Source organism: Pituophis catenifer, unplaced genomic scaffold (genome assembly GCF_029215685.1).
Source record: "Pituophis catenifer annectens isolate HBS135680 unplaced genomic scaffold, rPitCat1.0.hap2 SCAF_3, whole genome shotgun sequence".
NCBI lineage: Eukaryota > Metazoa > Chordata > Lepidosauria > Squamata > Colubridae > Pituophis > Pituophis catenifer.
This window is the reverse complement of record NW_027256883.1, coordinates 9,851,121-10,139,478: the sequence shown is the minus strand read 5'-3', so window position 1 is coordinate 10,139,478 and position 288,358 is coordinate 9,851,121. Positions and strand designations below refer to the sequence as shown.

The window sequence follows — 288,358 nt, the reverse complement described above, 5'->3', positions numbered from 1 at the left end:
CCACCTCTAATAAATACTACACAAAAAATAAGTGAATAAATACCCTTTTTCCCCCAAAATAAGACATCCCCTGATAATAAGCCCTCTTGGGCTTTTGAGCGCATGGCAATAAGGCCAAGCGCTTATTTCAGGGTTCAAAAAAATATAAGACAGGGTCTTATTTTCAGGGAAACACGGTACAAAATCATATTTTGTATAAACCCACATATATTATATGACATAGAGAAACAACACAGTCTATCCCTCTGCTACAAATACTTTCTTCTATTGGATATCTATATCTATATCTATATCTATATCTATATCTATATCTATATCTATATCTATATCTATATCTATATCTATATCTATATCTATCTATCTATCTATCTATCTATCTATCTATCTATCTATCTATCTATCGTATCTACAGTAGTGGCCAAAATTGTGGAAACCTTTTGGGAAAAGTGTATTTTCTAAAACTAGCTAATAACACCACTTTTTTCGGGGAGTAGTACCATAAAATTATATATCAATGGAAAAATAATTTAATCAAGAATGTAATGCAATAACTTTTATGAAGGATTTGCTGGAGAACCGGCAGCGGAAATTTTGAGTAGTTGGGAGAACCAGCAAATACCACCTCTGGCTGGTCCCAGAATGGGGTGGGAATGGAGATTTTGCAATATCCTTCCCCCAGGAGTGGGGAGGGAATGGGGATTTTGCAGTATCCTTCCCCTGTCATGCCCACCAAGCCACGCCCACCATGCCACACCATGCCCACCAAGCCACACCCACAGAACCGATAGTAAAAAAAAATTGAATTCCACCACTGAGTTGTACAAAACCTGACCATGATAATGTCATCTTACATGATGCAGAGCATGGAGTATTTCATCCATCGTATCTGGAGATAGCAAGCTGGTTTAAGGGTCTACAGATGTCCACAGGACACATATTTAGCATGGTGGTGGGAAAAAATGGAAAATTGCTGTTTATTCTTACCCAAGATTGCATTAGTCCAATAGTAAAGCCAGTACTGATGAAATGTATTTTAATTAAAAATAAAAGCAGACTGTTATGTGAGTGAATGCATGCAGTGAGGAACAAATATAGAGGTCAGCAGTCAATTTGTGCTCTGCTGTTAGGGTCGAATGGCACAGGGTTAATCAAAGCTTTCTTTCACACTTGGCACACTAGGCAATTGGCTATTTTGGTTTAAGGCCGCTTCTGGTAACGATTTATAGAAAGCATTTCTACTGAGATACAAAATAGAACTAAAGTTAGCACTTCTCCTTCTCCTTCTCCTTCTCCTTCTTCTTCTTCTCCTTCTCCTTCTCCTGCTCTTCTTCCTCCTGATCCCACTAAAGCTTTGGAGCTTCTTCTTCTTCTTCTTCTTCTTCTTCTTCTTCTTCTTCTTCTTCTTCTTCTTCTTCTTCTTCTTCTTCTTCTTCTTCTTCTTCTTCTTCTTCTTCTTCTTCTTCTTCTTCTTCTTCTCCTCCTCCTCCTCCTCTTCTCCTCCTCCTCCTCCTCCTCCCCCTCCTCCTCCCCCCTCCCCCTCCTCCTCCTCCTCCTCCTCCTCCTCTTCTTCTTCTTCTTCTCCTCCTCCTCCTCCTCCTCCTTCTCCCCCCTCCTCCTCCCCCTCCTCCTTCCCCTCCTCCTCCTCCTCCTCCTCCTCCTCCTCTTCTTCTCCTCCTCCTCCTCCTCCTGATCCCACTAAAGCTTTGCAGCATCTCCCCCCCCACCACTTGATTGAAGGTGCCAGTCCTTCAATAAGTTCTGGAGAAATTCTTATAAAAATCCTTTTTTAAAAAAATGTACAGGAAAAATCAAGTTGTCTCTGTGTGTCAAGAAAGCCGAGCCTTAATATCAGCCCCTCTGCCATCTTTGTTCCAGAAATAAATGCTGCATGACAGACTATTTATGCAGAATTTATTTGCTCCCTGACATCTGTCAAATGCAGACTGACAAGGGCTGCATCTGATCCCCAAAAGGTGCTTTGGAGAGCAGGGGGACTCAAATGTAGCACCCATCTGTGTCTCTTGAAAGTAGCTCGGTTCCTTCCCCAAATCCATGCACCAGCTGTTGTGCGTAGAGTGTAAGGAAAACGACTTTGGCAGAGATGTGCAAGATTTGTTATCGAAGTGACAAAGAGTGAAACAACAGATGGAAAATATGTGGAAGGTCCTTGGACGGACTATCCTGATTTACTGAAATATAAGAAAGGGAAGGAGGCACAACACAAACAAACTAGCAGGTTCCTTTTATTAAAGTCAATCTTGATTAAAAAAAAAACAGTTTTAACCTGCCTGAAGAGATGATTTTTCTGATCTAGCCTACTTGGTGGGGCTGACAGTTGAATCCTGGGAAATGGGATGGATAGGAGGGGTCCTTGGTGCTCTCTGAGCTTGCTTGTTTTCTTGCAGACCTTTCATTACAAACTAGGTAACATCATCAGTACTAGTGGATAATGGTATATGGATAATATATACTGCACAGAGTTGCAGAGCAAAATTATGTTTGCACCCTTTCTGGAGAACAAATATGCCTAGTCATTCTTTTTATTAAATGAGATCAACCCAATTCCAGCAATCTTTCATTATTATTATTATTATTATTATTATTATTATTATTATTATGTTAATCTTTAGTGAGATTCACAGCCTTTGAGGCTGGTTAATAGCTCAGCAGCTCGAGTCCTAACCAAGGACCTAGGAACTGTTAAGCTGTTCTGAGTAAGGTGGTTTTTTGTAGAGTCAAAATGTTCAAGTCCGGCAAATTTAGAATTTCTAAATAGCGGGGTAGCCTTTTGGGTATTGCTCCGAGGGCTCCAATTACAATCGGGACAACACATGATTTCTTTTTCCACAGTTGCTCAACTTCAATTTGTAAGTCCCGGTACTTTGTGATTTTTTCTTGCTGCTTATCTTCAATTCGTGCATCACCAGGTATTGCAATGTCAATGAACCATACTTTTTTCTTTTCAACTATTGTTATGTCAGGTGTGTTGTGGACCAAGTGCCTGTCAGTCTGAATCCTAAAGTCCCACAAGATCTTGAGTTTCTCATTCTCTAAAACTTTCTCAACCTGATGTTCCCAGTGGTTTTTGCTGTACTCAAATCCAAACTTCTGGCACAATTTCCAGTGAATGATTTTAGCAACATGGTCATGGCGTTGTAGGTAGTCAGTTTGTGAAATTTTGCTGCACCCACTGATCAGGTGGTCGACTGTCTCATCTTTCTCATTGCAGAGGCGGCATTTGCTGTTGGTGGTAACATGTTGAATTTTTGCCTTCATACAGTTTGTGGCTAGGGCTTGTTCTTGAGCTGCCAAAATAAAGCTTTCAGTTTCTTTTTTCAGTACTCCTGATCTTAACCAGTTCCAAGTTAGTTTCTGGTCAGCTTTGCCTTCAATACTTTTCAAGTATTGGCCATGCAGAGCTTTGTGTTTCCAATTTTCAGCTCGCTGCTCAATTACTTCTTTCTTATATTCTGCTTTTGTTTTAGTTGTCTTTAAAAGGCCTCCTTTATTTACTTCCTTAATCATTGGTTCTTTACTTTTCTGGATGTAATCATTCAAGCTGCATTTTTCTTCTTCCACAGTCTGCTTTACTTGTAGGAGTCCTCGACCACCCTCTGCTCTTGGTAAATATAATCGGTCAACATCACTTTTAGGGTGCAAGGTATGATTCATTGTCATAAGCTTCCTTGTTTTTCTGTCCAAATTGTCTAACTCCATCTGGGTCCAGTCAATTATTCCTGCAGAGTATCTAATCACAGGTATAGCCCAGGTATTTATGGCTTTTATGATGTTTCCTCCACTCAATTTGGACATTAATATCTTACGAATTCGCCGAATGTACTTGGCTGAAGTTAATTCCTTGACTTTATTATGCATTAAGTTAGAGGCTTCTAAAATCCCCAAGTACTTGTAGCCTTCTTCTGATTTTATTGCCTTTATCATTTCTTCATTCTCTAGTTCTATTCCATCCTCTTTTATGATCTTGCCTGCTTTGGTTGCTATTGTTGCACATTTGTCAATTCCAAACTGCATACCAATGTCTTGGCTGAATTCTTTTGTGTTTTCAATTAATAAATTCAGTTCAGCTTTTGTTTTACCAAACAGCTTCAAATCATCCATGTACATCAAGTGCGAGATTTTCAGTCCTTTCTTTGCAAGTTCGTATCCACAGTTCATCTTCTTCAAAATGATTGTCAGTGGTAGCATTGAGAGTATAAAAAGTAGGGGTGAAAGGGAATCGCCCTGGAAAATGCCTTGTTTAATTTCAACTTCACCTAGTTCTTCTTCATTAGCCATAAGTTTTGTTTTCCAGAGGTTCATTGAAGATTCCATGAATTTTTGTATGTTGCTGCTGATGCCTAATATTTCCAGGCATTTCTTGATCCAGCTATGGGGAACTGAATCAAATGCTTTCTTATAGTCTATCCAAGCCATGAACAGGTTGGTTCGTCTTTTCTTTGAGTTCTTTAGGATTAGCTTGTCGATCAGCAATTGATCTTTTGTTCCTCTTGAGTTTTTGCAGCATCCTTTCTGTTCTACAGGAAGCAAGTTATTTCTTTCCAGGTATCCATAGATTTGGTTTGCAATGATACCAGTAAGGAGCTTGTATGTTGTTGGCAAGCAGGTGATTGGCCTATAGTTTCCAGGGTCCTTTCCTTTTTCTTTATCTTTTTGGATCAAAAATGTCCTTCCAGTTGTCATCCATCCATCATTTTCAGGTGTTTTTAGGATCTGGTTCATCTGGGTTGCCAATCTTTTGTGCAGACTTGTAAGTGCCTTTAACCAGAAGCCATGCAGCTCATCTGGTCCAGGTGCACTCCAGTTCTTCACTTTTCTTGACTGTCTTTGCACCATTGCTTTTGTTATTTTCACGTCTTCCATTTTATGCACTTTAATAGAGTCCTCAACCTGTTTGATCCATTTTGCATTTCTGTTGTGCTTCTTGTTGTTTTCCCACAAATTCTTCCAGAATTTCAGAGCTTTCTCTTTATCAGGCTTTTCATTTGTTGTTACTCCGTTTCCATTTTCTAAATTCTTATAAAACTGGTGCTGATTTGCTCTGAACTGTGAGTTTTCCTTGAACTGAGTTACTCGGTTTTCATACCTTTTAATCTTTTCAGCGATGGCAACAACCCTCTGCTTCAGCTCTTCAATTACTATTGCACTCTCCTTATTCCTTAGATCGTATCTTGCTTCCAGGCTGCTTTTGACCTGCTTGTTCTTTAGCTGACCTTGCCTTAGGTTCTTCAAGTTGCTCAAATCTCCACGTACTTTTTTGATCTTCAATTCTAACCGAATTTTCCACTTAGGCTTCCCCTTCTTGCCTCTTTGGTTCTTTTGTATTTTCAACCCCAGTTCTTTGGTGGTTATGACAGCTGCTGCATACATCAGTTGGTTAGTTTCGGCTAATGTAGTGGTTCGAATAGTTTGCACAGCCTCATTGACCATTTTTAGTACATTTCTCAATTCTTTCTGGTTCACTTGGTTCAGCTTTGGCAAACATGTTCTTTCATCATCTTCCATTTGGTGCTTTATTTTTCCAGCTAATTGAGCACTATCTGTTGGTGTTTGTTCTTTAGTGCTTCCTTGTTCTTTATCTTCATCCATTTCAGTATCCTCTTCTTCCCTTTCTTCCTCAATTTGCTTTTGAGTCTGGAAATCATTCTTGATGTTACTCTTCTTTGTTGTTGTACTCAGACCACTAATTGCTTTCTCTTCTATTGCTATTAATTCTTCTGTAGTGAAAAATTTGTGGTTTAGGATTACACGTCGTTGGTCCATTAACCTTTGTTCACTGGTGTCACAGTCCGTATGGTTCATCTTCCAAATCTGATACATTCTTTTTTGAAATCCATGTTTTGCTGGCTCAGACTGATAGTAAGCTTTCATAATAGAGGTGTTTTCTTCCCTGGTCCAGATTTTTCGCTTTTTGGGTTTTTCTTCCAGTAGCTTGTCAGCTCCATGCCCTGGTTGCCTAGCAGAGGGAGTTGAGCCCTGTAACTCATTTTGCGTAGAATGCCCAGGAGCCATAGCATCCAACGGAACCCTTGTTAATCCGGGCGACGGTTCAGCCGGCATAAATTTCATTTTTTCTGTATTCACCATGTTTGAATGGGTTGTGGAGCAGATTTTGTCTGGCCCTTCACCTAAGGTCTGTCTGATATGGTTGCACCTGTTCAGCATAGCCCTTAGGATCACTAGAGCACGCAAGCCCCTCCACCACGACAAGGTAGAGCTCCTCGGAGGGAGCTCTATTATTATTATTATTATTATTTATTAAATTTATATCCCGCCCTTCTCCCCGAAGGGACTCAGGGCGGTGAACAGCCGAGAATTAAAATAACATGCAATATAAAAGTTAAAATAATTAAGAATAAATTAAATTAAACGGCCACCCCAATTTAAAACCCCTAGCAATACAATTAAAAATTGTATTTATGTTCTTAAGCCTCCAGTCCCCTAAAGTCCTCGTGAAGATCTTGGAAGAACAAGACACTTTTTGAACAGGTCCTTGCAAAGTCACAAATTTGTTACAGATCTTGACAAAGAAGCATCACTCTTACATGAAAAAATAAGAGCATTAAAGTTATATTTAATACCTGGCTGAACAGACTCCATAACACAGTGACTTCCCATTATCTACTGTCATTGATCAAATAAACTGAAATGAAGCAAATCAATAGGGATTAGACATCCAGAGTAGAGAGCCCCAGGAACAAAAGGAGAATCAAAAGTTCTTATTTATGAATACACTTCAAGATCAGTTTGAGCCCTTGTGTTTGAGTACGATGGAATTTAGATCTCTTATGCTGAAAACTGATTGCTCGCAATGGGTTTTCTGCAAAGGATCAATACATCACAATATTTATAATCCCATTTTCTATAACACTGAGGGTGGATGTTAGAAAACTACAGCTCAGATGCATATACAGTACTCAGTTCAAGTAGTTAAACAGCTCGCCCAAATTCCATCCCTGGGGAAAATCCGCACAATCTACGGTTCGATTTAGCCAATCTGTTAAACTGTAAATCCAAGTTAACAGAACACAACTCAAATAACATGTGTTGATAGCTTCATATAACCAGTGGTGGGATCCTGCCGGTTTAATAACCGGTTCGGTGATCACGTTGCACGTTGACACGTGCTGTGCACGTGTGCACAGTTTTGACAAAACTAAACTTCCGTGTTACTTCTGGGGACTAACACAGCTGAGGCGCAGCAATCCACTCTGCCACGCGAATCAGATGAGAGGATAAAGGTAAGTAAAGCATGCAGGGGTGGGCGGGAGAGCCCACCTGATCATTGGAGTGAACCGGTTCGCTTCCAGCTGATTGTCGGAGCTACTGGTATGCCCGAACCGGTCAGAACCGGTTGAATCCCACCCCTGCATATAATGGCCTGGTTCACACAATAGAGCCCATGTTCCTATAATACTCTGAACCTTGGGTTACCCAATCCCATGTTGATGTGTTGGATGTGTGTGGGTGTGGGTGTGGGTGTGTGTGTGTACACAAACACATGCTGACCTAGGCAGGGGTGAAATGCTCCCGGTTCGGACCGGATTGCCCAATCAAGTAGCGATGGAGGCGGGTGGTTCGGAGAACTGGTAGCAAAAATCCCTGCCCCTCCCCCATTGCCCAGCTGAGCCGCACAAACATCAGAGGCTTTTTTTTTTTACTTTTAAAAGCATTTTTTCTACAACCTCTTCAGCCAAAAAAATGCTTTTAAAAGTAAAAAAAAAAAAGCCTCTGATGATCGTGCGGCTCAGCTGGGATCGTCAAAGGCTTTTAAAAGAAAAAAAGCCTCTGCTGATCAGGCAACTCAGCTGGGATCGTCAGAGCCTTTTGAAAGCATTTTTTTACAACCTCTTCACTGAAGAGGTTGTAAAAAAAATGGTTTTAAAAGAAAAAAAATGGCCACGCCCACCCAGTCACATTACCCCCCACACACACACACCAAGCCACGCCCACAGAACTAGTAGTAACAAATTTTAGGTTTCACCACTGGACCTAGGTAACATTCTTTGACTTTCATTAGGGCTGATGTACCTAAAGGCATGAAAATTCTTTTATTTGTCTTGTGAAGATTGGTACGGTACTCTTGATCAGAACTACTACAAAACAGCAGATAACCTTCCTGATACATTAGTCAAATCTTTTCAGGCTGCAGATCAGACATGTGAATTACGCTTCCCCACAGAATAGTACCAAACCAGGGACAAGGCACAATTTTCAGCTGTATTTTTTTTTAGTACACCCAGAACTAATAAAGTGATTTATTAGTTCTAGGTTGTCAAGAGTACACACAATGTGACTATGGGAGACAACCCAGGAGCAAATACATCAAACAGATGTTTGTAATAATAAATAGTGGTTTATCTCTACAAAAGAATATACTGTACATACATATTGGACATAAATACAATCGAGAGAGTCCAGAGATATTTCATGAGACGAGTCCTCCATTCCTCTACCCGCAATAAAATACCTTATGCCACCAGACTTCAACTTTTGGGCTTAGACAACTTAAAACTATGCCGACTTCGGTCTGACCTAAGCATAGTACATAAAATTATCTGCCACAATGTCCTACCTGTCAGTGACTACTTCAGCTTCAACCACAACAATAGACGAGCAAATAATAGATATAAACTCAAGGTAAACCGCTTCAAACTCGATTGCAGAAAATATGACTTCAGTAACAGAGTGGTCAATGCCTGGAATGCACTACCTGACTCTGTGGTTTCTTCCCCAAACCCCCAAAACTTTAACCTTAGACTGTCTACTGTCGACCTCACCCCATTCCTAAGAGGTCTGTAAGGGGTGTGCATAAGCGCACCAGTGTGCCTACCGTCCCTGTCCTAATATTACTTTTTATTCTTACTCTTTTCATGTATTCAAATTATGTTTATACTTTTGCCTGTTATCTTATATATGCTTGACAAATAAATAAATAAATAAATAAATAAATATCTGCTGCTGTACCCCATTTCTTTGCAACCTGCTTCTAAAGGCAAACTATTTTGCTTTTAGGAATAAATATTTCTTCTTTCCTCACAGCCATCTGGATCTTATTTTTATTTATTCTTGCACAGCCCCGGCTCAAGTTGGAACCCCAAATTATTCTTCTGACACTATCTAGAAGGGAGACTATATGAAAATGCATTTTTTAAAACCTGTCTTTTCAATCCAGGTGTTCATGACATCTGGATGGCCAGCAGAAGAAAAGCATTTAACAGAAAAAAATAAACACATCCACCATGTGTATTTAGTATTCAAACCCCAATTTTGTTTTCTTTTTAAAACCACCGGCTGCACTTTTACTTTATGTCTTTAATCAAAAATAAGATATATAGAAAAAGAATCCAGCAGCTACAGCAAAGCCTGCTTTCTTCAAAAGGGAATTATGGAGCTGAAATCAATAAAGGTTAATGAAAAGCTCTGATGTCCACAGATGAAAAATATCCTATTCATCAAACTTATGAAAAGACGGAATTTTCAGAGGAGGGGATCAAAGTGGGCAGAAGAAAAGGCAGCTGTTATCAATGCTCATCTTAAATTGAAGAAGGGCCTGGGGTGTGGGGGGGAAGGAAGATGGAGAAAAAATAAAGAGGGCATACATGATGATAACAAAAAACACTGTTAATATGGGCTACGTGTAGGAAATCTTAGCTGCAAATTAACAATGGTTCAGGCTGGCTGGCTGGTCCAAAGACATGTAAACAATTTGAAGAGGAGCTTGCTAAAAACTTGTACTGTAGTAACTTTTAGTTTAATGAAAAGAAGGATGTGTCCAGAGGTGGGTTTCAGCAGGTTCTGACCCGTTCTGGAGAAACGATAGTGGAAATTTTGACTAGTTCGGAGAACCGGTAAATACCACATCTGACTGGCTCCACCCCCATCTATTCTCTGCCTCCCAAATCCCAACTGATCAGGAGGAAATGGAGATTTTGCAGTAATCTTTCCCTGGAGTGGGGTGGGAATGGAGATTTTACAGTATCCTTCCCCTGCCATGCCCATCAAGCCACACCCACCAAGCCATGCCATGCCATGCCATGCCACGCCCACCAAGCCACGTCCACAGAACCAGTAGTAAAAAAAAATTAAACCCACCACTGGATGTGTCAGTGTGTGAGTGTGTGTGACATGATAGCAGTCTTCCAATATTTGAGGGGCTGCCACAAAGAAGAGGGGGTCAACCTATTTTCCAAACACCTGAAGGAAGAACAAAGAAGCAACGGATGGAAAAAAATGGGTAAAAATTATAAAACTACATATAGACTTGAAACCAGACATATTTTTATTGGGTATTTTACCAGATAAGTATAATAAAGGGAATGTATATCTGATTTTACATGTATTAACGGCAGTGAGAATAGTATTTGCACAACAGTGGAAAAAAATGAAGAGATCCCAACTGATGAAGATGTGGTTAGAAAAATATTAGAATGTGCAGGAATGGACAAGCTAACACTTACAATTAAGGAAAAGAAAGAAACGGAATATTTTTTGACTTGGGACTTATTTTATCAATGGCTAGCTGACAAAAACAGGATCTAGAAATAGGGAACTATATGAAAGGATCTGTGATACAAGGAAGATGTGTTAAATTGGTGAAACAAATAGTATGGCTATTATTGGTATTGGTATATATTGATATAAATGTGATGAATATTGCTGTAAACATTTTGAATATTACTTCCTAAAAGGAGTTGTACTCAGTCAACACATTGTTGAATTGAAGTTGGGATTTTTATTTACTATAAAATAAAATAAAAACTTACCACGGAAGAAGAAGGAGAAGGAGAAGGAAAAGAAGAAGAAGAAGAAGAAGAAGAAGAAGAAGAAGAAGAAGAAGAAGAAGAAGAAGAAGAAGAAGAAGAAGAAGAAGAAGAAGAAGAAGAAGAAGAAGAAGAAGAAGAAGAAGAAGAAGAAGAAGAAGCCACAACGGATGGAAACAAATCAAGGAGAGAAGCAACATAGAACTAAGGAGAAATTTTGTAACAGTAAGGACAATCAATCAGCGGAATGGCTTGCCTTCAGAACTTGTGGATTCTCCATTACTAGAGGTTTTTAAGAAGGGCTGGATAGCCATTTGTCTGGAATGCTATAGGGCCTCCTGCTTGAGCAAGGGATTGGACTAGGACTTTCAATCAATCAGAATAGAGTTGGAAGGGACCTCGGAGGTCTTTCTAGTCCAACCCCCTGTTCAAGCAGGAGACCCTATGCCAGTGATGGTGAACCTATGGTACACGTGCCACAGGTGGCACCCAGAGCCATATCTACGGGCATGCGAGCCATTGCCCTAGGTCAGCTCCAGCTGATTTTCAGCTGGCTCCACCCATGTCGCCCTTCCCTTCCCAGGTGTCTCCACGCGGCCCATTTTGGATGCCAGGTAAGTACAGGGCTTGCATGGAGGCTCTGGGAAGTCAAAAAACAGTCTGGAAATGGGCCATTTCCAGCCTCTGGGGGGCCAGGGGAGGCCATTTTCACCCTCCCCAGGCTCCAGGAAAGCCTCCAGAGCCTGGGAAGGGTGAAAAACAGGCCTATCGGAAGTCTGGAAATGGGTTAGGGTTAGGATTAGGGTTCCGGAGGCTTCAGGGAGGCCTGCTAGGCCCAAAATGGGGCACAGGGGGATCGTGCACGCATGAGCAGGGGGGTGTGGCAGCACGGGGGAGTAGTGCATGCATGTGCGGGGGCGGGGCAGCATGGGGGGGGTCATGCGCACATGCGAGGCGCATTGGGGGCATTGCATTGTAGGTGTGGGCACGCATCTGCAAGCGATAGCGCATGCGCTTTCAGCACCAAGAGGAAAAAAAGGTTTGCCATCAGTGCCATATTCCATTCCAGAAAGGTGGCTCTGAGATTAGATTTGGTCCACATAAGAAAGGGTCAGATTCTGACAGGTGCTTAGCCCAAGAAAACGCTGGCAACTATTTCCTTGACATTTCAAGCAAATGGCTGCAATGGATGGAAACTAATCAAGGAGAGAAGCAACCTAGAACTAAGGAAAAATTTCCTGACAGTGAGAACAATTAATCAGTGGAACAACTTTCCTCCAGAAGTTTTGAATGCTCCAACACTGGAGGTTTTTAAGAAGAGATTGGACAAACATTTGTCAGAAATGGTCTAGGGTTTCCTGCCTGAGCAGGGGGTTGGACTAGAAGACCTCCAAGGTCCCTTCCGATTCTGTAAAATCCTGTGAAAGAAACACTTGCTGTTCTTAGAACTTCCTGCTGTTTGCAGTGGTTTTCTTCTGGAAAAGCCACAGATAGCCAGGGCAACTGATTTTGCAGTCTGATAAACCACTTGTCCACTTGATGAGATTTTTTGGGGGTAGGCCTTAAAGATCTGAATATTTCAATTCAACTCCTAGAGAACTTACAACGCTTTTGGGAGCAAGAACTAAGACCCACAAAGTTCATCGCTAAGACAGCCTGTGCTCCGAGACTTGTGGCTGGCTTTAATTCCCATTTTTCTATTCCGCCTCACATCTCGGTGACATTTTCATGCTTATCTAACGCACGGAATGACCTTCTTCACTGGGGAAACACAAATACACACAGAGAGACAGATATTCTAGAGCTCAGACTAGCATTTCGTAGCAAAGAACAGAGATTTATTTTTATAGAACTGGATCTTGTTATCTCGGAATTCATGATGGCTCTTCTTACATAGGGTTGTAAAAAACTAGGGGAAATAAATTCCTGAAGAATAGGTACATTGAGCAAAAGGAATTTGTGGTGAGTCTATCAGCTCATTGGTGTTACCTGAGCATTTGTAACAATATATATGTATAGAAATGCACAGACATTCCAGCAACACATTCAATCAGAAGTCTGGAGGCATCAATGCAGAAATTCAAGGCAACCCTTCAAAATGGAAGGTGTTCAAAATATATATTTTATACAATAATAATATAAAGAGCAGTCAGGTCGAACTGGCTATTATTTGATAATGCATAAAGTATTTGAATGGAAGATTATCAAAAGAGGTAGACTAAATTAGGGAGGGAGGGGGAGGGAGGAAGAGAGGGATAAAGGGAAGGAGGGAGAGAGGGTTGGGAGGAAGGGAAGGAGGGAGGAAGGAAGGAGTGGGAGGGAGGGAGGAAGGAAGGAAGGAGTGGGTGGGAAGGAGGGAGGAAGGAAGGGAGGAGTGGAAGGGAGGAGGGAGAAAGGAAAGAGTGGGAAGGAGGGCTGGTGGGAGGGAGGGAGGAAGGGAGGGAGGAAGTAAGGATGTTCAAAAGATAAAGGTTCCCCTATCAAGTTCTGTCTGACACTATGGTGCTCATCTCCATTTCTTGATTGAGAGAGCCAGCATTTCCCATGGTCATGTGGCCAACATGGCTATACACCAAGGTGCACGGAATGCTGTTACCTCCCCATCAAAGTGGTACCTATTTATCTACCTGCATTTGCATGCTTTCGAACTGCTAGGTGGGCAGGAGGTGGAGCAAGGTACGGGAACTCACACACAGCCCTCATGCAGCGCACAGGCCTCAAACCCAGGCTGTCAGCTTTCCAGCTGACAGAGCTCAGCTTCCTTAACCACCGACCCATTGTCCCCTCCACAAATATGTTCATATCCTAATTAAATCACAAAATTGAGGCATTTTGCATTTCCCTTCCAGGCAGCAAATGACTGTTGTTGTCCACCAACCCATGAAACACCCATCAAAATGGCCGCTTAAAACAATGTGGGAAAATTGTTTGTTGAAAATGAATGATTCGAGCAAACTTCTTGGTATGCATATTCAAGTCCTTCCGTTCTTCTTCTTTTTAAGGCAACTCCTGACCTCGATCATCCCTCAATTCCTCAGCCGAGCCTCATTACCCAAGGTGCTAATTTACAATGTTTGAAGCCACAATCTAGTCCTTCATTATTATAGCCTTACGGGGATGTTCAAAGAGTGTGGAAATGCGTATGCAACTGAGGCTCACAACCTTTGATTCCCCCAGGGCAGCCAGAAGCTTGCAAAGGTCCTCCAAGATTAGCTGCAGAATTACAATGTTTAATCAGACGGAAGAGGAAAATCGTCAATGAAGGGGAAGTAATCGTTTTAACTGTGTTTAATTTAACTGAAACGTACCGTAATTTAATCAAAACCAATTCAAATTTTATTTTAACTGTGTTCACGGTCCGCCTTGGTCGAATCTACTCTCTGCACCCCCGGGCTCTTCATATGAGGGAATTGTGATATTTGTCTTATTTTTCATTTTGTACATTCACTGCACATCCACTCTCCTTCCACACCAGAGTTTTGTAAATGGTATTATTACTTTCATCCACACACATTTGTGGATAAGAAGGCATTTTCCATTAAAAGTCATCCCAAACGCAAAAGCATCTTGCATTCATATTTAGTCAGGCTTGGAGAAGACCAGCAGAAACCAGTGAAGGGCTTCTGTCTTGTGGAACTCCACTCCAGAAGCATAATTAAGCATCCTTGTCATTTATATTTAGAAAATTGGTATAAGTGTAGCTGTTTAGCCTGGCGTTCAGAGGCTCAGCCATTCCCATGCTGCTTAACATAGTTTGTTGTTTTTATGGTTGTAGACCAGAACAATTTGAAAAATAAAACCATGGTTAAAAAGACACCATTGAAACAAAGCATATTGTAGCTAAAATGGAAGGGAGGGAGGGAGGGAGGAATAGATGGATGGATGGACGGACGGATGGATAGATGGATGGATGGACAGACAGGCAGATATACGGGAGGTAGATAGATGACAGATAGATTGATGGATGATAGATAGACAGATTAGATAGATAGATAGATAGATAGATAGATAGATAGATAGATGAGAGAGAGATGGAAAGAAAGATAGATAGATAGATAGATAGATAGATAGATAGATAAGAGAGAGATGGAAAGAAGAAAGAAAGAAAGAAAGAAAGAAAGAAAGAAAGAAAGAAAGAAAGAAAGAAAGAAAGAAAGAAAGATGAGAGAGAGATGGAAAGAAAGAAAGAAAGAAAGAAAGAAAGAAAGAAAGAAAGAAAGAAAGAAAGAAAGAAAGAAAGACGAGAGAGACTGACTGACTCCAGGTGATGCACCTCATGCTCCCTCCTCTCATTATTTCCCTCAGCACCTCTGTGAAGAAAGTTGGGCTGTGAGGAAAAGGTTTTGCCCAAAGTCAACCAGAGAGCTTTCATAGCAAAGGGCGGGGGGGGGGGAGAGAGAGGTGGGATTTGAACCTGGGTTCCCTTGATACCAGTCCAACACCTTCCCCACTACACCACAATTATTATGTTTGGAATTGCTTGCTATCCTGGGATGTGAGCACACAACACTCGCAACTGACGAGCAGGTTTTAAGCCAAGAGAAGGAACTCTTTTCGTAAAACGGGCTCGCTAGACTCACTTTTTGTGAAACGGCTGGCCATAGAAACGTGAAAAACAAATAAAAGTACAGTTGGCCTAAGCAACAATATTTCTGAGGGATAGGGTTGCCAGGTCTGCTTCCAAAAAATAGAGGACAAGCGGGGGGGGGGAGGGGTTAAGTAGTAAAAAAAAAATTACAATTAAATTATATATTTTCTTACAAACATTTTAACACATATTAAAATAATCACTTCAAAACTTTAGTTAAAATTCAAAACATCAAATATATTATAATAATATGTAAAATATTAAATTTCATTTTACTTTGCTGTTGTCTGTATTTTTTATTTCACTGAGCAGCTTTGATCAATTCTTTGTGTTTAAGGAATAATTCTTTAATTTCAGTACAACGATGAGAAATATTAAAAAATATACAAAGTTCACTTTGAACTGATGTTACAAGCAGTCGGTTACGTTCGTCAGTCCACAAATTTCCCATGACGCTGAAAATTCATTCAACGTTTGCATTTGATACCGGAATTGATGCACAATACTGGAACAGTTTCAGTAAACTCGGAGCTGGCTCTTTCTTGAAAAAGTATGTCCACTTATCAAGGGATGAATCGCCCTGCAGATGAACATAAACTTGAATGATTTCTGACACAATTTACAGTAGGCCGTCGTATTTGTTCTGTCAGTTTCGTTGTTGGTAATCCTTGCAAAAGTAGCTTCCCAGTCTTTGGTGTATTTGCACACTCCTCTCTTTCATTTTAAAGAATTCAAAATCTCGCCGCTGTCACTCTCATCACTCGACGCCATTTTAGGTCAGTCGACACAAGCTACAATACATTTTAAAAATGTGAACTGTACATAATTTTATAATATATTTTTATTTTAATCTCATCATTAATTTTTTCGGAGAATCGAGTTCAATGGATATTCGATCTTTGTCTCATTCTAACTTATGAAAAAAAAGACAAAACGCGATTCTCCTATCCTTATTCTCTTATACAGCTTTAGATTACGTACCATTTCATCATAAAGCTTTTGAATAAAAAAAAGTCCATTATTTTGTGAAAAAAAATAGTGAACATAATGTGAAAAAAGCGGACTGTCCGTTCAAATAGTGGACACCTGGCAACCCTACGTGAGGGAAGGCACCCATAACTCCTATGCTGCTCTCAACTGGAGCAATTTCTTTCCATACCAGATTCCTCTGCGCACAAGGAACTGAGAGTAAAGGTAAAGATTCCCCTTGCACATATGTGCTAGTCGTTCCTGACTCTAGGGGGCGGTGCTCATCTCCGTTTTAAAGCCGAAGAGCCAGCGCTGTCCGAAGACGTCTCTGTGGTCATGTGGCCGGCATGACTCAATGCCAAAGGCTCATGGAACGCTGTTACCTTCCCACCAAAGGTGGTCCCTATTTTTCTACTTGCATTTTTTACGTGCTTTCGAACTGCTAGGTTGGCAGAAGCTGGGACAAGTAACGGGAGCTCACTCCATTATGCGGCACTAGGGATTCAAACCGCCGAACTGACGACCTTTCTGATCGACAAGCTCGACGTCTTAGCCATTGAGCCATCTCATAAATAAATAAATAAATGGACATCTCTAAAATGCCTTTTTTTCCCCCTTCCCTTTACTTTTTATTTTATGGCTGAGACGCTGACATGAAAGGCGATCTGATCTTACTTTCCAATTTACACGATCCTTTCAGTGCCTTACATATCAACGCAGCCCCCTCGCTTAATGTCTTCCCGCAACACTCAAGGCTGCCCAGGCAGTTAATTAATTATGTGGCTTTCCGGAAGGAGGAAAAGGCACCCAACTTGGTTACAAAGAGCTTAGTCAAGATAGGCCCTCAGAGAGAACAGAGATGGTTTGGGCTGGAGCAGAAACTTGGGGGGGAGGGGGGGTGATATCAGTCCTCTACTTACGACCACAAGGTAGAAGCACCTTGAAGGGAGCCTGCAGCCTAGCTTATGTCCTCTAACCTAATATGATGTCTTTGTACATTATCCAATACAGCCATATTGTGAACTCGGAGTTTCCTGCACATGAAGAAACTGTACCAGGCCCCCAAATGGGGCCACCTTGGTCATCTCTCTTCAAAAGAAGGTTTAATTAATGTCTGTTGAGTTTCAGACTGCACAAGATCTGTGTTGCTTGTTTTTGTAAAATGGATGTTTTTCATTTTACATTCATTTCAATAGTAATAATTAAAGCTTCAGTTGAGAAGACATCGTGAGAAGAAGGAAAAAAAGAAAAAGAAAGAGGTGGCTATATAATGTTTTTTGTATAACATCTTCCTTTCTTCCTTCCTTCCCTCCCTCCCTCCTTCCTTCCTTCCTTCCTTCCCTCCCTCCCTCCCTTTCTTCTATCCCTCCCTCCTTTCCTCCCTCCGTCTTCCTTCCTTCCTCATAGCCCTTCCTTCTCCCTCCCTCCCTTCTTTCTATCCCTCCCCCCTTTCCTCCCTTCCTTCCCTTCCTTCTTTCTATCCCTCCCTCCCTCCCTCCTTTCCTTCCTTCCTTCTTTTCTTTCTTTCTTCCCTCCCTCCCTCCCTCTTTCCCTTCTTCCTTCATTCCTTCCCTCCCTCCCTTTCTTCTATCTCTCCCTCCTCCCTTTCTCCCTCCATCTTCCTTCCTTCCTCATAGCCCTTCCTTCTCCCTCCCTCCCTTCTTTCTATCCCTCCCCCCTTTCCTTCCTTCCTTCCCTCCCTTCCTTCTTTCTATCCCTCCCTCCCTCCCTCCTTTCCTTCCTTCCTTCTTTTCTTTCTTTCTTCCCTCCCTCCCTCCCTCTTTCCCTTCTTCCTTCATTCCTTCCCTCCCTCCCTTTCTTCTATCTCTCCCTCCTTCCTTTCTCCCTCCGTCTTCCTTCCTTCCTCATAGCCCTTCCTTCTCCCTCCCTTCCTTCTTTCTATCCCTCCCCACTTTCCTTCCTTCCTTCCCTCCCTTCCTTCTTTTTATCCTTCCCTCCCTCCTTTCCTTCCTTCCTTCTTTCCTTCCTTCCTTCCTTCCCTCTCTCCCTCCCTTCCTTCTATCCCTCCCTCCCTCCTTTCCTCCCTCCTTCCTTCCTCATATCCCTTCCTACTTCCTTCTCCCTCCCTCCCTCCTGCCCTTCCTTCCCAATATGAAATCCTTCCCCCTCCAACCTCCCCAATTTCAAACGCCTACAAAATATTGATTATAGCTATTACTTATCAATGTTAACTGAGTTTATAATACAGTATAATCTATAAATACATATGCACAAAGTCAGTTTGGTGTGGTGAATTAAAGGCACTGGGCTAGGAACTGGGAGCCCGAAGTGGTGGGATTCAAGTAATTTAACAACTGGTTCTCTGCCCTAATAATTTCTTTCAACAACCAGTTTGCCAAACTGCTCAGAAAGTTAACAACTGGTTCTCCCGAAGTGGTGCAAACTGGCTGAATCCTACCACTGGTTCTAGTCCAGTGATGGCTAACTTTTTCGCCATCGCGTGCCAGGAGTGGGGGGGCTGGGGGGGTCATGCGCCTCCGTGCCCACACCCATAATTTTATGTCCCCTGCGCATGCATGTGCAACCCCCCCCGCTCCCTCCCCGCTCCTGGCACATGATGGCCCGGTAGGTCCTTTTTACTCTCTCACTTGGCTCCAGAGCCTTTCTAGGAGTCTGGGGAGGGCCTTCCCCACCCACCTGGAGGTCCTCCAGAGGCCAGAAATGGCCTGTTTGCCAACTTCCGGTGGGACCAGAAGGCCTGTTTTTTGCTGTCCCCAGCCTCCAGAGCCTCTCTAGGAGTCTGGGAAGGGTGAAAACGGCTTTCCCCACCCCTCCGGAGGCCGAAAACGGCCCATTTGCCAACTTCCTAGAGAAGCTCTGGAGGCTGGGAACAGCAAAAAACGGGCCTTCCCCACCCCCCCACCCCCCTCCTCCGAGGCCCTCCAGAGACAGGAAACAGCCTGTTTCGCGCCGGAGCTGAACTCGCGTGCCCACTGATATGGCTACGCGTGCCACCTATGGCACCCGTGCCATAGATTTGCCATCACAGTTCTAGTCCTTCCTTAGGCGTGCAGCTAACCTGGTGACCTTGGGCTAGTAGCTCCTCTCTCATGCCTAGGAAAAAGGAAATGAAGGTGAACCAATTCCAAACGTCTGGTCAAGAAAATTTTGGAAGTCAAAAATAACTTTTCAAAAGCCCAACTTTTAAGCATGCATGTGACACATTATTTTTCTTAGTTTCGAGACTTTAACTAAGAAATATATAAACATTTTGACATGTCAGTATGACATATATTTGCAATTTACTCGGAGGCCTGTATTGTGGTGCACAAATTTGTACTTGATTTGGATAAAGATGCACAAAACATTTTTTTCCACAAGTTGATAAATGAGAGACAGTGTTGCTTGCCATAGTCAGTCGTGCCCTGCCGTGTGAATATCCCTTTAAAAAAAAACAAACCCAAAAGATCAATCTTGGTATATCTTATCAAGTAAACTGTACTATGCTCAAATATATCACAACACGACAACAATCACCGTTCTCATTTCCCACATCTCTATTTTTGTTATTCGGAGTGACATTCCCAGTGAGCAGACGGGGAGATTTATATTACAGATGGTAATTCTTAAATATCTTTAATACCAGCCAGGCAACTCATCAATCTTAGAGCAGGAGATATAGCCAAGATTATTTATTCCGACAGTCAATCATTAAAAAAACAAAAACAAAATGCTCAATCTATCATAAATTCATGCTCTGTTCCTTCAAAGATTTGGCCTCAGGGAAGAAAAAAAAAATCTTTGGAGTCATACCAAAAGGAACATTATGGTTAAATAAAAAAAAAATTAATAATGATAATGATTTGTTTATTTATTTATTTTACTATTTATTTATTATTTATTATTTATTTATTTATTTGTTTGTTTATTTATTTATTTATTTATTTATTTATTTATTTAATCTAATTTTTATACCGCCCTTCTCCCAAAGGACTCAGGGCGGTGCACAGCCAAGATAAAACAAGCACATATATAAAATTTAAAAGCCATTTAAAAACATATTAAATAATTTGGCCCCGACATCATTTAAAAAAAAACAAAAAACAACCCATTAAAATTAATGTTTAGGCCAGCCCAGCTTGTTGGAACAATATCGTCTTGAGGGCACGGCGAAAGGTGCGTAGGTCAGGGATCATCCATATCTCACATGTATTATTCGTATCCGTATTATTTTTATAAAGAACTCAAGGCAGCAAATATATCTAATACTCTTTTCTCCTATTTTCCCCACAATCCTGTAGGGTGGGGTGGCCAAGAGAAGGTGATTGGCACCAAGATCACCTAGATGATTTTCATGTCTAAGGCAGGACTAGAACTCACAGTCACCTGGTGATTGGCCCAAAGTCTCCCAGTGGGCTTTCATAGCTAAGGCGAGACTAGAACTCACAGTCACCTGATGATTGGTCCAAAGTCACCCAGTGGGCTTTCATAGCTAAGGTGAGACTAGAACTCAAAGTCACCTGGTGATGGGTCCAAAGCAGTGGTGAAATGTAGCTGGTTCTATCCGGCTCACACGAACCAGTAGCGTCTGCGGCGGGAGGCTCCGCCCACCCGCCCAGACATCATCACGTCCATTTTTGATCCTCTGTGCATGTGCAGAAGGCTCTGCGCATCCGTAGAGGAGGTGCGCACCAGGGGTGGATTCAATTTACCTTTACTACCCGTTTGCAGTGGGAGCATGCACACTTCTGCGCATGCGCTGATCACCCATGATGACATTGTGGCGGGTGGCCGAAGCCTCCCGCCGGTTTTACTACCAGCTCTATAGAAGCGGACCGAACCGGGAGCAACCCACCACTGGTGCACGCGCTCACATTTGCGAACCGGTAGCGAAGGTCAGTGGATTTCACCCTGCCCAAAGTCACCCAGATATCTAAGATGGGACTAGAACTCACAGTCTCCTAGTGATTAGCCAAAAGTGACCCAGTGAACTTTCATACCTAAGGTGGAACTAGATCTCACGGTCCCCCAGTTTCAAGCCTGATGCCTTAACCACTAGATCAAACTTTCTCAAATTGACTGATGGTGGCTGCAAGTGGTGAGGTTGAACCTTTAACATTTTCAATTGCACCAGTTTGGCCACCATCTCTATCTTTTAAACCATACTTTGCAAGAAAAGAGAAGATTCTAGTAGCTCCTTTTGTTGACGATTATCTATGGAGTTCTTGCTGTTCTAGAAGCTTAGTGTTGTGGCCCGCCAGCAACCAACGGAGCCGGCAACAGAGTCAGACAGTGAGGAGGTTGGGGAGGAACTTGGGCCAGTCCTGGGGGCTGGGGAAAGCTCTGACGAGGGCTCTGCATCTGAGGCAGAGAGGGGGCCAAGGCCATCTGATAGTTATGTGCAGCCTCTGGAGTCTGACAGCAGCAAGGCAGAAGAACAGCCAGAGTGTTGCCGTAATTCGAGGATCGGACTCAATAATGAATTCAGAGTTTTTATATTCAAACAGAAGATCGTTTATTTACAGAAGGCATTCTATATTCACAGAGTGATTGCAGATAGAAGCAAAGAGAAAGAATGTACATCATCTTTTATACCAGGGAGGCGGGATTAGAAAAGGGGAGTGGTTAGTGAGGAATACATTAGGAAAGGGAGAATAAGTTAACTCTTGATACTCCATGGATATATATTTCTTTCATTCAAGAATGAGGCATTTACCCATGACAAATCCCCCTCTAAATGCCGATTTGACACACAACAATAATTACATTCAGAATTAGAATAATATTGAACATACAATTTTGAAGTTAAATATTTATGTTGTTTGGATTGTAAAGGTTTAGTCAATATATCAGCTATTTGCTCTGTAGTGTCACAATGAATAGCTTTGATGAATCCATTTTGAGATAATTGTCTTACATGTTTGTATTTGATATCTATATGCCTAGATCTTTGGCCAATAGCGTCTGCTCCAGATATTTCTATTGCAGCTTTGTTATCTTCATATATAGTGAATAGCTGTGATGGACTCTTCCAAACATTAGTCAATAAATCATTGAACGAGATGAGATTGTTAGATGCTTTTGACAGACAAATATACTCTGCTTCAGTGGTTGAAGCAGCTACTAAATCCTGTTTCCCAGTATACCAGTAGACTGGGCAATTGTTAAGAAAGAATACATAGCCGGAAGTGCTCTTCCTACTCTTAGTGTCGCCTGCCCAGTCAGCATCAGCGTAACAAGTGAGGATAGGCTCTTTAACATTGTTAGGTTCTAACAATAGGCAGAAATCTATACTGTGTTTCAAATATCTCAACACTCTCTTAATTGCTTCCCAATGGTAAATTAGAGGTTTACTGATGTATCTGGATAATAAGTTAAGGGGTAGAGCAATATCAGGTCTGGTCCAATTAGCAATATACAAAAGAGAACCGATAACTGATCTATAGAGCGTATTGTCATTAAACTCAGGAGATGATTCATTCATATTTTTTATGAAATCAGTCTGCATTGGGGTATCACAAGGCTTTGCATTATTCATATTACATTTGTTCAAGAGCTCAATTATTTTATCCTTTTGAGATAATCTAAATCCCTTTTTGGTTTTACTAATCTGTACTCCAAGATATTTGTTTACTTTCCCCAATGACTTCAATGAGAAATGTTCTCCTAGTTTTGTTACAAAAATATCTCTCTTGTCTTTATGTTTGCCAATATACAAAATGTCATCCACATAAATTAATACAAATTCTAATGATTCACCTTCTTTTCTAACAAAAAAACAATTGTCTGCCATTGTGGCATTGAAGTTCATGTTCTTGAGTACGTTGACCAAGCATTCATACCAACGTTTGCCGGATTGCTTTAATCCATACAAACTTTTGTTCAGTAACCATGTTTCATTTCTATTTGTGTTTTTGCTATGAGGGGCTCTTACATATATTTCTTTATCAAGTTTTGCATGTAGATATGCAGTTTGTATATCATATTGAAAAACTTCAAGATTAAGAGCTGAGGCTATCACTAAAGCTGTCTTAACACTTTCAGTTCTCACTGTGGGAGAATATGTGTCGGTATAATCCTCAGGGTATCTTTGAGCAAAACCCTGTGCTACCAATCTTGCTTTATATAGTGTGTTACCCTCTTCTAGATTTTTAATTTTAAATATCCACCTAGTGCCTATAATTGTCTTATTCTTTGGGACTGGTGCTGGAGTGAATACGTTAAGTTCTCGTAAACTGTCCATTTCTTTGGCCATGGCTAGTTCCCATTTGTTTCTTTCTTCCAAAGGGAGTTTTAATACATCTTCATATGTATTTGGTGTTGGTGTTTCATTATGTATGTGCATTATGTAATCTTTAAATCGTTCAGGTACTTGATTCCTGTTACATCTAATTGTTCTTTCTGGTCTATCATTGTTATCATGTAAATATCTTGCCTCCTTTTGTGTTAATGAATCTGTTTTGATTTTGGGACAATTTCCCATCCATGTTTTGGTGCTGTCCTTTTGTGTGTTACAGGTTTGCCCTTCTTGTTTTGTTCTACCTTGTGTCTTAATATTAGGTCTTGTTATTGGAAGTATTTCATTGAGATGTATTTTAGACCAATTGGCCTGTTCGTGAAATACAGCGGTCCTAGTGATTATGAATTTGTTATTATTGTCAATAAATCTATATCCTTTTGTACCTGTTTCATAACCCATGAATCTAAGCCTTCTGGATACATTATCTCCTTTACGTCTTAATTGTTTCGGTATATGTACATCTGCTGTGACTCCAAACACATGCATGTGGGCTATCTTGGGTTTTTTACTATACATTAGTTCGTATGGTGTTTTGTTTATGACGCTAGACCAAAGTCGGTTAAGTGTATAATTGGAATATAATAGGGCTTCTGACCAGAAGTGCTTACCTAACCCAGCATCCTCTAATGTACATCTAATCATGGTTTGTAGTGTCGAGTTTCTTCGTTCTACTACTCCATTTTGAAAAGCAGAGAAAGGACTAGAGGTGAAATGCAACATTCCCTTTGTTTTTAACCACTGGGAGAATTCTCTTGACATGAATTCAGACCCTCTGTCTGTCATGATTTGTTTGATTTGTATGTGATGTTGTGTTTCTACACGTTTATAAAATTCTTTAAACTTTTGAAATGTTTCATCTTTGTGTCTTAAGGTGTAGACAAAACCATAACGACTGAAGTCGTCTACAATAGTGAGAAAATATCGTTTTTTGTATGTAATTGATGGAGTTAATGGGCCAACTAGATCCATATGTACTAGATTAAAAATATGATTTGATGATCTTGTTGCCTTTTTGGGTCTGGGCTTGGTTCTCAGCTTTGAAGACTTACATACTGAACATTCCAGGTAATTTTTACAGTCTTTTATTTTAACACCTTCAGCATGTTCTATCATTTTTTGTATTACAGGAAAACTGGCATGTCCTAATTTTCTATGTAATATGTGTGCACATTCATCATGAATTGGCTTTCCAATTATGGGTCTTTTGTTAGTGTGTGTATTGTTGTCAGATGTAGTTTCATCATTATGTTCTGATTCATGTTCTTCATTGTCACTATCTATATCATTTTCTGTTTCCATGCTAGTGTTAGTTTCTACGTTTGAATTAATGTTGTGTAACCATCTTTCTTCTGTGATGAAATATGGTAAGTCTCCTTTGGTAATTATATTACCTATGTTTACTTTGTTTTTCTCTAGAGTTACTTTTCCCTTTGAGAATATTATATTTATGTTAGAGTCCCTGCTTAGCTTTATTGCACTGAGAATGTTGTGAGGTATCTTGGGTATTAATAGTACCCCCTCTATTTTCCCTAGACCGGGTAATTCTACATTTCCTCTTCCAATGACTTGGACTTCCTCTTGGTTTGCTACTTTAATTACAAATTTATCTTCAACGAAGGAAGATAATATTTTCTTATCATGTGTTGTGTGATTTGTTGCTCCGGAATCAATGAGCCAGGCATTGTCCTTTGAGTCTTGATTTTTGATCATTGTGTGTTTATCTAATCCGTACAATGATCCGGACTTCCTGTCCCTTGAGTTGTCTCTGCCCCCTCATGTTCTCTAAAGTTTGGTGAATTTCTGTGTCTATATCTGTCAATAGATGATTGTCTATCGTGATATCTGTTTCTTGTGTCATGTCTTTGTCTCTCCCTAGGAGGTTTTAGACAGTCTCTCCTATAATGTTCTTTAGACCCACAGTTATAACACTCTATTGTGTCCTGATGTCTGTCTTGGAATACTACCCTTTTGACCTGTCTATGCTCTTTATGTACACTGTAGCGGCTTCTTCTCAAATTATCTTCAGCAATTAATCTGTTTGACAAACTCTCTATAGATAGATAGCCTAAGTTAATTGTGTCTAGATGTGATATGAAGTTATCCCATGATGAGTCTAATGAATTAATAATAACGCTTTTCATTGTCTGGTCAGATATTATTTCTCCCCTTAAATGAAGTTCTGCTCTAGTTGTGTTTAGTAATAGTAGATGTTCACTTATAGTAGTCCCAGGTTTTATCCTGGCTGAGAAAAAGTTTTTAGACATTCTAGTTGTGGTTGCCACACTCTCACTATGAAACAGTTTAAACATACAATGAATTATTTCTGAGACAGTTAGATTATGCTTAATACTATAATAAATAGCAGGTGATATACTAGAGATTAGTAAATAAAATGCTCTGTGATGTAGGCAGTCCAATTTTAGTGTCCATGGTTTTTTAGGAGGGTTAGTTATGAAAAACAATAATTTTTCTTTTAAGAAAACAACCTGGAGTTGCTGACTCCATTCCTGTAAGTTAACACCGTCTATTCTCAATTTTGGAAAATCATTAGGCAAATTTCCAATGTTATTAGTTGCATTACTTACAACTGGAGGCTGTCCATGGTCCTGTATATGCTGATATTTGCAGAATGGTGTAGGGATACTCGCGATTAGTCTGAATGGCTCTCTCTGTTCCTTTCTGTCTCTATGTTCATCTGGGCGTATTTGCGCATGCGCGTAGATCATTTCGTTCCTGAAGCTGTCGGGGGAGGTTCTCGCCGCTGTAGCTCCCTCGCAGTGTTCTTCCTCTGATGACTCGCTCTCTGGCTCGACTTTAGGTGTCCAGATGTGGATCGGGGCTTGCTTCTTCTCATCGTAGTCGTCTCGGTTGAGGTCTCTGGCTCCCTGAAGTGTTTGCGGTGTGGGCGAGTACTTGCAAGGCTCTCTGGGTTCGGGCGTTAGCGCTCTCGTCGGTCGAGTCGGAGTGGATAGATGCTGAAACGCTTGCTCGTTTGCTTCTGTATCTTTGCTTTTGGATTGTGCAGTTTTTCTTTTCTTTGTTATTTGGTCGACTGTCTTTGGTACTTTCGTCGATTTCTTTGAGATTTTTAGATTCGGACTGAAGGTTGCAAAAAGTGTTTTGATAGCTGTTTCGATTTGTAGTTCGGTTGGTGTTTCTTCGGTGTCTGTATCAGATTCTTCTGATGAGTAGAATTTTTCTTTTTTATTTCTTATGCCGTGTAGAGTTTTTCACGCCAGCCATTTTGAACTCTGCTTTCTGATTGGTTCTGAGTCAGCCATTTTGGCGGGCTGACAAAACCAAGATGGCTGCCATTCAAACTTTTGCGCGGGACCGTTAGTCTTTCTTTTAGTTATATTTTCATTATAGGTAATTCGCTTACCATCTTGTGGTCTTTTGGTTTTGGTGTGTTGATGTGGTTTTCTCTCGCTGCTCCGCTATCTTTTATAATGTCTTGGAGGTTCGCGATGAGATTTTTGTCATCTTTTTGGCTTTTCAGCAGTCTTAGTATTTCTAATCTGAGCGTGTTGTTTTCTGTCTCGCTCGCTTCTTGGTCGATGGGTTCATCGATTACCTCTTCGTCATCTGTAGTGAAGTTTTCAGATTCTTTTGTCATTTTTATTGTAGATTCATCGATCATTTCTTGATCTGTTTCCATTTCTTTGCTGTGTGCCCTGGTGTTGGGTCTTTCTCTTTTGTTTCTGGAGTTTTCTTTCTTTGGCATGTCTGTTTCTTATTGAGTCAGCCAACCATCCTCTGCTACCAGATTGTTGCCGTAATTCGAGGATCGGACTCAATAATGAATTCAGAGTTTTTATATCCAAACAGAAGATCGTTTATTTACAGAAGGCATTCTATATTCACAGAGTGATTGCAGATAGAAGCAAAGAGAAAGAATGTACATCATCTTTTATACCAGGGAGGCGGGATTAGAAAAGGGGAGTGGTTAGTGAGGAATACATTAGGAAAGGGAGAATAAGTTAACTCTTGATACTCCATGGATATATATTTCTTTCATTCAAGAATGAGGCATTTACCCATGATAGAGAGCCTGTTCCCAGTGTGTGCATGCACAGAGCTGCCAGATGACAAGAACAATTAAGAAAACAGGGTCAACTTGGGAGTAAGGCTTGGAGATGATTGCCCACCCCCATAAGACATAAAAGAAGAGCGAATGGGACATGAGTTTTTGCAGGAAGCAATTAGTTCAACTGGCCGATTCAAGATTTGAACGTTCTGTTTGTGACTCTGTGCCAAGTTTGACCTTGCCCTGCATCTCTGGAAATTAGCTCTCTGGCATCGTTGATAACCTTCCTCTGAAAGACTGTTTATCAAGCGTTGCGGACTGTAAATGAAAGTAATTTACAGTCATATAAATAAAAGAGGTTTTGCGGGACTAAGATTGTGCTTTATACTTTCTAAGGAAGCCTAGGTTAGAACACTTGGCAGTTTTTTTGCTGATGTTTCATTAGCTAACATCATCCAGATGGAAGAGAGTGGGGTTTGCTCTCTGTTTATATTCTAATGACTTGCCCCCTCAGTGTTGGTGTGGGTGTGGTTTTCTTCTTAATAGTTCCTTGATTGTTTTTTGCTTGTTTGTCTGGTGCTAATCCCTGGTTATCTGGGTGTAGACTGCCAGAGAGGATGCTTTTCAGCTGTGGTGGCACAGTTAGAAATGTAATATTGCAGGCTAACACTGCTCACATTGCCAGGAGTTTGATTCCCTCAATCCTGACCGGTCCAAGGTTGACTCGGTCTTCCAGATTGTTGGGGGCAATGTGCTTGACTCTGTAAACTGCTTAGAGAGGGCTGTGAAGTGGTATATAAATCTAAGTGCTATTGCTATTCCTACTTTTTTTGTTTTTTTCTTAACCTTTTTATTATCTCTTTTGAAGAATGTATACATGTGATTTATTTCTATGTGTCCAAAGAAAAGATTCACAGCCTTGGTTCTATTTATCTTCTTCTTGTCATCCATGAAGGAACACTACGCTGGCTAAGGAATTCTGGGAGTTGAAGTCCACAAATCTTCATGTTGCGAAGGCTGAGGAACTTTCGGCCAGGAGTGGGCTTCAAAAATTTCAGCAACTGGTACTCTGCCCGGTTGCTAGGTGGGAGTGGCCATGGTGGACACCATGGGGGGGGTCATTTTCACCTTTCCCAGGCTCTGGAGGCTTTCCTCAAGCATCTGGGAGGGCAAAAACTGCCTCCCCCGGGCTCCGGAGGCCCTCCGGAGCTTCCGGGAGGCCCATTTTTCCCCCTCTCCAAGCCTCCATGCAGGTCCTGTACTTACCTCGCATCCAAAATGGGCCACGTGGAGACTCCTGGGAGGGGCAGGTTGGGGTGGGTGGAGCCAGCCAGGGGTAGGATTTGGTGGTTCTCTGAACCAGCCATAATGTTAACTACGGGTTCTCTCAAACCCGGGCGAACCCGTAGTAGCCCACCCCTGCTTCCGGCCTTTAGGGCCTGGACTTTTAGCCTTGTTGACCAAGCCTAATGAGTGGAAGTTTTTCCTCCCCCTAAACTTCCTTTTATAAATGCTGCTTTAGCTTAGGAAGTTCATCCTAACTTCTCAAAATCTACCATCCATCCTTTTTTAGAATATTGAATATTTGATTTAATCATAAATATCATTTATTATTCTTTTTAAAACCATTTATTCAATATATTGCTGGAAGTACTGATTATTATTGTAACAGGCAATGCCACTGTGAAATTTCTTGCCGTGAATCCTGAGGAGCACGTTATAGAAAAGTAATTCTGAAAAGTATCATAATTGAATTATATTATCTCTTAAGAATCATCGGCAGAAAAGTGGTTCTGCTTTATCCAGAGTTTCCAATAATGGACTTGTACAATATTTCCCTTCAGACAAAAGGAACAAATGTTTGGAGGGGAAAACTTTGCTAGCATCAATTGAAATGTGATTGGGTGCACAATTTAAAAAAAAAAAAACCTTTTCTAAAACACGTTTTACTGCAAACAGATTTTGCATCTTTAGATGGATGGGGGTACCATTCGCTTCTTTTTGAAATGCATAATCTTTTTATTTTGGAAAATATTATTTCCCTGTGCCCCTTTCTTCTTTAACCTGATTTCCACGTCGAATCAGCATAAACTACATTATGGAATCTGTTGGAAATAATGATATTTAAAGACTGGATGCGATTTGCGCAACTCACTCCCAACAGATGCTGTGGAGGTGAGGCTGGCTGTTCATAGTAAATATATCAAAGGAACTCTGATGATGCTAATGTGTTTTATTAGGGTTAGGAAGCCTCATTCATTCAATCTAATGCACACTTACCCTCTCCCTGCCCTTCAGGTATCGCCAGGACATATGGCAAATTAGGTCTCCCTGCGTTAATGTTTCTTCTTTAATTAGCAGCTATTAAAAATCATGTGGTGCGTTATTTCCAGCCTGCAGTTGCACCTGTACTAGCCAAATTCACTTATGGCTCTTGATTGATGATAGCGGGGAAGTTATAATCAATGCCGCCTAGATAACATTTGCTAGAGTGAAAGAGGGCCAGGTTGCAATGACAGGACTCCCGATCAAAGGACAATTTAATCCATGTCCCTGCTGTGGTGGGTTTGATTGTTGAGGGGGGAAAAAAAGATCAGAGTAACAAAGTTGGAAGGGACCTTGGAGCAGTGGAGAAATCTAAAATTTGTTACTACCGGTTCTGTGGGCGTGGCTTGGTAGGGGGGTAATGTGGCTGGGTGGGCGTGGCCAACTTTTTTTTTTTTTACTTTTAAAACCATTTTTTTTACAACCTCTTTGTTAAAGAGGTTGTAAAAAAATGCTTTCAAAAGGCTCTGACAATCCCAGCTGAGTTGCCTGATCGTCAGAGGCTTTTAAAAGAAAAAAAGCCTCTGCAGATCAGGCAACTCAGCTGGGATTGTCAGAGGCATTTAAAAGAAAAAAAAGGCTTTTTTTCTTTTAAATGCCTCTGACGATTCAAGCCAAGTTGCCTGATCAGCAGAGGCATTTTTTCTTTTAAATGCCTCTGACGATCCAAGCTGAGCTGCCTGATCGTCAGAGGCATTTAAAAGAAAAAAAGCCTCTGCAGATCAGGCAACTCAGCTGGGATTGTCAGAGCCTTTTGAAAGCATTTTTTCTACAACCTCTGAAGATCATCGGAGGCTTTTTTTTTACTTTTAAAAGCATTTTTTCGGCCAAAGAGGTTGTAGAAAAAATGCTTTTAAAAATTAAAAGAAAAAGCCTCTGATGATTGTGCGGCTCAGCTGGGCATGGGGGCAGGGGTTTTTGCTACCAGTTCTCTGAACCACCTGCCTCCATCGCTACCGGATCGGGCGATCCAGTCCGAACCAGGAGCATTTCACCCCTGCCTTTGGGGGAGGGGAGTGTCTTTTAATCCAATTCCCTTCTCAAGCAACAGGAAACATTACACCGTTTCAGAAAAACGGTTGTCCAATTTCCCCTTAAAAATCACCAGTGTTGGAGCATCCACAACTTCTGGAGGCAAGTCGTTCCACTGATTAATTGTTCTCACCAGTAGTGGAATGCTGCCGGATTAACAACCGGTTCGGTGAGCGTGTGGTTAAGACGCTTGCACGCAGCGCTGAAAATTTTATTTTTTTATTATTATTTTTTTTTAATTTGATTTATATGCCGCCCTTCTCCGGAGACTCAGGGTGGCTTACAATGCGTTAAGCAATATTGAGCATTTAGAAGCTCAGCTGCTTACCTTCCAAGTCAGCAACGGTAAGTATATATGACCTAATATGTACTCGACAAAATAAATAAAATAAAATAAAAATAAAACAAATGAACAAGGAAAAAAAAAGTAGAACAGCGAGCGGAGGGGAAATCAGCTGTGCCGCGCGATTGAGATGAGCTACAAAGCAGGAAATAAAGAACAGGATAGAGCAGGGGCGGATGGGCGGGGCCAACTGATTGTTGGTGCTACCGGTTTGAACCGGCTGAATTCCACCGCTGGTTCTCACTGTCATGAAATTTCTCCTTTGTTCTAGGTTGGTTCTCTCCTTGGTTAGTTTCCATCCGTTGCTTCTTGTCTTGCCTTCAGGTGCTTTGGAGCAGGGGTCACCAACCTTTCGGACCTCAGGGACCACTAAATTCATAATTTTAAATCCCGCGGACCACTAATATGATCTGCCTAATGACCGGCTGAGTGGGTGTGGCTAGGTGGGCATGTGACTGGGTGGGCATGGCCAACTCGATGTTAGTCATGTGGAGGGGCACCTCACCGGCCTCTATTCACCCCTCCCCTCCCAGCCCCTCCTTGCCTCCCTTCCCGGGCTCGTTAAGTGTGAAAAATGATTATAAGTCACTTTTTTCAAAGTTGTTGTAACCAGATAGTCTGAAACCTGACATAGTCACTAAATGAATGGTTGCAAGACGAGGCCTTCCTGGATAGGCACTAACTAAGTCTTGTCCAGCTGTATGCTCCCTGCATCTTTGATTCGTTATATCAAGAAAAAAAAAAACTTGAACCTAGAAATATATAGTTTATAGAGGACAAAATAGCTTATTGTCATGAAGAATTGTATAGTACACAGGGGGGAGAATAGAGGGGTGGTCGTAACCTCTCGCCTTGATTACTGCAATGCTCTCTACATGGGGCTCCCCTTGAAGAGCACCCGGAGGCTCCAACTGGTCCAGAACACAGCAGCGCGGGTAGTGACGGGAGCAGCGTGGCGCTCCCATGTAACACCGCTCCTGCGTGAGCTGCACTGGCTCCCGCTGGTCTTCCGGGTGCGCTTCAAGGTGTTGGTCATCACCTTTAAAGTGCTCCATGGCATAGGACCTAGCTATCTCCGAGACCGCCTACTACCACCGACGACCTCCCACCGACCCGTGCGCTCCCACAGAGAGGGCCTCCTCAGGGTGCCATCAGCCAAACAATGCAGGCTGGTGACCCCCAGGGGGAGAGCCTTCTCTGTGGGGACACCTACCCTCTGGAATCAGTTGCCCCCTGAGATAAGGAGAATCCAAGACCTCAGTGCCTTCCGCCGTGCCCTTAAAACTTTCTTTTTTCAACAAGCCGGGCTGGCTTAATTTCTTTTTAAGGGTTTTTTAATTGTTTTGTTTTGTTTATCGTTTTAATTAATGGGGCCAAATCTATATATATATATTTAAATGTGTTTTAATATTTGTATTTGATGTTTTTATTTGGCTGTTCACCGCCCTGAGTCCTCAGGGAGAAGGGCGGTATACAAATTCAAAAATAAAATAAAATAAATAAAATAAGATATAATAAATGTGGATAGATTTCACCTTGGCGAAGTCATGGGGGGTGGGGAGGGTTTGGGGGGTTAAGGGAGGGAGGGGGAGGGGAAAAAATGGGGGGGAAATTGATGTTTGTAAAACTTTTTCAATAAAAAAAGAAAAAAGAAAAAAAAAACCTTAATGTCTCAATGTGTAGACAAATTCACTGATGAATCAACTGAGAAACTATTGATATTTTAGACCCAGAGGAATCCCCAAATGCTTGGGAGTTCTTGGTGGCTGGGCATTCGCAGAAATCAGCAGTCAATAATATCTCCCTCTAGACGCTATGCAGTCCTTGACTTACAACCTTAATGGAACCTGCCAGCTATGGTCATATTTTGTGAGGGTCATAAAGTGGGTCATCGCGTGACTAACCACATTTTACAACTTTTGTGGCAGTCGTTAAGCAAATGTGGTGGTTGTAAGCAAACATGGCAGGAACTGGTTGTCAGTCCTGTCAACCTACAGGAAAAATCTTCCTTCCTTCCTTCCTTCCTCCTATCCCTCCTTCCTCCCTCCCTTCTTCCCTCCCTCCCTTCCTTCCTCCATTCTACCATTCCTCCCTCCCTTCTTCCTATCAGTTTTTCCTTTCCTCCCTCCTTTCCTCACATGTTCCTCCTTCCCTCTCTTCCTTCCTTTCTCCCATCCCTTTTCCCTTTCCTCCCTCCTTTCCCTCTTCCTTTCTTCCTCCTTTCCTTCCTTCCTCCTATCTTCCCTCCCTCCCTTCTTCTTATCACTTTTTCCTTTTCTCCCTCCTTTCCTCCTCCTTCCTCTCTTTTTTCCTTCCTTCCTTCCTTCCTTTCCCCCTCCCTCCCTCCTCCCTCCCTCCTTCCTATCTCTTTTTCCTTTTCTTCTTCCTTTCCTCCTTCTTCCTCCGGCCTTTTTTCCATCTTTCCTCCTATCCCTCCTTCCTTCCTCCTAACCCTCCTTCCTCCTCCCTCCCGTCTTTCCCCCCTTCCTTCCTCCCTTCTTCCTATCACTTTTTCTTTTCCTCCCTCCTTTCCTCACATGTTCCTACCTCCCTCTCTTCCTTCCTTCCTTCCTCCCATCTCTTTTCCCTTTCCTCCTTCTTTTCTCTCTTCCTCTCTTCCTCCTTTCCTTCCTTCCTCTTATCCTCCCTCCCTTCTTCCTATCACTTTTTCCTTTTCTCCCTTCTTTCCTCTTCCTTCCTCTCTTTTTTCCTTCCTTCCTTCCTCCTATCCCTTCCTCTTTTCTTCCCTCCCTCCCTCCCTCCCTCCCTCCCTTCCTTCCTTCCTTCCTTCCTTCCTTCCTTCCTTCCTTCCTTCCTTCCTCATAACTGTCCTGAATACATTCACAGGTCCTTTTGGGACCTGAAGAATCAGTTTCAACGATGCTTGATTCTACTCAGGCATGTATACTCTTCCTAAATAAGAAGCCTAATAAATGAACTGGAGACTTCTAACCAGATCTGTCTCAACAAAACTAACTAAATAGTCTGGCTTTACATAAGCTACACCCCGAGTAAGCAAAGCAAAGCAAAACCCTGGTTATGGCACCTCTTGCTTAGCAACCCTAGTCGAGAAGCATCTCCTGTGAAATATGAATTGCAAATGTTTTTCAGATTTTATTTCCTGCTTCCCCAGATGTCATCCCAAACCAGAGAGAGAGAGAGAGAGAGAGAGAGAGAGAGAGAGAGAGAGAGAGAGAGAGAGAGAGAGAGAGAGAGAGAGAGATTTACTAGATATATGGAGAGGTGAAGAGCAGCAAATTTATCAAGTGTTAACAGGTCCTTGTTTTACAGCTGTTAATTCTGGGGCCTGTAATAAAAAAAGAGCAGAGATTGGTTTTTAAATGATGGCCTGGGGTAATTGCTTTAGCTTTTATTTCTTTATTCTGGGCTAGCAGAAGGCAGGTTTGTCAAGGATGAAGAAGCGGAAAAGAGGTGTTATCCAAATGTATGTGAGTTTGGCAGAAGCAGCATCTGATATAAGCGAAGGAACAAGGCTTCACCCAACCGGCTTATCCAAATCAGGCACAGGAGCTGTAGCCATACAATTTTCAAAGTATTGGAAGCCCTCCCAGAAGAATGAAATATTTTGGGAAATATTAAAAAAAAAAAAAAAGGCACAATATTAGATTTTCCTAAAGGAGAAATGGAGAAATATTTTTTTAGAGGCAGAAAGCAGCCCCCAGTCTTCCTTAATAGCCCATGGCAGCTGCCAGCACTTAAGGAGATAAAGAGCTTATGGAAAGAGGAAGGCAACTATCTAGATGCCTCTATTCATAAGCAAAGCAAATACTTGCCGGCAGAAGCCCATTCAAGACAGGATATTTCGAAACTCCTTCCAGCAAAATTTAAAGTTGCCAAGGTTAAAAAAACACTATATTAGAACATAAATCCAAAGTATTCAGCGTTCTAATTGATGGAAGATCCATCAATGCAACTATACTTTAAATGTTATATAAATTGTATTTTCTGCTCTCTAACTTTTATCTAAAAAATAATCCTTAAGAATCTGGAGGAAATAAACCCTCAACTAGAAATCTTTTGAGTTTTGATTGCTGGTGTCCTCGGTAACATATTTATTATAATTCTTGAGAATAAAATGGAAGTAGTTTTACGATGGCATTTTTCAGAGATGGTAAAATTATCATTTCCCAGTGCAGACTGTGCAGTGCAGCTGTAGTATATCTCACTGGTTTGGCATCTAAGGTGCAAGCAAACCTCATCCTGCTTCATTTGCAAATCCAGAGAAGGTCAACCTGTTGTCGCCCCTTGCCAAGTTGTCTTGAATGTGCTTGACATTAATTAAGATGATGCCCAGAATAGCAAACTAATAATTACCTCGCTTGGAAGACAGTGGCAAATGTTACCTAGCAGAATTGAATGTCAAAGGGAGATAGGTTAGTTCGCTCCAAAAATTAATTCACAATAAAATATTGAAACATCAAGAAAAATGAATCACTAAGATGCAATTATGGAAATACGATTTGCTTTTTATTTCCTCTGATATTCTAAATATACCAGGAGGTCTTTATCCCAATCAACTGTCATTTTCCACAACAGTCTTCTAGTGACATATTATTATCATCTTCCAGATATGGCGCTAAGCTTATTTTTAATTGACATTATGGATTTTATGTAGTGCTACCATTTTCATCTTCACGTACCCTAAACTTAAAATGTTAGTGTTGGAAGAAATCTCCACCTGGTTTAGTTCCAAGTGAGGAGAAAGACACTGGAAACATGGAGGCTGATTGGAAAGATGGTTTATTGATGGACAGGACCACATGGGTTTGAGGTCCTGGGCAGCTGACCATATGGAGTGGAGAGTGAGGGTTATTTATACCCTCTCTTGGGCCTTGCCCTTGAGCTTCCTGTTCCTGTGCAAGAAATGTATTCTATTGGCTGTAATCAGACTCCCATGGGGTCATGTGGGATCAGTTTGTCTGAATCAAGTTTGGTTGAAGTTTGGACTCTGATGCAATGTCCTTAGGAGATTGTGCAATGCAGTGAGCTCTGGTGATAGATAATCCTATTATGTCCTGGAGGGTCATGTCTTCATCCCATCACCCTGGAGCTGAAAGTCTTTTGTTTTGTAGATAGGCTGGCCCAGTCTTTCTCAATGGGCACCAAATATCTGTTAGGGGCAGGGAGCTGAAGCTTTGAGTTTCTTTCTCCCTTTAGATTTCTATTTCTCCTTTAGGGGAAATATAATATTCTGCCTTTTTAACATTTCCTAAAACATTTCATTCTTCTAGGAGGGGTGGGTGCTAACTTTCTACATTGGGAACCCCATTAGATGCTTTGTTTGTGGGAAGCCATTGTGATAATTCAAGCTATTCTCCAAAGCACCTGAAGGCAGGACAAGAAGCAATGGATGGAAACTAATCAAGGAGAAAAGCACCAAATTTTTTAACCCCTCCATCAAATCACCCAAAATTGTATGGACTCCACCCCCTCAAATCTTCTTGTAGATCCTCACTTCCCTAAACTCCCTAAGTTTAGAATTTAGAATAACAGAGTTAGAGGGGACCTTGGAGGTCTTCTAGTCCAACCCCCTACTTAGGCAGGAAACCCTACATCACTTCAGACAAATGGTTATCTAACATCTTCTTAAAAACTTCCAGTGTTGGAGCATTCACAACTTCTGGAGGCAAGTTGTTCCACTGATTAATTGTTCTGTCAGGAAATTTCTCCTTAGTTCTAAGTTGCTTCTCTCCTTGATTAATTTTCACCCATTGCTTCTTGTCCTGTCCTCAGGTGCTTTGGAGAATAGTTTGATTCCCTCTTCTTTGTGGCAACCCCTGAGATATTGGAAGACTGCTATCATGTCTCCCCTAGTCTTTCTTTTCATTAAACTAGACATACCGAGTTCCTGCAACCGTTCTTCATATGTTTTGGCCTCCAGTCCCCTAATCATCTTTGTTGCTCTTCTCTGCGCTCGTTCTAGAGTCTCCACATCTTTTTTACATCATGGTGACCGAAACTGGATGCAGTATTCCAAGTGTGGCCTTCCCAAGGCATTATAAAGTAGTATTAACACTTCACGTGGTCTTGATTCTGTCCCTCTGTTTATGCAGCCCAGAACTGTGTTGGCTTTTTTGGCAGCTGCTGCATACTGCTGGCTCATATCTAAATGGTTGTCCACTAGGACTCCAAGATCCCTCTCACAGATACTACTGTTGAGCAAGGTACCACATATACGGTATCTGTGCATTTTGTTTTTCTTCCCTAAATGTAGAACCTTACTTTTTTCATCATTGAATTTCATTTTGTTAGATAGCACCCAGTGTTCAAGTCTGTCAAGATCCTTCTGGATCTTAAGCCTATCTTCTGGAGTGTTGGCTATCGGAGGTTTGGTTTATCTGAGATTTAAGATCAGGGGTGAAATCCAGCAGGTTCTGACAGGTTCTGGAGAACCGGCAAATACCACCTCTGGCTGGCCCCAGAGTGGGGTGGGAATGGAGATTTTGCAATATCCTTCCCCCAGGAGTGGGGAAGGAATGGGGATTTTGCAGTATTCTCCCCTGGAGTGGGGTGGGAATGGAGATTTTGCAGTATCCTTCCCCTGCCAGGCCCACCAAGCCATGCCCACCAAACCACACCAAGCTACGCCCATAGAACCAGTAGTAAAAAAATTTAATTTAATTTAATTTAATTTAATTTAATTTAATTTAATTTAATTTAATTTAATTTAATTTAATTTAATTTAATTTAATTTAATTTAATTTAATTTAATTTATCTAATTTCTATGCCGCCCAACTCCCAAGGGACTCTGGGCAGTTTACAGCAAAAAATAATACAACAAAGAACATAGGAAAATTATTAAAAACCATTATAAAAACATTTTAAAAACATTAAAAGTCCACGCACAACATTCATGGCCAGATCTCGCAAGATTGCAACAGTGAGATCAACGGCCCCAGGCCTGCCAGAAAAGCCAGGTCTTCACCGCTTTTCAGAAGGCCAATAGGGTGGGAGTAGTCCAGATCTCAGGAGGTAACTGGTTCCAGAGAGCTGGGGCAGCCACAGAGAAGGCCCTCCCCTGCGGGCCCGCCAGCCTGCATTGTTTAGCTGACGGGACCCAGAGGAGACCAACTCTGTGGGATCTTACCGGTCGCTGGGAGCTATGTGGTAGAAGGCGGTCTCGAAGATAGCCTGGCCCTGAGCCATGTAGGGCTTTAAAGTTGGTTTAATAACCAACACCTTGAATTGTGCCCGGAGACCAATAGGAAGCCAGTGCAGCTTGCCGAGTATTGGTGTAATGTGGGTGTATCTAGATGCACCCACGACAGCTCGCGCAGCTGCATTCTGGATCAACTGTAGTCTCCAAACACTCTTCAAGTGTTCACTACTGTTTCTTTTTTTTTCCAGGCTTGGCACATAATTTCTTGTCGTTGTTGTCCCAGTATTTTGTCTGCATTGTTTTCCTACAAGAACAAAACATGTTCTACTTCAACCGGAATAGGTTAAGGAAAGTCTCTTTTTGTTACATGCAAAATTGCGTACCTTTCTCAGCAGGATCTTGTTTGAGACAAAAATAGGCTTCTTTTTTGGAGCAGGTGTCAATCTTATGAATACCAGGTGGCATCACAATAGAGACAAAAAAAAATGGATTCCAATTTTGATTCGAGGCCTGTTGGAATGAAAGGGAAACTTTTCTATGCACAAAGTCTCACGTTTGGGGTTTCACTTGAAATGTCCAATCAGCGATAGGAAATACCTTTTTGGCCTGAAATTCAAGAAAGCTATCGCCAAGCGAAAAGACAATGCTGTATTTGTCAGGAAGAAGAAGAAGAAGAAGAAGAAGAAGAAGAAGAAGAAGAAGAAGAAGAAGAAGAAGAAGAAGAAGAAGAAGAAGAAGAAGAAGAAGAAGAAGAAGAAGAAGAAGAAGAAGAAGAAGAAGAAGAAATCTGGCTTATTATAAAAGGGCTTCCTCTCTTCACTTGTTGATTTTCTTGTACGACGGGATAGAGAATCTCAGGTATTCTTTTAACATAATATACCCAGTGGTGGGATTCAAATAATTTAACAACCGGTTCTCTGCCCTAATGACTGGCTGGGTGGGTGTGGCCATCATGGGCATGGCCGGGAGTGTGACAGACAGCACCCGGCCACCTGCACTCCCCCTCGGAGCAAAAACCGGCCACGGGAGGATGCGCCGCCCCCCCCATGCCCCATTTTGGGCCTAGGAGGCCTCCCTGAAGCCTCCTGAGAGTGAAAATGGGCTGCGGGGGGGGGGCTTCCCTCCACGCACCATTTTGGGCCTAGAAGGCCTCCCTGAAGCCTTCCAGGAACGAAAACTGGCCACGGGGGGGGGCACGCTGCACCCCCCGTGCCCATTTTGGGCCTAGGAGGCCTCCCTGCACTTACCTGGGAGCGAAAATGGGGCCCATAGGGACTCCTGGAAGGGACGGGGAGGGGAGGGGTGGAGACAGCCAGCAATTTAACTACCGGTTTTCCCGAACCGGCCCGAACCAGCTGAATCCCACCACTGACTATACCCCTCTCTGGGTTCTTCTTTCCTCATTTTTGTAAGGATGTTTTCCTTTGGAAATCATATTGACAAGCACTTTTCAGAAAGAATATAGGCATTGGGTTGAAACTTCAAGGGATATTTTGACTAAATTCTTTTTCTCGGTGGAAATTTCAGATTATAAAAATGTAGTTTCTGGAATGTCCACTGTTCAATGTGTTGGCTTCTCCAGTCACTGCTAGAAACTTTTGGTCATTTGCAAACATAAAGAATGCCTTTGTAATGAATCTTAACAATATTCATATATTGAAATATAGAATAATACAATTAGAAGGAATCTTTTGGTCCAACCCCCTGCTCAAGCAGGAGACCGGCTTATACCATTTCAGACAAGTGGTTGTCCAATCTCTTCTTAAAAGCCTCCAGTGATGGACCACCCACAATTTCTGGAAACAAGCCATTCCATTGATTTTTTTTCACTGTCAGAAAATTATTCCTTAATTCTAGGTTGCTTCCCTCCTTGATTAGTTTTTGTCCATTGCTTCTTGTTCTGCCTTCAAGTCAGTGGTGGGTTCCTCCCGGTTCGGTCCGGTTCGGCCGAGCTGGTAGCGGTGACGATATGACGTCACTGAACCGGTTCTCCCCCCCGCCCTCCCATCCCCCCACCCCCCCCCACGTTATTCTTACCTTTTATTTGGTCCCACCCCCAATCTATTGCTGCCTCCTGAGTCCCAGCTGATGACTAGAGGGAAAAAAACTGTTTAAACTCTTGCCGCGGGGCTTCAAAGGGCCGTCCTACAGCTGATCAGTGTTAAAAGCAAAAAATGAGTTGGGTCGTATTGCGAGGACTGGTCGTAAGTGCGAGGACCTTCCAGAAATGACTCTGACCAGCTAGCCATGCCCACCTAGTCACATGACCTCCAAGCCACACCCACAAAATAAGCCATGCCCACAGAACCGGTAGTAAAAAAATTTAGAACCCACCCCTGCTTCAAGTGCTTTGGAGAATAGGTTGCCTCCTCTTGTTTGTGACAGCTCCTCAAATATTGGAAGACTTCTATCATGTCACCCCTAGCCCTTCTCTTTAGCTTAGTTTAGCTTAGACATACCCATTTCCTGCAACTGTTCTTCATACGTTTTCTATTTCTCACTGAAATCTGGAATGAGGGCGTTTGATGCAAAGAAATCTTCTTCGAACAATTCAAACACTGTATATGACAGAGTGAATGAGTGACTGCATTCAGGTCCTTGTCCTCCAGCCAAGTACTCAAGAGCTCCAGCAACTGATTCTTTTGGATCCAAAGTAGGGGTGCTATTCAGCAGGTTCTGACAGGTTCTGGAGAACCGGTGGCAGAAAATTTGAATAGTTTGGAGAACTGGCAAATACCACCTCTGGCTGGCTCCAGAGTGAGGTGGGAATGGAGATTTTGCAATATCCTTCTCCCAGGAATGGGGAGGGAATGGGGATTTTGCAGTATCCTTCCCCTGCCACGCCCACCAAGCCACACCACGCCCATCAAGCCACACCACGCCCACCAAGCCACACCCACTGATCCAAAGAGAATGCACACACAACATACCAGTAAAGAAAGGGGTGTTTAAGCTTTATGATTAGTTCAATCAAACAGATTGAAAAGCCTAACATAGAAAGCATGCAAGATAATACCCAAACCTCTTACAGGCTGCCAGGAATTCCTTAATAATCCCAGCAAAGATACCCCAAAGCTGGTTAGGAGGATGCACGCTACCCAGTTTCTAGCTTGGAGACACTCTTAATGTATAACAATCCCAAGATTTTTTATCAAAACCTGGCACCAGGACTTCATGGCAGGAGTGAAATCTACTTACCTTCCTTACCGATTCGAAAGTGCACACGCCGAGCAAAGCCTTCAGCGCATGTGCAGAGGGTAAAAAACAGGTGACTTCCTGGTTAAAATCAGGAAGTAACGATGACCGGGCGGGTGGGCCGAGTCTTGCACTGTCGTCACTACCAGTTCTCCGAACCACTCACCACCATCGCTACCGGTTTGGCTGAACCAGTCTGAACCAGTAGCATTTCACCCCTGCTTCATGGCCCTGCCTATGGCTAGGAGATTACAAGACCTGCCATTGACTGGATGGGCACCTGATTGAAATTGAAAGTCTGAGACTTTTCCAGTAAGAAAAGCTATGAGGCTGTGGGAAAGGAGAAAGGAGTATTGTTTTTTACAGAAATTGTAGAAGGACATACTAAACTTTGAAAAGAAAACACTGTGCATTTATCTAATCTCATCAATGAGCTCAAAGTTGAACGTAGGACAGAGAGATAAGAGCAGTGGTGGGTTTCAAAATTTTTTACTACTGGTTCTGTGGGTGTGGTTTAGTGGGCGTGGCATGGCTTGGTGGGCATGGCCTGGTGGACGTGGCAGGGGAAGGATACTGTAAAATCTCCCAACTGATCGGGAGGAAATGGGGATTTTGCAGTAACCTTTCCCTGGAGTGGGGTGGGAATGGAGATTTTAAAGTATCCTTCCCCTGCCACACCCACCAAAGCACACCCACAGAACTGGTAGTAAAAATTTTTGAAACCCACCACTGTTGCAGTCATTTCAAAATCTAGACAATGAATCCCATACCCGTTTCTCCTTTTATCCAGTAAACAAGAGTGAAAATAAACCAAGCAGACTAGCTTGGAATGAACTCTAAACTTTTTTTTAACGTGAAGGAGAAATCAAAACATGTCACTAAATTTCTCGGAATAACAACTATCTTCCGCATTGCCACTGCTTTCCGTTCTAGGTAGATTTCCAGATTTTGATGTTGTCTTCTTTGACAGATTGTCTGCATTCAGTATCATAATCACACAACCTTATTATTATTGGTTAATCTTTAGTGAGATTCACAGCCTTTGAGGCTGGTTAATAGCTCAGCAGCTCGAGTCCTAACCAAGTACCTAGGAACTGTTAAGGTATCGTCGGAGGATGTAAGCTCTTCCGAGTAAGGTGGTTTTTTGTAAAGTCAAAATGTTCAAGTCCGGCAAATTTAGAATTTCTAAATAGCGGGGTAGCCCTTTGGGTATTGCTCCAAGGGCTCCAATTACAATCGGGACAACACACGATTTCTTTTTCCACAGTCGCTCAACTTCAATTTGTAAGTCCTGGTACTTTGTGATTTTTTTCTTGCTGCTTATCTTCAATCCGTGCATCACCAGGTATTGCAATGTCAATGAACCATACTTTTTTCTTTTCAACTATTGTTATGTCAGGTGTGTTGTGGACCAAGTGCCTGTCAGTCTGAATCCTGAAGTCCCACAAGATCTTGAGTTTCTCATTTCTAAAACTTTCTCAACCTGATGTTCCCAGTGGTTTTTGCTGTACTCAAATCCAAACTTCTGGCACAATTTCCAGTGAATGATCTTAGCAACACGGTCATGGCGTTGTAGGTAGTCAGTTTGTGAAATTTTGCTGCACCCACTGATCAGGGGGTCGACTGTCTCATCTTTCACATTACAGAGGCAGCATTTGCTGTTGGTGGTAACATGTTGAATTTTTGCCTTCATGCAGTTTGTGGCTAGGGCTTGTTCTTGAGCTACCAAAATAAAGCTTTCAGTTTCTTTTTTCAGTACTCCTGATCTTAACCAGTTCCAAGTTAGTTTCTGGTCAGCTTTGCCTTCAGTACTTTTCAAGTATTGGCCATGCAGAGTTTTGCTTTTATAATTTTCAGCTCGCTGCTCAATTACTTCTTTCTTATACTCTGCTTTTGTTTTAGTTGTCTTTAAAAGGCCTCCTTTATTTACTTCCTTAATCATTGGTTCTTCACTTTTCTGGATGTAACCATTCAAGCTGCATTTTTCTTCTTCCACAGTCTGCTTTACTTGTAGGAGTCCTCGACCACCCTCTGCTCTTGGTAAATATAATCGGTTATTGTTGTTGTTGTTGTTGTTGTTGTTGTTGTTGTTGTTGTTGTTGTTATTATTATTATTATTATTATTATTATTATTGGAGCCCTGGCTTAATGGTGAACAGGAAGAGACCCCTGTTAATTCCCCATTGTGAATACAATCATATCGCCTCCAAAAGACCAGGTGGAAAGAAGCAGGAGCAGAATAGCATTACAATGGAGCTTTATTATAATGCCAAACAGCAATGTAGGCTGTTATTATTCATAGAAATATGATTTATGATCTGCTTTGTGCCTGATATAAATAGAGACAATGTGTGTGATTTGAAAACTAGAGCTATGGAAAATGAACATAACTTGTTCCCAATATTGGTGGACTCAAAGTCAGTTGTTGGGCAGAAGGCCCAAACCAACTCCAATGCAAATTTGAGAAATAGATTTGACAAGATGCAAGAGCCAAAACAGAGACAATCACTTTCATTTGAAGAAATTCTATTGGCTCCTGGTAACCCAGGAATCCTCAGCTTTGCATTAGGATCAGTATATAAAGGAGAATCCCCAGTTTAAAAAAAAAAACATTAAAGGAATCTATTTTCTTCAACCTTCATTCAGAAGTATAAAAGTTCGACTTCCAGAATTCTCAGTGATGGTCATGCTGGTTGGGAAATCCAGTTGGTTGAAGTTGCACAGTCTGGATCTTACCCAGATGGAAGAAGAAGGCTGAAATAAATGCAGCCACCAAAAAAGCCAAGGCAATCCTAGGTTGCATTAACAGACCACACCTATAATACTGCATCCAGTTTTGGTCACCACACTATAAAAAACATGTTGAGACTTTAGAGAAGCTACAGAGAAGAGCAACCAGGATAATTAGGAGACTGGAGGCTAAAACATATGAAGAACGGTTACAGGAACTGGGCATGGCTAGTCTAGTGAAGAGAAGGTCCAGGGGAGACATGATAGCAGTCTTCCAATATTTGAGGGGCTGCCACAGAGAGGAGGGGATCAAGCTATTTTCCAAAGCATTTGAAGGCCAGGCAAGGAATAATGGATGGAAACTGACCAAGGAGAAATTCAACCTGGAAATAAGGAGAAATTTTCTGGCTGTGAGAGCAGTCAACCAATGGAACAGAAGTTACCTTCAGTAGTTGTGGGAGCTTCATCACTGGAAGCTTTCAAGAAGAGACTGGATTTCCATCTGTCAGAAATGGTGTAGGGTCTCCTGCTTGGGTGGGGGGTTGGACTAGATGACCTATAAGGTCCATTCCAACTCTGTTAATCTGTTAAAGATCACATGAAGTATTGATATGGCTTTATAATACTTTGGTAAGACCACATTTGGAATATCTCATCCAGTTTTGATCACCACAATACAAAATAAGTTATTGAGACTCTGGGAAGAATGCAGAGAAAAGCAACAAAGATGATTAGGGGACTGGAGGCTAAAACATTTAAAGAACAGTTGCAGGAATTGGGTATGACTTCTTCTTGTTGTTGTTAGTTGCGAAGTCGTGTCTGACCCATCACGACCCAATGGACAACATTCCTCCAGGCCTTCCTGTCCTCTACCATCCTCTGGAGTTCATTTAAACTCAATCCAACTGCTTCAGTGACTCCATCCAGCCACCTCGTTCTCTGTCATCCCCTTCTTCTTTTGCCCTCAATCTTTCCCAGTATTAGGCTCTTCTCCAGTGAGTCCTTCCTTCTCATTAGGTGGCCAAAGTATTTGAGTTTCATCTTCAGGATCTGGCCTTCTAAAGAGCAGTCAGGGTTGATCTCCTCCAGGACTGACCGGTTTGGGTATGTCTAGTTTAATGAAAAGACTAGGGGAGACATGATAGCAGTATTCCAATATCTCAGGGATTGCCACAAAGAAGAGGGAGTCAACCTATTCTCCAAAGCACCTGAAGGTAGGACAAGAAGCAATGGATGGAAACTAATCAAGGACATATAGCAATCTTTCCAGCTGTCTACTGTGTCCCAGGGTCTTGTGAAATCTCAAGAAAATACTTCCCCCCCCCCCAGAAGTTGCACAACTGAAATGTACCATATCTGCCAGATTGGCTGTAATATGTCCCCACTGGCTATCTGTTTAATGAGGAAGGTGTCTAGTAGTAAACCGGGCAGGGCAGAAAGGAAGGAAGGAAGGAAGGAAGGAAGGAAGGAAGGAAGGAAGGAAGGAAGGAAGGAAGGAAGGAGGGAGGGAGGGAGGGAGGGAGGGAGGGAGGGAGGGAAGGAAGGAAGGAAGGAAAGAAGGAAGGAAGGAAGGAAGGAGAGAGAGAGAGAAAGGAAGGAAGGAAGGAAGGAAGGAAGGAAGGAAGGAAGGAAGAAAGAAAGAAAGAAAGAAAGAAAGAAAGAAAGAAAGAAAGAAAGAAAGAAAGAAAGAAAGAAAGAAAGAAAGGAGAGAGTCTCTATCATCTCTGATGAAGTGGGGGGGCATACAGAATATATTTGTTTCAATAACTATTGACAAATTAAACAGAAAAACAATAGCAATAGCAGTTAAGACTTATATACACTGGTGGGATTCAAGTAATTTAACAACCAGTTCTCTGCCCTAATGAACAATTTGCCAAACTGCTCAGAAAGTTAACAACCGGTTCTACCAAAGTGGTGCGAACTGGCTGAATCCCACCACTGCTTATATACCACTTTACAGCCCTCTCTAAGTGATTTACAGAGTCAGCGTATTGCCCCCAACAATGTGGGGCCTTATTTTCCTGACCTTGGAAGGGTAGAAGACTGAGTCAACCTTGAGCTGGTCAGGATCGAACTCCTGGCAGTGGGCAGAGTCAGCCTGCAGTACTGCATTCTAACCACTGTGCCACAAGGGAAGAGGGTCTGCTGGCTGAGGAAAAATTGTGTAGGTCTTTGTTGCGGGGGCTTGAAAGCCGAAAGATCTTCCAGACTCTAGAGAGTTGAGGTGAAGCTCTCTACAATTAATGTTTGGCAGCCGTATTACATAATTTCTTTGGCAATCCTTGCAAAAGGATTAAATTGATTTCGTTAAGGCAACTCCAGTGCAAGCTAACCATAACAATTGTTTCTGAATAATTAACCAGCAGCTAGGAGGATATAAACTAGGAAGCGTATTTCATTTCTTGCATTAAAGCCAATGTTTCTTTTTTGAAGTACCTATGGCGTTGCCCATCGTAGTTTAGCATCTGTTGTTTGGCACGTCGGGATCTCGAGGGAGAACGGATGCATAAATTCGGGGAGTTCTAAGGCAATATCAGAGCTGGCCCTTAGGGTGAGATTATCAAAAGTGCAGCTGAGAGACTCAATGCCAAACTTCCAGCTTCCACATTTTTGTGACAGCTTCTGTCATAAAAATGTGACGGAAGCTGGAATAGAAGACTTTATTCTCCAGACCAAGGAATGCATTTAGCCTTTGGATGGTGTGTGTTTTGGATCGAGGTCACATAAAAACAAGAGGTAAGAGAGAGAAGGATGAGGCTGTGAGGAGGCCAGGAAAGAAATGGAAGGAGACAGCGGTGGGCTGCTGGGGGTTTGCAGGGGTTCAGGAGACTCTCTAGCTAAGATTCGGCGCAATTTGGAGAACCCCCCAAATCCCAGTCCTGGCTGGCCCTGCCCACTCCACCCCGCCCCTCCCAGGAGTCTCCATGCGGCCCATTTTAGATGCAGGTAAGTGTAGGGCACCAGTGGAGGCTTGGGGAAGGTGAAAAACGGGCCTACCGGAAGTTCGGGAAAGCCAGAAAGGGCCTCTGGAGTCTGGGGTGGCCATTTTCGCCCTCCCAGAGGCTTGAGGAAAGCCTCCGGAGCCCGGGGAGGGCAAAAAGCCCCCCCCCCATGATGCAAGAGGATGACTAGGCCATGCCCACTATGGCCACGCCCACCCAGCAACCAGGCAGAGAACCCCTTGCTAAATTTTTTGAAGCCCACCCCTGGAAGGAAGGGAGACGTTCAGAGAAAAAGTTACTAAAGTTACCAGATGCCGAGAAACGCACGAAGTGGTATTTTAACTCACTCAAAGCCTTCGCCGTGACTATTTACTATGCTACGAAGGAAAGTTGCAAATTCCTCTTGCGCTTTTGAGATTCTGAATTTACCCCAGACTTTCATTAAACATCTCGTATAGATAGTCCTTGAGTTACGACCGTAATGGAGCCTGCCCATTACGATCGTAAGCCATGACAGTCATAAAACAGAGCATCCACATGACCAACCTGATTTTACAAGCTTTTTTATTTTTGCAATGGTTGTTAAGCGAACCAGTGGTCAGTAAGCAAACCCATTATTCACTGTAGGACTGCTTTGACCCAGAGGTGGTATTCAGCAGGTTCTGACCAGTTCTGGAGAACCCGTAGTGGAAATTTTGAGTAGTTTGGAGAACCGGTAAATACCACCTCTGACTGGCCCCACCCCCATCTATTCTTTGCCTCCCGAGTCCCAGCTGATCGGGAGGAAATGGGGATTTTACAGTAACCCTGGAGTGGGGTGGGAAAGGAGATTTTACAGTATCCTTCCCCTGCCATGCCCACCAAGCCAAGTCCACCAAGCCATGCCACGGCATGCCCACCAAGCATCCCCACAGAACTGGTAATTTAAAAATTTAAATCCCACCACTGGTTTTACCGCAAGTAAATGCCGAGTTTTGGTAAAAATGTTGTAACATCGAGACACTGAAAACAACCATCAATGCCAGGTCATTGTTGAGCACCTGACATGTGGTCATGTGGTCCATTCGATCACATTCCAAATTTATAATTGTCATGAGAAAGAAGGCAATTGACAGCATACAAATTGACGAATAATTCACTTAGATGGCCAGGTTTTTTTAGAGAGAGGCCATAACTAAGGTTTTTGGAAGCTACAAGTCCTCCTATTCTAAGCGTCCTTCCAGAATCACATCCCTTGTGAAGTTGTGGAAACAATTTCCATAAATTCTGAGCCAGCATTGATGAAACTTGTCCAATACATCTGAACATTGCCTAATGGCAGAGGCTTGATATAGGGAACGCTTGCTAGCTTTTTATAGCTTTATTATTATTATTTTCTCTGTTTTCCCTCGTTATAACTCAATAACACCCTTACGAAAAATGAAATTTCAGACGCCAAACACGTTAATTAGGTGATTGGAACAATGGACAAATAAAGCATATGTTTCAGGATTGCATTCGTCCATTGCTGTTCACTGTGTTTGCTGAGTTGTTCCCAGTTTCATTATCTAGCTTTTGTTAATTACAAGAGATTGCAACTCTGCCAGAGATTCTGGAAGACGCTTCTAGAAGAGATACAACATAGGACATAGAACAAAGTGTCAAATTTGATTTTATTGAGGGCCGCATCAGGGTTGTGTTTGACCTGGGGGGGGGGCGGGGGCATGACCAGGGTGGGCGTGGCCAACTTGACATCACTCATGTCAGGGGCACCTGTGGTGGCCTCTGTCAACGAAAATGGGCTCCCGAGCTCCATTTTCGACTGTGACGGCCTCTTGCAACCCTCTGCCATCGAAAACAGAACTTGGGAGGACCGCCTGCAGCCCTCGCGAGTTCCATTTTCACTAGCAGAGGGACCAAGGCCCAGTCCTTCGCTGTTTCCAGGGCAGCCCCGCGGGCCAGATCTAAGCACCCCGCGGGCTGGATCCGCTCCCTGCACCTTGAATTTGACACCCTTGACATAGACTAACAGAGTTAGAAGGGACCTTGGAGGCAGTGGTGGGTTGCTCCTGGTTCGGTCCGGCTCATAAGTACGAGGACCAGTCGTAAATCAATTTTTTCAGCGCCGTTGCAACTTTTGAGCAGTCATTAAACAAATGGTTGCAAGTTGAGAACTACATGTACATTCTAAGCAGATGGCTATATTGTGAATATAGTCTCTGTGTCTTAATATCCATAGCAACTATATTTTGATGCTGATTCTAGCTAAGGATAATATGGATTTATCCAAGGAAGAATAGCTCAAGGTCTCTTGCCTCCTTATCATCTTTCAGGGCTTGTCAAGTTATTTGTCTTCTGCAGAACTGCAAAAACTAGCCATGAAAAGCTCTTTTTTAAGATCCCGAGTGAATATTATGTCAAAATGAAAATGAAAAACAAACAAGTTTTGGGGTAATGGATGGAAACCTATCATCCCAGGAATTAACTGGAAATTGTACATGCTGTTTTGCAGATGGTCGAAAATATATCCTTTACAACCTATGCCCATTTACCAAGAAATATCGAATTGAATGGTATTTGAGTTGACATGCAAGGGATTCTAATATTCCTTTAAAAAAAAAAAAAGGTGCTTCCAACATACCGAGACATTAAGCTTAGCTGATGGGTCTAATCAAGCTTGAATCTGCTTAGAATAGTGTTTCTCATCCTTGTCAGATTTAAGATTATATTTAAATTTAATTTAATGTAAATTAAAATTAAATTTAAGATTTAAGATAAGACTTCAATTCCCAGAATTTTCAAGCTGGCTGGGGGATTCTGGGAGTTGAAGTCCACATATCTTAAAGCTGACAAGGTTGAGAAATACTGGCTTACAATTCAGGGTTCCACTTACCTTTACTACCAGTTTGCAGCGGGAGTGCAGATCACCCATGATGACGTCGTGGCAGGTGGGCGGAGTCTCCTGACGGTTTTACTACCGGTTCTGTAGAACTGGACTGAACCGGGAGCAACCCACCACTGAACTCAGGGAACAACCAGCTCCAGGATTACAGCAAAGTGTAGTTTGACATCATGTGCAAAATCCATTATTTCTTCATCTTTTCTAATGTGGCACGAGTAGAAAAAAAGAAATGGAGGAGAGGTGCAGACTCTTTAATGATATTGTTGGAATTCATTGTGGGAAAGTATTTTTATGCAACAACCACTGTAGGATTCAGTATTCATCCAGTAGATGGCAATGTTTATAGGTTTGGATCTATGGTATGTACTCTATACACTCTTTTGTTCTAAGTACAGTTTCCTGTTTCCTGTTACAGTTAAACAGTTGAGCAGTAAAGCACATGGTGACTGTACTCTTTGTTTGATCTGTGGTGCTATATATAAATAGAATTTTTAACAGAGATCACCATAAATCAAGTTTTGAAGATTAGGTCCTCATCCTAGACAAGTGGTAAGAGTTGCCACTCTGGGTGGTTCTTGCTTTCTTCCTTGGCTAGGTTACATGACATTTGACAATGGAGAAAGTGAGATTTTCTTGATCAATAACATCAAAGGAAAGAATCCATGGCATCAATGGAAATTTAAGCTCACACCCAAAAGCAGTGTTTGGAAAATTATTTCCTTCTCCAACCTATATTTGAGCAGATAGGGATACAGGTAGCCAGTGACCTACAACAATTTGTTTAGTGATACATTCAAAGTTACAACGGCATTGAAAAAAGTGACTCATGACTATTTTTCACACTTATGACTGCTGCAGCATCCCCGTGGTCACATGATCAAAATTCAGACAATTTAGCTTGACAATTGACTCCTATTTATGACTGTTGCAGTGTCCTGGGGTCATGTGATCACCTTTTGCGACCTTCTGACAAACAGAATCAATAGGGTAGCCAGATTCATTTAACAACCATGCTACCAATTTAAAGTTGTGACATGCACAACTTTACATAGTTTTGTTTGACAGCAAGACGAAAATGCTTCACGTTTTTCTGTTTTTTTTAAAAAAAAAAAACACTTCCTAGCTTAGCCTTAATGTGTAAGATTTCCTGGTGGTCTCTTGTCCATGTACTAATTAGATCTCATTGACTTAAGATTCCAGGATTGCCTAGAGCAGGGGTGTCAAACTTGTGTGGTCATGGTGTCAACACGTGATGTATGGTGACTTTTTTCCCTTTTGCTAAATTGGGCATGGGCAGGGATGAAATCCAGTAGGTTCTGACAGGTTGTGGAGAACCAGTAGCGGAAATTTTGAGTAGTTCAGAGAACCGGTAGTGGAAATTTTGAGTAGTTCAGAGAACCGGTAGTGGAAATTTTGAGTAGTTCGGAGAACTGGTAGCGGAAATTTTGAGTAGTTCGGAGAACCGGTAGCGGAAATTTTGAGTAGTTCGGAGAACCGGTAGTAGAAATTTTGAGTAGTTCGGAGAACTGGTAGTGGAAATTTTGAGTAGTTCGGAGAACTGGTAGCGGAAATTTTGAGTAGTTCGGAGAACCGGTAGCGGAAATTTTGAGTAGTTCGGAGAACCGGTAGCGGAAATTTTGAGTAGTTCGGAGAACCGGTAGTGGAAATTTTGAGTAGTTCGGAGAACTGGTAGCGGAAATTTTGAGTAGTTCGGAGAACCGGTAGTGGAAATTTTGAGTAGTTCGGAGAACCGGTAGTGGAAATTTTGAGTAGTTCGGAGAACCGGTAGTGGAAATTTTGAGTAGTTCAGAGAACTGGTAGCGGAAATTTTGAGTAGTTCGGAGAACCGGTAGTGGAAATTTTGACTAGTTTGGAGAACTGGAAAATGTCACCTCTGGCTGGCCCGAAAGTGGGGAGGGAATGGAGATTTTGCAGTATCCTTCCCCTGGACTGGGGTGGGAATGGAGATTTTGCAGCATCCTTCCCCTGCCACGCCCACCAAGCTACGCCCACCAAGCCATGCCACGCCCACAGAACTGGTAGTAAAAGAAATGGATTTCACCACTGGGCATGGGCCTGGCCAGCATGTGACACCAGCGCGGGCTGCGAGTTTGAGAGCCCTGGCCTAGAGTTTTGCAAACAAAGTCTTTTTAAACACATTTTGTTGCGGGCAAAACTATGCCTGCTTTCTTGGTAATGGCCACCAAACTTCTTTCAGGAAATTAAGAACACATGTTAAAGATCTTTATTCTTCTCACAATGAATTGACACTCTCGCTTATTAAACCATAAGCTGTCTTAAAAGATTTTTTTCTACTGCTAAAAAAAGTAACCTACTGAGAGGTGGCAATTTAATTTGATGAAAATGGGTGAAACTGTGACATTCAAATGGATGTACATGAAAGGGCTGAAGAAGGTGAAGCCAGCAAGTAAGGCTATAGGAGTAGTTCAGATTTTGAAGCGGTGGTGTCAGGAACGCTAAAGATTATAATGAGCTGAGGATGTTAGGCACAAAAGTCTACTTCAGCTACGTTCGATGTAAAAGAGAAATGAAAAAGAACTACTGCAGTATGGTAGATGTTGGCTAAATGGTTGAAGGACAGGACAGAAATTACTATTTTAGCTCTTTTCCTTGAGAAGAGATCATGCATTCCACAGCTCATTGAAGAAATGGCCTCCAACTCAGGTGTGATAGAACTAGTCCAATTGAGCGGGCTAGTTAGAAAATATTCTAAAAACATAGAGTTTTGTGGTCTTTGATGCTCTCTGAGCTTGGTTGTTTGGTTGTTTGGTCTATTGGCCTGATCCGCCAGTTGCGGCCCTTTCTGGACCGCGACGCCTTACGCACAGTCACTCACGCCCTTGTCACCTCCTGACTGGACTACTGCAATGCTCTCTACATGGGGCTCCCCTTGAAAAGCACCCGGAGGCTCCAGCTGGTCCAGAATGCGGCCGCGTGGGTGGTTATGGGCGCAACTCGTTGTGCCCATGTGACACCCCTCCTGCGCGAGCTGCACTGGCTTCCAGTGGTCTTCCGGGTGCGATTCAAGGTGTTGGTTACCACCTTTAAAGCGCTCCATGGCATTGGACCTGGGTACCTTCGAGACCGTCTTCTGTCACCAGTAGCCTCCCACCAGCCAGTCCGCTCCCACAGAGAGGGTCTCCTCAGGGTGCCATCGGCCAAACTATGTCAGCTGGCAACACCCAGGGGGAGGGCCTTCTCTGTGGGAGCCCCTGCCCTTTGGAATGAACTCCCCCCAGAAATTCGCAAAATCTCTGATCTCCGTGTATTTCGCTGTGCCCTCAAAACCATGTTGTTCCGCCAGGCTGGGCTATCAATATAATGATTTTAACTGGTTTTAAATTGGGTTTTTAAATTCGGAGTTTTATAAATTAGGCCTATTATTTAATAATTTTAATTATTTTTAAATATTGTCTGTCTTTGTGTTTTTAATTAGGCTGTACACCGCCCTGAGTCCTTCGGGAGAAGGGCGGTATAGAAATAAAATAAAATAAAATAAAATAAAATAAAATAAAATAAAATAAAATAAAATAAAATAAATAAATAAATAAATAAATAAATAAATAAATAAATAAATAAATACTAGAGAGGATGTAGCTTCTTAATGAAATAACAGAGTTGGAAGGGACCTTGGAGGTCTTCTAGTCCAACCCCCTGCTCAAGCAGGAAACGTCTACCATTTCAGACAAATGGTTTTCCAATCTCTTCTTGAAAGCCTCCAGTGTGGGAGCACCTACAACCTCTGGAGCAGTGGTGAAATCCAATTTTTTTTACTACTGCTTCTGTGGGCGTGGCTTGGTGGGTGTGGTGTGGCTTGGTGGGCGTGGTTTGGTGGGCGTGGTAGGGGAAGGATACTGCAAAATCTCCATTCCCACCCCACTCTATAGGCAAGGAACAATTAAAAAACCTGCTTCAAATGATTCTTAGCTTTTTGGAGCCTGACAGCAATACATATTTATTATTTTACTGTTTTATTGTGTATATTAGATGACGTTGCCTTGTGTTTTATTGATTTACCTGTGCTGCACTTAGTTATTAAAATAATACCAAACAAAATTATTGTCCTTACCATTTAACCAGAATGTGTAACGGTCTATCTCACATGCCTTGTTCTGGATTCTTGCACTAAAAAGAACACTTTATTCCATACCCTAACTGGGTTTTTCCCCATTCCATGTTTCTGCATTCTCCAATCAGGTGCCTCCCAAATCTTGAACATCAACTCCCAGAATCCTCAGCAATGGCTTGCTGGCTTGGGAATATTTTTGGTGGCAGCAGTGCCTCAGATAGAAAGTCCATACAGAGAGTGGTAAGGACAGCAGAGATTATGGGAAGTTCGCTTCCTGTTATTCAGGATACTGCTTATAAGCGCTATGTGCTTAGAGCTCAAAGCATTGTCAGAGACCCCACACACCCACTGTACGGTCTGTTTCTGTTGCTCCCCTCTGAGAGGAGGTTTCAAAGTGTTTCTAGCAGGATTACCTGATTCTGTAACAGCTTTGTTCTCTATGCCATCTTTTGGTAAACTCACAAGATTCGTTTTTCTTGCCATGTACATGTACACATCCGAATGAGACTGTGTTGTTTCTCTGTGTCATTTAATATGTGTGGGTATATGCATAATTTTGTATTTATTTATTTTGTCATGTTTATGTAGTATATATTGGAGGTGGAGACCCTTTGAGAGTTGTACGTAATGAAATTTCATTTTTAATGTATGCTGATTAGTGTATGTTCAAAGTAATAATAAAGTTATTCTAAGTCTAAGTCATTTTTGAAAGATTCCAAAGATTTGGAAGAATGAATAAGCATTGCTAAATTAACCTTTAATTAATTGGCACCCCTACTTTACGGTTCTTGAAAGCCGTAAAGGAATGGTATCAGTCAGCAGAAGTATAGAGAGTCATGGAAGATGACTTCAATGGAGATACATAGGTGAGCTCTGTTGCTGACAAGAAAAAGAGGGGAAAAAACATTTCTAAATTCAGAATATCCAGATAATATTTGGAAGCAGTTGAAACTAAAACCTCCCTAATGCAGTGGAGTATAGGAAGGAAGAAGGCATACAATACAATCAGGCTTGTTATTATAGCTAGTGTCCAAAACAGTAGTTGCACTGCTATCATGTCACTCCAACCCAACAGCATATAATTGAATGAATGAAATAAAAATATTGACATAAACCCACGATCCTTTTTTTTTTTTTTACTTTGATTTATATGCCGCCCTTCTCCGGAGACTCAGGGTGGCTTACAATGCGTTAAGCAATAGCCTTCATACTTTTGTATATTTATACAAAGTCAGCTTATTGCCCCCACAAACTGGGTCCTCAATTTACCTACCTTAGAAAGGATGGAAGGCTGAGTCAACCTTGAGCCTGGCAAGATTCGAACTTACTAATTGCAGACAGCTGGAATTAAATTACAATGCATTAGTCTGCTGAGCTATCCAGGCTCCTAACCTATTAAGGATCCTTAAAATCCTTAATAGGTGTGAACCTGATTATTATGTAGTGGTTTAGGGAGATGATCGGTAAACGAAGAGAATGGAGTTTAATTCCCAATTAGTTATAGAATAGAATAGAATAACAGAGTTGGAAGGGACCTTGGAGGTCTTCTAGTCCAACCCCTGCTTAGGCAGGAAACCCTACACCACTTCAGACAAATGGTTATCCAACTTCTTCTTAAAAACTTCCAGTGTTGGAGCATCCACAACTTCTGGAGGCCAGTTGTTCCACTGATTCATTGTTCTAGTTATGAAGCTCATTGGCTAATAATTATCCACTCAGAAGGATATAGGTTCAGATTATGACAGGACTGAGATAACAAAGAACAGCTTGTTGGTTTAGCTAAAACAGTGATGGCTAACCTTTTTGCCGTCACGTGCCATAAGCGAGGGGGTCGCGTGTGCGTGTGCCCATGTCCATAATTCAATGTGCCCCACCCTCCCGTGCTTGCACACATGACCCCCCCCCCACATTGCTCCTGCTTTTGGCACGTGATGGCACGGTGGGCTCAGTAGGCCGGTTTTTCCCCCTCCCCAGGCTCTAGAGGCTTTCTAGGAACCTGGGGAGGGCAAAAACAGCCTTCCCCATTCCCTCCGGAGGCCTTCCGGAGGCCGGAAACAGCCAGTTTCCCAACTTCCGGTGGGACCAGAAGGCCTGAAAATCAGTTGGCTGGTGCGCACATGCGCGCTGGAGCTGAGCTAGGGCAACACTCGTGTGCCCACCAATATGGCTCCGCCTGCCACCTGTGGCACCCGTGCCATAGGTTCGCCATCACAGAGCTAAAACAATCAGTCCCTTGATGGCAACAGATTAGTGTGGATAGACACTGAATAAATAAAGCAGGAAACACATATTATTATAATGGGAATATAATACTTTGCAAAAAAACCAATGAAATTCTAGTCCTGGTTTACTCATAAAGATGGCATTACGACTAAAAAATATACTTATTTTTTTCTCCCTTTGGTTATATTGTTGCAGAAAGCGTCATATTTAGACCGAGAAAGGCATTAATTTCCATACCCAATCAGCAGGGATTGCAGCTGCTGTTATCAGTCTAAATAAGCCAAGCCTTAAATTGCAAGAGGTGTGCGTGACAGTGATATATTGGAAGTTTTCTTTTAAATTACAGCTGTCATGGGCAGTGGAAATGCAGAGCCAATTGGAAAATAATTTACTTGAAAACATGTAAGTGACGCATGGTAAATTAAGTTTCCACATTCCCACCCCTGGTTGCCAGATATTAACGCAGGCAATTGTTTAATTGATTCAGGAAGGTTTTTTTGCTAACAGTGTAGGTATTGTGACCAATTGCTACCCTCTTCCAAATTCTGTTTTTCACGGCAATTGGGCTAGAGAAGGAATTGCTGTTTCAAGGAGTTTTTAAGTGGGGGAAAAAATTGATATATTTTGCAGAGGTTCTTCTTAGTTTTGCGATTGGGTCAAGGAGTAATGTCTGCAAATGAACAATGAAGTTTAATTGGAAATCACAACACAAATTCATTTGCTGCCTTAGCCTCCCATTTCGCGGGGAATATAAATGCTAATGAAAAAAAAAAAATCCCCATCTAGGGTCATTTAATAGGCATCCAATTTCCTGCTCAGAATAGCTCCCTTTATTTATTTATTTTTCTACACATCCATAATGATTGGCTTCAAGAAACACAATCAGGCAGCCAAGATGGAGAAACTACCAAATCGTACTGAAATATCCAAAGACGGAGTGGACACGCTTCTGGATCCCGAATGGTCCGAAGGGAAAGTCTAACGATCAGCTGGATATGCAAAAAGGTTTTGAAGATCCAGGTGGTTATTGATTTTCCAAGGATGGCCTAATTCAGGGGTCAGCAACCTGCGGCTCTGGAGCCGCATGTGGCTCTTTCACCCCTCTGCTGCGGCTCCCTGTCACTCAAAATATGCGTCACAACCGCCAATGTGCGACACTCACCGGCACGCGATTTATTGAGCTTTTCAACCCCCGGTAGGCCAACCATGGATAAATCCAAGAAAAGAAAAATCAGAAGAAAACAGAACGTTTAATTCAACTACATATGCTAGTTTTTGCAGCCGCCCAAGAAATAGTCAGGCACAGGAAGGATGTTGTGACCCCGACTCCCGAGCCTGTCCTAACAGAGGAAGAGGACTCAGAAGGTGATGGGGAGGAACTGATAAGGCCTCCCTCTCCAGGACCCTCCTCTCTGGCAATGCCTCAGGTTCCATCCGAAGGCCAAGAGGAACAGCCTGGGATATGCCAGGAGGAAAGCATATCGGAACAACAACAGATAGGGAGCGAGGATGATGAATCCTGGCTTGATCCCCGGCAGCGTCGGAGGGAGAAGCGTGCGCAGCAACGAAAGAGGCGTGGGAGGGCCAGAGATTGAGCTGAGTCACTGAGCCACACCCCACAAGGAATAAAAGTGGGTGTGATTGCTCTTCAGGCTTTGTGACGGTCAAAGTTAAAAACCTGAGTCACATCGCGTTACCTGAAATCTGGCTTGTGCATATTTTGGATTGGACCTTGGCTAACTCTTGCTTCATGGATTACTTTTTGCTACTGAACCGGACTGAGGATAAACTCTCTCTTTCTGACTGTGAGTGAAAACTGACTTGGCAAGCATTACGCAGTTTACTGCCAAAACTCTTATCTGCAAGGGTTTCTAGTCTGATTGTTTAATAAAAACTTGGCAGGCGTGCCTGGTTGTGTGTTTGCCTGTGTGGGGAAGGGGGACAGAACAAAGGGTTTTGTGGCTCCCGGTGTTTTCTTTTCTGTGGGAAACGGGTCCAAATGGCTCTTTTGAATGTTTAAGGTTGCAGACCCCTGGCCTAATTAATTCTTATTAACAAGCTCAGACTTTGTGCGCAGGATGGAAATTTAATTGGAGCAGTGGATCCTCTAGGCATGCTCGAAGTGCAAATGCTACTTTGTACCTGTCAGGGAGAAACTGGCTGAGCCAGGGGTAGGAGTCAACCAGAATAGAGCTGGAAGGGACCTTGGAGGTCTTCTGGTCCAACCCCCTGCTCAAGCAGGAGACCCTGTATCATTTCAGACAAGTGGCTGTCCAGTCTCGTCTTAAAAACCTCCAGTGATGAAGCACCTACAACTTCTGAAGGCAAGCGGTTCCACTGCTTAATTGTCCTCACTGTTAGGAAGCTTTTCCTTAATTCCAGGTTGCTTCTCTCCTTGATCAGTTTCCATCCATTGTTTCTTGTCTTGCCTTCTGGTGCTTTGAAAAATAAATTGATTTCCCTCTTTTTTTGTGGCAGCCCCTCAAATATTGGAATACTGCTATCATTTCACTCCTAGTGCTTCTTTTCTCTAGACTAGACATGACCAGTTCTTGCAACCGTTCTTCATATGTTTTAGTCTCCAGGCCTTTAATCAATTTAGTTGCTCTTTTTTGCACTTTTTCCAAAGTCTCAACATCTTTTTTTGTAATGTGGTGACCAAAACTGGAGGCAGGATTCCAGGTCTGGTCTTACTAAGGCTTTATAAAGCGATTCTAACACGTCACATGATTTTGTTTCTATGCCTCTGTTTATACAACCAAGGATTGTATTAGCTTTTTTGGCTGCTACGGCACACTGAAGTGATTGTCCTCTAGGGTTCCAAGTTTCCTCTCAGAGTTATTGCTTTTGAGCCAGGTTTCGCCTAATTTGTACTTGTACCTTTGGTTTTTCCTGCCTAGGTTTTAAACCTTGCTTTTCTCCACATTAAATGTCATGTTTTTTTTTTGTTTGTTTTTTTTTTTAATTTGATTTATATGCCGCCCTTCTCCGGAGACTCAGGGCGGCTTACAATGCGTTAAGCAATAGCCTTCATACTTTTGTATATTTATACAAAGTCAGCTTATTGCCCCCACAAACTGGGTCCTCATTTCACCTACCTTAGAAAGGATGGAAGGCTGAGTCAACCTTGAGCCTTGGAGAGATTCGAACCAGCAGAAATTGCAGGCAGCTGTGGTAATAACAGGGTGCGTAGACCACTGTACTATCAAGGCTCTTACTATCCAATGTTGTTGGATAGGGCCCCTTGTTCAAATCTGTCAAGATCTTTTTGGATCCTGAGCTAGTCTTCTGGGTGTTTGGCTATTCCTGCCAGCTTAGTGTCACCTGCAGAGTTGATGAGTTCCCCTTCTGGTCCCTCATCTAAGTCGTTTATAAAGACATTGAAGACCACTGGGTCAAGCAAGGAATTAGCCTGGAATCAGGGGTGAAATGCTCCCGGTTCGGACCGGCTCGGGCGAGTAGGTAGCGATGGTGGCGGGCAGTTCAGAGAACCGGTAGCAAAAATCCCTGCCCCCACCCCCCCATGCCCAGCTGAGCCACGCGATCATCAGAAGCTTTTTTTCCTTTTAAATTGCCTCTGACGAGCCAAGCTCTGACGATCCCAGCTGAGTTGCCTGCCGATCAGGCAACTCAGCTTGGATCGTCAGAGCCATTTAAAAGAAAAAAACTTTTTTTTCTTTTAAATGGCTCTGACGATCCAAGCTCTGACGATCCCAGTCAGTTTTTTAAAAACCCTCTGACGATCAGGCAACTCAGCTGGGATCGTCAGAGCCTTTTGAAGGCATTTTTTTACATGGTTTTACATGTAAAAAAATGGTTTTAAAAGTAAAAAAAAAAATTGGCCACGCCCACCATCACATTACCCCCACCCCCACCAAGCCACGCCCACAGAACTGGTAGTAACAAATTTTAGATTTCACCACTGCCTGGAATCCTTATGTAGGCACAAAAGGGCAAGGACCAACTTCACTTGAATGATGTTAAACCTTATCTAGAATCAGGTCCAAGTGCAAAACGCCGGGGTGGGAAAACTCCTGTGTAAAGAGCATGAGCAACAAAATAGCCAATTGAACTCTTCACACGTGGATTTGATTGTTGGCGCCTAACTGTAGCAAGGTGTGGGCTTCAAAAATTTTAGCAAGGGGTTCTCTGCCCGGTTGCTAGGTGGGCGTGGCCATGATGGGCATGGCCTAGTCCAGGGGTCTGCAACCTTAAACACTCAAAGAGCCATTTGGACCCATTTCCCACAGAAAAGAAAATACCGGGAGCCACAAAACCCTTTTGACATCTCTCTCTCTCTCTCTCCCTCCCTCTCCTCTCCCCTCCCGCTCTGTATCTATGTCTCTCTCTCTCACACTCTCTCTGTATCTCTCTGTCTCTGCCCTGGCCACTTCTCCATCTCCCGCCGTCACCCTTACCTTCTCAGGCCAGGCAAGGAGTGACTGGGAGGGGAGGGAGAGGGGCAGGGCCAGCTAGTGGTGGGATCACCTGACGGAGCCACAGCAGAGGGCCCAAAGAGCCGCATGTGGCTCCAGAGCTGCAGGTTGCTGACAACTGGCCTAGTCAGCCTCCTGTAACATGGCGGGGGGGGGGCGTTTTTGCCCTCCCCGGGCTCTGGAGGCTTTCCTTGAGCCTCTGGGAGGGCGAAAACGGCCTCCCCAGGCTTCAGAGGCCCTCTGGAGGCCAGAAACAGCCCCGTTTCTGGCCTTCCCGAACTTCTGGGAGACCGGTTTTTCATCCTCCCTGAGCGTCCACATGCGCCTTGCACTTACCTGCACCCAAAATGGGCCGTGCGGGAACTCCTAGGTGGGGCGAGGTGGGTGAGGCCAGCCAGGAGTGGGATTTGGGGTTTCTCTGAACTGCACAAAATCTTAGCTAGAAGTTCTCCCGAACACCTGCGAACCCCCAGCAGCCCACCGCTGACTGTAGCTCTCTCATTTTAAATTTCATTTCCCCCCTGCATCTATTCTTTCAAGAAAAAAAAAAATCCCATTGAAAAATAAAATCTGAAAAAACACCACAACAGATTTCTTTGACCGTGAAGCCATATTTTAAAATACTTTTAGCTTTCCTGTCAATTCTATGCCGTCTGGAATTTAGGGTGGGTAACCTTTCAACGTTGAAAGCATGGCGTTCCTTTCCAATGTCACTTTGATCGGTTCATTGTTATGCTTGGCATTAGTGTCTGTAGCGCACCCAGATTCATTGAACTGGCAGCTCGCTTTTCAAAAGCTTCAGAAGCTTTCTGACCCCTCTCCCAGTGCAAAAAATAATAATTTTCACAATTGTATCATGACTGATAAAGAGGAATTCAGGTAGTCCTCAACGTACGGCCACAATTGAGCCCAACATTTACGTTGCCAAGTGAGAAATTTGTTAAGTGAGTTTCGAACCCGTTTTTACGACTTTTCTCGCCACATTTGTTCAGTGAATCACTGTGGTTGGTAAATGAGTTACAACGGTTGCTAAGTGAATCTGGGTCTCCTCATTGACTTTGCCTGTCGGAAGGTTGCAAAAGAGGATCACATGACCCCGGGACACAGCAACTGTCGTAAATGTAAGTCAATTGCCAAGCGTCCAAATGTAAATCACATCACCATGGGGATGCTGCAACGGTCCTAAGTGTGAAAAACGGTCAGGAGTCTCTTTTTTCAGCGCCGTTGTAACTTTGAACGATTGCTAAATGAACTGTTGTAAGTCGAGGATTACCTGTATTAAATTCTACTGTATACATGTAGTCCTTGACTTGCCACAAGAGCCCAAAATTGCTGTTGCTAAGCAAGACAGTTGTTAAGTGAGTTTTGCCCCATGTTACGACCTTTCTTGGTTGTTAAGTGAATAATGGCAATTGTTAAGTTAGTAACACGGTTGTAAAGTGAACCTGGCTTCCCCATTGACTTTGCTTGTCAGATGGTCGCAAAAGGGGATCACACGACCCCGGGACACGGCAACTGTCATAAATATGTACCAGCTGCTAAGTATCTGAATTTTGATCATGTGACCATGGGGATGGTGCGAGTCATAAGTGTAAAAAACAGTCATGTCACTTTTTTTCAGTACTGTTGTTAAGTTTGAACAGTCACTAACTGAAGGGTTTTAAGCAGTGGTGGGATTCAGTCAGTTCGGGTGAACCGGTAATTTATTTATTTATTAGTTCGATTTATATGCCACCCTTCTCCATAGACTCAGGGCGGCTTACAATGCGTTAAGCAATAGCCTTCATACTTTTGTATATACCTGCTTAGTAGGGCTTTTGCCCCCCCCCCCCCCAGCAGTGTTCTTTTTTATACAAAGTCAGCTTATTGTCCCCACAATCCGGGTCCTCACTTTACCTACCTCAAAAGGATGGAAGGCTGAGTCAATCTTGAGCCTGGTGAGATTTGAACTTGCAGTAATTGCAGGCAGCTGGCAATTAAGTGCTACTTTAATAGCACTTAGTCCACTGCGCCACCAGGCTCAATTAAATTGCTGGTTGGCTCCTCCCCTCCAGGAGTCCCCAAGCGCCCCCTTTTGGCTCCCAGTTAAGTGCAGAGAGGCGTCCTAGGCCCAAAATGGGGGGTGGTGTGTTTGTGCAGTGTGTCCCTCCGGCCTGTTTTCGCTCCCAGGCCGCCCCCAGTCCCGTGCTCCTAGGCCCAAAACGGAGCACGGGACTGGGGGCGGTGCATTCCCCCCGCGGCCCGTTTTTACTCTGGGGGGGGGTGCAGGAGGCTGAGTCCTGCCTGTCACACTTCTGGCTACGCCCACCGTGGTCACGCCCACCCAGTCGGTCATTAGGGCAGAGAACCGGTTGTTAAATTATTTACTGGTTGTAAATGGAGGAGTACCTGTACTGTTTACACAATGTACAACACAATAATATTGTATGTTATATTATATTGCATTCCAACCAATATCCAAGCAACAGGAGACTTTGAAAAGGATTTATTGGCTTGGTGGATTTTCAAGGGAGGGGGAAAAAAATCAAAGGTTTATAGATCATATATAATATATATATATAAATATAAATATTGGACACTCCCTCTCCCAAGATAAGGGAGGTGTACAATGATGAAGTTGTGGCTGTTTGCACAACCGATAATCTTGCAGGCATGCTCCCCTCAACCAAAGAATGCACCCTCATTTGTGCACAAACCTTCTCTTGCTTTCTATTTTCCCGTCTGTACAATTATTTGAGCTGGAGATCATTTACAATTAAAGCTGTGGAAACACTTTTTTACATATTAACAAGACAGTCCTTAAGGTCCACCGAGTAGATTTGGCAACGACAGCGACGTACAGCAGAATTTTTAGGAAGTCTTTTTAAGTTCACTAACAAACAGGTTTTATGTTTTAATTCCAAGAGAACGGCCCTATCAGTTTGTAATATTTGGTGGTTTTTATTTAGCATCCACCATTCATCCCTTTTATGGAATTAATTTAATCCAGCAATACTCGATACCAATTCAAGTTACGATAAGCAGGTACAGGAAAATAAGTTTTAGCTGTCAAGGGAAGCTAGCTATTTTTGAAGCACATATCTGGATATTTATAAGCCTGTAATGTTAGTTTTATTTCATTTCTCCTGCAAAGGGTGACTGGTCAGGATTTTTTTAAACCAAATTATAGTTACAAACCTAGTTGGCTCCTCTCCCTCCTTCTGTTCCCAAAATCTAACTCTAAGGTAGAGAGTAATGCATCATCTTAAAGCTAATTATCTTTGCAGAATGGAAATAGCATAACCTGATGCAAAAATATACTGGGATAGATTTCAGTTGCAGCAAAAAATAGATTTTGGTGACCAGAAGGTCTCTTCTGTATATTAAGGATTTAAGGCAGCTGGAAGTAACTCCTGAGTAGTGAGAGCTGCACTGAATATTTTAGGGAAGGATGATGGACACAAGATTTTGACTTGTTTTGGAAGTCAGCGTTGGCTTAGCTTTTAGCCACAATTATTATTATTTTTTTATTATTTTCTGTTACACCTAATAATTTGGTTTTTTGACTTATTAGGAGTTGCTATGTGTTATGTGTGTTAGGGGTTATGCATTATTTTTCCTGTCTTATTGTGGAGATTTTACTCTATTTTTCTTTTTATACCGGGTATGTTTTATTTATCCTTGTAAACTGGCAGGAATTTCAATGATTCAGTGGCATGTGCATTCAATAAATTTAATAATTTAATGTAATAAATAATGGGGAGGTATTAAGAATTTATTTCAATTCTTGTTTTTCTTTTTTCTTTAAAAAAAAACATATTAAGTCTAGACGTGGACTTAATATGTTGCATTCTATCTTTCCAGCAAAACTACAGGGAAAAGAATTGAGATACTGATAGTCAATAATATGCTTGGAAACAGGATCTGGGGTCTTCCACCTCCCTCCAAATTGGGGTTGCCTATTTAAAACTTTTATTATGTATATTTTAAAATTCCATTTTATTTGATAGAAGTCTTTTCAAGATCTTAGACATAATAGGTCAGACGAGTTAAACTCTAAGCTGTTTCGTATATCAGATGATAAGAGTTTCTGTTCATAATCACAAATGGGTGCTTTGATAATATAAAAATTCATAGGATAAAAAGAAGTCAGGTTATTCCTGTTTTTTCCCCCACTCCCTCAGAATAAAAAAAATAATCAATCTCAGGTTTTAACCATGACCTGTTGGCACTGTTCCTCAGAGGTTGAAGGATAAGCTCTTCATATGCTTGGGTACCAATCATAACGTGGTCTTCTCTCTTTTCCTCTAAGAAAATGGAGACGCAACATCTCCTCATAAATCAGGGATGTCCAACCTTGGCAACTTTAAGACTTGTGGACTTCAACTCCCAGAATTCCCCAGGCAGCATGATTGCAACTAGAATTACTGGTCTGGTAGAAACAATCTCGTTCAAAATCTTATCCCCTTTTCTTCATGGACAGCAGAATGTTCACCCCATTGGAGACCACTTGTTAGAACTATGGACAAAAATACTATGGACTATGGACAAAAATACGTATCACAATTTTGCCTGAGCTTCCTAGCATCCATTTTCTTCAAGAAGGCTTAGTAAAAAATTAGGCCTTCTCTAGGCCAGCCTTGGTGGCCAATGTACCGTATTTCATGGCAAATTGTTTAGTTTTTATAAAGACAGAGTAACCATAATGGATGTGAGCTTTGGCTACTGAGCTGGGCTTTTCATGAAGAAAATGTTCAAACATTTGTCAGACAAGGAAAACAGGACCCCAAACTCCACTTTTTCACTCTGGTTTTCACAGCTTTCTTGATGCTAAATTACTTCTCTATGGCTCAAAATTGCATTCATTATGTATTATGAGGAACATAACCCGGCAGTAAATAGAGTGGCCAAGCTCAGGGGAAAAAAAAAAAAAGTCCACATTTTTTTATACTTCTGAAAAACACCGTTGTAATCTTGCAAAGGAGAACAGGGAGGAAAAGCAGAATAAAACTTCAGGGATGGTCACAACTTCCTCAGCCTTCCCAGATTATTTTTCAATCTATGTGCGTCAAATACGTGGTAATAATAAAACATTTCCTTTCTAATAGGAACCAGGACATCTGGGAAAACTACAGTGGCAGTTCCTTGCATCCTTGAGAAACTAGAAGGAGGTGAAATTAAAAGATGAACGATCTAAAAAGAGTTCCTTCGGATAACATTCTCGAGTCTTTGAAAACTCAAATCACGTTCTGGGGTTTTTCGAAACTCACAAAGGCAAAGCTCCTTTAGAAGATTAAAAGAGTGATTTCTTTCTAGAAGCAAACCGGGGATAGGAAGAAAGTAAGATATGGCGCTTTATCCTTAGAAGCAGCTACACTGCCTGAGCCTTCTGTTTTGCTTGATTGTCCTTTTGCCTTCTCAACAAGCTTTTCAAATTGTGATTAAGAGAGTCTTTTTAAAACGCTGCCGTTTTCTTTAAAGTGCATACAACACACCCGGATAGTTTTAACCGAGCCCCTTGGCACTTTGCCAATGATCACTCCTCTTGGTTTGTTAGCTGGGGTCTCCTCGCACAGATGCTTGTTCAGGATGCTTATTTGATCCCTGAAGAAGGTACCGGGATCGGTGTAATAAGAGGCTGTGATCTCTTGAGTTCCTTGGGAGAAAGGGAGAGATTCGTGAAAAAAGGCATTAAAAAAAAAACCAGAAATGGATCATGGCTCAGTGTGTGTCAAAACACCTCCTGCGAAAAGCCATTAGGGGAAGTCCTCGACTTACGACCATTTGTTTCAGGGGTGGGTTCTAAATTTTTTTACTACCGGTTCTGTGGGTGTGGCTTATTTTGTGGGCGTGGATTGATGGTCATGTGACAATTCTTTAGGATTTAGCAGAGGTACTGGTCTACCAGGCTTTTAATTGCTTGTAGAGCTGTACCGGTCTACTCATTTGTTTTTGGAGGCATCGGTCTACCACCACACTGCCTTTTAACACTGATCAGCTGTAGGTGGCCCTTTGAAGCCCCGCGGCAAGAGTTTAAACAGGTTTTTTCCTTCTAGCCGATCAGCTGGGACTTGGGAAGCAGCGAATAGATTGGGGGCGGGGCCAAATAAAAGGTAAGAATAACGTGGGGGGGGCAGGAGGGCCCAACTCCTGAACAAAGAGAACCGGATCGGTGATGTCATATCGTCACTGCTACCGGCTCGGCCGAACCGGGCCGAACAAGGAAGAGCCCACCACTGATTTGTTTAGCGACCATTCGAAGTGACAATAGCACTGGAAAAGTGACTTGCAGCCGGTCCTCACACTGATGACTAGTGCACCGTCTCCATGGTGACATGATCGAAATTCAGGCGCTTGGCAACCAGCGTGTACTTACAATGGCTGCTATGTCCTGGGGGGTCATGTGATCGCCCACTTGCAATCTTCCCAGCTGGCTTCCAACCAAGTCAATGAGAGAAGCTGGGTTTGCTTAACAGCCATGTGATTCATATATCAACCGCAGGGATTTGCTTAACAACTATCACAAAAGAGGTCATATACTGTATATTTCGGACGGTAAGACACACTTTTTTGTCTCCCAAAAGGGGGTGAAAATGTCTGTGTGGCTTATAGACTGAATATTGCCAAAGCCCCGCTCAACTGCTGGCCGTTTTTTGGCCTCTGCACAGCCCATTTTTGGGCTTTTTTTCGGCTTTTCAGGCCTGTTTTTGAGGCTTTTTATGGCCATTTTTTCTGGAAAAACGGGCCAAAAAAGCCTCAAAAACAGGCTGAAAAAAGCCTCAAAAATGGGCCAAAAGAAAGCTGGAAAAATGGGCCGAAAAAAGCCTTGAAAATGGGCTGGAAAAATGGGCCAAAAAAAAAAAGCCTTGAAAACAGGTCAAAAAAAGCCCTGAAAATGGGCTGAAAAAAGGCCCGAAAATGGCTGAAAAAAGGCCCGAAAATGGAGTGTGCGGAAGCCAAAAACTTTTTTTTGTTGTTTTCCTCTTTTAAATTTAGGTGTGTCTTATAGTCCGAAAAATATAGTAACCACTTACCAAATCACCACACTTAGCAATGGAAATTCTGGTCCCAATTGTGGTCGTAAGTCGAGGACTACCTGGAGTCCAATCAACTGCCACCCTCACATCTACCAGGAGTGAAACACACCATGGATTAGTAGCTGCAGGAAGCACCTTTTATGCTTGCTGTCAAATATACACTGGGAAATAATTTAGCAGTGTCAGGAGGTGTCTAAAGGTTGAATTATGGCAACTGGACCAAAAGTTTGCAAATCTGAAACGTTTCGTTGCTCATCAGTCAGAGAAAAACTAGTTAGGCAGAGAATCAGAGAATCATTGGAATGTACCAACTCTTGACATGCCAACTTCAGGGGTATCTTCCCAAAATGGCTTGCAATATGTCATCATCCAGTGCCAGGAGGCTTACCTGCCCGGAGGACTTGATTTAGATGTCCTGTCCAGATTGCTCCTGCTCTTCTATTGGCTGCAGAGCTTCTTGCACATAAACAATCAGTTCCGAGGCTTCTCCGCCCTGAGTATAAACGGTCACTGTCCCAATGCCTTCCATGTCATCTGAGGAGACCACCAAATGGTGCTGCTCGGACAACTCCAGCGAAGTCGGTTGCAAAGTTTCCTGAATCATCACGGTGTGATTAGCGGACTCTTCCTCTTCGGTCATCTGTCAGAATGATGGGAAAGTTACAAAAAGCTTGCAAAAGGGAGTGGCAATGAAAAGGAGCAAAATTGGTAAAACCAAAATCCTATAACATGACAATTATTGGCTGCAGATTTCAGTAGTGTAGACTTTAGGGAAATGATAGACCAGATTGTCAGCGTTCCGAGTAACGCATCCAAAGAAATCAGAACTCTAAGGCAAGAATGTTCCTCAGAGAACATGTTTATTGGACACATCATATTGGCACAGCCAATGAAAACCAGCTCTAAAAGTTTCCTGTGGTTACCATGTAATTAAAAGAGCAATGTTTCCCTCCCCAGGTGTCACAGATCACATTGTCCAATCAAAGCAGTTGGTGGGCTCCCTTGAGCACTTCTGCTCCTCCTCCTACTGCCATCTGTTGGGATATCCTTGGTTCCCATGCTCTTTATTTTGTCTATGAGACGGTCTAGTTATTTTCCCCCTCATCCTCCCCTCCATAGTGTGTGGCAACTGTGAAGCAGCAACAAGAGCCTTGATAGTACAGTGGTTTAGTGCACCCTGTTATTAACACAGCTGCCTGCAATTTCTGCTGGTTCGAATCTCTCCAAGGCTCAAGGTTGACTCAGCCTTCCATCCTTTCTAAGGTAGGTGAAATGAGGACCCAGTTTGTGGGGGCAATAAGCTGACTTTGTATAAAATATACAAAAGAATGAAGGCTATTGCTTAACGGATTGTAAGCCGCCCTGAGTCTCCAGAGAAGGGCAGCATATAAATCAAATTAAAAAAAGAAAAAGAAAAAAGATGGCTTCAGCCAGCTTCGATTCAGAGTTGACACCAGAATTGCCTGCTTGACTATGGTGGCTTGTTAAGTCAAGCATGTATTGGAACTGCCACGTATGGGGTGTTGTGGCCTGCTAGCGGTCAGCAAAGCTGGCAGCAGATTCGGACAGTGAGGAGGTTGGGGAGGAACATGGGCCAGTCCTGGAGTCTGGGGAAGGCTCTGATGAGGGCTCTGCGTCGGAGGCAGAGAGGGGGCCAGGACCATCTGACAGTTATCAGTTGCGCTCGGAATTAGACATCAGTGAGGCAGACGAATAGCTGGAGCCTGTTCCCAGTGTGTGCATGCGCAGAGTTGCCAGACGAAGGGAACAGTTAAAGAACAAGGGTCAACTTGGGAGTAAGGCCACAGGTGGACGATGAACAGCCCCTCCCAGAGGGAATAAAAGAGGAGCGAAAGGGGAGTGGAGTTTGCAGGAGACAATTAGTTCGCTTAATTGGTTTGTGACTCCTTGCCAAGTTTTGAAGATATCGGCCTGGCAGCTCTCCAAACCAGATAAAGTCTGTCCACAAGGCAAGGCAAGTCCGCGAGACAAAGGGCTCAGGCAGAAACATGAGTCAAAGCAGAGTGTTTTCCAAGACCGGGGAAATGCATGCCAAAACAATTGTTCCCAACAAAGATGCCCTCCTGAAGCCTTTGCTTAAGTCAACCCAAGCCAGGTGTTCCTTGTGAGGAGGAGCTGGGCAACCTCCTCCCGAGCAGCTTTCCTTTCAGCTTCCCTCAGTGCCCTCTGATCGATGGGGGAGGCAGCTGTTCCTCATCAGAGGGGATCTGCTGCCTCTGATCCCCACTGCTGATCCTTCCCTGTGCTTGTGAGGGCAGGCAGCTCCCCATCCGGTCGACCACCTCCCCCAATGCCTGAGGGGCCTGGGACAGCATTGTTCTCAGCCCCTGGCCTCTCCAGGGGAGACGTGCCATCCCTATCGGATGGTCCCAGTTCCAACTCCTCCTCCGAACCAGGATCCGATGAGGCCATGACCCCTACATACAAGAATATAGTCAACTAATGGTCAAGGCAAAATTGGTTCTAGATAAGGGTCAAGGGAATTCAAGGGTGGCTGGACTGAAGTCTCTTGTGGCAACGCAATGACTCTGAAGTGATGACACATTTAATCTCACCTTCCAGCTCAACCTGCTCTTCTTCTACAGCATGAGAGATTAGCTAGCCACTCAGGTCCAAATTGTTTTATTTTTATTCTCTGAAGGATGTCAAAGCTGTCCTGCTAGATCAAACGGAAGGTCCATCTAATAACATTTCCCCCTTTTCGTAACTGACCTTCAGGCTTCTTCTGGAATTGGTGTTTTGAAAGTTGATAATTTCTCTGCCATGGTTAATCTTGCCCAGCTAAAAATGCAGGGAACTGAAGTCCAGCATATCTACAACAGATCCACTTGGGCAAGATTTATTTAAGGCAACTCTTAAAAGCCAGTAATAAAAAAACAGAATTAAAATGTGTAGTTCAAGAGAAGTAAGTTCTTTTTTTCCATTACATTAACAGAGTCAATATAAAGGTAAGAGTGAACATATTTCTTTAGTCCAGGATTTTAAGTCTGGAAGGTTTTTTTTGTTTTGTTTTGTTTTTTCTAAAATGGCAAAATTAAGGGCAAACATTCTTCATAAATTGATACATACCTATTTGGGGGCATGTTATTCAGCATCACATCCTTATTTCTCTTCTCTTGGAACATAGAATAATAGAGTTGGATGGGACCTTGGAGGTCTTCTAGTCCAACCTCCTGCTTGAACAGGAGACTCTATACCAGTGATGGCTAACCTTTTTGCCATCACGTGCCAAAACCGGGGGGGGACCGCGGGGTGGGGTGGGGGTCGTGTGCGCCCAAACCCATAATTCTATGCGACTTGTTTCCACGCATGCGCGTGCGCGCAACCCCCTCATGCTCCCCCCGCTTTTGGCACGCAATGGCATGGTGGGCCCGATAGACCCACTTTTCTCTCTCCCCAGTCTCCAGAGGCTTTCTAGGAGCCTGGGGAGGGCGAAAACAGCCTCCCCCCCACCGGAGGCCGGAAACGGCCCGTTTGCTGACTTCCAGTGAGAACAGAAGGGCCATTTTTCTCTCCCCCCAGACTCCAGAGGCTTTCTAGGAGCCTGGGGAGGGCAAAAACGGCCTTCCCCACCCCCCACCCCCTGATGCCCTCCGGAGGCTGGATATGGCCCATTTGCCGACTTCCGGTGGGCCCACAAGGCCTGAAAATCAGCTGGCCGGCTCACACTTGCGTGCCAGAGCTGAGCTCACGTGCCCACCAATACGGCTACGCGTGCCCCCTGTGGCACGCATGCCATAGGTTCTCCATCACGGCTCTATACCATTTCAGATAAATGGTTATTCACTCTCTTTCTGAAACCCTTCAGTGATGGAGCACCCACAACTTCTGAAGGCAAGCTGTTCCATTGGCTGATTACTCACACAGTTAGGAGACTTCTCCTTAGTTCTAGGCTGCTTTTCTCTTGGTTAATTTCCATCAGTGGTGGGTTGCTACCAGTTCGTCCGGGATTAGGCGAACTGGTAGCGGCGGGGGCGGGAGGCTCTGCCCACCCGCCCGGACGCTTCTGTGCATGTGCAGGAGCTTCTGCGCATGAACAAAACGCACCCACAAGCAAACAGGTCGCGATGGGTTTTAAAACCCACCCCTGGTTTCCATCTGCTGTTTCGATTCCCTCATCTTTGTAGGAGCCCCTCAAATATTGGAAGCCTGCTATCATGTGTCCCATAGCCCGTCTTTTCACCAGACTAGGCATACCCAGTTCCTGCAGCCATACTTCATGTGTTTTAGCCTCCAAACCCCTCAATCTTTCTTGTTGCACTTCTCTGCACTCTTTCCAGTCCCAATATCTTTTTTATATTGTGTTGACCAGAACTGGATGCAGTATTTCAAGTATGGTCTTAATAGGGCTTTGTAAAGCGGTACTATAACTTCGCATGATCTTGATTCTATCCCTCTCAAAATTCAGAATAGAATTCTCAAAATTCTATTAAAAATAATGTGGATATTAAGCCAAAATGTGACAACCACAGAACAGAACCAATTTATGTATGTCAACATCCCTTCAAATACATTTTACTTGTAACATGAAAATACCGACACTCAATCTTTCTTCAACATCTCCTGATTTACATAATGAAAAAGAATCTTTTTCAGATGACACTGTTCATCTGAAGATCACAAAAGACGTATTTAACTTTTTTTAAAAAAAGGCAAGAGTGTTGATTTGTTAAAACATGGCAATCCAACTCTTCCTTTCAAACCCCTTGGAAAATTAACGATATTAGTAGTAATTTTAGAAGCAATTTTAGTAATTTTCAACTGTCTACGGAAATCAGCCAAAGATTTAAAGTCGTCTAAGACATTATTCAATACAACAAGTCATTTGGGAGTTTCAGAACTTGTTAATGTGTCAGGACCAAATTAAGAAGTCAAGAGATGTTGAAATTGAAAATACTGCCATTAGCTGCTTTAGGCCTCAAAACTGATGGAGCTTTTTGGATGAGAAGCAAAACATCTCCTTCTTCCTCAAAAGGATAAAAAACATAGTCCAGTTTTCTTTTGAAAAAGCACCTTTAAGACACTTGGAAGCTAGGCAGATTGGGCCCAGCAGGCCTCGGGACCAATACAAAAAGTGTTGGTCACCACCTATAAAGTTCTCTGTGGCTTAAGAGTGAGGATATTTGCAAGATTGCCTTTCTCCTATTGTTTCTGCTTGTCCCACCAAATCTAGCAGAGGACATTCTCTGGGTCTCTTCTGTCGAATAATACCATCTTGCTGGACCCTGGAGTTCTGCCTTCTCGACAGCAGGACCTGCCCTATGGGATAGCATCCCCCAGAGATTCAGATATCCCCAACCATGTTAGTCTTCTACAACAGCGGTCACCAACTGGAGGTCCGTGGACCGCCGGTGGTCCGTGAGAAAATTTTGGTGGTCTGCAGAAAAATTATTTGCATTTTTTTATATTGCACTAAATCAGGGGTCCTCAAACTACGGCCCCTGGGACAGATACGTGCAATGAACGTTTGTGTTGCTGCAGAGTCTCCCCCTTTGGGGTCTTTTTGTGTGGGCAAAACTTCTGACTTGGGGTCTGCTTCAGCCTCCTCGTGCAGGGCTTTGGGCAAAGGCTGGAGGGAAGCGCTGCTGGTGGCGAAGAGCCGGAGGACTTTGTTCCAGTGGGACTGCATCATGGCCTGGAACTGGCTGACCATCTCAGCCAGCTGAGCCTCCAGGTCTTGCACTCCCGCAGGTCTTCCCTCTGCTTGGAAAGCCTATGCTCATAGTCCTCAGTGAGGTGCTTCTGCTGAGCCTCCTTCTTGGTCAGATCCAATTTGAACAAGAGCCAGCTGTTTTTGCCAACTCTTTCTCATGGTGGCTGCTTAGCTCCAACAACTGCTTCCTGTTGGGGCGCTAAGGAGCCCGGGCAGACAGGAGAGGAGTGGCTGGGAGGAGAGGGGTGAGTAGAAGCCGGTGAGGCACCCTTCCATGTGAGTGACATCAAGTTGGCCACGCCCACACAGTCACATGACCACCTAGCCACGCCCACCCAGCTGGTCATTAGGCAGATCATATTAGTGGTCCGCGGGATTTAAAATTTTGAATTTAGTGGTCCCTGAGGTCCGAAAGGTTGGGACAAATGAATTCTCTTACCATTAATGGTGAGTGGAGTCAATGTTTATACTTGGGCTCTGGGAGATTATCTGTGGCTCAGGTAGTCCTCAGGGATGCCGCTTCAGGCGTTAAGTGTGAAAAGTGGTCAAAAGTTGCCTTTTTCAGTGCTGTTGTAACCTGGGACGGTCACTAAATGACCTGTTGAAAGTTGAGGACTACCTGAAGTTTGTGTGTTGGAATCCTGTAAGCATCTTGTGTGATATGGGCTGCTATATAAATCATATATAGGTATGAATCAGAGGTGGGTTTCAGCAGGTTCTGACCAGTTCTGGAGAACCGGTAGCGGAAATTTTGAGTAGTTCGGAGAACCGGTAGTAAAAATTCTGACTGGCCCTGCCCCCATCTATTCTCTGCATTCCAAGTCCCAGCTGATTGGGAGGAAATGGGGATTTTGCAGTAACCTTCCCCTGGAGTGGGTGGGAATGGAGATTTTACAGTATCCTTCCCCTGGAGTGGGTGGGAATGGAGATTTTGCAGTATCCTTCCCCTGCCACGCCCACCAAGCCACACCCACAGAACCGGTAATTAAAAATTTTTTGAAACCCATCACTGGTATGAATGAATGAATCGTTGTGACAAGCTTCTATAATTAGATTAGAGCTTGCATACGGAACCCTGGCATGGTGAAACAAATAGCTGTACTTGGCTAGTTTTATAGCTATATTTGTAACTGCATCTACGGCTATTTTAATTGCTGATCTTTAGCAGAGGCCCAATGGACCGTGATGCCTTCTGAAGACAAGAATGGCATCTGGGATAACCTACCACTTTTAGAAAGCAGTTGGAGGGCGATTATGAGGCTAAGGAGGACACCAACTGATTGACAATCACTGTCATCTGAGGAGGGTTGAGGGCACTGAGCTGGAACTACTGCCAGATTCAATTGTATCTTCTTAAACGGACTTGCTGGCAGAATCAAAGGCCTTATGGGATTTTCCTAATCTGGCGGATCAATCAGGAGAGCCTTACTCCCTCTGTGAACGATGTTTGGCCTTAGAATTGATTGTCACAACTCCAAGAGGCAACCAAATATCCACTAACTTGAGAAGCACACTTGGAAGTGTTAACCCCACTAGATGGATCGCGCCAGGAAATCAATTCTGTAAAAAAAGACTAATACTACTTTTCTGGAAGATTTGCTATTATTACAGAATCTTGCAAGTCCAACTGTAACAGTAACCAGAGTTGGAAGGGACCTTGGAGGTCAGCTAGTCCAACCCGCCTCCTCACGCAGGAGACCTGTACGAGGGATTCGAACCGCCGACCTTTCTGATCGGCAAGCTCAGCGTCTTAGCCACTGTGATGGACTACTTCTTACAGTTCGGTGAATAGGAATGTGTCTGCCTGAACTGCTTCTAAATGCTACCTGGCAGTTCTGGGCTGGCTTAGTCAATAACAGTAACATAGTTGGAAGGGACCTTGGAGGACATCTAGTCCAACCCCCTGCTCACGCAGGAGACCTGTACGAGGGATTCGAACTGCCAACCTTTCTGATCGACAAGCTCAGCGTCTTAGCCACTGAGCCACCTAGCCAGGTGACTAGTCACCTAGTCTGATTTGCCTAAGTAACAAATCCTACATATTTCTATCCAAGTCTTCTTTCTAGATAGCAGCTTGTTTATGGAGGCGAGATCACCATAACTTCCATGGGAGTCCATGTCTTGTACTGACTTGGAAAATACCGTTGCTGTGTAGCATTGGAGAAGAAGCTATAAAACGTCAGGACAGAGAAGCATGCCTTTGCCCCCAAATTGACAAAAATAAAAACAAAGTTGGAAAAATATCCGGTTTTCCCTGAATTTGTAAAAGGGTAACTAACACATGACTGCCCCGGCTTCTGCCAACCTAGCAGTTTGAAAGCATGCAAATGCAAGTAGATAAATAGATACCACTTTGGTGAGAAGGTTATAGCATTCAGTGATTTTTCGGTGTATAGTCATGCTGGCCACATGACCACGGAAAGGGTCTTTGGACAATGCTGCCTCCTTTGGCTAGGAAACAGAGATGAACACCAGCCCCTAAGAGTTGGATATGGCTTTAATATATATATATATATATTTAATCTACTTGCCCATTAAGGATAGAATAGAATAACAGAGTTGGAAGGGACCTTGGAGGTCTTCTAGTCTAACCCCCTGCTTAGGCAGGAAACTCTACACCACTTCAGACAAATGGTTATCCAACATCTTCTTTAAATACATCCAGTGTTGGAGCATTCACAACTTCTGGAGGGAAGTTGTTCCACTGGTTAATTGTTCTAACTGTCAGGAAATTTCTCCTTAGTTCTGGGTTGCTTCTCTTCTTGATTAGTTTCCACCCACTGCTCCTTGTCCTACCCTGATTGACTTAGATTAGGGACCTCTCTATGAAGTATTGGTATCAGAAAACTGAGGGTGGTACAGATACTTCGTACCAAAGCCAACTTACAGCAGGATGATGGCAATGCTAGCAGAACCTGGATGAGCAGAAATGCTAACTTCGATGTGCTCCTCTACTGACCTAAGGGGTTGCCACAAAGAATAGAGAGTTAACCTATTCTCCAAAACACCCGAAGACAAGACAAGAAGTAATGAACGGGTTGGATTAGAAGAGCTCCAAGGTTCCTTACATATCTGTTACGTGAATTATTTGCTATCAGTGTGGCAAAATTCAATGATTAATTCGTACTCTGTTTTAACCCCCAGGAAATAGGCCAGAGTCACTCAACCATAAAGAAAGGAAGAGAGGGAGGAAGGGAGGGAGGAAAGAAGGAAACGAAAGAGTTTGGTGTGAACTGCTCATCTAATTAATCAGCCTGAAGCCCTAATGGCTAGGGTTTCCATGATCTGACCCATCTGCAATTTTTCTTTTTTTTTTGAAAAGCTATATTTTTAATGCTCTCCAGAAATATAATAAGCAGGGAGTGGCACAATATCTAGGGGATTATCTGCTCCGAAGAAGGGGAGCCATCACCAAGAAGTCCAAGATTGCTGAAGGTGGCACTCTCTTGGTGGTAGGACTCTCAGCCACCTGGCTGGATGAGTAGATTAAACTCAGAGAAGGATAATCAGTTTAAAGCTATTAAAGCCAATGCATCCCTTCCCAGAAGCAATAATGAAGAAACAAATAGAACTATAATCAAAGGATCTGAATTTGGGAACTCCTGGCTTAAAGAGATGCATTTTTTAATATCCAGAGACATGCAAATTTGGAGGGCCAGCTGCGGCTCGGTTCAGATGTTTGTTAGGATAGAATTTCTAATTTTGCAAACACAGGGGAACTCAAATTAATTTCTCCCCATCTCTTGGCTAACATCACAATTATCTGAATGCATTGCAGGAGAGCAGAGAAAGCGGCCTGCGTCTCTATAGGCTGCCTCTGATAAAAATAATATCAGTGAATTAGGCAAAGGAGAAATTAGATGAGTGAGCAAAGAAGAGAAGTCTAATTGTGTTAATTGAAGAATGCAGACTCCCTGATGAGTCATTCCCAGAATAGTTTGTTCCAGCACTGAAGCTTCGTGCGGTGTGCAGTGAAAAAGATTTCAAGATCCACTGGCATCTCAAGAGAGGATCTCTGAGTTGCTGAAGATGCCAAATTGCACTCAATAATTGCATCTTTGGTTGTGATGTTTCAGGCAGTTTAATGACAGTTTAATAATAATAATAATAATAATGCTATTATGCCAATACAGGTAACCTTCCACTTACGACCAGTTACTTAAAAACCATTCAAACTTATGGTGTACGTGAAAAGGGAGAGTTATGACCCAGATTCAATATTCTGTCGTGACTGCACTTTGAGTATTTGGCAACACAACTGTATTTATGGCCATTTGCAAAATCCTTCAGTCACGACTGCATTTCATGACCACTCTTCTGGTTTTCGGCAAAATTGTGTCGCAGGAAACAATGGATTCAATTAACAACTGTGGTATTTGCAAACATGGAGATCATTTATGAGTTCTAAAACCAATCTATTTTGTGACTGTTAAGACTTACGACCATAACGGGCAGGCTTCATTACAGTCGTAACTCAAGGACCACCTGTAGTTATATGATGCTTGATTTGGTCATCTTAGGCTACCATAACTGCATCCAGCCACAAGTGTTTTACTTATTTGTTTATTTGTAAAACTTATTGGCTGCCATCTTATCACAGGGTAACTCTGGGTGGCTTAAAATCCTAAAATGATAAAAACTACACAAAAGCAAAAAGATTGGAAAAATGAGATTGGAGCTCAACCAATCTCATTGCACATGTTGTGCACTGACAATAAAGATTTGAATTGAATTGAAGACAGAAATAAAATAAAACATTAGCAAATGTTGGCCACTGATCAGTTTTGGGTGAGATGAATCAAATGATTCTTTCACCTTTCCCTTGCTTAGCCAAAGAGTTGTTAAATGAGTTTTGCCCCGTTTTATGCCATTTATTGTTAAGCGAATCCCTGCAGTTGTTAAATTAGTAACACAGTTGTTAAGCGAATCTGATTTCCACACTGATTTTGCTTGTCAGAAAGTCGCAAAAGGTGATCAACTGAGCCTGGGACACTGCATTCGTCATTAATATGAGTCAGTTGCCAAAGTGACTAAATTTTGATCACGTGTCCAGAGGCATGCTATTGTGTGGATGTTTGGGTGATTTAGGGGTGGGGAATTGTGGTGGGTGGGAGTGTGTTTGGGGATTGTTATGTGTGTTGGACCTGGTCTTTGAGTGTTAAGTGAATTAAAGTTGTTGTTGTTGTTGTTGTTGTTGTTATTGTTATTATTATTGATGTGAAAAATTATCATAATTCACTTTTTTCAATGCCATTGTAACTCTGGACGGTCACTAAATGAATGGTTGTAAGTTGAAGATTACCTGTACTCTTTCTAATCATCCAGGGTAGACATATGTAGTAATTTCAGCATGGCTGTACATGCTGAAACTACATGTCTGTAGTTTAGTACATGTCTGTACTAAAGGTGTTCAGCTAACCATATTCTTCTTAGCAGGCGATACTTAACAAAGAAATGGGGAATAAACAAGAGAAAGATCTAATAAGCAACAGGCCTGCCTGTTGCTCAATCAGAATAACAGAGTTGAAAGGGAACTTGGAGGTCTTCTAGTCCAACCCCTTGCTCGAGCAGGAGATCCTATACCAGTGATCGCTAACCTTTTTGCCGTTGCGTGCCAAAAGCAGGGGGAGCGCAGGGGGGTCGCGGGCATGCGTGCCCACACCCATAATTTAATGAACCCCACACCCCGTGCTCCCACCCGCTTTTGGCACACAATGGCACGGTGGGCCCGGTAGGCCCGTTTTTTCGCCCTCCCCAGGCTCCAAAGGCTTTCTTGGAGCCTGGAGAGGGCAAAAATGGCCTTCCGTACCCTCCCGGATGCCCTCCGGAGGCCGGAAACAGCCCATTTGCCAACTTCTGATGGGACTGGAAGTCCCGTTTTTTGTTCTCCCCAGGCTCCAGAGGCTTGTTCTCATTGTTAGGAAATTTCTCCTAGGTGGCTTCTCTCCTTTTTTTTTTAATTGAAAAAGTTTTTCAAATACAGATTTTTCCCCCTTTCCCCCTCCCCTCCCTAACCCCCCCTCCCCCTCCCCTCCCTCCATGGCTTCTCCAAGATGAAATCCAAATTGATATCACATTATATAATACTTTACCACCCTTTTACACCACCCCCTATGTGCTAAACATTTCTTTCTAACATTATTATTATGTCCCCCGTATGCTATACATTTCAAAACAGCATTCGGCTATAAAGCTATATAATAGATCCTAATTTGGCATTTATTCTACTCATAATCTACCCATTTCCTCCACCCCCATTCGTATATCTCTTAATTCAAATCTTTTAAGTATATTAATATCTAAACATAACATCCCTTTTCCTAAGCTAAGCAATCAGTAACCTAACCTATTACCTTATACCATATCATATCATATCATATCATATCATATCATATCATATCAAATCATATCATATCATATCATATCATATCATATCATATCATATCATATCATATCATATCATATCATATCATATCCGTACCCTCCCGGATGCCCTCCGGAGGCCGGAAACAGCCCATTTGCCAACTTCCGATGGGACTGGAAGTCCCGTTTTTTGTTCTCCCCAGGCTCCAGAGGCTTGTTCTCATTGTTAGGAAATTTCTCCTAGGTGGCTTCTCTCCTTGATTAGTTTCCATCATCCATAAACTCAACAGGCTTAGCGATTTAAAATTTGCAAGCCACACATTTGTAATCATTTACAGCACAGAATCGAAACAGGTAACCCAACAGTAACAGATGGGCTCCTGAAATTACAGGATTGCACCATCTTACCCACCCCTGCCTTGGCACAAACAGTTTACTCACTGGCAGTGAATTGTCAACCCCGTTGTTCTATGGCAGCCAGGAGTTGCTTCATGTCACAACATCACAGAACAGACCTGCAATTTATCCGGCAAACGACACTCTGAAGCACATACAACTGCCGTGGCAACAAATCAGATTGCTCGGGATAGAGGGGTAGGAGGCGCAGGGAAGCTTGCAAGCCAAGGATAACGCGGCCTTAATGGGTGTTCAAATGGGCATTTTCTTTTTCGTCAAAAGCCCGGCATAATTTTAAATGCCGTGGAGACGTGCAAACAAATAACATGGACAGCAAAGATGAATAGGTAAGACATGTAATAACAGCTGCAAGAATTGTTTATGCTCAAAATTGGAAAGCAGAGAAAATACCTTTGGAAGATGAGGTGATAAAAAAAAATTATGGATTGTGCAGAAATGAATAGATTGACTTTAAGGATTAAAGATAGGGAAGAGATAGAGTATTATAGAATATGGAACTGTTTCTATTATTGGTTGGAAAAGAGATATAAAAGATAAAAGCTTTATGATTATATTTAAAAATTTGATAGGCAGAATTTTGTTTTAGTAAGGAGATATTAAAATGGTTTGTATAAAGATCAAGATAGAAGAAAGTTCCTTTTTTTGGAAGAAGAAGAAGGACTGAAGATAATACCGAGATGTCACAGGGAGGGGGCGACAGATGTACTAAATGTTTGTTTGTTTTTATAAAAAATAATAAAAAGTTATATAAGGAAAGATGAATAGATAAGGTGGCTCATGTAAAAGTGATCGGAAACCAAAATCTCACTGGGGACAAAGGCACTGAGCTGAATGCCTATTCAACTTGATATTCTCCTGAAATGAAAATGGCCAATAAACAAATTTAGCAGCTTTCCTAGCTGCTCTTCTCCCTATGTTTTCTACTAGTTTTGTCATTTGACTGACTGCTGTGACGCCTCAGCTCTGTTTCCTCTAGTGGACATCAGTCTGCATCTTTTACCACGACAAATTGCTTTGTTTCTCAGGGTACGTTCAAGTCAAATCAGATCAGTGTTTAAGCTCCTTCCGTGTGGCTCCTGTTGAAGTCAATGCCACCTACCCAAAATTTTAATTTTATATCTGTCTGACAAAAAAAAAAAGAAAGAAAGAAAGAAAGAAAAGAAACAAGTTCATAGCAGCTGTCAAAGCACATGGAGATGCCCTTCCATTTTAATTCTCTTTTAATTCTTTGACGTTGGAGGTTCTGAAGAAGAGGCTGGACAGCCACTTGTCTGAAATTGTATAGAATTGCTTGAGCAGGAGGTTGATCTGGATGACCTCAATGGTGAAATGCAATTTTTTTTTGCTACCGGTTCTGTGGGCGTGGCTTGATGGTGGTGGGGGTCATGTGACTGGGTGGGCATGGCCAATTTTTTAAAAAAACCTTTTTAAAGCATCTTTTTACTACCTATTCGCCCGAACCAGTAGTAAAAAAAAATGCTTTAAAAAAGTAAAAAAAAAGTTCCGATGGTCACAGCTGTGCCGCGTGATCATCGGAACCTTTTTTTAAAAAACTTTTTAAAAGCATTTTTTTTTTACTACAGGTTCGGGCGAATAGGTAGTAAAAATGTTTTTAAAAAGGAAAGAAAAAGGTTCCGACGATTTCGTGGCACAACTGTGATCGTCGGAACAGGTAAAAGTATAAACATAATTTGAATACATGAAAAGAGTAAGTAAAAAGGAATATTAGGACAGGGATGGTAGGCATGTTGATGTGCTTATGCACGCCCCTTACAGACCTCTTAGGAATGGGGTGAGGTCAACAGTAGACAGTTTAAGGTTAAAGTTTTGGGGGTTTTGGGGAAGAAACTACAGAGTCAAGCAGTGCATTCCAGGCATTGACCACTCTGTTGCTGAAGTCATATTTTCTGCAATCGAGTTTGGAGCGGTTTACCTTGAGTTTGTATCTATTATTTGCTCATGTATTGTTGTGGTTGAAGCTGAAGTAGTCAAAATTATTATCCAGCACTCAAAATGCAATCACATTAAGTTTGGGTGGAGGTGGTGTTGCAAACATTGTAATTCTGCAACTGGGTTGTAAGTAGCCTTTTTCTACATATCTACAATATTTACAGACCTCTCACATCCTGGACATAAATTGTTTCAACTTCTACCCTCAAAACGATGCTATAGGGCACTGCGCACCAGAACAACTAGACACAAGGACAGTTTTTTCCTGAATGCCATTACTCTGCTTAGCAACTAATTCCCTTTAATTTACTAAGAATGTATTACTATTATTCTTCTCTTCCTTACTAGTATCTATCTCTTCCCACTTATGACTATAACCATGTTGCTTGTATCTTTCAATTATATTGTTTTTATTTGTTTCCTAGTACGATTTGATAGCTTTTTAGTAACCTTGACTCAGTGATGAAATCCTAATTTTTTTACTACCGGTTCTGTAGGCGTGGTGTGGCTTGGTGGGCGTGGCAAGGGAAGGATACTGCAAAATCTCCATTCCCACTCCACTCCAGGGGAAGGATATTGCAAAATCTCCATTCTCACCCCACTCTGGGGCCAGCCAGAGATGGTATTTGCTGGTTCTCTGAACTACTCAAAATTTCCGCTGCCGGTTCTCTGAACTGCTCAAAATTTCTGCTACCGGTTCTCCAGAACCTGTCAGAACCTGCTGGAATTGACCACTGCCTTGACTATCATTGTGTTCTATTTTTTATTCTTGATGAATGTATTTCATTCTCCTTATGTACACTGAGAGCATATACACCAAAGACAAATTCCTTGTGTGTCCAATCACACTTGGCCAATAAAGAATTCCATTCTATTTTGGGGGAGGAGCACTGTAACATTGAAAAGTCGCTAAACAACTAGTTGTAAGTCAAGGACTAACTGTAAAGACCCAACAGGACCGAAAGAATGGGTTGAGAGTAATATCTCATGTACTATACGCAGACGTACCAGAAACACACATACACTTACTTTATTGATAAAAAAAAAAATTCTGGAAAGAAGGAAGCCCTGGCCCTCTTTCAAAAACTCCTGATAGAAGGTATTTCAAGATGAGTTGTATAATTAGGTAAGTAATTAGGACTAAGAGATAAATGGGATACAATTATCTCCTTCACACTGTGGGAAGAGGAGTGAAACCTGCCCACTTGAATCTTCCCTTCTGCTTAGAGGGATTTTTAGATGACAGAGATAAAGAGACTCGGGACACAATGCATTAAAATAACCTCCAGTCTTTTTACTCTTACTATTGTTTCAATAACTGACAGTCACAGGGCTGAGAGAATCACAATATCCTCCCCCAAAAGCAAACAACAACATTGCTTTAAACATACTGCCTTTAAAATAATACATTGAAGAAGGATGAATCTAGAATGATTAGAGATTGAAAAAGCATCCATTCTCCTCATGAATTTTTCCTCAGATGGTGTTATTTATTTGTTACTTGTTAAATTTATTTAGGCGGTATTTGTTTATTATTCAAAGAAATGTCTTTTTATTCACCACTGATAAAGACGATCAGGGCAGTGGTGGGTTGCTATCGGTTCACCCCAGTTCAGGCTAACCGGTAGCAGCTGTGGTGGGAGGCTCCGCCCACCTGCCCGGACATCATCAAATACGCTCTGCGCATGCGAGCAAACCGGTAGCAAAGGTAAGTGAAACCCACCACTGGATCAGGGGTTGAAAAGAAAATAAAGCACAGCCAAACCAAGACCGCAACAATAAAACAATCATGTCGCCCATGCAAGAAGCAAGCTACAAAGCCAACGATCGCGAGTTCAAGTCCTGCCACAGCCATGAAAAAGCCAGCTAGATGGCTTGGGAGAATCACCAGGAGGCTCTGAGTTCTAGTTCCGTCTTAGGCATGAAAGCTGCCTGGATGCCTTTGGGCCAGTCACTCTCTCTCTCTCTCAGCCCAGCCTGCCTCACAGGGTTATTGCTGTTGTGAGGAAAATAGGAGGAGGAAGGTGTGTTGGATATTAGAAGCAATCAACCAATGGAATAGCTTGCTTTCAGAAAGTGTGGGTGCTCCATCACTGGAGGCTTTCATAAAGAGACTGGACAACCATCTGTCTGAAATGGTATAAGGTCTCCTGCTTGAGCATGGGGTCAGTCTAGAAGTCCTCCAAGGTCCCTTCCAACTCTATTATTCCCTGTCATATGCACTATGAGCTGTGAAAATATTTACAGACCCCTCACATCCTGGACATAAATTGTTTCAACTCCTACCCTCAAAACGACGCTATAGAGCACTGCACACCAAGACAACTAGACACAAGAACAGTTTTTTCCCTGAACGCCATCACTCTGCTAAACAAATAATTCCCTCAACACTGTCAACTATTTACTAAGTCTGCACTACTATTACTATTAATCTTCTCATTGTTCCCACCACCATCTCCCTCCACTTATGACTGTATGGCTGTAACTTGTTGCTGTATCCTTACGATTTATATTGTTTCCTAGTATGATTCGATTACTTATTTGTACCTTATGACTATCATTAAGTGTTGTACCTTATGATTCTTGATGAATGTATCTTACACTGAGAGCAAATGCACCAAGACAAATTCCTTGTGTGTCCAATCACATTTGGCCAATAAATAATTCTCTTCTCTTCTCTTCTCTTCTCTTCTCTTCTCTTCTCTTCTCTTCTCTTCTCTTCTCTTCTCTTCTCTTCTCTTCTCTTCTCTTCTCTTCTCCTCTCCTCTCCTCTCCTCTCCTCTCCTCTCCTCTCCTCTCCTCTCCTCTCCTCTCCTCTCCTCTCCTCTCCTCTCCTCTCCTCTCCTCTCCTCCCTTCCCCTCCCCTCCTCTCCTCTCTTCTATTTGTAAAAATAATTGCTCCACATCCATTTCTCCCCATCCTAGCCCAGTGCCTGGATTTCAGTGGGAGGCTCTTCCAATGGGCTGGGGTAGCTTATAGAGAAGGCACCTTTCTTTTTTGGCCATGTTATGAAGCGGCTTCAGAACCCCGAGAAAGGCCTTGGCGTTTATTTAGCTCAACTTAATTGAGTTTCTGCAAGGCTAGCTAAGGAATTGTTCCAGTCCTTCATGTCAGGTAATTTGGTGTTCGCAGCTTGCCAACTCAATTCCTTGACTCATCACTTCTTTCAGCGGACAGCCAGGAAACTCAGCAAGATAGTCAACAAAAACAGAAGAGAGGTGTGGAGAAACTGGGGGGGGGAAGGGTACCCATTACCTGACTGGGTAACGACATCAATACTAAAAGGGAGTGGGGTTTGCTCAGAGGGCAGCACCAAGGATCCCACGAAAGAGATTTCTTCCCTAGAACTGACTTAAACCCATTCTACCTAAAAATTAGGGACACGGTGGCTCAGTGGCTAAGAGGCTGAGTTTTGTCGATCGAAAGGTCGGCAGTTCAGCGGTTCGAATCCCTAGTGCCGCGTAACGGAGTGAGCTCCCGTGACTCGTCCCAGCTTCTGCCAACCTAGCAGTTCAAAAGCACGTATAAAAATGCAAGTAGAAAAATAAGGACCACCTTTGGTGGGATGGTAACAGCATCCTGTGCGCCTTTGGCATTTAGTCATGTTGGCCACATGACCATGGAGACTTCTTCAGACAGCGCTAGCTCTTCGGCTTTGAAACAGAGATGAGGCACTGCCTACTAGAGTCAGGAACGACTAGCACATATATGCGAGGGGAACCTTTACTTTTACCTTTACCCAAAAATAGTGGCTAAGGCCTGGTCTAGCTTAATGTCCATATAAGCTGCTTTTTTGCCAGTGAGCTTGGTGTAAGCTTAACTCCAAACTACTCCATTTACAAACAACCATATAATTTATCATTTTAGGCACCACATACATCCATGGTGGTGCAGTGGTCATAGTGCAATACTGCAGGCTACGTCTGCTGACAGTTGGTTGCTAGCAGTTCGATTCTCACGGGCTCAAGGTTGTCTCAGCCTCCCATCCTTCCGCGGTGGGTAAAACGAGGACCCAGATTGTTGGGGGCAGGAGGCTGACTTTGTAAACCGCTTAGAGAGGGCTGTAAAAGCACTGTGAAGCGGCCTGTAGGTCTAAGTGCTATTGCTATTTTATTTTATTTTTTTTAATTTGATTTATATGCCGCCCTTCTCCGGAGATTCAGGGCGGCTTACAATGTGCTCAGCAATAGCCTTCATCCTTTTGTATATTTATACAAAGTCATCTTATTGCCCCCACAACTGGGTCCTCAATTTACCTACCTTAGAAAGGATGGAAGGCTGAGTCAACCTTGAGCCTTGGCGAGATTCGAACCTGCAGTAATTGCAGGCAGCTGGTCTTAATAACCAGCTTAATAACAGGGTGCCTTAGACCACTGTACTACCAAGGCTATTCACCCTCCTTAGTGGCTGGATTTGAACAATTCCGCAAAGCTCGTGTAGCCAGACTGATTGAAGGAACGAAGAAAGATTTACACAAAGAGAGGAATCACACAGAGAGGGCTGATAAGGATAGCAGCTGAGAGAGGAGGAGAGGCAATTCTCACGGCAGCTGGAGACCAACCATCGCTTTCAGGGAAGGGAGGGAGAAGGAAGCAGAAAGAGCTCTAACAGAGATTAAGGGATGGAAAGGGATGAAAAGGACCAAGTCGGAATCTCATTGAAGAAAGAAAAAAAAAAAAGAAAAGGCTGCCCAAAGCTTCAGCAATGATGGCAAGACAAGTCCAACACAGAGTAAAGCTTAGCCTTTAACAAAACCTTAACACAGTGTTTCTCAACCTTGGAAGCTTGAAGATGGGTGGACTTCAACTCCCAGAATCCCCCAGCCAGCAGCGCTGGCTGGGGGATTCTGGGAGTTGAAGTCCACCCATCTTCAAGCTTCCAAGGTTGAGAAACACTGCCTTAACAGAACAGAACAGAACAGAACAGAACAGAACAGAACAGAACAGAACAGAACAGAACAGAACAGAACAACAGAGGAAAGGACCTTGGAGGTTTTCTAGTTCAACCCCTTGCTAAAGCAGGAGACCTTATACCAGTGATGGAGAACCTTTTAGGCACTTAGTGCCCAAAGTGCGTGTGTGTGTGTCCAAACTGCAAGATGTGGGCGCATGCATGCATAAGCCCCGCGCATGTGTGCTTCCCCCACACATGCACCCACGCCCCGCCTAAACTGCAAGACACGGGCGCATGCCCTTGCACCCCACACGTGTGGCAGACCAGAAGACCAGTGTTCTGTCCCCATCACACACGCACACACACCAACAGACATCCAAGAGTTAAGGACCAAACCAGCTGGCAAAATCCTTTTCCTTATGATAACGGAACTTGGCAACAACCTAGTGGCTGCCAGCCAAGAGTTTATTACTTACGAAGAGGAGAGATAACTTCTCCCCACTTCTGGTACATCAAAGGAAACAGCTCAATAATTACAGAGTAAATCAAGTCCAAAGATAATCCAGCAAAGTCTTAAAGCAAAAGTCCGGCAATGCAGAATGGCGTGGAAGCTTTCAGCTTTGTTCGTCACAAGGTTTGACTGGCCACCACACTCCCTTTTATACCTTGTGGGGTGTGGTCCAGTGACTCAGACTAATCTCTGTTGTGCGCGCTTATCTCTGCGACGCTGGCGTGGATCCAGCCAAGACTCATTACTCTCATCACTGTCCACCTATGGCTGCGTGGACGTGCTTGGCCCCGGCCCTATCTCTTGCCCTTCGGCAGACGCCGAAGGCATTGCCAGAGAGGAGAGTCCTGGAGAGGTAGGCCTTGCCAACTCCTCTCCTTCACTCTCGGAGTCCTCTCCTCCCGATGACACAGGCTCAGGTAACGGAGCCACAACAACCAGCTGGTTGGCGGGAGGCACGCACATATGCGTGGCAGAGACCTGAAACAGAGCTGGGGCAATGGTGCACGTGCCCACAGAGAGGGCTCTGCGTGCCACCTCTGGCACGCATGCCATAGGTTTGGCACCACTGCCCTATACCATTTCAGACAAATGGTTGTCCAATCCCTTCTTAGAAACCTCCAGGGATGGAGCACCCACAATTTCTGGAAGCAACCAGTTCCACTGTTTAATTGTTCTAACTGTAACTAAGGAGATTTCCCCTTAGTTCCAGGTTGCTTTTCTCCCTGATTAGTTTCCATCCATTGCTTCTTGTCTTGTTTTCTGGTGCTTTGGAGAATAGCTTGACTCCCTCTTCTTTGCGGCAGCCCCTCAAATACTGGAAAACAGCTATCATGTCACCCCTAGTCCTTCTTTTCATTAAATGAGACATACCCAATTCCAGTAACTGCTCTTCATACGTTTTAGACTCCAGCCCTCTAATCATCCTTGTTGCTCTTTTCTGCACTCTTTCCAGAGTCTCAACATCTGTTTTATAATATGGTGACCACAACTGGATGCAGTATTCCAAGTACGGTTTTATGAAGGCTTTGTAAAGCAGTACTAACACTTCATGTGATCTTGATCATTCTAACCCTCTGGTAATACAATCTAGGATTGCATTGGTTTGTTTTCTTTCTTTCTTTTTTTTTTAATTTGATTTATATGCCGCCCTTCTCCGGAGACTCAGGGTGGCTTACAATGCGTTAAGCAATAGCCTTCATCCTTTTGTATATTTATACAAAGTCAGCTTATTGCCCCCACAAACTGGGTCCTCAATTTACCTACCTTAGAAAGGATGGAAGGCTGAGTCAACCTTGAGGCCGGTGAGATTCGAACTTACAGTAATTGCAGACAGCTGGTGTTAATCACAATGCTATCAGTCTGTTGAGCCACCAGGCCCTATTTTCCTCCACTTTTACATTTGGTCTATTTTTTTTCTACCTTGATATGTCTGTCTGTCTGTCTGTATTTATTTCCCGCTTTTAATTTAATAAATTAAGATGGCGAACATACTCAACCCACCTTCCTCCTCCTATTTTCCCCACCCACAAGCCTATGAGGTGGATTGGGCTGAGAGCCAGGGGCTGTCAGGCACAAAAGATCAGCTTCACACATGAAGGTTCAATTAAACTAACTTATTGTTATTCATGTCTATGCACAGGAATCTTGCCAATTAATGGTTAGTGCCTGCTTGGAGTTAGATAAGGGCCCATGGAATTCAAAGGGGGTTGGACTTAGTCTGCTTGTGGCAACGTAGAGATTCTAGGCTGATTCCTCTTTTGACTCTGCCCCCAGGCTCTGATTTCTGTTTTCCTACACTGCCCCACAATCACCCAGCCAGTTTTCATGCCTAAGGCAAAACTTGTACTCTCCTGGTGATAGGCCCAGGAGTCATGCAACTGGCTTTCATGCCTAAGGTGGATCTAGAACTCATAGGCTCCTGGTGACTGGCGTAGGAATGAGTTGCTTGGCTGAAAAACCACCGCCTTCAGCTGAGATCAACCAGATCTCAAAAATGCACTTGTGTGTGTCAAACGAGCCGTGGTGGCACAGTGGTTAGAGTGCAGTACTGCAGGCTACTTCTGCTGATCACCGGCTGCCAGCAGTTTGGCAGATCGAATCTTACCAGGCTCAAGGTTGATTCATCCTTCCATCCTTCCAAGGTGGGTAAAATGAGGATCCAGATTGTTTGGGGCAATAGGCTGACTCTGTAAACTGGTTAGAGAGGGCTGGAAAGCACTGTGAAGCGGTATGTAAATCTAAGTGCTATTGCTATTGCTAAATAACCAAAGGATGTTCCACAGGATCACAGGGAGAGAAAGAGAGAGGGGGGGAGAGAGAGGGATGGAGGGAGAGGGAGAGAGAGGGAGGGAGAGAGAGGGAGAGGGGGGGAGAGAGAAAAAGAGAGGGGGAGGGAGAGAGAGAGGGACAGGGGAGAGGGAAAGAGAGGGGGAGGGAGGGAGGGAGAGAGAGAGAGAGAGGGAGAGGGGGGAGAGGGAAAGAGAGAGAGGGAGGGAGAGCGAGAGAGGAAGAGGGAGGGAGGGAAAGAGAGAAAGAGAGAGGGAGAGAGGGAGAGGGAAAGAGAGAGAGGGAGGGAGGGAGGGAGGGAGAGCGAGAGAGGGAGAGAGAAAGGAAGAGGGAAAGAGAGAGGGAGAGGGAGGGAGAGGGAGGGAGGGAGAGGGGGAAGGAGAGAGGGGGAGAGGGAAAGAGAGAGGAAGAGGGAGAGGGGGGAGAGGAAGGGAGGGAGGGAGGGAGGGAGAGAGAGAGAGAGAATTCAACTGGGAATGAAAAGAAAGATTACCTGCTTCAGCACAGTGACGGTTCCTGGGGCCATGGCAACCACAGAAGCTAGAGCAGCTCCGTCATGGGGCTCTGATCCCAGCTCAATGATTTGCTGAAGGATGTTGACAGCCGTGGCATCAAGCCTTCCTCCTTATGGGGGAGAAGCATGAAGATTAACACTGTGAGGAGGATGCAAACTTTGTGGCACTGGGGCCACCGTTCCCCTTGCTCCCCTTTCTGCACTGCCTATACAACCACTCTACACGCTAAAGGTAGTCCTCGATTTACAACTGTTCGTTTAGCGAGTTACAAAGGCATTGAAAAAAGGGACTTACCACTGGTCCTCACGCTTATGATTCTCACACCCCCACAGCCACGTGAGGGATCAAATTTTGGGTGTTTGGCAATCAGCATGACTTTACGAGGGTTGCAATGTTCTGGACACCTGGGATCGCCATTGCGACCTTCCCAGCCAGCTTCTGACAAGCAAAGTCAATGGGGGAATATGGATTTATTTAACGACCGCATGATTCACTTAAGAACTGCAGCGATTTGCTTAACAACCATGACAAAAAAATGCTCGTATAATCAGGCGTGGTTCACTTAAGAACCACCTTGCTTTGCAAAGGAAATTCTGGTTCCAATTGTGGTCGTTAAGTCAAAGACTTCCTATATGCCAAAATATCCCTCTCGTCTTCTGACTCAAATGTCTCACCTCCTTCCTTTCATGCTTATTTTCTCCTTCTTGAGGGCTTTATTGCATTTTATGCCAATTTTCCCTCAGGGTCTTGTGTAAATTTCCCCTTTCATTTATTGCATCTGCAATATTAATTGAATGCTGATGCTGTCTTTTCTTCTTATCTTTCAAATGTGGTACCTAACAGCTTGGCCCAAACTCACCATCTCCCACTGATTGACTTAAAGTCACCCAATCAGTTTTCATGCCTAAGGCGGGACTAGAACTCACTGTCTCCAGGTGATTGGCCCAAAGTCACCCAGCCAGCTGTCATGCCTAAGGCGGGACTAGAACTCACTGTCTCCAGGTGATTGGCCCAAAGTCACTCTGCCAGCTTTCATGCCTAAGGCAGGACTAGAACTCACTGTCTCCAAGTGATTGGCCCAAAGTCACCCAGCCAGCTTTCATGCCTAAGGCGGGACTAGAACTCACTGTCTCCAAATGATTGGCCCAAAGTCACCCAGCCAGCTTTCATGCCTAAGGCGGGACTAGAACTCACGGTCTCCAAGTGATTGGCCCCAAGTCACTCTGCCAGCTTTCATGCCTAAGGCAGGACTAGAACTCACTGTCTCCAGGTGATTGGCCCAAAGTCACCCAGCCAGCTTTCATGCCTAAGGCGGGACTAGAACTCACTGTCTCCAGGTGATTGGCCCAAAGTCACCCAGCCAGCTTTCATGCCTAAGGCGGGACTAGAACTCACTGTCTCCAGGTGATTGGCCCAAAGTCACCCAGCCAGCTTTCATGCCTAAGGCGGGACTAGAACTCACGGTCTCCAAGTGATTGGCCCCAAGTCACTCTGCCAGCTTTCATGCCTAAGGCAGGACTAGAACTCACTGTCTCCAGGTGATTGGCCCAAAGTCACCCAGCCAGCTTTCATGCCTAAGGCGGGACTAGAACTCACTGTCTCCAGGTGATTGGCCCAAAGTCACCCAGCCAGCTTTCATGCCTAAGGCGGGACTAGAACTCACTGTCTCCAGGTGATTGGCCCAAAGTCACCCAGCCAGCTTTCATGCCTAAGGTGGGATTAGAACTCACTGTCTCCAAGTGATTGGCCCAAAGTCACTCTGCCAGCTTTCATGCCTAAGGCAGGACTAGAACTCACTGTCTCCAGGTGATTGGCCCAAAGTCACCCAGCCAGCTTTCATGCCTAAGGCGGGACTAGAACTCACTGTCTCCAGGTGATTGGCCCAAAGTCACCCAGCCAGCTTTCATGCCTAAGGCGGGACTAGAACTCACTGTCTCCAGGTGATTGGCCCAAAGTCACCCAGCCAGCTTTCATGCCTAAGGTGGGATTAGAACTCACTGTCTCCAAGTGATTGGCCCAAAGTCACTCTGCCAGCTTTCATGCCTAAGGCGGGATTAGAACTCACTGTCTCCAGGTGATTGGCCCCAAGTCACTCTGCCAGCTTTCATGCCTAAAGCGGGACTAGAACTCACTGTCTCCAGGTGATTGGCCCAAAGTCACCCAGCCAGCTTTCATGCCTAAGGCGGGACTAGAACTCACTGTCTCCAGGTGATTGGCCCCAATTCACTCTGCCAGCTTTCATGCCTAAGGCGGGACTAGAACTCACTGTCTCCAGGTGATTGGCCCAACGTCATCCAGCCAGCTTTCATGCCTAAAGCGGGACTAGAACTCACTGTCTCCTGGTGAGTGGCCCAAAGTCACCCATTTGGCTTTTTTTTTTTGCCTAAAGTGGGACTAGAACTCGGAGTTTTCTGCTTTTTCACCTGGTGCCTTAATCACTAGACCGAACTGGCTGAAACATCATTTAAACATCTTTTTTTTTTTTTAAAGTATTGATCTGGTCTTAATGAGAGCATGTTACCATTCTCTGAGGTATATCTGAGGTCCTGCAGAGCTGCAACAGCTGCCTGAGTCCCTTGCAGATCTCCAGCTTCGGTGATATGAAGGTACTGCGTGGAGGATTCTTCGGAAATTTCTGTAGTTTGCTGCAAAGCAGAAGGCAGTTGGAGAAGAAATAAGAGTTAACAGGCACCAGTATATTACAGAGCTGCCGAAATACGTACCTACAGTTCAAGCTTAAGTATGTCTCTTTGAATAGCACAGCATCACAAAATGGCTTTTGACAATGAAACAAGTTAGAATCTTTTGATGTAGGAAGCAAGAAAAGACTCAGCAACGAAAGAACATTTTTTTTTTTAATAGAAAAGTAATCTGGAAATGACTTGTCAAGGTCATATACAAGTCAGTTGCACAACTGGGAGACTCTTTATCAAATAAATCCTATCTCTGATCGTTACTGATCTCATTAATTTTTACTCGTGGGTGCATAAGAATATGCGCATAAAAAAAATTCAGTAGGATTATAGGCATGAAAGTAATCCTTTTGATTAGAAGAAAACTATAATTTATCGCAATATTCAATCCAGACTGCCTGAAAACACCAACAGTTTTGAGGTTCTAATTTTTAAAGTTTAACATGAGTCATTAAGATTTCTATTTATCTTCACAGTTTTTTTCCATCATTTTTTTCAAGGAGAAAAATAAGACTGCAGTCTTATAACCCCCATTAATAATCTCCATCAAACGCAAGGGGTTTCTTTCTAAATAAATATGTATAAGAAGATGGCATTGTATAACTTAATAAGGTAAAGGATGCTCGTCTCCATTTCAAGCCAGCCAGCCAGTACTGTCCGAAGATGTTTCCATGGTCATGTGGCCAGCATGACATCATAGGGCATTGTTAACCTCCCTATCAAAGTGGTACCTATTAATCTACTCGCCTTTCCATCCTTTCAAAATGCTAGGTTGGCAGGAGCTGAGGTGAGGATGGGAGCTCACCCTATTCTGTGGCACATGGGTCTCGAACCTGGGCTGTCGGCTTTCCCAACATCTTAACCACTGAGCCACCGTGCCATCCTAACTATTGTACTATCTAATTAATTTTAACACACTTCCAAGGCCTTTTTAAGAATCCAAGATTCGGTGGTTTTGCAAACAAGCCTCCAGTTGAATATCTTACTATAGAGGTAGTCTTCGACTTACAATTAGGACCAGAATTTCTGTCACTAAGTAAGTCGCTAAGGGAGTTCTGGTTGATTTTATGAATTTTGCGATGGTTATTAAGCGAATCACTACAGCTGTTAAGTGAATCACACAGTTGTGAAGCGAATCCAGCTCTCCCCCATTGACTGTGCTTGTCAGAAGCCAGCTGACATTAAGTTAATGACATGGTCGTATGACTGTAACCTTGTTGCTGGTATCCTTACAATTTATATTGACTGTTTCCTAATAGGATTTGTTTGCTTATTTGTACCGTATGACTATCATTAAGTATTGTACCTTATGATTTTTGATGAATGTATCTTTTCTTTTATGTACACTGAGAGCGTATGCACCAAGACAAATTCCTTGTGTGTCCAATCACACTTGGCCAATAAAGAATTCAATTCAGTTCAGTTCAGTTCAGTTCAGTTCAGTTCAGTTCAGTTCTGTTCTGTTCTGTTCTGTTCTGTTCTACTCTACTCTACTCTACTCTACTCCATTGCATTGCATTGCATTGCATTGCATTGCATTGCATTCCATTCCATTCTCTAAATTCTGTTCTGTTCTGTTCCGTTCTATTCTCTATTCTATTCTGTTCCGTTCCGTTCCATTCCATTCCATTCCATTCCATTCCAATCTCTATTCTGTTCTGTTCCGTTCCATTCCGTTCTATTGTCTGTTCTGTTCTGTTCTGTTCTGTTCTGTTCTATTGCATTCCATTCTCTGTTCTGTTCTGTTCCGTTCTATTCTCTATTCTGTTCTGTTCCGTTCTGTTCCGTTCCATTCCATTCTCTATTCTGTTCTGTTCTGTTCCGTTCTATTCTCTGTTCTGTTCTGTTGTGTTCTGTTCCATTCCATTCCATTCCAATCTCCGCCCTTTTAGCCTTCTGTAAAACTTTGAAGACCCAGTTTTCTCCCCTAAGCGCTTAGAGAAGATTAGATAAATGCACATCAGAAGTTTGACTGGGCACCAGGTTTCTGTTGTTTTTAATATTTTTTAAAGGTAGTCCTTGACTTACAACTGGTTGCTTAGTGACTGCTTGAAGATATGAGGGAAGAAGAGATGGATGGAAGGAAGGAAGGAAGGAAGGAAGGAAGGAAGGAAGGAAGGAAAGAAAAAGATAGAAAGACAATTAAGGAAAGAAAGTAAGGAAAGAACAAAAGAAAGAAAAATGAGAAAGATAGAAAGAAAAAGAAGGAAAGAAAGAAGGAAAGAAAGAAAGAAAAAAGTAAGTAAGTGAGGAAGGAAGGAAGGAGAAAGATAGGAAGACAAGTAAGGAAAGAAAGTAAGAAAAAAAGGAGAAAGATAGAAAGAAAAATAAGGAAAGAAAGAAGGAAGGAAGGAAGGAAAGAAAAAAGTAAGTGAGTGAGTGAGTGAGTGAGGAAGGAAGGAAGGAATATATATATATTCAGGTTTCAGCTTAAAAAGAGAAATGCCTGGGCTGATGTTGGGAGTTGTGATGGAATTTAGCCTCACATTGTTGCTATGGCCACCAATTCCTTATGTATAATTTCAGCCTCATATGAGGCTTCATTATAAAGAAATAAATGACATTGAACAATTCATTTGCGCTCGGTAAACCTGCCTGCATAAAAACACATAGAAGCAGGATATTACTTTTAAGTTTTATAGGAGAATGTTTGTTGCTCCAATTTTTCCTCGATTCCCCTTTAACATTTCAGGGAAAAGGCGATATTTTAGAACAGCTGTGGCTGCTTGCATTTACCTCCGTATCCTGCTCCATTATTTTAAGTCCGTGTTTGTTTTTCAGGTGCCTGTTGAATTCCCATTTTGTGCCGTACACAAAGTTGCACACTGGACACTTGATGCCACCTGGGAGGGAAGAAAAACAACAACAAAAAGAGTGCATATTTAGACCCTGATCAGAGATTAGAATCCGTGCATAGATATTAAATAATAAAAATGTACTATAAACGTACCAGGATACAAATAAAATTTATTTATTTTTATTAGTTTTTAACCTGGCTTAACCCCCTAACCTTTTCACAAGTTCGATATTTTTCTTTTCCCCATATTATATAGCCTTGTGCCATTTCATGGAGGTGTTTTTGGCAAATGGTAGCAAATTGATGGTTGTGTAGCTATATTCCGGATGAATACTGCTTCCCTGTATGAATATGCCAAAAATATACCATATATGCTCCAAAGTATAAGACGCACCTTAGGTTTTGGGGAGGAAAATAAGAAAAAAAAATTCTGCCTCTGCCTACCAGCATCCATCGGTATTCATCTGGCTAGCGTCCTGTCAGTGTGTGTGAGAGTTGAGGGCTGTTTGGAAACTGAAACAGTATTTGCTGTGTGAGCAACAAGGAGACAGTTTGGAACCTGGGAGTGGCTTAGCTCTGCAGCTCTGAGTCTGCTGAGCTCTAAACTAGTCTGCTGCTCAAAACTGAAATGGAAACTCCTCTACTCTGCTTGTATTTACTATCATGTTGGAAACTTTGGTATTGTATATTTCATGTGTTATATTATATATAAAGAGAAGTTATTGAATCCAGCTGAATCAGTTACTTGTGTGTGCTTTCTGGATGTGATTGCTGCTCCAAACTCTGACACGTCGTTGCAGCAAACAGCGACAGCCAGGTGAGCTTCAGCACATTACTGCATCCTGATTAAGCATGAGCAGCTGATTGGCGGGTGGATTGGCCTCCCGGAATACCCCCAATCAGCTGTTCCATGCTGCAGGGATTGCCACAGACCATCGCTGCCTCCATGCCTCACGTTTTTGGCTACATTTGGGGTATAAGATGCACCCAAATTTTCACCCACTTTTAGGGGGGGGGAAAGTGTGTCTTATACTCCGAAAAATATGGTAAAGGTAGTCCTCACTTAACAACCCAAAATAGGACTGGCTGCTTGGTCACTAAACCATGCAGTCATTAAACAAAGCATCACACGACTGAAGTAAGACTTATGACCTCACTCCCGCTGTGGTCATTATGTGAGTCAGCCATGGCTGTTAAGCGAGACACCACACAACTGTGACTTGTGACTTAATGTTGGCTTCTCCATCGACTTTGCTCGTTGGCAAGCCAGCTGTGAAATGGTGATCACGTGACCATGGGAAGCGGGAAAGACCGTGAAGATCCCCCAGTTGTAAAATGCCTGAATCTCAATCACATGACTGTGGGGGTGGTGGCTATGAGGGTTGTAAGTGCGAGGACTGGTTGTAAAGTTAACATTTTCAGCATAGTTGTAGTCTTGAAGGCATCAAACAGGGCAATTATTGATTGAGGACTATCTGTATATTAATGGAATACATATCACCTACATCTCTTTTGAAAAGTCTCTAACACAATGGTTTTTAAACTCTGTGTGTGTCTGTGTGTGTGCTTACTCCCAAGTAGGGGAGTCATACCATTCTGCTAGTGGAGAAACTTGTGATTACTTTTTTTGTCATTTGAGAATTACAGATAGTCCTCGATTTACAATAGTTTATTTAGTGACAAACTGTTTGAAGTTACCATAGCACTGGAAAAAAAAGCAACTTATGATCATTTTTTCACATTTATGACCGTTACAGCATCCCCCACAGTCACAAGATCAAAATCCAGATGCCTGGCAACTGGCTCATATTCATGACGGTTGCAGTGTCTTGGGGGTCATCTGAACACCTTCTGGCAAGCAAAATCAACGGGGAGGAATCAGGTTCACTTAACAACCGTGTTACTCACTGAACAACTGTTCTACCCCAGCTACGGACCCCAAAGAATGCAGCACACACAAAGTCCGTTCAAACCTTAGTTTACTGAATAAACCAGTTTTTTACAACAACGGCTGTTAATTAACTGCATTAACAGCCGCCAAGAATTCAAAGAATAATAACTGAAAGCTTACTATGGTTGGCAGAATGCCCAGAAGCAATTTGCAAAAAGCGGGGTAAGATAAGCAAGACAAGACACGAAGGTATGTGAACTAAGATGTTCCCTGCAAATTGCTTCAGTCAGAGTTCCTCCTTAAATAGGCTAAGGGAGTGGCCAATTAGCCCCAAGCCTTACTCTTGAGGAGACCTTCTCCTGAGGAGCCACTCCTGCCTTTTGGCAGCTCTGTGCGCCCGTGCATTGAGAAGTGGCTCCTCCTCTTCGTCCTCTTCACTTAAAGGAGCTTCTGGAGGTTCTGAAGGCCCTGGCTGAATCCCTGCCTCTGGCACCACATCTTCTCCAGCCTCCTCATTGTCTGACTCGAGTGCCAGCTGCACAGGCTGCTGGCGCAGCACCACACCAGCCTCCTTGCTGTCGGAATCAGCTACTAACTGCACAGGCCGCGTACGGGCCACAACAACAACTGAATTTGACAAATGTGGCAAGAAAGGTCGTAAATTGGAGCCAAACTCACTTAGCAAACGTCTCACTTAGCAACAAAAACGTTGGGCTCAATTGTGGTTGTACCCCAAGGTCTACCTGTGCTCTTGCTAATTCATTTAGGAAAAATTAAATTAAAAAATTAGGTTCTTTGCTGACATTTATTGTTCTTGAAGGGTTTTTCTAAGACCTCCAGCACTATTACGTTATCTTTAAACCTGTTAGACGAGGCACTTCCGTGCTTTTATTTTAAGTTAAATGCCTTTATCTTGCCTTTATCTGCCACAGCGCATGACTCTCGATACAGAAAAAAAGGCATTACCAGTTACAACAACCTGAATTGAAATATTCATTCCATATTCCCCTCTTAATAAAAACTCAATTAGAACGGAGACTTTCCCGTCTTTCTTTTAAATTAAACTTACTGCAACAATAACAGTCAGTTAATTAAAAGAGCCACCTCTGTCACTCTGACTTTAATTAAGGAACAACAAGTGAAAGAGTGCCATTGAGCCAGTGGCATATTCGGCAGGGCGGTTAATTGACATCACAGCTAAAGAAAATTAATTTCTCTCCAATTCATTAACTGCTGTGGCAATATAGAGGCAAAAGGTCATTGAATGGCATACCTTATCTGCGTCTGACACCGGAGTACACATAAAATGGAAGGATTTCTCATTTCTGAAACTCCGAGGCAGCCCAATTTTCTGCCACCCCAGAGCCTTAAAAAAAAAAAAGAAAATGGTCCTTTGGAAATGATTTCATTTATATTTTTGCAGGATGGACTAGAAAATATATTCCGAGGATTAATGCAGGGAGAGTTCCAGGAAAGACAACTTTTGTTTTACAAACTCCTTGGCAGCTCAAATCTGGGAAGTGGAGAACGCGAAGGTGGCCACAAAGACACTTGCTGGAAACAATGCATTATTTATGCCTTTTGCGATAGGGGGGAATATGCCTTTATCTGTAGCTGGAAACCCAAGAGAGTTTATTAGTTTGCTACATGGAGCGGTTCACACTTAAAGCGGTTTGCGTTTCTATATACAAACCTAGCTATACATTTGCAAACAATATTATACTACTGTTAGGAAATAGTTATTTGTCTAACTATTTGGTCAGGCAATATATAAACCAACAATGTATGTTTGCAGTCAGAAAGGTATTATATTGCTTTAAGACTGTATTGCATCATCCTGTATCCTGATTGGCTAAGCTCTGTAGCCAATGTACTTAAGGGAAGTCAGGATCATGGCTTGTGTGGATACTACACCATTTTATCTGCTTATTTGCTGTAACTCTCTACCTGATCTCTCTGCATGATCACTGTTTGATCATAGCTACATGTTGCTTTCTACTATTTATTGAATGTTTGATATTGAATTTGTTCCTGTTTTGAAACTCAAGAAGAACTGTTTTATTGTGTATGACTACAACTGGCAAGAAGACTTTGTACTTGAAATATCCCTGGATTGATCTTTTAACTTTCGTCTTATCTCTATATGACTTGGATTGTTTTTACACTTTGCTTTATTTTTTTTCTAAAAGTAAAAGACTACAACAACTCAGTGTGTTTGTACGTTGACTGTGATTGTTCACAACCACTCCCAATTGCTTTTCATGTGTTTACTCAAAGGGTACTCTGCTCAATAATCCACATCGGTTATGAGCCAAGAATATCCTTAACAACTACTATAAAGATAAAGGTAAAGGTTCCCCTCGCACATATGTGCTAGTCGTTCCCGACTCTAGGGGACGGTGCTCATCTCCGTTTCAAAGCTGAAAAGCCAGCGCTGTCTGAAGACGTCTCTGTGGTCATGTGACCGGCGTGACTCAATGCCAAAGGCACACGGAACGCTGTTACCTTCCCACCAAAGGTGGTTCCTATTTTTCTATTTGCATTTTTTACGTGCTTTCGAACTGCTAGGTTGGCAGAAGCTGGGACAAGTAACGGGAGCCCTGTTATGCAGCACTAGGGATTCGAACCACTGAACTGCCAACCTTTTGATCGACAAGCTCAACTTCATAGCCACTGAGCCACCGCATCCCTTATACTACTATAGTGGGGTTTTTTAGGGGAAGGTGAAAGCAGGTTGGGAGATTTTTTATAGAGACTGGCACGCCCTGCCTCAGTTTATCATAGCTGTACTATCAAAATGTGTTCCTTTTTCATTTAAAAACCAGCCTCTAAAAACAATGGTTGCTTACCAGTAAACCACCATTGACATATGACATAAGAAATATACAGAAAAATATACATTCCTTCCCTCCTCTCAAAATGTAAATATTGATAATCAAGGAACACTGATTTATCCCAAAGGTGCAAACTGAACTGGAGAAGCTTCTGGGATGGGAAGCGAAACGCCTTCAAGCAACAACCAAGGAAGCCCAGTTGCCTTTAAAAAAAAAAAAAACACCTTTGGGACAACCATGACGTGAATGACTGAGAATCTCCATGGACAGCATTGATTTATATATTTCTCTAGACCAGCAGCTCTCAAAGGGTGTTTTGGGGACCCCTGGGGGGACTTTTCCAGCCACAACTGTTAAGTCATTGCAGTCGTCAAGTTAAATTTTGCTTGTCAGAACATCACAAAAAGGGATCACATGACCCCGGGACACTGCAAACATGATAAATTCAGTTGTCCAAGCATCTGAATTTTGATCATGTGACTACAGGGATGGTGCAACAGTCGTAAGAGTGAAAAATGGTCATATGTCCCTTTTTCAGTGCCATTGTAACTTCGAACGCTCACTAAACGAATGGTTATAAGTTGAGGACTACCTGTATGTACTTCATATGCCTGAGCAACTTCCTTTCCTAGCACATACTGTGATAAACATATCCATCTATTAAGTCATCACAAACTCTTGTTATTCTCAGCCACGGTCAGGACTCTAAATAGCCTCTCCCATACATTTTATGCTAGTCTGTCTTGCTCAAATTTCCTTGACACTGGAAGGAAAACTCAATGCAAATTCCTTAATGCATTTGTCTCGTGCCACCATTTCCATGCTGCTGAAACATAGATTCACGCTTCTTATAGACATAAATTCTGTGGGGAGCAGGGGGGGGGGGAAACCCCAGTAAAGAAAAAGAATAATTTGGCAATGCTTTAAAATGTCATGCTTGGGAAAGTTATGTTTTATTCATTACTCAAGAGCAGCTTTGCATTATGCTGGCATCTATTCTAGTGTAACAAAACGGGGGGAGATTTTAAATCCTCCCAAGCTGCTTTGAAATGGGGAAAGAGAGTTTTTACATAACGTCATTCAACGTTGAAAGATAATGTGGGAACTAATCGGAAATAAAATAAGAAAAGTCATCTCACTCAACCGGCCCAGCGTTTTTAAAAGACGCCACAATCTAAATTGGGGACTTTTTATTTCCGCACTGGCAGGAACGTTACATCGTTTTGTGATGTCCTGAATCTTTTAAATCCCGTTTCATGCCCTGCAAGGTATTTGATTGTATGGCCAGATTGCCAAAACAACAGCACAGTGTCTGCTAAGGGATGAAAGACAATCTTCTGAGATATTACATTTGAATACTTTACTGTTCTCCAAATCTTTAAAAAAAGATTTATTTTGATGTCCAAAAAAAGAAAAAAAAAGAAGAAGAAGAAGCATTTCTTTTTAATCTGCCATCTGTCTAGCCAACCTTCTGGGGCTCAATTTACTCTTTGGAAGAAGGTTCAGCTAATTTTACATCTCTAGGAAATAAATCTGTTTTGGAATTAAATTTGAAATGAATTATGCCCCAAGGAGCTTCACAAAAAGAGCACAACTAACCAGGATTCTAATCGGGGGTGAAATGTAAAATTTGTTACTACCAGTTCTGTGGGCGTGGCTTGGTGGTGGGGATAATATGACTGGGTGGGCGTGGCCAACTTTTTTTAAAAGAAAACTTTTCAAAGCATTTTTTCTAATGCTTTGAAAAGCCTCTGGCAATCAGGCAACACAGCTGGGATCGTCAGAGACTTTTCAAAGCATTTTTTTTACCACTTCTTCGGCCAAGAGGTTGCAGAAAAAAATGCTTTGAAAAGCCTCTGATGATCCCAGCTGAGCCGTGCGATCATCAGAGGCTTTCTTTTTACTTTTAAAAGCATTTTTTCATCGGAAGAGGTTGTAGAAAAAATGCCTTTAAAAGTAAAAAAAAAGAAAAAGCCTCTAATGATTGTGCGGCTCAGCTGGGAATGGTGTGTGGGGGGGGGGGGGGCGCAGGGATTTTTACTACCGGTTCTCCGAACCACCCATCACCATCGCTACTGGATCAGGTGATTTCACCCGATTCTAATTCCAGGTCACATCCATAAGGACCCTTGTCAGTAATTCTTGTAACGAATCCTATGTCAGGCTTACCCAATCAGATGCATTTTAGGCAGGGCACTTCACTTTGATAGAAATGACCTCTGCTCCTTGAAGTAGACAGTTGAAGGCCAGGGAAGAAGTTGCTTTAACAGGACTTGTGACTCTGTTGAAGTGGTGAAAGGCCAAGTACCACTTCATCTTGAACAGATGGATAGTGCTTTGTTAAAGGGACAATTGAAGCAAAATGTCTCTCCAAAGCTTTGCACAACTCCCCAAAAGATTTATCAAATCTGATGGATTGTTGTCACAAGGGGTGTGTGTGTGTGTGTGTGGTGGTGGAGGTTATAGTTTCAACTGTTTTTTTTAAGATGCCCACTGAGATTGAGTGGCTGACTATATATATTTTCTTAAATAAAGAAAAAATAAATAGAAATCAAAGCTGGTGAAATTCGCAGGCCAAAGCTTGATGGAAACTGATTTCCATGTCCAGGTTTGGAGATTCCAGACAAACCCAACCCAACCCAACCCAACCTAGCCAACTCACCCAACCCAACTCAACTTAACCAACCCAACTCAACTTAACTCAACTTGACCCAACCCAACCCAACCCAACTAACTCAACCCAACCCAACCCAACCCAACTCAACTAACTCAACTCAACTCAACTCAACTCAACTCAACTCAACCCAACCCATATAGGGCCAATTAGAATGTTATTCCTTTCAGATGCTTCAGATGACACACAGAAATACCCTTGGATTATTTTTTCTCCAGTGAAGAAGAACAACATATTAGACTTCTCATTTATGTGATTTATCCATTTCAACTTAAATCATTTTTCTTTCTTGGAGATGATGCTCAAAGACATTCCATGGAGAAGGAAAGCCATCATTCATCAATGAGGCAAAATATTCTCTCTGTGAGAAAAATAACTATAGGTTAATGGAAAGGAAAATCTCTATGTTTTCAAAACAGACAGGTTACCTTGTTGGAGAAGGGCTTCAGCTGCAAATTCGCCAGAGCCTGCATTAACGTATTCTTCACTGGGATGTTTCCTGTTATAATGTCTTTTGAGGGAACCAGATATGTTGCAGGAATAATGGCAGTGTGCACAACGGAAAGGCTACAATTATAAAAGGAAATGAATTAATTATATCTGGCTTCAGATGCTGCACATCTTATTGTTAGGTTACCATAATCAGATTTAGATCTGTCTTGCTACGCGCATGTGAGCAAGTAAACTTATCCCATTATGAAAACAAAACATATAACGGCAACACCTCTTAGATTTTATTACCTTTTTATGCCCTGCAAAGTTTTACAACATGATGGAAAACTATCGGCACCAAACATTCAGTGAACTATTTATTTGCCATGATGGCTAAATTCTGCTCTCTTTCATAAAGGGATAGATTGCCAGAGCAAATAAATTTACAAAAACAACTGCAACCTTTTTTATTGACTAAATAAATTACTCGGCAATAAAATTAATGCTCTGTGCTAATTTAGTGGCATACCTCCAAATGCAAAGAGACAGGAAAGCAGCGTGTTGAACCCCGTTCAAAAATGACTTCTAAAATGAGACTAATGTGAGCAGGAATGCACCAGATGCAGAAATTGCTCATGAAAAAAAAATGGCATTTGTTCAGGGAAGTCTTAAGCTGCAGAACTGCACTTTCACAAAGCCCCGAAAAAAGACCAATAAATAAGAAAGCTCACATGTTTTCCATTTTCAGTTAATGTATGCCGAGTGTTTAATGCAGTCGGCATCCAAGATTTATACTTAGAAAGCCTGGACCAATTTATGCTTATTCAATATGTGAAGATGAGTGTCGTAATAACAAATTAGCGACTGAATACGGACTGTTATTGTTGTTGTTATTATTATTAGTATCATTCACTTCCTGCTTTTCTCCCAGAGCATTTTACACCCATCTCTGTAGATAAGTCGATCTGAAAAAGAATGACTGGCCCATAAATTAAAGAACATCCTCTATAATTTTTATTTTTGGGGGGGGAAAAAATAAATCACCATAAAATACAGACATTTATCAGCAAATAACTCTACCATCCAATAAAATCTGAGCACAGATTACCATCAAAATGGAAAGACATGAAGCATCACACATCATTTCATGTTGGGTAGGATATACATGTTTGCCTAGTTTATCGAAAGCAGAGGTCTTGGCAGCTTTAAGACTTGTGGACTTCAACTCCCAGAATTGAACAAGTCTTAAAGCTGCCAAGTTTGGGACCCCAATCTAAAACAAGAAAAAAGAAATTCAAAACACCTTTTCCAGCAAGGAGTTTTTCCACTTAGATCTTGAAAAGAGCCTATCTCATCAATCTAATAGCAGGCTCTGATCATTATCATAAATAAGAGACAGGTTCATATGGAAGGAGGTAGCCTAAAGAATCAGGTCTTTGGCATAACAAAATTGCCACGTTGAATTATGGAAGTCAGTGGCCGAGCACAGGGTACTCTGGCCTTCCTCGTATACCTCTGACCAAAGTTTAATCACCGTGTAGCTAAGATTATGACACTCTCTCCAGTATCTGCCCCATGTAGATAACCTTAATTGGTTACAGATGTTAAATCATAAATCACAGGGACAAAAGTCACCTTAGAAAGGAATGAAGCGTAGCAGGAATCCTAGACAGAAAAAAACACATTGGTTCAAAAAGCAGATGAGTTTGTAGACCTATATCCAAGGTTTATGACGAGACTGTGTGGTATGGACCACTGGTGGTCCGTGAGAAAATTTTGGTGGTCCCCAGAAAAATTATTTGCATTTTTTTTATTGCACTAAGTATTATTTATCTTTTTTTTAAAAATTAATATTAGTGGTCCGCGGGATTTAAAATTATGAATTCAGTGGTCCCTGAGGTCCAAAAGGTTGGTGACCCCTGGCATAGACCACAATCATCCATCCACCATGAAACAAACTTCCAGAAATTCATCTATAAGAAATGATAGTTACAGACATGTCTATAATGTTGCTCTCCAAAGGTTTTAGCATTAGAACTTCAGGCTAGTAGAGAACTGAGATACAACTTGAAATTAGTAGTTTTCTTTGATGACACTACTCAGATTGTTCCAGAGATTCCATGCCAACATTACAGCCCAGTTCCATTAGACAAAGAGTCAATGTAACCCAACTTCACAGGTTTATCTGTTCTCAAGATGTCCTACAACATACAGTGGTTCCCACTTGGAGATGTGGCACTTCTGAATTATTGTTGTTCAGTTGCTAAATTATGTCTGACTCTTCACAACCCTATGGACCATAGCACACCAGTCCCCCTTTTCCTTCACTGCCTCCCAGGGTTTGGCCAAATTCATGGTCGTTGCATTGATGACACTATTTAATCATCTCATCCTCTGCTGTCCTCTTCTCCTTTTGCCTTCAGTCTTTCCCAGCAATCTGGGTCTTTTCCAGTGAGTTCTCATTTGGTGGCCAAAATATTTGAGCTTCAGCTTTAGTCTCTGTCCTTCCAAAGAACAGTCAGGGTTGATTTTTTTTTTTTTTAAATTTGATTTATATGCCGCCCTTCTCTGGAGACTCAGGGCAGCTTACAATGCGTTAAGCAATAGCCTTCATACTTTTGTATATTTATACAAAGTCAGCTTATTGCCCCCACAAACTGGGTCCTCATTTAACCTACCTTAGAAAGGATGGAAGGCTGAGTCAACCTTGAGCCTGGTAAGATTCGAACCTGCTGTAATTGCAGGCAGCTGTGTTAATAACAGCTTTAAGGTGCTTTAAACCACTGTCCTACCAAGGGATCTTCTTACAGTCCAAGGGACTCCCAAGAGTCTTCTCCAATACCACACTTTGAAAGCATCAGTCATGTTGGGTGTCAGTCTGAAGAGATGGCACGGCCATGAACATGAAGCCAAACAACAGCAACACAGCTCACCAGCTCAAATCCCCCTGCTACTCAGACTAACCCGAGCACAACCAAGCCCCCACCTAAACAGAACACACACCCAGCCAATCAGAGCACAGCCAACCCCCCCATCCAATCAGAGCACAGCCAAACCCCCAACCAATCAAAACACACCTCCACCCAATCAGAACACAGCCAAGCTCCCACCCAATCAGTTCACACCCCCACTGGCAGTTAAAAGGAAGAAACAGCTGCGATCACACACATTGCTCCTAGAAGCACGAAGCTGAGAACACCAGCCTGAAGATGACGAATGAGACTTCGTCTTCCTTTAACAACATTTTTTTAGTCTCCACCTAAAAGGAATATTACTTTTTATATAAGAGATGTGGACAATATAAGAGATAATACATTAAATTAAAATAAAACCATAATAAAATCACCATAATATGGAGCCATAGAATTGCAATGGGATATAGATGACAGAATTCATAATTGAAAACAATTTAGGTAAGAGCACTGATGTAGAAAAAGTTTGGGATGAAAATAACATTTTTATCAGAGTGGTTATTAGTGTATAGGTAGTCCCCAACTTAAAACCCTAATGGAGCCTGCCCATTATGGTTTTAAGTCTTGATGGTCATAAAGTGAGTCATTATATATTGGGGAATAGCATTCTGCTCTGCTGAATGGCCACAAGATTATTCAGTGGCAGACCCTGATCCTGGGGTATTCTTTGTAGTAATTAAACTTTCCATAATGCTGAAGAGACAGTAAAGATGTTTTCATTCTCTCAGGCCTTTTAATCAATTAATGTTTAAATCTATTAATGTTTAATCCATTAAACATATTTGCTGCTTAGAAACGTATTAACTATGCTGGCGATTGCTATAATCCTTTTATGGTTATGTACTTTAATTATTGTGTTTTAATGTTTTATTTAATTTTTCATAATTGTACTTGGCGCCATTAACACGGCGCGACCTACCCCGGGAAACTTTGGGTTTGAAGGAGAGCATATCAACATTTAAATAAATAAGTAATAGGTAATAGATTATAAATGAAGTCTTGCTCTGATGCTGAAATTAGCAACTGAGGCCCTACCTTTCCCTTTGCTGAAAAATTTAAGTGACGACTGCAAACAAGGATCCTTTTGATAGTAGTAGCCACTCCACACTCTACTATTAATAGCTTATTTATTTCACCAGGAATATAACTGCGATTCCGAGTGTGATTTAGAGATGCTTCTGATGGATTTTTAAATATGTGTACATGTATGCATTTCTTTGATGCAGTTTAATTTCATCTTGTATAGCTTTGTAAAGGCACTTTGAAGCTTCACAGATCAGCTTGTGAGACAGACATTCTTTGATCTATTTACCAAATTAAATAAACTGCCTTGTTACTATCTGTTGCCTTCGCAAAAGTAGTTTTTGCTATGTTTTTCCTCTCCAACATCCTCAGATTTGCTCCTAGCAAAATGAGCAAGCAACTCAGTTTCTAACATTCCCAGTTGGAAGGTAGATGCAAACTGATCTTTTGGAGAAAGGATGTCAAATATAAAAAATATAAAAAAACTCTTAATTCCATCTGGCTAACAAGAATACCACAGTAAGCAGAAAGAGGATCACAGTTGGTGTGAGCTTCCTAATGCCATCCCACAAGTTCTCTTATTTACTAAATTTCCAATTTCTTGGATTTTGAAATTCTCAAAGTATGTCAGACTCTCCAATATTGTAGCCTGGATCCAATTTTACCTTTTTTGAAAATATGGAACATCATGTACAAGTAATTCTCGACTTACGACCCGTTGATTGGCGATTGTTCAAGGATGCAACGCCTTCCCCTCAGGTGGATTTACAACCTGGTTCTGAAAATCGTTTCCCCATGGTCCCATGACCCTCATGTCGAGTGTTTGGCATCCAGCCTGCATTTACGGCCATCTGTGGCCACATGACAACATTTTACGCCTTTTTGCTGAAAACTGAAATTTGCTTCCGTTTTTTGGTAAAAATGGCCTATAGCAGTGGTGGTGAACCTTTTATTCACCGAGTGCCGAATGGGTACACACTTTGCACGCGTGCGTGCTATCCGCGATAACATGCCGCTCCCCCAGGGGTGAAATGCTCCCGGTTCGGACCGGATCGTCCGATCCGGTAGCAATGGAGGCGGGTGGTTCGGAGAACCAATAGCAAAAATCCCTGCCCACCCCTCCATGCCCAGCTGAACCGCACAATCATCAGAGGCTTTTTTTTATTTTTAAAAGCATTTTTTCTACAACCTCTTCGGCTGAAAAAATGCTTTTAAAAGTAAAAAAAAAAAAAAAAGCCTCTGATGATCAGGTGGCTCAGCTGGGATTGTCAAAGGCTTTTAAAAGAAAAAAACCCTTTTTTTCTTTTAAATGCCTCTGACGATCCCAGCTGAGTTTTTTAAAAAGCCTCTGCCGATCAGGCAACTCAACCTCTTTGCTGAAGAGGTTGTAGAAAAAATGGTTTTAAAAGTTATATACATACATACATACATACATACATATATATATATATGTATATATGTATATATATATATGCCACGCCCACCCAGTCACATTACCCCACCACCACCAAGCCACATCCACAGAACCGGTAGTAACAAATTTTAGATTTCACCACTGCACTCCCCCCATACGCTGCACGCACAATCATAGCATCTGCGCATGCTTGCAGGTTTCGCGCGGCTCCCCCTCTGCGCTGCATGCGCAATCACACCATCTGCACATGCGCGTGACTCCGCCTCATGTGCTGTGCGTGTTACAGCACTATCTGCGCATGCGCATGACTTCACGCGCCCCCCTAGTGCGCACGACCACACCATTTGTGCATGTGCATGGCTTTCATGTGGCTCCGTGGACTGTGCGTGCAATCGCGCCATCATCGCATGTGCGCAGGTTTCGCGTGGCCCCCCCTGTGCGCTGCATGTGCAATTGTACCATCTGCGCATGCGTGTGGGTTTCGCATGTGCAATGCACCCGTGCGAACGCTGTCTACGCATGCGTGCATTGCATGCAAGTACTCTTACATGCATGCACAAACGCACACACATACACAGGAGAGTTCCGAAGACCAGCTGGGTCCCCTGAATTGCGCACATGTGCACTGGAGGCCCAAACACCAACTGGGGCACGCGTGCATGCGCAGCTGTAGGTGAATTGAGTGACAGCTCGTGTGCCCGGAAAGATGGCTCTGCCTGTCACCTCGGACACGCGTGCCATAGGTTCGCCATCACGGGCCTATAGCAAACCATGGGTTTGCTTTATGACCATTCCTGTTCACTTAACAACCACCACAAAAAAGGTAATAAAAACAGGTCCGGCACGTGGTGACCCACTTTACAATCATAAATCATAACGGGCAGGTCCATTACAGTCGTATGTGGAGGACTCCCTGTATCAAAATGAAAGAATGTAAATTCCTACCTCATTCCACCCGATTGGCTAAAAGTTAAAACGGTTCTGCTTCAGTTCCAGAATTAATTTAGAGGCTGTTAAATTGTAATCCTGAAACCTTGGCCTGTCAGGCATTAGCAGCAGTCAATGAATCACCTTTATAAAACAAGAGCGGTGGCAGGCTTCTTACCTTGAATGAAGCGTGTTGCTCCATGTGCCTCAGAAGCTGTGGCTTTTGGGCCGCAGTATAATCACACACCGTGCATTTGAACTGTTTTCCTGAAACAGAAAGCGGAGCAATTCAGATCCAAGTGGAGAAAGAATATAATATGCTGAAGTGAATGTTGACTGTTGAGGAGCAATTTCTCTCAAGCATAAGGAATTGGCTGCTCAAAGGGGTCTCCATAAACTGAGAAACATAAAGGATAAGTGAAAAAAAAAATATCTGGGTTCAATTGTAGTAAATCAAGAACTACTTGTATAACGATAAAACCAAGAAAAAAGTTCTTGCATGAGGTTTGTTCGTTGTGAAGTCGTGTCCGACCCATCACAACCCCATGGACAATGTTCCTCCAGGCCTTCCTGTCCTCTACCATCCTCTGGAGTCCATTTAAGCTCATGCCAACTGCTTCAGTGACTCCATCCTGCCACCTCATTCTCTGTCGTCCCCTTCTTCTTTTGCCCTCAGTCTTTCCGAGCATTAGGCTCTTCTCCAGTGAGTCCTTCCTTCTCATTAGGTGGCCAAAGTATTTGAGTTTCATCTTCAGGATCTGGCCTTCTAAAGAGCAGTCAGGATTGATCTCCTCTAGGACTGACCGATTGGATCACCTTGCAGTCCAAGGGACTTGCAGGAGTTTTCTCCAGCACCAGAGTTCAAAGGCCTCAATTCTTTGGCGCTCAGCCTTTTTCATGATCCAATTTTCATCCAATGTATGGCTATACATTGCAACTGGGAAAACCATAGCCTTGATTATACGCACTTTTGTTGGCAGGGTGATGTCTGTGCTTTTTAGTATGCTGTCTAGATTTGCCATAGCTTTCCTCCCCAGGAGCAAGCGTCTTTTAATGTCTTGGCTGCAGTCCCCATCTGCGGTGATCTTGGAGCCCAGGAAAATAAAATCTGTCACTACCTCCATGAGTAGAAACCATTAAATCAAGTTGATTTAATTGATTCCACTCATCTAAGAACTGATTTTTTCCACCCACACTTGCATTTTGAGCTGGAAACAAATTGGCATGTGCAAAACAAGAAGGAAGTCGAGGAAATGGTTTGACGTGCTGATTGGAGAAGATGGCCAGATAGTGATAAGCAACAGAGAGAAGGCTGAACTGCTTAAATGTTATTTTACATGCATCTTTTCACGCACCAAAACAGTGGTCTGATTTGTCGAAAGTTGCACTACAGGGGACAGTAGTAGTAGACAGATGTAGGTCAAACTACAAGTCCGCAACTTCTCCACTGCATGGATATTTTTAATATCCAGTGAATATTTATTTCTTAAACTTTTATGCCCAAAAGTCCTCCACTGTATAGCAGCTTCCAATACTAGTATACACAACGTACATTTCTCTTATTTCTCATCATTTTCAGCATTTTTTTTCTTTTTTTTCTTTTTTTTTTGCAAAATAAGTGTGCCTTAGTATTTAGAGAGCATATTTAAACCCACACAGAGATCTGTTCTACTCCCACTCTTCCTATAGAACCAGGACAGAGAAATGCTGTTTGAAATCCTTTCAGAAAGAGCTGTCAAAAACTTGGAAGAAATACCCCAATGTGCAAGAGAGGGAAAAAAAAAAAAAAAGCAGATTTCCACTAATGTGAAGAAAACTAGCTCCTAAGTTTGAAATTGCTGCAGAAAGTTGGGAGCAGCTTATGCAAAGATGACAGTTTTCCTATTATACAATACCAAAAATAAATAAATAAATAAAAATCTGAGGGTTAAATATTCTCTATCCTTCTGAAGAAAGAAAAAGTCAGAGTTTGATGAACATCACTCTTGCCGTGAGCCGTAATGAACTCAGGCAGTGAGGTTTTATGTTGGGACGCTCTTCTGGCTCAGAATAACGAGCGGTGATGGTAGACACCAGTATAGGTAGTCCTTGACTTACTATTGTTAATTGAGCCTGGAATTACGGTCGTTAAGTTGTGACAGCCATTAAATGAATCGTCATGTGACTACACCCAATTTTATGACTTTTTTTTTTATTTAAAAAGTTTTAACAATCATTACAACAATTTTCCCCCCTTGTGGGTCCAATCACACTTGGCCAATAAAGAATTCTATTCTATTCTATTCTATTCTATTCTATTCTATTCTATTCTATTCTATTCTATTCTATTCTATTCTATTCTATTCTATTCTATTCCATTCCATTCCATTCCATTCCATTCCATTCCATTCTCTACTCTACCCTACCCTACCCTACCCTACTCTACTCTACTCTACTCCTATTCTATTCTATTCTATTCTATTCTATTCTATTCTATTCTATTCTATTCTATTCCATTCCATTCCATTCCATTCCATTCTATTCTCTACTCTACCCTACCCTACCCTACCCTACTCTACTCTACTCTACTCCTATTCTCCTATTCTATTCTATTCTATTCTATTCTATTCTATTCTATTCTATTCTATTCTATTCTATTCTACTCTACTCTACTCTACTCTACTCTACTCTACTCTACTCTATTCTGTGCTATTGCTATAAATTGAATTTAAAAAAGAAACCCTCTGGACTGCCTGTTGCAGTCAGATTCTAAAAGTAGTGCAGGCATATTGTCACACAAGCTTTCTGTGAAACTACCAGTGTAGCACGGGGACCTTTCATACAAGAAAGAAGAATAACAGGAATGTCCTACTGAGAACATTTGCCCCTTGAAGTATTCTTCTGTGGATGGCCCTAAACGTCAGCCCATCTGCTAAATAAGACTAAACAAGACCTGGACGGTCTCTTTCTACTCGCATCCTTCAATTACACCTTCGTTTGCCATCTGGAACAACGTTTCCAAACCTGACCCAGAGCTCTACTCACCATCAGCCGTGTGAAGGAGTTTATGGCTCTTCAAAGTGCCTTTCGATTTGAACTTCTTCCCGCACCTGTCGCACAGGTGCGTCTTCTCGGTGCTGTGGCGATTCATGTGAGCTTTGAGGTTGCTTTTGCTGCGAGTGGCGTATTCGCACAGAGAACATTTGAACGGCTTGATGCCTGCAGGGAGAGAAAACGTTTTATGCAGCCGGTCTTGTCCAACTCGATCAGGATGAAAGAATGTTTTCAGGTGACGTTCCCCCAAGCTGGTTGAGAATTTGGGGGTTTGCATTTACAAGGTATTTGAGAGGGGGATGCCCAGCGGTAAAATCCTGCTTGTTCGCAGCAGTTCGGGCAAACTGGTAGTGAGAAAAACTACCGGTTCCTTGAACTGGTATTTCCGATGATCGGCTGTGCCACGTGTCAGCACTCTAAACTACATTCACTCCAGTGCTGACATAAGGAAGAGGACGCTTGACTCTTCACCTACTTATTTTCCCTGAAGATATTATCCCCTAGGAGATGGGATGGGAGGGGGGACATTCCTGTGAGCTGAAGTAGTAGATATGGGGAGAGTGACTTGGAAGATGGCCAATGAGACGCAGAGAATTGGGGAACGGAAAGGGAGGGTTTGGGGTCAGAAGGTCAGTGCTGACTACGATGGAGTCGGGGACAGATTGTTGTGCTCAATAAATGAAAGATTTCATCAAAGACTATTTGTTTGGAAATGCAATTTATTTGAGACGACATTGTAACCTGACACCGCGGGATTTAAAATCGCTAGAAAGCAGGAAATCCTGCTTTGTAGTGAATCTAAATCACGTGGCACAGCTGTCCCCCCCCCCACTGTTCTACTTACCTTCCCAAACCTCCTTTTTCTGTGTGTTTGGTGTGCACTGTGCATGTGCGTGCGTGCAGCGTGCCTTTTGTGTGAATTGTGCATGCATGCGCAGTGTGCGTTTGGCACGCAGCGCGCATGCAAGCAGCACGCGTTTGGCATGCACTGCAGATGTGCTTGCACAGCACATGCACGGTGGCAAACCGGTTCGGATTTCACCACTGGGGATGTCCAATTAGGGAGGGCTAGTTTAGGACTTCATCTCTTTAGCAAAATTGTACCACGGAACCTCATGGCTTAATGGCTGGGTTTTCACAACATCCTAGATCAGTGATGGCTAACCTTTTTGCCATTGCATGCCAGGAGAGTGGGTGGCAAAGAAGGTTTGCACGTGTGCGTGCCCACACCCATAATTTTATGCGCCCCACCCTGTGCATGCGCATGCGACCCCCGCTTCCCCACGCTTCTGGCACGTGATGTCCCAGTAGGCCCGTTTTTCTTTCTCACCTGGCTCCAGACCCTTTCTATGCATCTGGAGAGGGCGAAAACAGCCTTCCCCACCCCCTCGGAGGCCCTCCGGAGGCCCATTTCCCAATTTCCGGTTGGACAGGAAGTGACATTTTTTGCTGTCCCTCCTCTCTAGGAGTTTCTGGAGGCTGGGGACAGCAAAAAAGTCACTTTCTGTCCAACCAGAAGTTGGGTAACGGACCGTTTCGGGCCTCCGGAGGGGCTCTGAGGGGGTGGGGAAGGCTGTTTTCGCCCTCCCCAGATGCATAGAGAGGATCTGGAACCAGGTGAGCAGGAAAAAATGGGCCTTCCACACCCTTCCAAGCCCTCCGGAGGCAGGAAACAGTCTGTTTCCCTACTTCTGGTGGGCCCAGAAGGCCGAAAAATCAGCTGGCCAGCGCGTGCATGCGTGCCGGAGCTGAGTTGGCAAACCCACTGATATGGCTACGCATGCCACCTGTGGCACGCGTGCCATAGGTTCGCCATCACGGTCCTAGAGATTTGTTGCTGGAGCAAAGGAAGTGCTAACAAACTAACAGTAAACAGCCCACACAAAGAACCACCAAGACCCCTTCCACCAACACTGAGAGGGCAAGCCCCTGGAATATAAAATGAAAGCAAACCCCACTCCCTACTAGCACTGATGATGTTACCTAGCTTGGTAATGAAACATCTGCAAGAAAGCCACCAAGCTCAGAGCACCAAGGACCCCACAGTTTAACCCTGAGCTACAAATCTTCTCTTCCATCAGTATCCTTGAGTAGGCTGTTTATGTGCATCCTAACATCTAGAGCTGTGATGGCACACAGCGACCTCTCTGTGGGCACATAAGCTGTCGCCCCAGTTCAGCTCCGCCACGCATGTTCGTGAAACTCCCGCCAACCAGCTGGTCTTCGGGTCTCTGCCATGCATGTGGATGGGGGGGGCATGCATGAGGGGGGCATGCACAGGGCTGCACGTGCATTGCATGTTGGGGGGTTCAGGCGTGTGCGCGTGCATTTGGGCACTCACACATGCGCTTTGGGCAAGGAGGTTGCCCGGGAAAGGAGCTCTGGTGGCTCAGCAGACTAATTAACATCCACTTACATCTGCTGCCTGCAATTACTGCAAGTTCCAATCTCACCAGGCTCAAGGTTGACTCAGCCTTCCATCCTTTCAAAGGTAGGTGAAATAAGGACCCAGATTGTGGGGGCAATAAGCTGACTTTGTATAAATATACAAAAGTATGAAGGCTATTGCTTAATGCATTGTAAGCCGCCCTGAGTCTCCGGAGAAGGGCGGCATATAAATCAAATTAAAAAAATAAAAATAAAAATAAAAGGTTAGCCATCACTGATCTAGAGCATCGGTGTCAAACCTTTTGGCTTGCCTGGGTCACATATAAAATATATAATATAGTTAATGTATATAGATAACGTAATGTTAAGAGTTTATGATCTTGTGGGGATGCTGTCCAGGGCTGTGGCCTATGAGCTGCAGGCTGAACATTCCTGATCTAGAGGATAAAGTAACAATCGTGGCTTATTTTTCTGGACATACTGTAACTCATATAAACACTGGACGTGGATACCTTTATTTTATTTTAATTCTGTTCCTTGCTCAGAGTCCTTGTTCCTTGTTCAAGTGGGCAGCCACATAAATTGGATAAATAAACAGATACTGTATTTTGTTTATCTAAGTTTTGGACTTAAATGTTATGTGAATCCAAGCCATTCTTTTCTGGTTTACCATTCTCTCCTATCCATCCCTTCTTCTCTGAGCTGTAATTATAGATTTCAAGTTCCTTGAATAAGAGTGCATTGTCTTGTGGTTTGTACAGTGCCATGTACCTTGAGGGAAGGAGGGAGGAGAAGTAATAGCTAAGTACACTGAATTCTTTTTCCTCTTTTTTGTGCGTGGCCAGCAGCTTTGAAAATGTGTGAATATTAAAAATCCATTCGCAAATGGTAAAATGTTAATTTAACATTTTGTGAGTAGATACATATCAAGAAAGAATTACTTGCTGGACTAATCCTGATTCATTAATTTAGCAAAAAAAGAGATTCGGCATATTGATTCCTGAATAACTGTGGACTTCAGCTGCTGAGGCAGAAAATCGCAAAACGTATACCCTGAATGAGATGAGGTATAAACAACTGATTTATACAGTGTTAATCCAAAATAGGATACAGGAAGGAGTTCTGGAAACTGATGATATGACATACTGAAGCAATAAAATGGGGCTAGGGAAGAAGTTGTATTATAATTGCTATAAATGAAGAATGCACAACAGCAATGATGGGAATTAAAGATTAACCCTGTGCTACTGAGCTCCCTCTCCAGCCTCTTAAATAATGTAGAAGTGTTGTTATAGTTAAATATGTCTGTATTTACTATACGATACAATATGAATGAAAAAGTAAAACAAATTCAGTTACTGAAATAGTTATCCAATGAACCCTGATTTGGGGTAAATCCTAAACTGTGCTTTGAATTCTCCCTGCTCCAATTGACTTTATGACACTGATATCCTGCCTTTATTGTTTTTATAAATAACTCAAGGCAGTGAATATATCCAACACATCTTCCTCCTCCTATTTTCCACACAACAACAACTTTGTGAAGTGGGTTGGGATGAGAGAGAGTGACTGGCCCAAAGTCACCCAGTTGGCTTTCATGTCTGACACAAGACTAGAACTCACCGTCTCCTGGTGATTGGCTCAAAGTCACCCAGTCAGCTTTCTTTCCTAAGGTGGGTTTAGAACTCACTGTCTCCTGGTGATTGGCCCAAAGTCACCCAACTAGCTTTCTTTCCTAAGGCGGGATTAGAACTCACCGTTTCCTGGTGATTGGCCCAAAGTCACCCAATTAGCTTTCTTTACTAAGGCGGGATTAGAACTCACCGTCTCTTGGTGATTGGCCCAAAGTCACCCAACTAGCTTTCTTTCCTAAGGCGGGATTAGAACTCACCGTCTCCTGGTGATTGGCCCGAAATCACTCAGCTGGCTTTTATGGCTGAGGCAGGATTTGATATGATTTTGTTTAGCATTTAAGTATTGGTGCTGAAGGAGGACTTTTAATAAAAGGGCTGAAATAGGAACAGCTCATTCTACGCATTTGTATCAGAATATGTCATGTTTGCTTCCCAGGTTTTTGCCTTCCTGATTTTTTTTTTTTTCCTCACTGGCAAATTACGGCAATTACTGACAGACAGCTCCTTGCTACACCCCATTTACCTTCATGAGCCCAAATGTGACGCTGGAGATCCGATCCGTTCTTCATGAAATAAAAATTGCAATAAGGACATTTCACAGCCCGTTTTCCGATTAGTCCTTTGAGCTGAACTCTCCTGCCAACGATCTTGGAAATTGTGTGCATAGACACCTCTGAGATTGAGAGGGGAGATGGGGTTGGGGAAGGAAGGAAGGAAGGAAGGAAGGAAGGAAGGAAGGAAGGAAGGAAGGAAGGGAGGGAGGGAGGGAGGGAGGAAGGATGGGAGGAAGGAAGGGAGGGAGGGAGGGAGGATGGGAGGGAGGGAGGAAGGAAGGAAGGAAGGGAGGGAGGGAGGATGGGAGGAAGGGAGGGAGGGAGGGAGGAAGGAAGGAAGGAAGGAAGGAAGGAAGGGAGGGAGGGAGGGAGGGAGGGAGGAAGGAAGGGAGGGAGGGAGGGAGGAAGGAAGGAAGGAAGGAAGGGAGGGAGGGAGGGAGGGAGGGAGGAAGGAAGGGAGGGAGGCAGGGAGGGAGGAAGGATGGGAGGAAGGAAGGGAGGGAGGGAGGGAGGATGGGAGGGAGGGAGGAAGGAAGGGAGGGAGGGAGGGAGGGAGGATGGGAGGAAGGGAGGGAGGGAGGGAGGGAGGAAGGAAGGAAGGAAGGGAGGGAGGGAGGGAGGGAGGGAGGGAGGAAGGAAGGAAGGGAGGAAGGAAGGGAGGGAGGAAGGAAGGGAGGGAGGGTGGGAGGGAAGGAGGAAGGATGGGAGGAAGGGAGGGAGGGAGGGAGGGAGGGAGGGAGGGAGGAAGGATGGGAAGAAGGGAGGACCAGAAAAGAAAAGGGGAAAAAAAAAAGGTAAGCACTACCTTACATATTCAGAAACCAATAAAATATAAATTATTTTGACTGCTGGTTGTTGAATCTTTTAAGGAGTATTCCTTTCGTGGGTTTTCTTTTCCCCAGGTAAGATCTGAACTTGAAAGAAAGAGCCTCATTAATTGATGGCTTTTACAGCATTGGTCAATCCATTGGTGTATTATGCTGTTTTCTCTACTCTTTGAGTGACAAATTAGAGTCTGGTTGGGCTGTTGGTGCCGAAATTGGTTTCTGTCTGTGTTTTCTCGCAGGAAGCCTTCTCAAACAGTAAACACCTAAGCAGGGCAGCTTCACTAACCAAATATTTATGAGCTTTAATAGTCCCCGAGAGCTGCTAACATTTGTTCAAGGCTTCACCCAGGATTTCCGGAAGGGGATGGGAATTCCAAATAAACAGCTTGTTAACAACTGCAAAAGGCCTAAAAACCCAGTTGGGATGATATAATTGCCAGAAAAGAAGGATGCATTATTCAGACTCAGTGAGGGAGAATAACCACACATAAGGACGTACCCTATCTTTACAAGGATGCATATACAGGTAGTCCTCGAGTTACGACTATAATGGAGCTTGGCCCTTATGGTTGTAAGTCGTAACGGTCCTAAGTCGGGCCAACCATGCAACTGACCCAATTTTATGAACTGTGTTTGTGGCAGTTGTTAAGCAAACAGCACGGGCGTACATCAGGGGTGAAATCCAGCAGGTTCTGACAGGTTCTGGAGAACCGGTAGCGGAAATTTTGAGTACTTCAGAGAACCGGCAAATACCGGTTGGCTCTGGCTGGCTCCAGAGTGGGGTGGCTCCAGAGTGGCTGGCTCCAGAGTGGGGTGGGAATGGAGATTTTGCAATATCCTTCCCCCAGGAGTGGGGAGGGAATGGGGATTTTGCAGTATCCTTCCCCTGCCATGCCCACCAAGCCACGCCCACCAAGTCACACCACGCCCACAAAACCGGTAGTAAAAAAAATTGAATTTCACCACTGGTGTTAAGCGAACCAAGAGTTCGCTAAGGGCTCCTTTTGCCAAAATCTGGAAGCAAATAACAGATTTTTGGCAAAACCCAATTACATGATCATGGGATGCTGCAAACAGCCATAATTGCAAGGATGGTTGTTAGGTATGTAGATGTGTGATCTTGAGGAGGGGGGGAAGGGGGGAAGAGGGCAGCCATCAGAGCTCTGTATTCAACAGTTTGAATAAGGTCATAAGGAGCTTTTCTGGGGTCTGTTCAGTGGTGAAATCTAAAATTTGTTACTACCGGTTCTGTGGGCGTGGCTTGGTGGGGGGGGTTTAATGTGACTGGGTGGGCGTGGCCATTTTTTTTTAAAACTTTTAAAACCATTTTTTCTTCCACCTCTTAGGCCAGGGGTGGGCAACTGTGGCCCTTTTACAACCTGTGGACTTCAACTCCCAGAATTCCTGAGATAGCCAAGCTGGCTCAGGAATTCTGGGAGTTGAAGTCCACAGGTCATAAAGGGGCCATATTTGCCCACCCCTGTCTTAGGCGAAGAGGTTGTAAAAAAATAAATGCTTTCAAAAGGCTCTGATGAGCCCAGCTGAGTTGCCTGATCGGAAGAGGCTTTTTTTCTTTTAAAAGCCTCTGTCGATCAGGCAACTCAGCTGGGATCGTCAGAGGGTCTTAAAAGCATTTTTTTTTCTACAACCTCTTCAGAGGTTGTAGAAAAAAAGTTTTTAAAAGCCTTTGACGATCCCAGCTGAGCCGCGCGATCATCAGAGGCTTTTTTTTTTTAACTTTTAAAAGCATTTTTTTCGGCCGAAGGGGTTGTAGAAAAAATGCTTTTAAAAACCAAAAAAAAGAGCCTCTGATGATTGCGTGGCTCAGCTGGGCATGTGGGGGGGGGGGAGGCGGAGAGGGATTTTTGCTACCGGTTCTCTGAACCACCCGCCACCATCGCTACCGGATCGGGCAATCCTGTCGGAACCGGGAGCATTTCACCCCTGGGTCTGTTGCTAAGCCACCCGTCATAAGTCAAGAATTACCTTTACAAATAGTCCTTGACTACGAGCACAACTGAGCCCAAAATTTCTGTTGCTAATAAGAGAGCTGTTAAGTGAGCTCTCATCAAAGCGAAGTGGGACATCGCTTTGTCCCATTTAATGACCTTTCTTGTCAAAGCTGCTAACCGAATCACCGCAGTTGTTATTAACACGGATGTTAAGTGAATCCGGCTCCCCCCCCCCCCGACTGACTTTGCTTTGTCACAAGATCACAAAAGGGGATCGCATGACACCAGGACAGTGCAACCGTCATAAATATGAACCAGTAGTCAAAGCCTCTGAATCTTGATCATGTGACCGTGGTCATGTAGTCATCGTGTGAAAAACGGTCATCAAACACTTTTTTAGTACCATTGTCACTTTGAATAGTCGCTAAATGAATGGTTGTAAGTCGAGGACTACCTGTTCAATCTCAGGGAGATCATACAAGGCACCCAAATTCCCACAAGGACTTTTAAGTCACTTTTTCCAGCGTCACTGCAACTTCTTAGGGTCAGTAAGCGAATAGTTGTAAGTTGAGGACTACTGTATGTCTTTGTATGCCATACGGACCTGGTTATAGCTACTTGAAACAAAAATACCATATTTTTCGGACTATAAGATGCACCGGAGTATAAGACACACCAAGATTTCGAAGAGGTAGACCTGAAAAAAAAAGTTTTTGCCCTCCCCGGCCCCCAGGAGCACTCTGCAGGTCTCCCAAACCTTCTACATGTCCCGTTTTTTGCAAAAACGGGGCCTGCAGAGGGTTTTGGAGGCCTGCAGAGTGCTCCTTGGGGCTAGGGAGGGCATAAATGCCCCTGTTTTTGCAAAACACAGGCCCATTTTTGGCCTCCCAAACCCCCCATGCGTCACATTTTTGCCCTCCCCAGCCCCCAGGAACACTCTGCAGGCCTCCCAAACCCTTTGCAGGCCTCGTTTTTGAAAAAAAATGGGCCTGTTTTTGGCGAAAATGGGACGCGTGCGGGGGTGGGTGGGTTGGGAGGCCAAAAATGGCTGTATTGGTGTATAAGACGCACCAACATTTCCACCCTCTTTTAGGAGAAAAAAAGTGTGTCTTATACTCTGAAAAATACGGTAATTCTGGTGTGACTTCCTTCCTAAACTCTAAGTCATTATTTCAAGCAGACTGAGGAGTTGACCCCAGTGACTTTTGACTGATTCAAACACTGACCAGTTCAAAGACTCTCTGTTCTCACTTTGCAGACCCGTTCCTCAGGTCATTTGCTACATGAGAGAGGGGAGAAGACAGTCCCGTCCAGAAGAAAATTCTCTGAAACAGCTTGAAAAGTGAGCAAGGAGACGATGTGTGCTCTCACACCCACTCTCAGACAGAAGCTGACAAGTCACAATTTTCCTTCCCCCTCTGCTAACGCCTCCAAAATCTATCTGATTGTTTAGCTGGAAACCAGAAGTCCTTTGAGCAGCCTGGCAGATAGGGGACGGGAAGGTTATAGAAGGTTATACAAGCACTTTAGGAGCCCTTGTTAACTACTCGTATGCTCTACATCTTCTAGAACGGAGATGGCTAACCTTTTTGCCATTGTGTGCCAAAAGTGGGGGGAGTGCGGGGGGGGATGTGTGGGAGGTCGTGCGTGAGCATGCCAACACCCATAATTATATGCACTCCGCCCCCGCACATGTGCACACTCCTCCCCCGCTCCGCCCGCACTTCCGTTTTTTGCTCTCCCTAGAGTCTCTCTAGGAGCCTGGGGAGGGCAAAAACAGCCTTCCTCACCCCCCCGGAGGCCGGAAACTGCCCGTTTACCAACTTCCAGTGGGACCGGAAGGCCCATTTTTTTTGCTCTCCTCAGACTCTCTAGGAGCCTGGGAAGGTGAAAACGGCCTCCCTACCCCCCCCCCAGGCTCTCTGGAGGCAGAAAACAACCTGTTTCCTTACTTCTGGTGGGCTCAGAAGGCCCGAAAATCAAGTGGAGCTGAGCTCGGGTGCCTACCGATATGGGTCCGCGTGCCACCTGTGGCACGCGTGCCATAGGTTCGCCATCACGGTTCTAGAAGGAAGATTTGCCTCCTTCATTTCAGCTTGGCGAATTTACTATTCATAGTATAGGTGCTGGGACACTAAATAATTTAATCACCCAAATGATTTCTTTTTTTTTTTTAATTATCTTCCTCATGATGATAATGACAATACTAACAGTAACAATGAAAGCCTAATAGCAAGAAGGCATAATAATGTAACCGCCGAATGTTATTCAGCTGGCACCTTTCCTCCACGATTGCAGTGCATTCAAACCCATCAGTGGGGCTTATCTTACCTGGATGGTTTGTCTTTATATGAGCTTTTATAAGTCGGTCTTCAGAAAATGATTTCTCACACACAGGGCAGGAATAATTCTTTTTGTCCTTTAGAGGAAAGAAAAGGGAGAAGAGAAGATGGTATCGGTTCAGTGAACTGATTGCTAAACTCATTACACAGTGAATAATATCGGGCTCCCAACAAGATGAGGCTCAAAGGTGGATTTTAGTTGGCGGATGAAAAGGCAGAACAGTTATCATTATCACAATGAGCCACATGGAAAGGATTAAAAAAAAAAAAAAGACTTGTAAGCACACGGGTGATTTCAAAATAATTCAGAGCTTTGGTTTAGAGCAGGGCAGTGGTCGGTTCCTCCCGGTTCGGCCGAGCTGGTAGCGGTGATGATATGACGTCACCGAACTGGTTCTCCCCCCCTCCCACCCCCCCACATTATTCTTACCTTTCATTTGGTCCCACCCCCAATCTATTGCTGCCTCCTGAGTCCCAGCTGATGACTAGAGGGAAAAAACCTGTGTAAACTCTTGCCGCGGGGCTTCAAAGGGCCGTCCTACAGCTGATCAGTGTTAAAAGCAAACAAATGAGTCGGGTCGTAAGTGCGAGGACCTTTCAGAAATGACTCTGACCAGCTAGCCACGCCCACCTAGTCACATGACCTCCAAGCCACACCCACAAAATAAGCCACGCCCAAAGAACCGGTAGTAAAAAAATTTAGAACCCACCTCTGAAGCAAGGGTGTTAAAACTCAAGCCCAGGGGCCGGATCCAGCCCGCGGGGTGCTTAGATCTGGCCTGTGGGGCTGCCCTAGAAACAGTGAAGGACCGGCCCTCAGTGCCTCTGCCAGCAAAAACGGAGCTCGGGAGGGCTGTGTGTGGCCCTCCCGAGCTCTGTTTTCACTGGCAGAGAATTGCAGGAGGCCGTCACAGCCGAAAACAGAGCTCAGGATCCTGTTTTCTCTGGCAGAGTGCTCGGGCCGCCACAGGTGCCCCTGACATGAGTGACATTGAGCTGGCCACGCCCACCCAAGGTCAAACACAACCCTGATGCGGCCCTCAATGAAAACAAGTTTGACACCCCTGGTTTAGAGCAATCTTGGCAACTTGGGAGATCTGTGGGCTTCAACTCCACAGGTTGGTCCACAGGTCTTGAAGTTGCCGTGGTTAGACACCCCTGGTTTAGAGCAATAGAGTGGGGAGGGAGGAAGGAAGGGCAATAGCAATTAGACTTATATACCACTTCACAGTGCTTTACAGCCCTCTCTAAGTGGTTTACAGACTCAGCATATTGCCCTCAACAATCTGAGTCCTCATTTTACCCAACCTCGGAAAGATGGAAGGCTGAATCAATCTTGAGCCAGTCAGGATTGAACTCCTAGCAGTGGGCAGAGTTTGCCTGCAATAAGGCATTCTAACCACTATGCCACCAGGGGAAGGAAGGAAGGAAGGAAGGAAGGAAGGAAGGAAGGAAGGAAGGAAGGAAGGAAGGAAGGAAGGAAGGACTTCTATTTATATGTCAAGCATGGCTGGAAATTTTGGGAGTTCAGTATCATCTTGTGAGCGACAATTTGTTTACCAATACTGTAGAGACATATTATGAAGCAGGTCTTGCAAAGGACAGACATATCCTGGCAGACCAATCTTCTTGAATTTAACAGGTCATGGGATTCAAAATTAAAACTGGCTTCAGAAATGGCAGGTTTTAAAAAGACTGACACTATCTCTGCTAGACTGAAATTGCTTTCTTCCGCAAATGTTATGCGTAAATGATATTTGGGACCATTTCATCCCACGTGGGGGAAAACAAAAAAGCTAAATGGGAACGGATTTCAAGCCTCTAAACTATTATTTCTATCGATGTTTGAATATCTGCTCGATGGGAATTGAACGTTTCAGAAACCAGAAAATAAATACGCAGTACCTCAAGTACATTATCATCCCAAAAGCTAATAATTTCGAAGCCAAGTTGATGAGTTGGAGACTCTAATTCGATTCTGAACATATGCAGCCAGCTCCATAAAGGCTCCTGGGAACTTTGACAGTGTGGAAGAGACAGACTGCTCCACTTCTAACAAATGCCAAGATTTGCTTCCCGAAAAAGCCAAACGCTACACGAGACTCAGAGATAAAAAATTAGATTTTCTTGCAGAGTAAGAGTGGTCTGCCAAGGAAAATTCCAGCCACAAAGAGAAAATCAAAAGATTCTCATCGCTATAGGTAAGACCTTCGCTTTGCCGTGGTAATAAGTACAATATGAAAGAGTTTAAAATTTTATACATCTTGTCGGGATATGTGCTCATTAGAAAACATTTTCAGGGCTGAGGTTTATCAGGAGGAGCAAATCTCAATGATAACCGATCGTTTTTAAAGTATCTCTGGATCTGCAATTCTTCTGTCAAGGAGAGATTAGAATTTGACTTTCAGCATCTTCAGGCATTTTGGCTCAAATGTAAAAGAATTAGATATAGTCACTATCAAAAAATGTCCACGTATATGTAAGGAGACCGTATTACATCCAGATCAAATAGTTGTCCAGGCTCTTTTTGAAAACTTTCAGTGATGGAATACCCCAAAATCCCAGAAGGCAGCTATTCCATTGATTAATTGTTCTTGCTGTCAGAAAATTCCTTCTCATTTCTAGATTGGATGTCTTTTTAACAAGCTTCCACTCATTATTTCTTGTCCTGCTCTCTGGAGCTTTGGAGAATAAGTCAATAACTCTTCTTTGTGACAGACCCTCAAGTACTAGAAGGCAGTTATCACATCCCCTCTAAACCTTCTCTTCAATAGACTAGACATGTCCAGTTCCTGCAACCGTTCTTCATATTGACTACTGCAATGCTCTCTACATCGGGCTCCCCTTGGGGAGCACCCGGAGGCTCCAACTGGTGCAGAATGCGGCCGCGCGGGGGATTATGGGAGCAAGAGGGCGCTCCCATGTGATGCCTCTCCTGCGCGAACTGCATTGGCTTTCAGGGGTCTTCCGGGTGCGCTTCAAGGTGTTGGTCACCACCTTTAAAGCCCTCCATGGCATGGGACCTGGGTATTTGCGAGACCGCCTTCTGCCGCCAATAGCCTCCCACCGACCAGTACGCTCCCACAGAGAGGGACTCCTCAGGGTGCAGTCAGCCAGGCAATGTCGGCTGGCGACCTCCAGGGGGAGGGCCTTCTCTGTGGCAGCACCTGCCCTCTGGAACGATTTGCCCCTGGAGATACGAAGGATATCAGATCTCCGGGCCTTTCGCCGTGCCCTAAAAACTTTTCTTTTCCATCAAGCAGGGCTGGCGTGAAACCCCCCCCCCCTTTTTTTAGCTCTTTTTAGCTTTTTAAGTGTAAATTGGGTTTTAACTGGATTGTTTTAAATTGTGGGCCAAAGCTGTATAATTCTTTTAATTGGTTTTAAATTTTGTATTGGTATGTTTTTTATCCTTGGCTGTACACCGCCCTGAGTCCAATAGGAAAATTGAATGAAATAATAATAATAATAATAATAATAATAATAATAATAATAATAATAATAATAATATGTTTTAGCTTCCAGATCCTTTATCATCTTAGTTGCTCTTCTCTGCACACTTTCTAGAGTTTCAAAAAAAAGTGTCTTTTTTTTTGCATCATGGTGATCAGAATTGTATGTTCTGTGTGGTCTCACTAGTGTGGTATAAAGCAATACTAACTTCTCATGATATTTAAGACTGCATCAACAGAGGGTCAAAAATCAAGTTAACTCTTCTAAAACTCCTTTTCTTTGGAGTTGAGCACGTTCTATCAAGCCAAACTGTCTGGACATTTTATGGCAGAAATTCTCCTGGATGTCATACATTCTGGAAAGTGGTCGGGCTACAACTGCAACAGCCTAGGAATAAATGAATGATCTGGACCATTTAAGTCAGATTTCAGGCCTGATTTAGCACACAGAGAGCATCAATCATATTGAGGTGGCAATGTGACTCTCATCTATGGAGATTCTCAGTCATCCAGGTCATGGTTGTCCCAAAGGTATTTTTTCAAGAGGCCACTGGACTTTCTTGTTTTTCTTTGAAGACGTTTTGCTTCTCATCCAAGAAGCTTCATCAGCCCTGCTATGATGGCTGATGATAAGCAAAATGTCTTCAAAGAAAAAACAGGAAGTCCAATTGCCTCTTGAAAAAGCACCATTGGGACAATCTGATTCTCCTAGTCCTGTTTGATCTCTTAGTGCAGGGGTCTCCAACCTTGGCAACTTTAAGACTTGTGGACTTCAATTCCCAGAATCCCCTAGCCAGCCATGGGGGATTAACTCTTTTCCAGAAGCTGAAGTCCACTAGTCTTAAACTTGCCAAGGTTGGACACCCTTGTTTTAGTAGTTTTTTGATATTATCAATTGACATGCAGAGACTCTTTCTTTTGGAGAAAAGTGCAGAAAGTTAGATGATAGCAGCAGTAAGTACCAAGCCACTATAACACGCTAACAAACTGGGACTAGGACAAATAGACCAGAGTCTCAGCCCTGAGGCAACCCAAAGTTATTGCCACATAGCCTTAGTGTGAAATGTTCATTTTCTGTCAAAATTAAAATGCCATGTATTATTATTTTTTTTTATTTGATTTATATGCCGCCCTTCTCCGGAGACTCAGGGCGGCTTACAATGCGCTAAGCAATAGCCTTCATTCTTTTGTATATTTATACAAAGCCAGCTTATTGCCCCCACAAACTGGGTCTTCAATTTACCTACCTTAGAAAGGATGGAAGGCTGAGTCAACCTTGAGCCTTGGCGAGATTCGAACCTGCAGTAATTGCAGGCAGCTGGTCTTAATAACCAGCTTAATAACAGGGTGCCTTAGACCACTGTACTACCAAGGCTCTTTAAGCTCTCTAAGCACAGTTCCTTTATAGTTAGTCCTCGATTTATGGCTGGTTTTTTAGCGACCGTTCAAAGTTACAGCAGACCTCCCCGGGGGTACTTATGACCGAGTTTCAAAGTTCCAATGGACTCACACACCCCCCCGCCCCCGGTCGTGTCATAATATTTTGGGTGCCTGCATTTGCAACTGTTTGCAGCAGCCTGCACTCATGTGACTGCGTTTTACCGTGTTTTTACTGAAAACCAGCATTTTTTGACAAAACCGGCCCACAGTCAACAATTGGTTCCCTTAATGACCACTGCAAAATGTTCATAAAACCAGGTTGGTCATGTGGGTGACCCACTTTATGACAGTTATGACTTGCGACCATAATGGGCAGGCTTCATGATGGTCCTAAGTCGAGGACCATCTGTATTGTACTTTATTTAAAAAGAAAAAAAATTAACAGAGGTAGAGAGAGAGAGAGAGAGGATGGTGAGTAGCATCCAATTTAGGCAAAAGGTAACTGGAAGTTTTACTTAAGATTTTTCTCTTGTTTTTCTCTGGCATTATGTTGAAAACCCTGCTATTCAATCAAAGTGCTAGGCTCTTAAGCGCTGCGGAAGCTGTAGGTACCTTTGTAATAGACGCAAACGTACCCAGAGCACAGCAGTTTGTAAGAGATCAACGGCTACAAATAAAAACCGAGACCGTGATCGGAAAACAAGCCCAGACTTTCCGTGCAGAATGAATTCAGCTGAGCATTCTTTTTCTAATTCGGGGCTATAATCATCCCAATAAATACCTGTAAATGCTATGGTGCATTTATAGAAGGATTTCCCCCCATTTGCTCAGAATTTCATGCTGCTTTCTGAAAAACCAACCTGCGGTTTTCAGAGACACGGTACTTAGTCAGAGTAGGAAATTGGCTCTTCTGAACATTCCCATTTCCCCCCCCCCCCCAAAGGGGTTCGACCTGTTGGAGATATTGGCTGACAGCCAATCTTCTGTCAGTATAGAAGAGCTCCAAAAAACATCAGATGCATCATGCTGACCATTTCTTTTTAAGAAAAAAAAAAAATACATAAACACAGTCAAGCATCAGGGGGTGGGGGGGTGGGGAAATAGCATTGAGAAAATTTCCTTTTGTTCTTTTACGATATAGGCATCAAAAAAAGTTTAACCTGTAAGAGGCTCACAGTGGCATAGCGCCTCCTGGCTTCTGTCAAGATTTCGAAACAGAAGTGGGCCATTTCCAAATATGACAAAACTAAAGCACCGTATAGTAAAGTAGATTCAGAGACTCCCAAATTGGCTTTTCTTTGTAATAAGTGACAAGTGGAAGGGGACAGAATATTTCCGGCAAATTCCCAGTTGCCTGCCTTGGTTAGGACGGTTCTGCGTTTCCTCTCTTTTTAATCTATGTTAAAGAGAGAACCAACTAGAAGTAAGGACAGGGGTGGGCTTCAAAAATTTTAGCACGGGGTTCTCTGCCTGGTTGCTCGGTGGGCGTGGCCTAGTCGGCTTCCTGTACCATGGCGGGGAGTGGGGGCTTTTTGCCCTCCCCAAACTCCAGAGGCTTTTCTTGAGCCTCCGGGAGGGGAAAAACAGCCTCCCCAGGCTCCGGACGCCCTCTGGAGGCCAGAAATAGGCCTGTTTCCAGCCTTCCCAAACTTCCGGTAGGCCCGTTTTTTTGACCTCCCCGAGCCTCCACGTGCACCCTGCACTTACCTGCATCCAAAACGGGCCGCGTGGGGACTCCTGGGAGGGGTGGGACCAGCCAGGAGTGGGATTTGAGGGCTTTCCGAACTGCACAGAATCTTAGCTAGGGGTTCTCCCGAACCCCTGCGAACCCCCTGAGCAGCCCACCCCTGAGTAAGGAGATATTTTTTGACAGTGAGAATGATTAATCAATGGAACGACTCGTCTCCAGAAGTAGTGGGTGCTACACCACTGGAGGGTTTTAAGAAGAGATTGGATAGCCATTTGATCGGGATGATATAAGGTGTCCTGCCTTGAACAGGGGGTGACTCTGAGAAGATCTCTGAGGTCCCTTCCAGTCCTATGACTGCATGTTCTATGCAACAAAAGGATTTCTTATTACGTTTTCCCATGGCTCTCACTTCTCCTTCACTGATTATATCTCGCCCTGCAAACAAAGAGCACAAGCAAATTGGTCCCAGTCACCTTCCTCTCTGCATAAATCCTGTACAAGATTCATGCGCAAGGAAGCCGCAAAGTCAAGTAGAAAACATCATTTTTCATGCCTTTTGTTGTCTATGGGCTTGCTGAGACTCTGGTCAATGCATCAAGAAGAGAAGATGAAAAGATAATTAAGGCCGAAGGGAAGGGGAGGACTCTGATCATATGAATGACTGAAGGGCATATGGCTGGTGTGCTAAGGGGATGAAGAGATTTAGTCAAGGATGCTGGGACATGGCTGGAGGCACTCTTGCTCCCAGATAAGGCCAGAAAATTAGCAGTCCATGGAGGCAATTTTATATACAGTCATTCTTTCTTAGAAAGGTAAGGAGGGGAAGGTTATATGTATTGCTGAATAAATTCGCCTCAACTCAATTGAGGAAGGAAGGAAGGAAGGAAGGAAGGAAAGACAGAAAGAAAGAGAGAGAGAAAAAGAGAGAGAGAGAGAGAGAGAGAGAAAGGAAGGAAGGAAGGAAGGAAGGAAGGAAGGAAGGAAGAAAGAAAGAAAGAAAGAAAGAGTAAGTAAGTAGAAAGATAGAAAGAAAAGGAAGGAAGGAAGGAAGGAAGGAAAGACAGAGAGAGAGAGAGAGAAAGAAAGAAAGAAAGAAAGAAAGAAAGAAAGAAAGGAGGGAGGGAGGGAGGGAGGGAGGGAGGGAGGGAGGGAGGGAGGAAGGAAGGAAGGAAGGAAGGAAGGAAGGAAGGAAGGAAGGAAATTTTCGTTACCTTTCTATATTTTTGTCCGATTTAATGTGTATTAACTGTTATTTCCAATAACTAGGTGGCTCAGCATGCCACCTAGTGTAAAAATCATTAAGGCATGAAATTATTAACAGTAAGGAGCTTTTCCCCATAAGCTGTACTTGTTTTGATGCATCAGTGGTCAGGCCAAGAAGTTTTTCCTAGGTTCTGGGTTCTCTCGATTACTAATGCAAAAGAAGCCCAAAATTAAATTATGCAAAATAATCCAAATGCCACCAATTCATCTGGATATAAAATGCCTAGTATTTAGTTAGGAGAACTCATTCAGAAGTTGTTGTGCTCCAGTGGCACACAACTTTTTTCCCCCCTTTTTTTATTCAACCAATCCATAATCATAGTCCCAAAATTCAGACTTTCCCACACCTGAACTGAAAAACAAATACGGTAGTACTACTGTACTTAGCTGGAGAAGTTTAGAAGGCCGATAACAGCTAGTTATAGAGCAAAGGCAAACAATATAATGGTAGGATTTCCATTTGAGCCTCACCCTGCAGAAAATGTGACAAATTTTGTTTTAAATCCCCCCTTTTTAATTGATTTTTAACATTGCCTGCATCTTTCAAATTTTATATACTCCTTTTATGCTTTTATTATTTTATTTGTACACCAGCCAGAATCCCCTTGGGGAGGAGATGGGTACAGGTAGTCCTTAATTTATGACAATTGAGCCCAAAATTTATGTTGCTAAGTTGTTTAGTGAGTCTTGCCTCATTTTAAAATCTTTCTTGCCACAGTTGTTAAGTGAACCGCTGCAGTTCTTAAGTAATAACATGGTTTGTTAACTGAATCTGGTTTTCTCAACAACCTTGCTTGTCAGAAGGTTGCAGAAAGTAATCACGTGACCCAGGGGTGGGTTCTAATTTTTTTTTTACTACCGGTTCTGTGGGCGTGGCTTATTTTGTGGGTGTGGCTTGGTGGGGGGTAATGTGACTGGGTGGGCGTAGCCAACTTTTTTTTTTTTTTTTTACTTTTAAAAGCATTTTTTCTACAACTTTAAGAGGTTGCAGAAAACAATGCTTTGAAAAGCCTCTGCCAATCTCAGCTGAGCCGCGGGATGATCTGAGGTTTTTTTTTTTACTTTTAAAAGCATTTTTTCGGCCGAAGAGGTTGTAGAAAACAATGCTTTGAAAAGCCTCTGGCGATCAGGCAACTCAGCTGGGATCGTCAGAGACTTTTCAAAGCATTTTTTCAGCCAAAGAGATTGTAGAAAAAATGCTTTTAAAAGTAAAAAAAAAAAAAAAAAAGCCTCTGATGAGGTGGGGTAAGCGAGCAGCGACCAGGCCAGGGACCGGTTCGGGGGCATGGCCAGCCAATGTTATTACCGGTTCTCCAAACTACTACAAATTTTTATTACCGGTTCTTGCGAACTGGTGCGAACCGGGAGCAAACCACCACTGATGTGACCCCATCATAAATATGAGTCAGTTGCCAAGCGTCAATTTTGATCACGTGACCATCAAGGTTGTAACTGTGAAAAACGGCCATCAGTCTCTTTTTTTTCAATGCCGTTGTAACTTGGAACGGTCACTAAACGAACGGTTGAAAATCAAGGACTACCTGCAGTTTTTAAAATCTGATAAAACGTCTAAATAAATTGAAAGTTTAAACGAAGGTACTAACTACCAAGATTCCAGGCTTACCAACTCCGAATGCACTTTGAGATGGGCTTGGAGTTTGTACTTATCCGGGGTAGAATAATCGCAGTCTTCGGTGGGACATTTCAGCAAAATGTTGCTATGCTTCTGGATCACATGGCGCTTAAGACAGTTTTTGGTGATGGAGGAGTAGCTGCACTGAGAGCAGTAATGAAGATGCTCTCGTGTGTGCGTGCGGACGTGCATGTCATAATGCACCTGGTACCAAAACAACTTGCCTGAAAACAAGACAGAGAAACATTAATAAGTAGATGACTTATTTACTTATGAGTAGATAAGTTTCCACAATTCGGTAACCTTGTTCAATCATAAGGCTGATGTGTTGCAGGAACACCAAAAAAACATTATCAGGCTCCAGTCTATTAACGCACACAGAGTGAATTAGCCCTGAATCAGAGGTGAAATGCTCCCGGTTCGGACCGGATCACGTGATCCGGTAGCAATGGAGGTGGGTGGTTTGGAGGACCGGTAGCAAAAATCCCTGCCCCCCTCCCCCCATTGCCCAGCTGAGCCTCACAATCATCAGAGGCTTTTTTTTTTATTTTTAAAAGCATTTTTTCTACAACCTCTTCGGCCGAAATAATACTTTTAAAAGTTTTTTAAAAAAGCCTCTGATGATCGCGTGGCTCAGCTGGGATTATCAGAGGCTTTTAAAAGCATTTTTTCAACAACCTCTTCAGCCGAAGAGGTTATAGAAAAAATGTTTTAAAAGGAAAAAAAGCCTCTGCTGATCAGGCAAGTCAGCTGGGATCATCAGAGGCTTTAAAAGCATTTCTTTTACAACCTCTTCAGCCGAAGTTTTAAAAGGAAAAAAAAAAAAAAAGTTGGCCACTCAAGTCATATTACTGGCCCCCACCAAGCCACGCCCACAGAACCGGTAGTAACAAATTTTACATTTCACCACTGCCCTGAACAAATCTAAATTGGTTAAACGAATGCAGTCTGATCCTGTCATGAAAATACCTAATCCGATCGAATTGAACCCGTTTTGGCGTATCTAGTCACCCCCACTTCCCCCCCAAAAAATTTGGAGTAGCTTGAAAAAAATAGGTCATGACTAAAATCTGATAGCACAGAACATATCTCCCAAATACTGACTGATTATAGTGGCCAAATCATGATAGTGCTGCAATTTTGGACGATGAGAAAGGGAGCTGTGATGATGTGAAGACTTGCCAGGACTCCCTTAATAAGAGAATAACAGAGTTGGAAGGGACCTTGGAGGTCTTCTAGTCCAACCCCCTGCTTACGCAGGAATCCCTACACCCCTTCAGATAAATGGTTATCCAACCTCTTCTTCAAAACTTCCAGTGTTGGAGCATCCACAACTTCTGGAGGCAAGTTGTTCCACTGATTAATTGTTCTCACTGTCAGGAAATTTCTCCTTAGTTCTAGGTTGCTTCTCTCCTTGATTAGTTTCCATCCAATGCTTCTTGTCCTGCCTTCAGGTACTTTGGAGAATAGTTTGACTCCCTCTTCTTTGTGGCAGCCCCTCACATATTGGAAGATGGTTATCATGTCACTCCTAGTCCTTCTTATGGGATAACAGGGTTTTTCAGAGAAAAGGGATAGGGACTTTGGGATCCCCCCCCAAAATAGGGAGATGTTCTACCAGAAGTATTGGTAAGCTGATTTGGTTTGGATAGCAGCTGTACTAAGTTAATATATTGTGAGGACACAACTACTAAGGGTGCTCTATTGGAAGCAAAGCCAAAAAAAAAAAAAACCCTCTTTTTAAATATACTTTTTCTCCAGTAAATGAATTTAAAAGACTTGATGAAATGGATTTAATTATTTCCAGAGAGACAGGAACCTCATCTGGACATAGTTAACTGGCATTCCTCTGCCAATTGTGTCCCCAATGAGAAACATTTCTAAAAGGTATTCTGCTAATTGAACTGTTCTTAATGCACAGGGTTGTTATCAAATGCCATTTTCAGAAAGCACTTGCATTAGGGAGCCTTATTAGTGTATCAGGAGATCAGGAGATAGCTACCTAGGGAGGCATACTTTAGGAGAAAGCATTTTTGCTATAACAGCTGCAGGAAGCATGGAGTTTAGTTGGCTCGGATTTAAATTAAGAGGGGAATTGATAAAGTAATATGCAGGACTCACGGTGAGAAGTTAAAGAATGGGGACAAAACATAGTTTCAACGGAAGGGAATATTTATAGCTCATGGTTGAATTGTGGGGTCCTTGGTGCTCTCTCAGCTTGGTTCTTTTTTCTTGCAGACATCAAGTAAATAACCAACCAACCAACTCAGAAAGCACCAAGGATCCCACAAAACAGGGTTTATTATTGAAGAAACTGAGATGATGTGAAAGTGCAGGTCTTCAGTAGCAAGCTGGAAGTTCAAAACAGGCAAGCAATGCTAATAACAAGGCCAGCAAGATTTTGGGGTTAACATAGGTTTAATATTAAGGCTGGACCTCTGTAGCTTCCATTTCTTAGATAGCTTATTTACCACAAAGGAGAAGCATAAATTCCCAAGGGTAAAATGTTGTCTTCTTCAATCAAAACGAAGAACAGCTTGGGTTCTCTAGCTGACAGTTAATGCCAGTCAAAGATAAGCCGTCACTGCTAGTGCACTGGAATAGGATAATGTTCAAGAGTTTAGGAATCAAGAGCCCAACTTTTAATTCTTTGGTTGGTTGAATGGTGGTCTTTGCAGCCTCTTGAAATGGTCTTCTGCAGTAGCGACATAAGCCTAAGATTGAAAATCAGGCTTGTCAGATGCTACATCTTTTCTATCCTGCTCTACGGAGTGGATAGTTGTCTCGGACAGAAAGCCACTTGAAGAGACTAGAAGCATTTGAAATTGGATTTACAGGCAGCTGTTACGTATAAGTTGGGTGGACAAAATCAGAAATGAGGAGGTGATAAGCCGCCTGGGAAAGCCAAGGGAAATCATCAAAACCATAAAAAAGTGAAAGTTAGAATATTTTGGACACCCAGAAAAAATATGGTATACTTCACTTAATCCTCCAAGGAAAGATTGAAGGCAAATGAAATCCAGGCAGAAGAAGAACATCATGGCTTCAAAATCTAAGGGACTGGTTTGAACAAAACTCAACAGCATTTTTTGGTGTGGCTGTTGATAAAAATAGGATCACCAACATGATCGCCAACGTCCAATGACAAATATGGCACAAGAAGAAGAGGAATGGAGTAGTAGTCCCTTATCCTTTCTCAATGAGGCATTCATTATCTGCTGACTCTACTATTCTCTTCCATTCTGTCTCACCAAATCCGCTACTGAGTGCAACAGAAGAGAGATGCTTACTCCTTCCCAGTACATTTAACTCTCTTCTTACCCTCTTTGTATTCTTTTATGCCAGGGGTCTCCAAACTCCCAAAACATGAAAAACTAAGAAGTGGCAAAGAGATTAATGGGGTTTATAAACAAATGCTCCAAAAGATCTTATTGCATGGCTTAAAATGGGTCTCCAAACTTGGCATCTTTAAGACTTGTGGACTTCAACTCCCAGAATTCCTCAGACAGCACTGAGCCCAACAGAAGTGTTTGAGCTGCTAGTACTGCTTCTATTCCTCTATTCCAAACTCAGAGGGTATCAAGGCTTTTTGTCTAATCAGGTCTGCTGCTTTTTTACCTATCTGATGTCTCCTGCTCAGTGGTGGGATGCTACCAGTTTAACAACCGGTTTGGTGATTGCGCGCTTTGCGCGCGTGAGCAGTTTTACAAATACTAAACTTCTGTGTTACTGTGGGAGTAACACAGCTGAGGCGTGGCAATCTGCTCTGCCGCACCAATCAGCTGAGAAGATAAAGTTAAGTAAAGCACAGGGGCGGGCGGGTGGAACGACCTGAACATCGGAGCAAACCGGTTCACTCTCAGCTGAATGTCAAAGCTAACGGTTCGCCCGAACCGGTCTAAACCGGTAGAATCCCACCCCTGGTCCTGCTCCTGCTTTTGGATCCTTGTTGCAGACTCCACATCGTCACCTTTTACTTAAGATAGGACTAGGAACAGCCTCAAGGTTTTAAATCCCAGATCCCTCTCCAGGTTCCTCTCACAGGGCAGATGATCTCATTAAAGGAGGAGTCAAATCCTGAACTCCGCTTCTTCAAGAGAGCTACACAATAATTAATTTCAGAAGGATAGCAACACTCCTTCCTTGGGTGGCCTTAAGAAACCCGATCCTCAATTCTATTGTTCTGGTGTTTACTATGGAAACAAACTTCTGCTATTCGTGGGCCTACGTGAAAACAAGCCATCAACATCCTGCTCACCACAGTATTCGCATTCCAAGTCTCCGTAGACCTTCCTGATCTTCTCACACAAGGCTGTATTCATTTGTTGTTTTTGCAGGTTGTCCAAAATCTGCATAAAGGCTGCAGCTCCAGTTTGATCCTCTGAAGGTTGAGGACAAGACTCTGAATTCTGATGAGACTCTACACTGGGTTCTAGAAGGGGAAGGGAACTCGGGGACTCCGTCTTTTCAAGAGTTGAGTCTTCGACTTCCTGATGATTAAGACAAACAATCTGACTCTCTTGTTCAGTATCAGGAACGCTCTCTGGTTCTTTCTGGTTTAAACTGGAGTTTTCATCTCCCAAAAGCTGTTCAACTTCACAGGGGACGTTCACCGAAGAGTCAAGTGGCAGCTGCTCTTTGGCCAAACAGGCCTTTTCTCCGTCTGAATCTGGCGAAGTGTTCTTCTGTAAAAAGCTATCTGAAGCATTGACCAAGCTAACATGTGGGGACAGCAATTCAGTTAGTGGCTCACAAATTGGATCCGGTGCGTTTGCTGCTGGTGGGCTTTCAAAATCCAAAAGGAGAGCGGGAGATGTTCCCAAACTCTCCGCAGGGTTATTATTTTCATGGCTTCCCTCGGTGGCATTTCCGTCTCCCAGGCAAACAGACTTTACGACACAGAGTGCTTTGGAGTTTAAAAGTGACAGTTCAGCAGCGGTCTGGGACAATTCCTCTCCGAGGGCTTCCTGCTGGATGTCTCCTCCAGGTTCCAGCAGACAAAAGCTCTGATTGATGGAATTATTAAAAACGGATGTCTCGGGTAATTCCCCATGTGCGTCTTTGATATGTGAGCGGAGCCTGACGGAGCTGACAAATTTCTTTGAGCACTCGCTGCAAATGTACACAAAAGGGTGCTTGCGGACGTGGAGCTCCAGAGCTTGGTACTTGGTGGCTCCATGGCCACAGAGCTCGCAAGCAAAGGGCCTCTGATCCCCGTGGACCAGCATATGCCTGTCACGATCCAGTTCGTTTTTGAACTTGCGTTCGCAGATTTGACAGTCGTACAAAAGCTGTCTCTTGCCTTCCCGAGTCATCAAGCGGAGCTGGTCAAAGACATTCTTCACCTTTTTGTCCTGCAAGTCATGGGCTTCCTTGATATGCTTGATCAGGTTTTTGACATCGGAGTATTTTTTCTTGCAGAAGCGGCAGTGCTGCTTGATCTTCTTGTGGACTCTCTCCACGTGGACTTTAAGGTGGCCTTTGCTCAGGCAGGTGAAGGGGCAGTAATCGCAGGAGAACTTCTCTCCCGTGTGCTTCCGCAGGTGGACGTTCAGGTTGGCTTTGATGGCGCTGGCGTAGTTGCAGAAGGAGCACTTGTAGGGCTTCTCGTTGGTGTGGATCCTCAGGTGGGCCTGGAGGGAGTGCTTGAATTTGAACACCTTGTTGCAATACTCGCAGGTGAAAATTTTTAGCTGAGTGGCTCCCAACCTAAGGAGAAAAAGAATCAAGTCATAAAATCACGAAAGCAGACACGAGAATAAGAGCCATTCAGATAGACCAGGTTAATCTTGAGGACTACTTCTAAAGAGCTCCTCACTAGCAATCAACATTGAAATACCAATAGAATTTCAGGCTTAGATACTGCCCCACACAGCGTTTTATAGCACACCATTTTGTATACTGTATTTTTCAGAGGATAAGATGCTGCAGAGTATAAGACGCAATATAGTTTTGGGGGAAGAAAATAAGAAAAAAAAAATCTGCCTCTGCCTACCAGCATCCATCCGTATTCATCTGGCTAGCGTCCTGTCAGTGTGTGAGACTGTTTGGAAACTGAAACAGTATTTGCTGTGTGAGCAACAAGGAAGGAGACAGCAAGGAGCCTGGGAATGGCTTAGGTCAATTGTTCTAAAGCTGCATGCTGTGCTGATTTCTGAAACTAAAACTGAAACTGAAACTCCTCTCCTCTGCTTGGGTTTTGCTTGCTGCTGCAAACTCTGACAGTCCTTGCAGCAAATAGCGAACAGCCAGGTCAGCTTCAGCACATTATTGCAGCCTGATTCAGCATGAGCACCTGATTGGTGGGTGGATCGGCCTACCGGAATACCCCCAATCAGCTGTTCCAGGCTGTAGGGATTGCCATAGAACATCTCCTCCTCCGTGCCTCATGTTTTTGGCTACATTCAGTGTATAAGACACACCCAAATTTTCACCCTCTTTTAGGGAGGGGAAAAGTGCATCTTATACTCTGAAAAATATGGTACATCATTAGCTAAATAGGGAAAAACCAGCAATGCAATGTTCCAAATACCAGCCTTCTCATGTGCTAATTGCTATGTAGCTTCTATTAAGAAAGATAGCTTTCTCCGAATGAGGAAACATCCTTGGCATGAATTAAAATTCCTGGAATTTTAAAAAGATGTGTATAATACATTTATAATACATCACCATAGGTCTCCCAAGCATCTTTCCAAAAATGCCATAATTGCTCTTTCCCAGTAATTTAAGTTAGAGAATATTTCTGCCCAGAGGGCTACCCCATACATAGATTTGTAAATGAAGATTACCTGCTTGATTTCATTGGTTGCTCATAAGGAGTTTGCTGAATGGCATATTCCTGATAACCTCTTCGCTGAGATGAGTCTGACACAGAGGTTTCTGAGTTGACGGGCTGCTCATTTTTGGGAGAAGCTGCTTCCACAGGAACGATCTTTGTGGCACCTGCAGCAAAAAAACAGAAATGCAATTCACCTAAAAGCCTCTAAAATACTATACAGGATAAGCAGTATACAGGTAGTCCTCAATTTACAACTATTTGTTTAGTGACCATTTGAAATTACAGCAGTGCTGAAAAAAGCAACTTATGAATAGTTCTCACAGTTGTGACCGCTGCAGCATCCTCATGGTCACATGATCTGAATTTTGATCATAAGGCATTTTCACAAGGCATTTTATTGGTCTGGGCTCAAGCCTTGTGTATCTGATTGTTGTCTTGGTAATGCGCGTGCACATTTTGGGCACTCGGTTCGGAAAAGGTTAGCCATCACTGCTCTATACCATTTCTGTGGCCTCTCTATTCATCATAAACAATATTTTTGAAAGTTACACTTGTAGCGTTCTAGGCTGCCAAGCTACACACCAGCTTCTGATAATAAACTCAAGATATTTATTGCAGTAGTATATCTTACAACAAAGCATACTAAAGCTCAAAGCTTACTTTAGAAAAAGAGCCTGAAGACACAAATTTCAAAATTGTCAAAATGCAAGCACAGTCCATTTCCAGTCCAAGATTCCCAGCAATCAAGAAGCATCCAGTCAGAGCCATAAGGAGGAAATTTGAACATTTTTTTCTGTCATCAGAAGCCAGTTACAAAAGTTACATCTCTTTTGTAACTGGACATCAGCTTGACCAATACATTGAGTGACATTTTTTTTTTTCTTTCAAGAAGACAAGTGAGTCTCCTGAAGAACACTCTCTTTAGCTAATTCCTTTCAGGTACGAAAAACCAGTCCCATATGTGAAGAGTTCAAATGACCTACCGTATTTTTCAGAGTATAAGACGCACCTTTTTCACCCAAAAAAGAGGGTGAAAATCTGGGTGCGTCTTATACTCTGAATATACTCAGCCTCTCAAATGGAGGTTTCAGAGGCTGAAAAAAGCCTCTGAAACAAAGTTTCAGAAAAAAAAGCATCCGAAACGGAGCTTCAGAAAAAAAGCCTCTGAAACGGAGCTTCAGAAAAAAAGCCTCCGAAACGGAGCTTCAGAAAAAAAGCCTCTGAAATGGAGCTTTAGTTAAAAAAAAGCCTCTGAAATGGAGGTTTCAGAGGCTGAAAAAGCAAAGTGCAGAGCTCACAACCAACAAACCTGTTGCTAAAATTCACCTCTGGGAACAGCTGATTGGGGATATTCCAGGCGGCTTATCCATCCGCCAATCAGCTTTTTTCTTATTTTCCTCCCCAAAAACTAATGTATGTCTTATAATCCGGTGCATCTTATAGTCTGAAAAATATGGTACTTTATTGCTCAATGCCTGGCAGTTTGTACCTGGGCAAGACTAGATAAGGTTCACCAGCATTCAAGGGGAGGTTCAGACCTTGTCCTCTTTTGCCTATGTAATGATTCCAGACTAAGTCCCAGCTTCACTCCTCCACCAGCTCAGCCAAGATCTCCATATGTAAACTGAGGCTCAAAGTGGTCAACTCTTCAGCTTCTGAATCTGAATATGTAGACTGATCCCTAACACTCCCCTACAAGTAGCACTACTCTGAACCTAGAAGCAAATCTAACCTAGATAGAAGGAAGAGACAATCTTGAGGACATCTGGTAGTAAGAAATGACAAGCCAAGGAACGATTAAATCAGGGGTGAAATGCTCCCGGTTTGGACCGGCTCGGGCGAGTAGGTAGCGATGGCGGCGGGTAGTTCGGAGAACTGGTAGCAAAAATCCCTGCCCCCGCCCTGCATGCCCAGCTGAGCCGTGCGATCATCAGAGCCTTTTTTTTCTTTTAAATGGCTCTTGATGATCCAAGCTCTGACGATCCCAGCTGGGTTGCCTGCTAATCAGGCAACTCCGCTTGGATCACCAGAGCCATGTAAAAGAAAAAAACTTTTTTCCTTTTAAATGGCTCTGACCATCCAAGCTCTGATGACCCCAGCTGAGTTGCCTGCTAATCGGTAGCAAAAATCCCTCCCCCTCCCCCCCTCAGCTTGCTTACCTTAGCTGCTGGTCGCAACGCCTTGCTGTAATCCCTGCAATCCATTGCATCAGCAAGCAACTGAATCTCCCTGCCTGCAATCAAGCAGGCAGGGAGTTGTGGACTTCAACTCCCAGAATTCCTCAGCCAGCAAAGCAAAGCTGGCTGAGGAATTCTGGGAGTTGAAGTCTACAAGTCTTAAAGTTGCCAAGGTTGGAGACCCCTGTTCTATTGGGTAAGTTTTTCCCCTTTGGGAGCTTTAAAAAAATAGTTAATTGGGGGTTTTTTTAGTTGTTCTTTTTTTAGACCTAGCCATTTAAACTTTAGAAAGTTTTAAATTTAGCTGCTTTTATATAAAAATAAATTAAAATAAAATAATATTTGTGCAGCTTTCTGAGATTTTGTGTGTTTCTGTAGTGTTTCACTTTAACTACACAATCACACAAAATCTCACAAAGCTGTATGTGGAATTTTGTGTGTGTAAAGTGTGAAAGTTGGTTTTTTGGGGCTTTTTGTGGCTGTGTGAGGTTCCTGCTTGTTGCAGGGGCCATTTTCGGTCTAGCACAGCTGCTTTTATATAGTGGGTGAGCCAGTTGTGTTGTGTTGTGTTTTGTAGGTTAAAAAAGGGCAAAGAAGTGACATTGGCTTGGCCACGCCCACCTGACCAATAAGCCACGCCCTCCCAGTCACCCTACCACAAGCCCTGCCCACTAATTAAGCCCCACCCACAGAACCGGTAGCAAAAAATTTTAGATTTCACCCCTGGATTAAATGTTGCTTCTTCTCATCCATTCATTCACCATTATTTATTTATTTTTTGCTAATTTCCCATCTCGGTATTATCACCCAAATTCTGAAATATCCCTTTGCTGAGTTTTAGCTCAGCTCTAACAACTTATGTTAGTTAATGAGCAACTTTTTGTTTTTTGTTGTTAAAGAATAACACCGCTTTTGTGCGGCAGTAGATTAACAATCTTGAAATGTGAACAATATGGCTTCATATTTTAATTTCAACACGAGAGCTTATCTACAAAGGCCACGGGGAAAAAACAGAGCAAAGAGAAATGAGTAGCAAACAATTAAGAAGACAACATGAGAAAAACCTGGGAAAAAAGAGATAAAGCTAAAAGCTGACATTTAGAACCGAATAGAAAGCTGTTTGATAAACAATAATGAGTGCTTTTCCCCCCTGTAGCTCATCTCATTTTTTCCTTTATTGCCCAACAACTAGTTTTACTCATACTTATTTAGAGAAATAACATACATTTAAGTGTTCAGTCTTAAAAATGGAGTATGGAGGAAATATGGAGAATGGTCCTTTCTTTTGTTAACACTTTTCTCTTTAAAGATTTGAAAAGCACCGATGTTTTTAAAAGCATTCCAGCTAGTTCTCAGTTTACAAGAGCTTATTTAATGACCGTTAAAAATTACAACAGCAACAGGAAAAGTGACTTATGATTGTTTTTTTTTCACACTTATGATTGTTACAACTTCCTCATGGTCACATGATCAAAAGTCAGATGTGTGGCAACTGGCATGCATGTATGATGATTTACAATGTCCCGGGGTCATGAGATCTCCTTTTGTGACCTTCTGTCAAGCAAAAGTCAATGGGGAAGCCAGATTGACTTTACAACTGTGTGCTATTAATAATGGAAGTGATTCACTTAACAAACTGTGGCAAGAAAGGTTGTACAATGGGGCAGAACTCAATAAAAGTCTCACTTGACAACAAACATTTTGGGCTCAGCTGTGGTTATAAATCAAGGACTATGTATATCTGGCTGTTCTGCCCCAGCTACGGACCCCAAAGAACACAGCACACACAAAGTTTGTACAAAACTTAAATTTACTAAAATAACTCAGTCTTTTCCAAACAAAGGCTGTTAATAAACTTCCTTAACAGCCTACAAGAAAACAAAGATAAAGTAATCACAATCTTACAAAAGTTGGCAGAAAGCCCAGAAGCAATTTGCAGGAGAATGAACTAAAGTTGTTCCCTACAAATTGCTTCAGTCGGCGTTCCTCCTTAAATAGGCTAAGGGAGTGGCCAATTAGCCCCAAGCCTTACTCTCGAGGAGACCTCCCTCCTGAGGAGCCAGTCCTGCCTTTTGGCCACTCTGCGTGCCCATGCATTGAGAAGAGGCTCCTCCCCTTCGTCCTCTTCACTTAAAGGAGCTTCTGGAGGTTCTGAAGGCCCTGGCTGAATCTCCGCCTCTGGCACCACATCTTCTCCAGCCTCCTCATTGTCTGACTCGAGTGCCAGCTGCACAGGCTGCTGGTGCAACACCACACCAGCCTCCTCGCTGTCAGAATCAGCTACAATCCACACAGGCCGCTGACGGGCCACAACATCTGGCTGGTTGGAGAGAAAGAAGCAGCAATGGGATGTTTTTAAGAACAGACTGGACAGCCATTTATCTGAAATAGTACCCTGTTTCCCCTAAAATAGGACATTCCCTGAAAATATTTAAACACATGTGCAGCCGGTCCCCACCATTTCCTCGGGTTAGGGAGACAGAGCTGGAAATCAGGTAAGATGGCAAGAGGAACCCCATCTTGCTCCACGCGCCCCAAAGTAATAAGACATCCCCGAAAATAAGGCCAAGCGCTTATTTCGGGGTTCAAAAAAATATAAGACAGGGTCTTATTTTCGGGAAAACATGGTATAGAGCTTCCTGCCTGAGCAGGTGGTTGGACTAGAAGACCTCCAAGGTCCCTTCCAACTCTGTTATTCTGGAAGGACTAGTTAAAAGGGAATGTGAGTCTGGTAAAAAGGAATAGCTTTTGTTCCACAGATGCATCGATCGTTAGATGTAGAGGAAAACAGACAGTGGAATACATACTGTAGATGCAGAAATTACAGATGCATGAAATTAAAGGGATTATACACAAGAGAAAAATGTTCCTCTTTGCAACAGGAAGGATGCTGAGGTTGCATTTACAAGATTCAACATAACCAAAAATATTTTCAACGTAAAATCCACGAGAGAAAACGTTTTTCTGCTGTCGTGTTCTTGAAGTTGTTCATTTTTTTTTCTCCCTTTTTTCCAGGTCTCTTTTTTGGAGGATGAACAAGTCAGGTTAACCTGTTGTGGCTCCGTTGCCTGAGCCTGGGCTATCGACAGATGCAGACTCTGAGAGTGAGGGAGAGGAGTTGGCAAGGCCTCCCTCTCCAGGACCCTCCTCTCTGGCAATGCCTCCGGAGGACACCGAAGGCCAAACGATAGGCTCAGAGCCAAGCACGTCCCCGTTGAAGGGCGATGAAGCGATGAAGAAGCGCGATGAGCGATGAAGAAGATAAGTGCTGGCTGGACCCACGACAGAGGTGCAGGGAGAAGTGTGCACAGCAGAGGGTAGGGCGTGCCAGAGATTAGCTGAGTCACTGGACCACACCCCACAGGGTATAAATGTGGGTGTGGTGGCCGGTTCAGTTTGTGACGAGCAAAAACTGGAAATACTCCATGATCTCTGTGTTACTGGACTTTGCCTGCTTTATCGGACTGCATTTGGATTAATCCTTGTATTGTTGACACTCTGCCTGTTTTATTGGAATGCTGGCAGTCTAATCTTTGTTTTGTGTGAGTAAAGTCTGAATTGGCAGCTAGCCACTGGGTTGCTGCCAGCTTTATCTTCAAAGAGTTTTGTCGTGTGGCTTATTAACTCCGGGCCGTCTGTGGGGGTGCGTGTGGGGTACGGGGACAGAACATAACCTACACGCAAGACTGCTAAATAAAAGGTTAAAAGCCTGCAAGCATCACACTGCCGTACCCCAACATGGGCAAACTTTCAAACTCGCCCAAGGGCGCAACCAAAGAATGACCAGCACAACTAAATCGGTTTCACTCATACGCAACAGCCTCAAAGGGCAGATTATGCAGTAAAGGATAGTACGTATTTACAGATTTGTTATGTATCCACACCTCTTCTTTTGAAGGTGGAGGCCTGACTTATGTCTTAAATGGGAATTGCTTTTCTGTTCAACATACAGCACTGATGACCTACACTTGTAAAAGGCAAGACAGTACGAGAGTTTCTATTATATCGGCCAATAGACCAATCCAGTGGTGAAATCCAATTTTTTTTTACTACCAGTTCTGTGGGCGTGGCTTGGTGGGCGTGGCAGGGGAAGGATACTGCAAAATCGCCATTCCCACCCCACTCCAGGGGAAGGATACTGCAAAATCCCCATTCCCTCCCCACTCCTGGGGGAAGGATATTGGAAAATCTCCATTCCCTCCCCACTCCAGGGGAAGGATACTGCAAAATCTCCATTCCCTCCCCACTCCTGGGGGAAGGATATTGCAAAATCTCCATTCCCAGCCTACTCCTGGGGCCAGCCAGTGGTGGCATTTGCCTATTCTCCAAACTACTCAAAGTTTCCGCTACCAGTTCTCCAGAACCTGTCAGAACCTGCTGGATTTCACCCCTGGACCAATCGCATAAAATAAATAAAGCTTGTTTTTTCTTCTTCTTCCTGCAATCTAGTGAAGGTCCAGAAAGAGGAAGAGAAAACAATTACTTAAGCAATGTCTCTATGGGGCTATAACCAGCCTGATGGAAAACATTTCTTGTCCGAAAGTCTGCTTGAAATTGCTGGGGAAAGAAAACAACCACAAAAAAAAGCATCAGTCCAAAAAATTTGAACCTCACCACTTCACAAAGTCCAAGTGAAGGATGATAACATTTTAATATAGTTTATTGTGAAAAGAGAAAGGAGAAGAAAACTTACAATAGTTGTATAGCCAACACAAAAATATTCAGCCTAGTTTTCGTCATTATATGCTGGTTGGGTAACTTTGGGCTAATTGCTCTCTCTCAGGGAGCCTACTTCACAGGGTTGTTGTAGGAAAAATAGGAGGAGGAAGGAATGCAAGGTCTGCCTTGAGTTATTTATAAAGTAATAAAGGTGGGATAAAAGGCTAATAAATAATATATTGACCACATGAAATGATATTTATCAATCTTTCCATTGCATCCATGGAATAACAGTTGATTAAAAAGAAGTCCATATCTATACAGGTAATCCTCAACTTATGACCACAATTGAGCCCAACATTTCTGTTGCTAAGCGAAACATTCGTTAAATGAGTTTTGCCCCATTTTATGACCTTTCTTGTTGTATCTATTAAGTGAATCGCTTGCAGTTGTTAAGTTAGTAACAAGGTTGTTAGGTGAATCTGGCTTCTCCATTGATTTTGCTTGTCAGAAGGTCACTAAAGGGGATTATATGACACCCCCGGGACACTGCAACCGTCATAAATATGAGTCAAACATCTGAATTTTGGTCACGTGACCATGGGGAGGTTGCAAGGGTCATAACTGTGAAAAACGGTCATAAGTCACTTTTTTTCGTGCTGTTGTAACTTTGAAGGGTCACTAAATGAACCGTTGTAAGTCAAGGACTACCGTTAGCAGTCGATTAAAAAGAAGTCCATATCTTATCATTCAAATCCAGCGTATTCCATGTACTGGAATAATCTTATTTTGTGCAGTCAAAAGGCAAAATTTGCACAACCCAGAAAAGAAAGGATTTGCTGTAGCGTGAGACTCTCTGTCCTTCCATTCTGGTAAAGATTTGAAGGCCATTCTGAGACCAGGTCACCCATGTAATTCCTATGCTCTGCGCAATTAACCTAAATGCACATGAGCCCATTAGTGGAACTTAAGTTGATTCTTCTAAGAATTAAAGCTTATGTGGGTCAGAAAACGCTTTCGGGCCCTCAAACTCTTATTATTTTACCACTCACCCTCGAGCTCCGAGACTCAGCCATCTAGAATTCTGCATTATTTATAGGCAACTAAGTTTACCATCCATAATTTCCATTTTTTTTTTTTCCACTTTGCAAGTCTAATGAGCAGAGAAGAAGCGAGCCCCCGTTTCCCCATGATTTGGCAAAATCTTCTAGCTCTTGGGTCAAAAGCCGTATATTTTACACTGAAATGCAACTGTAGGGATGCAGATTCTTTTACATCCATAACTGCGTAGTACGTGAGGGCCTAACTAGATCATCTTGATGGGAAGGGGAAAGAAATGTGTCATCTAACGAGAGCCTGTATGGACTAGTGCTTAAAGTACCAGGCTAGAAATTGGAAGGCTGTCAATTATGGTCCCACCTTAGCTAGGAAAGCCATTGGGTGACTTTGGGACAATTATCCTCTCTCTCAGCCCAACCCCCCTCACAGGATTGTTGTTGTGGGGAAAACAGGAGGAGGAATAAAGGTTGGATATGTTTGCTGCCTTAATTGTAATAACAATAAAGGAAGGAAGGAAGAAAGGAAGGAAGGACGGAAAAAGGGAAGGAAGGAAGGAGAAGAAGGAAGAGAAGAAATAAGGAAGGAAAAGAAAGAAAGGAAGGAGAGGAAGGAAGAGAAGAAAGAAAGAAAGAAAGAAAGAAAGAAAGAAAGAAAGAAAGAAAGAAAGAAAGAAAGAAAGAAAGAAAGAAAGAAAGAGGGAGGGAGGGAGGAAAGAATGGGAGGGAAGATAGAGAGAAAAGGAAGGAATGAAAGGAGGAAGGAAGAGAAAGAGAAAGAAAGAAAGAGGGAGGGAGGAAGAGAAAGAAAGAAAAACAAGAAAGAAAGTGGGAGGGAGGAAGGAAGGAGAGAATGGGAGGGAAGATAGAGGGAAAGGAAGGAAGGAAGGAAGGAAGGAAGGAAAGAAGGAAAGAAGGGAGGGAGGGAGGGAGGGAGAAAAGAATGGGAGGGAAGATAGAGAGAAAAGGAAGGAAGGAAAGGAGGAAGGAAGAGAAAGAGAAAGAAAGAAAGAAAGAAAGAGGGAGGAAGAGAAAGAAAGAAAGAAAGAAAGAGGGAGGGAGGGAGGAAAGAATGTGAGAGAAGATAGAGAGAGAAGGAAGGAAGGAAGGAAGGAAGGAAAGAGAATGGGAGGGAAGATATAGGGAAAAGGAAGGAAGAAATGAAGAGAAAGAAAGAAAAGAAAAAAAGAAAAGTGGGAGGGAGGAAGGAAGAAAGGAGAGAATGGGAGGGAAGATATAGGGAAAAGGAAGGAAGGAAGACAAGCAAGAAAGAAAGCAAGAAAGCAAGAAAGCAAGCAAGCAAGCAAGAAAGAAAGAAAGACAGAAAGAAAGAAAGAAAGAAAGAAAGAAAGAAAGAAAGAAAGAAAGAAAGAAAGAAAGAAAGAAAGACAGACAAAAATCCCCCGTCCCCCCCCAAAATAGTTGTGGTTACCTGGAATTGCTTCGTGGGCTGTCAAAACCACACTTATAATAGGATTCTTAGCTCCTGAGTCGGCTTCTTTTGAGGACAGATTTTTCTCGGTCCTTTGTACCCGCTGCCTCTTGGATGGTTTTTCTCGCTCATCTTCCCTCCTGTTAAGGTCAACATCAGAATCATTACCTAAAAGGGCAAATATCAAAAAAAAGAACATAAAGAGAATGATGAGTAGTTTTCTTTCACATTTACCATCTACAGGATGGTGAGGTTCCACTCTTGGCTTTGTTGAAAAAGAAAACATTTGCAAAAGGGAGGCAGAGGTCCACTCTCCTAAGGAGGTCTATCTAATGCAGAGGTGGGCAACCCATGGAAATTTTGTGACCTCTGGACTTCAATTCCCAGGATGCCATAGGTTGTAAAAGTGCCCACCCCTGATCTAGCGGCACCAACAAGGGCCTTCTCTGTGGTGGCTCCCTCCCTTGTGGAACATTATCCCTGTGGAGATAAAATTGGCCCCCACGTTGACACCCTTTTCACAAGCCCTGAAGACCTGGCTTTGCCAACGGGCCAGAGAGGGATGGAGCCCATCACATCACACTCTTGTCAGAAGCACCTCGGTTGATTGAAAGGATTAGCCGGTGCCCAGGAGATGCCCAGTTGAGGGCTCCTTTTATGTCCCCAGTGGGAGCTGGAGCGAAGGACAGGAACTCACTCCGCCCTACGGCAGCACTTGGGTCTCGAACACAGGTTCGCTAACCTCCAAACCAGCATCTTAACCATGAGGCCACCGGACTCCTTATGGAGCCCATTAAACAGCTTAGGTGATTGTTGTAACAGTGGGTTACAGGTTATTGCTTTTAATGAAGGGTTTTGTATTGGATTTTTTAATCCCTGTTGTTCGCACCTAGGCTTCCTTAAAAAGCAGGAAGCAGAGTCTTGGTCCCGGCAAAACCTCTTTTATTTACAGGACTGTGAATTCCTTTCATTCACAGTCAGCAAGGCCTGCCCAAACAGTTTTTCAAAGGAATACTGTATTTTTCAGAGTATAAGGCGCACCGGAGTATAAGATGCACCTACCTTTTTTGGTGAGGAAAAGGAAAAAAAGAAATCTCCCTCTGCCTCCCAGCAATTTTGCCTCGTTGCAGCAAACAGCCTGCTTTACTTTCATTTTCGTTTTCAGCATAGCTCGATTAGCACAAGGGGAAAAAAATCTGCTCCAGCAATTTACCTCTTTGCAGCAAGCAGCAAGAGCCCTGCGCAAAACAGCTGAGAGCAAATCAGCTGAGAGTCGGGAGGCTGATCCAATCAACTTGCGCTAATTAGGCTGTGCTGAAGCTGAAAGGAGCCGTTTTTTCTTGCTGTTGGCTTGCAAGGAGGTAACTGCTGCGAGGCAGAGGTCAAAGGGTGGGGGGCAGTGGGAAGGCGGGGCTACATTCGGTATATAAGACGCACCTAAATTTTCACCCCCTTTTAGGGGAGAAAAGGTGCGTCTTATACTCCGAAAAATACAGTATTTATCGACACACCTTATCTCGCTTGGCAAGCTGCCATGTAACTTGTCTCCAAATGCAGTGTAAGACAAAACTTGGCACAGACTCTCTTAGAGTCACGAACAGAACTTTCCACTATTGAAACGATCAAACGAACAAATTGTTTCCTGAAAAAGCCCCCTCCCCATTCGCTCCTCTTTTGTTTCCTACGGGAGGGGCCAATCGTCTCCAAGATGTGGCTTTACTCCCAAGTCAACTCTGCTTTCTTAGTTGTTCTTGTCTTCTGGCAGCTCTGCGCATGCATACACTGGGAACAGGCTCCAGCTGTTCCTCCGCCTCACTGCTATCTAGCTCCCACTCTGCCTCCGACACAGAGCCCTCGTCTGAGCTTTTCCCAGTCCCCAGGACTGGCCCATGTTCCTCCCCAACCTCCTCACTGTCCAGCTCCGCTGGCCGCCAGCGGGCCACAACACCTGTAAGCTGCCCAGAGTCACTAAGAGTGAGTTGGGTGGCCATAGAAATTTTTATAAATAAATAAATAAACACAGAAGACAAATTACTACAGCAAATACAAGAGATTGGGAAAGCCAAAAGCTTCTCAGTACGATGCTTTCATTTTTGATCTGCCTGATCTCTTCCCCTAAATGGTCCTTCTTTGCTTCCCTTCTCCCTAGTCAGGTGCTCATGTTGAACCTATCCTCAGATCAATAATATCCATTAATTTGTGGAAGGCATTCATTGGCAACATGCAACGGTGTTAAAGCAATTACCCTGTGAAGGATTTCATGGCTTGGTCTTATCATTCCTTTGTTTTAATTCCTTTTTAATTAAGTACTTCTAAGAATGAGACACAAATGGGCCAGAATGGAGAGAGGGAGTTGAATCCTGACATCTCGTGTGCATAATTGGTTATTTGTAGAAGACAGTGAATTCTAGAGGTGAAATTCAGTTTTTTTTTAGACAGACCAAGGTAAATGTGTAACCGCTGTGCCAACATAAAGAAATTGGTTTAATTCGACATATGGGACAAATTTATTTGGCAATGCAGCTCAGAGACAAAATTAGTCAGCAAGTACAGTCTGCCGAGATTTGTGAAGGTGTTGACAACATGATAGTCAGTGCGTGCCTAATCAGTGCGTTTGAAAGGTTAAAAAAAATTGTACAGATTAAGCACAAAAGCAAGTGACTTATTTGTCTGTTTGGCTTTATGAAATGACGAGACGCTTCCTTCTTTCAGAGGCAGAAAAGACGTACCTCAGAAATGGATGGTCTACAAACTGAGGACAAGCTATCTCATCAGAAGGGCTGACAATGTAAGAGACCCTTCCCCAAACGACACGGGATTTTCCCAACAACAATATGTTCATAAGCAAACCACAGAGTGGAGATATGTGAGGCTGGAAGAAAAGATCCATCTCCCAGTTGCTGTGATCTACAGCAGGGGTCTCCAACCTTGGCTGGCTGAGGAATTCTGGGAGTTGAAGTCCATGAGTCTTAAAGTTGCCGAGTTTGGAGGTCCCTGATCTACAGACAGGAGAAATTAAAGCTCAATAATTCACAAGCATTTTGCAACTTTTATCTCCATTGTTCGTTATTTGGACAAACTTTAGATCTAGAAAAAAAAAATTGTACAGGTAGTCCTCTACTTATGATCAAAATTCAACCCAAAATTTCTGTTGCTGTGCAAAGTCTTTTACAACTCTTCGTGTTGTGGTTGTTAACTGAACCAGTGTCTCGGCTAGTCCACCCAACTGTACTGGAAACAAGCCACCACCAGAACGGAATAAAGCGGTTGCAATTTCTTTAATTAGGTTCGGCACAGCAAACACAGGCAGGAGAAAGGCACAAGCTGGAAACAACGTTTAAAGTTAGCGCTACATGCAATCGCAGTGTAGCGCCTTTTATAAACGCAGTAAGAAATCAATTGGCAATCAAACAGTTAACATCACCCCTCCTTCCCCTAGCTGGCCTGAAGGAGGAGTACAATAAATCAATTGGCAATCAAACAGTCAACATCATCCCTCCTTCCCATAGCTGGCCTGTAGGAGGAGCGCGCCTCTGTTACATCACAAGGCAGCGTCATCTGCATACTCCATGCCCGATCTCCGATGAAAGTGTTTGCTTCGTTTTATGCGCGAGTGGTAAAGACTTCTCAAACAGCTGATGACACGCCCCCGGAGAGTCCAGCAGCTCGCCCCCTCCTCATCGTCCTCCCCATTGATGGCGAGACCCAACCGAGGCTCGACACAGTGGTTCGCCGTGGGTGTGGTTTTGCCGGTAGTAAAATGGGGCCACATGGCCAGTGGTAGGATTCTACCAGTTCAGACCGGTTCGCTTGAACCATTAGCTCCAAGTTTCAGCCGTGAGCGAACCAGTTCGCTCCGATTTTGAAGTGGGCCCGCCCACCCGCCCCTGCGTTATACTCACCTATATTTCCGTTTCCGAGGCCCAGCTGATCGGCGCGGCACAGTGGATTGCCACCCCTCAGCTGTTTAGCGAACCAGTTGTTAAACCGGTAGGATCCCACCCCTGCACAGGATGCTCCAAACATCCATAAATGAAGCTGTGTTGTTGAGCACCCTACGTTGGGTGGGGGTGACCATGGAGGGGGTGCTGAATGTTGGAACTTTGAATTTAAGTCGCAAATTTCCTTTCCTAGATTCATCGTAACTCGAAAATAATCTATATACAAAGTCAATTTTTAGTAGTAGGTTGCAGAATTACAGAATAACAGAGTTGGAAGGGGTCTTGGAAGTCTTCTAGTCCAACTTTCAGCTCAAGCAGGAGACACTATACCATTCCGGACAAGCAGCTGTTCAATCTGTTGTTAAAAAGCTCCCATGATAGAGCGCCTAAAATTTCTCAAGGTAAACAGTTCATCTGTATATATCTGTATATAGTTCATCAGTATATAAATTCAATAAATAATAATAATAATAATAATAATAATAATAATAATAATAATAATAATAATAATAATCTGATTAATAGTTCTTACTGTCAGGAAATTTCTCCTTAATTCTAGGTTGGATCTCTGATAATTTTCCATCCCTTATTTCTTGTCTTGCCCTCTCCTTGCTTTGGAGAACAGATCACCCCCCCATCTGTTAAGAGCCCCTCAAATATTGGAAGGCTGCTATTATGTCACTCCTTGTCCTTTTCTTCATTAGGCTGGACATACCTAGTTCCTGCGATCACTCATAAAATGCATCATATGTTTTAGACTCCGGTCCCATAATCATTTTTGTTGCTCTTCTCTGCATTCTTACTAGAGCAAGGGTCAGCAACCCGCGGCTCTGGAGCCGCATGTGGCTCTTTCATCCCTCTGCTGCGGCTCCCTGTTGCTGGTCGGCTCCACAATTGATAGGGCTTTTGGTTAGGACAGGTAGAGGAAAAAGGATGCCGCACTAGGAGGAGACTCTATGGTGGGGGAACCAGACTTTTGGTCAGCAGAGGAAAAAGGATGCCGCGCTAGGAGGAGACTCTATGGTGGAGGAACCAGACTTTTGGTCAGCAGAGGAAAAAGGATGCCACGCTAGGAGGAGACTATGATGGGGAAACTGGACTTCTGGTCAGCTCCAGAATTAAACAGGTGCTTCCCTTTAGGACTTTTGTGGCTCTTTGAGTGTTTAAGGCTGCCGACCCCTGTACTAAAGCGTTAACATCTTTTTTTATATTCGTCTTATTCTATTGTTAACCAGTTTATACACTGGACTGAAAAGGGCGTCTAATATCATGTGGCTTATGTGCAGATATTGCCACGTCCCTGAAAATAAGCACTATTGTCGGGAGGGTGAAATGTATTCCTGTCTCTTAACTTCTATCACCGAAGAAAACTTTTTTTTGGGATAACCAGCTGTGACAGTCCTAAACTCCCATAATTTCCAGCTAACGTGGCCAGGAAAACCCCGATGCTTTTATACAACATCAGGAAAGGTTAGACTCAGAACAAATGTTTTTGCAATAGCATTTCATTCTTCGTCTTGCAGCGGCCTGATTGAGATGAATAGTCTTCGCTTCTGCTCCCTCTTGCAAAGGAACATTAAGCAATCAGTTTGAACAGCTGGCACTTTGATTTGGCAAACTAATAAACTGACCTCATGTACCCAGATTTAGGTGATTTAAATCCAATGCAGCATGCACAGAGTAATTTGATGCCGGGCTGCCTGTATATTCAGATGGCATTTGCAGGATGCCTGCATTTCTACTGATGATAAAGGCACCTGTCAAAGACATGAATCACTCTGTTCATTTCAAGCTAGACGGTTCATCAAGACTGTTCTCTTTGGGGTTCCTAATTAGAGACTCAGCTGCGTAGTGCGCATTCTTAATTGGAGAAGGTCCCAGCTGAATGTTTAGGACATATATTGGTCTCTTAATTGTCATGATTCTTTGGTGTGTTTGAAGATTTTCTTTTTTTTTAAAAAAAAAAAAAAGAATGGCATTGGTTTTTATAATGATCATCGTCTCGATTTAAACACGGGAAAGTTCTCGGATCAGGTTTGTACAAACCCAAAGATTCTTTTAAAAGCACATTGAGTGACGACTCAAGAGATTTCGGTTTAAATGGATCATTTGCTTTGCTACCCTTTTAAGGTAAATGACAATTAGGGTGTTGGGCACCTAGATGATAGTTGCTGGGGTTTTTCCCCCTCTTCTAGAATTTTTTTTTTCGAGATTTATCTCACCTTTATCACTTTATAAGAAACTCAAGGCAATTAACATATCTAATACTCCTTTCTCTTCCTGTTTTTCCCATAACAACAATTCTCTGTGGTCAGTTGGACTGAGAGAGTGACTGGGTCATCCAGCTGGTTTTTATACCTAATTTATTTATTTATTATTTATTTTTTAGTTCAATTTATATATGCCGCCCTTCTCCGGAGACTCAGGGTGGCTTACAATGCATTAAGCAATAGCCTTCATACTTTTGCATATATCTGCTTAGTAGGGCTTTTTGGCCCCCCCTGAGTGGTGTTCTATTTTATACAAAGTCAGCTTATTGCCCCCACAATCCGGGTCCTCATTTTACCTACCTCGGAAGGATGGAAGGCTGAGTCAACCTTGAGCCTGGTGAGATTTGAACTCGCAGTAATTGCAGGCAGCTGGCAGCTAAGTACTACTTTAACAGCAGCAGTTTAGTCCACTGGGCCACCAAGGCTCTTAATGTTAGACTACAACTCACAGTCTCCTAGTGATCGGCCCAAAGTCACCCAGCAGGCTTTCATGTGTTAGGTGGGATTAGAACTCACTGTCTCCTGATTTCTAGTCTGGTGCATAACCACTACAACCACATAACCAAAATGGCTCAGGTGAGACAAATCATTTTGCTGATCCTCCAAGAACAAAGAACGTGGAGTAGACCAGGGGTCAGCAACCTGCGGCTCTGGAGCCGCATGTGGCTCTTTCATCCCTTTGCTGCGGCTTCCTGTTGCCGCCACAATTTTGAGAGGAGCTTCCGGTTATGGGGAGGAAAAGCACAGCAGACCAGGAAGAGACTCTATGGCAAGGGGCGGGTTTTCCAGTCAGCTCCACAATTGATAGGGCTTTCAGTTAGGACAGGTAGAGGAAAAAGGATGCCACGCTAGAAGGAGACTCTATGGTGGGGGGAACCGGACTTCCGGTTGGCTCCAGAACTGAATGGAGGGCTTCCTGTTAGGACCTTTGTGGCTCTTTGAGTGTTTAAGGTTGCTGACTATAGTAGCTAGACTTGCTTATCAAAAGAGATTTTGGGCTCAATTGTGGTCGTACATTGAAGGCTACCTGTACAGCAGTATTTCCAGGAAGGCTCCAGAAAAACTAAACCATCCTCTGTTAGCACTGCCTCCTCAAGGACCAAAGCTGCAGAATCTTACCTCTTCAACAAACACAGATGTTACAAATGACTGTTAGTAGAGCTCCTGCTGTTACAGCTGTGGAGCAACTCCCCTCAACCCCCTCAGAGAGAACTATGAGGCAGCAAGGGAGATGTTTCTTGTTGGGTTAGTGTGCAAAATCAATGCACCCTCTAACCCATCTGCTGATAAGAGAACAATACATGTTGTCTTCCCTAATTATCTGGTTTGACGGGAGACAAATAGATTATTAGCTATCCGAGATGTTTCTAAGCTGTATTCTTGACACTCTGCTAAATTATTATCTTGTGCTATGTGGGTTTCAGAGGGAAGGTCTAGGCAAACACTGGCACATACCATCTCACACTGGGTGGAATTTGGAATTGACCTGGGACATACCACAAGGATCTGATTTTTCTTTGTTTCTTCATTCGATTCTATCCCGCTTTTGTTACTTTATAAGTCAAAGTTGAAGAGCCTCGGTGGTGCAGCGGACTAAGTGCTGTTAAGTGCTAGCACTTAGCTGCCAGCTGCCTGCAATTAGTGCAAGTTCGAATCTCACCAGGCTCAAGGTTGACTCAGCCTTCCATCCTTTTGAGGTAGGTAAATTGAGGACCCAGATTGTGGGGGCAATAAGCCAGCTTTGTATAGAACAACACCACTTTGGGGTGGGGGGCAAAAGCCCTAATAAGCAGGTATATACATAAAAGTATGCAGGCTACTGCTATAATGCATTGTAAGCTGCCCTGAGTCTACGGAGAAGGGCGGCATATAAATTGGACTAATAAATAAATAATAATAAATAAAGTGGTGTATATACATAATACTACTTCCTCCTCCTCTTTTTTTCTGACAACAAGAACCCTGTGAGATGAATTGGCCTAGGACAGTGTGACTGGCCCAAATTCAACCAGCCAGCTTTCATGCCTAAGGCAGGACTAGAACTCACTATCTCCTGATGATTGGCCCAAAGTCACTCTGCTGACTTTCTTCCCTAAAACTGGACTAGAACTCACAGTGTCCTGGTGATTGGCCCAAAGTCACCCAGCCAGCTTTCGTGCCGAAGGTGGGACTAGAACTCACAGTCTCCCACTTTCTAAGCCGGCAACTTAACCTTTAAGATGAAACCGGTTCTTAGTACATATTTCACAGATCACCTAGGTCTTGATCTTCCTAGGTGGCTCAGTGGCTAAGACAAACTGAGCTTGTCAATCAGAAAGGTTGGCAGTTCGGCCGTTCGAATCCCTAGTACAGGTCTCCTGCGTGAGCAGGGGGCTGGACTAGATGACCTCCAAGGTCCCTTCCAACTCTGTTACTGTTAACCTCTTGTGGAAAGAACTCTTATTTCCCAACCGTCTAGCTAAAGTTATGATTTTCACAAAAAAATATATCTTTCAGGAAATAATGATTATGGATATTTCTCTTACATGTTCAGAGGAAGAATGTATTAGGGGGTCCAAGAATCAACAACAACAAAATCCCATGGAAAGCTGTGGGTAACCAGAATTAGGAGTGGGCTTATACTTAAGAAACGATGCACATAGAGTGGACATATAGGTATGTACTGGCCTCACCCAGAAGTTCTTATATCGGATCCATTCTACGTGTTATCTTACATGCAAATATATTTCCCGTTCAGACATCCATCAGTCCTGCTGAAACACTGACAAAAAAGGAACCCCAAAGCAAATCCAAGTCCCAAGCTTAAGTTTTAAATGTTCACCTTGAGGGTCAACGCAGCACCAAAAGTTCACTTTTAATATTCCAAATTAATTTGGAGTAGTGAGGTGCAAATCCCCCAGGCTCTGACTGTAATTGGATTGCCAACCGTAGGCATCATTGTCAAGTATTAGGGGGAAAATTGAAGCAGTGCCTTTTGAAAAGAGGTTTAAATTGCTTGGCCAGACTGTAAATACATCCATGTTCTCAATGTTGCCAGGGAATTATAGAATGGACGTGAGGGTTTCTTACACCAAAAATTCAATCCATGGGTAATTTAGGTAGTCAGGTCTCTTGGCAATCTGCTCACCCTTAAAACCTACTGCAGGAATGTAGCAGCAGCTCCTCTGTTATCTTCTCACCCGATTCCACCCTGCTGGATCCCTGCAGATCTTGGGTTTCCTACCTATGGGACCTTGGGGGTGGGAGCTGGAGAATGGGTGCCTCAGGGGGTGGTGGAGGCTTTAGGAGGTTCAGGGCAAACTATGGGTGAGCTGAGGAGGTGCTGCTGTATGAGCCCAGGCCTCCACTAGATCTTCTGTGCTCTGCTTAATGACCAGAAGCAGGAGAACAAAGATTGTGGTCATTGAACGAGGAGATCTTTTGGGTACCTCGTTTAATGACTACCATGACTATAATGGGCAGTTGATGATAGATAGATAGATAGATAGATAGATAGATAGATAGATAGATAGATAGATAGATAGATTCCAACAAGCAACCAGTAATGTTGTAAGGCCTGCCAGAATTCTTCCCACTCTGCAGAGGGTGGCTAGCAATAAGGAGAGAGAGAGGATCAAACCAGAAGACAGACTGAGATCTCAACTAACAATCAAGAGTGCTGGGATGCCTACCAGAATCCTTTCCCCTCTACAGCAGACAGATAATAATAGAGAACCTGAGAAAGCTGGGCCTGTAACACGAAGCCAAGCAGCTAGGAGGAGGAAGCAGGAAGAAAAACGGCTGTCCTCCAATCGGGACACAGAGTTACAGGCTAGCCAGCATACGTCAGCAGCAGCAAATATAGATAAGCGACAGCTCCAGCCCCGCAACAGAGAACCCACAGCTTCTAAACGAAACAAGAGCCTGAAGATGACAGGGTTGTGAGCCTGTCGAAACGTTGCTATAAGAAAAACTTTTAAAGTCACTGGTAGGGTATCCATGTTCTGCCGGTGCATGGACATGATGTCGAGTGCTTCTTGACGCTCGACACTGAGGTTTTAAAGGACCTTGCAGAGTGCTCTGTAAGGATTTTTAGAACATTTTAAGCTGGGATTTTAACCAGAATTTTAAACATTTTTAACCAACTTATTTACAATGACGCGGGAAAACACCCGAGATTTTAATTTTTTGCATAGATAGACAGACAGACAGACAGACATGTTGGGTGGGTGGATGGATGGATGGACAGACAGACAGGATGGATGGATGGGTAGGGAGGGAGGGAGGGAGGGAGAGAGATACATATACATACATGTATATATACATATACATACACACATACATATATACATAGATAAATAAATTCCATTTTTAAACTTCTGCACTTTCCTTCAATTTACAGCATGTGAATGAAAAGTGCTGTCAGTTTCTGGAGAGCAAGGCTTAGGAATTCAAATAAAAGATTTATAAAATCAGCATGCACGCTCCTAACACAGCTGAAGCTTAACTAGGCCTAAGAATGTAAAGCATGGCTTTATACGCGACTGAGTTTAATGAACGACAAAAACTTTGCATTCCAAAACAAATTTCTGAACCTTAAACTCCGCAGGATTGTATTTCAATGTATGCAAGTGGTAACTCCACGGCATTTGCCTGCCAGTTATATTTGTAGGTGTAGAGAGCCAAGGAGATGAGCTTAAGGCATGTATCAATAGTCCTCGACTTATGATTGGTTGCTTAGCAACCGCCTGAAGCAGTGGTGGGTTTCAAATTTTTTTACTATCAGTTCTGTGGGTGTGGCTTGGTGGGCATGACATGGCTTGGTGGGTGTGGCAGGGGAAAGATACTGCAAAATCCCCATTTCCTCTCAATCAGGTTATAGAAAAAATGTTTTTAAAAGGAAAAAAAGCCTCTGCCAATCAGGCAACTCAGCTGGGATCGTCAGAGGCTTTAAAAGCATTTTTTTTTTGCCGAAGAGGTTGTAGAAAAAATGGTTTTAAAAGTTAAAAAAAAAAAAAAGTTGGCCACGCCCACTCAGTCATATTACCCACCACCACCACCAAGCCACGCCCACAGAACCGGTAGTAACAAATTTTACATTTCACCACTGTCTTCCATGCTACGAAGCCTGGACCACTAGGTGAATCCAGGAGTTGGCATCAAACTCCGTATAGGAAGGCCCTGCATTACGGGCTGCTCGAAATTTATTTTTACTGCAAGGGAACCCATCCCTGCATGCGTTTCTGATAATCTCACCTCTTCTATGTGTATTTGTGTCATGAGTGCAACGGGAGGCAGTGGGTGGGCCCTTATTCTGAAACATGTGGCCAGGGGGCAAAAAAGAAGAAGAAGATTTTAGAGTTCAGCATTCAACAACCTTCCAAGCTACTTCTGGATCACCTCTCCTTCGGCGATATCTTTCCTGTCTGGCTTTTTTTTTTTTTTGTCTGTTTGTTATTCCACAATTACTAGCTAGAACTGGCCCAGTTTCACGCTTCCTTTTGTCAGCTTCCCCACCTTCCCACGCACACCGAATTCGATCCAGTTCTGTTCAGCTGTTGGGAGGCTTATCTCGCTAATGGACAGAGTCCAGAGTCCCTTAACATCAGTTCTTTCCAACCTCCAGCCTCCTTGCCAAAACATTTTTGGATGTTTGGTTGGAGAGAAGAAGAAGAAGAAGAAGAAGAAGAAGGAGAAGGAGAAGGAGAAGGAGAAGGAGAAGGAGAAGGAGAAGGAGAAGGAGAAGGAGAAGAAGAAGAAGAGGAGGAGGAGGAGGAGGAGGAGGAGGAGGAGGAGGAGGAGGAGGAGGAGGAGGAGGAGGAGGAGGAGGAGGAGGAGGAGGAGGAGGAAGAAGAATTATTATTTCCCACCCTACATGGAATCATGTGTTTGCTTTGGTCAGAGGAGCAGTTTCCCCCTTCGTTTTACTAGTGAATAGAGATGCTGATTTATTTATTTTTTTAATTTAATTTATATGCCGCCCTTCTCCAGAGACTCAGGGCGGCTTACAATGTGTTAAGCAATACCCTTCATACTTTTGTATATTTATACGAAGTCAGCTTATTGCACCCACAAACTGGGTCCTCATTTTACCTACCTTAGAAAGGATGGAAGGCTGAGTCAACCTTGAGCCTGGTGAGATTCGAACTTACAGTAATTGCAGACAGCTGATGTTAATCACAATGCTATCAGTCTGCTGAGCCACCAGGCCCTCTTAACAAAGGAGAAACTTATTTTGGCTGGAAAAACATGCTAACAGTCTTTGTTTGAAACAAAAGAAAACCACAAACGCACACAAAGCCAAAACAAAACAACACAACAACAAAGCTTCCCCATCCAATCACTACTTCAGACTTTTTTGTGTTTTTAACAAGCACTGAGGACGAGATACACCTACCCTGTTTCCCCGAAAATAAGACATTTTTGGGGAAACAGCCCAATCGGGCTTTTGAGCACATGCGCTAAAATAAGCCTCCCCCTGAAAATAAGCCCTCCCTGAAAATATTTAAATGCAGAGCTAAAAATCAGGTAAAACGGCAAAAGGAGTCCCATCTTACTCCACGCGCCCCAAAATAATAAGACCTCCCTGAAAATAAGGCCAAGTTCTTATTTCGGGGATCAAAAAAATATAAGACAGGGTCTTATTTTCGGGAAAACACAGGTAGTTTTAGTAATGCACGGAGTATTTATTTTTAAAACAAAGGCACTAAACCCGATTAGAGGTAAAGCTTTATATGTGTTACTCCTAGGAAGCATTCAGATGCGACAAGGGGCACAGCCTCTAAATGAAAAAGCCAGGCCACCCAATATAGGTAGTCCTCGACTTGCAACAGTTCATTTAGTGACCATTCAAATTTACAACGACCCGGAAAAAAGTAACTTACGACCGTTTTTCACAGCTGTGATCTTTTCAGCAGCCCCATGATCATGTGATCAAAATTCAGATGCTTGGCAACTGGTTCATACTTATGTTGCTGTGTCCCAAGGTCATGTGATCACCTTTTACGACCTTCTGAGGAGCAAAGTCAAAGGGCAAGATACATTCACTTAACAACGGGGTTACTAATTCATCAACTGCAGTGTTTTCACTCAACAACTGTGGCAGGCAAGAAACGTCATAAAATATCTTTATCTAATATCGCAAGTTCTAAAATGGACAGCTAACATCAAAAATGTCATCAAAACAGCACAACAAAGAATGTTCTTTCTGCGCCAACTCAGAAAGCTCAAACTGCCCAAGGAGCTGCTGATCCAATTCTACAGAGGAATTATTGAGTCTCTCATCTGTACCTCTATAACTGTCTGGTTTGGTTCTACAACCCAACAAGACAGACACAGACTGCAGAGGATAATTAGAACTGCAGAAAAAACAATGGCTACCAACCTGCCTTCCATTGAGGACCTGTATAGTGCAGGAGTCAGAAAGAGGGCTATGAAAATATTTACAGACCCCTCGCATCCTGGACATAAACTGTTTCAACTCCTACCCTCAAAATGACGCTATAGAGCACTGCACACCAGAACAACTAGACACAAGGACAGTTTTTTCTGAATGCCATCACTCTGCTAAACAAATAATTCTCTCAACACTGTCAAACTATTTACTAAGTCTGCACTACTATTAATCTTCTCATCGTTCCCACCACCCATCTCCTTCCACTTATGACTGTATGACTGTAATTTTGTTGCTTGTATCCTTACGATTTATATTGATATTGTTTCCTGATTGCTTATTTGTACCCTATGACTATCATTAAGTGTTGTACCATATGATTCTTGATGAACGTATCTTTTCTTTTATGTACACTGAGAGCATATGCACCAAGACAAATTCCTTGTGTGTCCAATCACACTTGGCCAATAAAAAACTCTATTCTATTCTATTCTATTCTATTCTATTCTATTCTATTCTATTCTATTCTATTCTATTCTATTCTATTCTATTCTAAAATCAGGCAAAACTCACTTAACAAATGTCTCACTTAACAACAGAAATTCCGGGCTCAATTGTGGTCGTAAGTTGAGGACTACCTGCATATGCTAAGGCTGTGCAGGGCTTTGGATCTAATTTCCCAAAAGTGGTAAGAGCAGGCAGGGGTAGGGACAGAACACATGTCTGCCTTCGTGCTGCCATGTGATCCTGGGCAAAGAAGCAGCTGTAAACAGCTGGAGACTTGCATTACATCAATGCACAGACATGCTCCAAAGCCTCTTGTAGAAATCAACCCAGATCAGAGTGCTATATTTGATCCAAAACTCAGAGAGGAATCAGAGGTGGTATTCGGCCGGTTCGAACCAGTTCGAGTGAATCGGTAGCGCAGATCGCGGGTGGGCCCGCCCCGCCCCGCCCCGCCCACTTGCCCCGGCTCTATGCCGTCCTATTTAGGGACGTTTTCGAGGCCAGGCGCAGATGTGGAAGGCACACGCGTGAGCAAAGCACATGCACAAAAGCCCGGGCACATGTGCAGATGGCGCGCATGTGAAGCGAGCGTGTGTGCGCACAGCGAAGCAGTGGTAAGAATATTGGCAATCCACCGCTGGAGGAAATGCTGGTTTATCGATGATGTATTTTCTCTTCCGGGTAACAGAAAAAGAAATGGGATAAGAGTCAATGTGGGCCAGTTTATGGGGTGAAACAAAAAAAATAAAGGAATGGAAAGAAGTGACATAAGCACACACGAGAGAGAGAGAGAGAGAGAGAGAGAGAGAGAGAGAGAGAGAGAGAGAGAGAGAGAGAGAGAGAGAGAGAGAGAGAGAGAGAGAGAATGGGCGCTCTGACAGCTATCAAGCCTGTGAAACTTTAGTTATTAATGAATACTTTCAGTTAGTCGTTAGTCACCAAAAGGTCTTGATGAAAAAGCATAAAGTATTAGCTGGCCTGCTCACCTAGCAGTTTGAAAGCATGCAAATGAGAGTAGATTAATAGGTACCACTTCAGAGGGAAGCTAAGAGCGTTTTGTGAGCTTGGGCTTAAGAGTCACACTGGCCACATGATCATGGAAATTGTCTTCGGACAATGCTGGCTCCCTTGGGCAAGAAACAGAGATGAGCAACGTGCCCTAGAGTTGGGCACGGCTGACGGGGAAAACTTTATTAGCTGGCCAGCTGCTCCAAACCACAGTTCACATTTTCACAGTTATATCTAACTGACCCACCAGAATGGATAGGGAGGGAGGCTATGTTATGGGTCTCCTCTCCTGAAAAGATCCATCTAGTGCAGGGGTGGCAAACACAAGGCCTGCGGCTGGATGCGGCCTGCAATGTGGTCGGATCTGGCCCGTGGGGCCGTCCTGGAAAATGTAAGGGGTTGGCCCATGTCGCTTCAGCCTGGTCTACCCAATGCGAAGAGGAAACATTGGGCCAGCGTGGCTTCGGCCCAGTCTACCCAATGTGAAGAGGAAACATGCCAGCAAATTGGGGAGTGGTGTCAAGGTGGCCATGCCCACCCAGTTGGTCAAGCCCAGTCAGCCCCCCACCCCTCCAAGGTCAACCACAGCCCTGATACGGCCCTCAATGAAATTGAATTTGACATCCCTGATCTAGTGGGACCAAGAAGAAGGGCCTTCTCCGTGGTGGCTCCCTCTCTGTGGAACATCGTCTCTGCAGAAATAGGATTAGTCACCACCTTGATACTCTTTCAAAAGGTTCTGAAGATACGTTTTTGCCACTGAGCCAAGGAGACCCCATACAAAGCCCATTAAGTGGGTGGCTTGATTTTGTTGGCAGGGGAGTGGGGCTTTATTAGACTTTTGTACAGGGGATTTATTTCTGTAAGTCGCACAGAGTCAGTGTGACTGAGTTGGGTAGCCATATATCGGTAAATTCCCTTAATAAAGAAATAAAACTCCCAACAAGGCAGCTTTCTACATGTCTACTTTTCACTCATCTTTCAATCATGCACCGTAACACAACTTGAGCTCACCTGAATCCCCTTCTTCTTCCAAGTCTTCATTCTTAACGAGAATACAGATGTGCTTTCGTAGCTGTCGAGAATTAGAGAACTTCCGGTTGCACTTTTGGCATTCCAAGTTGTCTGAGGGAACATCCGCCAGTCCTCCTCCTTCTTCGGGTCCCGGTTGAACACTTTCACTTGGAGCAGAGGTGGTGTTTTCAGCCGATTCCTCTTCAGCGTAACATTTCTTGGTTGATCCTTTGGGCCTTCCTCTCTTCCTTTTCACTACCAGCAGTTCTGTTGGAGTAGGGAATGGCAGAGACATTAATCACTTTACAGGGTTATTCTGGGCTTTAATGAGTATGTATTGAATAAACTCACAGCAAAGACATTCCAGGAGATTCTCACCACAAATGATTTTATACGGCCGAGAGTCTTCGGATTGTATTTATTACAGGGTGGTCAATTAAATTACGAAGCAAGCCAATCCTATTTAACACGAAGACTCGTTATACATTCTAGGCATTTGTTGTATTAGTGACAAGTCACAGTAAAATCTAAACAACTGAGCTTCTTCCTTATGAATCAGCATTAGTGCTTAGCAATTACCACTTTAAGGGAAGATGGAGACTCAAATACTAGTGAAGGCTGGAAACAGTTAAGAAAAATATGCTACTTGCATCAGGAAAAATAAAGATTTGTAAGAAAATGTTCCAATTTTGGAGGGGCTGCCACAAAAAGACGAGGGGGTCAACCCAGGGATGAAATCCAAATTTTTTCCCTACCGGTTCTGTGGCGTGGCTTGATGAGCGTGGCAGGGGAAGGATATTGCAAAATCTCCATTCCCACCCCACTCCAGGGGAAGGATACTGCCAAATCTCCATTCCCTCCCCTCCTGGGGGAAAGATATTGCAAAATCTCCATTCCCACCCCACTCTGGGACCAGCCAGAGGTGGTATTTGCCAGGTCTCTGAACTACTCAAAATTTCCGCTACTGGTTCTCCAGAATCTGTCAGAACCTGCTGGATTTCACCCCTGGGTCAACTTATTTTCCAAAGCACCAGAAGGCAAGACAAGAAACAATGGATGGAAACTAATCAAGGAGAGAACCAGCCTAGAACTAAGGAGAAGGTGAAAACAATTAATCAGCAGAATGCTTTGCCTTCCGAAGTTGTGGGTGCCCCATTACTGGAGGCTTTTAAGAAGAGACTGGACAGACACTTGTCTGAAATAATACCTATATTATTTAGTCTTCTGCTTCTACTGATAAGCAAGGGATTGGACTACAAGACCTCCAAGGTCCCTTCCAACTCCGTTATTCTATTTAAAAAAATGAAAAATATGGACCCAAATGTTTATCAGGCCTTGTGAGTGAGCTGTTGCCTTGGCTGATGTTTGACCTGATGGATACTCATTCCAAAATTACCCAGCTAAGGAAAGGATTTCTCAAAAAAGAAACAATTGGGAACCGAACCAACTGGATTCACACACAATGCAGGAAGCCAAAATCATAGTTTGGTTCGGTAAGGCTTCAGCATCCTGAGTTAACCCAACCTACAGGTGAAACCCGAAAAATTAGAATATCGTGCAAAAGTTCATTTATTTCAGTAATGCAACTTAAAAGATGAAACTAATATATGAGATAGACTCATTACATGCAAAGCGAGATAGTTCAAGCCTTGATTTGTCATACTTTTGATGATTATGGCTTACAGCTCATGAAAACCCCAAATTCACAATCTCAGAAAATTAGAATATTACATGAAATCAATAAAACAAGGATTGTACATAGAACAATATCGGACCTCTGAAAAGTATAAGCATGCATATGTACTCAGTACTTGGTTTGGGCCCCTTTTGCATCAATTACTGCCTCAATGCGGCGTGGCATGGATGCTATCAGCCTGTGGCACTGCTGAGGTGTTATGGAAGACCAGGATGCTTCAACAGCGGCCTTCAGCTCTTCTGCATTGTTCGGTCTCATGTCTCTCATCTTTCTCTTGGCAATGCCCCATAGATTGTCTATGGGGTTCAGGTCAGGCGAGTTTGCTGGCCAATCAAGCACAGTAATCCCATGGTCATTGAACCAGGTTTTGGTACTTTTGGCAGTGTGGGCAGGTGCCAAGTCCTGCTGGAAAATGAAGTCAGCATCCCCATTAAGCTCGTCTGCAGAAAGAAGCATGGAGTGCTCCAAAATCTCCTGGTAGACGGCTGCGTTGACCCTGGACTTAATGAAGCACAGTGGACCAACACCAGCAGATGACATGGCTCCCCAAATCAACACAGACTGTGGAAACTTCACACTGGACTTCAAGCATCTTGCAGTGTGTGCCTCTCCATTCTTCCTCCAGACTCTGGGTCCTTGGTTTCCAAATGAGATGCAAAAGTTGCTCTCATCAGAAAAGAGGACTTTGGACCACTGAGCAACAGACCAGTTCTTTTTGTCTTTAGCCCAGGTAAGACGCTTCTGACGTTGTTTGTTGTTCAGGAGTGGCTTGATGAAGAATACGACATTTGAAGCCCATGTCCAGGATCCGTCTGTGTGTGGTGGCTCTTGATGCACTGACTCCAGCCTCAGTCCATTCCTTGTGAAAGTCCCCAACACTTTTGAATGGCCTTTTCCTGACAATCCTCTCCAGGCTGCGGTCATCCCTGTTGCTTGTGCACCTTTTTCTTCCACACTTTTCCCTTCCACATAACTTTCTATCAATGTGCTTTGATACAGCACTTTGGGAACATCCAACTTCTTTTGCAATTACCTTTTGAGGCTTTCCCTCCTTATGGAGGGTGTCAATGATGGTTTTCTGCACAACTGTCAGGTCAGCAGTCTTTCCCATGATTGTGATTCCTACTGAACTAGACTGAGAGACCATTTAAAGGCTCAGGAACCCTTTGCAGGTGTTATGGCTTAATTAGCTGATTAGAGTGGGACACTTTGAGCCTAGAATATTGAACCTTTTCACAATATTCTAATTTTCTGAGATTGTGAATTTGGGGTTTTCATGAGCTGTAAGCCATAATCATCAAAAGTATGACAAATCAAGGCTTGAACTATCTCGCTTTGCATGTAATGAGTCTATCTCATATATTAGTTTCACCTTTTAAGTTACATTACTGAAATAAATGAACTTTTGCACGATATTCTAATTTTTCGAGTTTCACCTGTATGGTCTATAACTGTGAGCTGTGATTTGTATGAGCCTCACCAGCTGAGCTTGCAAATGCCTGCCCAAAAAAAACAAGGCATGGTGCAACGTGTGAACTCATCAATGTATGGAAAAAGCGATACCTCAGGGAAACATCTGGAGAAAAATGATGGATTAAGATGGTTTAGGTTTTAGCGGAGCAGACGTTTGGGGTTGAAAATGGAACTTTACCTAAGCAAGGGGTCTCCAAACTTGGCAACTTTCAGACTTATGAACTTCAACTCCTAGAATTCCTTAGCCAGCAATGCTGGCTGGGGAATTCTGGGAGTTGAAGTCCACAAGTCTGAAAGTTGCCAAGTTTGGAGACACCTGGCTAAGCCACAGTTGGAGCTTTTCATAAGCATGCTAGGTTCACCTATCTCACCTTTTAATCACTTTTATTGGAAATGGCCTATAAATTGCCTTTTGGCCATTAAGACCTCCAAGAAAGACAAGTTTTATTACACTGGGTGATTTTCTTTCAACCTGCACTGAAAGAAGATTTATGTAAGTTTGAAAACTTAAAAACTTTTAATTTCTTCAAAAGAAGCAGTAAAAGGTTGATTAGAAAGGAAAGTGTTTAAAGGGCAAGATTGAGTGGAAACAAGATTTTGAAAAAGTTGTAAGTATATTTCCTGTTGTTGTTGTTTTTAAAATCTTATTAAAATATATGAAGATCTGAGCTTAAGAGTCAGCAATCTCTTCCTGGGAAATGTTCTGTTTGAAACAAAACACAATAAGAACAGATCTTGAAGGCGGGTTACTAGAGGCAACCAGAAAGAATTAAAGATTATAATTAAATGAGAACTCCCACTAATACAGAATGGAGAAAAAAAATATTAACTCTGGAAGAAGTTAAGGATATTTGGCAACAATGTACTCAGAAGTTACTCTTTTGATACAATAAAAATGGATTAAAAGAAGAGAGAGAAGGGGCATAACTGAATATCAAGGTGTTTTCGATATGGATTTAATTAAAACTAACAGGTTACGTACATATTGACAAAGCACAACAAATGAAACTGGCTGAGATTTCCATAGTCGCAGAGGAGATGCAAATAATAAACCAGAATAATGATTTGGATATGTGGATTTTAACTCAGAAAAATGACTTGGCTAATTTCCTTACTTTGGATTTACAAAAAGATGTGTTATACCTATGAAGGAATTCAGGAGAAAAGAAGCCAGCTTTTAGGATATTACCTAAAAGGAATAATTAAAACCCTTAAAACAAAAATTAAGGTTTACAAAGTGGGCCTATTTGATCAAGGTTAAACTGTATATCAGCCTCTTTTTTTCTAGCAGCTTTAATGGGATTTCTTTGAGTAGGAGTGAATGAGACTTGTTTATAGATAAGATATAGGAAAAAGAGTTTTGTCATTAGAGAAAATGATAAGCTATGATATTACAACTGAGGGGAGATGAAAAGAAGATGATCAGAAAATTAATTTGTGGTGTATTATTTGAAGGGATTAAAGATTAATATTTTCAATTTGCTCTTTCGAGTGGCTCTTAATGGAATTTTTTCTCGATTAACTTTGACAGCTGAAGTTTTAAAGATTTGTTTATAGATATAAGACATGGGAGGAAAAAATGTGTATGTGTGTGTATGAAAATATTACAATAAGGTGTAAAAGAAAAGAATTATGAAATTGATTGACGGTACTTGTTTAAACTATTGGAAATGTTTAGACTTATTGTATTCTTGCAAAATCACTGTCATCTTATCAAGCTTTTTAGAAGAGAAATTCAGCTAGGAGCTGCAAATTCCCCCCCCCCCCTCCTTTCTTAGGTTTCAGGTGCTGCTCAGCCATTTTAATCTAAAACTTGATCAGGGAACAAAGAACGGAGAAGAAATGTTTTCCTCTATACTTCAATCCAAGGTTATAAGAGAAATTCAATAGAAATAAACTCCAGCTATTTTGCAAATTCAAAAAATACAGAAATCCAGTGTGAGAGTCTAAAAACTCTTCACATATATATATACACACACACACACACACACACCCAAACGCCTGTTGTGCTGTCATATGGAGGGGGCAGAGGTTACCCAGAACAACATATATCAAAAAGGAAAAGAAAAAAGAAAAAATGTTTAGACTTATTCTTGATGAAGAGGGAAGATCTATCTATCTATCTATCTATCTATCTATCTATCTATCTATCTATCTATCTATCTATCTATCTATCTCTATCCATCCATCCATCCATCCATCCCCCTTCTGACCCTTTTCTCCTTTTTGCACTATATTTTCTTATTTATGTTTTTCTTGGTTTGTATGTTTTTTTATCCATCCATCTATCCATGCCTGCCTATGTCTGTCTGTCTATCATCTATCTATCTATCTATCTATCTATCTATCTATCTATCTATCTATCTATCTATCTATCTCTTGCCCCTTTTCTCCTTTTTGCACTATATTTTCTTATTTATGTTTTTCTTGGTTTGTATTGGTTTTTTATCCATCCATCCATCCATCCATCCATCCATCCATGTATGCCTGCCTGCCTATATCTATCTATCTATGTATCTATGTATCTATGTATCTATCTATCTATCTATGTATCTATCTATCTATCTATCTATCTATCTATCTATCTATCTATCTATCATCTATCTCTTGCCCCTTTTCTCCTTTTTGCACTATATTTTCTTATTTATGTTTTTCTTGGTTTTTCTTGGTTTTTTATCCATCCATCCATCCATCTATCCATCCCCCTCTCCCCCTTTTTGCACTATATTTTCTTTTTTACGTTTTTCTTGGTTTGTATTAGTTTATCTTTGTAATTTTAAACTTCAATAAAAAGTATTAAAAAAAAATAAAAGGAAAAGAGATGCCCCAGCCTTTCTGTTTTTCAGTCTCAATCTATGTCTTCCCTAGTTAGAACTTAAGAGAGCTACAATCTTCCCCTGATTATCAGTCTAGCTAAGACTCCCTCACTTTTTTTTTTAAATAAAATAGTTTTACTGTATGTTCATGATTAGGCTTAGAAGAAAGATCATCATCCAAAACTGATCTGCCTGCTAGGAAAACTGACTCCTGCTACAGTGCCTCTTCTTGTTCTGCCCCAGCTACGGACCCCAAAGAACACAGAACACACAAAGTCTATATAAAACTTAATTTACTAAAATAACTCAGTCTTTTCCAAACAAAGGCTGTTAATAAACTTTCTTAACAGCCTACAAGAAACCAAAGATAAAGTAATCACAATCTTACTAAGGTTGGCAGAAAGCTCAGAAGCAATTTGCAGGAGAATGAACTAAAGTTGTTCCCTACAAATTGTTTCAGTCGGTGTTCCTCCTTAAATAGGCTAAGCGAGTGGCCAATTAGCGCCAAGCCTTACTCTTGAGGAGACCTCCTCCTGAGGAGCCACTCCTGCCTTTTGGCAGCTCTGCGCGCCCATGCATCGAGAAGAGGCTCCTCCTCTTCGTCCTCTTCACTTATGGGAGCTTCTGGAGGTTCTGAAGGCCCTGGCTAAATCCTCGCCTCTAGCACCACATCTTCTCCAGCCTCCTCATTGTCTGACTCGAGTGCCCGCTGCACAGGCTGCTGGCGCAGCACCACACCAGCCTCTTTGTTGTCGGAATCAGCTACTAGCTGCACACGGGCCACAACACTTCTCCAAAAAAATATGAGAAAAACATCCCGTTTTGGGAAATTCATAGAAATGATTTTTTTTTTAAATGAAAGGAACAGAGAAATGAATGAGTTATCCTAAGAAAAGAGTCATTATGCTGGTTTTTTTTCCCCTAAATATACTTTTTTTTTTCATTCAAGCATCAACTAACCCATTTGATAATAACTTACGTTATTTTAGCATGCCTACCCTGATAAGGGGAGAGGTGGGCGAGGAATTAAATGTTGTAACTGCAAAATAATGGACATTGCATTATCTAGGCTTTTATTATTCCCTGGTGATTTATCGAGACATGCTTGCTTTTTGCAATGCAGAACTTCATCATTAATTTATAAGGGGAAATACATGACTGAAGTGTGTGTGTGTGCGTGTGTGTGTGTGTGTGTGTGTGTGTGTGTATTCAGACACACAGCCTCACACAGAGCAGCAGGTTTTGCTGAATTACTAACAGGCTGGGCTTCTCACTTAAACTTTTACCTGCTTTGCTAACATCAAAAGAGTTGTAACCCTGCCAAGTTGTCAATTTTATAATACTCGGTATTAGTATGATTCTCTGAATAGCCGTTGTGCAAAATCACAATAATCTAAGGCAGGGGTCTCCAACCTTGGCAACTTTAAGCCTGGCAGACTTCAACCGAGGGGTGAAATGCTCCCGGTTCAGACTGGATCACTGGACCGGAGGCAGGTGGTTCGGAGAACCGGTAGCAAAAATCCCTGCCCCCCCCATGCCCAGCTGAGCCGCACAATCATCAGAGGCTTTTTTTTTTTACTTTTAAAAGCATTTTTTCTACAACCTCTTCGGCCAAAAAATGCTTTTAAAAGTAAAAAAAAAAAGCCTCTGATGATTGCCCGGCTCAGCTGGGATCGTCAAAGGTTTTTAAAAGAAAAAAAAATCTTTTTTTCTTTTAAATGCCTCTGACGATCCAAGCTGAGTTGCCTGATCGGCAGAGGCTTTTTAAAAAGTCTCTGCCAATCAGGCAACTCAGCTGGGATCGTCAGAGCCTTTTGAAAGCATTTTTTTTACAACCTCTTCGCCGAAGAGGTTGTAGAAAAAATGGTTTTAAAAGGAAAAAAAAAATTGGCCACGCCCACCCAGTCACATTACCCCCAAGCCATGCCCACAGAACCGATAGTAACAAATTTTAGATTTCACCACTGCTTCAACTCCCAAAATTCCCCAGCCAGCAAAGCTGAAGCAAGGCGCATGCGAGAGCAAAGCAAGCGGGCGAGCGTGATCCCATTGCGAACCAGTAGTAAACATAAGGAGAACCCACCCCTGCCCTGTTTCCCCCCAAATAAGACATCCCCTGATAATAAGCCCAATCGGGCTTTTGAGCACATTGCAATAAGGCCAAGCGCTCAGTGGTAAGTTCCAACCGGTGTTACTACCAGTTCTCTTCACGCACGTGCTGTGCGCACGATTGCCGCTCCGCGCAAGCGTATTGGGTTTCTGGCCAGCTGAGGTGCGGCAATCCACTCTGCCGTGCCTATCAGCTGGGCTAAAAACCAAGAAATAAAGGTAGGAATAAAGCAGGGGCGGGCGGGAGGGCCCAGCTCCCAGTCACAGAGAACCGGTTCGGTGACGTCACATTGTCACTGCTACCAGCTCAGATGAACCGGGAGCAACCACCACTGTAAGCGCTTATTTCAGGGTTCAAAAAAATATAAGACAGGGTCTTAATTTTCGAGGAAACACGGTATTTATTTCTTGGAGAACAATTCTTCTCTTGGAACGTAATTGAGTAAATACAAAAACTATGCTTTGTTAATCAGGAGCTAAGAATTAAAGTGTTGCATGAACCTAGGAATTTCTTCATAGACCAGAACAGATCTTACATGCTAAACCCTAAATCCTAATTAGCAATTCTAATGCAATTGCTATATTTGCATAACATGATACGCTCAAATAAATGTGTCCTACTTGTATGATGGCTTGTTCACACAATCAACGATAGCCAGATTTCATTTTAATTATATATGAAATCAAACCCAGTGACTGCCTCAATCACTCTGCCAACTCTAGATTGGTTTATAGAGTGTAATAATTAAAACAAGTAGTAAACACACACACACACACACACACACACACACACACACACACACACACACATACAGCAACAATAAAAAGGATAAAAACATCCATATCAGGAAAAACAGCATGTGTAAATTACAAAACCATACAGAGAGGTCACAATCCAGTCATCCCGGGACCTGCTGAAAAAGCCTTATCTTCAAGGCTTTTAAAAACACAACAGGGCTGGGGCCAGTGGTGGGATTCAAATAATTTAATAATCCATACTCTGCCCTAATGGCCGGCTGGGTGGGCGTGGCCATGGTGGGCATTGCCAGGGGGTGACAGGCAGCACCTCCTGCACCCTCCTGGGAGCAAAAACGGGCCACATGGGGGCTGCGCCACCCCCACCCCCCGTGCCCCGTTTTGGGCCTAGTATGCCTCCCTGGACCCTCCGGGGCGCAAAAATGGACCGTGGGTACTCCTGGAAGGGGCAGGGCAGGAAGGGGAGGGGCCACCCACCAATTTAACAACTGGTCCGAACCGGCTGAATCCCACTACTGGCTGGGTCTGTATTGATTTCAGAAGGATGCTATGCCAGAAACCTGGAGGGGCCACCAAAAAGGCATTGTCTCCAAGATGACGTAAGACGGCACAGCTTACCCAATGAAGCGAACCAACATTCCCACGTTAATGTTAATGGTTGGGCAGAAACAACGAGAGACACACAGTCCCATAAAAGCTTCAACATGATGAGCTAAATGACCTCATCCCATTTTATTAGTATTTAATTTGGCATGCATTCCTATCGAAGAGCATGCAAATTTTGCAAGTTAAAAAGCACACAAAAAGACTCTTTTTTTGTGGCAGCAGCAGCCATACTTTTCATACGGGCAGTCCTCGGCTTACAAACAGTTCATTTAGTGACTGTTTGACGTTACAAAGGCACTGAAAAAAAGTGTCTTATGACCCGTTTTTCACAATTATGGCCATTGCAGCATATCCCCACGGTCCGGTGATCAAAATTCATATGACTGGCAACTGACTCGTATTTGTGACGTTTGCAGTGGCCTGGGGTCATGTGATCCCCTTTTGCGACCTTTTGACAAGCCAAGTCAATGAGGAAGCCAGATTCACTTAACAACCGTGTTACTAACTTTTAACAGCTGCAGTGATTCTTTTAACAAAGGTTGTAAAATGGGGCAAAACTCACATAATAAATGTCTCGCTTAGCAACAGAAATGTTGGGCTCAATTGTACCCTTAAGTCGACGACTACCTGTACTGAGGCAGCATTCAGCACAAGAGTTTAGTGTATAGGGGAGAATATATGAAGAAAGTTGAAATGGAAGTTAAAATACACTTTCGTAGCCTTGCTTGGCTCAGCCAGGATATTCACAGTATAGAAATTTCCATCTGATTTGTGCAAAGAAAACCACAGACGGTTTTACAATATATTAATTAGACCTCCAACAGCTAATCTTTTGAACATCTCAATGGCCAGACAGATTTATTGCATCAATTCCTGCCGCAATGGTGCACAGTGTTAATTAGCAAAGCTGGTAGTTCAGCTGTCATGCAACCCTTAGGAAACAGTGATTGTATTTCTCACTTGTGGTCAATTTTTAACTTTTCAGTTAGATTTAGCCAAGGGTGAAATGCGATCCGGTAGCGATGGCTGCGGGTGGTTCGGAGAACTGGTAGCAAAAATCCCTGCGCCCCCCCCCCCACCCCCCCCATGCCCAGCTGAGCCATGTGATCATCAGAGGCTTTTTTTTTTTTTACTTTTAAAAGCATTTTTTCTACAACTTCTTCAGCCGAAAAAATGCTTTTAAAAGTAAAAAAAAAAAAAAAGCCTCTGATGATTGTGCGGCTCAGCTGGGATCATCAGAGGCTTTTAAAAGCATTTTTTCTACAACCTCTTTGGACGATCAGCTGCCTGATCATCAGAGGCTTTTAAAAGTATTTTTTTTACAACTTCTTCGGCCGAAGAGGTTGTAGAAAAAATGCTTTTAAAAGCCTCTGATGATTAAGTTTTAAGTTTTAAGTTTTATTAAATTTCTATATCGCCCTTCTCCCGAGGGACTCAGGGCGGTGTACAGCTATATTAAAACACATGAATTTATAAAATTTAAAACCGATTAAAATCAGATATATAAAATTTGGCCATCAATTTAAAACACACATATACCCATTTAAAATTCATATTAGGACAGTCCGGCTTGCTGAAACAGAAGAGTCTTAAGGGCGCGGCGAAAAGTGCGCAGGTCGGGGCTAAGACGGAACTCTAGGGGCAGTTTGTACCAGAGGGCTGGTGCCCCCACAGAGAAGGCTCTCCCCCTGGGTGTCGCCAGTCGGTATTGTTTGGCCAATGGCACCCTGAGGAGCCCCTCTCTGTGGGAGCGTATTGGCCGGTGGGAGGTTGTTGCTGGCAGAAGGCGGTCTCGTATATACCCAGCTGATCCCAGCTGAGTTGCCTGATCGTCAGAGGCTTTCAAAAGTATTTTTTTTACAACCTCTTCGGCTGAAGTGGTAGTAGAAAAAAATGCTTTTAAAAGCAAAAAAAAAAAAAAAAAAGTTGGCCACTCCCACCCAGTCACATTACCCCACCCACCCACGCCCACAGAACCGGTAGTAACAAATTTTACATTTCACCACTGGATTTAGTCTAATCTTACGTATTGTGTGAACCCAACAATAAACTCCAGTGTGTGGAAGACATAGCCAATTGCCACTTGTGATCCACATCCTGTCCCGGTTTAATAATGTATGTCTGAAGAAGCGTTACGGTATTATAATATCTGTTCCTTAAATGTATGGTAAGTTAGCAATAATAGCAAATAAAATTAGCTTTTATAAATATAGACTCCTGCACTGCCTAGAGCGGTTGGACTAAAAGCCTTGGTAGTACAGGGGTTTAAGGCACCCTGTTATTAAGCTTATTAAGACCAGCTGCCTGCAATTATTGCAGGGTTCGAATCTCGCCAAGGCTCAAGGTTGACTCAGCCTTCCATCCTTTCTAAGGTGGGTAAAATGAGGACCCAGTTTGTGGGGGCAATAAGCTGACTTTGTATAAATATACAAAAGGATGAAGGCTATTGCTGAGCACATTGTAAGCCGCCCTGAGTCTTCGGAGAAGGGCGGCATATAAATCCAATTTAAAAAAAAAAAAAAGACCTTCAATGTCCCTTACTGTATGATTCTAGTGCAGTGATGGCTAACCTTTTTGCCATCTCGTGCCAAAAGTGGGAAGAGTGAGGGTGGATTGCGTGTGTGCGTGCCCACACTCATAATTCAATGCCCCCCGCAAGCATGTGCATGCAATCACCCCAGGATCCCCCTGCTTTTGGCATGTGATGGCCCGGTAGGCCCTTTTTTTGCCCTCCCCAGGCTCCAAGAAAGTGTCTGGAGCCTGAGGAGGGCAAAAACGACCTCCCCCCCCTCCGGAGGCTCTCCAGAGGCCGGAAGGGGCCCATTTGCCAACTTCCGGTGGGCCCAGAAGGCCCGAAAATCAGCTGGCAGAGCTGAGCTCGTGTGCCCACTGATACGGCTCTGCGTGCCACTTGTGGCACATGTGCCATAGGTTCGCCATCACGGTTCTAGTGTATGATTTTATATCGGTCTATAAAACTTACAAGATATACGCTAGATCAGTGGTGGAGAACCTTTTATTCACTGAGTGCTGAACAGGTATGCGCTTTGCGCGCGCACATGCCATCCACACTAATGCAGAGCTCCTCCCCCATTCACTGCGTGCACAACTGCACCATCTGCGCAGGCACACGGCTTTCGTGCGGACCCCCGTGCGCTGCGTATGCAATCGCACCCTCTGCGCAGGGGCATGGTTTTCACAAATGCAATGCACGCACATGAATGCTGCCTGTGCATGCATGCCCTGCGCCCAAATACTCGCGTGCGCATGCGCAAATGCAAGCACGTGTGCAGGAAAGCTCCGAAGACCAGCTGGGTCCCCTGAATTGTGCACATGGGCACCAGAGGCCCGAACACCAGCTGGGGCGCAGGCGCAGCTGCAGGTGAGTTGGGCGACAGCTTGCGTGCCCAGAAAGATGGCTCTGTGTGCCACCTCGGGCACATGTGCCATAGGTTCGCCAGCATGGCACTAGATGCTGTCTGGCTGCCTGGTCTTACAATAATGGAGATGCTGGATTTACAGTATTGATTGTCTCTCTCACTACAGTTGAGCCTCAGGCTTTGCTTATAAGTCGTGCAACTTTTACTTCTCCTCTCCTGCGCGAGCTGCACTGGCTCCCGGTGGTCTTCCGAGTGCGCTTCAAGGTTTTGGTTATCACCTTTAAAGCGCTCCATGGTTTAGGACCTGGTTATCTACGGGACCGCCTGCTACCACCAATAGCCTCCCATTGGCCAGTACGCTCCCATAGAGAGGGGCTCCTCCGGGTGCCGTCGGCCAAACAATGTTGACTGGCGGCCCCTAGGGGGAGAGCCTTCTCTGGGGGGGCACCTACAATCTGGAACGAGCTCCCCCCGGAGATACGGAGGATCCCGGATCTGCGCACCTTCCGTCGCGCGCTTAAGACTTTTTTATTTCATCAAGCTGGCCTGGCCTAAATCTTCTCCCCTTTTTAAATGTAAATTTTAATTTGTTTTTAAATTATGGGGTATTTTTAAATCCAGCCAAATTATTTAATTCGTTTTTAATTTATTTTAAATTTTTGTATTTATGTGTTTTATCTTGTGGCTGTTCACCGCCCTGAGTCCTTCGGGAGAAGGGCGGTATTTAAAATTTAATGAAATAAATAAATAAAATAAATTTTGTTTTGTCCTTCTCTTCAACCCAGCTATAATAATATTGAAACCAAGTGTCAGAAAAGGGCTTAGCAAGTGCCATCCGGCCTCCGATTATTTTAGCCCCAGGGACAATACCGTTCTTAGAAATGAAAGGAAAATTGTATTTGTCATCCTGTTTAGCTAAGACAACAATCACGGGTAAGCCACTCAACCTTTGTGCTGTATGGCTTTTTGGCTAACACATCAGTGTTAATTTTCCATTATAAATTATGAATGGTCCCCAGTCCTGCCTTTACAGAAAATGAGGGCTATTATCTAAAATGAATCACAAGAGGGTTTTTTTTTTTCTTCACTTGACAAATGCCAAGTTAGCATTCAGCCAATTGACTTGCCAAATGACTACGGCCTCTTATCTGATGCGGTGGCTGCTTTCCAAAGGAAATTTCCCATAATGGCTCTCTAAGAGCTAGTTTAACTGTGGAGCACCAAAATAAAGGTTTTAGGAACAAAGCAGAGCTCTGCTTATATTTAAAACCAATGGGCGGCAAGCAATCGTTCCTGGAATGTGTTTGTAGTCTTGGGAGGTGATAAGCATCATTACAAAGAGAGGCTCTATACTGCTCTGTTCTCGTGATGGAAGCCCACCCCATGGCATGCTGCTTTGCATGGGGCAGTTACCGCATGGGGGGGGCCCTTTGTTCTACCATCATGGCTTGTATATAAGAGAAGCGATGACATGCGAAGGCTACATTTCTGTAAGAAGATAGAAGATATAAAATCTTCTATAAGAAGATTTAGGCATGAAAGTCAACCCAGGAGTCTGTGAGTTCTAGTCCTGCCTCAGGTATGAAAGCCAGCTGGGTGACTTTGAACCAATCACCGGGTGCCATGAGTTCTAGTCCCACCTTAAATATGAAAAGTTGAGCCTGGTTTAGCTCAACAGACAGAAGCACTGTAATTTAACACCAGCTGTCTGCAATTAAAGTAAGATCGAATCTCGCCAGGCTCAAGGTTGACTCAGCCTTCCATCCTTTCTAAGGTAGGTAAATTGAGGACCCAGTTTGTGGGGGCAATAAACTGATTTTGTATAAATATACAAAAGTATGAAGGCTATTGCTTAACGCACTGTAAGCCGCCCTGAGTCTCCGGAGAAGGGCGGCATATAAATCAAATTAAAAAAAAAAAAATCAGCTGCGTGACTGGGCCAGTCACTCTTTCTCAGCCCAACTACCTCACAAGGTTGATGTAGAGAAAAGAGGAGGAGGAGGAAGGAATATTAGGCAAGTTTGCTGCCTTGAATTATTTACAAAAGTAATAAAGGCAGGAAATAAATCAATGACTAAACCATGAACGCTCAGCTTTGTTACTTCTACCGGAGCGCCCAGCTGAATTTATAAAGGTAGTTAAATCCATGCGCGTACGCACCCTCTCCTTAAAGGACAGGGATAGTAAACATGTGGCACTGTAGACATTAAACTGTACTTATAATTCATGAAAGAAAACAAATGTTCTGGCAAGCTCAGGAGACCATCAAAGCCTTCCTCGCCTTACGCAGAGAACATTTAATCACTATAGTCGGAATTTCATGAATTACGCAAAGAGTTCGCTGCCGTTATGAATTAAGAAGAAGCTTGGGTTGTTTTAAGCCTGAAGCAATTTAGGACAAACTCAAGCCGCGGAGCGCAACGAGGATTCACATCTTTGGCGGACTTTGGCTGGTACCTTCTCCGTTTTTATTCAGATTGGCGGGCGCCGTGAGAGGCCTGAGCGGAATAATGATTTCGTCCACCTTGGCCCCATCTTCTGAGTGTTTCTCGGAGGCGTGAGACAGCAATTCGGACTGGTTGGGGGAAAACAGATTGCACAGCTTACACATGAAGATGGATTTGTTCCCTGGAAAACATAAAACAAAACAAAAAAATTAATGTTGGTTATTGTTATTTTTTTTAATTGGGACTCCTCGGGAATCTATAAAGTTATACAGGTAGTCTGTCAAGTTTCCGAAAGATGCCCTAATTAATTCATGAGCCATGATCCAAACTTCAAAGGAAATATAGTGATTTATTAGGAGCAACATTCCGGCAATACTTGGATGCAGTCAGAACTGATCCCACGTGGATTTACGTTCCCCTATGATCCTGTCTCTCCCCTCCCCCCTGGCCATGTCATAAATCACATTCTCCAATTAACCACTTTGGCTGGCTGTGAAACCTAACACCCTCCTTCTGATTGCGGTCAGAAAAATGTAGGGAATTCACTTCAGTTCTCCCTCCCTCCTGCTCATGGCAACTTGAAAGCTTTGCAAGTTGACATAGTCCTTGATAGAGTGGTGCAGTGGCCTAGAGGTGGAGCTCTCGCCTTACAATCAGGAGGCTATGAATTCGATCCTAGGTAGAGGCAGATATTTTCTCTCTCTGGGCACAATGAGAATGTATCTGCTAAACAAAACTCCGCATTGGTGACAGGAAGGGCATCCGGCCATTAAAACACTCTCCTAGCTCCATTCAGTTTGCTCAGCATCCACCCCACAAGGGATTATGGGGTTGTTAAATGATGGTAATGATACAGGTAGTCCTTGATTTATGGCCACAACTGAGCTCAGAATTTCAGTTGCAAAGTCAGGTCACTATGTGACTGGATTCAATTTTACAATAAGTTTTACAACGGTCATTAAGCAAGTCGTGTGGTCATGAAGCAAATCATATGGTCAGAAATCCAAACCCAGCTAACCGAATAGACGATTTTTGCCAGAAAATGGCCCCAAAAGTCGCAAAATGTAATAACAGGAGTACAAGGACTCAAGTGGACTCAAGAAATCACCTGCCAAAACTAGATTATTATTTTTCACTTGTTATCTCAGGGACATGTATCCCATCTTCGGTCTATTTAGTGCCCTGCCTCTAAATTCCCCCCAAAAAAAAAGAAAGAAAAGCCAAAGTGATTTACAGATTTGCTGCAAGGATGAATAGTAACTAAAAAGTGAGATCTTGCTACACACTGCATAAATAATTATTGCTGCTACTAATAATAAAAGTTGCTGCCGATCTCTGTAGCATCTGAATAAATATGTGAACTGTAAGGGATAAATCAGCTGATAATTAGGCTGGGAACCTACAGGACAATAACTGAAAGAACCAATTAAAGGTAAAGAATCAAATAAGCAGTATCCCAAATTAAGCCTGAATGGAATTGATGAGGAGGCTGCGGGTAATTAATTAGGAGGGAAGTCAACAGAGCAATTAATTAGACAAAGAATTAAATATGCAGAGGATCCAAGAAGCTGTTAATCAATTAAGTATGCAGATACGCTAAGGAGACATCGAACCGGTTGAAATATTTCGGCTGGCTGTACGCGATTTTCTTGCAGCCTACAAACCTAAAGCCTTATTTACTATTCCAGACAACTTCCTTACGACATGAAAGCTTTTGGAAAATAAATCTAATTATCTGCTATCACTATCTCTGTATTATCGTAACATTTTCTCTACCTAGAGCAACAACCTGTGGCAAACTTGTTAGGAGAAGAAACGTCAACGAACAGAGCATGACTCGCTTCCGTGTAAAGATGGTCACAGTTGCCCTGTTCATCTCGTACAGAGTGACAGAATAACAGAGTTGGAAGGGACCTTGGAGGTCTTCTAGTCCAACCCCCTGTTCAAGCAGAGACCCTACACTAGAGGTCAGCTGTTGTGGCTCCGTTACCTGAGCCTGTGTCATTGGCAGGAGAGGACTCGAGAGTGAAGGAGAGGAGTTGGCAAGGCCTCCCTCTCCAGGACCCTCCTCTCTGGCAATGCCTTCGGTGTCCGCCGAAGGGCAAGAGATAGGGCCAGGGCCAAGCACGTCCACGCAGCCACAGGTGGACAGTGATGAGGGAAATGAGTCTTGGCTGGATCCTCGGCAGCGTCGCAGAGATAAGCGCGCACAACAGAAGAAAAGGCGTGCCAGAGATAAAGCTGAGTCACTGGACCACACCCCACAGGGTATAAAAGGGGGTGAGGTGGCCATTCAGACTCTGTGACAGACAAAACTAACTACTATCGAGTCACATTGCATCTTTGGAAACAACATTATCGGCCTTGGATTTATTTTACGAACTGGACAATTCTTGACTGTGTGTATTTTGTTTATGAGTAAAGTTCTTGGCAAGCAGCTACTGGGTTGCTGCCAAGCTTCTTATCGGAAGAATTGGTTGTCTGCCAGTTTATTTAACCCCCGGCTGTCTATTTGTGTGCATGTGTGAGACGGGGACAGAACATCAGCAACCTGTGGCTCCGGAGCCACATGCGGCTCTTTGGGTCCTCTGCTCCCTGTCAGGTGATCCCACCACTGGCTGGCCCCGCCCCTCGCCCTCCCCTCCCAGTCACTCCTCGCCTAGCCTGAGAAGGTAAGGGCGACGGCGGGGGATGGAGAAGCGGCCAGGGCAGAGATAGAAAGATAGAGAGAGAGGGGAAGAGAGAGAGACATAGAGAGATACAGAGAGAGAGGGAGGGAAGGGAGAGAGAGATATGTCAAAAGTATTTTGTGGTTCCCGTTATTTTTTAACAACTGGTTCTCTGCCCTAATGACTGGCTGGGAAGGCGTGGCTGGGGGGGGGGGTCATGTGACTGGTGGAAGTGAGTGACATCGAGCTGGCCACGCCCATCCAGGTTTTGTGGCTCCCAGTGTTTTCTTTTCTGTGGGAAACGGGTCTGTTGTGTTCGTGGGAAGGCAGGCAAGACTCGAGGTGACTCCGTATAACAACAACTAACTGTTTATTAATAACATTCAGCAACAGTAATTTGCTATAACAGCTAACACGGGAGGGAGAGAGAGCGCTCCCTCACAAACCGACAGCTCTTATATACCACCACTTGACATCGTCTTAACCAATGAGAATACACCTTATTTCCCGCCAGCACAGCGCCCTCGTCTGGCGGCTCTACTTGCCATGCGCCGATTAGTCAGGACGTAACAGGTTCCAAATGGCTCTTTGAGTATTTAAGGTTGCAGAGCTCTGCCCTACATGATTCCAGATAAATGGCTGTCCAATTTCTTTTTTGAAAACCTCCAGTGATGGAGCACCCACAACTTCTGAAGGCAAGTTGTTCCACTGGTTAACTGTTCTCACTGTTAGGAAGTTTCTCCTTAGTTTCAGGTTGCTTCTCTCCTTGATCAGTTTCCACCCATTGTTTCTTGCCCTGCCCTCTGGTGCTTTGGAAATAGGTTGACCCCACCCCCTTCCTTGTGGCAGCCCCTCAACTATTGGGACACTGCTACTTCGGGGAAGCTGTAGCCCCCGAACCAAGATTAACATCAGACTCATTTCACAATGACTAATACAACAATAAAGATAATTACAATAATAAAAAAAATTGTTGGAAAGGAGGATAAACTGTCGATAAGAAAGACAAAAGAAGTCTAGATAGTGGACGTGGTAGTAACTGAAGACAGCAGAAGAGGAGAGGAAGAACTTGAGAAAATAACAAAATACACAGACCTGCAAATAGAAATAGAACAACTGTGGCAAAAGAAAGCAAAGGCGGTATCAATAGTAATAGTCTTTTCAGGAAAAATAGGGCTGTATACCTTGATTAATCAATCACCAAGAATCTGTGAGTTCTAGTTTCATTTTAGGCATGAAAGCCGGCTGATCGACTTTGGGTCAATCACTGGGAGTCTGTGAATTCTAGTTTCATTTTAGGCCTAAAAAGCAGCTGAGTAACTTTGGGCCAATCCCCAAGAGACCATGAGTTCTAGTCCCACCTTAGCTATGAAAGCCAATTGGGTGGCTTTGAGCCAATCCCCAGGAGACAGTGAGTTCTAGTCCCACCTTAGCTATGAAAGCCAATTGGATGGTTTTGAGCCAATCCCCAAGAGACCATGAGTTCTAGTCCCACCTTAGCTATGAAAGCCAATTGGGTGGCTTTGAGCCAATCCCCAGGAGACAGTGAGTTCTAGTCCCACCTTAGCTGTGAAAGCCAGCTAGGTGACTTTAGGCCAATGATTTCCCCATGCTGGCTGGGGAATTCTGGGAGTTAAAGTTCCCAAGGTTGAGAAACACAGTTCTAATGCAATGCTTAGGGGCCCAGACAATAGAAAGGCCCCCACCCTTCCTTTTGGCCTTAAGGATGACTATTTTTTCAGCCTTGTCTCCATCAAAACCAAATGAATGATGCATATATCCTGTTTGACAAGTGTCCCTTTTTCACTTTACTAATCAGACAGTAGCCTTCAATCCTCAAGGCTGGCTGCTACATGCAACATTTCCCAATTCAAGAAAGATACCGGTGAGAAAAGGTATTTTTTATGCTTTCTTTTCTTTAATAAATTGGTACAAGATTTTTTTCATACTGTATGTATGAATACAGTATTAAGTAGATTATTTCCAGCTTAGACAGTGAGTTCTTTGCATTTTTTTTCCTTTTCATTCAATCAATTCCAATTTTCAGAGACCATCTATATAAGTCCCTGCAGTTTTCTTTGCAAGGGTTTGTTCTGACCCAGGCTTCCCAAGAGCATGAAGCAGACTCCTTGTCCCGACAAAAAACCCTTTTTATTAAGTTACTGTAAATTTTTCTCATTCACATCCAGCAAAGTCTTTCAGGGGGCAATTTACAAACCTCATCTGGCTTGGAGAGCTGCCAGGCCGATATCTTCAAAACTTGGCAAGAAGTCTCTGAGAGTCACGAACCAATTAAGCGAACTAATTGTCTCTTGCAAACTCCACTCTCCTTTCACTCCTCTTTATTCCCTATGGGAACGGCCACTCACTATCCCCCTGTGGTTTTACTCCTGAGTCAGCCCTTGTTCCTTAGCTGTTCCCTTCTCCTGGCAGCTCTGCGCATGCAAATACTGGGAACATGATCCAGTTGTTCTTCTGCTCCACTGATGTCTGACTCCGAAGGCAGTTGACAACTGTCAGATGGCCCTGGCCTCCTCTCTGCCTCCAACTCAGATCCCTCATCAGAGCCTTCCCCAGACTCCAGGACTGGCCCATGTTCCTCCCCAACCTCCTCACTGTCTGAGTCTGCCACCAGCTCTGCTGGTAGGCCACAACAGGGTTTTTCAGAAGTGGTGGCTTTCTTCCTAGGGTCGAGAGAAAGTGATTGGCTCAAGATTACCCAGCTGGCTTTGTGCCCAAGGCTGGGCTAGAACTCCCAGACTCCCAGTTTCTAGCCTAACCATTATACCAAACTGGCTCTCTGCATTCTTTATTCCTGCAGCCATTGCTAGAATTAACACAATGCTTCTCAAGAATCATCTTTAAAAAAAAAAAAAAAAAGCACCTATCCTGAAATGTCTGGAATATTGCAAACTTATTTTAAGCATAATTCCTTACCGTTTATCTTACAGCCTGACAAAGAGTTAAAACAACTTAACTGGTTAAACACAGTCTGGATTTTTAAATTAAATCCTGACTGAGTCCCTTTGAAGTAGCTCTCTTTGGAATGTTAACAGCGGCCTCTAGTGGCCACTTCTGTTAGAAAACTCAACTGCAACGAAAACTTTAAAAAGGAACAAACTGGAAATGCTAAACTGAAAACAGTCCTTTTCAACTTTGGCACTGTTCACTTTTAAGAGGTCTGGATTTCAACTCCCAGAATTCTCATGCTGGCTGGGGAATTCTGGGAGTTGAAGTCCAGGTCTCTTACTAAAGTGGAGAAAAAAACACTGACCAAGACTAGCTAGTGAAAATGGAAGGAAAGGGAGAGAAAAAGATATATATTTTTTCCAGAAGCACTGAAAAGCGTCTTACAGTAACTTTGCTGGGTTCTGATTCTAGGAATTTTGAGAGAAGAAGAAAGCAAGGGGTGCATATTCAAAGCAGGTGTTTTTTTGGTTCTATCTGTAGGAAGTTAGCACCCACCCCTTTCCTAGAAGAATGAAATATTTTGGGAAATATTAAAAAGGCGGAATAATATGTTTCCCTGGATGAGAAATGGAGAAGCATGTTTTAAAGACAAAGCAGCTCCCACCTTCCTGCCCCCACTGTTAATGGGCCATAGGCAGAAACTCAATCTTTGTCAATGGACCTCATCTGCAAGACAATAGGACCCATCTATAGGACAGAAACTCACCACATGGCACCTGGGAAGATTACATCAGCCAGCAAGGCTAGCTAAGACTCCCACCCCCTGGAAGTCTGACAACCAATCAGGATACTCTTTCTGGGCCCCAGGAAGTTCAAAGCCAGAGAAAGCATAAAACCCGGGGACTCACTGCGTCTTGCCCCTTTTCTGTTCAGGAACTCAAGCCATGTGATCCTGTCCACCATTAAACCATCTTTCCAAGCAGTCTCCATGTTTCCAGTGTCTTTTTCCCCACTTGGAGCAGAACCCAGAAGGATATCTCTTCCAACATATCCAAACGGCATTTAGGGGACCAGCTTCCTTAAGCTGTCAGAGCAGAAGTATGTCATGACCCAAATCTCTCCATTTTTAGCCAATGTATATAGTCTGTGTGGTGTTTCCAGGTATGTTGCTCACCAGGAGGCACCAAGTGATATATGTTGGGATCATGGGGTCTACAGGTAATGAGTTCCAAGAGGACAAACCAATCAAATGGAGCTCAGTGTAATTTAGTTGACAGTAGAATAAAAAAGATGGAAGGGACCTTGGAAGTCTTCTAGTCCAACCACCTGCTCAGGCAGGAAACCCTATACCAGTGATGGCTAACCTTTTTGCCGTCGCGGGCCAAAAGCGGGAGGAGCGGGGGGGGGGGTCGCGCGCGTGCCCACACCCATAATTCAATGCGCCTCCTCCCCCGTGCATGCGTGCATGACCCGCCCGCGCGACCCCCACTTTTGGCATACAGTGGCATGGTGGGCCTGGTAGGCCCGTTTTTCACCCTCGCCAGGCTCCAAAGGCTTTCTTCCCCATCCCACCCCCGGAGGCCAGAAACGGCCCATTTGCCGACTTCTGGTGGGACCGGAGGACCCGTTTTTCACTCTCCCCAGGCTCCAGAGCCTTTCTAGGAGCTTGGGGAGGGCGAAAATAGACAAATAGAAAATAAAGAAGATAAAGTGTTCTGGGGCTTTAGAATTCAAACCAACATGCGCTTTCCACATAACATCCCAGACTTAACAACTGTCTCAATAAGAAAGTTGGGAAATGAAGTTTCTCCTTTGAGCTAAAGCTACTTCTTTTGATATGCAAAAAACATAGCCTTTTCAAGAACAATAGGGTTGTAGATTGATGTCCCTGGCTAAAGTCCAATTGTTAGGAAAGAAACAAAACCCAGGTGGGAAAGAAAGAGATGCAACCTAGTTGAAGGGTGTCTTGCCTTTTCTCACACCTATGAAATGTATATACCCCTATATAAAGACTTGAGGATACCCTTAATAAAATGTTTTTTCCTTTGCTTGAATCACTATTGGTTTGGATTGTTGGGGTGGGTGAGGAGAGAGAAAAGGTCACTCTGCGAAGGTATTATCTCACAAATTCAGGGATTACATATTTTCCAGCTCTATGCCGACTTCAGTGCCTGAGTTTTAAAAACAACAGTAGGAGGAGAAAGAAATAATATATATTTTCTTTTCTTTCTTTCTTTCTTTCTTTTTTTCTTTTTTTCTTTCTTTCTTTCTTTCTTTCTTTCTTTCTTTCTTTCTTTCTTTCTCTTTCTAGAAATAATATATTCTTTCTTTCTTTCTTTCTTTTTAGAAATAATATATTCTTTCTTTCTTTCTTTTACTTTTTCTTTCTAGAAATAATATATATTTTCTTTCTTTCTTTCTAGAAATAATATATATTTTCTTTCTTTCTTTCTCTTTCTTTCTTTCTTTCTTTCTTTCTTTCTTTCTAGAAATAATATATTCTTTCTTTCTTTCTTTTACTTTCTTTCTTTCTAGAAATAATATATATTTTCTTTCTTTCTTTCTTTCTTTCTTTCTTTCTTTCTTTCTTTCTTTCTTTCTTTCTTTCTTTCTTTCTTTCTATTTCTGGAACTGGGTATGTCTAGTCTGATGAAAAAAATATCTCAGGGGGAGTCAAGCTATTCTCCAAAGCATCTGAAGGCAGGACAAGAAGCAATGGATGGAAACTAATCAAGGAGAGAAGCAACTTAGAACTAAGGAGAAATTTCCTAACAGTTAGAACAATCAATCAGTGGAGCAACTTGCCTCCAGAAGTTGTGAATGCTCCAACACCGGAAGTTTTTAAGAAGAGGTTGGATAACCATTTATCTGAAGTGGTGTAGGGTTTCCTGCCTAAGCAGGGGGTTGGACTAGAAGACCTCCAAGGTCCCTTCCAACTCTGTTATTCTATTCCATTTTTTTCTTTATCTTTCTTTCTTTCTGTCTGTCTGTCTGCCTTTTTATCTACCTATCTATCAAAAGAGTAGCATTATTATAGATATGCAATATACTATAAATATATTATTGATTTGCCTGCAAGCAAGAACTGGAGGACCATAAAATAGACAAATAGAAAATAAAGAAGATTAAGTGTTCTGAGGCTTTAGAATTCAAACCAACATGCACTTTCCACATAACATCCCAGACTTAACAACTGTCTCAATAAGAAAGACAAAAAGTCTGGCTAATGGACGTGGCAGTACCTGGAGATAGCAGAAAAGAGAAGAAAGAACTGGAGAATATCACAAACCACAAAGACCGGCAGACAGAAGTAGAACGACTGATGCAAAAGCAAGCAGAGGTAGTACCAATAGGCGCCTTGGGTGCAATCCCAAAACATCTGGAGCACCACTTGAACACCATCGGCATTGACAAAATCACCATCAGTCAATCGCAAAAGGCAGTTTGCTTGGAACAGCTTACATCCTGCAATCAGGGGTGAAATGCTCCCGGTTCGGACCGGATCGCCTGATCTGGTAGCGATGGAGGTGGGTGGTTCAGAGAACCGGTAGCAAAAATCCCTGCCACCCCCACCATGCCCAGCTGAGCCACGCAATCATCAGACGCTTTTTAAAATATTTTTAAAAGCATTTTTTCTACAACTTCTTCGGCCGAAAAAATGCTTTTAAAAGTTAAAAAAAAGCCTCTGATGATCGCGTGGCTCAGCTGGGATCGCCAGAGGCTTTTAAAAGCATTTTTTTTTAAAACCTCTTCGGCCGAAGAGGTTGTAGAAAAAATGTTTTTAAAAGAAAAAAAGCCTCTGCCGATCAGGCAACTCAGCTGGGATCGTCAGAGGCTTTTAAAAGCATTTTTTTTACAACCTCTTCGGCTGAAGAGAAAAAATGGTTTTAAAAGTTTTTTTTAAAAAAGTTGGCCACGCCCACCCAGTCACATTACACCCCCCCCACCAAGCCACACCCATAGAACCGGTAGTAACAAATTTTACATTTCACCACTACCTGCAACCATACCTTTAACACCATCAAACGAGTTCAGAGATATTTCACGAGAACAGTCCTCCACTCCTCGCAACAAAATACCTTATGCCACCAGACTTGAATTTTTGGGCTTAAACAACTTAGAACATTGACGGCTTCAGTCCGACCTAAGCATGGTACATAAAATCATCTGCTACAATGTCCTACCCGTCAATGACTACTTCAGCTTCAACCACAACAATACATGAGCACACAATAGATACAAACTTAAAATGAACCGCTCCAAACTAGACTGCAGAAAATACGGCTTCAGTAACAGAGTGGTCAATGCCTGGAATGCACTACCTGACTCTGTGGTTTCTTCCCCAAACCCCCAAAACTTTAACCTTAGGCTGTCTACTATAAACTTCACCCCATTCCTAAGAGGTCTGTAAGGGGCATGCATAAGCGCACCAGCATGCCTACAATCCAGTGGTGGGTTTCAAAAATTGTTACTACTGGTTCTTTGGGTGTGGCTTGGTGGGCGTGGCAGGGGAATGATACTGTAAAATCTCCATTCCCACCCCACTCCAGGGGAAGGTTACTGCAAAATCTCCATTTCCTCCTGATCAGCTGGGACTTGAGAGGCAGAGAATAGATGGAGGCGGGGCCAGTCAGAATTTTTACTACCGGTTCTCCGAACTACTTAAAATTTCCGCTTCTGGTTCTCCAGAACTGTTCAGAATCCGCTGAAACCCACCTCTGCTACCATCCCTTGTCCTAATGTCCCATTTATTCGTATCTATTTCATGTCTTCATAATCACGTTTATACTTATATCTGTGATCTAAGATATGCTTGATGAAAATAAATAAATAAAATAAAATAAAATTGCCCCATAACAAACAATAGGCTCGCTTAATGACCGCCATGCACATTGCAATAAAGGTAGTAAATTTCGGTCCTGCTTTATGACCATCACGACTTATCAAGCGAAATTACAGTTGTAACTTGAGGAATAACTGTATATGTGTATGATTCTGATTTTAATACTATAACTGCCTAAAGTCAAAGGAGCAAAAAAAATAAACTTTTATTTTGTTCATCGACCATCATATATGAATATCCAGTAAATGAGATATGAGGATTTTTTTTTTTTTTTGGTGATACATTCTGAAGCTTGACATTCAAGAGGTTTTGATTCTCAAAGGACCTGGGATTAATAGTTAAGATTAGGATGATTATGTTGAGATAAACAGCAATGAAGATGATTATGTTGGGAGCAACAGTTAAGATATTGTTTAAATATTTATAATAATTGTAATGATTTATATTTTTAAGCGACATCTATCTAAGCAAAAAGAAAAAAAGAAAATGAAATGATATTGTTTAGGATTTAAAGATTTAAGCAACGGGTTTTTGGACAATGGTATTATTAAATACAATTTAGGGAAACAATTGTGTAAAATATTAAGTTGTGTTATTTGGAAATTAAGATTTGAGGTGAAATAATAGAAAGGTAATTGCTTTGAGTAAATCATTACGAGTTAATCTTTATTTTTCTGTTTTTTTTTTATTTTCTATAAAATGGTAATTAGTGGAGATTAGAAAAAAAGTTGTTGTTAAAGAGGAGTTAGCAATTTATGACCGGATCAATGCTTCGTTCTAAAAAGATGTATTTTATGTTTATGTTTAAAAAATTCAAAAAAAAATTCAAAAAAAAAAAAAAGAAATTCTCAAAGGACCATTTTTTCCCCCCTTCTGCCTACCCCAGATTTTTGGGGGAAAAAACTCAACAGCTGGAAAATAAAATATGAGCCAAATACAATCTAAGCTCCTTGGCTGACTGTGTAACCAAACCATTAGCTTGGATTAGCTCAACTATCCTTGCAGGACTCAAATTTGAACTTTCCCAAGGGGGCATCCTGGAGAGATGATGGAGGGAAGGCTGCATCCTGCATCCTGTAGTCCAGGTAAGCCGGACTTCAAGCCCCAGCATGCCACGGGACGGACTCCAACTCCCAGCAAGCCGCGCGCCACAAGAGGGGGGGGAAGGAATCCCCTTCGCGGTGGAAGCAGCTGAATAAGGACAGCAAAGGAAGGGAGGCGGATTTAAATCTGGGTGTGGTCTGTCCTGGGACGTCTGAAAGGCTAGACAGACTCCTGAATATGGACTAAGGAGGCTGGGAATGATGGGCACAGGTTTTTTTTGGAGCAGAAAATAAATAAATAAAAAAATTCCCCTCCCAAAGAGGTCTGCGCACTAAGGGCGAATATAGATACTTCCGGTTCCCCTTCGACAACAGCGTCGGATCTTCCTGCCACTCAATTAGTCCCGCACGGTCGACACAGAACCGGAAGTGCGTGGGGGTCCACCACCCGCACGGGGCCCCTATGCCGCGTGCCTCCTTCCTTTCCCCTCAGTTGTGGCGCGGACGGAGTTCGAGACGCCCTTTTTTCCCCCACTCACCGGCCGAAGGAGACTCCATGGCAGCCCGGGTTGCGGAGCGGGAAGAAGAAGAAGAAGAAAAAAAAAAATATCCGGGTCTTTCCTTTTTTTTTTTTTTTTTTGAACTGCGAAGAAAGCGAAGGGAAAAGAAAGCTCGGCGCACTTCCGTCCCTTCGGGGAAAGCGCCGTCCGCCGATGCGCCTTTCCGGAGTCCCTGGAAGGGCGGGGAGCGCCTTTAAAAAAAGAAAGGAAGGGAAAAAGCCGGCCCCGACCCGTATAAATATTAATCGCGGCCGCTCTGGAATGGCGGCGGGAGAAGCTGCCGGACGGGGATTATGGCGAATCTGCGGCGCCCGACATGGCGGCGGCTTGCGCTTCCTCGAGTGACGTCAGAGCCGCGCGCGGAGGGGAGGGAGGGGCCGTCCCCGTCTCTCCAGCGCCGTTGGGCGGAGCCAGGTCTCCTGCTGGTGCGCCTGCGTGGCTACGGCGCCTCCTAGTGGCTGCTGGAAAGTTTCAAAGCTGGAGGGATTCCCAACGGTGCTTTGTTTTTCAGGAGAAAAATCAAATGGACTTTGACTTTTCTTCTTTTGAAGACGTTTCGCTTCTCATCCGAGAAGCTTCTTCAGCTCTGACAGGATATTATTAGTATCCTATGACTATTACTAAGCGTTGTATCTTATGATTCTTGATGAAGATACTTTATTTTTTTCTTTATGTACACTGAGAGCTTATGCACCAAAGACAAATTCCTTGGGTGTCCAATCACACTTGGCCAATAAAGAATTCTATTGTATTCTATAGTGCCGGAATGGAAAGATTTACAGACTTTCAGCCGGAGAAAAGTTGCACTCGATCTCTGCGGATTGGGAATTGGAGCTCCCCAAACCTCTGGACGCTGAGGATGGCTCTTGTAAACATATGTATGGGCATAGGAAGAGTGTAGATGCCACAACAGGTGGCAGCAGTTAGTTGACCACGTTTCCCCAAAAGAACCAAGGAAATGCTTGGATGGGGGACCACTAGGAGATCCAAAGGCTGTGATAAAGAAACAGAAAATCCCAGAAATCAGTGAAGCCGTTTCCTTTAATGCCAAGAAAACTGCACGGAAGTGTCTCTGTAGTTACCAGCAGTCAAACTCTTCTTTGAATGAAGTGTTAGTTTTAAATCAAAACGCAACAAAGTGAATTCTCACGTTTCTATACTGCCAAAAAAAAAAAAAAAACCGCCCACGTACAAATGTTCAGCAAACTTTCAGGAGTTGAGCTGCCTTGGAAATGTTTATGTAGACAGCACACAAGATACTCATTTATTTATTAAATTCATATGCCGATCATTTCATTGTTCATTTTATGTACACAGGTATGTGCTTGTGGGTATCCAAGAGTCAAACTGAAAGCAACTTGCAACCTAACTGGCAGTCTCCAGCATATGGGCTAATAAAAGAAAATGCAGAATAGGATGAATATTGTTTACAACAGAGAATCACACAGAATAACTTAAATTTCTCTCCTTAAGCTGCAATTCTGGGCATGCCAATCCCAGCACAAAAGTGTTTTAGTGCAAGACTGAAGGGCCTACATGATGGGTGTCTAATCTTTTGGCTTGCCTGAGCCACATATGAAATACAATTAATGTATATAAATAACAAACTTCATTTTTAAAATATTCTTATTTAATTTTTTATTATTATTATTATATAATGTGGAACTGCATTACAAGCTAGGTCCACGTGTGGTCCGTGGGCTGCAGATTGGATATGCCTGATCTATGTGATAACAAACTGTCTAAGGAATAAAATGACTTCGGAACAGTTTTAGATATAAACAGGATACAAAAAAGGGAAAATAAATGAAAGGCTCCTCTAAACTGAGGTACAAATGACCAGGTTCAAGGTTCAAATTTATTATTCAAACTTCTATACCGCCCTTCTCCTTTCGGACTCAGGGCGGTGAACAGCTCTTTATTGAGCCTCTTGAGTTTACTTCAAACAAAAATTAAGGAGCAATATGGAATTTGTACAACAACAACATAACCCAATTCTGAATAGCACTGTGACCTAGTTGAGTTTTTTTAATCCTTCCCCTAGAGCAGTGTTTTTCAAACTTGGCAACTTTTAAGATGACTGGATTTCAATGCCCAAGATTCTCCATCTTAAAACTTGCCAAGTAAGAGTATGGCCAATTTTTTTTTTTTTTTTTTTTTTTTTTGCAAGTTCATGAACTTTCCAATAAGAGTTTACAGCTGGAAGCTAATTTAACATAATTTGCAATATTTGGGCTTCACAGAGACCAGACTAAAGACACCAAGGATTCTGATTTCTGTTGACCAAAAGTCTTTGGCCTGCAAGACAAGCAGTTCTCATATTTAACGGAAATCTTCTCAGAAAAAGCTACCCTGTTTTCCCCAAAATAAGACATCCCTTGATAATAAGCCCAATCGGGCTTTTGAGCACATGGCAATAAGGCCAAGTACTTATTTCAGGGTTCAAAAAAATATAAGGCAGGGTCTTATTTTTGGGAAACATGGTACTCAAAACAACAAAACAAAACTCAAATTCAAAGCAAAAAGAAGGATTTACAGTAGTGGCCAAAATTGTGGAAACCTTTGGGGAAAAGTGTATTTTCTAAAACTAGCTAATAACACCACTTTTTTTTTTTTGTAGTACCATAAAGATAATTTAATCAAGAATGTAATGCAATAACTTTTATGAAGGATTTGCTATTAGAATAGCAGTTACAGTATAAAGAAGAAAAGGAAAACACGTAGAAAAAACGAGATATACAAAAATTATCACCATAGAAAAAATGAGATATACAAAAATGACCACGTCAGTTAATACTTAGTTGGGTAACCTTTAGCATGAATTACGGCCTTACATCGTCTTCCCATGGAGTGAACCAAGTCTTTTAGTTCTGCAGCTGTTATCATGTGAAACCAAGATTGAATGATGGCTTCTGTTAACTGGGTTTTATTGCTGGGTCACTTCTGACAACCAAGGCTCCATAGATTTTCAATTGGGTGAAGGTCTGGGCTATTCCCAGGCCATTCCAGCAATGGAATGGAATTATCTTGAAACTCCAAAAAAAAAGGTGTTATTAGCCATCAAACCTCAAAAATACACTTTCCCCAAAAGGTTTCCACAATTTTGGCCACTAATGTATATAAAATCCTCCCAAATCATCTATTCCTTGCGCAGAATGGCAATGCTGTGAAACATTTTGCCCCTCCCTCAGCATTTACTAGCGTGTAAGCTATTCTAATATTGCTGAAAGCAGGCCGGTGAAGTTAAAAACCTTTCTCAGCCCATAGCACTTTAGGGTGGTGTGTCCAACACCCCAGATTCAGGCTGCAGAGTTCAAGGTTGGCTCCTTATAACACTAGAGCCAATCCCGGTAGCTGTAATTAACTTCCATAGGGCAGCTCTTAACACACGGAATTAGGCATCTGTGCTTGGACAAATGGACACCACCAAGAGCCATTTTCACAAAGACTGAACCATATTCTGATACTTCAGAGTCTACCAAACACGGGGTTAAATGTGTTTTTTTTCAGCAGTTTTTCAGAGCTGGTTTCCTTTGCATCCCTCCCTCCCTCCCCCCATGGCTGATTCTAGACCTAACTAATTAACCTTTACCATGCTATTATTTCTTCCTTGAGTGGTGCAGTGGCCTAGAGGTAGAGCTCTCACCTCACAATCAGGAGGTTGTGAGTTCAATCCTAGATAAAGACATATTTTCTCTCTTTGGGCACAATGAGAATGTATCTGCTGAATATAACTCCGCATTGGTGACAGGAAGGGCATCGGGCCAGTAAACACTCAGCTCTCCATTCAGTTGCCGAGACTCCACCCCGCAAAGGTCATTAAATGATGATAATATTATTTCTTCCTCTCTAGAGACCTATCTTGTCCTCTTGGCTTTAATCTGTAGCTTTAATCTGTAGCTTGTCTGTAGCTTTAATCACAAGTGTCACATTACCTGTGTTCTTTTAAAGAATATAAGCATGCTGTTGAGATGCACCATATTTTTTGGACTATAAAACGGACTTTTTTGTCTCCCAGAAGGGGGTGAAAATGTCTGTGCGTCTTATAGACTGAATATTGCTGAAGCCCCGCCCACCCACCAGCCAATTTTTGGCCTCTGCACGCCCCCTTTTCAAGCCTTTTTTTCGGCCTGTTTTTGAGGCTTTTTTCAGCCCATTTCCGAGGCTTTTTTCGGCCCATTTTTTTCCAGAAAATGTGCCAAAAATGCCTGGAAAACGAGCTGAAAAAGCCTCAAAAATGGCCTGAAAAAAGCCTCAAAAACGGCCTGAAAAAAGGCTGAAAAAGGGCTGAAAATGGGGCACACGGAGGCCAAAAACTCTTGTTTTCCTCTTCTAAATTTAGGTGCGTCTTATAGTCCAAAAAATACGGTAACTTACCTGCAGAAATCTACCTGGGCTTTTCTCCAGCCTCCTGGACTTTGCACATTTCTGCTCAGTTCAGGCATTCAAAAGAAAGTCTGCTTTAATAGACAGATCTACAAGGCTTCTATGAGACACCTCCAACCAGGCGAACGGATGCCACCTCCATTCCCAGGGCACTAAGTCTCTCTTCTTCATGTTTCCACTTTGGCATAGCAGGATCCACCATCAGAAATTGTCCGGAGCCACTTCAAAGTCATGGTCTGCTTAAACATGCTTTGTTGACCAAGCTACGATATTGGATTTATACACAAGGAGGCTATTTATATTTATCAAAGACAAAGCACCTGGATGAAACGACGTATCTGGATCCGTTCCAGTCGGGCTTCAGGCCCGGGTACAGCACGGAAACGGCATTGGTCGCGTTGGTTGATGATCTCTGGAGGGCTCGGGACAGGGGGTGCTCCTCTGTCCTGGTCCTGTTAGATCTCTCAGCGGTTTTTGATACCATCGACTATGGTATCATGCTGCACCGGTTGGAAGAGTTAGGGGTGGGAGGCACTATGTTGCGGTGGTTCTCCTCCTTTCTCTCTGACCGGTCGCAGTCTGTGTTGACAGGGGGACAGAGGTCGACCCCGAGGCCCCTCATATGTGGGGTGCCGCAAGGGTCGGTCCTCTCACCTCTCCTGTTCAACATTTATGTGAAGCCGCTGGGCGAGATCATCCGTGGTTTCGGGGTGGAGTACCATCAGTACGCTGATGACACCCAGCTGTACATCTCCACCCCGGATCACCCCAACGATGCCCTTGAAGTGATGTCCCGGTGCCTGGAGGCCGTACGGATCTGGATGGGGAGGAACAGGCTCAGGCTCAACCCATCCAAGACCGAGTGGCTGTGGTTTCCGACGTCCCGATATAGCCAGTTGACGCCATCACTGACTATTGGGGGCGAATCATTGGCCCCCACGGAGAGGGCTCGCAACTTGGGCGTCCTCCTGGATTCACGGCTGTCTTTAGAAGAGCACTTGACGGCCGTGACCGGGAGGATTTTTTATCAGGTCCGCCTGATTCGCCAGTTGCGTCCCTTTCTGAATCGGGACTCGTTACACACGGTCACTCATGCCCTCGTCACCTCCCGCCTGGACTATTGTAATGCTCTCTACATGGGGCTCCCCTTGAGGAGCACCCGGAGGCTCCAACTGGCGCAGAGTGCGGCCGCGTGGGTGGTAATGGGAGCGACATGGCGCTCCCATGTAACACCTCTCCTGCGCAAGCTGCACTGGCTCCCGGTGGTCTTCTGGGTGCGCTTCAAGGTTTTGGTTACCACCTTTAAAGCGCTCCATGGCTTAGGGCCTGGTTATTTACGGGACCGCCTACTACCACCAATAGCCTCCCACCGGCCAGTACGCTCCCATAGAGAGGGACTCCTCCGGGTGCCGTCAGCCAAACAGTGTCGACTGGCGGCCCCTAGGGGGAGAGCCTTCTCTGTGGGGGCACCTACCATCTGGAATGAGCTCCCCCCGGAGATACGGAGGATCCCGGATCTGCGCTCCTTCCGCTGTGCTGTGAAGACCTTTTTATTCCATCAAGCGGGCTTGGCCTGATCTCTTCCCTTTTTAAATATGTAAATTTTAATCTGTTTTTAAATTATTGGGGTATTTTAATTTGTCTGGGCCAAAAAGTTTAATTTGATTTTATCGGGTTTTTAAATTTTGTGTATTTATGTAGTTTATTGTTGGCTGTTCACCGCCCTGAGTCCTTCGGGAGTAGGGCGGTATACAAATCAAATCAAATCAAATCAAATAAATAAATAAATAAATAAATAAATAAATAAATAAATAAACCGGAAGACTTTATCTTTTAAGGTATGTCAGTTTAGTGGGCGAGAGTTGTATTTTATAGAATTTCTCAACTGGGTTAACGATTTGCATGATTTCAAACTTTTTTTATTATTATTTATTTATTTATTTTCATATGCCGCCCTTCTCTGGAGACTCAGGGCGGCTTACAATGTGTTAAGCAATAACGCCGGAGCAATTCTCCAGAGACTCAGGGCAGCTTACAATGCGTTAAGTTTTCTACACCTATCCCGTTGATTGTGAAACAATCATCCTGTTTTGGGACAGAAAGATTAGCAGCCTGCAGATATGCACCCCACGTTTTTTGCACAACCAAGTCCTCCCCGTTTTGTTCAACACAGAGCAGATAACTGAAGAATCAGCACTCATGTTACTAAGAGAGTCATTGTTCGCAGGCAGTCGTGGATGTGGCCATTGACTACTAACTCAATCCTCAGCTGATCATCATTTATCATCATCAATTTCTATATGAAAAGGGTTCAGTCAAACATCCGAAAGGGTTAAGGACAATTTATTCTACTTGGAAAGCCTCAAAGGCGACAAACTGACCAGTGTACCATGTCGATGACAAGAATTGCCCGTTCATTACTCAACAATTGTTCTGAAACACAAGTTTGTATTGGTTGACTATTAAGCTTCAGTCAAGCTTCTTCCCCTCCCCCTCTTTATTTGAGCCCTTTAGAGAATAAAGGCTACATCCCATCTTTGAAAAAATGGAAAAACAGCAACTTAATACTGGAAGACCTTGATCTTTTCACTATCAACATTCCTGACTGTGTAGATAAGGGCTACCCCATTCTGGTCTGCAACAACCCACGTGGTCACTAAGCACAGCAAAGTATGGAGATTTTTGTACCAGTATCTGAAATGTGTTGGAATGAGTGGTGCGGTGGCCTAGAGGTGGAGCTCTCACCTCACAATCAGGAGGCTGTGAGTTCGATCCTAGGTAGCGGCAAGTATTTCTCTCTCTGGGCACAATGAGAATATATCTGCTGCGAACTTCGCATTGGTGAAAGGAAGGGCATCCAGCCAGTAAACACTCAGCTCCATTCAGTTGCCCTGACTCCACCCCAATGCAAGGGATTATGGGGTCATTAAAAGACACACACACACACAAAATCTGAAATGTGTCTGAATATTAATCAACAGCCCAATTTTTGTATCTCTTGACTGCCATCTAGCAGCCATTTGGACTGTTGCAATCCAGATATAGTAGTCCTAAGGTTACTTTCCACACCTCTGGTGAATATTATCTATATTCAATGCTAATTTTTTTCTGTTGCCCTGAGACTTGTGGCGATGATACTTGGAAGGCATCAGCAAGAGACATGATGTCTTCCAACTAAGATGCCTTTGCAAAATCCTAAAGATTCATTATTTTGACCATGTTTTTAACGACAAAGTGCTCCAGAAGAGTTTCTCCTGCAAACTACATAACATTGTCGCACGCAGAAAACTCCAGGTTCCTGGTCATATTCTCCACATGGAAAACAATTGGATCCCCAAGATGGCGATGAGATGGACCTCCAAGAGGCCAAGACGACGCTCTCAAAATACATGGCAAAGGATGCTCACAGAAGACCTAAAGACTCTAAACATTCACATGGGAAGCGTCTATGGAGATTCCCAATCATCCAGGTCATGGTTGTCCCAAAGGTACTTTTTCAAGAGGCAACTGGACTTTCACTGTTTTTCCTTTGGCTTCTCATCCAAGAAGCTTCTTTATTGAAATGTCAGATAAGAAGCGAGACGTCTTCAAGGAAATACAAAGAAAGTCCAGTTGCCTCTTTAAAAAAATCTCCTTTGGGAGAATCACATGGATTCGCCCAATAGATCCCTTGCTGCCTGAAACGCTATATAGCATGGGAGGATCTAATGCTAATGCTAAAACTGTCCTGAGCTGGAGTGTGTGAAGGCCTACATAACGCACTCCAAGTTGATAAAGACATCCGTAGAATCAAAATGGCTGCCTTTACCAGGCCAGAGACATCATTTCTATAGGATTTTGTTTTAGGTTTTTTTTGGTAGTTGGTTACCCACATTTAAATGGAATGGAGTGAAGCAGATGGCTGGTCTCCCTTGTTGCCCAACAGCAGCTGCTCAGCAAGGCCCCTCTTTCCAAAGCAGTTGAAGTAAACTTCCATCCCCCAGCCATTTCATGGGATAAAAGCTGAGTGTAGGATGTTTACAAGAACTAACAAAATGAAATTCGATGTAGACAAAAGTGAAGGCAAGAAAAACCAAAAGTACACATACAGATTGGGAGAAATCAGGCTTAATAGCAGTGACTGTGAGAGGGATCTTGGGAGTCTAAGTGGACAGCCAATTAAATATGAGCCAATGCAATCCTAAATAGCATTAGCAGAGGGATACAATCAAGATCAAGGGAGGTATTAATACCACTCTATAAAGCCTTAGTAAGACCACACCTAGAGTACTGCATCCAGTTTTGGTCACCACATTATAAAAAAGATGTTGAGACTCTAGAAAAAGTGCAGAGAAGAGCAACCAGGATGATTAGGCGACTGGAGGCTAAAACATACAAAGAACAGTTGCAGGAACTGGCCATGGCTAGTCTAATGAAGAGAAGGACCAGGGGAGACAGGATAGCAGTCTTCCAATATTTGAGGGGCTGCCACAGAGAGGAGGGCATCAAGCTGTTTTCCAAAGCACCTGAAGGCCAGACAAGGATGGAAACTGATCAAGGAGAGATTCAACCTGGAAATAAGGAGACATTTTATGACAGTGTGAACAATCAACCCATGGAACAGAAGTTGCCTTCAGAAGTTGTGGGAGCTTCATCACTGGAAGCTTTCAAGAAGAGACTGGACTGCCATCTGTCAGAAATGGTGTAGGGTCTCCTGGTATTGGGTGGGGGTTAGACTAGATGACCTACAAGGTCCCTTCCAACTGTGTTATTCTAACTAAGAATCAGTGGCAACCAATATTTTTAATTCAATATTTTTAGATATCAACTACACCAAATGCAATGGAAAGAAATAAAGCGAAGCCTCCGTTTTCAAACCTGAATTTTCCCCTGAACGCAATTAACAAGCGACTGTAACATTCAGAATACAGGCAGTCCTCGACGTACGACCACAGTTTAAATGTCTGTGGTTAAGCAAGACATTTGTTAAGTGAGTTCTGCCCCATTTTACGACCTTTGTTTTGCCACAGTTGTTAAGCGAATCACTGCAGTTGATAAGCTAGTAACCCGGCTGTGAAGAGAATCCGGCTTCCCCATGGACTTTTGCTTATCAGAAGGTCGCCAAATTTTGATCACATGATCACGGGGATGCTGCAAAGGTCGTAACCATGAAAAACGGCCATAAGTCACATTTTTCAGTGCCATTGTGACTTTGATGAACTTTGATGAACTCTTGTTCAAGTCGAGGACAATTAAAGCAACAGATACTTCTGTAAGTAGCAAAAAAAAAAGGGTACTGTACTTTTTTCTTTATTTCTTTAAATATTTATTAGTTTTCTTAACGCCGAAGAACGTATTTTAAAAACAACATCACAGAAAGAACAAAGGAATAAAAAGTATGCTCGGCCACTAAATAAAACATGAAGGTTTCTGTAAACCAAAGATACAGTAGACCTAACAGAAGCATGAGGACAAGCCAAGACATAACTTGGGCTACTAGGAGGCTCGAAGACAAAGCACCCGAAAATGAGCTATAACTCTAATAATGAATAATGATTGAACGATATTTTGTCCTTCCAATTAAACGAGGATAATGCTTTGGGTATTTAAGTAGGGCTATGTTGGAGGTGCCCCCGAAATGTTAACCTTTTGAATTTATATCAAATCTGATTTGTAATTGGTCATCACCAGCTCTTCTTCTAAATTTGGATTTCAGATGTACTTGATTTCGCCTTTCTGTGGCTAGAACATTTTGTCTTCGGACAAACGTGGAAAGGGCTCCTTATTTATTTGTTCAGTTTAGTATCTTCCCCTTTCCCAAGAGCAAACAGCAGCTGCCCCTTTCTATTTTTCTATGTTTCCCCCACGACAAAAACTCGATGGGGTTAAGCTGAGCTGAGACGCACTGATTCGAGGGAGATGTCCTTTTAGTCTGATCTTGACAACAACACAGCTGACTTATAAGTCAACTTATAAAAGAGTTGGCAGCCTACAAGTCTGACAACATAAAACAAATAAGAGGAAACTATAGGATGCACCCCAATATTCAGGAGCATAGAGCGTTATTCTTAACTTTCAGATGCCAGAGAGGCACCTTGAAATTTTTCCTCTTTTATATCTCATCGTCCTTAACCGTTCAGCTCTCGACGGAATGCCAAGAAGCTTAAATGAATGTATGAATGCGTGTGGGTGGGTGTTTCTCAAGTTGTCCAAAACTGTAGTCTTAAGAAGCAGAAATGCTGAGGAGCTCCTATTTAAGAAAATAAAACAAATAGCACTGCTCAGTCCGAGAGGGAACATATTAAAGCAAAAATCATGAAAAAGAAAAGAAATGGATAGACCTTACAGTAATCGCTGGCTCAGGTCTAGTAGCATTGCAGTTGGCTTTGGCTGCCCATAATGATCAATGGCCTAACTCTATACAGGTAGTCCTCCACTTACGACCACAACGGAGCCCAAAATTTGTCAGAGTATGAATATTCATAGACTGGAATAGATCAGCCAATGAATAGGCATAGTAACAGGTCAGCCAATGGGGACTTTTTAGAAACAGAAAGTTAAGTAAGAAGTCTGGGCGTGGCAGGGCCCTGCAGCTTTAAGCTCTGAGTCTGATTCTGTGCTGCGAACTAAACAAGTCTGGGCTTGCCTGCTCTGAACTCTGCTGAAATGAAACTAACTGTTCTCTCCTGCCTTGTGGTTTTGCTTGTAACTGCTACCAGGTTGGAAGAAATCTGCTGTTGGTATTGTAAATTCACTTCATGTATTATTATGTATATAAAGAAGTTAATGAATCCTGCTGAATCAGTTGACCTGTGTGTGTGTGCTTCCTGGATTTGATTTTGCAACAAACTCTGACAAATTTTCCGTCACTAAGTGAGATGTTTATCAAGCGGGTTTTGCTCAATTTTATCACTTTTCTGGCCACAGCCGTTAAGTGAATCACCGCAACTGTTACATCAGTAAAGCCGCTGTTAAGCAAATCTGGCTTCCCCGATTGACTTTGCTTCCCAGAAGGTCACAAAAGGGGATTGCATGAACCCGGGACACTGCAATCGTCCTAGACATGACACAGTTGCCGAGCGTCTGAATTTTGATCACGTGACAATGGGGAAGTTGCAATGGTCGTAAGCTTGAAAAAACAGCTGTAAGTCACTATTTTCAGGGCTGTTGTAAATGCGAAAGGTCACTAAACAAACTGTTTGAAGTTGAAAACTACCTGTGTGTGTTAACCACATTTACTGATATTGGCAAATCCAAGGGAGGAAAAATGGATCTCTTCCCCCTTTCCCCCCTCAGGGATTGATCACTCATGCACTTGTCCAGAGAAAACTGACATTCTCTTTAAGGCAGGGGTAGGGAACGATGGTTCCCCTTTATGACTTGGGAACTTCAACTCCCAGAATTCCTGAGCCAGCCATGCTGGGAATGGAAGTCCACAAGTCATAAAGGGGCCATCGTTGCCCACCTCTGCTTTAAGGTCAACAGGAGGATTTTATCATCCATACTGCCAGATTTTTTTCCCCTCCTCCTCTCAACCAAAAGCCTGTGTTACAGATCCTACCGTGTTTCCCCCAAAATAAGACCCAAGTGGAAAATAAGCCCTAGAATGTTTTTTCAGGATGCTTGTAATATAAGCCCTACCCCTAAAATAAGACCCAGTTAAGATCGGCAGCCAGGCGGATGCATTTAGTACTGTATTTCCCCCAAAATAAGACCTAACCAGAAAATAAGCCCTAATGCGTCTTTTGGAGCAAAAATTAATATAGGGCCGTCTTACTTTTGGAGAAACACAGTAGAAGTAACAGCGCAGTACCTGCCAGTTTTGAAACAAAGCCTCTTGATGATGGATCTTTTCCTTCCGGTGTTGTTTATGAGTAGCCGGCGGCAGCAAACATCGGACTGAAAGCTACGTTTTCCAGCTTCCAGTCGGGGATGTTTACAACAACAAACTACCATTCTTTGGGCTGCAGGGAAGGGCCCATCTGGAAAAAGACAGAAAATTAAAGGTAGGTGAAAAACACATTTCTAGGTCTCCTTCAGCACACATACTGATAACAGTATAGCAACAGCAATAGCACTTAAACTCATATAAAGTCCACAGTGCTTTACAGCACTCTCTAAAGCGGTTTACAAAATTAGCAAAAGCAACCAACTATCTGGGTCCTCATTTTACCGACCTCGGAAGGATGGAAGGCTGAGTCGACCTTGAGTTGGTCAGGATCGAACTCCTGGCAGTGAGTTCAGTTAGCCGTAGCACCTAGACTTATACATCGCTTCACAGTGCTTTACAGCACTCTCTAAAGCGGTTTACAAATTCAGCATAGTGCCCTCAACAATCTGGGTCCTCGTTTTAGCAACCTCGGAAGGATGCAAGGCTGAGTCAACCTTGAGTTGGTCAGGATCGAACTTCTCACAGTGAGCTAATACTGCATTCTAACCACTGCACCACCACGGCTCATATTATGTATAACACAACTACCCTATGCAGAGGGGAAAGCATAAATGGTTGGTAAAAGGCAGTCCTTGGTTTACAGCCACAATTAAGGTCGTTTCTGTTGCTAAGTGAGGCAGCTGTGAAGTGAATTTTGCCCCATTTTACAATCTTTCTTGCAACAGCTGTTAAGTGTATCGCTGCAATGTTGGTTCAGTTGGTTGTTAAGTGAATCTGGCTTCTCCATTGACTTTGCTTGTCAAAAGGGGATCACATGACCCCAGGATAGCAACTGTCATAAGTCAGTCAGTTGCCAAGTGTCTGAATTTTGATCATGGAGATGCTGCAATGGTCGTAACTGTGAAAAACGATCCCAAGCCACTTTTTTCAGTGCTGTTGTAACTTTGAATGTTCATTAAATGAACTGCTATACCTATACATTTAAAGCAAAAGATATTTTTGTAAACAGCGAAAAAATGGGTACTGTTATCTTTTTTTTTTCCTTTAAATATTTATTCATTCTTTAATGCTAAAGTACATATTTAAACAGTTCATTAATGAACTGTTGCAAGTGGAGGACTACCTGTACGGAACTTATGGAAGTGGTCGTTATTGATGTGATATTGAACGTGATATCAGTCTATTCATGGATTTGGTTGAGGGACCTGATATTTATTTATTTTTATTTTTTTTATAAATAATTTTTATTATTTTTATAACACAATGTGACAATACAAGACATACAACATTTATAAACAAGCTCTCTTTACACCTATTTCATAGTGGTCTTCTTTGTTATTCACAATTTCCCCTTATTTCTCTTTATATTATTCTGATTTACTACTTGTCTCCAACATTTTAATAACAATATATACAATATATTTCTCTCACTCATATCAATTTCCTATTTTTTATACTTTAGCATATTCCTTCTTTATTTTTTAATATTTCTATCTTTCCCCCCTATTTTTCTTCTTCGTTTTTCCTCCCCTCCAACCACTTATACCATTTGTGCCAAATCATATAATATTCTGTATCCTCTTTTTTTAAAGTTCTTTTGTCAGTTTATCCATCTCGGCACATTCCAAGATTTTTTTTATCAACTCAAGGGACCTGATATTTAATTAGCGAAATTTTATCCAAATGCTTAAGTTAAACGAATAATTTTTTTTAACAACAACAACAAAAAAAAAAAACTCTTAAGAGCAACTTAGAGAAAACATTTTAAAGACAGGTGTGCTCCCCGTAGGAGATGGGAAGGAACTGGGTTACATTAAGCCAATTGACTTAGGCAGTATAATTTTTGGACCAGTTACAATAAGATCTTGGTTAGTCCAAAAGTTTCCATTGAACTTGCGGTTAAGTTAGAGTATGTTTTTTTTATAGTGAATCACTATAAGATTATGTGCAATAGGATTATGTACAATAGGATTCTTTGTCACTACCTCAGACATAAAAGGCAAATAACAGCAAATCATCTGTCCAAGAAAAAAAAAAAAACCAGTATTTTCTGGAAAGCTTTTATCAGGATTATCTGATCACAAATACCTGAATCTTGCAATTTGTCTCCTTACGGTGATTGGATCCCATCTGGTATTGGTCTGTACGGTGTTATATTGTGTCCTGCCCGGAGCCAGTTGGAGAGGGGCGATGCCTAAATTGAATTGAATACATTACATTTCAATAAGTTGCCATCGCTTTCTTGAGCCAGTTAAATTCGGTACAAAACCTATGTAGAAAAGAGGTGGAACTCAGATCAAGATGTATTAATTTTCAAGATCTTCTTTTAAAAAAACCAAAACAGAAGGTTAAGCAGGTGACATTACGCATGTCTATTAACATGGGGATTACTACCGTGTTTCCCCGAAAATATATTTTCTTGAACCCTGAAATAAGCGCTTGGCCTTATTGCCATGCGCTCAAAAGCCCGATTGGGCTTATTATCAGGGGATGTCTTATTTTGGGGAAAACAGGGTACCAAAGGCGGGGAAAATAACATTTTAAAAACTGGAATCAAATTTATGGAACAGAACCATTATTGGTCCTTCTTTCTCAAATAATAAAGCATGGCGATTTATTTAAATAAAGATTTTACTCATAGAGCATAGACCAGGGGTGTCAAACACGATTTCATTGAGGGCCATATCAGGGTTGTGTTTGACTTCAGAGAAGGTGGTGTGTGGTGTGTGTGGCCAGCTCGACATCACTCGTGTAGAGGCACCTGTGGTGGCTTGGACAGGGCTGGGAGAATCCATTGTCTCCAGTGGAGGAAGGTGAGACCAGGGAGAGCGCCAAACCCTTGTCCTCCAGAGGAGAACATGTGGAAGACACCCAGTCGGCGGCGCAGGCTGTCCAGAGCCCTAGCCAGCGGAAGGCAAGCACCCAGTCTGGCCCTTGAGCTCTCAGGACACTGGGGCCCCACAGTCCCAAGCTCCATTTTCAGCTGCGAAAGCCTCCGGCAATGCTCTGCCAGCGAAAATGGAGCTCGGGAAGACCGCACGCGGCCCTCCCGAGCTCTGTTTTCAGTGGCAGAACACTGTAGAAGGCCATCGTCGCAGCCAAAAGCGGAGCTTCCGAGCTCCATGCGCAACCGTCTCAAACCCTCGAGATGCACGTGGCCCTCCTGAGCTCCATTTTTACTGGCAGAGGCACGGCGGCCCGGTCCTTTGATGTTTCAGAGCAGCCCCGCAGGCCAGATCTAAGCACCCCGCAGGTCAAATCTGGCCCACAGGCCTTGAGTTTGACACTCCCGGTGTAAACTATCTAGAACGGCATTTTGAGTAATGACATGGGAGATAGGGAACATATCAGGAGTGAAATCCAGCAGGTTCTGACAGGTTCTGGAGAACCAGTAGCGGAAATTTTTGAATCGTTTGGAGAACTGGTAAATACCACCTCTGGCTGGCCCCAGAGTGGGGTGGGAATGGAGATTTTGCAATATCCTTCCCCTGGAGTGGGGTTGGAATGGAGGTTTTGAGTATCCTTCTCCTGCCACACCCACCAAGCCACACCACACCCACCAAGCCACACCCGCAGAACCGGTAGTAAAAAAATTTGGATTTCATCACTGGAACATATGCTGCTGTTTTGCTAGACACCTTCACTGTCTCACCTGGCATTCCGCTGCTAAAAACACATTTGTTTTAAAAGCATCTCCCAACTGTAATTCTTACAACCAACCATGCTGTGGTTAGAAGGAGGGAACTGCAGCATGTAGTATGGATAAGAAACTGACATTTATTGCTTTTCAAGACAAAGAAGGTATTTTTAGAACTGAGAACCTGGGAGTTAAAGGGATTGTTCACACAGAAGAAAGCACATGGTATGGAACAAATCTGCCTGAGCATGGAAGTTTAGTGGGTCTTTTATAACAGGATTGTTCGCTTTTTCTATGCAAAACCAAAACATTATGGAAAAGAAGGAATGTCGTAAGTACCAGTTGCCATTCTGCAATCTTGGCATGTATGCTATGAACGTTATCCCTGGCTCTTCAGGCTAAAATACACGCAAGATTGCCCTGGAAAATAACCGAATCCTTTTCCCTAAGAAAATGGAAAGGACAACACTCCTAAGTATAGCAGAGAGTTTTCCAGCATCTTTATATATATTTTTCCCCCCACCAGATGCTATTTTTGCAGGGAATTGAAGGTACCAACTTGGCTGCTTCTGCAGCCTATCACTTGGAACTTCACAGAATGTCACATCTGCAATATAATCTTGCTTGGAACTGGATAACAAGGATTATTTTATTATATTAGCTGCATTTGTTTTCAAATGGTGCGGTGGTCTAGAGATGGAGCTCTTGCCTCACACTCAGGAGGTTGTGAGATCGATCCTAGGTAGAGGCAGATATTTCTCTCTCCGGGCACGATGAGAATATATCTGCTGAATATAACTCTGCACTGGAGACAGGAAAGGGCATCTGGCCAGTAAACACTCAGCTCCATTCAGCTGGCCAGACTCCACCCCGCAAGGGATTATGGGGGTCATTAAACGAAGATGATGATTAGCTGTATTTGTTTTCCCGTTCAAAACTATTGAACCTTTATAGCCACAAGTTGAATCCTTATAGCCTAGGACCAGGGAAGCTCAAAAACTTTGCCCAACAAAATCATCCATGTTTTATGAACTGAAAGAGTTGGTCTCCTTTAGGTTTTACCAGCTTTCAGTTGCTAAATTGCTAAATTAGTTTGCAAAAAAAAAAAAAAAAAAAAAAGGGGAAGAGCTTTTTCAGGGACTGTATTTAAGTTCCAAAACAGGGATTCTGAAACCCACCAGGTGATCCACTGAAATCTGTCCAATTTAACAGGCCATGATGTATTCATCTTTTTAGCCCTCAACTCTCCATCTGCACCAACAGGGTTTGAAAAAACCAGTTTCTTGACATTGTGGGAAGAATTTTAATATTAAATCAGTAATAATCATAGAAGATTATTTACCCCACTGTTTCAAATAATTAACTCAGGCTGGAAAATACGTTGCAATCAAAAAGTCTATCGAGAGTCTCAGTCATCCAGGTCCTGGTTGTCCCTAAGATGCCTTTTTCCAAGAGGCAACTGGACTTTCTGCTTTTTCTTTGAAGACGTTTCGCTTCTCATCCAAGAAGCTTCTTCCGCTCTTCCCCACCATCCAGTCAGAGCTTTGGTGCAATCAAAAAGGTACATTTTAACAAAGATTAGATGCTAAAATTGTTCAATCCACGGGTAAACTGCCTGCAATTACTGCGAGTTCAAATCTCACCAGGCTCAAGGTTGACTCAGCCTTCCATCCTTCCGAGGTAGGTAAAATGAGGACCCAGATTGTGGGGGCAATAAACTGACTTTGTATAAAAAAGAACACCGCTTTGGGGGGGGGGGGCAAAGCCGTACTAAGCAGGTATATACAAAAGTATGAAGGCTATTGCTTAATGCATTGTAAGCCGCCCTGAGTCTCCAGAGAAGGGTGGCATATAAATTGAACGAACGAACGAACGAACGAACAAATGAATGAATGAATGAATAAATAAATAAATAAATAGTAAAACCAATTACCTGGGCAAGAATAAATAATCAGACAAAAAAAAAAAATCTGTTCATTCACACTTTCCCAAACCCACAAGTGGGCTGCCCAGACACCATCTACACCAGGGGTCCCCAACCCCCAAGTTGCGACCCGCAACCAGGCCGCGACCTATTTGCAACCGGGCCGCAGCTTGACTCACGCAAGTGGCAGGCTGGCACACATGCACACAGCTCAACTTGCAGCCCAGCTGCGTGTGCATGCCTGTGCACACCGGCGTGCCATTTGCGCGGCCCAGTTCCCCTCTCTCTCCCCTCCTCTCCCAGCCAGGCTGCCCAGCCGCAAAGACCGCTGATCTACACAACAAAGACAAGCTGACAGACACAAGGAAGGGCAATTAAGATTGACCTTGTGACAGAGCCACACATTAGAACAAGTATGTACATACACCCAAACCCTTCAAGACCCACCAAGGACAAGCTCTTTTATAAAACAACCCTTTGTGCCTCATTTTCCCCCACAAGCAAACCTCTTTGCTTTGGGGAATAAATAAATCTCCTTTCTTCGCAGCATATCTGGATTTCATTTTGATTTGTTCTTACGTAACCCCCGACTCAAGCTGGAAACCCAAATGATTCTTCTGGCAAAATGTACAAACAATATCAGGAGCAGAGAAGAGCAACAAGAACGATTAAGGGGCTGGAGGCTAAAACATACGAAAAAGAGTTACAGGAATTGGGCAAGTCTAGTGTAATGAAGGGAAGGGACGTGGTGGCTCAGCGGCTAAGATGCCGAGCTTGTCGATCGAAAGGTCGGCAGTTCAGCAGTTCGAATCCCTAGCGCTGCGTAACAAGGCGAGCTCCCATTACTTGTCCCAGCTTCTGCCAACCTAGCAGTTCGAAAGCATGTAAAAAATGCAAGTAGAAAAATAGGGACCACCTTTGGTGGGAAAGTAACAGTATTCCGTGCGCCTTTGGGCATTTAGTCATGCCGGCCACATGACCACGGAGACGTCTTCAGACAGCACTGGCTCTTCGGCTTTGAAACGGAGATGACCGCCCCCTAGAGTAGGGAACGACTAGCACATATGTGCGAGGGAACTTTTACTTTTTACCCTAATGAAAAGAAGGACTAAGGGGGACAGGGTAGCATTGTTCCAGTGCGAGCTGCACTGGCTCCTGGTGGTCTTCCGGGTGCGCTTCAAGGTTTTGGTTACCACTTTTAGAGCGCTCCATGGCTTACGACCTAGTTATTTATGGGACCGCCTACTACCACAAACAGCCTCCCACCGGCCGGTACGCTCTCATAGAGAGGGGCTCCTCCGGGTGCCGTCAGCCAAGCAGTGTCGACTGGCGGCCCCCAGGGAGAGGGCCTTCTCTGTGGGGGCACCCACTATCTGGAACGAGCTCCCCCCGGAGATACGGAGGATCCTTGATCTGCGCACTTTCCGCCGTGCTCTTAAGACCCTCCTATTCCAGCAAGCCAGCCTGGCCTAATTTTCTCCCCTTTCTTTTAAATTTTTAAATTGAAATTTTAATTTCTTTTAAATTATTGGGTTTTTTTTAAATTGTCTTGGGCTAAATTATTTAATTTGGTTTTAATTATGTTTCTAACTTTTGTATTTATGTATTTTATTTTGTACCTGTTCACCGCCCTGAGTCCTTCGGGAGTAGGGCGGTATATAAATTTAATAAAACATAAACATACACAAAACAAGGCGGTCAAATTATTTTCCAAAGCACCTGAAGGCAGGACAAGAAGCAATGGATGGAAACTAATGAAGCAGAGAAACAACCTAGAACTAAGGAGAGATTTTCTAACTGGTGAGAGCATTTAACCAATGGAACAGCTTGCCTTCGGAAGTCGTGGGTGCTCCCTCACTGGAGGCTTTTAAGAAGAGCTTGGACAGCTATTGGTCTGAAATGGTATAAGGTTTCTTGCTTAAGCAGGGGGTTGGACTAAAAGACCTCCAGGCTCCCTGCCAATTCTATTATTCTGTGTTCTACATTCTAAGTCGCATGGCCTCCGTTCCCCCAGTAGAAATAGGAAATGTGACCCTTTTTCATTGGCGTTCAAGTTTGGGATGGGAAGGAAAAAAAACGCTGGTCGCTCTTGAGACAGATCAGGATAGGAAGTGCAAATCTCAGTTGCCTTGATTCCACCGACTGTGACATCCTGTTGGCCGGCTGCAAAGGCTAAGAGCGGTTGACAAGTGCGGAAAACTTGACAAATCCTACTGTAAAGCTTCCTGCTTTGGGGACGCCTGTCCAGTCATCTCAACAACTATCTGATCTTTGCACATAAGGCACGGAGAACTGCTGTGATAGCTAGACGTAGGGGAGTCAAAGACAGGTCTCCGAGTGCACACAGATTCCCAATGGGATTTGTGATCTATAGGCAAGCTCCTGAGTTACGGGGAACTTAGCAGAGTCAGTTGCAGCGGTTTTCCTGCAACTGACTCTGTTTGCCGAAGAGATCACAGGGAGGTCAGCAAGATTGCCGACACAAACAGCTGAGGCTGAAGGACAAAGCTCAGGGACTGCCAACAACAACAGCTGCAACGGACAAAGGGAGGCGAGGCAGGAACCAAAGATAACTCTTTCAAAGGATGGTTGCGAGGTGACAAATGGTTTGGATGACTGGCAAGTGATTCCAAGGGTGTTCCAAAAATTAACATTCTTTTTTCTCTTTTAAAAAAAGAAACACACACACACACACAACTGTTACACAAATAGGAAAAGAGGGTTATTTCTAGGCATCCGATTCTACAAGCGGAAGGGCAAGCTCAGATTGACAGACATATTGTCCTTCAAGAGTAAAATACTTTCGTTCCGTGTTGGAAAAATGGTCAGGTTTAATTCAGGGTTTGCAAAAACCCCCCCAAAAAAAAGAAAAGAAAGAAAGAAAGAAAAGAAATCTGCAAACAGTGGTCTAAGGCACCCTGTTATTAAGCTGGTTATTAAGACCAGCTGCCTGCAATTACTGCAGGTTCGAATCTCGCCAAGGCTCAAGGTTGACTCAGCCTTCCATCCTTTCTAAGGTAGGTGAAATGAGGACCCAGTTTGTGGGGGCAATAAGCTGACTTTGTATAAATATACAAAAGGATGAAGGCTATTGCTGAGCACATTGTAAGCCGTCCTGAGTCTACGGAGAAGGGCGGCATATAAATCAAATTAAAAAAAAAAAAAAAACCTTCCGTTTCCAATGCTCTTCGTCCAGATGGTTTTAAAGGGGACAAAACTGAACCTAGGAATTTCACTGACATACTTTGCACAATCCTAGGCTGTATTAACAGTGGGATAGAATCAAGATCACGTGAAGTGCTTAATTTATTAACAATTAATCAGTGGAAGAACTTGCCTCCAGATGTTGCGAATGCTCCAACACTGGAAGTTTTGAAGAAGAGGTTGGATAACCATTTGTCTGAAGTGGTGTAGGGTTTCCTGTCTGAGCAGGGGGTTGGACTAGAAGACCTCCAAGGTCCCTTCCAACTCCGTTATTCTATTCCTATTTTAGGTGTTAATACCGCTTTACAATGCCTTGGTAAAACCACACTTGGAATACTGCATCCACTTTTGCTCACCACCATATAAAAAAAGATTTGAGACTGTGGAAGAAGTGGAGAAAAGAATGACAAAGATGATTGGGGGGGTCTGAAGGCTAAAACATATGAAGAACGGTTGCAGGGGACTAGGGGTGACATAATAGCAATGTTCCAACATGAGGTTAACAATGGGTGTTGAGTATGGGACGTCCTGCCTTATTTAAAGCACAGAATTCTGGGTGTTCACTAGGGAAGTCTGATCTTCACAACACAATTATGCGGAAGCATGTCACGGCTTGAACAAAGGAAATTCCTGAAGACCTCAGGAGAAAAAAAACAGGGGTTGATGTTGAACAGGCTGGAAAGGATTCCAAAACGATTTCCTAAGAGTTTGCACTCCGCATGTTCACTGCCACGCGCAGACTGTGTCCAAATGGAGTCAATTCAACACCGTTCTTCCAGGTAGTTCTTGACTTGTGCCTACAATTGAGCCCAGAACTTCCGTTGCTAAGTGAAACAGCCGTTAAGTGAGTTTGGCTCGTTTTACCACCTTTCTTCCCACAATTGTTATTCGCTGCAGTTAAGTTAGTAACACAGTTGTGAAGTGAATTTGGCTTCCCCATTGACTCGGCTTGTCAGAAAGTCCCAAAAATGGATCACGTGACCCCGGGACACTGCAACCGTCATAAATACATGCCAGTTGCCAAGCAGCCAAATTTTGATCACATGACTATTAAGATGCTGCAACTGTTGTAAGTGTGAAAATAGCAATAGCACTTAGATTTATATACTGCTTTACAGCCCTCTCTAAGCGGTTTTACAGAGTCAGCATATTGCCCCCAACAATCTGGGTCCTCATTTTACCCACCTCGGAAGGATGGAAAGCTGAATCAACCTTGAGCCTAGTGAGATGTGAACTGACAAATTGGAGGCAGCCGGCAGTCAGCAGAAGTAGCCTGCAGTACTGCACTCTCACCACTGCGCCACCACAGTTCTTAAAAACAGTCATGTCACTTTTTTTTTAGTACCATTGTAACTTCGAATGGTCACTAAAGGAATGGTAGTAAGTCGAGGATTAACTGTATTCTCCTTGGGAGTGGTCAACCAACCAACCAACCAAGACCATTTCCAAGAGCAAGGCCTCTCAAAGAATCCCAAGGCAACTGTAAAGAACTTGAATTCTGAGTTGTTTGCTGTGATAGGCGGCTATAAAATGAAATCAAATCAGTGAATAAAGAAATAAAGACCTCTCTTGCATTGGCTTATGTTAGTGTCAGACTACCATCAACAGAATACCAAACACCAATGGTGTTCCTGGCAGAGTTGCAAGAAGGCCTCTAATCTCCAGAAAAGAACACTACTACCCATCTACACTTTAGAAAGGTCATCTGTGATTCAGAATAGAGCTGAAAGGGAACTTGGAGGTCTTCTAGTCCAGCTCCCTGTTCAAGCAGAACTATATCATTTCAGACAAGTGGCTGTCCAGTCTCTTCTTTAAGTTGTGGTCTGCCAGCAGCCTGCAGAGCTGGCAGGAGAATTGGACAGTGAGGAGGCTGGGGAGGAACGTGGGCCAGTCCTGGAGTCTGGGGAAGGCCCGGACAAGGGCTCTGCGTCGGAGGCAGAGATGGGGCCAGGGCCATCTGGGAGTGATGTGCAGACTCCGGAGCCCCCAGAGTGGGACAGCAGAGAGGCAGAGGAAGAGGAGCAGCCTGTTCCTAGTGCACGCATACGAAGAGCTGCCAGAAGGCAAGAGCAGCTATAGCAAAAGGGACGACTCGGGAGTAAGGCCCGAAGATGATTGGCCCTTCCTATAAGGCTTAAAAGAGAAACAAAGGCACTTGGGCCTTTTGCAGGAAAGCAACATTGCTAACTCTGTTTCCAGTCGGCATCTCTTGTTTGTTTCTGAACTCTGTGGGGCTTTGCCAAGTAAGGCCTTTGGCAGGGTGTCAAAGAAGATAAAGGTTGGTGATTATACCGAATGACTCCTTCCAAAGGACTTGTTTTGCAACTAATTGGGACTCAGCTTGGAATGAACTTAATTCTCAGCTGTTAACAATAAAATAGGTTTGTTTGGAACTAATTGTGTCTTGTAAGTCATTACAATAATGTTACTTTATTCAGGTCACAACAACCTGAATAAAGCAGAAGACTATTGGAAGAATATTGTATGGATGGATGCAAAACAACAACAACAGCAACAACAACAAAACCTTTCCAACTGGAAATTTCCTCTGGAATATAGATGGGCCCCTTTGTTGATGGCTTTTCAGAAGCTACCGAAGACTTGAGTTCTTCCATGGGCATTCGGCAGATGAATGGACATCACTGGGCATATTGCTCACCTGTATATTCTGACTGATTTCCACTTTGTATTTTTCCAATTATTTTTTTTTTAATTATTAATTATCCCTGTCAACTGCTGGGACTTGACGTGGAACCCAGCAGCACATGAATGCAACGTGTTGTGTTCTTTAATAAAATTATTCTGACCTCCAAGTCATCTGAAGAGCTGAATGAGCCAGAAGATCTATACACACTCTTTCTCCTTGGCAAACATTCCAACTGCTGTTTCTTTAAAAGAAGTCAAAGTTGTACTTTTTAGAAGATTTCTTCATGGGGGGGATGGAGGGATGGACAGACAGCAACAAGACACAAGAAAGGATGATTCATGTGCAAAAAAAAAAATCCCGTGTTCTATTTCTGACATCATCTCTTTAACCTTGAGATAAGAGGCAGTGAAAGTTCACCACGATGGCTTTTCTGCATGCAGTTGACATTTAGCATAAACATTCCTCACCTGACATTAAAAGGCAAACTTCATTGATGCATACAATATTGTTCTTAGGTGAGAGATGAGTCAATTCACGACAGGGAGATTTGAAGTCTTCTGTGATGATGGATGGATGAATCAGCCCTAGACGTGCAGTTTAGAAAGTTAATTTCTAGAAACATTCAACCATTTAGAAGATGATAACCCTCCTACCTTGATTCGATCTGAGCTAACAATGAGAAAATGAATATACCCATATTTTTCGGACCGTAAGACACACCCGACTATAAGACGCACCTAAATTTATAGGAGGAAAACAAGAAAAAAAATAGTTTTTGGCCTCCGCAAGTCGCGTTTTAGCCCTGCCAGACCCCCAGAAGCACTCTGCAGTGGTCTAAAAGGCCCGTTTTTGCAAAAATCGAGCCGGTTTTTGGCCTGCAGAGTGCTTTCTGCCTGGAAGGGCGAAAACGCAACGCGCAGTGGGTTCAGGAGATCAAAAATGCCCATATTCGGTCTATAAGACGCACGTAAATTTTCACTCACTTTTGGGGGGGGGAAGATGTGTCTTATACTCCAAAAAATACGGTATGTATGGTTTCTTGGTTCAGTCCAGCAGCACGGCAAAAATCCATATTGCCACATTTTGGACTAGGTGTCAGGAAACGACAGTTTCGTGACAGGTGCCAAATGTAGAAAACCTTCAAGTGGCCTCAGCAACTCTTAGAAAGAATGCTAATGACCAGATGACTGCAAGGAATACAAATTCTTCCATCCTGAGTCATTCAGTCAGAACTGAAGAAGCTTCTTGAATGAGAAGGGAAACATCTTCACAAAAAAAAAAAAAGTCCAGTTTCCTTTTGAAAAAGCACCATTGGGACAACCATGACCTGGATGACTGAGAATCTATACCGTGTTTCCCCGAAAATAAGACCCTGTCTTATATTTTTTTTGAACCCCGAAATAAACGCTTGGCCTTATTTTTGGGGAGGTCCTATTATTTTGGGCCGCGTGGAGCCCTGCATGGGGCTCCTCTTGCCGTCTTACCCGATTTCCAGCTCTGCATTTAAAATATTTTTGGGGAAGGCTTATTTTTGGGGGGAGGCTTATTTTAGCGCATGCGCTCAAAAGCCCAATTGACCTTATTATCAGAGGATGTCTTATTTTGGGGGAAACAGGGTATACGTAGAAAACTTACATCTTGGTATTAGGACTGTTTCAATATTAAATTTAGCTTTTGCATAAATTTGCATTATTATGTTATCTGTAGAATTCAAACATATTGTTAATAAGTTCTAACTGAGCAGCAACTATAATTGGTTAATGTCCCACAAACCACCAGTTCTCAAACATGGTAGCCTCAGGATGCCTTTACTGCCTTAAAAATTATTATTATTATTATTATTATTATTATTATTATTATTATTATATTATTAATTGAATTTCTATACCGCCCTTAATAATAATAATTATTATTATTATTATTAATATATATATATATATATATATATATATATATATATATATATCTTTTTTCTTTTTTCATAGGCTTTTATGTGCATATTCTTTCTAGCCAGGTTTTACCTATGTAAACTTAGTTGTTCTTCAGCCCTAGGTTCTGTGAAATCTCATTCACAAGTTCTTGGGCCCTTTTTCTGCTGCCAAACTGCAACTCTGTGTTGCTTCCTGGGAGACCCAGATAGCTATTTCTACCTCTTAAGGCGTCATCAGTGGGCCACACCCACTTCCCAATTATCCTCCCTGTAAAAGGCATAATGTATCTTTTTTCTTTTTTCATAGGCTTTTATGTGCATATTCTTTCTAGCCAGGTTTTACCTATGTAAACTTAGTTGTTCTTCAGCCCTAGGTTCTGTGAAATCTCATTCACAAGTTCTTGGGCCCTTTTTCTGCTGCCAAACTGCAACTCTGTGTTGCTTCCTGGGAGACCCAGATAGCTATTTCTACCTCTTAAGGCGTCATCAGTGGGCCACACCCACTTCCCAATTATCCTCCCTGTAAAAGGCATAATGTATCTTTTTTCTTTTTTCATAGGCTTTTATGTGCATATTCTTTCTAGCCAGGTTTTACCTATGTAAACTTAGTTGTTCTTCAGCCCTAGGTTCTGTGAAATCTCATTCACAAGTTCTTGGGCCCTTTTTCTGCTGCCAAACTGCAACTCTGTGTTGCTTCCTGGGAGACCCAGATAGCTATTTCTACCTCTTAAGGCGTCATCAGTGGGCCACACCCACTTCCCAATTATCCTCCCTGTAAAAGGCATAATGTATCTTTTTTCTTTTTTCATAGGCTTTTATGTGCATATTCTTTCTAGCCAGGTTTTACCTATGTAAACTTAGTTGTTCTTCAGCCCTAGGTTCTGTGAAATCTCATTCACAAGTTCTTGGGCCCTTTTTCTGCTGCCAAACTGCAACTCTGTGTTGCTTCCTGGGAGACCCAGATAGCTATTTCTACCTCTTAAGGCGTCATCAGTGGGCCACACCCACTTCCCAATTATCCTCCCTGTAAAAGGCATAATGTATCTTTTTTCTTTTTTCATAGGCTTTTATGTGCATATTCTTTCTAGCCAGGTTTTACCTATGTAAACTTAGTTGTTCTTCAGCCCTAGGTTCTGTGAAATCTCATTCACAAGTTCTTGGGCCCTTTTTCTGCTGCCAAACTGCAACTCTGTGTTGCTTCCTGGGAGACCCAGATAGCTATTTCTACCTCTTAAGGCGTCATCAGTGGGCCACACCCACTTCCCAATTATCCTCCCTGTAAAAGGCATAATGTATCTTTTTTCTTTTTTCATAGGCTTTTATGTGCATATTCTTTCTAGCCAGGTTTTACCTATGTAAACTTAGTTGTTCTTCAGCCCTAGGTTCTGTGAAATCTCATTCACAAGTTCTTGGGCCCTTTTTCTGCTGCCAAACTGCAACTCTGTGTTGCTTCCTGGGAGACCCAGATAGCTATTTCTACCTCTTAAGGCGTCATCAGTGGGCCACACCCACTTCCCAATTATCCTCCCTGTAAAAGGCATAATGTATCTTTTTTCTTTTTTCATAGGCTTTTATGTGCATATTCTTTCTAGCCAGGTTTTACCTATGTAAACTTAGTTGTTCTTCAGCCCTAGGTTCTGTGAAATCTCATTCACAAGTTCTTGGGCCCTTTTTCTGCTGCCAAACTGCAACTCTGTGTTGCTTCCTGGGAGACCCAGATAGCTATTTCTACCTCTTAAGGCGTCATCAGTGGGCCACACCCACTTCCCAATTATCCTCCCTGTAAAAGGCATAATGTATCTTTTTTCTTTTTTCATAGGCTTTTATGTGCATATTCTTTCTAGCCAGGTTTTACCTATGTAAACTTAGTTGTTCTTCAGCCCTAGGTTCTGTGAAATCTCATTCACAAGTTCTTGGGCCCTTTTTCTGCTGCCAAACTGCAACTCTGTGTTGCTTCCTGGGAGACCCAGATAGCTATTTCTACCTCTTAAGGCGTCATCAGTGGGCCACACCCACTTCCCAATTATCCTCCCTGTAAAAGGCATAATGTATCTTTTTTCTTTTTTCATAGGCTTTTATGTGCATATTCTTTCTAGCCAGGTTTTACCTATGTAAACTTAGTTGTTCTTCAGCCCTAGGTTCTGTGAAATCTCATTCACAAGTTCTTGGGCCCTTTTTCTGCTGCCAAACTGCAACTCTGTGTTGCTTCCTGGGAGACCCAGATAGCTATTTCTACCTCTTAAGGCGTCATCAGTGGGCCACACCCACTTCTCAATTATCCTCCCTGTAAAAGGCATAATGTATCTTTTTTCTTTTTTCATAGGCTTTTATGTGCATATTCTTTCTAGCCAGGTTTTACCTATGTAAACTTAGTTGTTCTTCAGCCCTAGGTTCTGTGAAATCTCATTCACAAGTTCTTGGGCCCTTTTTCTGCTGCCAAACTGCAACTCTGTGTTGCTTCCTGGGAGACCCAGATAGCTATTTCTACCTCTTAAGGCGTCATCAGTGGGCCACACCCACTTCCCAATTATCCTCCCTGTAAAAGGCATAATGTATCTTTTTTCTTTTTTCATAGGCTTTTATGTGCATATTCTTTCTAGCCAGGTTTTACCTATGTAAACTTAGTTGTTCTTCAGCCCTAGGTTCTGTGAAATCTCATTCACAAGTTCTTGGGCCCTTTTTCTGCTGCCAAACTGCAACTCTGTGTTGCTTCCTGGGAGACCCAGATAGCTATTTCTACCTCTTAAGGCGTCATCAGTGGGCCACACCCACTTCCCAATTATCCTCCCTGTAAAAGGCATAATGTATCTTTTTTCTTTTTTCATAGGCTTTTATAACCTAGGGCTGAAGAACAACTAAGTTTACATAGGTAAAACCTGGCTAGAAAGAATATGCACATAAAAGCCTATGAAAAAAGAAAAAAGATACATTATGCCTTTTACAGGGAGGATAATTGGGAAGTGGGTGTGGCCCACTGATGACGCCTTAAGAGGTAGAAATAGCTATCTGGGTCTCCCAGGAAGCAACACAGAGTTGCAGTTTGGCAGCAGAAAAAGGGCCCAAGAACTTGTGAATGAGATTTCACAGAACCTAGGGCTGAAGAACAACTAAGTTTACATAGGTAAAACCTGGCTAGAAAGAATATGCACATAAAAGCCTATGAAAAAAGAAAAAAGATACATTATGCCTTTTACAGGGAGGATAATTGGGAAGTGGGTGTGGCCCACTGATGACGCCTTAAGAGGTAGAAATAGCTATCTGGGTCTCCCAGGAAGCAACACAGAGTTGCAGTTTGGCAGCAGAAAAAGGGCCCAAGAACTTGTGAATGAGATTTCACAGAACCTAGGGCTGAAGAACAACTAAGTTTACATAGGTAAAACCTGGCTAGAAAGAATATGCACATAAAAGCCTATGAAAAAAGAAAAAAGATACATTATGCCTTTTACAGGGAGGATAATTGGGAAGTGGGTGTGGCCCACTGATGACGCCTTAAGAGGTAGAAATAGCTATCTGGGTCTCCCAGGAAGCAACACAGAGTTGCAGTTTGGCAGCAGAAAAAGGGCCCAAGAACTTGTGAATGAGATTTCACAGAACCTAGGGCTGAAGAACAACTAAGTTTACATAGGTAAAACCTGGCTAGAAAGAATATGCACATAAAAGCCTATGAAAAAAGAAAAAAGATACATTATGCCTTTTACAGGGAGGATAATTGGGAAGTGGGTGTGGCCCACTGATGACGCCTTAAGAGGTAGAAATAGCTATCTGGGTCTCCCAGGAAGCAACACAGAGTTGCAGTTTGGCAGCAGAAAAAGGGCCCAAGAACTTGTGAATGAGATTTCACAGAACCTAGGGCTGAAGAACAACTAAGTTTACATAGGTAAAACCTGGCTAGAAAGAATATGCACATAAAAGCCTATGAAAAAAGAAAAAAGATACATTATGCCTTTTACAGGGAGGATAATTGGGAAGTGGGTGTGGCCCACTGATGACGCCTTAAGAGGTAGAAATAGCTATCTGGGTCTCCCAGGAAGCAACACAGAGTTGCAGTTTGGCAGCAGAAAAAGGGCCCAAGAACTTGTGAATGAGATTTCACAGAACCTAGGGCTGAAGAACAACTAAGTTTACATAGGTAAAACCTGGCTAGAAAGAATATGCACATAAAAGCCTATGAAAAAAGAAAAAAGATACATTATGCCTTTTACAGGGAGGATAATTGGGAAGTGGGTGTGGCCCACTGATGACGCCTTAAGAGGTAGAAATAGCTATCTGGGTCTCCCAGGAAGCAACACAGAGTTGCAGTTTGGCAGCAGAAAAAGGGCCCAAGAACTTGTGAATGAGATTTCACAGAACCTAGGGCTGAAGAACAACTAAGTTTACATAGGTAAAACCTGGCTAGAAAGAATATGCACATAAAAGCCTATGAAAAAAGAAAAAAGATACATTATGCCTTTTACAGGGAGGATAATTGGGAAGTGGGTGTGGCCCACTGATGACGCCTTAAGAGGTAGAAATAGCTATCTGGGTCTCCCAGGAAGCAACACAGAGTTGCAGTTTGGCAGCAGAAAAAGGGCCCAAGAACTTGTGAATGAGATTTCACAGAACCTAGGGCTGAAGAACAACTAAGTTTACATAGGTAAAACCTGGCTAGAAAGAATATGCACATAAAAGCCTATGAAAAAAGAAAAAAGATACATTATGCCTTTTACAGGGAGGATAATTGGGAAGTGGGTGTGGCCCACTGATGACGCCTTAAGAGGTAGAAATAGCTATCTGGGTCTCCCAGGAAGCAACACAGAGTTGCAGTTTGGCAGCAGAAAAAGGGCCCAAGAACTTGTGAATGAGATTTCACAGAACCTAGGGCTGAAGAACAACTAAGTTTACATAGGTAAAACCTGGCTAGAAAGAATATGCATATATATATATATATATATATATATATATATAAAATAATATATATATATATAAACAGTAAATAATAAATTGAGTCAACTTAGTGTATCAGCTAAGACCTTGGCATAGAATTTAGATGTTTATGCTAGCCCTGCTTGTTGAAACAGAAAGGTCTTCAGGGCACGTCGGAAAGTGTGAAGATCTGGGATTATTCGTATTCCAGGGGGTATTTTGTTCCAAAGAGTAGGTGCCCCCACAGAGAAGGCTATCTCCCTTGGAACTACTAGACGACATTGTTTTAATGATGGTACTATGAGTAGGCCTACTCTGTGAGAGCATATTGGTTGGTGGGAGGTTATCGGTTGCAGCAGGTGGTCTCGTAAGTACTCAGGTCCTAAACCATGGAAATAACTGAAGACCTGAAAAAATTTGGCTTTATGTGGGTAGAAGAGAATATTTGTAGCTCAGAGGTGAACTGTGAGGTCCTTGGCGCTCTCTGAGCTTGGTTGTTTTCTTGCAGATATTTCATTACCCAACTAGGTAACGTCCTCACTGGTGGCGCAGTGGACTAAGTGCTGTTAAAGTAGCACTTGGTTGCCAGCTGCCAGCAATTAGTGCGAGTTCAAATCTCACCAGGCTCAAGGTTGACTCAGCCTTCCATCCTTCCAAGGTAGGTAAAATGAGGACCCGGATTGTGGGGGCAATAAACTGACTTTGTATAAAAAAGAACACTGCTTAAGAGGGGCCAAAAGCCCTACTAAGCAGGTATATACAAAAGTATGAAGGCTATTGCTTAATGCATTGTAAGCAGCCCTGAGTCTCCGGAGAAGGGCGGCATATAAATCGAATTAATAAATAATAAAATAATAGTTGAGTAATGAAATATCTGCAGGAAACGAACAAGCTCAGAGAGCACCAAGGACCCCATATAGTTTATGTGAGTTATATTTAATGACATTTACTGTATGAGAAATTGAAATGGAGAAATGTTAAAATATTTATTTTAATTTTTATGGACTCCCCTGAAAGGGTTTTGGGGACACCCAGGGCCGTTAGATCATGCTTTGAGAACCATTGTTGTAGACAATCAAGATTTTTTTTTTTAAAAAAAGGGGGGAAAATATTATTTCCTGTTTGTGAAAGACTCCCAAGATATACAGATATAGTCCTCAACTTGTGAACACAATTGACCCCGCCCACCCGAATTTATGTTGTTCAGTGAGAAATTTGTTAAAACGAGTTTTGTGCCATTTTACGACTTTTCTTGCCACATTTGTCAAGGGAGTCACTGCAGTTGTTAAATTAGTAACACGGTCGTTAAGTGAAGCTGGCTTCCCCATTGACTTTGCTTGTCAGAAGGCCGCAAAAGGGGATCCCATGACTCCCCTCCCCCCCCAGGACACTGCCACCGTCGTAAATGTGAGTCAGTTGTCAAGCATCCAAATGTAAATTACATGACTATGGGGATGCTGCAACAGTCCTAAGTATGAAAAACGGTCGTAAGTCGCTTTTTTCAGTGCCGACGTAACTTCGAACGGTCACTAAGTATACGGTCACTAAGTGAAATTCCACCTGTCTTTAAACTTTAAATGGAGCCAAACTGTTCCCAAAGTCTGTGTGTCTTTGTCAGGCTAGACACTACAAAATGACACAGGGTGGATTTGATTTAAATCGAGTTGATTTAAATCACAATTTAAATCATGATTGAAATCACTAGTAAAAAGGCTTGATTTAAATCAACACGATTTAAATCATAATTTTTAAAGAGCAACTGTCATCTCTGCTACTCCTTTGACCCGCTGTTGACTCACCGATAGTCCCAGTGTTGCAGAATATACAGCCTCACGCTACATAACTAAGCTCCATTTCATGCTGAATAAACTAAATGATTTATGTATCTTAAATAGAAAACTATCTTACGATAGATTTTTACCCCAAAAGTTTTTTATTAAAATAAATTCGATAAAAATAAAAAAAAAAATCCAATTTAAATAAAAAAAAATCCGATTTAAATTAAAAAAAATCTGATTTTTTTGATTTTTTTTAAAAAAATCATTGATTTTTATCCACCCTGCACAAAACTAGATTCCTTGGTGAGGGATCTAAATTGTTAGCGCAATGATGTCTTTTCCTGACACAATTTCATCGGGATCAGTGAACTTCAACGCTTTTCTGTCAGCTTTCTCTTCTGCTGCTGCTGCTCTATAACCCCTTGAGGAAAATATAAACTTCCATCCAACGTCTTTAAAATTAGACTCTTCCACAGGAGCTTTGCTGGGAGCAACAATTACAGTACCAGTCAGGAACGGTCGGCATCCAACCAGACAGATAAAAAGGAAAAGTAATATGTTGAAGACTGCGTGCTTGTAAAAAAATGCCTCTTCTGGGAATTCAGGGCACAACACTGAATATCTACCTAAGAGAACACATGGTATCTTTGCTTTGATCTCCAAGGTCGCAGGCAAAGCTGTGTAAGGCCATCCATCACCGGCTGAGGAGGTCACCGTAGTACAATCCGTAAGTAATTTCATGTCACCCCCGCGGTCCCGTTTAAGACAAGCAAGGAAAGCTTCCAAGACAGGGAAAATGTTTATAACTCAGTGCTTCTACCCTCAACTTTGCCTAGATTTAGGCCACTCTGAAAATTGGTAAGAGATATATTTCAGGAAACAGGCAGACCGTCTTCTGCCACCAATAGCCTCCCACCGACCAGTCCGCTCCCACAGAGAGGGTCTCCTCAGGGTGCCATCGGCCAAGTTATGTCGGCTGGCGACACCCAGGGGGAGGGCCTTCTCTGTGGGAGCCCCAGCCCTGTGGAACGAACTGCCCCCGGAAATTCGTAAGATCTCCGACCTCCGGGTGTTTCGCTGCGCATTGAAGACCCTGTTGTTCCGCCAGGCCGGACTATCAACACAATAGTTTTAAATTGGGGTATTTAAATTTTTTGGGGTTTTAAATCTGAGCCAATTTATTTAATTATTTTAAATTTTATATTGTTGTTTTGTCTGTTTTTAAATAGGCTGTACACCGCCCTGAGTCCTTCGGGAGAAGGGCGGTATAGAAATAAAATTATTATTATTATTATTATTATTATTATTATTATTATTATTATTATTATTATTATTATTATTAATAATTTCTTACAGAGGCTGAGCAAATAAAATGACATGTTTTTCACGACTGATGCACGTACAATTTCTCAGGTGTGTGGGCACAAAGACACAGCTTTCTCCAAAGAAAGGATGCATCGACTAAAAAACAGGCTGGGTTGGAAAAAGATGATTTTAAAATCATTTTAAAATTTTAAAATCTCAGGCAGGTAGTCTACAGGTAGTCCTCGACTTACAATACATTTACTGACCGTTTCAAAGTTACAACAGGACTGGAAAATGTGACTTGTGGCCATTTTTCCCATGTATGATCGTTGCAGCATCCCCATAGTCAGGTGGTCAAAATCCAGACAGTTGGCAACTGATTCACCTTTATGACGGTTGCAATGTCCCGGGATCATGTGATCAAGCTTTTGTGACCTTCTGAAAAAGCAAAGTCAACGGAAAAACCAAAACTCACTTAACAACTAAGTAACTAAGTTAACAACTGCCATGATTCACTTAACAACTATGGCGAGAGAGGTTGTAAAATGGGGCAAAACTGACTTAACAAATGTCTCGCTTAGCAGCATAAATTTTGGGCTAAATTGTGGTCGTAAGTCAAGGACTACCTGTGTTTAACCAACATTTTGGTTGATTTTCTTATATACTACAACTCACACCATCCAAATACTGAACACTAAAATCTAATTTTCCAGAAAGGAAGGAAGGCACAACTTAGAAAATGGCTATCCTTGCAGAACTGGCTAGGTGAATTCATTCATTCATTCAATCAAAATAGAGATGGGAGGGACCTTGGAGGTCTTCTAATCCAGCCCTCTGCTCAAGCAGGAGACCTTATACCAGTGATGGGGAACCTACAGGTGGCACGCGGAGCCATATCTGTGGGCACGCGAGCGTTGCCCTAGCTCAGTTCCAGTGCGCAAGCACATGCCAGCCAGCTGATTTTCGGGCCTTCTGGGCCCACTGGAAGTTGGGAAATGGGCTGTTTCTGGCCTCCGGAGGGCCTCCAGGGGGATGGGGAAGGTCGTTTTCGCCCTCCCCAGGCTCCTAGAAAGCCTCTGGAGCCTGGGGAGGGCGAAAAAACGGGCCCACCTGGCCCAGCGTGCCATTGCGTACCAAAAGCGGGGGGGAGCGTGTGGGGGGTCGTGCACGCATGCGCAGGGGGCAGGGCAGGGTGGATAAAAATCAATGATTTTTTTTAAAAAATCAAAAAAATCAGATTTTTTTTATTTAAATCGGATTTTTTTTATTTTTATCGAATTTATTTTAATAAAGAACTTTTGGGGTAAAAATCTATCGTAAGATAGTTTTCTATTTACGGTACATAAATAATTTAGTTTATTCAGCATGAAATGGAGCTTAGTTATGTAGCACGAGGCTGTATATTCTGCAACTCTGGGACTATCGGTGAGTCAACGGTGGGTCAAAGGAGTAGCAGAGATGACAGTTGCTCTTTAAAAATTATGATTTAAATCGAGTTGATTTAAATCAAGCCTTTTTACTAGTGATTTCAATCATGATTTCAATTGTGATTTAAATCAACTCGATTTAAATCAAATCCACCTTGGGGCAGGGCACATAGAATTATGGGTATGGGTACACGCACGCGTGGGCACACGCACGCACGACCCCCCCTCCCGCACTCCCCCGCTTTTGGCACTCGATGGCAAAAAGATTAGCCATCACTGCCTTATACCATTTCAGACAGGCGGCTGTCCAGTCTCTTCTTAAAAACCTCCAGTGATGAAGCTCCCACAACTTCTGGAGGCAAGCCATTACACTGGTTAATTGTCCTCACTGTTAGGAAGTTTCTTCTTAATTCCAGGTTGCTTCTCTCCTTGATTACTTTCCATCCATTGACCGCTTCCTTGAAAGATAGCCTTATCCCTTTTGAAAAGGAAACAGCTTGTTACACGGCAGTGCTGCAGTCAGAATCTAGGCCAGAGGGAAGGAGGTCGCAAATACAGGCTGCCGTTGTGTATAACGTCATACTACAGCTTCATCGTACTGTAATTTCTAAATATACACTCCCTGTTCTTGAACAGCAGTGGATAACATCTGAATTTTCAACGGCTGCCCTATTCTACAGACAAGTTGTTGTGTGACCTCTGATAATCAAGGAGATCACTCATAGCCAGGCTCTATTAAAAAAGCATCAAATCTACACTCATCCCAACTATATGGGTCACTAAAAACAAAGGGCCACAAATAACAATTTGACTGAAAAGGCAATTTCCTGTGTCCTTCCTGGCTAATGATGGCTTATCCTAGAACAGCTGGAATTTCATTTAACTCGTTGGCTTTCAGCATTGGTGATATTCATCTCCGTAGCTTTTAGTATGATACGAAATCTTCCAGACATACTTTTTCCTCCAAGAAACATCTCTTACGACCAGGAAAATGGTTACAGGAGGATAGGGCAGGCCTTGTAAAATTTAAACATTGACTAATCAGACTCAGTTCCTAATAACTTGACAGAGATATCATGATGTTCTCCTGCATGCATGCATGTAGCGTGAGGCTGTATGTTCTGCAATATTGGGACTGTCGGCAAGTCAACAGCAGGTCAGAGGTTGCTCTTTAAAAATTATGATTTAAATTGAGTCGATTTAAATCAAGCCTTTTTACTCGTGATTTTAAATCATGATTTAAATCGTGATTTTAAATTGACCTGATTTAAATCAAATCCACTCTGGACCCTGTCATTTGAAGGACTACCTACCTTCCTGTGGTTTCTGCCCTGCTGGTAAGGACCAAGGGAGTAGGTGTGCAGTAAGCATACCCAGAAAGCAGGGCTTCTCTGCCATGGCCCCCTCCCTCTGGGATGAAGCCCAAACAGTCCCTGAACCAGACGGTCGGTAAGCGAGCTCTTCCCGTAACGTTTCTATATTCTGTTTTATATAATGAGCTGCTTAGAGATATTCCGGAGTCAGGCAATGGCAAAATGGAAGTAAATAAATTACTATTGAGGCTATAGCATACTTTTAAAGAGGATTGAGACAAGTGGTGGGTTGCTCCCGGTTCGGTCCGATTCTTGCGAACCGGTAGTAACGGTGGCGGGAGGCTCCGCCCACCCGCCCGGACGCCATCATGAACGATCTGCACATGCGCAGAAGCTTCTGTGCATGTGCGCGCTCCCGTTGCGAACTGATAGCGGAGATAAGTAGAACCCACCCCTGACTGAGACACAGGAATAAGGATGTTGACAAAATATAATATAGGAACAGGAGTGGTAGAAACTAGGGGCGGAGTTAAAAGAGGGATCAGCCTAGAATCCTTACATAGCCACAAGCAGGACTAAAAATCCAACCTTCCTTGAATTCCACTGACCCTTATCTAATTCCAAACAGGTGCTAACCATGAGTTGAGAAGATTCCTGTGCATAGGCTGGTTAGCAACACATCAGTTTAATTCATGTGTGGACATGGCCTTGCATGCCTGAGCCTGACACATAGAAGATGATAGCAATCAGATGATGCTGAAAATAACCAAGGAGAGGCTCAAACATTACTAGGACATTCCAAAAATTAAACTGGGATCTCAATTAAAAATTACAGAAGTAGGTGTACAGAAAACTGTTAGCTTTGTTGCCTAGTATGTCTATGTATAGGCCAGAAAACAAGACAATATGTATAAGATGATGCATACAGGTTAAGCCTTTTCCTTTTTAAGGAATAATACACCATTAATAAAATATTTGTTCCCTGTGGTGCATTTGTGTTTCTATACAGAAAGGAAATTCAAACTATTTGATTTACACCTTTCTTGATACAGTTAATATAGGAAGGATTTAAACCAAACAGCAGCATTAGACAAGGAACAGTACAACAATGGACTAATACCGATAGTCCTCGACTTACAACAGTTGTTTAGTTGTTCAAAGTTACAATGGCACTGAAAAAGGTGACCTATGACCATTTTTCACACTTATGACCGTTGCAGCATCCTCATGATCACGAGATTTACATTCGGATGCTTGACAACTGGTTCACACTTATGACGGCTGCAGTGTCCCAGGGTCATGTGATTCCCTTTTACGACCTTCTGACATGCAAAGTCAATAGGGAAGTCAGATTCATTTAACAACCTAATTTAACAACTGCAGTGATTCACTTAACAAATGTGGCAACGAAAGTGGGACAAAACTCACTGAACAAATTTCTCACTTAACAACATAACATTTTGGGCTCAATTGTGGTTGTAATTTAAGGCCTACCTGTAATTCCACCTTTGTTTGTTTTAAAAATAACTCAAGGTAGGAAATATGCCTAATACTCCTCCCTCCTTTGAATTTATAGGTCTGTGCAACCCTAATGGAGAAGGAAAGAAAGGTATAAGGCAATATTTCTTTTTCAAAATCAGAAAGGGTAAAGATTACGAAGAAGGAATGAACAAATCACGTAGGTTCCAAGCACTTCTTGCATTTAACGGATAATGAAAAAAAAATGTCTTGAAAGGGCCAAATTGTTGTCCTCTTTTGCTCAGAAGACTTCCAATGATTCCTCAGCCTCCTTATCATTGTGCTAGTACAAGGGTCAGCGACCCGCCGCTCTGGAGCCGCATGTGGCTCTTTCATCCCTCTGCTGCGGCTCCGTTGCCAGTCGGCTTCACAATTGATAGGATTTTCGGTTAGGATAGGTAGAAGAAAAAGGACACCATGCTAGGAAGAGACTCTATGGTGGGGGAAACCAAATTCTGGTCGGCTCCAGAGTTGAACGTGGGGAGCTTCCAGTTAGGACTTTTGTGGCTCTTTGAGTGTTTAAGGCTGCCGACCCATGTGCTAGTACAACCTTTCATAAGGCGGCAATGTGCTTTAAAGTTTAAATGTCCAGACAGTAAATTCTAGACTAGAAACACAATAAAACTCTCACACACGTTCCAGACTCATCTATTTAAGCCCCAAATTCATTATTGCACAACTCTGCCTAGAAACCGGCACTTTCTAAGATGCAGTCCACAAACAGTTAGCACAGTCATGTTCTCACATGCACCTAATCAGGGTACAATTATTCCTTAGCAAGTTGTTTGTTCTACGATATCTCTACGAAGCTGTCTTCAGATGGTCTCTACCCCATGAGTGAGTCACACTTGATATCTCCCATAGTTGCCCCAATGCTAAAATAATTCAATTCTTGCTCCTGCTTATTCTGACACCATGTGAGGACAGCCTTAACATGTACAAAATCTCCACTCTGTTGACCACTGACGTTGTATAGTTTTATGAAAAGAAGGACTAGGGGTGACATGATAGTGTTCCAATATTTGAAGGGCTGCCAAAGAAGAGGGAGTCAACCTATTCTCCAAAGCACCTGAAGGTAGGATAAGAAGCAATGAATGGGAACTAATCAAGGAGAGAAGCAACCTAGAACTAAGGAGAAATTTCCTTACAGTTGCCTTCAGAAGTTTTGGGTACTTCATCACTGGAGGATTTTGAGAAGAGATGGGACAGCCACTTGTCTAGAATGGTATAGCGCAGGGGTCAGCAACCCACAGCTCTGGAGCCGCATGTGGCTCTTTCATCCCTCTGTTGCGGCTCTCTGTTGCTGGTCGGCTCCACAATTGATAGGGCTTTTGGTTAGGACAGAGAGAGGAGAAAGGACACCATGCTAGGAGGAGACTATGGTGGGGGAACCAGACTTCCGATTGGCTCCAGAATTGAATGGGGGCTTCCAGTTAGGATCTTTCTGGCTCTTTGAGTGTTTAAGGTTGCCGATCCCTGGATAGCATCTCCTGCTTGAGCAGTGGGTTGGAGTAGACCTCCAAGATGCCTTCCAACTCTGTTATTCTGTAACAAAACACAATACTGTACTCTATCCTATAGAAGGTCCTAGGCTTTACCACCTGATCATGGAAGCACGTGAGGTAACCACAAAGACAGACCACAGAGGAAGGTTAGGGATCAGGAACGGGGATAGCAAAGTTTGTGACGGAATAGGTTTCAAGGATGGAAGGAGAAGACTTTCAACTCACCAATGAGGAACGGTTGTAGGGGAACTGTCAGTACTTGTTGCTAGCCTACAGAAGTTGCACAATGGAGTTATTTTCGGGAATACCTGAAATTACAGATCCAATTCTTGAAAACGCCGTGGGGGATATTTTGCTGCACAAGGTATACAGATACTGCTTATGGGGCAGTGGCCACACCTGGAAGGGTGGAGGAGATAAAACATCTGTCTCTCTCTCTCTTCCCCCAAGGGAAGAAGATGCCAAGATATAGCAGTTCCCAAGGCCTGTTCCATCAACAGAGAAAACGGATCCACCTACTGATATTCTAATTCTTTCACAAGAACGCACCTTCCAGTATCACCCACTTATTAGGGCACACAGCACGGGATAAATAAAGAGATGAGGATTTCTCCTTCTTTCTATCAACCATCCCAACTGGACACGCTTTTTCTGTCTTACCTTTTTCCTTTAATTTGCAATAAAGGAACTACCACTCGGTGAAGGTTAACTGCAGATGTGGTTGAACAGGTTTTGCAACTTCAAAATGAATCTCGAATGCCCTCCCGCAGCTGTCCCCCAATCACGAGTTTTAGAACGCCGTAAGGTCAGAAGTAAGATAACAGAAGAGGTTATATTGATCTACATGAAACGTGACATGTTTCAAGATGAATTTTTATTAAGAGAAGCTGAAATGTGTTCTAAAATACGTAACCTTAAAAATATTTTTAATTATATATACCTGGGGGGGTAATAAGTGTTGCTATAAATTCTAAAAGTGATTTTCAGAATCATTTTAGTTTAGGTGCTAACATTTTTTTTAAAAAAAGTCAGATTTCATTTTTCTGGATTTCTGAAAAATTACCCAAGAAAAACAAAAGGTGTAAAGTAAAAGGTAAAGGTGTCCCTGTGGATTTTACTTTACTAGTTATTTACGACTCCATTTCACGGTCATTCAGCCAGCACTGTCTGAAGACATTTCCGTGGTCATGTGGCCAGCATGACATCATGGAACGCTGTTCCCTTCCCACCAAAGTGGTACCTATTTATCTACTCACATTTGAACGCTTTCGAACTGTTAGGTTGGCAGGAGCTGGGGCGAGGATGGGAGCTCACCCGTTGCATGGTGCCCGGGTCTCGAACCTGCACTGCCGGCTTTCCGGCCAATAAGCCCAGCATCTTATCCACTGAGCCACCATGCCGCTCTTAATGTATAAAATACTACTTTCAAAATTTGTAATGTTCTCATCTAATCAGTTTTATCTAACTTTTATCTTTGTTTCTCTAATATTTGAAGCTGGAAAAACAAGACTATTTTCCCAGCTTCAGACATTAGAGAAGTAGAGATAAAGTTAATTATTGCAAATTAAAGAACTATATCCAACTTTATCAACTATTCAATGGTGTAATCTCAAAATACTTATTCCTTAAAACTGGAAAGCTTGGTGGGAAAACTATGGGCTTCCTGAGGCCCCATAAGTCCAGGGGCTCCTCTAACCTTTTCCCCCTCCCCTTACTTATTGAGTTCTCATCCCACCAGTTTGTATTACATATCAGTTTTCAAAGTCAAAAAGAAATTAACCATAAAATCTGAAATTATGAAAGGTGATAATCTACAATAGTGATACTACATAGTTAAAACAAAAACGAAAGCAAAATACAGGTTCTCCTCAATTTACAACCCCACATGAGTAAGCAAAATTTCTGTTGCTTCTACAATCAAACAATATATTATATTTCTTATCTATATTGCAAAATAAAGTTTAGCCTAGAGGTCTGTTACTTTTTTTCAGATTTTATTTTACCACAACTCTCTTCATTTTTCCTTTTCAACCATTTTCCATGCAAATTACACTTTGACTTGCAAAAGTAGAATTAATAAACCTACGCAGGCTTATTATTCTATTATTCCATTGAGTAACAATTACTTCCACTGAGTAATAATAGAAAATCTCTTGAGTTGAGTGACCTTTGGTAAAGCTTTTTATATTCTTATTTTATCACTCAAATTCAGCCGCTATACCCCGAGATTTCTTACCTATTGATCTTATAAAGAGTCAATTAGCTTGGAAAATTGATGTTTGAAATCCATCATATCTGAAACTATTCAGCAACGCCTTCTTGTACATACCCCAAGGTGTAACTTTGAAACTGCTTCTGCATTTTTTGCAGAGCAAATTAAAATAAACGAACAGCTGTTTATTTTTTAATTCAGCCTGCTGAGCCTTAATATTTTCACTTCCTTTCCTGAAACCATTCCTCTGTTCTGGGACATAACAGTACCTATTAACTTTTCTCTGGGAATGTACCGTAAATCACCATATCGCATTAAATCACAATGATTAAAGAGCACTTTCTTTCATCTCGGTGATAGTCACACTCTTTAAAAAAAAAAAAAATCCAAGAGATTCCCTCTTCCCCCAAATTAAATTCCCGCTAATTAGTTTTGCTAATTAGTCATAGCCCAGTCTCATTAAGCAGAATCTATGGTAATATATCCTCAGGAATAAGAAATCCAGAGTAGGAAACGATTGAAGCATTTTATATAGTAATTAAATGAATCAATCATCTGTCAATCTTTATTCCATGAATCGTTGGGAAAGTCTCCGAAGGCAAACCAGCTGGGAGGAAACTTTGCCCCGAAAGTGAAAATATTAAAAAGTTTATTTTTCATTAAAGGGAAGAATTTTGATCTCATCAGCGTTCTTTATGGCTGTCCTGCAAATGGAGATGTAGGGAGAAGGGAGGAGATAGAAAAATAACCTGAAGTCAGCAAGCTTAATCTTGGAGGGGGAACAAATTAAGATTAGGCTGTGACAAAACCCTCAGCTGACTCTGGAGGAGTCAGGTTGTGGTTAGCTGAACGCAGCATTTTTCATCCATTCTCACCCTAGGAACACTTCAATCTCATTTCAAACCATTGTTCACTTGCATACCCAGATGCTTTCCTCCCTAAACGTGCCAATGTGTCATCGCCAGGCTGCACACATATGGTGGCTTCACGTTAACGAAAAATAAAGGCAATTTCCAGATGTGCTGAGCTCCACGTAAATTACATGTGGATCCATCAGTGTGGTTTATTTGGGAACATGAATTAAAAAAGGGCGACATGCATGCTTTAAAAAAACCCCAAGGAATAATCTTCAGAGATCTGAGCGTGAAACCTTTGCAATGAAGCCATTTCAGAAAACTCTTAAAATGTTCGTTCTAAACAGCAATGTTCACTGAGTTTCCTCTTTAAAAAAAAGAAACTTGCTGTCAGCAGAAAGTTTTTAAAAGTAAACTCAAGCCTTCCTTTTGCACAAAAAAACTCTCTTTTTAGTTACTCTGGCTTTTACCATCTGTGAACAAAGCGCTCTTTTTTTTAAGGCCTAATCTGTCCTTATCAGACATAAAAGGGCTTTTTTTTTTCCCCCAACAACAAAAATATTCATGTGTCTTCCCCGCAAGTAATCTTTCTGAAATCAAAACCCCAACATCTGACTTTTTACCATTTGCATTCAGGAAGGAAGACAGAGCTTATTATACAGAGCTGATCCCTGGTATCTGATGTTTCTCCATCTCTTTCACTATATAGAACTGATGTTTTTACAAACACGCTGAATTACAACTTCAATCCAGGTATATAAATGGTCATTGCAACCTTGCAATCTCTTTCAACTTCATAACACTTCCTCAATATTATGTAAACAACAGGCTAACAACCAACCTTTCTCTCTCTCCCAAGTACATAAAATAATCCTCAGTTTACGACCACAATGGAGTCCAGAATTTCTGTTGCTAAGCAAGACAGCTGTTAAGTGAGTTTTGCTGCATTTTACGACCTTTCTTGAAACACAGCTGTTGACTGAATCACTGCAATTTCAGTTAGTAACACGGTTATTAAGGGAATCTGTTTTCTTCATTGACTAAGACTTGTCAGAAGGTCGCAAAAGTGAACACTTGACCCCCGGGACACTGCGACCGTCATAAATACAGGCCAGTTGCCAGCCTGCCCAAATTTCGATCACGTGACTGTAGGATGCTTCCAATGGTCGTAAGTGTGAAAAACAAGTCATAAGTCACTTTTTTCAGTGTAACTTCAAACAGCCACTAAATGAATGCTTGTAATTTGAGGGCTATCTTATCTTTAATGAACAGAAGCTACCAAGCCTAAACCCAACTTCTTACAGCTCAGTTCTTCCATAGTAAATGGAAAAGACAGAAAAGAAAATCCAGTTTTAATATTGCATGCACAAAATGCAGGACAGAACGATGTTACAACTTGCTTAGAGCCAAAACAGGATCCAACCTGGCCTTTCCCCCATGTAAATGTTTTCAGGGGGCTGATCTACAGACACCAAAAACATTTCTTTCCTGACAGTGAGATGAATTAATCAGTGGAAGGACTTGCTTCCAGAAGTTGTGGGTGCTCCAACACTGGAAGTTTTTAAGAAGAGATTGGACAGCCATTTGTCTGACATGGTCTCCTCCCTAAGCAGGGGGTTGGACTAGAAGACCTCCAAGGTCCCTTCCAACTTTGTTGTCCCAAAAGTGTTTTTTTTCAAGAAACAACCGGACTTTCTGGGTTTTTCCTTTGAAGACGTTTCGCTTCTCATCCAAGAAGCTTCTTCAGCTCTGACTGAAAAGCACTTTTTGGGACAACCATGACCTGGATGATTGAGAATCTCCACAGACTTCCAACTTTGTTATTCTGTTATTCTTCCATGCCAACTTGACTTTCATCCCCTTCCAAAGCCACGGGTTTTGGCCTCCATTTGTGGCCTTCTTCGGCTTGAGAAAAAGAAAAAAAAACAAACCACCAGCAGCTCTTATCCACCCATCCGGAGGAGAAACCATATCCAAACAATACTTTTTTTTTTTTTTTGCCCTCCACTTTTTCAAATGTCAGGCAGGACAACCTTTAAAGAGGAAGTTTTCAATACAGAGTACCGATAACTGCGTTGAAAAAGTCCGGAAAGGCAGCCCCAAAGAGGAAAATCAAAAGAAAAGCCTGCCAAAAGGAAAAGTTATTTTCTATTCTTTTTCTTGTTATGGAGGGAGAAGGAAAAAGAAAAGGAAGAAGAACTCCATCGCTATGGAAGCTGACGGGATCCTTGAAGGGCAAAAGGGGAAAGAGAGAGAAAGAGAGAGAAAGAGAGAGAGAGAGAGAGAGAGAGAGAGAGAGAGAGAGAGAAGGGGGGGCACACTTTCTTAAGAGCCATTTGCTTGAGATTCACTTCTTTTTAAAGCATTTTGCGCCTCCAAGAACTCTGCATTTCTTTTAAGGCAGAGGTCTTCAAACTTGGCAGCTTTAAGACTTGTGGACTTCAACTCCCAGAATTCTGCTGGCTGGAGCTGGCTTTGGGAGCTGGCTGCTCCCAAAGCTCTGCTGGCTGGAGAATTCTGGGAGTTGAAGTCCACAAGTCTTAAAGCTGCCAAGTTTGGGGACCCCTGTTTTTAAGGCATCAAGGATTTCTTGCATGCCTGCTGGGGAATTCTGGGAATTGGAAGTTAAAAGTTGGCAAGTTTGAAAAAATAAGACCAAGATGGACAGTTAGGGAAGGGAGGAAGAAGTAGCCATTACCCAGTGGACACCCCCCCAAAAAGGAAAGTGCTGCTTCCTAGACTTTTTTTTTTGGGGGGGGGGGCTTATAGGGATGCTGAAACAGGGGTGACATCCAGATTGAGCATATGGGGGGGGCAAGCTACCCCATAGAGAAGGTTTGCATGGGGGGGAGGAGGCACATGGGGAAGACTTGGGTGAGGGGGAATACCCAACTTTTGGGGCAGGCAAGAACAAGTAGCCCCCCCCCACTTTGGGGGAGAATGGAACACCCCGGCCCACGTTGGGGGCGACCCTCGTGCCCTTTCCCCAAGGTGAGCGAGGGGGCGTGGCGAAGGGGCGTGGCCACGGGTCCCCCGCTTCTCCCTCCCTCCCCGCCCGTACCTGCCGGGAAGGGGCGCCGCTCCCACCGCCCGCTGCCGCCGCCGCTTCTCCGGCTCGCCTTCAGTTTGACCTTTTTTCCGCGTCTCTCTCCGTTCCCCCTCGTCCCCGGCTCGCTGACGTCACCGTCCTAGCAACCAATCCGCGCTCTCTCCCCCCCCGCCTTCTTCTTCTTCTTCTTCTCCTCTTCACTTCCCTCCTCCTACTCCCCCCCCTCCCCTCCCCGCCCCGCCCCGCCCCGCCCCGCAAAGGCGCTCGCGCTTTCTCGCGCGCCGCTTGAGGGAGGAGGAGGAGCGAAGTTATGCAAAAAAAAAAAAAAAAACCACCTGGAGGGCGGCACCCAATCAGCAAAGCCCGGACGACGCACGCTCCCGAAGGAGGGGAGGGGGGGAGAGCGAAGGAAGGAAGGAAGGAAGGAAGGAAGGCGTGAGACGAGGGGCGTGGCGTGGTGGGGAACGCCCTCCTCCGAAGTGGCCGCTTTCGAAGGTGGGGCGGGGCGGGGCGAGGAGGGAGCGGAGTAAAAAAAAAACAAAACCTTGAGAATGGATCGCTTGCGCATGCGCGCGCCTTCCCACACTTTCGCGGCAAGAACTTTTTGACTTTTTGTCTCTTTTATACTTTTTTTTTTCCCTAAAGAGACACAATGCTCATTTTTTTTTTTTTTGGTAGGTTATATTACCTAACTGCGACTGCCAGGTTGTTCAAAGTTGGCTAGCTCCTCAGAGAAAGAAAGAAAAAAAAAATCAGAATAGAGCTGGAAGGGACCTTTTGAGGCCATCTAGCCCAACCCCCTTGCTCAAGCAGGAGACCCTAAGTATACATACCATTTCAGACAAGTGGCCTGTCCAGGCTTTTCTTAAAAACCCTCCAGGGATGAAGCGCCCACAACTTGTCCTCACTGTTAGGAAGTTAATTCCAGAAATATAAGTAGCCGTCGACTTATGGCCACAATGAAGTTTGCTAAGTGAGAGAGTTGTCCGGTGGAATTTTGCCCCATTTTACGACCCTTCTTGCCATTTATTATTATTTAAGACTGCTGTATTGCATCGTACTGTGTCCTGATTGGTTAGCTCTGTAGCCAAAATGTTGTAACTAGAATATTATATTAGTGGAAAATCTTTGTAATGGACTTGGTGAGATTGAAGATAGAAGAGATAGAGAAGAGAAGAAACCTTTGAAGATAACACCAAAATGTCACATGGAAGAAATGAATGATGTATTAAATGTTTGTTTGTCTTAAAAAATAAAAAAAACTTTTTATTAAAAAAAAAAAATAATAGACCTAGTTATCTCTTTATCTCTTAAATGCTGACATCTGCTGTGGGCTATTGAGGAGGGTGGGGCTATTAAGAGTGAGTCTGCTTCCTGCCTAAAAAACAAGTTTCTCCATTTTTCATCCAGGGAGGTATAATTTATTTATTTATTTATTTATTGGTTTGATTTATATGCCGCCCTTCTCCGGAGACTCAGGGCGGCTTACAATGTGTTAAGCAATAGCCTTCATACTTTTGTATATACCTGCTTGGTAGGGCTTTCCCCCCCCCCGCCAGCGGTGTTTTTTTTTATACAAAGTCAGCTTATTGCCCCCACAAACTGGGTCCTCATTTTACCTACCTCGAAAGGATGGAAGGCTGAGTCAACCTTGAGCCTGGTGAGATTTGAACTTGCAGTAATTGCAGGCAGCTGGTGTTACTTAACAGCACTTTAGTCTGCGGTGCCACCAAGGCTCATTCTGCCTTTTTAATATTTCCTAGAATATTTCATTCTTCTAGGAGAGGGGTGGGTGCTAACTTCCTACACTAACCAGGAATAACCCTGCATGGCTTCCAATATTTGCCCAGGTTGCTTAACTGCTGCCACCTACTAAGACCTCATTATGTCTCATGGTTCATTGAATTTCCAAAATACAATGCACTCTAAACAAGCACATCTTCCTTTCAAATCCAGTTAATTATATTGGTGCGCAAAATGTTATCCTTCAGCTAACGAATGCCGGTCATAACATTTAATTAATTTTCCATAGCCTACCCTTACCAGGATCACTTCTTTTTTCGTTTGGTTTCTGCTCATAAATTATGGAAAGTTTCTTGCATGCTTTCCTCTACTAAAATCAAAGGTTTGCCAATGTAAAATCCTCCTTTCTTCCTTACAAACAGAATAGCAAACTGCTCTTGTTAATTATAAAACAAGCAAAACTATTGGTGTGCGCAAAGCAAACATTTTTTCTAGATGAATAGACTGCGATAAAGTATATTGCATGTCTTTTGCAACTAGCTTTGCAAGAGGTTGGACTAGAAGACCTCCAAGGTCCCTTCTAACTCTATTAGTCTGTAACTTATCTTGGCTGGTCTTGAGAAAAAGGGGGATCTAATCTGATTTCTTCTTGGATGAGAGACCACCAAGAAATCCTAAGATTGTACTCTAGGCTGGGAAATCTGTCTGTCTGTCTCTGTCTGTCTGTCTGTCTATCTCATCTATCTATCTATCTTCTATCATCTATTTATCATCTATCATTTATCTATCTCATCTATCATCTATCATCTATATCTATCATTTATCTATCATCTATCATATCTATCATTTATCTATCATCTATCATTTATATCTATTTATATCATCTATCTATCATTTATCTATCATCTAGCTATATCTATCTTTCTATCTATCTATCATCTGTATCTAGAACATAGAATAGAACAACAGAACACAGATCTCTCTCTTTATCTAGATCTACCTATCCATCCATCCATCCATCTATCATCTCATGGAAGAGGTAAAGAGCTAAGTTTTTACTACTGGGTATTTTTCTCAGCAACAGAGCCTGCTTTCTCCTTAGGGGCAAAAAAATTGCAAAAACTCTTAAACTTAGAGGGAAAATCTCTCAGGGACCCCCTATGAAATTTTGCTGTTAAAATCCCCTGACAAACTCCTTTTCACTTTTTCTTGCAAATCCTGTTTGCATGCTCAGTGAATTTGCTCGCTTGGGGGCGTGGAGGGCTTATGTTCCTTTTAAAGCCTCTGCTTACCCAGTCACTCTATCAAGTCCATAAAGCAACCAGCAGCTCTCAGAATACATCCCTTAAAGCAGGGGTCCCCAACCTTTTTTTATTCCATGGTCTGGCAGCTGCGGTTTTAACAGTTTCGGTGGCAGGAGGGGATGGTTTCGTGCGTACAACCCAAGAGTGTCAAACTCAAGATCCTGGGGCTGTATACGGCCTGCGGGTCACTTAGATCTGGCCAACGGGTCCGCCCTAGAAACAGTGAAGGACCGGCCCACAATGCCTCCATTTTCACTGGCAGAGGGTTTCAGGAGGTTGTCGTTCTTACCTAGGCTTCACAAAAGCATGAAGCAGACTCCTTGTCCCAAAAAAAACCCCTTTTTTTAAAGCTAACATGAATTTCTCTCATTCACATCCAGCAAAGTCCCAGCAAACAGTCTTTCAAGGGTGAATTTACAACCACAGACCTTATCAGGCTTGGCGAGCTGCCAGGCCGATATCTTCCAAACGCAATGCTGTACAAGAAAAGACTTGGCAAGGAGTCTCTGAGAGTCACGAACAGATCTTCACACTAATGAAATGAACTAATTGTCTCCAACAACTCCACTCCCCTTTCGCTCCTCTTTATTCCCCATGAGAGGGGCCATTCACCGTCTACCTGTGCCTTTACTCCTGAGTCGGCCCTTGTTCCTTAGCTGTTCCCTTCCCCTGGCAGCTCTGTGCATTCGCACATCGGGAACAGGCTCCAGCTGTTCTTCAGCCCCACTTATCTCTGACTCCGAAGGCAGCTGATAACTGTCGGATGGCCCTGGCTCCATCTCTGCCTCCAACACAGAGCCCTCGTATGAGCCTTCCCCAGACTCCAGGACTGGCCCATGTTCCTCCCCAACTTCCTCACTATCCGAGTCTGCCACCAGCTCTGCTGGCCGTTGGCAGGCCACAACAGCCATGTCAGCCGAAAACGGAGCTCAGGAGCCCAGTAGAGCGCTCGGGCCACCACAGGGGCCCCTGACACAAGTAATGTTGAACTGGCCACACCCACACACACACCCCCAAGGTCAAACACAACCCCAATGCTGCCCTCAATGAAATCGAGTTTAACACCCCTAAATCCAACCTAAATCCTTCACATGCGGAAATGAAACTTCACCCGTGTTCGCCCGTCCCATCAATGGCCCAGTTCCCAACATGCCATGGCCAGGTTGTGGGCTGAAGCCCGAGAGTTGGGGACCCCTGCCTTCTTCACCTCGCACGGCTCTTAAAAATAAAGTTAGTCTCTCTCTTCCATATTTGATTTTACAGATTGTACATCTGACAAATATATACATAACTCTAGCAAAGTCCTGTTAGCTCTTACTGTTAAATGATTCAACAGGTAGCAATCTTTGTGACTTTCTAAATGTTATACAGCTCCTTTGAAACCACCTATGGAGTTCCATGTCACACGGTAATACGTTGAAGTCTATGGAGATTCTCAGCCATCCAGGTCATGGTTGTCCCAAAATTGCTTTTTCAAAAGGCAACTGGGGGGTTTTGTTTTTTCCTTCCTGAAGACATTTCGCTTCTCAACCAAGAAGCATCTTTGGTTTGGGAAAGAGAACTGAAGAAGCTTCTTAGGTGAGAAGCGAAATGTCTTCAGGAAGGAAAAAACAAAGAATCTCCAGCTGCCTTTTGCAAGAACGCTTTTGGGATAATACGTTCAAATTGCAGTGGGCAACTGAATGTTGCCTCTTGGGTTGACAACACATGCGACCAGCGTCTTTGCTTTTCACAGTCTCTTCACACTGGAACAACTTGCTGTCATCCCCCGTCGGAGTCTTAATCTGAGATGAAAGACGAACAGCTGACAGAGAGAGTGGCTCCGTTGGTTGTGGAGGAAACTGGGGAAGGGCAAAGTCAGGCTGGGCAGAGCAGGGGAGAGGTAGAACAAGGGAGCGGGGATTCTGATGAAGAACAAGACCCACCCACTCCTCATTTTAGGGCACACAGGGAAGAACGCAAAAGAGAGCAATGTGGGTTGTGCGGTTTACGAGAAAGGAAAGGGCCCCGATTCCCTTCACAAGGCACACCTGGGGATGGAGTTTAAAGGAGAGGCAGTTGGGAGGGTCCCTTCACAAGGCACACCTGGGGATGGAGTTTAAAGGAGAGGCAGTTGGAAGGGGCGTTTGTTGGGAACAAACACTGAATTCATCTGGTGTTGAGAGTTGTGGCCTGCATTCCTGGCATTCCCTCCTGACTGTTTGAATTACTGCCGTGCTACTGTGTGCCTATCTTGTCTTCCTGGGATTATTCTTCCCGTCTGGGAATTCATTATCTTGCCATGCTGGAGTGATTGATTGCAGTCATTCTCTTTACAGTGTTTAGGCTGGAGAATCTGCAGGTTTGTGGGAGAGCTTTTCTCCAGGCCATAAAAGGGACGTTGGGGGCAGAGTTGGTGCCAATAAAGGGATTCATACCAGTTCTATGGCTGTGTTGCCTTCGTGCCACGCCCCGGGTCATCACACTTGCCTCCAGAAGTTGTGGGTGCTCCAACACTTGAAGTTTTTAAGAAGAGATTGAACAACCGTTTGTCGGAAATGGTATAAGTTTCCTCCCTGAGCAGGGGGTTGGACTAGAAGACCTCCAAGGTCCCTTCCAACTCTATTATTCTATATAATATGATTTTTTGAAACTGGAAAACCTGGAGATGGAAGCTATAACATTTGGATGCCAAACCACTCCTGCATCACGGAATTACGATCCTCAGAGCTGCTTCTTAACTAGCAAAACCCATCAAGGGACCATTTTTATGTCACTATAAATAGTCCTTAACTTACGACCACGATGGAGCCCAACATTTCTGTTGTTAAGTGAGACATTTGTTAAGAGAATGTTGCCCCCATTTTACGACCTTTTTTTTTTAAAAAAAATTGATTTATATGCCGCCCTTCTCCGGAGACTCAGGGCGGCTTACAATGCGTTAAGCAATAGCCTTCATCCTTTTGTATATTTATTCAAAGTCAGCTTATTGCCCCCACAAACTGGGTCCTCATTTCACCTACCTTAGAAAGGATGGAAGGCTGAGTCAACCTTGAGCCTGGTGAGATTTGAACTTGCAGTAATTGCAGGCAGCTGATGTTAATAACAGTGCTTTAGTCTGCTGCGCTACCAGGGCTCCTGGTACTGTTGCCACTGTTGTTAAATGAATCGCTGCAGTTGATAAGTTAGTGACACGGTTGTTAAGTGAATCTGGCTTTGCCCATTGGTTTTGCTCGTCAGAAAATCGCAAAAGGGGATCCCATGACCCTGGCACACCGCAACGGTCGTAAGGATGAACCCGTTGCCAAGCATCTGAATTTTCATCACGTGATCATGGGGTTGCTACAACGGTCGTAAGTGTGAAAAATGCTCATGAGTCACTTTTTCCAGTGCCGTTGTAACTTTGAATGGTCACTAAATGAACTGTTGTAAGTTCGAGGACTACCTGTATTTTGGTCTCGACCTTCTCCCCATATAGCTGAGGTTTTCCGCCCTGCGGATCTACCAAATTCTGTGGAGCTTTAAAAGATAATCCAGTCAGATGTTGTTTATTCGCACAGTTTCGGCACAAGGCAATTCCGCTCTCCCAAACATTTGGCTGCAAACTCTTTTTTTTTCTTCTTTTTATGGGAGCATTTTTATATAGTCTTCAGCCAAATAAAAAAGAAGAAGAAAGCTTTCAGAGTAGCTTAGCAAAATCAATAATATATCTAGTCAGATCCTCTCCCTCAGGCTTACAATGTAAAAGATTTGAAGGAGGGGGAGGGAAAGCAAAACAGGGATGGTTCTTGAACTTTAATGGGTAAAGAGATATTTCAATCAAGTTCTCTGTACTGTTCTTCTATGGTACCTGGATCGTAGAACAGAAGGGATCTTGGAGAACCTAGAATCAGAATAGAGCTGGAAGGGACCTTGGAGGTCTTCTAGTCCAGCCCCCTGCTCAAAGTAGGAGATCCTATGCCATTTCAGACAAGTGACTGTCCAGTCTCTACTTAAAAAGTGATGGAGCACCCACAGCGTCTGAAGGCAATTTTTGTTCCACTGGTTAGTTATCCTCACCGTCAGAAAATGTTTCCTTAGTTCCAGGTTGCTTCTCTCCTTCATTAGTTTCTATGCATTATTTCTTGTCTTGCCTTCTGGTGCTTTGGAAAATAATTTGACCTCTTCGTGGCAGTGTCTCAAATACTGATATCATGTCACCCCTAATTCTTCTTTTCTTTTCTTTCTTTCTTTCTTTCTTTCTTTCTTTCTTTCTTTCTTTCTTTCTTTCTTTGTCCAATTTATATGCCGCCCTTCTCCGTAGACTCAGGTTTAGGTTTAGCTTTATTAAATTTGTATACCGCCCTTCTCCCGAAGGACTCAGGGCGGTGAACAGCCAAAATTAAAATACATACAATATAAAAATTAAGATGAATTAAAACAGAATTAAATCAAATTGGCTTCCCAAAATTTAAAACCCTTTGCCCATAAAATAACCCAGTAAAATTTTAAGCCAGCCCGGCTTGCTGAAATAGGAAGGTCTTCAACGCTTGACGGAAAGTACGGAGGTCCGGGATCAGTCGTATTCCTGGGGGTAGCTCGTTCCAGAGGGCAGGTGCCCCCACAGAGAAGGCCCTCCCCCTGGGGGTCGTCAGTCGACATTGCTTGGCCGATGGCACCCTGAGGAGACCCTCTCTGTGGGAGCGGATTGGCCGGTGGGAGGTTATCGGTGGCAGAAGGTGGTCTCCTAAATACCCGGGGCGGCTTACAATGCATTATAGCAATAGTCTACATACTTTTATGTATATACCTGCTTATTAGGGCTTTCGGCCCCCCCAAGCGGTGTTGTTCTATACAAAGCTGGCTTATTGCCCCCACAATCTGGGTCCTCAATTTACTTACCTCGAAAGGATGGAAGGCTGAGTCAACCTTGAGCCTGGTGAGATTTGAACTCGCACTAATTGCAGGCAGCTGGCAGCTGAGTGCTAGCACTTAACAGCACTTAGTCCGCTGCACCACCGAGGCTCTTCTTTTAGACTAGCCAAACCCAAATCCTGCAACCGTTTTAGTCTCTAGGCCTTTCATCATCTTAGTTGCTCTTCTCTGCACTTTTTCCAAAGTCTCGACATCTTTTTTTTTTTTAATGTGGTGACCAAAACTGGATGCGGTATTCCAGATGTGGCCCTACGAAAACTTTATAAAGCGGTACGAATACTTCACATGATTTTGATTCCATGCCTCTGTTTATACAACCAAGGATTGTATTACCTTTTTTTAGCTGCTGGCACACACTGCTGGCTCATGTTTTCGAGTGAAGGAATCCATGGTTACATCAACACACAGACACATACACACACACACACACATACACACACACACACACACACACACACACACACACACACACACACACAAATGGGCCAGCCAGTCTCTGCTTGAAACTTCCTCCAAAGGAGGCATCAAGATCTTTCAAAGCAATTGGGTCCATTGAAAAAAAGCTCGTACCATTAGGAAATCTTTCTTGGTGTACAACTATATATCCTTATAGCAGGGGTCTGCAACCTTAAACACTCAAAGAGCCATTTGGACCCGTTTCCCACAGAAAAGAAAACACCGGGAGCCACAAAACCCTTCCTGTGCCTGACGATTTCTTGAGCGGCCACAAAACTAGCATATGTAGTTGAATTAAACGTTCTGTTTTCTTCTGAAACTTTTATTTTCTTGGATTTATCCATGGTTGGCCTACCGGGGGTTGAAAAGCTTAATAAATCGCGTGCCGGCAGGTGTCTCACATTGGTGGTTCTGACGCATATTTTGAGTGACAGGGAGCCGCACCAGAGGGGTGAAAGAGCCACATGCGGCTCCAGAGCTGCAGGTTGCTGACCCCTGCCTTATAGTGTGCTAGACTAGCCACCTGAGAGCTTGGTGGTTTATGGATCAGCACCTTCAGAAGACAGAAGAAAAGAAAAGGCCATGGTCTTTGTCAGGCCCCAGCATATAACTTTTATATACTGTTGTTGCACGCTAGCCCCATCTAGTGGCCAGAGAGACAAAATACCAAGTATATTGTTTGAAGCTGACCCGACTTCATTACCCATCAGCAGGCGTGAAATGCTTCCGGTTTGGACTGGATCATCCAATCCAATAGCGATGGCGGCGGGTGGTTCGGAGAACCGGTAGCCCCCCCCCCATGCCCAGCTGTGCCGCACGATCATCAGAGGCTTTTTTTTTTCTTTTTTTAAGTGTTTTATTGTAAGAAGTTATAATAATACAATTTTTTCTCCATCCGGTTACATAGTATGGAAAAAGAAATAAATGCAAATTACATATTGAACATAAGTGAGTGATTTTTCCAGCCCAGATACATAGTAGTGCATAGCAGTAAATAAAGAAAAAGTGGAGAATTGTGTTCTCATATCATTTAGGTCGTATATTATGTATCTATAATAATCTTCTACTATACATTAATGAATACATAGATTTTTGTCTCCTACTTATCCGAGTATCCTCTCCTTGCCATCTTATCTTTATCTCTAGCCACGCAATCATCAGAGGCTTTTTTTTTTTACTTTTAAAAGCATTTTTTCTACATCCCCTTCCAATAAAAAAATGCTTTTAAAAATAAAAAAAAAAGCCTCTGATGATTGCGTGGCTCAGCTGGGATAGTCAGAGGCTTTTCAAAGTATTTTTTCTTTTGCAACCTCTTGGCCAAGAGGTGGTAAAAAAAATGCTTTGAAAAGTCTCTGACAATCCTAGCTGAGTTGCCTGATCGGCAGAGAGGTATTTTTTAAAAAGCCTCTCTGACGATCCCAGCTGAGTTGCCTGATCGGCAGAGGCTTTTCAAAGCATTAGAAAAAATGCTTTGAAAACTTAAAAAAAAAAGTTGGCCATGCCCACCCAGTCACATTACCCCACCACCACCAAGCCACGCCCACAGAACTGGTAATAACAAATTTTACATTTCACCCCTGCCCATCAGCTTACACTCTCAAATCAAGTGCACGCTGGGAAGCCAGACTCCATTTCCTTTAGCATTTGGAGAAAGCAGAAACACAGAGAAGAATCCATCTTAATCTGTGGCACATGGTCATGCAAGGACCAAAACCCACATCCCACACACAGAGCATCACTGGTGAGATTTAAATTGCTTGTATTTATTCATTGTTATGTTCAGCAGTAACTCACTACTGGCTGTCTTGTATTTGGTTCTCATTGTATGTATCCCTGTTTTCCCCAGTCTCACCATATCCTGTTCTTTCAGTAAAGCATCCAGATCTACGGACACCGTCTGTTTTATTGGAGGATAGGTGGGTTTAGCTGCATGTCGAGCTGCACACAGACTAACGTGTAGTGAGGACAGAACAATCTTAGCAGATTGTATGAATCCGGATCCTGTGAACCTGTAAAATCATCTGTTTGGGCAGTGGTGGGATTCAGCCAGTTTTGTCCAGTTCGGGCGAACCGGTAGTGCTGACTGCGGTAGGCCCTGCCCACCCGCCCAGATGTAATGACATTCTATTTAGCCATGTTTTGGAGACTGTGCGCATACGCGGAAGGCACACACGCTCACATTTGCGAACTGGTAGGGAAGGTAAGTGAATCCCACCTCTGTGTTCAGTCCAAGGCAGCATGTTATGTGAACCCCGACCCACCCTATCAGAGTTGGCTTATGAAAAAAATCAAGGCCATCACTGAGGGGCAGCCAAGAAGCTTTGGTTATCCCTTTGCTGCCATCTAGTGGTCATTTAATTCAATGAAGCTATTGTCTATGAGAAGAGGTTGTTTTCCCTAAATGGCGTTAATTCGAATTGCCCGCTCTGCAATTTAATCATTTCTCTTTGTTGTCACGTTAAAAATTGCAGCTTGGCCATCTGGGCTTAAGGGTGGTGCACCTTCCAATATCGCCTCAGGTGAGTCTACCTTACAGATAGATTTATTCCACTTTTTTTTTCTTTTATCTCTGAGTCATTAATTTCTGCCCTCTAGCTTAATTATGTTAGCTTTGTGTTAGATCATGTTAGCTTCGGCAAAATCAACCTTAATTATGTTGTGTGAGTTGCTTGGTTATAATGCTTTATACTTAATGGTATTGTTAAAAAATGTGTTCCTGAATCCCCCTTCTCCCACCCAAAAAATGTTAATTATTCCTGAGCTCAGATTCTAAGTGTGTTTAGATCTGGTAAGCATGTGGATGGGAGACCACCAGGAAATCACAGAACTGGAGAATAAGAAGGGGACATTCCAGGGGTGAAATGTTCTGGGTTCAGACCAGATCGCCCGATCCGGTAGCGATGGCGGTGGGTGGTTCGGAGAACCGGTAACAAACATCCCTGCCCCCCACCATGCCCAGCTGAGCCATGCGATCATCAGAGGCTTTTTTAAATTTATTTTTAAAACTATTTTTTCTACAACCTCTTCGGCCGAAAAAATGCTTTTAAAAGTAAAAGAAAAAAAGAAAAAAGTTGGCCACGCCCACCCAGTCACATTACCCCCCCACCCACCAAGCCACACCCACAGAACCGGTAGTAACAAATTTTACATTTCACCACTGGGACACCCCTTCCATAACATGCCAAGAAAACTCATTACAGATAATCCTCAACTTACAACTATTTGCTTAGTGGCCATCCAAAGTTACAGTGGGACCATTGCAGGATCCTCCTGGTCACGTGATCAAAATTTGGATGCTTGGCAACTGACTCATACTTATGACGGTTGCAGTATCCCAGGCAGTGGTGGGATTCAAATAATTTAACAACCAGTTCTCTGCCCTAATGACCAGCTGGGTAGGCGTGGCTCAGTGGTCATGTGACCATGTGGGCGTAGCTTACTCAACGTCACTCACGTCGATGGGCGTTTCGCCTTAGCTGTTACAATGTAACAAGGGATAAGCAGAGAGGCAGTTTCTGTAAGCAGGGCAATAAAGGTTAGGCTAGAAACACCACCAGAATGTTTCCTTCCTGCCTTCCTTACAGGATTAGCCCCATAAAGTGGGAGAAAAACAAAATAAGTTTTCTTCCAACAACCGGTTCTCCAAACTGCTTAGAAAGTTAACAACCGGTTCTCCCGAATAGGTGCGAACTGGCTGAATCCCACCACTGATCCCAGGGTCACGTGATTTTGCGACCTGATGACAAGCAAAGTCAACGGGGAAGCCAGGTTCACTTAAACAACTGTGTTACTGATTTTAACACCTGCAGTGATTCGCTTAACAACTGTGGCAAGAAAGGTCGTAAAAGGGGACAAAATTCATTTAACAGGTGTTTCACTTAGCAATAATACTTTTGAGCTTAATTATGGTCACAGTCAAACATTACTTGAGATTTAGGCTGAGGCTATTGAAAGGATCAGCCTCTGAAACTCAACCCAACTTGAAGATAAAAGCCAACATCCTGCTTCGTTTCGTAACCAATTCAGCAAAAATTCTGTAGAGATTCTCAGTCATCCAGGTCACGGTTGTCCCAAAGGTGCTTTTTCAGGAGGCAACTGGACTTCCTTGTTTTTTCTTTTGAAGACGTTTCGCTTCTCATCCAAGAAGCTTCTTCAGCTCTGACAGGATGGTGGGGGAATGGAAGGATTTATATTCCTTGCAGACAGCTGGTCATTTGCATCCTTTTGTGGGGTCGTTGAAGCACTCGGAGGTTTATCTGTGTCCTCAGGGTCACCTGAGTAGTGCTAATGGTTCCTGTAGTCCACAATTTTTCCTCTGGAAATCCATCGCTACTCCCACATCATTCCAAGGGTGTTTATCCCAAATTGTATAGCTAAAAATCTGTGGAGATTCTTAGTCATCCATCTTGGTTGTCCCAAAGGTGCTTTTTCTGGAGGCCACTGGACTTTCTTGTTTTTTCTTTTGAAGATGTTTCGCTTCTCATCCACGAAGCTTCTTCAGCTCTGACAGAATAGTGGCGGAATGTAAGGAATTGTATTGTATTGTATTGTATTGTATTGTATTGTATTGTATTGTATTGTATTGTATTGTATTGTATTGTATTGTATTGTATTGTATTGTATTGTATTGTATTGTATTGTATTGGTAGAATAGAATAGAATTCTTTATTGGCCAAGTGTGATTGGACACACAAGGAATTTGTCTTGGTGCATACGGTCTCAGTGTACATAAAAGAAAAGATACATTCGTCAAGAGCCGAGGTGGCGCAGTGGTTAGAGTGCAGTACTGCAGCTACTTCAGCTGACTGCTAGTTCAGCAGATCAGCAGATCAAATCTCATCGGCTCAAGGTTGACTCAGCCTTCCATCCTTCCGAGGTGGGTAAAATGAGGACCTAGATTGTTGGGGGGCAATATGCTATTTAGTATACTGTCTTTGATGTAAGCCACCCAGAGTCCTCGGAGAGTGGGCGGCATAGAAATATGACTAATAAAATAATAAAAATAAAATAAAAATAAAGCATCATAAGGTACAACACTTAACGATAGTCATAGGGAAACAGTCAATATTGGTATTGATATATTATACTATACAATACAATACAATATAATACTATACTATACTATACTATACTATACTATACTATACTATACAATACTATAATATTGGTATGGTATGATATGATATATAATATGATATCATTATATTGGTATGGTATGGTATTATAAATTATATTATATTATATTATATTATATTATATTATATTATATTATATTATATTATATTATATATTATATATTATATTATATTATATTATTGTATTATTATATTATATTATATTATATTATATTATATTATATTATATTATTGTATTATTATATTATATTATATTATATTATATTATATTATATTATATTATATTATATTATATTATATTATATTATATTATATTATTATATTATATTATATTATATTATATTATATTATATTATATTATATTATATTATATTATATTATATTATATTATATTATATTATATTATATTATATTATTATATTATAAAAGAAAAAAACAAGAAAGTCCAGTTGCCTCCTGAAAATTGGTTGTTTTGGGACAACCAATTCAGCAGGGGGGTTTTTTGCCTTGACAATCTGTCAACCTGGTTTGGGTCATTTTCTAGGAATTATCCACTTAGTTTGCCACCAGGCTGTGCTCTTACACTACATATTAACATTCCACGCTCTCATTTTTCTCCTCCCGATGCATTATTCAGCAGACGGAACATGATAAGCGCCAGGCGTGAGTCGCACAATGTCATAAGAAAATGCTGAATAATTAATGCGAAGGTAACTTCAAATTTTCATCTCGACAGAAACTCTCAGGGTCTTTTTTTCCCCTTCTTGACAGCCACACAAAGCTTGCAAACCGGCCCAACTCTCGCAGTCAAATGCACGGAGTAAGAAAGAAACCCTAGCTTGAATTTAGTTCTGACCACAGATTTCCAGCAAGTCAACTAATGAATCACACTCCTTAAATCAACTCGGCTCAGATTATTTATACAATGAAAGAGCAGTCAACCCTATTTTTTTTTTTTTAAGAGACCCAAGACTGCGCTGCCAATATTTCGTGGCAAGCTGCTGAATGACAATGGGGCAAATTTTAGCTAAAAAACGTCGAGCCACATGAAATAATGTCTCAGGCTTTTGAAAGGATGGAACATATTTTTAGCTCGGGTGGCAGATGTTGGCGGCGGTTTGTTCTCTGAGATTGCTGTTCATCTTTTGAATGTTTTGTCATCAGGCGAGGTAACATCATCAGCCCGTAAGGTACTGCATCAATCAAGCGACCGACCAACGACAGAAGTGACCACTTGTTCACCGGGTGAACTTAAAAATAATCGGAATAGAGCTGGGAGGGACCTTGGAGGTCTTCTAGTCCAGCCCTCTGCTCAAGCAGAAGACCCTATACCATTTCAGACAAGTGACTGTCCAGTCTCTTCTTAAAAACCTCCAGTGATGAAGCATCCACAACTTCTGAAGGCTCTTCCACTGTTTAATTGGTCTCCCTATTAGGAAGTTTGTCCTCAATTCCAGGTTGTGCCTCTCCTTGATTAGTTTCCATCCATTGTTTCTTGTCTTGCCTTCAGATCTTTGGAAAATGGGTTGACGCCCTCTTCTTTGTGGCAGCCCCTCAAATATTGGAATACTGCTATCATGTCACCCCTAGTCCAGGGGTGAAATCCAGCAGGTTCTGACAGGTTCTGGAGAACTGGTAGCAAAAATTTTGAGTAGTTCGGAGAACCAGCAAATACCACCTCTGGCCCCAGAGTGGAATGGGAATGGAGATTTTGCAATATCCTTCCCCTGGAGTGGGGTGGGAATGGAGATTTTGCAGTATCCTTCCCTTGTCACGCCCACCAAGCCACGCCACACCATGCCACACCCACAGAACCCATAGTAAAAAAATGTGGATTTCACCACTGTCCCAGTCCTTCTTTTCTCTAGACTAGCCAAACTCAAATCCTTAAGCATGTCGCAACCAGTCGATCAAATGACCAGCCAACCACATCACCACTTAAGACCAATGTAAGTGGAGGAGAACTGAAACAAGATGCTTCAACTGAAGTCCCACTGAGGATGTTACCTAGCCTGGTGACAAAACATTCGAAACCTGAACAGCAAACTCAGAGAACAAACCACCATCAACAATGTCTTAAGCTTCCAATGCTTCATATGGTGCAACAAAATAGAGACACCCAGATTCTACTTCACCCTCAGCTGTGGATGCTCCTGGAGTGACTTCAATCCATTTTTTGAGGTCTTGGGGAAATACATTATTTCCAAGAACACACCCAATCATCCCGTGAGGTCATCAGGAATCCAGCTGGGATCCAGAGAGATTTTATCTTTGCCTTTATTCACTTATAGGTCTCTTCTGCATTGATTCTGGGTTGATTCTGTAGTTTGACTTGATAGCAGTCTTCCAAAATCTAGGGGGCTGCCACAAGGAAGATGGGATCAAGACACCTGAGGGCAGGACAAGAAGCAACTCCTTGGAAAGAGTGCAAAGAAGAACAGCAAGGAAGATTGGGGGCCTGGAGGCTGGAATGTTCGTAGAACGATTTGATACCCCCAAGCTACAAATATTCTATCAGTCTTTTCAGATTCTTCTCTAGTTCATTTGGGCTGGAAATAGCCTCATCTCTGTAGTACCCCAAAGTTTAGAAAGAACCACACTACTTTCTACCAACCTTGGAGTAGTCATCTCAAATGATCTAAGTGCCGGAGCTCACTGTAACAGCGTTGCCAAAAAAGCATCAAGAGTTGTTAACCTAATCTTGCGTAGCTTCTTCTCTGGTAATATTGAACTGCAAACTAGGGCATACGAAACTTTTGCTAGACCAATTCTTGAATACAGCTCATCTGTCTGAAACCCGCACTGCATATCGGACATTAATACTGTTGCAATATTTTCAGGATCAGACTCAATAAATTTAGTAAGAGTTAAAGGTTTAAATATATTTTCTTTTATTTACATTAGGCATTCTATATTCACTGAATATTCACAGATAGAAGCAAGTAAATGGGTGCATACAGCTCCTTATATATACAATGGGTGGAGCTAGATATGGGAGTGGTAAATTATGAATACATTAAGAAGTGAAGAATAAATTAACCCCTGATACCCCGTTCATATACTATTTACACATTAGAGAATAAGGCATTTACATCTGACAAATCCCCCTCTAAATGCCGATTCGTTATGCTACACCAATTATATTCAGATTCAGGACAGTACAAAACATACAACTTAGAAGTTAAGTATTTATGCTGCTTAGAAGGTAAAGGCTTTGTCAATATGTCAGCTAATTGTTCTGAAGTTTCACAATGCACTGCTTTAATAAATCCATCCTGAGATAATTGTCTCACATGTTTAAATTTTATATCTATGTGTCTGGACCTTTGTCCAATGGCGTCAGATCTAGATATTTCAATAGCTGCTTTATTGTCTTCATGCATAACAAAAGGCAAAGCAGGTTTTTTCCAAACATCTGAAATTAAATCATTAAACCATACAAGGTTATTTGCAGCTTTAGATAAACAAACATATTCTGCTTCTGTCGTTGAAGTGGCCACTAATTCTTGTTTACCAGTGTACCAGTAAACTGGACAGTCATTTAAGAGGAATATATAACCAGATGTACTTTTTCTACATGAGGTGTCTCCAGCCCAGTCCGCATCTGCGTAACATGTAAGCTTTGGTTCTTTATTATCGTTAGGTTCTAACATTAAACAAAAGTCTAATGTATTTTTCAGATATCTTAGTATTCTTTTAACAGCTTCCCAGTGGTACATTGTTGGCTTGCTGACATGTCTGGATAATAAATTGAGGGGTAAAGCGATATCTGGTCTTGTCCAATTAGATATATAAAGAAGTGAACCTATGATTGATCTATAAAATGTGTTATCTTTGAATTCAGGGGATGATTCATCAGCATTTCTTAGAAAGTCAGTCTGCATAGGAGTATCACAAGGTTTGGCATCACTTAGATTGCATTTGTTTAAGAGCTCTATGATCTTATCTCTCTGAGTAAGTTTGAATCCTCTTTTAGTCTTATTAATTTGAACACCAAGATACTTGTTTACTTTGCCTAAAGATTTCAATGAGAAATGTTCATTTAGCTTAGTTACAAAAGTTTCTCTTCTCTCTTTATGTTTTCCTATGTATAAAATGTCATCCACATAGATCAATACAAATTCTATGTAATCATCACCCCTTTTGACAAAGAAACAGTTATCAGCAGTGGTAGCATTGAAGTCCATGGTTTTAAGTACTTTTACTAAACAATCATACCATCGTTTACCAGATTGTTTTAACCCGTATAAACTCTTGTTTAACAACCAAGTTTCATTCTTGTTTGTGTATTGACTGTGAGGTGCTCTTACATATATTTCCTTGTCTAGTTTTGCGTGTAGATACGCAGTCTGTATGTCATATTGGAATACATCGAGATTGAGTGCTGATGCTACCACTAGAGCTGTTTTGACACTCTCGGTTTTTACTGTAGGAGAATACGTATCAGTATAGTCCTCCGGATATTTCTGTGCATAACCTTGTGCAACTAATCTAGCTTTGTATAGGGTATTGCCTCCCTCTAAGTTCTTAATTTTATATATCCACCTAGTACCAATAATTGTTTTATCTTTTGGCGCAATTGTAGGTGTAAATACATTTAATCCTTGTAAGCTTTCCATCTCTTTTTTCATTGCTAATTCCCATTTTTCTTTTTCTTTACGAGGAAGTTTTAACACTTCCTCATATGTATTAGGTGTCGTTGACTCACCATCCATATGCATTATGTAATCCTTGTATTTATTTGGCATCTGATTTCTGGTGTTTCTAATTGTTTTTTCAGGTTTACTATTGTTATCATGCAAATATCTTGCTTCCTTTTTTGTTAGTGTGTCTGTCTTTATTTTGTGTTGGCTATTTGTCCATGTTTTGGTTCTGTTTTTATATTTGTTGATATTTTGCTTTTCTATAGTCCCTTTCTCTTGAGATTTTGTATCTTTGTTGTTACTTGGAAATATTTCATTAAGATGTATTTTAGACCAGTTGGCCTGTTCATGGAACACAGCTGTTCTGGAGACTATAAATTTGTTATTATTATCAATGAATCTGTACCCTTTAGTGCCTGTCTCATATCCCATAAATCTGAGTCTTCTGGACACGTTTTCTCCCTTTCTTCGTAATTGCTTAGGTATGTGTACGTCTGCAGTGACTCCAAATATGTGCATGTGTGCCAATTTTGGTTTCCTATTATACATCACTTCATATGGTGTCTTATTTACAATGCTGGACCAGGTTCTATTCTGTGTGTAATTGGAATAATGTAGGGCTTCTGACCAGAATTGTTTGCTTAAGCCAGCATCTTCCAATGTGCATCTAATCATGGTTTGTAATGTTGAGTTCTTCCTCTCTACAATCCCGTTCTGGAACGCAGAAAATGGACTAGATGTGTAATGTAACATTCCTTTGTCCTTTAACCATTGGGAGAATTCTTTAGACATGAATTCACATCCCCTATCTGTCATGATTTGTTTTATTTTGATATTGTGTTGTGTTTCTATGCGTTTATAAAATTCTTTAAATTTTTGAAAGGTTTCATCTTTGTGTTTTAATGTATAAACAAATCCATAGCGGCTATAATCGTCTACTATGGTCAAGAAGTAACGTTTTCTATAAGTGATTGATGGAGTTAGTGGACCAACTAAGTCCATGTGTACTAAATCAAAAATTTTGTTGGTTGATCTAGTAGACTTTCTTGGCCTGGGGCTAGTTTTTAGTTTTGTAGATTTACATACTGAGCATTCCAAATAGTTTTCACAATTTTTTATTTTAACACCTTCTGCGTGTTCAGTCATTTTTTGTACTACAGGAAAACTGGCATGTCCTAACTTCCTATGTAAGATGTGAGCACACTCATCATGAATTGGCTTACCTATTTTTGGTTTTTTTTATTGTGTGCATCTTTGTGATCATGAGATATTTTACATTCATCATTGTCACTGTTGCTAATGTTTCCATCATCTACTTCAATACAATCTTCCATATTTGAATCAATGTTGTGCAACCATTTTTCCTTTGTTATTAGATAAGGTAGGCCTCCTTTAATCATCACAGTGCCTATATCTATTTTATTTTTCTCTAAAGTCGCTTTTCCTTTAGAAAAAACAATGTTAATATCAGAATCCCTACTTAGTTTTATGGCACTTAGTATGTTATGAGGTATTTCAGGTATTAGTAATACCCCCTCTATTTTTCCTAGACCAGGCAAGGTTACATTCCCTCTACCTAATACTTGAACCTTTTCTTGGTTAGCTACCTTTATTACAAATTTATCTTCTACAAATGAAGACAATATATTTTTGTTATTAGTGGTGTGATTAGTTGCTCCAGAATCAATAAGCCAATTATTGTTCTCATTCTGCTGTATGTTAGTGTTGTCTTGTTTATTTAATCCATTCAGTGAACCAGATTTTCTATCCTTATAATTCTATCCTTTGAATTATCTCTGCCCCCTCTATTCTCTTTGTAATTTGGTGGGCTTCTATATCTATGTCTATCCATGGAAGACTGTCTATAATTGTATTTGTTTCTATATTCTGACCTATGTCTTTCTTTTGAAATTTTGGGGCAATCTCTTCTATTGTGTTCCCTGGATCCACAGTTGTGACATTTAAATGTTTCATAATATTTTTCTTGGAAAGCTACTTTCCTATATGGTTTGTGTTCTATGTGATTGTTAGAACGATTCCTTCTTGAATTGTCTTCTGCTATTAATTTATTGGATAGACTTTCTATGGATAAGTATCCTAGATTGATTGTGTCTAAATGTGACATATAATTGTCCCATGATGAATCAAGTGAGTTGATAATAACACTTTTCATTGTTTGGTCTGAGATCACCTCCCCCCTTAAATGCAGTTCAGCTCTTATTTTGTTTAAAGATATTAAGTGCTCACTTATGGAAACCCCTGGTTTTATCCTAGATGAAAAGAAATCTTTAGACATCCTTGTGGTGGTAGCTACACTGTCACTGTGAAACAAATTGAACATGCATTGAATAATTTCTGAAACAGTCAGATTTTGCTTAATGCTGTGATACATTGCAGGAGATACACTAGATATTAATAAGAAAAATGCTCTATGGTGTAAACAGTCTATTTTTAGAGTCCAAGGTCTTTTTGGGGGACTAGTGATAAAAAACAGCAAGTTTTCCTTCATAAAGACAACCTGGAGCTGCTGATACCATTCTTGTAAATTAATGCCATCTATCCTTAGCTTTGGGAAGTCACTGGGTAAATTTCCGACATTATTAGGTCCATTACTTACAACCTGAGGTAGTCCGTGGTCTCGTAAATGCAGAAAGTTACAAAACGGCGTGGGGATGCTCGCAACGAGCCTGCACGGTCTTCTCGTCAATTCATGTCTTCCCGGACCGTCTGCGTAGTCTTGCGCATGCGCGTTGTCCATTTCTTCCCTGGAGTCGTCGTGAGAGGTTCTCCTCGTTGCGGCTCGCTCGTTCTGCTCCTCCTCAGACGAATCGGTCTCTGGCTCGATCTTGGGAGTCCTGACGATGGCGGCTGCTCTTCCTCTTCTTTTGAGGGCGTTGGTGCTTGCTTCGGTCTGTGGCGTGGGGCGGTATCGGCAGGGCTCTCTGGGTTCGGGCGTCGGCGCTCTCGTAGTCAGGATGGGAGCGGGTAGGTCTTGAGGCATTGGTTTGCTCGCTCGCTTCTTCATTAGCTTTTTAGTAATTTTTAGTTTTGGCCCAAATGCAGCAAAAAGCGTTTTCATTGCTGATTTTATTTGATTGTTTGTTGAATCACCTTCACTTTCTGATTCTGATTCTTCTGAGGTGTTTGAATCTTCTTTTTCGTTTTCGTTGTCTGATAATGTTTTTCGCGCCAGAAATTTTGAATTGAGTTTTCTGATTGGCTCTGCTTCGCTCACCCTGGAGGTCTGTTGAAACCAAGATGGCTGCCATTCAAAATTTCGCGCGGGATCACCGTTTTTCTTCTTCACAATATTTTTTTCTGCAGTCATATCACTCACTATTTTTGGGTCTTTTGATTTTTCATTAGTGATGTGCTTCTCTCTCGCTGCTCCGCTGTTCTTCAGCATATCTTGGAGGTTCGCGATGAGGCTTTCATCATTCTTCTGGCTCTTCAATAGTTTTAATATCTCTGACCTGAGTTTGTTATTCTCTATTTCGGTTTCCTCCCGATCATCATTTTCATCTATTATTTCTTCGTCTTCAGTGGTGTATTCTTCGGATTCTCTCGAAATCGCGTTTGTGGATTCGTCGATTATTTCTTGTTCTGTTTCTATTTCTTTGCTGTATGCCCTGGTGTTGGGCCTATCTTTCTTAGACATTTTTAAGTTTTTTATTGAGTCAATTAACCATCCTCTGCTACCAGCTTGTTGCAATATTTTCAGGATCAGAGTCAATAAATTTAGTAAGAGTTAAAGGTTTAAATATATCTTCTTTTATTTACATTAGGCATTCTATATTCACTGAATATTCACAGATAGAAGCAAGTAAATGGGTGCATACAGCTCCTTATATATACAATGCGTGGAGCTAGATATGGGAGTGGTAAATTATGAATACATTAAGAAGTGAAGAATAAATTAACCCCTGATACCCCGTTCATATACTATTTACACATTAGAGAATAAGGCATTTACATCTGACAAATACAATTGAACCAGTCCAGAGATATTTCATGAGAAGAGTCCTCCTCTGCTCTCAACAGAATACCTTATGCCACCAGACTTGAAATTTTGGGCTTAGACAACTAACAATTTAAGTAGGTCTTAGATCCGACCTAAGCGTAGTACATAAAATTATCTGCTACAATGTCCTACCTGTCAATGACTACTTCAGCTTCAACCACAGCAATACACGGGCCCACAATAGATACAAACTTAAGGTAAACCGCTCCAAACTCGATTGCAGAAAATACGACTTCAGCAACAGAGTGGTCAATTCCTGGAATGCACTACCTGACTCTGTGATTTCATCCCCAAACCCACAAAACTTTGTCCTTAGACTGTCTACTGTTGATCTCACCCCATTCCTAAGAGGTCTGTAAGGGGCGTGCATGAGTGCACCAACGTGCCTACCGTCCTGTCCTAATGTCCCCATTTATTTGTATCCATTTCATGTGTTCATGATCATGTTTATACTTCTATCTGTTATCTAATACATGCTCGACGAAAATAAATAAGTAAAATAAATAAATTAAATAAACTCATGGGCAGCTTAGAGGGGTGGAATAGAGAGAGGAGGCAAGTGTCATCACCTGAATCCTAATGTGTGAGTTACATGACCGGATGAAATTCTCATTGTTTGCATTATGACACCTTAATGTAAGAGATATCCACACAGCTTGAACATAGAATAATAGGATTGGAAGGGACCTTGGAGGTCTTCTTGTCCAACTCTCTCTTCTTGAAGACCTCCGGTGATGGAACACCCAGAACTTCCAGAAGCAAGCGACTAATTTACTGTCAGGAAATTTCTCCTTAGTTCTAGGTTGGGTCTCTCTTTAATGATCTTCCACCTGTTACTTCTTGACCTACCTTCAGGTGCTTTTGTGAACTACGTCCTCATCACAGGCCCTGAAGTACTGGAAGACTGCTATCATGTCCCTCCAGTCCTTCTCCTCATTAGACTAGACATACCTAGTCCTCTCAATTGTTCATCATATGGTTTATCCTCCAGACTCTTTATCATCTGTGTGGCTCTTCTCTTACTTTTGCTAATCTCAATATCATTTTATATCATGATGACCCAAACTGGACCCAGTATTCCAAGAGTTGTCTTATCCAAACAGTATAAAGTGGTATTAAGACTTCATCTTAATACGATGAAGTGCGATGTCATCTGTACGCTGATGACACTCAGCTGTACATCTCCACAACAAACCACCCCAATGATGCCCTTGAAGTGATGTCCCGGTGTCTTGAGGCCGTACAGGTCTGGATGGGGAGAAACAGGCTTCGACTCAACCCTTCCAAGACAAGGAAGATGGGATCAAGACACCTGAGGGCAGGACAAGAAGCAACTCCTTGGAAAGAATGCAAAGAAGAACAGCAAGGATGATTGGGGGCCTGGAGGCTGGAACCCCCAAGCTACAAATATTCTATCAGTCTTTTCAGATTCTTCTCTAGTTCATTTGGGCTGGACATAGCCTCATCTCTGTAGTACTCCAAAGTTTAGGAAGAACCACACTACTTTCTACCAACCTTGGAGTAGTCATCTCAAATGATCTAAGTGCCGGAGCTCACTGTAACAACGTTGCCAAAAAAGCATCAAGAGTTGTTAACCTAATCTTGCATAGCTTCTTCTCTGGTAATATTGAACTGCAAACTAGGGCAGTGGCTGCCGGCGTCCCGGTACAGCCAGTTAGTCCCATCACTAACTATTGGGGATGAGTCATTGACCCCCGCAAAGAAAGCTCGCAATTTAGGCATCCTCCTGGATGCACGACTGTCTTTAGAAGATCATATAACAGCCATGGCCAGAGGAGCTTTCTATCAGGTTCGCCTGATTCGCCAATTGCGTCCCTTTCTAGACCGGGACTCATTACGCACAGTCACTCAAGCCCTTGTCATTTCCCGACTGGACTACTGCAATGCTCTCTACATGGGGCTCCCCTTGAAGTGCACTCGGAAGCTCCAACTGGTTCAGAATGTGGCTGCGCAAGTAATTATGGGAGCAACATGGCGCTCACATGTAACACCTCTTCTACGCGAGCTGCACTGGCTTCTGGTGGCCTTCCGAGTGTGCTTCAAGGTGGTGATTCTTACCTTTAAAGTGCTCCATGACTTAGGACCTGAGTACTTACGAGACTACCTGCTGCAACCGATAACCTCTCACCAACCAATACGCTCTCAGAGAGTAGGCCTACTCATAGTACCATCATTAAAACAATGTCATCTAGTAGTTCCAAGGGAGAGAGCCTTCTCTGTGGGGGCACCTACTCTTTGGAACAAAATACCCCCTGGAATACGAATAATCCCAGATCTTCATACTTTCCGACATGCCCTGAAGACCTTTCTGTTTCAACAATCAGGGCTAGCATAAACATCTAAATTCTATGCCAAGGTCTTAGCAGATACACTAAGTTGACTCAATTTATTATTTACTGTTTATAAAAAAAAAATTATTATATGTATATGAAATCTTATTCTGTTCACCGCCCTGAGTCCTTCGGGAGAAGGGTGATATACAAATTCAAATAATAATAATAATAATAATAATAATAATAATAATAATAATAATAATAATAATAATATCTTGTGGGACTTTAGGATTCAGACTGACAGGCACTTGGTCCACAACACACCTGACATAACAATAGTTGAAAAGAAAAAAGTATGGTTCATTGACATTGCAATACCTGGTGATGCATGGATTGAAGATAAGCAGCAAGAAAAAAATACAAAATACCGGGACTTGCAAATTGAAGTTGAGCGACTGTGGAAAAAGAAATCGTGTGTTGTCCCGATTGTAATTGGAGCCCTTGGAGCAATACCCAAAGGGCTACCCCGCTATTTAGAAATTCTAAATTTGCCGGACTTGAACATTTTGACTCTACAAAAAACCACCTTACTCGGAACAGCTTACATCCTCCGACGATACCTTAACAGTTCCTAGGTCCTTGGTTAGGACTCGAGCTGCTGAGCTATTAACCAGCCTCAAAGGCTGTGAATCTCACTAAAGATTAACTAATAATAATAATAATAATAATAATAATAATAATAATAATAATAATAATAATAATAATCTGACCTTGATTTCTATTCCTCTGTTGATGCGGCCTAGGACTGTGTTGGCTTTTTTCGCAGCTGCAACACACTATTGGCTCTCACAGTTACTGCTGTTGACCCACACAGCATCTATTCTATACCTGTGCATTTGGTTTTTCCTGCATAAGTGCAGGATCTTATTTTTCACACCACTGAACTGCATCACGTTGGATAAGGCCCAGTGCTCAGGACTGTAAAGATCCTTCTGGATCTTCTAAAGTGTCAGCTATTCCACCCTCCCACCCACCCCAGTTTGGCGTCATCTGCAAATTTGATGAATTCCCCTTCTATCCCTTTTCGTTCCTGCACGCTTAGATAGCCACTATCATTTTCTTCTCCTTTTCTAATACTTCCCCCTTGTTCCCTTTGTTTGTGTGGCTGGCTTGCTGGCAGAATTAGTAAATGAAAATAGAAGTATTTTCATCCCAATCGTCCAAATATTTTTGCAGTTTTAATTTAAAGCACGCTGGTTGTTAAATGCTGAGCTCTGGAGTTTTGGGGTTGTTGATTTTGGGTTTTTTTTCCCCCCCAATCCTCCTAATATCTGTCAGGAATGTTGAGAAAATTACACTCCCGTCTTTTGGTTATTACTATTTTCTATAAACATACAAAATTAATCATTTTCTGCTGCAACCGGAAAGAGCAGATCCCATAAAATAAATAAAAACTGCATCTTCTGTCTCTATATATCCTACGGAAGAAGTGCCATCTATAATTCATAACTATGCTAGTGCACATTTTATCCATTCTGTAGCATTTTATACTTTTATTATTATTGTTATTACAGCAGCAAGAAAGCTCTATCAGTATTAATGTCTGAGTTCTGTTTCCAGCTCATACAGGAGAGTCCAAAATCGGCCAGCCTTTTCTTCTTTTTTCATCTGTTGCGAAAATGTACAGTAATTTTTGGTGGCTTGGGCCACTGAGACCAATTGCCAAACCTTATTCTAAACCGGTCAGTCCTAGAGGAGATCAACCCTGACTGCTCTTTAGAAGGCCAGATCCTGAAGATGAAACTCAAATACTTTGGCCACCTAATGAGAAGGAAGGACTCACTGGAGGAGAGCCAGTGAGGGGACTGGAGACTAAAACATATGAAGAACGGTTAAAGGAACTGGGCATGGCTAGTCTAGTGAAGAGAAGGACCAGGGGAGACATGATAGCAGTCTTCCAATATTTGAGGGGCTGCCACAGAGAGGAGGGGGTCAAGCTATTTTTCAAGGCACCTGAAGGCCAGACAAGAAATAATGGATGGAAACTGACCAAGGAGAAATTCAACCTAGAAATGAGGAGGAACTTTCTGACAGTGAGAACAATCAACCCATGGAACAGAAGTTTTATTATTATTTATTATTTTTTATTAGTCATATTTCTATGCCGCCCAATCTCCGAGGACTCTGGGCGGCTTACACCAAAGACAGTATACTAAATAGCATATTGCCCCCAACAATCTGGGTCCTCATTTTACCCACCTCGGAAGGATGGAAGGTTGAGTCAACGTTGAGCCGGTGAGATTTGATCCGCTGATCTGCTGAACTAGCAGTCAGCTGAAGTAGCTGCAGTACTGCACTCTAACCACAGCGCCACCTCGGCTCCCACAACTTCTGAAGGCTCTGAAGTTGCCTTCAGAAGTTGTGGGAGCTTCATCATTTGAGACTTTCAAAAAAAGGTTGGACTGCCATTTGTCAGAAATGGTGTTGGGCAGTGATGGCTAATCTTTTTGCCATTGCGTGCCAGAAGCGGGGAGAGCACGGTGGGGTCACACGCACGCATGCCCACATCCATAATTCTATGCGCCCCTCCCTCCGTGCTCCCCCCTCTTTTGGCACACGATGACACAGTGGGCAAGGTAGGCCCGTTTTTTCGCTCAATCCAGGCTCCAGGGCCTTTCTAGGAGCCTGGTGAAGGTGAAAACGGCCTTCCTCACCCCCATAGAGGCCCTCGGGAGGCCGGAAACAGTGTGTTTCCTGACTTCTGGTGGGCCCAGAAGGCCCGAAAATCAGCTGGCCAGCACACACATGGGTGCCGGAGCTGAGCTCGTGTGCCCATCGACATGTTCCACCTGTGGCACCCATGTCATAGGTTCGCCATCACGAGTGTAGGGTCTCCTGCTTGAGCCCCGGGGGGGTTGGATTAGGTGACCTATAACCGTGATGGCAAACCTATGGCACACGTGCCAGAGGTGGCATGCAGCGCCCTCTCTGATGGTACACAAGCCGTTGCCCCAGGTCAGCTCTGCTGTGCATGCCCATGTGCCTCCCACCGGCCAGCTGGTCTTCGGGTCTCTGCCGCACATGTGCAGGGGATGGGGTGCTTGCGGGGGGGCCACGTGTGCATGCATGGGTCCCAGACACCCATGCACAGAGGTGGGGCGCATGCATGGGGCTGTGCACACATTGCATTTTTGGGATTTGGGCACGTGGCACAAATTTGCACACGCATACGTGCGCTTTGGGCACTTGGTTCAGAAAAGGTTCACCATCACTGACCTATAAGGTCCCTTCCAACTCTGTTAATCTGTTAAAAGAGAGGAGGGGGTCAATCTATTTTCCAAAGCACCAGACAAGGAATAATGGATGGAAAGTGAACAAGGAGAAATTTAACCTGGAAATAAGGAGAAATTTTCTGACAGTGAGAACAATCAACCAATGGAACAGAAGTTGCCTTCAGAAGTTGTGGGAGCTTCATCACTTGAGACTTTCAAGAAGAGATTGGATTGCCATCTGTCAGAAATGGTGTAGGGTCTCCTGCTTGGGTGGGGGGTTGGACTAGATGACCTACAAGGTCCCTTCCAACTCTGTTAATCTGTAATCTAATGCTGGGAACGATTGAGGTTGAAAGAAGAATGGGACAACAGAGCATGAGATGGATGGATGGAGTCACTGAAGCTGTCGGCATGAGCTTAAATGGACTCCAGAGGATTTATTTATTTATTTTATTTATTAGTTTAATTTATATGCCGCCTTTCTCTGGAGACTCAAGGTGGTTTACAATACATTTTAAAAAAAACATTATAAAAACATTTATAATACCGATAACCTCCCACCGGCCAATATGCTCTCACAGAGAATGCCTCCTCAGGGTGCCGTCAGTCAAGCAATGTCGGCTGGCGGCCCCCAGGGGGAGAGCCTTCTCTGTGGGGGCACCCGCCCTGTGGAATGAGCTACCTCCTGGAATACGACTGATCCCAGACCTCCACACTTTCCGTAAGGCCCTGAAGATTTATTTATTCCAGCAAGCCGGCCTAGCCTAAATGGTTTTTTAATGGGATTTTTAAATTTTATAGACTTGGGGTTTTAAATTGGGAGGCCGATTGATTTAATTTATTTTAGCTATCTTAACTTTTGTATTGTATGTATTTTAATTTTGGCTGTCCACCGCCCTGAGTCCCTTTTGGGAGAAGGGCGGTATACAAATTCAATTAAAAAAAAAATTAAAATATTAAAACCCATTCATACCATTTATGGCTGGATCTCACAAGACCGCAACAGCGAGATCAATGGCCCCAGGCCTGCTGGAAAAGCCAGGTCTTCACTGCTTTTCGCAAGGCCAGGATGGTAGAGGACAGGAAGGCCTGGAGGAACGTTGTCCATGGGGTCGCGATGGGTCAGACACGACTTCGCAACTAACAACAACAAAAAAAATTCTAGCATTCATTTACTCCTTAAAATAGATTCAAGCACCATTGAGTGGAGTTAAAATGTCTGCCTCTCCAAAGCACCTGAATGCAGGACAAGAAGTAATGGATGGAAACTAATCAAGGAGAGAAGTGACCCAGAACTAAGGAGAAATTTCCTGACAGAACAATTAACCAGTGGGATGACTTACCTTCGGAAGCTGTGGGTGCTCCAAAACTACAGGATTTTAAGAAGAGATCGGACAACCATTCCAATATCTGAAATGGCACAGGGACTCCTGCTTGACCAGAGAATTGGACTATATGACTCTTCTGTTATTTTGTTATTCTTCACATATTCTCCCCATATAAGTTCCAAATGTTTAGTCCGACATGCATTTATAGAAAGTCCATTAATATCTACAGAGTTTGGCTAAGCAAACTATCGCACCGATTCTGTCCCATATTTTTTTTTTTTAATTTGATTTATATGCCGCCCTTCTCCGGAGACTCAGGGCGGCTTACAATGCGTTAAGCAATAGCCTTCATCCTTTTGTATATTTATACAAAGTCAGCTTATTGCCCCCACAAACTGGGTCCTCATTTCACCTACCTTAGAAAGGATGGAAGGCTGAGTCAACCTTGAGCTTGGCGAGATTCGATCTTACTTTAATTGCAGACAGCTAGTGTTAAATTACAGTGCTTCTGTCTGTTGAGCTAAACCAGGCTCCTATTTTGTCTTGTTTTTACACTAAACGACACCCAACTAATATTGCTCGCACTTGCAGCTTCCATTTTCAAAGTCTAGATGACTTTTGGAAAAGGGATGGCTGGTCTCACAAAATATTCTAGATTTCTTCGAAGATTGCAGCTCTCCATTTCTCTTGACTATCACACCCTTCACTCTTGTCAATATCAACGGAAGAGTTCCCACTGCCTCTCATTAATGGACTCCCCAATGGTCAGTTTAATATTCCATTTTCCCGTATCTATTTCAATCTCATTTTTTTTAAAAAACAAAAAAACAAAAAAATTGACTGGCGCTATTGAAACCTGAGAAGACTTAAATAGGGCTTACTTGTTATGTTCACGTGTGACTTTCCCCCCCCCAACTTCTCAGTTTGAACTACAACTTAGGATAGGCAGGATATTTACAATCCTAATACTAAACTGGCTTAACCCTGCTAAGTTTTTTTTTTAAAAAAACCAACTACTGTTCTGCCCCAGTTACGGATCCCAAAGAATGCAACACACACAAAGTCCGTACAAACCTTAGTTTACTAATTTAAATCAGTCTTTTCTGAACAAAGGCTGTTAAATTAACTTCATTATCAGCCGACAAGAATCCAAAGAATAATAACCGTAATCTTACTGTGGTTGGCAGAATGCCCAGAAGCAATTTGCAGGAAACTGATAAGAGAAACAAGATCAAGACGCGAAGGAATGTGAACAAAGTTGTTTCCTGCAAATTGCCTCAGTCGTCGTCCTTCCTTAAATAGGTTAGGGGAGTGGCCAATTAGCCCCAAGCCTTACTCTCGAGGAGACCTCCTCCTGAGGAGCCACTCCTGCCTTTTCGCAGCTCTGTATGCTCGCGCATCGAGAAGAGGCTCTTCCTCTTCACTTAAAGGAGCCTCTGGAGGTTCTGAAGGCCCTGGCTGAATCCCACACCACATCTTCTCCAGCCTCCTCATTGTCTGATTCGAGTGCCAGCTGCACAGGCTGCTGGCACAGCACCACACCAGCCTCCTCGTTGTCAGAATCAGCTACTAGCTGCACAGGCCGCTGACGGGCCACAACAACTACTGTTAGTCCTGTTACTAATTATGGACCACCAAGACATTGGAAATGTTAGATTTCCCCCCCCCCCTTATCGTTGTGATTTTTATATGTAACTCAGGTTGGTGAGGTAGGTTGGAGCTGAGAGGTTGATTTGCGCGCCACAGCTGATCCCACCCCTCACTGTTCTACTTACCTTCCCAAGTATCCTTTTGGTGCGTATTGCACATGCACGCAGCACACACCAAAAGGAGGCTTGGGAAGGTAAGTAGAACAGTGAGGGGTGGGATCAGCTGTGCAGTAGGGTTTAGCTTTGCTAGAAAGCAGGAAATCCTGCGCCAAATGCATGCATAAGCAACATGGCATGTGCAGCCAGAGAACCAGTACCAAACTGGTTTCACCACTGCCTCCAAGGTCCTTTCCCACTCTGTTATTCTATTCTATTTTTTTTCTGCTAAAAGCCAGCAGCCCAGCTACAAAACATCCATAAAGTTACATCTTGAATAGAGATTCAATTTGCGCCATTCTGAAAAGGCAAGTACAGTTAAGCCTATTAGCTTCATTTCAATGTGATTTAAAACAACTGTTTGGCTTCAATGCTTCTGTGTGATGCTACTGCAGGCTTCAATAAAAGAACAGATGGGGGAGGGAAATCTCTTATCAGTTTTAATTAGTATTTTGAATGCAATGAAAGCACTTCATAGTCACTGCTTTTAATGATAGTTAAATGATTAATGCAAATAATTAACTTACACAATTTATGAAAGTGATATGTTAGTTTAATTAATAGTAATTAATTGTTTTAATTGGAAGATCTGGGCCAGATGGGGAAAATATTCATTGTCCGGCAACTTATACATACCAGAGGATAAATCATATTGAAAAATAACCACTTTGGAATGTCACATAAAATCACCACTTAAGTTAAGTAAGGAGCTTGTGGGCAGATACTCCAGACACCAAAAACAACTTAAACAAAGAATGGGAGCTGGCTGGATACTAGAGGAGATAGTTTTGTATTTAAAAACATCTCTTCTGTTATTGTTGACAAGTCCCACTTTTTCAATAAAGGCTGCAGTAAGAAAAATCACTAGATTCATAGGATAAACAGAGCGGCTTTTAAAACATCTAACAGTCTGTAAAAGTAAGCCTATAAAGTCACAGACAAAGAAAGAGAGAGAGAAATGCAAGGTTACAAAACAGGAACAAAGCTGTGGAACAATCTAGATCTGAGAAACGAACCTGTGATTTAGAGCCCAGGATCTATTGGAAACCTTATTAAAATAGCTGCGTCTTTTTCTAGATTTGTGCAGTGTTCTGGGTAGGCACCCACAAATGCTCTCGATCCTGTTTGTTTTTGGATTCCGGATTGTGGCACAGCTCTAGACAAAAACAGCCAGCTCAGAAAGTTTAAAGAGCAAAAAGTAACGCCAAAATGAATTCCGGCTGTATTGAAAGGAGAGACTGAAATATTCATCACCTTAATTAAAAGAAGCTAAAAGTATTAAAGATGATCTTCAAAGGGCTGGAGGAAATGGAGGACGTATTCATAACAAGTAGACTTTTAACGAAGACGTCAGGGACAACAAGCATGTCTTCAGAGAAGTTTCCAAAACTGGAGAGGCCACCAGGCCAGGGGTGGGTTCTACTTACCTTTACTACCGGTTCGCAGTGGGGCCGCACACTCTTCTGCGCATGAGCAGAAGCATTTTTATGATGTCGGGGTCAGTGGGCGGAGCCTCCCGGCGGTTTTACTACCGATTCTATAGAACCGGTGCGAACTGGGGGCAACCCACCACTGCACCAGGCCCTCTGGGGGAAAAAAATTCTTCAACTCTTGAGGAAGAGTTGAAGGAGAATGTCTCTCGATTTCTCTAAAATTCAGGGAGGATTTATGAAAGGAAGCAGTCATTTCAATAACGCAAGATAAAATCTGGAGGGCTTGAACCCCGTAAAATAACAACTGCTATCCACATCTGATGAGTGCCTGAAGGACAAACCCAGTCAGATGGTGTCTCCTGGCAGCGGTGGGTTTCAATTTATGTTACTACCAGTTCTCTGTGCACGCGCATGTTCATGTCATGCGTGCATGCACCCGGTTTGCATGTGCACCTGCCTTCCATGCATGCGCTTTGCTCATGCATGCGCCTTCCACGCATGTGCCCGGCCTCAAAAACATGCCACATAGGATGGCATTGAGCCGAGGCGGCACCCACGATTTCCGCTACCGGTTCAGGCGAACCGATCCGAACCGGCTGAAAACCACCTGCTCATCAAAGTAACCTCCTTTGAATGGAGTTTGTTTGTTTATGACTTATGGTGGTCTCTCCACAATCTTCTTGGTAGCAGTAGAGAAATTAGTTAGCATTACTGGGAGGTGGGCAAAAGGAGCAACTCCTTAAGTCTAGACCAGGGGTCTCCAAACTTGGCCACTTTGTGGACTTTAACTCCCAGAATTCCCCATCCAGCATAGCTGGGTGAAATATTCTGGGAGTTGAAGTCCACAAGTCTTAAAGTCAGCAAGTTTGGAGACCCCTGTCTAGTCCACAGTTCTGATGATTCTATTTGAAGAGCCGAGGTGGCGCAGTGGTTAGAGTGCAGTACTGCAGGCTACTTCTGCCGACTGCCGGTTGCCTGCAATTTGGCAGTTAAAATCTCACCAGGCTCAAGGTTGACTCAGCCTTCCATTCTTCCGAGGTCGGTAAAATGAGGACCCAGATTGTTGGGGGCTGACTCTGTAAACCACTTAGAGAGGGCTGTAAAGCACTGAGAAGCAGTATATAAGTCTAAGTGCTATTGCTATAAAAAATATTCCCACTGCCAGCAGTTCGATCCTGACCACCTCAAGGTTGACTCAGCCTTCCATCTTTCCGAGGTGGGTAAAACGAGGACCCAGATTGTTGGGGGCAATATGCTGACTCTGTAAACTGCTTAGAGTGGGCTGTAAAGCACTGTGAAGCGGTATATAAGTCTAAGTGCTATTGCTACTTATACTTCCAAGACAGGAAGATTGTCTAGGGACTTTATCTGTTGCCGGAACCATTTAAATACAGGCAGTCCTCAATTTACGACCACAATTGAGCCCATTTTTTTTGTTGTTAAGTGAGAATTTGTTAAGCACGTTTTGCTCCATCTTACGACATTTCTTGCCACTGCTATTAAGTGAATCATTGCAGCTGATAAGCCCGGGGTGTTGGGGACCCCCTGCTTTAAAAGATACTTACAACCTGGTTTTGAAGTTCTGACAGCTGGGCTCCATCCTGCAGTCACATGACCTCATGCAACCTTAACTGTATTTGCAGCCATTTGCCCACTGTCACTTAGTCACATGACCCTCCCCGGTAGTCACATGACCGCAATTTACAATTATGCTGAAATCCAGTGTTTATTTTCTGTAGGTAAATGCCCCACAGCAAACAATGGGTTTGCTGAGAGACCACTGCAAATCATCATCATCATCATCATCATCATAAAATCAGGTCAGTCATGTGGACAGCACGCTGGGCAGGCTCCATTACAGTCGTAAGTTAAATCGTACTTTACTTTCCTCCATTCCTCAGGTTCCTCTACATTCCAGCAGTAAAATCAGTCACAAAGAATTCATCCTTTCGCTTGGCATTTACCAGGTCCTTCTTTAATATTCATTCCGCTGTCACCATTTTTGATGATCTGTTTGGCTTCTGATGTATTTCTGACCTTTTTCAATAGCTGGCCTTTAAGTTATCAACAATCCTCTCCTTAAAAGTCAAAGTCAGTCGGTCTCTCTCTCTCTCTCTCTCTCTCTCTCCTCACCCTCTCCCCCTCCCTCCCTCCCTCTCTCCCCTCCCTCTCCCTCTCTCTCTCTCTCTCCTTCTTATACACTGTGGTGCATATTATTCTCTGAATTTTCAACAAGGCTTTCTCTCTTCTTGTACCCAAGGTGTCAAGGAGGGATCAGGATTTAACGATATATAATTATGAAACTGTCATTCAAGTTTACATAATGGTTTCTGAACATAGAATACAGAATTGGAATAACAGCGATTCCAATTAATACTCATGTGGAATAATGCACAACGATTAGTTAACCTTATATATTATTGTACTCTAATTAAACAGTAATCAATTTTACACACAAGAATTTTTGTACAAACTATATAAATAATTAGATAATTGACTGGATACCGCACTTGTAAATATACAATATGACTACACGTTACCGAACCGTATAGTTTGAATTGTAATATGTTCTTAATTCAATAAAATTTCATAAAAAAAAAAAAAAAAAAGAATTGGAATAACAGCATTGGAAGGGACCTTGGGTGTCTTCCAGTCCAACTCTCTGCTCAAGCAGGAAACCCTACCCCATTTTGGACAAATGGCTGTCCCATCTCTTTTGGAAAGCCTCCAGTGATGAAGCACCCACAGCTTCTGAAGGCAGGTTGCTCCATTGGCCAATTGCCCTCACCGTTAGGAAATTTCTCCTCAGTTCTAGGTTGGATCTCTTCTTGATAAGTTCCCATCCATTACTTCTTGTCCTGCCCTCAGGTGCTTTAGCTCATCCTCCTCTTCTCTGTGACAGCACCTCAAATATTGGAAGACTGCTATCATCTCATATACTTCAAGGCAGTGGTTAAATCCTGGATAGCTCAACAGACTAAAAGCCTGTTATTAACATTCAGCTGTCTGCAATTATTGCAAGTTCGAATCTCCCCAGGCTCAAGGTTGACTCAGCCTTCCATCCTTTCTAAGGTAGGTAAATTGAGGACCCAGTTTGTGGGGGCAATAAGCTGACTTTGTATAAATATACAAAAGGATGAAGGCTATTGCTTAACGCATTGTAAACCGCCCTGAGTCTCCGGAGAAGGGCGGCATATAAATCTAATTAAAAAAAAAATCCAATTTTTTTTACTACCGGTTCTGTGGGCGTGGCTTGCTGGGCGTGATGTGGCTTGGTAGGCGTGGCTGGGTGGGCGTGGCAGGGGAAGGATACTGCAAAATCTCCATTCTCACCCTACTCCAGGGGAAGGATGCTGCAAAATCCCCATTCCCTCCCCACTCCAGGGGAAGGATACTGCAAAATCCCCATTCCCATCCCACTCTGGGGTCAGCCAGAGGTGGTATTTGCCGGTTCTTCAAACTACTCAAAATTTCCACTACCGGTTCTCCAGAACCTGTCAGAACCTGCTGGATTTTACCCCTGCTTCAAGGCCTCCTTTCTGGGATTTTATAATTGTATTTTTCATATTTGCCCAATCTTCTTGAGCTGATTTCCCCTTTAAGATTATCATCCATGGGACCCTTCCCATGGGGATATTCTTGATATTCCAAGTGAGGAATATCAAGACTGCCAAATACAGTATGGACCACTACTAGGGAAACAAATCTATCCAGCTGTCCTTTCCCAAATCGAGGTCACGCCTGGTTTTCATAAGCCACCTTTCAATGTTGTTTTGATCAGACTCTTCATTATGCACTTATTACAGAACAAAGCTCCTTAACATTCAGGAAATGAATATAAAAAAATCTCCCAAGATATGTGAGCTTTCCACTTCTGAAAAGAGGCAGACAGCCGATGCGCAAGGAAATAAGAATTAAATCTTACTGTTTACGTACATTGCGGGGGAAGGCAACTTCAAAACATGAATGAGACTGACACACTTCTAGAAAAGCTGATTGTTTCGTATCAATATCATACTTTGGTTTATTCACTTTCTTCAATAGTTTTATAAAACTATTGTAAGAAGTGTTTTCTGGCAGGATTATCCAATCATAATTTATCATCAGTGTGTTAAGATCTTAGCAAGATGAAGTGATGAGAGATTTCTACTTACATATTCTGGATTTTCCAAAAACTAATCAATATAATACTTTGCACAAAAAGGTAGGTCATAAATTTTGAAATATGCACATGCAGAAAAAAAAATGTTGACATACCGTAGCTTCTCCCAGCCTGAAGGACTTCAAATATTTGGGCTTAAAAGTCTCCACCTTTCAACTAACGGGCTAACTTGAAATTCCAACACAATTAGAACATGTCACATTAGGGAAGCTGGCTGCCATTTTGTAAATGCCATTCTTGATTTCTATAAGGGTAGAAGTGTGCAGTTTTTTGAAAGGAATGGAACGTAATGGAACAGAATTATAGGGAACAGAATTATAGGGTTGAAAGGGACTTTGGGGGTCTTCCAGTTCAACCCCTTGCCCAAGAGAGAAGTCCTTATAATATCTCCAAGAAGTGTCTAATCTTTTCTTTCAAATCTCCAGAAATGGAGTACCCACAACATCAAAAGGAAAGCTGTTCCATTGATTCATAATTCTCACTGTCAAGAAATTTATCCTTATTTCCAGATTGGATCTCCCTCTGATAAGATTCCACCCATTGCTTCTGGCATGGCATGGCATAGAAGGGAAGGGAAGGGAAGGGAGGGGAGGGGAGGGGAAGGGAAGGGAAGGGAAGAGAAGAGAAGAGAAGAGAAGAGAAGAGAAGAGAAGAGAAGAGAAGAGAAGAGAAGAGAAGAGAAGAGAAGAGAAGAGAAGAGAAGAATATAATGGAAGGGAAGGGAAGAGGAGAGGAGAGGAGAGGAGAGGAGAGGAGAGGAGAGGAGAGGAGAGGAGAGGAGAAGAGAAGAGAAGAGTAGAAGGGAAGGAGAAGAATATAATGGAAGGGAAGGGAAGGGAAGAGGAGAGGAGAGGAGAGGAGAGGAGAGGAGAGGAGAGGAGAAGAGAAGAGTAGAAGGGAAGGAGAAGAATATAATGGAAGGGAAGGGAAGGGAAGGGAAGGGAAGGGAAGGGAAGGGGAAGGGAAGGGAAGGGAAGAGAAGAGAAGAGAAGAGAAGAGAAGAGAAGAGAAGAGAAGAGAAGAGAAGAGAGGAGAAGAGAGGAGAAGAGAAGAGAAGAGAGGAGAAGAGAAGAGAAGAGAAGAATATAATGGAAGGGAAGGGAAGGGAAGAGGAGAGGAGAGGAGAGGAGAGGAGAGGAGAAGAGAAGAGTAGAAGGGGAAGGAGAAGAATATAATGGAAGGGAAGGGAAGGGAAGGGAAGGGAAGGGAAGGGAAGGGAAGGGAAGAGAAGAGAAGAGAAGAGAAGAGAAGAGAAGAGAAGAGAAGAGAAGAGAAGAGAAGAGAAGAGAAGAGAGGAGAGGAGAAGAAGAGGAGAAGAGAAGAGAAGAGAGGAGAAGAGAAGAGGTGTTTCTTAACCTTAACAACTTTAAATATATGGGCCAAGAGCCATGATTCTCTAGCCAGCCGTACTGTCTGGGAAATTCAGGAAGTTGAAGTCCATATATCTTAAAATTGCCAAGGTTGAGAAACAATGGAACACTTCCCAACCTTTCAGATCTAGCATTTCCTAATGATTGTTAGGGATCCTAACGAACCCTAATCCTGTTTGCTAACAAACCAGACAAAATATTCCCATGTAGGCTTTCACAGCTAGCATGAATCAACCAGTGATGAGCTTTGGGGCTAAATAGCCATGGTCTATTCTTCTGGTGTCCTTCCCAACACTTCAAAAGTACTATGACTGGCAACTGCAGTGAGCTATTTTGCTCACTTGGCCTTTTAAGATTTGAGATAGGCTTGCAAAACACAGAATAGGCACACTGCCGTTCTTTCTGTTCCTTTGATCCTCATCCTTGGAAGGACTTTTCATATTTTTCAGCCTTTGCACTAGCAGGGAATGATGCAGAGGTGAAATTATTTTTTTTTTAACTACCGGTTCTGTGGGCGTGGCTTGGTGGGCGTGGCTTGGTGGGCAAGACAGGGAAAGGTTACTGCAAAATCTCCATTCCCACCCCACTCCTGGGGAAGGATACTGCAAAATCCCCATTCCCTCCCCACTCCTGGGGGAAGGATATTGCAAAATCCCCATTCCCACCCCACTCTGGGGCCAGCCAGAGGTGGCATTTGCTGGTTCTCCAAACTACTCAAAATTTCCGCTACTGGTTCTCCAGAACCTGTCAGAACCTGCTGGATTTCACCCCTGGTTCCAACCCAACTGGAGGCCTCTAGGATAGCTAAGGTTGCTTCAAAGCACACCTTAAATAGGCAAGGATATCTCTAAAGTGACAAAAGTTGCCATCAGAGCTCTGTTCTGTATGTAAAAAACCATTTGGAACAATTCCCTAAAAAGGCAACATATTCATTTTTATTTATCTGCTGGCAAAATCACAAATTGCCAATGGATAAATAAAGATGAATGTGACGCCTTTTTAGGGAATCGTTCCAAACACTTCTTACATGTTGGAATTCTCCCCCCCCACCACACACACACACTTTCTTTATGTGGGTGATTGTGTTTATCACACAAAAAGAAGGAACTTATGTTAGTGTGTTATGTAGGAGTTCGCAAAGAGCCCAACTTACAGAGTTGGAAGGGACCTTGGCTCCCTCCCATGGTATAGGGCCGTGATGGCGAACCTATGGCACGCGTGCCACAGGTGGCACACAGAGCCATATCTGTGGGCATGCGAACGTTGCCCTAGCTCAGCTCCAGTGCGCATGCGTGCGCCGGCCATCTGATTTCCAGGCCTTCCGGGCCCACCGGAAGTCGGGAAATGGGCCGTTTCCAACCTCTGGGTGGGGAGAAGGCTATTTTTGCCCTCCACAAGCTCCTAGAAAGCCTCTGGAGCCTGGGGAGGGCAAAAAAATGGGCCTACTTGGCCACTGTGCCATTGCGTGCCAAAAGCAGGGGGAGCAGGGGGGGGTTGCACGCGCATGCACAGGGGTGGGTGGGATGCATTGAATTATGGGTGTGAGCATGCGTGAGAGATACCCCCCGCACTCCCCCCGCTTTTGGCACGCAATGGCAAAAGGTTAGCCATCACTGGTATAGGGTCTCCTACTTGAGCAAACCCTATACCAGTGATAACTAACCTTTTTTTTTTATTGAAAAAGTTTTTCAAATACAATTTTTTCCCCCTTTTTTTTCCCCCCCCTCCACCCTAACACCCCCTCCCCCTCCCCTTCCCCTTTGACTTCTTCATAATAAAACCCAAATTCATAACAGATTATATCATACTTTACCATCCACTTACTCCATTTCCATATGCTGACCCTTTCTTTCTAGTAAAATTATCATATCCCCCTTATACTATACTATAATATACATTTCAAAGTGACATTCTATTATAACATTGTCTAATAACTCCTAATTTAACATAATAATGTTATTATATCTCCCAATTTAACGATTATATCCCCCTTATCCTATACTATAATATACATTTCAAAGTGACATTCTATTATAACATTATCTAATAACTCCTAATTTAACATAATAATGTTATTATATCTCCCAATTTAACGATTTCCACTCATGATCTACCCTTTTACTACCCCCCATGCGATATAACATTTCAGAACATACTTCCACTATAAGACTATACAATAAGTCCTAATTTAACATTTATTCAGTTCAGTTACCCATTTCCTTCCCCCCATCATTATGTCTCTTAGCTCAAATCTTTTACATATATTCACATTTAAACATAATATCCCTTTTTTTTTAAACTAAACAATCAATAACCTAACCTATCTCCACCCACTTTCCTACAAAACTACCATAATTGTTGTTAATATCTTTATTCTTCTGCCCACCCCACTAGAAAAATATTCCCTTATGTAAATAAAATCCTAAAAGAAAAAAAAACTTTAGAATTGTAATCCATATAATATCTTCTGTAATGTCTTTCAACTGGATGATAAACTCCATCGCCCACGTTAGGGGTAACATCGCATCCTAATTCCAACAGTATTCTCGGTATCTTCAATCACCATCTGCCCCCATCAGTAACAAATATCTTCATATTGCAAAAAGAAAAAAAAAGAACACAACAACCACCTGAGTGACTTTATATTTATATTCCATATAATGTCTATAAAGGTGTCTTGTATCCAGATTATTAATTCCAACCACCATAATAGGGTAACAGCCAGATCTTCTGCGTGCCCCAATCCAATAAATCTCTTGCCATGTAACTCAGCATACACGTAATATATTTATCAAGAAATCCAAAAAACAAACAAGATATTTCCAACCATTCGATTTAAGGCCTTTTTCACATCCCAAAGATTTCAGCACTGCAGAAATAAACCAATACTTTGCCCATTATCTTTTCATATATTCAGTCCTCTCATATGTCATAACTAACCTTTTTGTCGTCGCGTGCCAAAAGTGCATGGGTGCATCCGCACCCATAATGCAATGCATGCACGAGCCCCCTGTGCACCCCGCCCCCCCTGCACATGTGTGGATGATTCCCCCATGCTCCCCCCCACCCCCCGTGCATGCACACATGACTCCCCCACTCCCATGCGTGCGATAGATTCGCCATCACGGCCCTATACCATTTCAGACAATGGCTGTCCAGTCTCTTTTGAAAGTGATGGAACATCCACAACTTCTGAAGGCAAACTGTTCCATTGGTTGATTGCTCTCATTGTTAGGAAATTCCTCCTTAGTTCTAGGACGATTTCAAACCATTGTTTCTTATCTTGACTTTCTGGTGCTTGGCAAAATAGTTTGACCCGCTTGTCTTTGTAGGAGCCCCGCAAATATTGGAACAGTCCTATCATGTCCCTAGTTCTTGTTTTCTCTAGACTAGTCAATTCCTGAAACCATTCTTCTTATGTTTTAGTCTCCAGGCCCTTAGAAGTTAGAACTTGAGAATTAAGGCCTTTAGAACTTGAGAACTTGGCCCCGAATATCCATGGGGTTTTGTTTTTGTTTTTGCCATTTGTCCTGAATGGTATAGGGCCGTGATGACGAACCTATGACACGCATGCCAGAGGTGACACACTGTTGTGGCCCGTCAGCGGCCTGTGTGGATTGTAGCTGATTCTGACAGCGAGGAGGCTGGTGTGGTGCTGCGCCAGCAGCCTGTGCAGCTGGCACTTGAGTCAGACAATGAGGAGGCTGGAGAAGATGTGGTGCCAGAGGCAGGGATTCAGCCAGGGCCTTCAGAACCTCCAGAAGCTCCCTTAAGTGAAGAGGACGAAGAAGAGGAACCTCTTCTCGATGCACGAACGCGCAGAGCTGCCAAAAGGCAGGAGTGGCTCCTCAGGAGGAGGTCTCCTCAAGAGTAAGGCTTGGAGCTAATTGGCCACTCCCTTAGCCTATTTAAGGAGGAACGCTGACTGAAGCAATTTTTAGAGAACAGCTTTAGTTCACTCTTCTTCGCGTCTGGATTCTCTGCAAATTGCTTCTGGGCTTTCTGGCAACCTTAGTAAGATTGTAATTACTTTATCTTTGGTTTCTTGTAGGCTGTTAAGAAAGTTTATTAACAGCCTTTGTTTTGAAAAAGACTGAGTTATTTTAGTAAATTAAGTTTTGTACAAATTTTGTGTGTTCTGTGTTCTTTGGGGTCCGTAGCTGGAGCAGAACACACGCAGAGCCCTCTCTGTGGGCACGCGTGCTGTCGCCAGCTGCTCTTCTAGTTTCCAGTGTGTGCATGCGTGCTGGATAGCTGCTCTCTTTTGGGTTCCCGTGCTCCAGCGCACGCACACACACCAGTTTTAACACTCGGTGCCGAAAAGGTTAACCATCACTGGTATAGGATCTCCTACTTGAGCAGGGATTTGAACTTGAACACCTCCAAGGTCCCTTCCAACCCTGTTATTCTCCATCAGTTCTAAATCACATTGTTAGCAAGACGTCCATTTAATCCAGCAAACCCTTTCTTTAATTCCATCACTTCCACACCCTTCACCTGTCCCCCAAAGCCTTTGAAATTGCAAATCAAGAGTTGGACTGGGGAATATCCTTTGGCCTCTTTAAAATCAGAGTAATGGAAATGATTTGCAGTTCCTATTGTAGGAAGTTAGCACCCACTCTTTTCCTAGAAGAATGAAATATTTTGGGAAATATTAAAAAGGCAGAATATTATGTTTCCCTGGATGAGAAATGGAGAAGCATGTTTTAAAGACAAAGTAGCTCCCACCTTCCTGCCCCCACCCTTTTGTTAATGGGCCAGAGGCAGAAACCCAATCCTTTGTCAAAGGACCATCATCTGCAACAGAAACTCACCACATGGCACCTGGGAAGCAAGGCTAGCTAAGACCCCCACCCCCTGGAAGTCTGACAACCAATCAGGATACTCTTTCTGGGCCCCAGGAAGTTCAAAGCCAGAGAGAGCATAAAACCCGGGGGCTCGCTGTATCTCGCCCCTTTTCTGTTTAGGAACTCAAGCCATGTGATCCTGTCCAGCATTAAACTATCTTTCCAAGCAATCTCCATGTTTCCAGTGTCTTTTTCCCCACTTGGAGCTGAACCCAGAAGGATATTTCTTCTAACACTATCATGGGTTACTTAATGTGTTGGGAAAAAAACATTTCTTTTTTTCCTCCATCCCTCTTACCATTGTTCAGTCTTGGGAAAAGAGACAAGACAATCATTCCATTCTATTCCATGTCTTCTTCTTCTTCTTCTTCTTCTTCTTCTTCTTCTTCTTCTTCTTCTTCTTCTTCTTCTTCTTCTTCTTCTTCTTCTTCTTCTTCTTCTTCTTCTTCTTCTTCTTCTTCTCCTCCTCCTCCTCCTCCTCCTCCTCCTCCTCCTCCTCCTCCTCCTCCTCCTCCTCCTCCTCCTCCTCCTCCTCCTCCTCCTCCTCCTCTTCTTCTGTTGTTATGAATACGATATGCCATGAAGTCACCAGAAAATAAGCATGATTTAAAATCCTCCTCCTCCTCCTCCTCCTCCTCCTCCTCCTCCTCCTCCTCCTCCTCCTCCTCCTCCTCCTCCCCTCTTCCTCCTCCTCCTCCTCCTCCTCCTCTCCTTCTCCTTCTCCTTCTCCTTCTCCTTCTCCTTCTCCTTCTTCTTCTTCCTTTTCTTTTTAAACCCCCTACTATTTTCTATTTGTATATTTGGAACAGATACCAATGGTTTTGTCCCAAGTTCTAAAAGGTTTTTTAAAGGTGATGACAAAGGGAAAAGGCACTCGTATTGTTTTGCTTTACGTCTTCAAGAGAGGAGGAGGACTTCTTTAAACAAAAAAAGCAAACAAACCACAGAATCACAGAAAATAGGAAAAATGTCAGGCTTTGAATAACAACAAAGTTGTCCCCTCTTAGACGTCTGAGAAATACAAAACAAAACAAATAAATTTCCAAGACGCGTGGGCCTAGGTACTTCAGCTAGCCTTCAAGTTTTATAATGGCCGACCACCCAGTCCTTCTCTATTTATTTAGAACATTTATTTAGAGTGTCACCTACTTCTTTAATGGTTCTTGGTGTCTGCAAGGTACAATAAAAAACAGTCATAAAAACAATGTTAAAACACAATGGATAGAGAACACAAACACTAAAGCCAGTAGCATTAAACAAAAAAAAAACAAAAAAAAAAAAAAACGGGAGAATAAATATATTTTGAGTCCTGTCCTAAATTTTAGCAAGAAAAGGTCTGGTATATACTGCAGCAGAAGTTTATTCCACTCTATGGATGTGTCACCAAGAAAGCCAGATTGGTAATTGATATCAAATACATCTGCAGGGAACCCATATATTTGCAATCTGTCAACTGTCCAGTTGGCAAATTCAGAAAAAGAAACTCCTGGGACATTATTTTTAACCAAGAGCATAAACTTTACTGAATAAACCACATTGGCACAGAAGAAGCAAAACCAGCTCTGGGTTTCCCCACGCAAAAGCAAGCGTAGTTAATTCTCCCTTTTTCCTACGGGCCACCCACAGGCCAAAACGTCTACTAATCACACCTGGTCATTTTGTTAGGGGAAACTGTCTGCAAGGCCGGGACATCTGCTCGATGTATCCTTGGGATGCCAGCAGTGGTGGGATTCATCTGGTTCAGGCCGGTTCGGAAGAACCAGTAGTTAAATTGCTGGCTAGCCCCATCCCTCCCAGCCCCTCCCCTTCCAGGAGTCCCCACGCACCCCATTTTGGCTCCCAGGTAAGTACAGAAAGGCCTCCTAAGTCCAAAATGGGCCACGGGGGGTGTAGTGCGCCCCCCACGGCCCATTTTTGCTCCAAGGAGGCTTCAGGGAGGCCTCCTAGGCCCAAAATGGGGTGCAGGGGTGTGTGGTGTGTCTTCCCTGCAGCCCGTTTTTGCTCCAGGAGGCTTCAGGGAGGCCTACTAGGCCCAAAATAGGGTTCAGGGGTGTGTGGTGTGCCTTCCCTGCAGTCCGTTTTTGCTCCAGGGGGCTTCAGGGAGGCCTACTAGGCCCAAAATGGGGCACGGGTGTGTGTGTGGCCCGTTTTTGCTCTCGGGAGTACAGGAGGCCGAGTGCTGCCTGTCACACCCCCTGGCCATGCCCACCATGTCGATGCCCACCAAGCTGGTCATTAGGGTAGAGAACTAGTTGTTAAATTATTTGAATCCCACCACTGGATTCCAGCAATGTCCCACAGTGCTGATGGATGCTTGAATACCACTCTCCCTCTCGGTTATCCTCAAGCTGAGAGCGAAGAAGAAATGTAGGTGAAAGTGGGAATCACTTCCCACTTGACACAATCCCTACCGGCAACTTGTACACCAGATGGAACCATAAAACAACTTCTGCTAGCCCTTTATGATCCCACCAAATTTTAAATCAAGGTATAATTTAAGAGACTGCAACCAGAATTCCTGCAGAACATTTTCTTCTTCTCTCGGGTTGCCTAAGAAAATTATTTATTCTGTTTTGGCCATCATTGGACTTGGAAACTAGACTTCTAAAGGTGAGATAATATGGGCGTCTTTTTTCATGCTGATCTAAGACAGTGTCCCTTGGGTCTTGGTCTCAGGGACAGTGTCCCTAAATCCTGGTCTCAGCTCCACCAGGTACACCAGACCAGAAGTGCCTAGGACAACTCAGCACAGCCGACTTGCCATGGCCAACTCGCCACGGGACAAGGGTTACACTAGTATCTAAAAAATGGTGGAACAGAATCGTTAAGGAAAGGATGCCAAAGGAGGGACAAAATGAAATGTGAATGAGAAAAATCAAAAAATTTTTTTAATAATTTAAAATAGTTAAATTGGATTTTTTTTTAATTTGATTTATATGCTGCCCTTCTCTGGAGACTCAGGGCGGCTTACAATGCGTTAAGCAATAGCCTTCATACTTTTGTATATTTTATACAAAGTCAGCTTATTGCCCCCACAATCTGGTTCCTCATTTTACCTACCTTAGAAAGGATGGAAGGCTGAGTCAACCTTGAGCCTGGTGAGATTTGAACTTGCAGTAATTGCAGGCAGCTGGTGTTAATAACAGTGCTTTAGTCTGCTGCGCTACCAGGGCTCTTGATGACTCTTGTTGACTTGTCCCATGGTGAGTTGCCTCATGGTGATTTGGCAGTGATGAGTCGGCTGTGGCAGGTTGGCCGTGGCAATTTGGCCATGATGAGTGTCTCATTCCGCACCAGGAAACCAACTGCATAGAACGGCTAAAACTATTTTTATTAAGATTGGCTATTACAACAGAACCTTGCATGTCTGATTATCCTATTCCTTCTCCCCTTCCTATGCTCCTGTGAATTGAGAAGGTGTCTGCCTGAGCTGAACATTTTCTGTCCGTTGCTGACTACAGATACATTTCACCTCTTGTTGCTTTGGTAACAGTGCTTAGATATCTCCATCAGTCTCTACCAGTGGTGGGTTTCAAAAATTTTCGATACCGGTTCAGTGGGCATGGCTAGGTGAGGGTGCATGTGACTGAGTGGGGGTGGCCAACTTAACATCACTCATGCCCACACCCACTCAGTCACATGACCCCCCACCTAGCCACGCCCACAGGAAAACATAGGAAAATTTTTGGAATTTCCACCTATCTACCCTCGGCCTCCCTTCACCAGTCACCCCCGTTTCCCCTCCTTTAGTGGCCCTGGTCCTAGCCCCACTTCCTCCCCCCCGACCGCCCCTTTGTTCGGGCTGCTTACCTTCCGCGGCAGCTGGCCCAGAGTCCGGAAGGCAAGCTGACCGGAGTTTTTGGCAGCCTGCCGCCACAGCCACAAAGCAGCTCTCAAAGTGGCGTCTGCTGGCCACAGTAAAGTACCGGAGGTCGCGGAAAAAGCTGCTGCTGTTGCCGCCATGTTCTTCGTGCATGCACATCCCATTGGACTTCCAAGGCAATGTAGTCACCAGAGGTGGTATTCAGCCAGTTTGCACCGGTTCGCGCGAATCGTTGGCAGAAATTTTGCCAAGGTCGCCGAACCAGTAGCGATGGCCAGCTGGCTATGCCCCTGAACTGGTGCGCACGAAGAACATGGCGGTGATGAACATGGCTGGTGGAGTGAGCAAGCAGAGACCGGGGGACCAGTTGATCTCTACATCTGGTGACTACATAGACACATCCATGTAGTTTTATGGGTATGGGACAGAAGCAATTTGCTAATCCCTTCTTCCAAGATGTTTCTTCAACTTCCTAGCTGAGCCTACAGCTTTGGGATTTCTGATAGTTTCCCATCTAAGAGTTAATCACTTCTAACCCCTTTAAGATTTTTCAAGATCCGTCAAGATTAGCTAAATGGATTCATCCTGCTTGACAATATTGCTAATATATAACTAACAGTGATCAAAACCGAAATAAAACCAGGAGCTTTCCTGGGTATTTTAATGCTGTTCTTTTTAACCATTGTAGATTTTTTTAAAAATCAGTGATGACCAAAAATTACACTTAACCCGGAGGGAGGGAGAAGCAAAGACCACATCCTCTCCCTGTCTTAATCTCCCCCCTCCCGAGTTGACATATGTTTAAACTGTGTTAGATCTATTTCAGTTTAATTTATCAACCCCATTGCAAAAAAAGTGGGAATGCTTATACTCTCAACCTTCATGAAGGAGGCAGTGCATCTGAGGACTACCAATTGACTCTAAATAGCTGCAAGGAAGGGGGATTTTCTGCTAGAACCAACCTTCCAATCAATTCATTTCCTTGTTCAGATCCTTACAGTTCTTGAGAAATGAAGGATCCTTGCTGCTAATCAAATGTAATATTACCTTTGAGAGGTAAACTGAGGTTATCATGATCCCAGGCTTCCTAGCAGCTAGATGGAGGGACATGTCAGAGTATATTCATCAACTGGAATAGGACATGGTAACAAGGTCAGCCAATGTATAGGAATAGCAACTAAGTCAGCCAATGAGGGCTGTTTGGGAGCTGAGACAGACTGGAGCCAGGGCGGGTCTTAGTCTGCAGCTTCTGAGTTTGTGCAGAGAAACTGAAACTAGTCTGCTCTGTTGAAATGAAACTAACCGGTCTCTCCTGCCTTGTATTTTGCTTGTAACTGCTACCACGTTGAAGAAGAATCTATATTGGTATTGTACCTTTATCTTCATGTATTATTATGTATATAAAGAAGTTAATGAATCCTGCTGAATCAGTCTGCCTGTGTATGCTTTCTGGATTTGATTTTTGACAGAAACTCTGACAGGACACTATTTGATTCAATTCAGAATAGAACTGGAAGAGATCTTGCGGGAGGAGGGGTCTTCTAATCCAACTCTCTGCTCAAACAGAAGACCTTATCCAATTTCAGACAAATGGCTGTCCAGTCTCTTCTTAAAAACCTCCAGTGATGAAGCATCCACAACTTCTGGTGGCAAGTTATTCCACTGGTTAATTGTTCTCACTATTAAGAAGTTTCTCCTTAATTCTGGGTTGCTTCTCTCATTAGTTTTGATCCATTGCTTCTTGTCCTGCCCTCTGGAAAATAAGTTGACCCCCTCTTCTTTGTGGCAGCCCTTCAAATACCAGAATACTGCTATCATGTCACCCCTGGTCCTTCTTTTCTCTAGACTAGCCATACCCAAATCCTGCAACCATTCTTCATATGTTTCAGTCTCCAGGCCTTTAATCATCTTAGTTGCTCTTCTCTGCACTTTTTTCCCCAAAGTCTCAACATCTTTTTTTTGTAATGTGATGACCAAAATTGGATGTAGTATTCCAGGGGTAGTCTTACTAAGGTTTTATAAACCTCAGTATATAATATAAGGGATGCAGTGGCTCAGTGACTAAGATGCTGAGCTTGTCAATCGAAAGGTCGGCAGTTCAATGGTTCAAATCCCTAGTGCTGCATAGCGGGGTGAGCTTCCGTTTCTTGTCCCAGCTTCTGCCAACCTAGCAGTTCGAAAGAACGTAAAAAATTCAAGTAGAAAAATAGGGACCACCTTTGGTGGGAAGGGAACAGCGTTCTGTGTATTTTTGGCATTTAGTCATGCCAGCCACATGACCACGGAGACGTCTTCGGACAGCGCTGGCTCTTCGGCTTTGAAACGGAGATGAGCACTGCCCGCTAGAGGCAGGAAGGACTAGCACGTATGTGCAAGGGGAACCTTTACCTTATATAATATAACGATTAAAATTATTAAAAAGTTTATAATGTTGAATATAAGGGTTATGTTCAATACTATGCAAAACACTCTTCCATACATTTTTCCTGAGTCAAAAGGGAATGAGGGGTTTGTGAAGGCTTGCAAACTCAGAGATTGGAAGCCAATCTGATATAATAAAGAAAAATAGTTCAATGATCAAGAGGAGCCTGAGTGGCGTAGGAGGCTAATGCCTCCTACTAAGGCAGTGTTTAACATCCAGCTGCCTGCAATTACTGTGAGTTCAATTCTCACCAGGCTCAAGGTCGACTCAGCCTTCCATCCTTTCTAAGGTGGGTAAAATGAGGACCTGGTTTGTGGGGGCAATAAGCTGACTTTGTATAAAAGATACAAAAGTATGAAGGCTATTGCTTAACGCATTGTAAGCCGCCCTGAGTCTCCGGAGAAGGGCGGCATATAAAAAAAAAATAAAAAAATAAAAAAATAAAGATAAAATTTGGGGTGATGACTTTTTCTTAGAATAGAATAGAATTCTTTATTGGCCAAGTGTGATTGGACACACAAGGAATTTGTCTTGGTGCATACGCTCTCAGTGTACATAAAAGAAAAGATACATTCGTCAAGAATCATAAAGTACAACACTTAATTATAGTCAAAGGGAACAAATAAGCATTTTTGTGTGGGTAACAAATTACCCACACAAAGTTGGCAGAACTGCTGAGACACTGAAAATCATTATATATGCATTAGACCAGGGTTTCTCAACTTTAGGGACTTTAAGATGTGTGGACTTCAGCTCCCAGAATTCCTCAGCCAACTATGCTAAGACAGAGAGCTACACTGACTGTGGAATTCTGAGAGGTGACACCCTCACATCTGGCCTGCTTTGAGAAATGCTGCATTCGACCGAATATGTAAGTAGATGTTCTAAGAAATGTGAGCGCAGAGCAGACTTGCATGGTGATGAGCTCATCATGACAGCAGAGGTTGGCGAGAATTGTAGGTCTACAGAAGAAGGCACTTTGACAGATGAGTTTCTCAAAGGACAAAAAGTCCTACATACTTCAAAGCCAAGGCAACCTGCTGCTAATGGCTCAACAGGAGCTACTTAACAGATGGAAGCAAAGGAGATAAGGTGAGTTGAGTTTACTAAAGGTTGCGGGTGTCAGCAAAAAGGAACCAAGCAGAGTAATTAGGGCCCTGACAGCAGCTTTCCAGACCACTGGGAAACTCCGTTGGGATTCTTACCCTCTTCATTGCCTTTGAGAGTTTCCAGAAATAAAGTGTCTGTGCCAGTTCTCTTCAATGAGGTGGTTTTCTTGTGATGGCTCTTTTACTGCAGCTAACTTGACCCTCTCTTGCTTGTGATGACTGTTTATATATATATATATACATATATGTTTTTCCTGTAACCAGGTTTTCCCTATGTAACCAAGGTTTTTCTGCAGCACCAGCTCAGTAGAATCACATCCACTCGATTCTGGGCTTTTTTCTTTTCTAGCTGCTAGAAAAGAAAATAGATAGATAGATAGATAGATAGATAGATAGATAGATAGATGATAGATAGGTAGGGAGGTAAATAGGGAGGGAGGGAGGGAGAGAGAGAGATGAGAGAGAGAGATGGACAGATGATGTATGATTGATAGATAGATAGATAGATAGATAGATAGATAGATAGATAGATAGAGAGAGAGAGAGAGAGATAGACACACAGATGATAGACAGACACAGATAAATGATACAATATATAGCAATAAGAATAGCATGTATATACCGCTTTATATTGCTTTATAGCTCTCTCTGGGTGGTTTATAGAGTCAGCATATTTCCCCCAACAATCAGGATCTTCATTTTACCAACCTCAGAAGGATAGAAGGCTGAGTCAACCTTGAGCCAGTCAGGATCAAACTGCTGGCTGTTGGCACAGTTAGCCTGCAATACTGCATTCTAACCACTGTGCCACCATGGCTAGACAGATGATAGATTAGATTAGATTAGATTAGATTAGATTAGATTAGATTAGATTAGATTAGATTAGATTAGATTAGATTAGAAGATAGAAAGATAGATAAATAGATAAATAGATGATA

At 42.8% G+C, this 288,358-nt stretch overlaps 1 protein-coding gene and 1 long non-coding RNA gene across 3 annotated transcripts; both read right to left on the bottom strand.

The window, feature by feature from the left end:
* Positions 1 to 64,875: 64,875 nt before the first annotated feature.
* ZFAT (zinc finger and AT-hook domain containing) lies at positions 64,876 to 192,053 on the bottom strand. Its single transcript, XM_070940314.1, has 17 exons — positions 191,879 to 192,053; positions 179,885 to 180,055; positions 164,592 to 164,858; positions 148,480 to 148,647; positions 139,167 to 139,320; positions 136,637 to 138,087; positions 132,370 to 132,602; positions 122,950 to 123,037; positions 117,809 to 117,958; positions 113,255 to 113,428; positions 110,409 to 110,497; positions 103,891 to 104,029; positions 96,003 to 96,109; positions 93,095 to 93,218; positions 90,552 to 90,682; positions 68,352 to 68,603; positions 64,876 to 66,582 (listed from the first exon to the last, which is right to left on the bottom strand). Exons 1-16 carry the CDS (start codon positions 191,895 to 191,897, stop codon positions 68,370 to 68,372), a joined length of 3,699 nt encoding a protein of 1,232 aa, XP_070796415.1. The 5' UTR covers positions 191,898 to 192,053; the 3' UTR covers positions 64,876 to 66,582; positions 68,352 to 68,369.
* A 9,544-nt stretch (positions 192,054 to 201,597) lies between these two features.
* LOC139314617 (uncharacterized) lies at positions 201,598 to 237,484 on the bottom strand. Of its 2 annotated transcripts, none has more exons than XR_011600195.1 (4): positions 237,373 to 237,484; positions 206,244 to 206,349; positions 204,078 to 204,246; positions 201,598 to 202,514 (listed from the first exon to the last, which is right to left on the bottom strand). It is a non-coding gene; the product is annotated as an uncharacterized lncRNA (long non-coding RNA). The 2 variants fall into 2 exon arrangements; XR_011600196.1 differs by lacking the exon at positions 237,373 to 237,484 and adding an exon at positions 216,035 to 216,125.
* Between the last annotated feature and the right edge of the window lie 50,874 nt (positions 237,485 to 288,358).

Bases quoted from the DNA above. Each gene is read 5' to 3' on its own strand.
- ZFAT (XM_070940314.1), bottom strand. The intron at 104,030-110,408 runs GTAAGAAGCCTG...TTATAATTGTAG, and splicing joins AGCAACACGCTTCATTCAAG to CCTTTCCGTTGTGCACACTG. The intron at 93,219-96,002 runs GTAAATGCAAGC...TCTGCTTTGCAG, and splicing joins TAATGGAGCAGGATACGGAG to CAAACTACAGAAATTTCCGA.